This window comes from Lytechinus pictus, chromosome 3, assembly GCF_037042905.1.
Source record: "Lytechinus pictus isolate F3 Inbred chromosome 3, Lp3.0, whole genome shotgun sequence".
Taxonomy (NCBI): Eukaryota; Metazoa; Echinodermata; class Echinoidea; order Temnopleuroida; family Toxopneustidae; genus Lytechinus; species Lytechinus pictus.
This window is the reverse complement of record NC_087247.1, coordinates 52,147,305-52,434,614: the sequence shown is the minus strand read 5'-3', so window position 1 is coordinate 52,434,614 and position 287,310 is coordinate 52,147,305. Positions and strand designations below refer to the sequence as shown.

General features: G+C 34.8%; 5 protein-coding genes across 6 annotated transcripts; 3 read left to right on the top strand and 2 right to left on the bottom strand.

The window, feature by feature from the left end:
* Positions 1-9,099: 9,099 nt before the first annotated feature.
* On the bottom strand, positions 9,100-20,359 carry LOC129256235 (cilia- and flagella-associated protein 410-like). The gene is made up of 2 exons (XM_054894484.2): positions 20,345-20,359; positions 9,100-15,073 (listed from the first exon to the last, which is right to left on the bottom strand). The coding sequence occupies exon 2, from the start codon at positions 15,053-15,055 to the stop codon at positions 14,738-14,740; it is 318 nt and encodes a 105-aa protein (XP_054750459.1). The 5' UTR covers positions 15,056-15,073; positions 20,345-20,359; the 3' UTR covers positions 9,100-14,737.
* Positions 20,360-75,781: 55,422 nt separating this feature from the next.
* Positions 75,782-111,977, top strand: LOC129257038 (separin-like). Its single transcript, XM_054895265.2, has 21 exons — positions 75,782-75,892; positions 76,745-78,206; positions 78,579-78,721; positions 79,752-79,954; positions 80,162-80,269; positions 80,775-80,915; positions 82,531-82,666; positions 83,537-83,803; positions 85,115-85,363; positions 86,707-87,037; positions 87,381-87,534; positions 88,125-90,478; positions 92,156-92,360; positions 92,665-92,840; positions 95,145-95,275; positions 95,824-95,946; positions 98,918-99,085; positions 101,082-101,267; positions 102,712-102,929; positions 104,124-104,372; positions 108,138-111,977. Exons 1-21 carry the CDS (start codon positions 75,824-75,826, stop codon positions 108,364-108,366), a joined length of 7,302 nt encoding a protein of 2,433 aa, XP_054751240.2. The 5' UTR covers positions 75,782-75,823; the 3' UTR covers positions 108,367-111,977.
* A 1,594-nt stretch (positions 111,978-113,571) lies between these two features.
* LOC129257040 (macrophage mannose receptor 1-like) lies at positions 113,572-152,321 on the top strand. 2 transcript variants are annotated; one of them, XM_064097347.1, is made up of 42 exons: positions 113,572-113,940; positions 118,625-118,773; positions 119,057-119,166; positions 120,367-120,494; positions 121,657-121,874; positions 122,555-122,628; positions 122,986-123,098; positions 123,330-123,542; positions 123,983-124,102; positions 124,944-125,015; positions 125,524-125,556; positions 126,197-126,355; positions 126,852-126,940; positions 127,242-127,398; positions 127,856-127,894; positions 128,154-128,327; positions 131,380-131,496; positions 131,967-132,080; positions 132,385-132,624; positions 133,104-133,316; positions 133,928-134,088; positions 134,915-135,025; positions 135,489-135,604; positions 136,453-136,601; positions 137,200-137,414; positions 137,838-137,995; positions 138,314-138,360; positions 138,812-138,982; positions 139,343-139,387; positions 139,986-140,170; positions 140,618-140,685; positions 141,317-141,411; positions 141,652-141,915; positions 142,507-142,658; positions 143,320-143,419; positions 143,823-144,070; positions 144,348-144,516; positions 145,184-145,435; positions 145,837-146,010; positions 146,536-146,607; positions 146,970-147,026; positions 149,793-152,321. In XM_064097347.1, the coding sequence occupies exons 1-42, from the start codon at positions 113,895-113,897 to the stop codon at positions 149,996-149,998; spliced, it is 5,793 nt and encodes a 1,930-aa protein (XP_063953417.1). In that variant the 5' UTR covers positions 113,572-113,894; the 3' UTR covers positions 149,999-152,321. The 2 variants fall into 2 exon arrangements, with proteins under 2 accessions (XP_063953417.1, XP_063953416.1); XM_064097346.1 differs by lacking the exon at positions 120,367-120,494 and adding an exon at positions 120,017-120,144.
* A 6,602-nt stretch (positions 152,322-158,923) lies between these two features.
* On the top strand, positions 158,924-238,730 carry LOC129257041 (macrophage mannose receptor 1-like). The gene is made up of 41 exons (XM_064097345.1): positions 158,924-159,198; positions 168,575-168,723; positions 169,335-169,456; positions 175,096-175,244; positions 185,528-185,745; positions 186,233-186,318; positions 186,510-186,622; positions 188,297-188,509; positions 189,586-189,705; positions 190,042-190,113; positions 190,812-190,844; positions 191,107-191,265; positions 192,321-192,409; positions 192,856-193,009; positions 193,597-193,635; positions 195,270-195,443; positions 196,170-196,286; positions 197,427-197,543; positions 197,803-198,030; positions 198,733-198,948; positions 201,762-201,922; positions 202,592-202,702; positions 207,266-207,387; positions 214,567-214,715; positions 214,829-215,046; positions 216,128-216,267; positions 217,738-217,784; positions 218,659-218,826; positions 227,574-227,621; positions 228,093-228,283; positions 228,627-228,706; positions 230,720-230,817; positions 231,407-231,673; positions 232,138-232,289; positions 232,816-232,915; positions 233,194-233,435; positions 234,288-234,459; positions 235,401-235,652; positions 236,196-236,381; positions 236,886-236,903; positions 237,416-238,730. Exons 1-41 carry the CDS (start codon positions 159,138-159,140, stop codon positions 237,646-237,648), a joined length of 5,784 nt encoding a protein of 1,927 aa, XP_063953415.1. The 5' UTR covers positions 158,924-159,137; the 3' UTR covers positions 237,649-238,730.
* Positions 238,731-241,427: 2,697 nt separating this feature from the next.
* Positions 241,428-285,884, bottom strand: LOC129257042 (uncharacterized). Its single transcript, XM_064097344.1, has 21 exons — positions 285,543-285,884; positions 274,655-274,789; positions 272,338-272,805; positions 267,306-267,501; positions 266,564-266,732; positions 262,917-263,084; positions 261,136-262,325; positions 257,671-257,802; positions 256,964-257,103; positions 256,483-256,666; positions 255,915-256,015; positions 255,369-255,546; positions 252,776-252,930; positions 250,428-250,500; positions 249,552-249,840; positions 249,090-249,302; positions 247,434-248,134; positions 246,918-247,111; positions 245,267-245,399; positions 244,856-244,954; positions 241,428-244,079 (listed from the first exon to the last, which is right to left on the bottom strand). Exons 2-21 carry the CDS (start codon positions 274,690-274,692, stop codon positions 243,990-243,992), a joined length of 4,911 nt encoding a protein of 1,636 aa, XP_063953414.1. The 5' UTR covers positions 274,693-274,789; positions 285,543-285,884; the 3' UTR covers positions 241,428-243,989.
* Between the last annotated feature and the right edge of the window lie 1,426 nt (positions 285,885-287,310).

The following is a 287,310-nucleotide window of genomic DNA, read 5'->3' as shown; positions in this document are numbered from 1 at the left end:
GTGATAGGGCCTTTGAATTGTGAAATACCATTATTTTTCAACGAGCAAGAGCATTTACTAACGTAACAATGCGAAGTATTAGGCCTACACTTTACATGACAAAAACAGTCTATCTAAGTAGAGAAGAGCAAACTAGCTGGAAAATATACAAATGAAATAAATTCATTGAATAAAAAATATCAACAGGATGATATGCACTCTAAATGAAACTTATACACAAAATCTCACAAATATCACTATAAATGAGTATCACATGTCTCATTTCTCACCCTCACAAACCCCAGCCAATTTTAAAAACTAGCGAATGCATAATTACATGGATCATGACTCCCCCATGTAGCACCAGACATAGTGTTGAAGACTATCCACTGCCAACTGATAGAAACTGAGTGCACACCCTTCTAGTCCTCAAACCTTTTTCACCTCGTATGCACCTGAATATACCCTACAGACTCTAATGCTGAATGTCAACTAAAATGAGAAAGACGGCTACTGGGAGCGGAAGAAAGATTCAACAATGTTCCAAATGACCTTGGATTACATGCATGTGATGGTGCTGCCGCCGCCGATGTTCTCGCTCGCTCGTGTTACCCGTTTGCTAGTCAGACTTTATTTGAGAATTGAATTAATGTTCAAATCAATGTTTCCTCACTGATATTGATCAGATCTGCATTGGCATGCCATCCATTTATCGAAAGGGATTTACAGCTGAATTGCCAGATTGATTCAGTTGATTGGCTGGGGGGGGGGGGGGGGGCAGGGGTGGAATATTCCATGGTTAACAGAAAACTACTTTGATGGTGAAATTCCCTGAATGTGAAATACTTAAATGCAAAATGCAAGAATAGCAAAAACAGTTAAAAATTGGGAGGGTGAGGTGAGAGGTTTTTTTTTTTTTTTTAATCTACATGACAACTGAAAATGGAAGTATTTAGAAGATTTCACATACACATATCTTTAATAGGCAAAAATTACCTACTAGCTTGAAACTTTATCAAAACCAGTACAAAAAATAAAATATCAGGTAAAATGAATATTTAAAAAATGGCATGAAGCACACTCAGCATTATCACCATTAACCCTGCAATTATATGGTACATTTTATTAAGAATCATGGATGTAACTGCAAGTTACGCTCCAAGTGATTTATATCTAGGTATTCATTATAATATTTATTTCATGATTTAGCTAAGAGGTCTCTAACGGAAAAAAGTCTTGTGAATATTTATACAAATAAATATTCCTCATCCTATTTCACCAACTATGCATAGCAAAAGTACCCCTAACGGGCTCTTCATTTATAATGCATAAAATGTAACATTCAGAGCATGACTTGTTTTCCGCAAAAAGCCCATTCCCTTGGTATCATCAGCACTCTTGAATAAAATCTGTTTTTTCCTTAGCATGCAAAATCCTTCACGTTCACCAGATATGTCCTTTTCAAAATAAAAACAGTAAATATAATAAAAATGCATTTATTTTCATTATTTTTCATTAATTTTGTAGTCTCTAAGATTTAGAAACAGGATATAAAAGACAAGAAAAAGAAAAGAGAAAATCAAACACAATCTCAAGAAGTTCAGTTTCCTTCCAACTCTTGTAAATAATGTAGAAATGTTTACCAGCCCCAGGGCTTCCCTTTTTTCTACCAATTTCTGATGAAATCTCTAGTGGATCCATTGACATTTGGGAATTCCAATCTCCCGGTTTGTACTCAAACACTTCACGTTTCGTCGGATCGCATGACCAGAATTTGCTCTCAAAGTTTTTCTGATATTGATTCCGTTTGTCAAGTGGAAAGATAGAGCAGGGTAGCTTTCAACCATGGTTAGCAGAGAATGACAAATAGAACTGATTTGAACAAGCCTCTATAAACTATGCTCACATCAGTTCTAATTAATTTTCATAAAACAATATAGACACACTATGAGACTGTCTAAAGATCTATTTCAATTGTTATATTTGAATTCTTGGCTAAGAAATAATGCAAACTGGTAAAAGTTACTTAAAATTAGAAAACATATTTATTAGGTCAGAATGGCCTGATGATAATGAATTAAATCCAAATCATCTTTAGACTTTTGTTCAAATAACCAGAAGGTGTCAAAGAATGCACTCACTTCAATCAATATAAAAATATGTAATATTCAAACAATTATAGCATTATGGTATTACACTGTAAGCAAATGATTACCACTGATGAAATGGCTGGGGCAAACTATTGATCATGTGGGTATAATTACAGAGTATATAGCTTAATTTCTGAGGCAAAGCTGATGAAAGAAATTTCTACAATCTACATTCATATAGCAAAGATTTTTTGAATAGTCAACTGAAACCATAAGGGGATACTATGTCAGGAAGGTGTCTCTGAATGACTTATATCATCGCCGTTCATCCGAACTTTCATATCAGTCAATTTTGGTGAAAAAAAAATAGATTTTGAGATTTTTGCAGAAAATGAATGTACGGGTCCTATTCTATTCATAACTGAATTTCTAGGCAGCAATTTATTTTAGTTTCTGAGATATGAGGGGATTTTCACGGCAATGCCATACAAATTTGTAAAATGCGCAAATCCCATAAGAAACGTGTACTGTAGCAGAGCGATACGTTTTGACTGACCACGATTTCAATGCGCGCGGTCAACCAAACTGTCGTATTGGCCATCTGCACTGCATTGACTTTGCACGTGAAAAGCGATACGTTTTGACTGACCGCGCACATTGAAATCACGGTCAGGGTTGTTGTATTCCCTATGGCGTTTTTGAACGTGGGAAATCTAAACCTCTCAAACCGAAATTACAAGCATGTAGCTCTTTTGCGATATTTTCTATGATCCTTGGTTTTGTGTTAAAATAAGGATACCTTTGTCAAGCAATTGTTTTGGTCTTTCCAACCATGTATTTTTCTAGCAATGAATATGTTGTAAGGCTGGAGAACCAAGTGTGAAAATTATAGTAAACTTTGAAGTTGATTTTCTCTGAAATGGGGTTTCACCATCGTATGTGGGATACGATGGTTAGGATGACCGCCGACGATATATTATACCCTGGTCATTGGACTCTGGACTTGCCAGAATATGATAAAGGCTCTTCATCCCCTCCCTGTGGAGCATTCCAGCAAGAGATATATGTACCAATCTCATATTGTTCAACATATCCTTGGTTCTACATCTTGATGTGAATTAGGACATACTATAAAACATTTCCATGTTCACTATCTCTTAGTAAAGCCGCCCAGTGATCTCCTTTTGACAACACCCTTGCAAGAACTCCTAATTCATATTTTGCACAAAGCTTATTATAGCCAGTAATGCACTCTACCAAAATCTAATTATTATGGTAGTTTGTTCATCAACCTGACAGGTTGCTGATTTGGGGCATAGCAATTTTATTCAGCTGCATGGGACATGGCTAATTCAGCCTAGAGACACACTTGATGTCACTGTCAAAGCATCCTGTCATCCATACAGATCAGATCATGAGAATAAAATCAATACAACCACCTATCTGTGTGGTGAGTTGCTACTTGTCACCTGGCTATGTGTGGCTTGCATCAGACCTGCCACTCACAGTATACCACAGTTGTGACCATGAATTATTTTGTCTGTGATTTTTAGACTTCATCCCTAGCAATTTATCTGAGAGGCCATATCTATATCCTGACAGGTCAGTGTGACAACTGAACAATTGCAGAACGATACTCCAGTAAAAAGGTGAAGCGAGAAAGGAGCAGTGTATTGACAATGATCCACTCTTTATATGCTCTCCTTTACTTTGAACATTAGGTTTGTATGTGGTGCTTTTTTTGGAGGGGAGGGAGATCTTCAATTCAATGAAATGAAATTATGACAAATGCAAAGATTGATAAGTGGCACTATCAATAGCTATATTCACACGAATCTTATTGAAACAATTCTACCACCAGAGTTATTTTCAAAGCCTGCTTAATTTTCCACAAATAATGAGAAGGTAAAATTTTGCATACTTTTAAAATGATATTTAAGCACTGAACATACATATTTTTAACGAAACAAGTGGTGACTCTTTTTTCTTCTGTTTGAGTAGATGTAACTTAGAATACCAACAAGTCAAGCATGTACAGCATGTAAAAAAAAAACTTCCTTTCAATGAATTTTACAATGTAAACTGTCAATGAACAGTTATTGGCTAATTAATAAGTGTCCAAAAGAAACTGTATCAATGAGGATTTTACTAAGAATACATGAAAATGGCCAAAAGTGGACTTGGAATGCAAGAGACCCAATGCACTATATCCGAAGTAGATGTGAAGTTCAGCTGGCTGAAGTGGTTATAAGTGGACAAACCTTATCAAACTCCTAAACATTCCAATATTAGATAGCTTAACATTGACATTTGATTGAAGTGGACATATCCTTCAATTCTATACATGTATGCACTTCTCTATGGGTTTATTATCTGAGCAGCATGACAGAAAAACATGCATCTGGATATGTACACATTTTGGAGATGGTATAAAAAGAAAAAGGATTCCTCATGCTCATATTTTCTCTGTTTTGGAATTTAGCACACTAATAAACCATTTATGACACATTTCTTCTCTTTTTATAAAGAAATCATATTTATATCCTAAGAAAGTCTGAAGAACAATTTCAAATAATCAACATTGTGGAACAACATTTATTTACATTCTGCATAAGGGAAGTGAAGAAGCTGGGAAAATATTGATTTGGAGGTGGGGAAGGTTGGGGGGTGCTCAATTATAGTTGTAAACAGACATTGCAATTGCTGGTAATTCACCTACATATAGAGTACCGAGTACCAACAAGTTCTTTAGCATTTCAGCGTTTTTTATATCATATTTTGGTAGAGCATGATGAAAAACCCCACTACCAAAATTTGGTGGGAATCGGTCAATGGGGCCTTAGATATGACCTAATGAATACATAATTAGCCCCATTGAAGTCAGTATATTATTTGCCTGGTTCTAAATGTAAGGAACCAGGACAATAGTACTAACTTCAATGGGGCTAATTAGGTATTCATTAGGTCATATCTTGGGGCCCCATGGACCGATTCCCACCAAACTTGGTTTGTGGGGGGTTTTCATCATGCTCTACCAAAATAGTGTATCAAAAACGCTGATATGCAAAAAGTGAAAATTGATGACGTCACACTTCGGTACTCTTATAACAATACATCCATACCAAGATGAAAAAAATTACAAGTGTAATTTAGAAGAAATAACAAATACAAGCATGACAGTCTGATGGATACTTTGCATATGACTCTTCTGATCATCTTTCATCATTAATTGCTTACCCACAGATAAACTAAAGAGCTTGCTTCCGTCATTAAATCTGTCTGTTTGACAATGTTATCATCTACAAGCACTTCAGTCCATGTAATAAACCCTAGCAAGATACACGTACGCCTATTCCCAGTTAATGATATACTTGCGGTACAAATGACTGAACTTTAAATATCTGTCATGTTATTGTTGATTACATTTATAATATAAGATGAAACTGGAAATCGGATGGAATCTCTTCATTTTTCTTCAACTCTTATTTCAGCTCAGCTGGTAATCAGTCAAGTGCCCTTTGGAGATGAAAAGTTATTAGCGACCAACTTCAAGCTGAGTTTTGTTTGTCAATCTAGAAAAGATATTTCCAAGCTCTCTTGCTAGCAATCCATGGTAAATTTTATATTTCCTCTGGGAAGCATTATTGGTTCAGGTTGGAAAAGAGAAATACAATTGAAGTAGTTGATATCTTTGTGCAAAGAGTTACAAACAGTGCGATGGTATTTGAACAGTGCAGGCAAACAGATTACTTAAAGGTCCTATGAAATACAGCAAAGATGCTAATTTATTCGTTAGCTTAGTGGTTACTAATAACGATTTCATCAAAATTTTACCCGAAAAACATCCCACATCAGGTTCAAAGGCAGTTTTATTGAGCAAAATTTGCCACGCCCACAAAAAATTCAGCCCGATTTGGTTTCGTATATCACGTGACAATTATGACATCAGGGGAAGAATCTGCTGAGTGTTGCTGACGTTTGGAGCGTGAAGTGCCTATTGTGGTTGCACGTGTGGATTCAAAGTAAATAAATTGAATTGCTGGAATAATATTCAGAACCTGAATCTTCAAAGTCTGAAGAATCAGACGCAGCTGATGACGATGCTGTAGCCATGATCAAAACCTCATAAAAATCTAAAAAATCCGTTAAGGATGAGCTCGGTCGAAACAGCAACTACACGAGAAACATGTGCAATAACTAGGGGTCTGGCTGCACAGCTGAGAAAGCTTTCTTTCGATGACGTCACGATGATTGACAGGTCGATCGGCCGACTTTTTCGAAAATTTTAGTGGGCGTTCCCGTTGAAGTTCATTTCCATGGAATAACTCAACACCTGTTCGTCGTACACAGAAACCGATGGCAAATTCGTATTTTTCATGTAAAACTACCCAAGAATAGATATATATCCAAAATAAGATGGTTTTTGTGTCATAGGACCTTTAAAATAAAGTCCTTTATCATGGGAATGTTTATTTCTTTATAACAGGCAACACATATCAAACATGTATGCTCCCAATCTCTAGTCCAATATCTTTATCATGTAAACTTCATAAATAAGGCTGCAAATTCCAAGTATAAAAAATAATGTCTGTAATAAAATAAAGCACTCTCAAATGCTACAATATTATTTTACTTCTAATAATACAGACAAATACAGACCCCAAATTCACAAATCTCTCAAAGTTTTAAAAAAATTGAAGAGATATTTAGTCCAATAAAAACATTGCTATCTTACAAAGAAATCTCCACTTTATACTTAAATAGAGAGATATAATACAACATAAAAAATTCCATGAAATTGGTGGATAATGTACAGTACACATGGCCTAGATACAAATATACACGTTAATCCAACTGAGCATACAATCAAATCAATAATATGCAGAACCTTATTTTGAAGTTTCATCGCGGAATATTATTGATGTGATTTGAATATTGTTTCTTTAAAATGCATCATTTCCTTCACCTTCGAGCATCTTCATGTTTGAGGGGAAAATTCACATTCTTAAATGGGTTATCTATAATGGAAACAGATTGTTTTTTTTTACATCTAAGAAAACTAAAAAGAAAATTTCTCAAATTGATATTCCAAAGAGAACTTGCCAATTTGCAAAAGGCTTGCAAGCAAACACTAGTTGAAAACAAAATTTATTAAATTGAATTCAATTACAAGACTCATTTTAGGCAATTATTGATACATCAATAAGGGAAAAAATAGGAGAGTGAATAATAGACAAAATAATTGAATGAAGAAACATAAAAGTACAAAATGCAAGGGAGAGATAAAATGCAAAGTGATACATCTGAGTACATACATGTACATTCAAATCGATGGAAGGCGGTAAATCTTTTGATGTCTATTTTTCTGAACATTATTGATGTGTTTTGAAGACAATTTCCCCAAGCATATCACAATTCCTCGGTGGAAGTTCAAGTTTCAACTACAGTCCAACCTCTCTTATCCGGACACGTTGGGACCAGCACCAATCCGGATAAGGGATTAATCCGGATCTGGGAGACCCAATATTAAATACACGCAGCTGCTGCCTCGATCCCCGATACGGCGGTAGCTATACGTTATCTATGGTAGTGGGCGTACAGACAGTATTCACTGCAGTGTCAGTGCAAATTATAGGCGGTATATTTACGGAAATGAAATCGAACACTGGCCTAAACTGTTGGGTAATTTACCTGCTAAAATGATTGAGGAATAAATCGAGCATACCTCGAAAGAAAGAGATTGAATGACTCGATGAAACTAAGTTTTACAATTAGATCATCGCAGCGGCTATCGCAGCTTCGCAATGTCAGCCATTGTTATACTGACTGTAGGCTCAAATATGATAGATGGCGCTGTCCGTATTGAGGCCTAGCGTTAGCTAGTGAGACATGTGTTGTTATTCCCGGGAAACAAAAAAAGAACGTGATGAAATGTTTGAACTGCGCCCCGATTGTTATCCTGCCTAAGTTCTTTTGGTGATTTGGGTGAGATATTTTCATGAAAAATAATGTTGTTTTAGGTAGACTATATTAGGAAATATATGTAATCAAAGTGAGTTTGCGTATAGGATTGAGTTTAGATTGCATTCTCATTTCCTCACGTACTAGATTGAATTGAAAAAAAAAAAAATCTCGGCAAGAGTGCGTCCGGATAATAGAGAGATCCGGATAAGGGGAGGCCGGATAAGAGAGGTCGGACTGTACATTACTCAATTAGCAACGATTCTGATTTTGATGGAAATGTTTTCAAGCCTGGTAAAGAATGCATCCCTCATATTCTCAAGAGACGATACAACATGGGTAGATCAATAATGAATGCACTACATAAGCTCTATCAATTTTGCTATCATGTATTTTCTTGAAATATGGTCTGTTTTTATCCAAACCACTTAAAAAGTACAAGATGGACCAAGAGGAGAGGAAACCTTGTCTACTGTATTTATCATTGAGAACATTTCACAAGAAAAAAGATGCATGCATCAACCATTAGCTTTTTTTTCCATGGCACATTCTTTTAGTGGTTCTCTAAAATCATCTGTGAGATTTAATGTAGAAGCTACATGTATGTAAGAATTTGTAGCAAATAGTTATAACACATGGTGAGCAGATAGAGGGAATTTGCAATGACTTTGTACATTTTGATGTTTTCTTTTTCAATGTTGATAAATTCACTTGATTCATGCATTTGAAATAAAAATCATGAAATATCGAATCGCAGCCTTGATAACCAGGAGCTGGAAATCTCAACCACTCTCTCTCTTTCAGTGCCCCTTTTTCAGTCTTCAACAAACATGCAAGATCTTTAATTTCCTTGGTTGATTGTCCATCTCTGAGGAGATAATCTAATGGGAAAACATGACTCCTAAAATAAATGCTTTCTCTACACTCTGTCACGTACAACCCTTGTCAGGAATGCTCTACGGATCATCTCTAGACAGGAAATCTCCATCATTTTCCCATCACCAGGTACAAGCATCTATCGTTGCCATACTAATTGCTCTCCTTTCATTTCATTCTGTTTATTTTTCTTGATCTGTCAAATTTGCTCTTTTTTCAAAAGTAGCACAATGGGTTGAAAAATGCTTTATTATCAAAGGAAAAGTGAAGCTATTGTTGCTCAAGGTGTGAAATCAGTCTGTGAGAATTTCACAGTGGACTGAAGTTCAAATGTGCATGGAATAGTCTCTTGTGCATACAAGAACTGAATAGAATTGTGTGAATCTGACAGCAGGGATAAGAAAGACTGTCCCTTGACAAATAATACAATAAAGCCAGGCATTTCATCTCTTTCCATCGCAAAAAATCAAAGTTGAAATATTGAAATTAAAATCTTTCATCAAATTTGAACATTCAGATTAGTTAAATTTTAGCAATTGTTTATCTTAATATTTATTGAAATTTCAGAAACTATCTATGAAAGTTTTGTTTTGTTATATTACCTCAAATCTAGAATTTATATTAAGAAATACCAAATTTTTTTTTATTTTATTGAGAAATTTACAATGAAAAAAAAAAAAAAAAACCAACAACTTAACTCGGATATTTCTGCACTTCTAAAATTGATAACTTAATACTCTAATATAATCCAGAGATGGCATTTAAAAAAAGAGTTTAATTTGTGCTTTATAACAAGGAATCAACTACAAAGTTTTGTATTTATATCTTTACACAAAATGTAACTAAAATCAAGAACGACAACCTTCAATCTAGTTGAAGACATCAAATTCCATACTTGGTTTGTGAAGATCCATTGAAAGAGGTTCATTATCACACTCTTAACAACTGATACAGCTGTACCTCACACATCCTCTACCATACACTAGCAAACTTCATAGCAAACTATTCAGACTCCCACCTTTGCATTGATTGGGAACAATAAGCTTTATTTAGCACAAGGCTTCCTTTTTCATTATTCACTCTGGCTACTGGAAATGGACAACCAGGTGTTGCTTTTGTGCTTCCGTTTGCAGACTGGCTTTGATTACAGTGGGTAATTTTGTGAAAATGATTGACCTGTTTTCTTTATTACTTCCCAGAATAGCCAGGATGCATTTTTAAATAAGCTTGAACTTGAAAATTACATGGGTGCTTCTCAAGTACTTTTATTAGAATGAAGATTCCATGAATCAAGCGAACACATCCAGTGCATTTTCAATGGCAAATCTTCTTGTGACTTGACCAAAAGTAGTAGGCTGATGAACCTTTTTTCCATCAACAAAAAAATGGAAAGGTCTTGCAACTGGATCAATTTGCAATATTAAGATGTTATTTATATACCCCCCCCCCCAAAGGCTTGAGCTCTACTTTAAATCCTCCCAGGGTTAGAATTAAAGATTACTTTGAATATAATCACATGTGAGAGCCAAATCTTTAAAGACTTTTAAACCAGGACCCCCTTCTCATCTACTACTTCTTGAACTGGTTTCTCTTAAAAACCTTTAACCAGTTTAGAAGATGGCTTGGCTTACATTCTCATCTCAATTTCCTGAACAGGTTTCAAATGCTAAAATCCCCTGAACTGGTTTCCAAAGCCATTTCAAGTAAAGCGATCTTGTTGCTATGGGCATGCTCGCAGTGGGGTCACATGTTTGCGCGAAAATTGAAACTGCAGCATGGGCATTCTACACACTGTTTGTAATAAGTAGTGCACCTAACATGCACATGTACACTCTTGTACTTTTAAGTGACGATCACTTCAATGGCCGTTTCCTTACCTACGCTTACACCAGTTTAAAAAGGCAAGCAGTCTTGAAAAAACCACATTGTGAGATGATTTTCTGGACTAGGTTGGAAGACCGCTTTACGCTACGAGCTCTGCCATTACACATTAAACTGGTTTCCACTAAACCAGCTAAAAGCAGGTAGATATGAACAGGGTCTTGGAATCCTTTTGGTATTTAAAGTAAGCAGCCCCTACTGGGGGGAAACAGATACATACATGTACAGTGTACATACTTTCTCTTACAATATTATTATGTAGATTTAGATGAATTAAACCTAAGCCTGTAAACTACAAAAGGTTGTTTTCTCTCTCATTTAAAGCAAAATAACCCCCCTATTCATTCTTTTTAAAAGGAGCTGAATGATCGTTAAATGACTTGGGGAATACAGATATAATGAAATGAGTCATGCCTATTTCAAATCAAACCCATTGTGTAAAAAAAAACACTATTGTTACCCCAGTAATCATTCCAACAAGCAATATATCTGTATGTGGTTATTGATCTAAATTTTCATGGGTAAAAGAATATAAAATGAAGTAGGAGATCTGATAACAGGTCAAATCTCAATGGTATAAAATAAATCTTTCTAAATCAAATCACAAAGGGATGACACAAATTTAATAGTATGTGCAATATTTCCCCTGAAAATCATGAACTTTGCTTGAAAGTATGTACAGTAGGTATCCCATCTGCAGGTACTGAGTTTGGGCTATTGACTAATGCATTGGTCGCAGTTTAATGAAAAACTATTTTCAAATTGCTGCAAATATAAAAAGCATGAATATGACATTGTAGCCTAGATCTAACATTTTTTAATAGAAATAATCACAAGGAAAACAAATAGAATATCGCTAATTCTTTCTCAATCCTGAACTCTTTTTTTTTTTTCACTTTAATTGTTGCTGTATAATTTCTACTTTGCCTTCACAGAAAAAAAATTAACTGGAAGCTATTAAATAATTTTCCATGATATGCAATATTAGTGAAATCCAATCCCAAAGTCATGCATTTAAACATGTATGCAGTTCTGCCTACAAACTCCTCACCACACTAATAAAAACATCTACTGTTATCGTTTTTCAATCCAGTCAAATCCCTGGCATCAATACAATTTTCCAACAGTCTATTCTCCCTTGAGGCATGCTATGACATTTCAGGTTGAAATATGACTGAGAAAAAATACAAGGGTGTTGCTTTGCAAATGGAATGCATTACAGTTGCTCTCCTAGGAAGATATTCTGGATACGAGCAGAGGTGTTAACAATATTGCCATACTTTTCACTGGGGGATTCTGATGCATCATTATGCAACTGGTTATACCTCAACATGTTTTTCAGGTTGTGTTACAAGTTAAGAGGATTTATCAGAATTGAAACAGTTTGTTGAACTCAATTCTGCTCATATCTGTACAAAAGTGACTAGTTAAAAACTTGCATAATTTGGGGGAAAAGAAAAGTGGGTAGGTGGACGAATAGTTAAATTTGATTTATCCATTTAATTTTCGTTCACTCTGTTTAAAAAAAAATCTATTGTAAATTGTTGAAAATTCAACAAACAGGATGTCGGGGATTGTGTCCTGCAATTATTACTCCACACTTTTATCCTCCAATATTGAAAATAAAAATGTAACCCAGGCAGGGTTAACATAGGGACATTACTTTTACCAAAATATATCTGTATTCATATATTTTGCACAGACATGTTTTGTGCCTGAGAGTTTTGCCACTATATTGAATTACCTAAACATGTGATTGAAAAGTTAGTTTGGAAAAAAATGTTTTTTCAATCACATGTTTTTGAATTCTGAAGGCCCATCTGTCACCAAGGTTCAATTCTTTCCATCTTGTCACATTGTTGATTTATCAGGGGAAGAATTTGAAAAACATTTCAAAGAATAATAAAGGTGCTTTACATCCGATTCCTAGAAAAAAAAAAAGAATAAAGAAAAATTGTATCCAATGTCTGAGATGATCATTTGACAGACCATGGACCCAGGACAGACTTTGCCAAGATAATAAAATTGTGAAATTGTCTGTGAGGCAGAACCGAAATTGAAAAACAAAACCCCAGACAGATGTGCAAAGAGAACTTGATAGGCTTTTCATCTTGCCTTCAGAGATGAAATGAATTCCTCTTTGGGATAGCATTTCAATTGGAAACAATCGTAATACGTCCTGTGTTTGCCAAACCACTCTCCAATCAAGAATGCCATCATTCAAAGCAAGGCAAAGAGACGAAATTAATTTGTCTCTTTGCAAAAAAGTCTTAGGAAAGGCATAACTTTAGCTAAATCACTTCTTTTTTTCTCCTGTACTCCCAGATTTCGGCCAATATGCATGGGCACGTCAGCACTGTCTTAATGCTAAGAGCGTAGCCTAAAGCCCTCAAAGAGAAGATGCAGATCAATGCTCTCATTTTGTTTGCACAACGCCTCCCTGGTCCACCCAGAGGATCCCATCCCATCTTCAGAAAGCTTGCCCAGCCCTTGTGGGTCATCTACAGCACTTTACTTGGTGTGAAACAGGGGCTATACCGTCAGTTACACTTAAAAACGTTTTAATAAATGGCATCACTTGAGTGTGTCTGGGTGTGTGCAAGTGCATGGTTGCCTGAATGTACACACAATCAGATTAGGAGTACTTAATTGGGTCATGCAATTTTGATGAGCATGGCGGGCAAAAGATCAGTTAATTTTGTGCATCAGTACTCAATTGCACTTTCAATTTTCCCATTTGATTATAAGTAAGGCATGAAAATATTTATGCAACGAATGAAACATCCATCATGTATCTGTAAAGCATGATAATGTTCTGCTATCTTCCCTGTAAAAAGTAAATATGATCTATACCCTCCGAGACCAATTAAACTTCACACATAAATGTGGAAATGTAATTCATCCAGATGATGCCAGAGTGAAAGAAGAAGATGGATCACAGATACTTTCATTAGATTGATGACAGTGCCTATAGAACTTGAAGTATTTCAAGCATGTCATCACTGTTTATAAATCTATTTCAACAAGAAAATAGACAGAGTACAGTCAGCTTAGCAGTAAGATAAGGTCACTTCTTAATAAATATTTCTAGATGTCCCATGACAGCAGTAATAGAAAATAGATTACAAGTTATAGTAAAGTGAACCTTCAAATAATGATAATCTCCCTCAGTCATATGAAGTAACAAAATGATCAACTGCAGTTGTGTCTAAATCACTATACAAACAATTCTAATAAAAACATGACTTAAGCTATCAAATTCTTTTTGTCTAATATAATTTCTCAGTAAAATATCTTATTAACGAGTGAGTAGCCGGTTAAATTCATAGTACCAATGTTTATTCAGGCATTTTCATTTCATTTGGAAGAATTTGTAATAACTTTCTTTTATCCAGATCAAGGTAGCATCTTCACTTTTGCCAGGTCATATTTCCTTGTCAAGTTAGATTCAATAATTATTGTGATCTACTGCATAATCTAATTCACAATTTTTTCAGAAGCTTTTATAATCACAAACCATATGCCCACATTGATAATGTAATTCTACATTAAAAGAAGTGATAAAAAAGGAGCCAAGGATTAATTTAAAGGAGGGACAGAGGGTGGGCACTCAGAGTATATGTGCCTAGAAAAAGGCCCCACATTTTACACTCAAATTTCTGTTGTAATTCAAAGCATTTTCTCTTCTTGAGCAAAATAAGGAAGAAACTATTCCCAAGAACATTGTTTTTTGGGGGTTAAATCGCCTCACACTCACATGCAGAAGCCCAATCTGAGCTACAAAACCCCCATCTCTCTCTGCGACTGCAAGCATCATGAGCTGGCCTGGAGGAAGCAATGAATGCTTCCTTCAGCCCAGGCCATCACAGAGACCACTGTCTGTTACCACCCTGTTTTTATGGAATAGCCTATTCCAAAGCCAGCGCCTATTTTTCATTGTCTTACTCCACTTACACCTGGAAGAGGGACTTTGAAAGGAGATGGGAGAATGATTCCACACTATCAACATACTCACCAATGTTATCTAGTTTATGAAGGTTGGGTAATATTCTGAGAACTGTGGCTCTGTAATTATCACCTGCAGCACATGGATTGTCTGCAAGCCAGAGTACCCTGAGTTTGGGTAGACTCCTTAGAAACCAGATCTCTGAGAGACTTGCAATGCAGTTTCTCCTAACATAGAGCTCTGTTAGGTTGGAACAGAAGCTGAAGTCTTCTAACGTTGTAATGCTGTTGACGCTCAAGCTGATAACCTCAATGTTGGGCATCTGTTGGAATATCGACACCTAGAAGAGAAACAGAATAAAGAGAATGCATATGATTCTATTTCAACGGAAGGGTGCAGGGGAGTTTTGGGTTCACCATGATGAGGTATTTATTTCATAGGTAATAATTGTAAGTTTAAATATTAAGTAATTCTGTAATTCACAAGTCTATTTTCTTTGTTTGTAGCATGTTTACTTTGTAACCTTTATTGTAAAGCGCGTAGAGAAACTTACAGTTTATTATGCGCTATATAAGAAAAGTATTATTATTATTATTATTGATAGTCAGAAGGTAAGGAAGAGGTAAGCCATAAAACTTCAAGGTCTGTCTTCACTCTAGTGTTCAAAACAAAACATTATCTAGGTGCTTTAACAACTGCCTGATCACAAAAAGTATATAGGTAGGCCTACATTTCAAAATTAAAAGAAATTTGAAGGGACATATCTAAGTTCAAAGGGGTTTTGAATTAAACTTTTGGTGGAGGCAAATAAGTTCTTGTTTTTTACAAGTATATTTGTGGTCAGGAGAATATGGATAGGCCTACTACAGTTGGGCTCAAAAGTAAGTGAACCCCACCCAAAAATGCACTCCTTTATGCTGAGTGTTGGATGTAGACAACAACACTACAATGTTTGGCGAGCCAAGAGAAACTTTATCAAATGTAATATTTCATCACCTGACTTCACAATTAAATATCTAAAACAAGGCAGAATTTGCTGGTTGGGTTCCCTAACTTTTGAGCACCACTGTATGTCATATCTTGCAGGGTCATTTTATATTGCTCTAGGATGAAATTCAAATACCCTTTTTTTACCCCTGGTTCACATTAGGTATACAATATTGCATCCAGAATGAAGCTGACTTGGCATTATCTCCCTTTCAGTGGAGATTTTTGTATTTCAAACTGGTGAATTTGGATACTTATTGAGACATTCCCCCACCCCCCATCGAACAATTCATAATCTGGCAATGACATGTGATTGAGCTACTCTGACACCGTTCTCACTACCTTCCTAAAACTATTTAACTGGAAACTAATTTAATGTGTAATGAGAAAGGTCGAAGTGATCTTGGGAGCAATCTTCCAAACCGGTTCATAAAAACACCAGTTTTCAAGATCACTTTGCCTCGTTAAACTGGTTTTAGCGTGAGGACACAACCGTTCTTAGAGAAGCAACCTACGCTGTGGTTTCGAATTTCGCGCGAAACGTGTCACCCCACTGAGAGCATTCCCATGGCAACAAGATCGCTTTGAGTGAAGTGATTTTAAAAACCACTTTTGTGTGATCAAATGGGAATGCTAGCAAAGCAATCTTCCACACTAGTTTCCTGAACCTGTTTTCAGTAAAATAGTTTTAGAAAGCGTAATGAGAACGGGGTCTCTGTCAGGCAACCATATCCTCCCATTTCTCATTTAAACACTTTCTGACACAGAACGACCATTTTTTATTCAGGATAAACTCTTAACCCACAAGAAATAAATGGTTCGATACAAGACTGTTTGATGTCTCCCCTGCATTATGCAATTCGATATAGCAGCAGTGCTGCCTTTGAAAACAACTAATGAATAATTATTCACAGAAGAAAACACGAATATAAAATATTATGTCCATTGACCGAAAATGACCTTTGACCATGTGACCTAAGACACGTGCAAAACCATCATTCATATACTTGATTACCCTTATGTCATGTTTCATGAGCTAGATCCATAAACTTTCTAAGTTATGATACCAATTCAACACATTCTCCAAACATGGCCACAGAGTTCATTGGCCTTTAGCGATAAATTGCTGCTCTTATGTCCAAGTTCTATGATTTAGATCCATAAACCTTTTAAAGTTATGATGACAATTCCACAAATACCCTCAACATTACCAAAGTTTGTTGACCCTAAGTGACCTTTGACCTTGGTCATGTGACCTGAAACTTGTACATGATATTCAGGAATACATGGTTGCTCTTAAGTCCAAGTTTCATGAACTAGATCCATAAACTTTCAGTTATGATGATAATTCCTCAAATAACCCTAACATGGCCAATGTTTGTTGATTTCAATATTAATTCCAACATGGTCTAAGATCACTGACCCTAAATGACCTTTGACCTTGGTCATGTGACCTGAAACTGAGGCAAGGATGTTCAGTGATACTTGATTACCCTTAAAAGTTTCATGAACTAGGTCCATATACTTTTTAAGTAATGATGACATTTCAAAAACTTAACCTTGGTTAAGATTTCAATGTTGACGCCGCCGCGGCCTTCGGAAAATTGGCGCCTATAGTCTCGCTATGCTATGCAGGCAAGACAAAAATTATCATGAAAATGTGTTATTACATAACTCCTGTCTCTCTCTATTTATGTACATGTGCACCCACTCAAAATATTTGTTCCTCCCCTCACCCCATGTATTTTGCCCTCCATATAATTTCCTTTATTTTCATTTTTATGATTAATGTTAGTGCTATAATTTATTTGACAATTGCTATTCAATTTAATGAGTATTTTTACACTTCTCACATCAAGTATTATAACAGTAATAATAGCAGGGTTGTAATAAAAAACGTTTTTATTAAAAAAACCAAATAAAATGTTTTTTATTGTTTTAAAAAAACAAATCTTTTTAAACATTTTTTTTCCAACGAATGGCGCAATTTTCCGTAAATCAATTAAACTATACAGTCTGATTTAAGCTCTTGATGTTTTAAATACATTTTTGGAGTAAGTAGGAGATGACTACAATATTTGTTACTGAATTTCCAACAGAAAAGTTCATATTTCCCGAAAAACTTACTAAATCATGATGAATAAAGTACTGTACATATTAGCAAAGATGAGGATACTATTATTATAATTAGTATCCTCATCTTTGCTAATATGTACAGTACATTTATTCATCATCATTACCATCACCATCATCATCATCACCCTCCTCATCACATACATATGGATAATGATTAGTATTATAAACTCAATTTCTTGGTGTGAAAGCTAGTGACAGCTGATGTCCTCTTTGCCCCCCCCCTGCTACCCCATCCACTGAAAATGCTCAATAGGTGGTTTCAAACCGCCTCGATCATAAGAATCCCCGTTAAATTACTAGAACTTTTTTAGGCTAAAAAATACCCATTAATTATTCCTGCATTCACACCGCCCCGAAACATACCCTTCGGGATAAGTTCCTGAAGTTACAAGCATGCGCAGTAGTATGGTCTGTATAAGCAGGCAAGGCGCGAGATTCAAAATCACTAGCCCAGCAGCCACCCACGGCGCCCGCGCCCAACGACACGCTGGGCTAAAAGTTCCCGTAAATTGCTTTCACATTGCCAAAATACCTGCGACCTTGCCAAAATACCTGCGACCTTGGAAAATTCCCGCGAAAGTTCTCGTAATTTCGCCAAGTACCTACTATTTAGCGGGTATTTTCTTTCGGGGAAATTGCGGGTATTTTCTTTCGGGGAAATTACGCGTAGTTTGCTTTCACATTACCAAAATACCTGGTATTTTCTGATCGGGGTAAATTTCCCGATCAAAGAATACCTGGAACTGACGAACTTCGAGGCGGTCTGAAACCACCTAATAAGTCAAGGAGAACCTCCTGAACTATTCAGAAGTGTATCATTTCAGCTACTCCAAGGCTTTGACACCTAGTCTTTGTACCCCCTCCCCTCCCCAGGGGCTTCACATAAATCATCTGATTCAATCTGGTTTAACTTAAAACTAAATATAAAGGCCTTTACAAATTAAATCCAGATATTTAAGGAACATCTTTTTTTCACTATACTTCTCATTTCATGCAGCAGGAAGTTGTATTTCCCAAGATGCATTAACAAAATTAAAATTTAAATGAAAATCAACACCATATATAATTATCAAAGAATGAGCTCTAAAATTAATTTTGTTTTGCATGGAAAAATCACTCATTCCAAACATGCAAAGATCCTAATTTAGCATTAGTTCAAATTTTCAAAAGAATTTATATATATAGTTCTCAAATTTTAGAGAGAAACAATGTACATTCCTTAATTTTGTTAAAGTCAATAATTATATAAAACCACTCATAATTAAAAGTATATGACCAAAGTCTTTTGACTAGATCATAGTTCTCTTTTCATCAAATTGTGACAGCTGTCACAAGTGTTTCAAAAGTGTCATACTTCTCCCGAAGTGCCATCTGCCAGATACTTAATGACTGACTTTGACAGAAGGACCTATAAATCTCAATAAAACATTGAAATTTGTGCTTGTTTTGATATTCACACACATGCATTCATATCATTCTAAGAGATCCATAAACCATACCTACTGTTTTATGACTAAATAAAATAAATGTTTGCAAAATCCTGTTGCTAGTAACAGCCTATAAATCATATATTTTATACAAGTCAAATCTAGCAATATGTCAAAAATGATGATTTTGCCTCTCCTCTGTAGGAGTGAAAGATATAGGCCTTCACAAATATCACTTTGTTAGAGTTTATGCTAAAAAAGATATGAAAAAAATAAAGAATTGTAATGTTAATTGACAAGACAAAACCTGGTACTTACCATGTTTGGGGAAAATCTTACATATAAAAATTATGCTTTTCCAATCCTATAAAGGTTTGAAGAAAGATGATAATCTTTTTATTTTTTCTCTCCTTAATGCTAAATATATTGATATATTATTGTATTAATGTTGTGTTGTCCCAGTGCATGTCCTGGAAAATAATTGGTTAACAACAACAACAACAACAACTACTACTACAACAGAACAGAACAACAACAGTTAAGTACACAAATTATTCATGGACATGGACCATATCAAACAATATTAACTACAAATCAGGAACACTTTTTAGTGCTTAAAATCAGTCCTGTAAATAGGGAAAGTCCTTTGTGTTAGTCACTGGGTACATGTTAAATCCCAGCAAGTACAGGGTTTGTCAATATTTGATATCCACTCAACTGATATTGCAAGAGCAATCACAACTCAATTCAAACATTACACTGGTTATCTCCTAGGGTATACATTGTTGAGCATAAATGTACCAATAAATGTTTCATATATTGACTTGAATAAAGAGCAAAAATTAGTAAAACATACAAATCGGTTATAATAATTGATATCTTGGTACAGAAAAAGCTGGAATACATGCCACTACATAGGAAGTAAGTATTAGAATGACATATTTCAGCAATAGTACAAGATTTTGAATTATTACTGGTATTCATTTCATAAGAAATTAAAACATTTCAGATTTGCTTTATTGCTTAGCTTGATACAATGAAACTTAATCAATCATACTTACATCTGTTAGACCACCACCCCTGCAGATGTGGGAAAAATTGGAAGAAAAGAAAAGGAAGAATTAGCCCACAAAGTATTTTAGAATATGCATGACAATATATATTCAAGTAATATGATCAAGATGTGGATGTGAAATTAATGATTTCCATACTTCAATTCACTGACAAAAACTGAATACGCCTACAACTATTCCTGCATTGATACAGAAGGGATGGCAGTGGTATCTATATTTCTTTACCTCATAAACCGGTATCACATCCATTCTACTTTTGTAAAATTATTCTACATTTCGTTCTTACCACATCCTGCATGTAAACCGATATTGTATTTGATATAGACATGTCAACTTGAACTCCCAAATGATTGAAGATCTGATAGCTATCAAGATCATAAATGGCAGACTGAGAATTTTATACTGACTTGAACAAACAATAATTCTGGGCCTCCCCTGAAGTAATGAAATATCATTCATATTTTGTCTTTTGTGTATGTAATGTCACACCTCCATCTATTTTAGATTTAAGTTGAATGCATGTTGATAAGGTGTTTTCAAAATGATTCAAGGCAAGTAATATGTCAAAACCAGCATACATTGTTCATGTACTCAACAGTTAAGGAAACATTTACCAGAACCAACCCAGAATAACATTTCTTTTATCACACCATTCATCACACTACATATAAGCCATTGCCATGCTGTGAAATTTTGAAAGTAAAGAGCAATAGCCACTTTAAAAAATTTTCTAACATTTTGGTTGATTTCATAAATAATAAGCCCATTTTTGCAATCACCTTACAACTGTTTTGAAATTCATTTTTTTTTCACTCATAGCTTCAAACTCTTCATCTTTCATTTCTTTGATATATTCTCACTTCCACTCAATTTACAAGTATAAATGTACAAACAAGTGTTTTTATCAGAGTATGAAATTTTTTTTATTTATTTCTATTTACATGTAGAGCAGGAATATTATTATTATGAACTATACATTATAAAAGCTAAAATGGATAATGTATGCCCAGATAAGTAATCCAATACAATCCTTTGTACATTTATGATTTATTTCATGAATAAATGCAATATATGTATTACTATAAAATATGCATGTAATCAAATTTGTGGCATAATACAGGAAATCAAAATGCACCTCTCGGATGCTAAACTGCCTCATTCAAGTTCCATATGTTCCCCTCTCATTTTTGTTTTTGATATTAGGTCTAGGATACCAATGTGACTTATGTGGAAGAAGACATTTGTCAGAGGAGTGCTATGTCTATCATTCATGAAGCTTCAACTAGCTTCAGCCACATTATACATGTAAGCCTTAAGATCATTTCAGTATCACATTTGAATGACTGTCTGTGGGGCTGAAATGGAGGCCAATCATATAGAGCTAGTATCTGCAATAACAGCCTCAAGGCTTCAGCAATTTAATTTCAGAGAGGATAGCTGGAAGTGAAGAAGACTATGGGTTTGATTGGGTAGGCTTAATTAAAGAGAGAAGGAGGGCGGGATTTGCTTGCATGATAATAAATCGGTAGCATTGTTCACACTAACATTCAAGTATATAAAAACATGACATATTTTTGAAAGATAATTAATTCAATGATTTAATTTCATGTAGATCATCAAATATCTAACCTGATTCGTTGACGGTTGTTTTGTGGTTCAATCATAATACACGGGGTCTATTAATATCATCCACTGTGATATGATAACTTGATTAAACATTATCTCATAAATGTCATAAAATTTGTTTTAAAAAAGACAGTCGGACCCAAATCATTCTGAAATTTTCCAGAATAAAATGATCCAAGAGACTAAAAATCAGATAATAAGAATGTGCCTTGCATGTGAAAGTTGAGGTGGCTATGTACTCATGAAACAAATGGACCATGCATGCACGCACACTTGGACTCTGGAGTCCTATTGAAAAAGTGTTGTTTTGAAATATGACCACAATCCAGGATTCTACTTGGTCACGTTGATTGAGTATCATTACAAAGGTGTTACAATTCCCTGTGATCATTAAGTATGTGGTTGGTTCACACTGTTTAAATAAAGCAAGTTAAGCAGGGGATTAAGGACAGTAACAAAATATCTGTTTCAGACAATATTTCAGCTTACAGATATTTCATTATATATATAAAATATTATTAAGAGTTGTGACTTAATCTATAATTTATCTTCAAGTTATATTACTCAAGATTTTGGATTTGTCAGCAATGACCACTTTCTAAAAAAACTCATTTTGTGATCAATTGATTGACTGTACTCTACCCCACAAATGTGAGTAGAAATTAGAAGATGAAAAATATGTTTAATCCATAACAGAATCTAACAAAAGGCGAAACTATTCTGCATTACCAGGGCAGCTGTGAATTTTGAACAGGTTCTGGCATCCAGTCAATAGCTGACTGATGCAAGGATACCAAAAAAAATTCAATTATCAATTTTTAGAAAACGCACAAATACAAGTTCTTTGAAATGGCAATATCACAGGTAAATATACAAAGGTGTAATGTAAATGTCGATCAATAACCAGTCAATAATCCTAATTGATATGGCATCAAAAAATTGAAACACTGCCAATGAAAGTACATGGTAAAACAATATCCTCTTATCAGTAATTTCCAACATAGAATGTATTCGTTTTAAATATAGGCCTATATCTTAATTTATTGTAAGTAATATGGATGAAGAGGCATACTGTACTTAAATGAAAGTTCAACTGCCATAGCACTTTTGTAGTTTTTTACTGTTTTTATAAGTGGTGAATTATTCTTTGACACACTTTATATTACGCGTAAACTGTGTATTCCTGGAGATGGATTGTGATACCAACATGTAGTCATCACCTGAGCTTGGCCTGTGCTATGTGGTTTATTGGGCAAGAAATGAAAAAGATAGGTCTAGAAAGAATTTCTAACAGGACTCAAGTTACAATCTCCTGCCTAGATCGGCCTTACAGAGGGAATTCTATCCAAATCTAGTAAAAATCTTGGCAGATTGTCTTTTGCTAATGACCCATGGACAGGGCCTGTGAGCTTGTGTAGGCCTATACCCTCAAAAGAAATTGAGGAATGTCTTTTTCAGGGAGATGTACATGCAATGGCACTGGAATGCATGCTAACATACATGAAGGCCTAAATGATCTGATATTAAAGATGGATGTTACCAATATTCAAAATGTCTCATACATGTAGAAACCATCAAGGTGATGAGGGAAAATAGGAAATACAATAGGAAAACATTCTTTAATATTCAAATCAAGAAGAAATGAACCAACATCCTTGACGTTATATTTGATTTCTGTTAGATCAAGACTAGGGACATGCTTGACAATAGGTGCATTCATACTAACCAAATCACAAACATAACTGTGAATTTCATGATTTTGTGATGTAGGCTTCAAACTTGCGGATAATTTATTTAGTGCATTCACACCAATCTGAACCACAAAGAATTTACACATTGGATCAGATCCAGTAAACCAGCGTGTTTCTATACCCCCCCCTAGTCTTACTCCCTTTTATCTCATAATTTGCTTTCATACACTAGGAAAATCCTTGCATTCCCTGAGGAAGTTCTGGTAAAAAGTAACTTTTAATGTTCAAGCAAGTACTAACTATGCTTTCACACTGAAATTAACTTAAATTTTCTTGTCTTGGAAGGACTCCTGATAAGAAAAGCCAAGGATTTTTTTGTGATCAGGTGGTATGAAAGCACCTATGTGGATGGGTATCTGAAACGAAAAGCCAATGGGGGTCACAGTGGAAACCTGGCCGAAGCCTTGACCTTAGCTGACATTGCAGGTGCCTAAGGGTCCAAGTTCACACTCTGATTGGACTCTACCAAGTGGTTGCACCCACATACCTTAAACATGGGTATACTGCTGGATTTGCATGTACCTTGTATCCATGAATAACACAAGTTGCAGAACAGACAGATGCACATTAAGGTTGTAGGCCTACATTCCAACATCAAATTTTGGGCTTTGAATCGTGGTTTTGAAACATAATAGATGGCAAAAATGTATTGTGAACTGATATGCTGGAAATGTTTATCACAAAAGATATCTGAATTCAGTATCTGACCCATTATCAGGTACCACTGCCAAAATATTGCATCAGTGCTCATTATGACAGGTAGGATTATAGAACAGAAACATGAACCCTGTTTCAATGTGCTTGGGGTTCACATTTGAATAAAGATTTATTAATGTTAGAATTTGGTTCATTTAAAGTAATCATAAGGTATGAGCATGGCCAACCGGTCTACACATATCATTTCCATTCCTTCAAGAGAAGGAAAGAAACTCTTCATTGCACAACTCTCCCAGCAAGGACCCCTAAATCTAAGAAATATAGGCTGGATAAAAGTGAAATTGATATCTGGGGGAGAAATATTGGCATATTTCCATCTGAGGAATCCATGAGAATTCTTCAAGCCCCATCTACATGTAGATTTCAAAAAGGTCACCATTCCGCACACTGTACTATCAATATTCTGTAGTTTATCACAGGATGATATTTGCACAATGGTAAAACAAGGGAGTACAACTGAGCTAAAACAATTTCAGTTTGTTGATGAATACACAAGCACAAGTATGTACATGAGTAAAGTGTAGCATGTGTACATGTATTCAGCAATCATTCTCAAATTGAATTGTAGAGAGGAACCGCAAATTGTTTTGGCCTTTCGCTCTATGACATTTATACATCAAAGTGCCTACAGGTAATATACAGAATATTGGTCCTGTGTCATAGTATTGAAAATCCATTTGTCTATTGCTAGGTTCTAACATTTAATACACATGTGACGGGTGTTTTTATTTTGTCAAGCATATAACATATTATGTTGTAAGCCTAAGTGGATTTTGAAATAAGCAAGGCAAATATGAGAACGCATTTCAATTGGCAATGACAATCAGTTTGCAATTTATGAAAAAAATTCAAGGTTGTAACTTTAATATGGAAAATACATGCACTTCTCATTTTACTGCCAATGGCATATGTTCATGTACCTAATGTGAAATCAATTCTTTTGAGTTATATAATTCTTTCACATCATTAAAAAATAATGTTATATTAACTCCTACCCCCCTTGAAACATAAGCCGATAATTTGCAATAAAAACCCTGTAAAAATCCACTATGTCCCACCAGGTAGAAATGTGAGATATAGAGCAGTACAATGATTTCTCATTGTAAAGGATAAATGGTAAACGTTTCTGTATAAAACAAAATTATAAAACCTCCCAATATAATGTACATTACATTATTTTCCTAGAATGTTTTGCAAGAGTTTTTTTTTAATATTAAGAAGCTTTCAGATACTACTAATACACTAAAATTTTCTTTTGACAAGATGCACTGGTCTACATAAAAAATGTGAAGACCCTTTTCACGTTGTCATTGAGGTTTATTACAATTTCTTTGAATTTGGTGGATTTAATTCATGATCTTTCCTTTTCTTCTCATTCTCTATTTATAGGGGGAGGGGGTAAATCACTGGTAATTTTTAAAGGACATATCAAATGACTAAGATTTAACCCACTTGTTTATGTCCCTCCCAAATCTAATGTGAAATTGCATTCATAGAAAACTATTCATCAGCGTTCATCCTATCCGTCGTATCAGTTAATTTTGGTAAAAAAAATTAATTCTGAGATTTTTGCAGAAAATGAAAATACAAGTCCTATTCTGTTCATATCTAAATTTCTAGGCAGCAATTTATTTCAGTTTCTGAGATATGAGGGGATTTCCACGGCGATGCCATACAAATTGTTGATAAAATGCGCAAATCTTATTGGAAATGTGTACTGTAGCAAAGCAAGCAACAGCTGCGCGCACTTAATATGCAAATGAGCAGTCAGCCAAATTGTTGTATCGGCTCTGCATTGACTTTTCACGTGAAAAAGCGATACAACGTTTTGACTGACCGCGCGCACTGAAATCGCGGTCAGGGTTGTTGTATCCCCTATGCCGTTTTTATACAGGGGAAATCTAAACCGCTGAAACTAAAACTACAAGCATGTAGCTCTTTTGTGATATTTTGTCTGATCCTTAGTTTTGTGTAAAAGTAAAGATACCAATGACAAGCAATTGTCTTGGTCTTTCCAACCATGTATTTTTCTAGCAATGAACATGTTGTAAAGCTGGGGAACTAAGTGTGAAAATCATAGTAACTTTGACATGCTTGAAGTCGATTTTCTCTGAAATGGGTTTGCACCGTCGTATGTGTGATACAACTTGGCACTTTGACACTCATCCAAACTTTCTTATTCTTTCTTTTCTTGTGCGCCTCGGAATAGAATATTTCTAGATAGATGGCGCTATATAAATGCCTATTATTATTATTATTATTACAACGGTTCTGATGACCGCCGATGTATTGATTCCATCAATATTGTATTGGAATAGAAGAGTTTTAATACAATATCCAATTAATGTTGATCCTCAGAAGATTTCTTCTTAATGTTAAGTGGATAGTCATTGTGAGATTTAAATTTTTTACATTGATATGTTACCAACAAGGTTTCTGATCTTTTTTATGTCTTTGATTCACACTACGGTGGTAGTCTTGTTGGGCCTGGCAAACAGCCTGGAAGCTACCTCATCAATTGTTCCTGAAAGATTAGAGGATATTTGGTCTACAGAGACCATACAGAGTGATTTTCCAACAATTGGCTGGAGGATTTCAATCATCTTAACATTCTTTGTGTCTGATTGACCTATTTTCTCCTTCATACCACTATCCAGTCTGCTAATGAATAGTTTTATGGGAAGCAGGTTGACTGATGCACCGCAAACTAAAAAAGACATGGTGGGGATACTGAAAGTATCTTATGAAGACAAGTACATACAAAGAAAGAGTGAGAGAGAAGCAGAAAAAAGGAGAGTGAAAGGGAGAGAGGGGAGGGGGATAGATGAGTGAAAGAAAGAAAGACAGACAGGCACAGAGTAATAAAGAAAGAATCAGAGAAACAACTTGAAAAAAAAAATTATAACTGATTGATGAAATGAAGTATTTGACAAGGAGGTTAGATAATTACAAAGATATTTACAGGATTAATAAAAAAGGAGAAAAGGGAATGTATAGTAGACATAAAAGAACTTTAAAATCAATTTATTGTCCCCAATCAACTTAACCCCATGAGGATTAACCAGCAATCAATCCAAGGAACAGTTGATTGATATGAGAATACAATGTTAATTTTAAAAAGACCTTTAAATGTCAATTACTGTGATGAAATCAATAATTTAACCAATCATTTGTTAATTTCAAGCCATCAACAATGTGTCACAGAAGAGGTGATTTACTATTCTTCACTGACTGATCAAATGAGCTCAATTATTGCTCATAATTCAAACCAAAATAGAAATGTCAGGGAATAATTCATTCTTATTGCCTAGATGGAAGGTACTAAATAAGTGATGCTGTACATGTAAACTGCCAAAATGTGGCTTATTATTTTTGCTCTGGTAGGTCCTATTTTGCATTGGACAATTTAAAAAAAACAATATGTTAGGCACATTGTGGACAAGCTCTTGGTTCCAACTAGTCATTTCTTATAACACTAAAAATCAATTAAAAGTAATAACATGTAGATAATATATGTACTAACAGTAATTGGATTATAAAATGGCACAATGTTGGTTATTTTGGGTATAAATGTATATTTTCCTTAACAGTCATGGATATGTTTAGCTGGATAGATTTTTAAACTGCCAATAAATTGCATAAAATTTGCACTTGCTGAGGCTTAATGGATACAGATGGAAGGTTATCATAGGAGTTACATAGGAACTATAATGATTTTTTACATTTCTTTTTCCATTAAAAAACACTCAACTGGTTAATAAGTTGAATACAAAACTAGTGTTGGTAACAATAAGTTGGCATAATTTATCTTAAGTTTTTAACATCCTTATCCATTGTGTATTGAGGAAAGACAGAAATTACAATAGAAAATTTTCATAGAAAATTTGAATATTGAAAAAATAGAAGAAATCTAATAACAAACTCATTGCACCAAAATAATAATAATTCTTATTCAACATATATCTTCCAGCCAACCCTTCAGAACACTAGTCCTTTCCATTTTTTACACTGAATGCATTGGAAGAAGTCAAAAGATCCCAGTTTTATATATACTTTTGGTGTAACTTTGAACCCAAGAACTTAAAGGGAAAAAAATCTTTGGAACAAGTAGGCTTGTGTCGAAACAGAAAAATCAAAGAATAAGATAATGAGAAAGTTATGAGCATTTGAATATGGCAATTACTATTGCTATGAAGATCCTCCCATTGGCAATGCGACAAGGATGTGTGATATCACATGTGAACAACTTTCCCTTTGTAGACTATAAAATAACCACAAAATGTCTCTTTTTGCTTTTCCTTATGGTGATACAAACACTTTATCCATGATGTATTCTTTAAAAATCTGTATTACATGCCCTCCTATAGAAAGAACACATGATCTACTGATAGATGTGATAAAAGAGGCAGTTTAAGTGAAATATATACTAAAGTAATGGGGAGAGTTGTTCACAAGTGACATGACACATCTTTGTCGCATTGCCAATGTGAGGATGTCCATAACATTAGTGATCGCAATATTCAAATGCTCATAACTTTCTCATTATTTGTCCGATTTTTCTCAAACTTTCGTTGATCTGTTTTCAGACAAGCTATCTTGTTCCAAATGTTTCATTCTCCTTTAAAGGGATGGTCCAGGCTGGAAATATTTATATCTCAATAAATAGAGTAAAATTCACAGAGCAAAATGCTGAAAATTTGATCAAAATCGGATAATAAATAACAAAGTTATTGAATTTGGAAGATTTGCATTATTCCGGTGAAACAGTTCTAGGCATGTCTTTATGAATATTCATTAGGTGGGCTGATGATGTCATATCCCCACTTGTTCTTTTGTATTTTATTATATGAAATTAGGTTTATTCAAATTTTTTCTATCAAGAACTAAAACAATTGGATTGACAACTGATTAAGTGCATTAGTCCTTTTCAAGCTCTGCCCCACGTCTTTGGAATACTCTTCCAGCTTCCCTCTGTTGTATCCCAAATATCGCATCGTTTCGATCAAATTTAAAGACGTATCTCATGAAGAAAGCATATTCAATATAGCCCCATTTACAGTTTAATATGATCCCTAATTCACTTTTGTATATTTCGTATGTTCTACATTGTAAAGCGCTATAAAAGACTAAGTTATTATTATTAGTTATTTATTGCTGCAACTTCTTTCATCATAATGGAGACACATCATTTACACATGTATGAAAAAATGAAACATTTATAATTTCATGTCATAACATAAGAAAAAGGAAAGTGGGGATGTGACATCATCAGCCCACCTAATGAATATTCATGATGATGTGCATATGTTTTCACAAAATATTGATAAACTTTAAAATTCAATAACTTCATTATTTGTTATCCAATTTTGATGAAATTTTCAGCATTTTGCTCTATGAATTTTACTCTATTTATTTAGATATAAATATTTTCAGTCTGGCCCATCCCTTTAATGGGACAGGCACTCTAACCACTGTATTTGAATTCATATATTAAAAAAAGGTTTAATTCAAAATCAAATTCAGCCTTTGTAATGGCAATGTACATATAGCTCAAGTAAAGTTACAAAGACTGAGTTGTTATTGTTATTAAACAGATATTTGGCCCGAATCCCACTAGCAAAAACACAACAAAAACACCTTGCATGGAGTATTCCTCATTTTCATGGGGGAAGTGCAACAGAATGGAGGAAACTTATTTTCCTCCTATTCCTGACAGACGTCTTTGTAGAAAACAATAGGTTCTTCCATTACTCACGCATGGGACCACTGAAAATGACCGTATCTCAAAGGGCTGGAATGAAAATATCCCACCAAGGAGATCTCCTTGATCCCACAGATATGGGACATATACACTACATGGTTGAAACAAGGAGAACGTTAGAGTGATATCTCCTTGGTTGAAAGTAAGAAGGGAAAAGCAATTTCTTCCTCTCATACATGACTGACAGAGTGTGAAATTTAGCAATGGAGGAATGGAGGGGGTACCCACATGGGTACTCTATGGATAAAATGTCATCATCACCACCTTTAGGATAAGTTGGTATGTATTTCATATCAGTAGTATGAGAGTAACAAGTTAGTTTGCAAGAAGCCAACATTCAAAGTTGGTCCATTGTTGTTTATATTTGAATATTATTTTATCAAACGCTCATCCGATTTCACCTGTATTTCATATCAGTAGTATGAGAGTAACAAGTTAGTTTGCAAGAAGCCAACATTCAAAGTTGGTCCATTTTTGTTTATATTTGAATATTATTTTATCACACGCTCATCCGATTTCACCTGTATTTCATATCAGTAGTATGAGAGTAACAAGTTAGTTTGCAAGAAGCCAACACTCAAAGTTGGTCCATTTTTGTTTATCTTTGAATATTTTATCAACCGCTCATCCGATTTCACCTGGATATTAACTTGTTATCAATACAAAATAAACAATAAAGGGACAATTCTGTGAGATTATGAGTGAGATAAGTTAACTGTGTAAGAAAGGAATGAACAATTGAGTTTGCACTCAAGAAATGATAAGAAAAGGATCAAGTAACAGTAGACCAGAATATTTCTAAATCCATGATAAAAAGCATGTCACTTCTGATTTTAATTTCCCAAATATGTAATCACACTCCCATAAAATACAGGATAAGAGAAAATTACTGCCCACAGAATAAAATATACAAAACCAAGAACACAGAATAATGATGATCTCACTATTCATTTAGAAGTATTACAATTACATGTTAAAATTTATTTCTATTTTATGTTATTCCATGTAACCAATGTGGAGAACCTCTCAACAGAATTTTTAATTCTTTTAGGTGATCCCCAGGTATTGGCTAGTGCTCAATTTTATATTTCTTTTGTAATGTTTCAATTGCTGTCATGTTTGTTATTATCTTGCCTGTAAATGAAATAAATAAACTGATAAATAAAAATCTAAATAAAAACATGTAATATTCATTATTATAAATGTAATTGAAAAAAAAAATTCGGGGAAGGGAGAGTGAAGGCTTTTTCCCAAACAAACTTGCAATTAAAAAACTGCAGGGCACTCATCATACATCATCAAGAGTCTAGTAATAATGAAGCTCATCATGATGACATCATATCTTATCCACTCACTTGAGATTAACCACCATGAATTGACATCATAGGTGGATAATGGGCTGAGGGTAATTGGGTCTGATTATCTCATTAGCTAATATTTGTCCTACACACATTGGAACAATGTAAAGACAATTAAAGGGATATGTCAGGATATGACACTGCATTAAAATAATCAGGTACAGGATTTGTAATTAATATTGAGATTTTACAAAACAGTAAGTAAGAGTTAATTATACTGAACATGATTGGAATAACTTATTACAAAATCACATAGATCTAAAAATGTAAAATATATCATTTGTCCCCACTATTCCAATATTTTCCCCTCAGTAAACGGTAATTTTTATATTGAAAATGATAATGGTCATAGTAAGTAAAATGAATATTCCGAACCCAAATAAGTAATACCTGAATATTTGGACAATTACCAATCTGTAAGCATGATGTCAGTGTAAATCAATTTTTTTTTCCTTTCAATCAATATGAGGCTCTTAATCAAAGAGAAGTCTTCTTACCACCAGTCACTGCACCGGAATCACAATTTTATTGAGGTTACTATAGCATGATATTGTAAATTTTGAAATGAAAGGTTTCAGAAAGCTCTTTACAATGATGATTTACTAATTTAATTTTGCAGTTTTCCAAGTAAGTGTGTTCAATAGTGTGCACATACATGTATTATTATGATTATGATTAATTTCTACATTTTGTTTGATGGAGCTCATCTCCTTAATAACTAACGTTCCACCAAGTTCCACCCTTCTACCTTTACTTCAATATCAGCTCCTAAAATGTTGCCCCTATCCACAGTATCGCATGACTTGCCAAAGGGGCACTGGTGATGAAAACAACTGCAACAAAAAGCACAAGATAGAGAAGGAAAGATACAAATATTCCCTCAGGTGCATTTCATCAAACTAATTGGATATGATGAAGATGCCAGACATGAAACAAGTGCATACAGATACATGTTCACTGGCATTATGCATCGAACATCAGATTATACATGGGCGTAGAAGGGTTAATGATTTTCTTCAGGCTGTTCCTCTCATACTGAATGAGTTAACCTACAATAGATGAACTTGAAAAATTGAACTTCTCAATCCTCCAAAGTATACTTCTGTACAGAGTCAGCATATTAAGTACAGTACTTCATCTTCATTACCTCTTCTTTGTAAAATGAATTGGAAAGGCCATATTCTATCAGAGTTTAAAGTCAGATTTATTTGTACAGAGCCTCGTTCAACCACGATACTGATCATCCAACATAGAGAACAATTTTTTCCAAGAAAAGGGTAACCAGTTCTGGAGTAATTATCATGCTATTAGATCCTATTAGAAGGATCCATGTCTAAACAAGTTTGTAACTGTTAGTCGTTATAAATATATACAAGTGGAATGCCTCTGGCAGTCTCGCCTGCATTACGTGATTTAATATAGCAGCAGTGCTGACTTTGAAAACAGCTAAAAAAGAAAACAATATGATAATAAAATACTATGTCCATTGGCCCAAAATGGCCTTATCATGTGACCTAAGACGTGTGCGAAACCATCATTCATACTTGATTGGACTTATGTCTACATGTATATTTTATGAACTACAAGTAGATCCATAAACTTTCTAAGTTATGATGCCAATTCAACAAATACCCCTAATATGACCAAAGTTCACTAACCTTAATTGACCTTTGATCTTGGTCATGTGATCTGAAACTTGCACAGGATATTTAGGGATACTTGATTACTCTTATGTCTAAGTTTCATGAACTAGATCCATAAAATTTCAAAGTTATGATGACAATTCCACAAATACCCCCATCATGACCAAAGGTCCTTGACCATAAGTGACATTTGACCTTGGTCATGTGGACAAAAACTCAGGCAGGATGTTCAGTAATAGTGTACTTGATTACCCGTAAGCCTAAGTTTCATGAACTTGGTCCATATATTTTCTAAGTTATGACGACATTTCAAAAACTGAACCTTGGGTAAGATTTCGATATTGATTCCCTCAGCATGGTCTAAGTTCATTGACTCTAAAGTCTAAATGACCTTTGACATATGACCTGAAACTAAGGAAGGATATTCAGCAATACTTGCTTACCCTTATGTCCAAGTTTCATGAACCAGGTTAGGTCTATATACTTTCTAAGTTATGATGACACTTCAAAAACTTAACCTTGGTTAAGATTTCAATGTTGACTATGCCGCCGCCTTCGGAAAAGTGGCGCCTTATATTATAGTCTCGCTCTGCTTTGCAGCCGAGACAAAAATTACAAGTGAGTTAACCAAGATTTAAAACTGTTGACTACTTTCTGACATACTATGTTTGAACACAAGAGTTTTAACAATTATAAAAACCACACTTCTCATATGTCATCTTTCATGAATTCACCCTTTAACAGTCCGTATGGAATGTAGATCAGAATAATGTGGCTAGACAACAAAAATTGCCTTTATGAATTCAGAAACACCATAGAATAGGCCATTTTTTAAGAATCCCATTCCAAAATTAAAAATGAGATGGAGTGTGTATCAAGTCCTAGAAAGCAGCACTCAAATAATCCAGCTTATTCTGGTCCACAACCTTACATGTACATGAACTGAAATGAGCTGCATCCAATCCATATTGTCATCCACATCCACAATTTCATGAAGGGGGTATCACATTCCCCTGTGCCATATCTTCATCAAGTAATAAACATGGACAAATTTTAAAGAAAAAAGGCATATAATATGCCATGATGTATATGCCAGCTTTACCCAGAGCATAGCTGGTAAAGATCACCAACAGGAACATTTCTAAAAGTGGAAACCCATAAATTGGTGATGTGTTTGAGTTTACAACTGTCATAATGTAGATTGATCCCTGTCTTCAAACATAGACATCTTACTTCAAAGAAGCAGATCTAAGTCATGCAAACACAGCAGAGCTCTCTGCAGGATGGACGAAAAGTTTGCTCAGTATGCCATTACCAGTTATTCTTGGAATACAGAATCAAGTTCGAACATGGACAATTTCTAAAAATATGGAACCCCATGAGTTGCCTGCTTCCTTTCTTCGCACAGAATAAAAAAAAAAAAATTCCAGGGGAAAATCGTGTTCTGCACAAACTTGATAATGTGAAAGACTGTACATTTCCCTTATGATATTTTGACTCATAAAGTGCACTATGACAAGTTTTGATGCATTTCCCATTGGTGTGGCCTGGATTTGAATGATCATCTACAAGGTATATACAAGAATATGCTACTTAAAATAATTGTTAGAAAATAGAAATAAAGTGGAAGTAAGCAAATTTTTCCACAGGCAATCTGATATGGCAGATATTTTATTCTACATGTAATTAGTTTGTTGATGCATTCTCAAAAAGATAATAGGCCTATTTACATAAAATACCATATAGGCCTAGTGTTTATCAGTTTGACAAAAACATTAAAATAATATGTGAAAGGCCTACATGTATGGTAGAATTACCTGCATTAGCAGCAGAGCTGACTTTGTGACATTGAAATATATATATCAAACATTTGCTTAAAATTCACATCAGAAGTATATTCATCACACTGTCATATTTTTTTTAACATAATATCTATAGCAATAGTAACAAAATCACAAGATAACAAAAAGTTATTTTATGAAGAATAAGTTTCTGACATGCTTTTTGACTAATATCTTATGACATCAAATTTAGGTTGAAATAAGATGAAGTTTTCCATTATCATGAAGAAGAGGGCTTTGTATGACACAGAGTCTAACATGCAAATTGGCAGGAATAGAGCAGTGGAGAAAGGTTGAAGTGGAACCTAGACACTTGTCTGGTACCCTTAGGTCTCCTGTATCATCCCTCAGGAATGACTTCATTAACACATTTTAGTGTATCTCCATGCAAACCATGTAAATTAAGTCTGATAAAAGGACATTATCAAAAGAATTAAAATGCATAATATTTCATAAAAGCCACTATAAATCATAGAATTTGCATATATATGTTTAGTAGTGATGCATTTATTCAAAGAACAAATGATCAGAAACTGCCAATGTCAACCTTGAACCTTGAAGAAATTATCCTTTTGCAGCTCATACTGGAAGCTCAACTGGGATGGGTGCATGTGCAGTCAATGGCCAGTGATGTTGGAGGTCATTTACAATTAAAAAAAAAACATTAATTTGAGAATGTTCAACTTCAAGAGGGTTTTAAACTTTGTGATAACTAGACACCTTTGAATCATAAGCCGTGTTCAGATAAAGCAGTTTTGGACAGAGAAATGTCGGAGGAAATGTTACTATGGCTATGAGTTGGAGTATATTGCCATGTCAAGATTAGCAATGTCTACCTATTCCATCAAAATGCAGATTTTGTGACAGTTACAAAAGGTGGATGTGCACCACTTCCGGAAGTTACACCGACCTTTCTTGTTGACCCCCCCAAAGGTGAACTGGCCGTAGTTTTGGACACAAGTTCATTGTAAAATAAATAACATTGGAATTGTAATTGCTGTGCCATAAAATTTTACTCTTACGAATGAACATGGCTACAGTAAGAAAAAAATAAAGCCCAACGCAATAATTGCAAATGCACTGCAACCAATGGTGAGAAACTTTTGTTCATGATGTTTTGTTTGGCAGGTGAAAATGTTGCAGGGAATAATAACAAGTGTCACATTCATGTGTCAACTAATGCAGGCATGTAAAACATTACAAGCTAAGAGTCAAGTACATTCACATGCATCACAATTCATATACATGGAACTTATCCATTAACCCATGAATGCACTTGCATACTGCACTCGCTTTGTCATATTACTCAAGATAATTATCTCCAAATGAATGTTCTTCTTCTCCATAACTAAAATTTTTGGTAAAACTGCATTTTTCTGCACTGCTAAAAGATTGTGGCAACATAAAATTTACTTTAGTCTTGTATTAATTGATTAATAATGCCAAGCAGCAAGCTTAATTTTGCTATGCTGATCATACGATGGTTAAGGCTATGATTTCCCTTACGACATTGTGCTTTTTCATGTATAGAAGGGCCAAAAACCAAGCTTTACAGAGGATATTCAGATATTATACAAATAAAGTGCAATTTTTGTGGGGTTAGATCAACATATTTGCAAAATTCGTTCTAAGATTCCTATAGAGTAGTTGTGCAATCTTTATGATGCCAACTACAATTTGTAATTTTGTATTTTTCATAGAGCTTACAAAGACCAGCCTTAAGAAAATCATACAATATTTGCATGCAACTCCATTGAGATTGTGCGATTACCATAGAGTGATTTGACCAATCTACATGTACATACTAGGCTCATGATGTTCAAAGACCAATAAAAAAGTTTTATTACAGAAATAACTTCACATTACTTTAGATTGTTTTAGGTTGTTGACTCGAATGAGAATGGAATAATATATTAAAAGCAAATTCAAATGACGAAGAGAAAGTTGCATGTTTCTTTTAAATAGTTGGCAGTCAGACCGCAGGTCCCTATGCTAATGAGCAAAAAGGCCAGATTCATCCAAATCATCTCGTGGCTGAATCCTCCTCCTTGTAAAATCTCGTGATTCGTGAGATTTTCTTTCTCTAAGAATTTACCTTATTTAATCTCAAGTTAAATGAAATATTATTACACCATCGGATAGAGTAAAAGTTACTCTTTCATATTGGTCATTTATGTTGTATACAATATTTTGTTAAATAAGTAAATTTCTGGCCTGAAAATGTGCCATAAAACTGAATTTTCTTCCTCTGTTTTCTTTTGCATATTGTGCAAAACTTTTTATTTTGAGCCTCAATGATATCTATATCACCATAAAGCTGAACTTCTGTAATTTCTCACAATGCCAATCTTGATATGCGGCACCTTTTAATCGGGTCAAGATCACACTTTTCCCACCAAGGTACAAGACGAGATTTCTGAAATTTTGCACTTGCAAGAAATCCAGAGTTCTGATTGGCTGGATAAGGTTCACAGAACAACAGGCGCGGGGTATTTGAGGAGATTACCACATGGGAAGTGTGACCTTCCCACGAACCCAGGCACTGGAACCGTTGGAATTTGCCATTGTGTGGTCTCTTTGACCAATCAGAGAGCAGTATTCTTGTTTTCAAGCTGCTTTATGTACCTGGCAAATGAAAAGTGTGATCTTGACCCGATTAAACTAATTCTTATTTTGAAACCTATATCATTTTAAAGCATACATATTCAGCTTTATCATGATATAAAAATCATTTGGGCTCAAACAAAAGTAAAGTGTGAAAATAGCAGCTTTTGTCAGGTGAAAATTTTTATTTTGTAGCATATTTTAGATTAAAATTTTAACCTATATTACAAAATTTTTGAATAAATCCAAACACATGACCTGAAAGAATAATTCTTCTTATTTACAATGGTACCAAATTCATGAAATTCGATGCACAATTAGAGCAGCAATGACCGAATGAAAAGAGGTGTTTTGGTCCGAATCAAGCTCATTAAATATGCAAAACATCTCAAGTCATGAATATCACTTGGATGAAAGAAGCCACTCTCTTGGGACCTGCAGTCTGACTGTTGGCTTGTTATCTGTACAATGTAATAACATCATAGATACTATGCATTCACTGATCGGGGGGGGGGGGGGGGGGAGAGGCGGAAGGTGCGGAGGCACCCAATAGAATTTAAAAATTTACATGTGCCGCATGTAAAATGCATTAATTGTGCACCATGTAAAATGAGCTTGTCAAATTTTCAGTCACATCAACCCGTGTTTAAGTCCGACTCGGGATCCGTGCAAGGGATGCTATGTATGTGCAGGCAGACCATGGGAATCAACTCATTGTAGATTTGAAATGCAAAACTTTCTCGCTTCCTGCACCTCCAAACAAGCTTGAAGATTGGACAGAAGATGTGCGCTGAGCTCCTGTCTCCATTCATTACCTTCAAGGTTAACAAGGCTGAAAAAATCTGCAGACAATCCAGGCAGGTAGATGAGAGGAGATAAACAGGAGATGATACAGGAAGGTGAAGGGGAGAGTAGGAGGAAAGGAGAGATGTAAACAACACGGATGGATAGACACTGGCAGAGAGGGGCATGTAGTATAGAAGTCACTCACATTTTAGACAAGCGGTACTTTGGGTTACAGGGTTTGTAATAAAAATATAAAAATGAAGATCCACATCTCAGAACTTCTGATTTCAAGATAACCTGTAGATATTTCATGAGATCAAGAACAGGCATGTAGCGCTAATCTTGAGACTGGTTTCTACTTTCTAGGCTTTGACTGCCACCCCAAATTTTTGGCGAATTGATTAAAAGGGACTGCTCCCCTTCAACCAATAATTTTGCTGAATGATCAATGATTTAAAAGCTTAATCTTGCCGAGATATTTGATATTGTTATCAATAGCCAAAATATTTGGCCTACTTCATTGTTAATCAGAGAAATGCATTTCAAATGCTGGCTTATTTAAAATACATCTTCTAGTTTTCTTCTGCATGCTTCTAAATTAGAGTCACTCAACAAAATTATTTGATAAAATGGAATTTCTTGATGTAACCAGTCTCCAGGAAACCATGTGCATGTAGATGGTGATAAAAATCCAAACTTGAGTGTGTTTCACTTATTTAAGGATACGTACATGTACATGCATATTAAAATGATTGAATTCAAAAGAACCTAAGAGACAGTAAGAGAGAATTTTTTCAACGAATAAAAAGGATTGACAGAAACTCGAGAAGAATAACAGCAAGATAAAGAAGAGACAGGACAAAAATAGAATCTCTAAATGATGGAATTTGATTCTCTTTTCAATTTCAAGGTAAAAGGGAAATTGTGTGCAATGCATGAAAGATGAGGCCTGTGTGTAACGTAAAGTTAGAAATTGACAATAAAATGCATTTACTTCCCATCCCCATTCAATCTCATAGCCTAGTTGGCAAATACGTGCAGTGTCAACTCAACTCCCTAGGTGTATGGATGGATAAATGTCATTTCCCTCCTACCACTTTTCAAAACCTTTCAATGGACCCACAAAAGTTTGAAAATTATCAACTCAAATTGGAGCCCCAGTGTATAGGCTAATATAATTCATCTTTTGAATTAGTGGGGATACAATTAATCTTTTGATAATATTAATGATTTCTGTCTTCTGCTTGGGAACTAGATTAGTTAGGGGTACTGGCCCTACATTCTTCATAAATAATAATAATAAAGAAAAAAATATTTGTAGGATATAGATGAGAACCATCTTCACCAAAATAACCCTTAAACTGGTTAGTTACAGTGGTTTGACAGCTTTTGGCATGGTATTCAAATCTATAGTACCCTGAATACATGTACCTCCCTTACATCTACCCCAGTTTGTAATAAGGCCTTCCTTTGTTACTTGGGGTCCTTTTTCAGCCATGGAGGGTTTCTACTTCGTACATCTACTTTTATTCCAAATTTGTTCAATTTACTTTATACATGCTTTGACAAGATACATGTACAATCATGTAACAACCTCCCACACACAAACACACAATGACAATGCAGCAAAAAGAAAAAAACAAGAAAATGCTTGTCTAATCAGCCATCAAGACCATTCTATGACGCCAATGTTATGACTATCTCATTAAAGATTCATGCATCCTTTGACCACTCAAGTGTACTGCATCATAATGTTTTGTTATAATGGATAGTGAAAATGACTTAACACTTGGCGGAAATGAAACGAGGATTCATGCAACTGGGAAAACTAGAAAAATTACTAGCAGCTCGTTTGGATATTTGTAGGAATCACTTTTTTATACAAACTATAGAAAGTTCTTCATTATAGGTATGGTGTGAAAATGGTCATGCTAATTGCTATATATGCCCAGGATAACAAAACAAATTAGGCCTCAATAGTGAGCAAACAAACCAAAAAGTAGACGATAAGAAAAAATGTATACAAAATGGCACTGAAAGAAGTTTGGGTTATTACCCATTATGCTCACTGCATGTTTCAAATGAGAAAATACATATTTCATCAATACCACATTCTTAAAGGTCAAGTCCACCCCAATAAAAATGTTGATATGAATCAAAAGAGAATAATAAAACAAGCATAACGATGAAAATTTCATCAAAATCGGATGTAAATAAGAAAGTTATGACATTTTAAACTTTCGCTTATTTTTCACAATACAATTAATCACAATTTAGTGATACGCAAATGAGAGATGTTCCTCACTCACTATTTTTTTTTAATTATTCAATTCTTACAGATTTGACAATAAGGACCATCTTGACTGAACCATCAAGTGTTTAACAATGGCAATTCCACATTTTCAGGGAGGAATAAAAACTTTGCAGGACAATGAAGTGAGTGTGTGACATCATCAGTCCCCTCATTTGCATACTGAACTGTTTTGTGAAATTAAACAAAATTAAAGATGTCCTAACTTTCTTATTTTACATCCGATTTTGATAAAAATTTTCAGTCTTATGCTTGTTGGATTTTTCTCTTTTTATTCAAATAAACGTTTTGTTGGGGTGGACTGGTCCTTTAACAAATGTAGGGGTGAATTAACCCTATGACAAAGATATCGTAAAAGTGAAGCCTACCCAAACAAGAGGTTGAGTTGAGTGAAAAGATATAAGTCAAGCATATTAAAGAAAATTTAATTGAAATTGACTACATGCATATCACCAAATTACACTCTGGACATTAAAATTTGTTTACATTACATATGTACATTTCATACAGTAAAACAGGCTTAAAGAAGTAGTGAGTGGGTCCCCCCTCCCCCCATTTGTAGCAACCACTAATTGTTTTTTTTATTGTCTTCTCTTTTTACATTCATGTATACAGGTATAAATGAATTAAGGGAATTCATATAATGAAAATATTTCTTATCTATGAATCTTTATCACTTTTTAATGTGTACATACATTGAGGAGTACCAATTTGAATTCCATCCCTTTCCTCCATGATATGAAATGACTTTAGAATAATTATTCCCATATTTTACATGCTCATTCAATAATTTCAGAGAACTTTCCTTGTCACTAGTTATACATTCTCTAAGTGTCTCAAATCTTTCACATGAAATGCATATTGTAGGCCTATACCTAACCCTAATAAAAGCACATGCACAGTAGGTAGCATTAATTTGTTCCTCTGCTCAGAAGGGGTCCCCAACAATATGCATATCTGTATAGGCTATGTCTCAAGATGCCATCTATTTGTAGACATCTCCACACATAACTCTCCCCAGAGGTTACTTAGGCCGTGTTTATGCTTCCGATTTTCAGGCCAGAATCAGCGTTTCCAAACGTGATTAGTCCAAAACATGGTTGCGTCCATGCTTACTTTCATTTAAACGCCGTTTCAAAATGCCGATCGTAAACTCACAAAAAGGTGCGTTTGTAAACGTCGTTTGACCAGAATCAGGCTTTCTGGGGAAGTATAAACAGAACCACGATCGTAAACGTGTTTAAATGACGTCATTTGGTACATGCTTCCGGTGAGATGAAAATCCGCGGGCAAATACAGTCGTATTGCTCCATGGTCGCATGTTACCTCCACGGAATTACCTCTCATCTCCGTTGTTTTGCATGTGTAGTACTATTACTAGTATTACTCTTCCAATTTGTCATCGCGATGAACGTTGAGGGATTTACACACAAAAAAAACCTGGAACATGAGTTATAATGAGGAGACATCGCCAGATGCCCCAGTAGCATAAACAAATAGGTATTTTATTGTTTTGTATACTTAATAATCTTTATTTTTTTCTTACTATTATCCTCACCATGGTGGAAATTATATGGCTATATCAAGAACCTCCATGCACTGACTAAAATATCGGAAATTGCTCGATGTTTATATAACAGCCGACGTACCTTCCCCATAACAACACTCGGAAAAAAAACTTTCGAAAAAGGGCGCGCCCAATTTGACCTCGCTTTCCTGCTCAACGAAAATTACGATGCGAAGCCAGCTGGAGATCGTGATTTCGCCTCTGAAAAGTTGAGCATAAACAGCACTCCCAGAACCACGCTTACGATCGGCGTTTTGAATCGACGTTTGAAAACGCTGATTCTGTCCTCGCAATGGAAGCATAAACACACCCTAAATTATAAAAAAGGCTCTTTAATACTTTGATGGCAAACAGGTAACATAAACATGGTGGATATAATGCACAATATAACTACAATTCAAAGTCAATGTGACATTTAAATAAATCTACAAAATGTTTTAAAAAGAGACTATTCCTTTCTTGCCACTAACAAGGCATAGGCCTGGGCTATTGAAATGAACTCCAATCAAAATTTCCTTTGTGAAGTACCAATTAATCCATTCAACTGTTAAGAATAATTTGCACTTCAGTAGTGAGAAAGTCGAATTGCATTTTCATATCACGGACAAACGGGTTTAGCTTTGGAATATGTAGTATCTGTGGTCAGTAATTTTTTGTGACTATTGTGACTGTACATTGCACAGACTTCAAAATCTGAACCTCAGCTGAAAAAGGCAAAGTCAAGGGCAATATTTGTTGCACTAAATCTTTATTGTACAACTGAGCCACTCTATCATTGTTCCCCATGATGCCACTCTGAGCTCAGTGCTAATGGAATGCTGAATGCCCACAGCGCTGTTGAGACACCAGGAGAGGAGCCATAGGTGCCTTGTAATTCAATCCAACCTGTTCTATCCTACCACCCCATTTTTTTCTAGCCATGAAGTCTTAAATTCATACTGTTCCTAGTACAAGCACTGCATGATTATTGAAGAAATGTCATGTCCTCTGATATTAAGGTAAACTTCCAAACAGAATCAAGTGGAAGCTTTCAATCTAAAAGCATAGAGCTGAATATTCCATAGGAAAGAAAGAATGGGCATGTGAAGGGGTTGAGTGCTCTAAGTCTAAAGATGCCTTCCTCTCCATGAAGGGCTGACAGGTAACCATCCCAATACTTTCATTTTTCAATTATTTAATTATTTGATGTACATTTATTTATTTAGTTATTCATTTATTATTCTTTTTTAATATTTATTTATCTATTTATTCATTTATATACATTTTTTTTTTTGGGGGGGGGGGTGGGTGCCCATTATAATTGGCCATGAGCCAGGTATTTATATGAATTACTTTCCATTACCTAAAATGTATCCCTTATATCCTTATATCTTCACTTGGCACTATGCAGAGTATCAATTTGTAAACGTCAGTCCTTTTAGTCTATCCCTCCACCCCTGGTCATCATTCCCTAAAACCTGTCATCTAAAGAGCATGGTACACATACATTCCTACTCAATATCATTCTCAATGACTTTGAGGTAGGCCTTTGGTTGGAAGATGACAGCACTGTGGTCTACCAAACCCTGCATTACCATATCATCCAGACATCAACACTTCACATTTGAGATGAAAACGAATCTTCAGAGCACAGCTATTTCTTTTCTTGAGGGTGACAATGTTCTGTATATAAGATATGCACGTATTTTGTCAGTGCACTTCACTTTTTCTCAATCGAAAAGATCAAATTACTGCTCTAAATAGGAGTAATGATGGCAGTAATAACACTCCACTTTTATCGTGCTTAAGAAAACAGTGATGTCAAAAAAAAAATGAAAAAGCTTTTCCAATAGGAGTTTCTAGAGTCACTGAATATGGGCTTGTTTGTACACTTCAGGACACTCATGACTCCTTGTGGAGTACAGTGTTGTCCATGATATCAAAATATTGCTGACTTGAATTCTGCAAGCAACCATTTCAATACCTGGGTGAAGAATGACAAATATATTTCTTGTCAAAGGACACTGGTGTAGTAGGATTTGAATACCAAGCTTCAAAACAGAATAAAAAAAGGAAATCAAATATGCTCTCATGTACAATGAGAACCAGACCAACATAGTGATTATAGACGTCATTCAAACTTCAAGTCATTACTCCAACAAGCTAGACTTCATCACAAAATGAATAATAGACATTTCCATTTGATATCAAATACACATTTCAACATGTCCAAGGAGAAGCCAACAGGAATTCATTTGTATTTCAAACACTGGACGGCAGTGTACATAATATCTAGTTTGTGATCCTTATAAGGAAGATAAAAGTCTCATCGTGGCATCAGTGCACAATGGATTCATTGTAGAATCAAGCGACAAGTATCCAGTGCACCTTCAGTATGAAAGTGATCTTGGATTCATCATTAGACCAGGAAGACATTAGTTGATGATCTTAAACCTGTCACATGAGGACAATCACCAAACCATTCCATATGAACAAACACAAAATAAGAAACATACTTTCTCCTACTGAACTGAAGTTGATTTGAATTCACAACATACATACATAATATTGTTTTTAATTTAATAATTTGTACCTTTATAGTGATTGTGGCTTAATTTCCATCTCAATTTATTTAAATATGTTTCAATCCCCTCATTTCATTTCCCCTATATACCTTTTCACATATGTCCAATAAAGAAAAGAGTAACCATCTGGATTATACATGTAGTTCTCAGAGCACTGACAGAGAAAGTTGCAATTTCAGTATCAGAGTATCTTATTTTCTTCCAATCAATTCTAATGGGGCAACACATTTCAACACAGAGCTGTCTTCCAATAAAGGAGAGTTTTCCCTCATCCTATCGGCAAGGGACAGAAAACAAGCTTGAAGCTCTACTTTGTTTTCTCAGGCTGGTGAGAACATTTCGTTATCCCTCTAATCGTCCTGTCTGTTTGCGTTTCAATGGCTTTCACACCCTTCTGGTCTTTCCAAATCCCATTTTTCACCTTGCTGGTTGGGACAGGCTTGAAATTTGACTGACATATTTTTTGGTTACTTTTACTCTTCGATTTCTAGCAACCCTTCAGAAATCTGGAATCCCTAAATCCTGATCCTAGGTCAAGACGGGCAAGGGAGAGAAGAAATAAAGAGTTGATGAAAGTGTGTTTCTAGCTTCAAACAAACAACCTTGCGTATTAAGGTGGCACAATTTTATCATGCTCCTTGGGCTCTTGTTCCACTCACCAACAAGTTTCCCTTGCTTGATGATACCCGTATTTGAAACGTCAAAAATGCAAATTAATGCAATGGAATTTTCCAACTGCTCAAACTGATTCATCTTTCGGATAAAAGAGAATCTTCAATTATTCATTTACTTAGATGATGGTGGTGAGAATTTGTACAGGTACATGGTGGTATCAGAAAGCGGGTCCATTCATCATGACAAGATGCGTAACGGTTGTAGCCTCATGTTTATTGCATGAGCATCCCAGGTCACTTCTATCCAGGTGAAATGATAGGGTCAGTAAGAATGAATCACACCGATTTGACCGCTCTGGCTTGAGTACAACACCTGGAAATATAAACCTTCAGGGATAGGGAGCGGTCACTCTCTCATAATATCTTATGAATAATTTGAATAAATTTTACCATTAGTACTCACTGAAATGGTGTAGTTTATATTTCCACTTCTCATTCAAACCATCTTGACTCATGCTATATGCATAGCTTACTTTTACTTTATCAGGGCTTTCCAATCACATCCCCATTGCTGTAGAAGTTGATCAAATGCATACAACTTTCGGCTTGGGAAGAAGCAGGCATGGATGAAATCAGATTTTGAGAACAGTGTTTGGTGACCAGAAAGATGTGAACTTGAATTGTAATGTAGGCCTTTATGTTGTATGATGCAGAACAATACTTGTGATGCAGGAAGGAAATTTTAGTTGATTAGATAGAATAATATGGAAACTACATGTAAAATCTGTAAAAGCAACAAGAAATACAAACACTGCTTCTCCATCATGAAAAGAGAAATACAACTTCTTACCACCCTCCAGTAGCAAAATAGGGTACTGTTTCTACATGAGAAATTTATAAACATAAGATTCCCCTTCATATTCAAATTCCTTGGTTATTTGAATTATTTCAAATTTCTTACAGTTTTTACATATAGTAACACTAATAGTAATATAAAAAAGCCCATCAAAATAATGTTTGAGGTTTTACAGAAAGATGAGGAGACCTTATAAAGTTTGCTTGGTCCCTTCTTATAACTGTATCATGTTTTGATAGACTGTTAAGATGTTTCATAATATAAAGCTCTAATTCAGGGAATATTGATATTCATACAACAAATCCTCCTAGGGGCATTTTAACGGTAACTGACGTTACACGGCACAATTAAACACACTTTTCAATGTGTGTATGATTATCTCTAAAACAACAAATGATGGGAGTTTGCTTAATTATCTCTAAAACAACAAATGATGGGAGTTTGCTTAAAAGCAAACTCCCATCATTTGTTGTTTTAGAGATAATCATACACACAATGAAGAGTGTGTAAAATTGTGCCGTGTAACGTCAGTTACCATGAAAATGCCCCTATGGCAATCATTTCAACTAGATCAAACTGTCAAGAGATGAAGGGTGTGTTCAATGTCGAGTTTCAAATTTAAACAGCAACATGAATATGAAAACTCAAATTGCAAAATACCGAACGCAAACTTGATCAGCAGTGCACTGTTCAGTGTCGAAAATATAAAGCCGTTTATATGTCGATTGTCTTTAAATATCCCGCTTTCGTTAGCGCAGCTTTAATGCGCAGTTTGACCCATCAAAAGAAGGGTAAGTTCTGGCACCTGTTTGTGTAGGCTTCCACTGAGAGTAAATTTAAAGACGTTTCAATACTCATTTGCGTTCAATGTCGCATTCGCGATGCTCAATGTCGTACAATATGAGCTGCACGCGTTTACAAACGCTTATTCTTTTACATTTAAATTTTCCTCCAAATCATGATATGAAAGACATTGGCCCGTATTCTGAAGTCGGGTTTAACTTAAACTCAGGTTTAAAGTTGTGGTTTAAGTATGGATAGCCAATTGTTACATAAATCACTAACGGTAGATATATCATATTTTAACTCATTTGGCTCTCAAATCATTCATAATTGTCTAGGAAGTATAATTGGATGATTGTCTTCACCATCGGGAAAGAGCACAGTAAACATAAGAAACATACAACGTAATAAAATTTTTGACACTTTTGGCTTCCCATAATTTTAGCACAGAGTTAGATCATGGTCTAAGTTAAACCTGACTTCAGAATACAGGCCCTTTACTTTTAGGACCGGGCATAGAGGACATTGAACACATCCTTTGTTTCTCATTATATCTGCGATTTGTAATCACATTTTGAATCGTGATTCATGCTGCTGTTTAAATTTTGAAACCGACATTGAGCACACCCCAAGAAAACCTGATAAAACTGACAAAATCAAGGCTCTTGCTTGCTGCTTGTCATTGTTGACAGTCATTTTCTTGCTTTACCATCAGTCTTCATGCCACTCTTCATCCTCATCAAAATTCAATCTATACACCCAGTGAAGGGCTCTTGTGAATTAGGGCACACAAGTTTGATTTATGCATATACTGTAGGCCTTTATCTGACAATTGCTACATAACAGCCCACATGTAGGGCCTACATGTGCATCACTTTTTTTCATGAATGGGAAACGAATTGACTGGGCTTCAATAAATCTTGACAGAGAGGGGTTTCTCTCATCAATGTTGAATACATTAGACTAGTTAACTTTAAACTTGTTATGATTACTCAGTAGGCCTATTGAAGTGAACCTACATGTAGTTAAATGCTCCATGGTACAGGCCTATGTGTACATGTACATGTAATAATATACCCATTTTACTTGTACAAAAGATGCAGGGTATTAAATATTGATGGATGGCTTTCACCTAAACAATTGTTGTATCTACCAGGATTGTGAACTCACGTACCATTGTTTGGACTATTCAATATTGACACAACAAAGGTCACTTAATCTCTCCAAAGTTTCCCCAAGAAGCTCAGTGTTAAAAAACTTTCCTGGACAGTTAAAACGAATCATCCCCAAAATCAATACCAATCAATATGTGCTCTCCTACTGTAATCATAATAATGGAAGAATAATACTCCCAAGTCTACATTATGAAAATATCAAAGAAACTGAGCAAAAGTTTTTTCATATTACATGTATGTAGGCCCTACATGTAGGCCTATAATTCTGACTTTTCACTTCTACACCTGAATTTAAAATGCAGACATGTAGCCTATGCATTCTTTGTCAATTTGAATACCGTATAATTTATATTCTTTGAAAAATAAAGTTAAAGAATGAAGTAAACATATTTTTAAATACAAAAATTAGCAATACCGGTATATCTTTTGATCTTTCAATGACATTTTAGTAAAATTGGTTAACCCAAAATATTATGGTCATCGGTCTGCCAATTTTTGTTGTTGTTAGGGTGTACATAAACAACAAGTGGAACGCCTCTGGCAGTCACGCCTGCATTACGCGATTTAATATAGCAGCAGTGCTAACTTTGAAAACTACTATAAAATAATCATTCACAAAAACACCATTCATATAATGACATAATACCACGTTCATTGACCATAAATGACATTTGAACGGTGCCTTAAGACTTGTCAACTACAACTACACCCATGTCCACATTTCATTCACTGTATCTATAGACTTTCAAAGTTATGATGGCAATTTAACAATTACCCCAACATGGCCTAAGTTTATTGACCTTAACTGACCTTTGACCTTGGTTTTGTGACCTGAAACTCACAGGGGATGTTCAGTGATACTTGATTACTCTTATATCCCAAGTTTTATGAACTAGATCCATAAACTTTCAGAGTTAGGATGGTAATTCAACAAATACCCCCAACACGGCCAAAGTTCATTGACCTTTAATGACCATTGACCATGGTCATGTGACCTGAAACTCGTACAGGATGTTCAGTGATACTTGATTACTCTTACATGTATGTCCAAGTTTTATGAACTAGATCCATAAACTTTCAGAGTTAGGATGGTAATTGAACAAATACCCCCAACATGGCCAAAGTTCATTGACCTTAAATGACCATTGACCATGGCCATGTGCCCTGAAACTCGCACAGGATATTCAGTGGTACTTGATTAACCTAATGTCCAAGTTTCATGAACTAGATCCATAAATTTCCAAAGTTATGATGGTAATTCAACAAATAACCCCAACTTGGCCAAAGTTCATTGACCCTAAATGACCTTTGACCTTGGTCATGTGACCTGAAACTCAGGCAGGATGTTCACTAATACTTGATTAACCTTATGTCCAAGTTTCATGAACTAGATCCATAAATTTTCAAAGTTATGATAGTAATTCGACAAATACCCCCAACTTGACCAAAGTTCATTGACCCTAAATGACCTTTGACCTTGGTCATGTGACCTGAAACTCAAGCAGGATGTTCACTAATACTTGATTAACCTAATGCCCAAGTTCCATGAACTAGGTCCATATACTTTTTAAGTTATGTCATTTCAAAAACTTAACCTTCGGTTAAGATTTTGAAAATAATTCTCCCAACATGGTCAAAGTTCATTGACCCTAAATGACCTTTGACCTTGATCATGTGACCTGAAACTCAGGCAGGATGTTCAGTAATACTTGATTAACCTTATGTCCAAGTTTCATGAACTAGGTCCATATACTTTCTAAGTTATGATGTCATTTCAAAAACTTAACCTTAGGTTAAGATTTGATGTTGACGCCGTCGCCGTCGGAAAAGCGGCGCCTATAGTCTCGCTCTGCTATGCAGGCTAGACAAAAATTACATCAAGACCAACAGATTACTATTTTTTATGTTAAAGGTCAAGTCCACCCCAGAAAAATGTTGATTTGAATAAATAGAGAAAAATCAAGCTAGCACAATGCTGAAAATTTCATCAAAATCGGATGTAAAATAAGAAAGTTATGGCATTTTAAAGTTTAGCTTATTTTTCACAAAACAGTGATATGCACAACTCAGTGACATGCAAATGACTGAGTCGATGATGTCACTCACTCACTATTTCTTTTGTTTTTTATTGTTTAAATTATACAATATTTCATTCTTTTACAGATTTGACAATAAGGACCAACTTGACTGAACCATATAGTATTAAACAATGCTAATTCCACATGTTCAGGAGGAATTAATTGTTTTTTCACTTGACGATGAGGAGAAAAATAGAATATTCCTGATTTCATATAATAAAATACAAAAGAAATAGTGAGTGGATGACGTCATCAGTCTCCTCATTTGCATACTGACCAGGATGTACATATAACTATTATGTGAAATTAAGCGAAACTTCATAATGTCATAACTTTCTTATTTTCCATCCGATTTTGATGAAATTTTCAGTGTTATGCTCGTTGGATTTTTCTCTTTTTATTCAAATCAACTTTTTGTTTGGGTGGACTTGTCCTTTAAGTACATGTACATGTATGAAAATCGCAAGTATAATACATGGATAAATAACAGGGAATTTTTTACATGATCCCTTCTTTGCAATGTATTAACTTTCACACTTCACTTCCCTGATCCTATCGAGGACTATCCATGGTTCTACAGTATGCATGACAATGAAAAATGAATTAGTGACTAGACATTTTCTCGCTATCTGGCCTTCCAAGTTCCAGTGGTTTCCTAGGATCATACTAGGATCAAAGCATTTGGACCCTATTCATAGTGAACATAAGGTGGTTTCAGACCGCCTCGAAGTTCGCCAGTTCCAGGTATTCTCTGATCGGGAAATTTACCCCGATCAGAAAATACCAGGTATTTTGGCAGTGTGAAAGCAAACTACGCGTAATATCCCCGAAAGAAAATACCCGATAAATAGTAGGTACTTGGCAAAATTACGAGAACTTTCGCGGGGATTTTTCCAAGGTCGTGGGTATTTTGGCGGTCTGAAAGCAAATTATGGGAACTTTTAGCCCAGCGTGTCGTTGGGTGCGGCGCCGTGCATGGGTTGCTGCTGGGCTAGTGATTTTTAATTTCGCGCCTTGCTGCTTATCAGACCATACTGCGCATGCTCATAACTTCAGGAACTTATCCCGAAGGGTATGTTTCAGGGCGGTGTGAATGCAGGAATAATTAATGGGTATTTTTCAGCCTAAAAAAGTTCTCGTAATTTAACAGGGATTCTTGTGATCGAGGCGGTTTGAAACCACCTATTGTGATGGCACATTAGAGCCACTAGCAACAACCAGCAATGCACATCGATTCCGATAATCCACCTGTAAATTAGAGCAAGCTCCATCAAATATTCATGAATGGGTGTTTTAAGCCTGTCAGGAAGGGCCAACATTGGTCTATTGTACCCAGTACCTGCTATTGTTACCTCCTTTTCATCAGTCCATGCTCTCTTCAAAGAAGATATTAACATAGGACTGGACTATAATTGGTTTCAAGACATCCCATAACAGATGCAAGAAAAAGGTTTCAGATATTTATGAAAAATTCACAATTTTTTCCCCATTATGAATTATTATGCTCACTTCTCATTCACAAGGATAAAAATCATTCCAAATTTGTCTAATTGTACCTCCTTTTATGAGCGGTCCAACCATCACTGATCTGTAAGGAAAGGAATACTGAACGAAGCATTGAGCTGCACAACAGGTGCTGCAGTGCATACTGTGGGAAAGTTCTGATATGGAAATGAACTTGGGGACCAAATCTTTTGAAAGTGAAACTTTCACTCTAATAACAGGTGTATTCTTTACAAAGATGGAAAATTGAGTTTCAAGAACAAGGAATGTATAGGGCTTTAGTAAAAAACATGTACAAAATACGAGGCACATCAGACATACATGTAGGGCATTTGACATCTAGCAAAAATACATTTAGGGTTGCATTGAGGCAAGTCTTTGGGTGTAGCATTAATAAGTAGTCATTAAATAACAGCAAAAATTATAGGAGAGTGCACCTTTATCAATTGCTACTCAAGATTCTAGCCATCTGAAAAGGAAATGAATCAAACACGTATCTGGATTAACCTTCAAATGTGTACAGATACAGTACTCCAGTAGACCTCAATGTACATGTAGATAATTTATACAAGGTTTTGTTAAATATCCAGAAATAACTAAAATATAGCATGAATCACTGTTGATGAAAGAATGCATGAATGCACTCTAGAGAAATGATTGAAAGCTTATTTCATAATTCATGTCAATGTTTTTTGTTGCTATAAAGAATTACAGTAAATACAATACAGTGTACTATATGGCCATCCTAATTTTACTTCACCGTGAAATTACTCAAAATCATAATGAGGGTTTTATGTCTGAGTAGGAATGACAAAATAGTTCTTGTTCACAGCTCAAAATGCATGCGACATACATTTATATTGATACATATTTTGATATCATTCTCGTCATCACATATGACGTCACAAATCCAAAACTCAAAATTATAATAACTTTCTTTTTAATAATCTTTAAAAGATTTTCCTCAAACCTTCACCGATATTTCATATGATCTTTTCTGCTACTTTTACAAAACACTTTTCTTCAGGTGCACTTCCCCTTTAACAAACTGAGGAACAAACCATAAGACATACTTTTAATACCCCAGAACATAATGTTCACAAAGACCTGTTTTTGTGCTGCGTTGCAGAATAAAAAAAGGGCGCAGAGGCGGAACACCCCCACTGCTTTGAATGTAACCTGAGTCATCTGATGAAGTGTCTGTGCAAACAATGTGCCTAGATTTCATGCTCATCCATCTTCAAGACCAATTTGTCTCCTACTCTCAGGTCAAAATGAAACGGCATATTCGTCTATTGCCAGCTCTTCCACTCATCACATGGTCTACCAGCACTCTACCTTCATTTGGTCTAATGCCATTCCATCCATCAACATTTCGTCTTACAACCATTTGGTCCAATAATCACTTCGTTTAATCACCAGTTTGTCTATGACCCTTTTGTCTAATAACAAGTTGGTCTAATACCCATTTTCTCTTCATTAATTTCACACAATTAACACTTCTCCAATTAGACCAAATGGTTTATGGACTAAATGGCTATTGGACCAACTGGTTATTAGATGAAATGGCGAGTGGACAAAATGGCAATTAGACCATGTTGATAGTGGACGAATTGATGATAGACCGAATGATAGTAGACCAGTTGGTAATTAGCATTAGACCAACTGGAAATAAACAACATTCTACAGGTGGTAAATTAACATTTACATGTATGTGTGGTCCTTACTAGAACAATTCATCAAGCTTCAACAAGGCTTCAAATGATTTACTATGAGCACAGAAAATCCTAACCAGGAAGATTTTATTACAAGGATAATGTACATGTACTCAGTACTGTACACAAAGTGTGTTTTCTTGGGCAACTTGCTTCTAAAATTTACCATGGATTTTATCTGCCTAATTAAAAAATATTCATGAATCAATTTGTTGCAAAAAATTTCAACCAACCCCACACAGGTTAATACGTAATGCTCCGTAAGACTGGAGAGAAAATTTTGTCCCTTCAATGTGATGGCTCGAACTGGTGAACCAGGCTCATTTCCCAATTTAGTGCACTTGTGCCATTTGGTCAATCTTCATTACCAGGTCCCTCGGAGAGGATCTTTAATCAGACAGACATTCAAAGTGACTTTGGTAAATTTGGGAAATACTATAAAGAAGCAAAACTTAGATGAAATGCTTTAAAATCAAGTTAGTTTTTTTTTCAATCAGCTGTATAAAGGACCAAAAATCTTCCTTCCTGAATTTGGGAAGAATTGGTTGCAAAGCTACAGTGAGGTCACAGGAGGCAGGCAATTTTGAATAGACTTTAGGCCCTTAATGTGAAGACATAATGAGTTGATAAAAAAGATTAATTATTTTTGTGAGATTTCATTCGTTTGCTACTAAAATGGACAAACTGTGTGCGAGGCCTGCCAGGCATGACGTCACATTTCAGTTGGTTTAATATAATTTGTTGTGGATGCCATGATTTTATGTAAGTTTTGAGACCTTGCAAGTCTTTTGTAGTACTCTTTCAGAGTAAATGAGATTGCTAATTGTTTTATTGGGCTTAAAAGCATTTAAGTTTGATATATATCACCTCGCATTTTGGAAATTTCTTTGTTTCAACTTTCAGCCTTTGCTTCTCTGGTTGTTTGCTTACAAGCATCCATGCTTTCTTAAAAATAGCACTCGGGTAACCCCCCCCAAAAAAAACCACCCTACCCACCCAATAAGGGGGATTTATATAAAAACAAGGGCTCTTTCGTTCATTGAAGGGGCAAATAGCCCTTTGCCCCTGCGAATTATTTTGCGCTGCTTCACACTTCATTCAGCATGAAGATTGAAGAGTGACTTGAGGATGAAGATCACTTACTGATAAATTGAGCTGGAGTTTCAAATAGTGATAACCCAACCATCCTCACTGCCTGAAGGATGAAATAATCTACCGCAAGACACTGTGCAGGCATTGATCACAACAATCTCATGTGATACAATTCTACTTCAAATGAACTACATGTACATCTATCCAAACACTGAACATTTTCTGACAAAGATATGTATTTCATAAAATTATAAACCTGTTCATGTAGCCAGGCTTTTACTGCAATCATTTTTTTTTAATAATAGGAATTAGTAACAAATCAAAATGCAAAATTATTTTGGGAAAGTGTTCAATCGCACTATTTTCCCCTTTTTGAGACTAATAAAGCACCATATACATGTATGGTAGATTCGAGAGTTTGATCTAAGTAGTAGAGTTCAACTTTTACTTCATCTTACGCACATCATGTCCGAATAAAAAAAAACATGTTGTACAATCATGATTGATATGTTTGTTCAAAAGACCTTTACATTTGTATGAAAGAACTTTTCTTCAAGTATTTCAAAATTTTGAAATACATTATGAAGTAGGCAATTAAAACAATTTTTTAACTTACAGGGGTAATCCAGGCTTAAAACAATATTGAACTGATGGAAATCAGACAAACAAAAAATTAAATTGGACATGGAATATGACAAAATTAATTATGATTTTTTTAAATGTTGTGCTTGTGAAAATGTCTTCAAGAATATGCAATGATCAGAGTAATGAAATTTCTCCATTTTGTCGTTTATGTAAAAATACTGTAGTCTATTTGATTTTGTCCTCCAATAATGTACAAATAGGATTTACTACTGAAGTTATGTACTTAAATGTACATGTAGATAATCCCTCCTATAACTTATTTTGTTACAAACAAGACTTATCACATGAAAGACATACATGTATGTATGGAAATATGAAATTAGAATGTCATGTAATAACATTTAAGAGTCTTAGGGTAAATACTGGAAACAACATCATCAACCTACATGTACAAGTACATGTACCTTCATGCACTGCATATTCATGATTGCATACAAAAAAATATCGCTTAACTTTCAAAGTCAATTATAAAATTCCTTAAATCAGATTTTTATGAGAATTTCAATGTTTTGCTCATTTAGTTTTGATTAGAATTAGATATTATCTTCTCCCTGGAGTATCACTTTGAATTTAATTGTTAAAACCAATACATTTTGCTGCTGTAAAATATTAAATATGTTTGTGCAAGTGCAGTTTGCAGTGCAAAGTAAAACATGTTTCCCTTTAGCAACCATTTTTTTCTCTCAAAATGATGAAATTTCAAAGCTATACACACCACTTTTAAGATGCATCATAGAGCAGAGAGCATGTACTTAACAGGGATACTGAGAAGGAATGAAAACCATGAGGACACCACAATATCGGCTAATTGATTAATGGATTCAGAACTAAAACATCATGACAACCTCGGCCATGCACTTATCTTCACTGCAGCTCTTTCCTCTGCCAAATACCATTAGCCTTGTTACCAGTCTAGCTCTTTGAGAGCCCATCAACAGAAGCATCAAGGTCAGAGAATTTCAGAGCTTCAAAACAGTCTTCCTTCGGAAGTGATGTTCATTTAGAGTAATGAGATAGCAATTAAGGTTGTGAGTACATAGACATATAGATCTACATGTACACTGTATGTACTAGATATGGAAAGCAATTTGACCAGAACATCATCTCAGAGATATTTTACAGTATGTGAAATGAAATGGTTTCAGATTGGCTTTCTAGTATGATGGTGGGCCCCAAGTCTGCGCACCTAACAATTTGAGTTAAGATTTAACATGAATTTCTTCTTATTTCACAAAATCTTTCAGTTAATAATGTTCCTTATATTATCATGAATAAGTGTACCAAATTTCTCATTAAAAAATGAAAGAAAATATAGGATTTTCTTGAAAAAACCTTGGGCAGTCATTTTCAGATTGAAAAACAAAATGGTACCCCATGTCTGCGCACTCATTCACTTTGCACACGATACAGGGATTTTGATGAGAAAGGCTGTATTTTGAGGCCGTCACATGAAATGCCCTTAATTCATTATATTCCACCATTTTGAGTCGGATATTTTCATGAATACCTGTCTATGTATTGCATGTGTAAAGTTTGTGCTCGTTGCGTATCTTCTTTTACTAGAATCGCCCAGATACACGTGTGCGCAGACATGGGGGACTGCGCAGACTTGGGGGAACTTGCCATATGTTTAATATTGCAGAAATGAACCACAATACATGTGCATTATCGAAAACAATCATGAATGATTTTCTCCATGTGTATCAATACTATGTCATTTAAATTAATGTAATTTATGATGTACTACACTACAGTATTGGATTACACAAGAAGCCACGATGTACTACTATACAATTTTAAACAAAGGTGTCCACTGCTTTCCTATGACTACAGTCAGGGGAATCTTGGCGTGTTCAAGATTGTGAGCGTCAATCTGATGTTTACCTTAATAGTAATAGTTATATCTTCCTTAAAAAAAAAAGGTTCTTCTCCTTGAATGTCAAAAATACATGGAGAAGGGAACGTAATGTAATCTAACATTACTGGAATCGCATATAACAAAGGTAATAAGTGCTTTTTCATTTTTTCTCACCCCCTTTTTTTCCTTATCGTGTCATTTCCATTGTTATTGATTCCATATTACCTTATAATAACAATAACGATGATGATAATGATAATAATACTAATAATAACAACATTTAAGCTTATATCAAATCCACTTTGTAGAGTGCTCAAGGTGATTTATTTTCAAATTTTTTTATTTTCATTTTTTAAAGATATAATCATTATTCTTCTGAAATAGAAATGTTCCATAATTCATTGGCCTTTTCTATGAATTAAACCAATTTTTTAAACATATTTTTAAAATGTTCATATCAGTGTGCCAATGTATGTTATAAAACCCAATGTGTTTTCTCTTGGAAATTTTGGAGATCAAGGGAGCACGTGTACGTTTATGAACAGTTTGATATACACGTAGGCTACAACCCAATTTTATCAAGTTGTCTCGAGCACACTTTATTGATAATGTACTCCACACTTTATTGATATTTGATGTTCTACAGTACACCTGTTTTCTAACATACACTACAGTATATATCATGAGTGCAAATGGAATCACAGGATCATACATTCTTATACCATACACTGCAAAATTTAAATCTAAATAAAAACTACCAATACAGTGAGACACACATAATTCACAAGATAGAGCTTTTTAAAAGCAGCCAGGGTCACAGAAGGCCAAATAAAAACAGCGGTTTCCACATTTTTATCAACCCTCTTTTGTCCCTTGAAAGATTGAATCAGATTTCTTTGCATGGAACCATTACTCCCTATTATCAACCTGATAATTTCTTTTTCCCCTTGATGTGCCTGCTGAGAGATTTGCCAATAGTAAGTGGAGTCTGAAGTTATTGTCCAGATCAGAATAGGTACCCATGATCCACACAATGAGCATCAGTTGGGATATTTTCCCACTGGGCAGAATAAGGTGTTCCATTGCCAGTGTACAGTCTGTGATGGAAATCAAATCATGGGACCTGGTCACCTGGAATGTGTCGCACAATATGCTTACAATCACTGATTTAGGGACGTGTAGTTTGGTTTGTGAAAAATATTTATGTAATCTGTTCTTTCCGGGGTTATACTTTTCTTTGAACCTTTTGCCCCCAAACCATCATGATTAATAAAGGGATTTTTCTTATCATTTAAAGTTGTTGTTTATAATCTCTTTTGTGAATTATTTATTTTTATCATTTCTTTGTTTGAGATATGGAAAGAGATGGGGGTGTTGTAAAAAATCTAAGTATGCTGAGTTACAACATAATTCTTATTGCAATATATTTAGCAGAAAACCCTTTATTGCATGTTCTTAGTTACTTTAAATCTGATCTCTTGCAATTTGTAAAATATGTAGTTTAGCGCTAGTATTGGGGAAAAATAATCAATAAAGACAAGATAGGCCTAACTATAATAGGTACATTTACATGTCATTTTTAGAGCCATTAAACAGTGAAAAGATAGAGTAACAAGTGGGTTGTGAGGTAGGCTTAACAAAAATTACTATTTACAAGTACACCCAATGTATTGCACCTGCCTGTCCCTGACAAAACTCTTCAGAAGTTTGAATCAATCTTCAAGTTCACTTGCTACAATAATACTATGATTGTGGGCATTTATAGAAACCAAGACAAGACAAGAAATGCTATTTATAGAACAGAAAAAAAATTTAGGGGTCCATCAACGACAGAAATCAAGAATTGGTTCGAACCTATGACACTGCAGTGTAAAGATTTTGAAAAAAAAAGTAGGCCTATTTAAAGGGGTACTCCAGGCTGAAATTATTTATATACAGTACATAAATAGGGTAAAATTCACAAAGCAAAATGCTGAAAATTTCATTAAGATCTGATAACAAATAGTGCAGTTATTGAATTTTAAATTTAAGCAGCATATTGTGAAAAGAGTTATATGCACGTCGTCGTGAATATTCATTAGGTGGGCGGATGATGTCATATCCCCACTTTCCCTTTTCTTATGTTTTTACATGAAATCATAATTGTTTCACCTTTTTATGCATGTGTGAATGATATGTCTCCCTTATAATGAAATAAGTTGCAGCAATGAATCTAATTCAGTAAATCAGTTGTCAATCCAATTTGTTTAGTGCTTGGAAGAAAAATTTGAATAAAGCTCCAATGAGATAAAAACATATTTCACTCTATGTTATCTAAAAGTTTATGCATCAAAAGCCCCGTTTCGATAGACAGTGCCTGGGCAGAGGGCGGGTAGAAAAAGCTACAGCCGGGGTAATAATATGATGCCAAGTATCAAAGCGCAGTTGAGTAGACATGTATGCACATAGTAACTGCGCTATATCAGACCTGCCAACCTCTGGGAATGAAAAAGTGTATTCTGTGATAAAAAAAGTGTATTTCATAATAAAATGCGCACTCGCTCATCGCGGCGCTCAAGCTGCATGCAAGCTAGAATGCACACTGCTCTTGCAGATGAAAAAAAAACATTTAAACATGTGTATATCTCACCCTGGTTTTAACAAAATGATTGAAAAAAAAAACAAGTTACCTGAAATCACATTGATCTAAACCATATTTGTGTAAGTTTTATGAAATGAAGACATATATAGAGATGATTTTTCTCTATAAATTACGATTTTGTAAAAAAAACAACAACAAAAAACGTACTGCCGTATTTTGGTTGCAAAAACGTACTAAAAACGTACTGGTTGGCATATCATTAAAACGGCAACATATTGGTAAACAACCCGATCTCTCTTTTTGAAAACTTTTCCAAATGGCCGTTTAAAATCAATCGTCTGGACAAAGAATAACTGGGTATATTCAAGCAATGGGGAAGTTGACTTGGCCTCATTGCCAATGGGAGGATCTACAAAGCATTACTATTAATCTCAATATTCAAATACTCATAACTTTTGTTATTCAAGTTCACTTTCATATCATTTATTTTTATTTTTCTCTTGAGGCTTTAGTTTAATTATATAATTGAATAGAACACATACATATTAATGCATCAGAAAATAATTGCAGACACATAAAACTTTACAACATCCAAAGGAATTTGAATAGACAGAAGATGAAAAAAGTAAAAAAACATATCATAGTCTCCATTTTTTCAAAATAACAATATAGACCCTATATGTTTAACCAACTGATCAGTGATTTTGTTTAATTTCCAATCCCAACTTGTCCCACAAAATACACACATTCGGTAATACAATTCATTTAATTAAAGTGTTTGGTAATATGAACCACACACCTTCTTCTCCACACAACCTCCACAACCACCCTTTCTCTTTTTGGAGGGTTATGTTCGCAATAATGGGGTTTAACACATTAGCCAAATACAATAGATAGCCAAGAACAAAAATATGGACAAATGTTTTTTAAAAAATCAACGAAAACCATGCTGGTTGTTAAAGAAGGCATGATAACACTTAAACTCTCTCTTCATCTGTGTTTTGATCCACCACTCTTTTTCGGAGGAATATTTTATAGCGATTAAACTACTGTAGCAATGTGTTGATCATGTATACCCAGTTGTTGTGTGTCCGGACGATCAATTTTAGAAAGTAATTTGGAAAAATTTACAAGCGAAGTTTCATCAATTTTTAGTACAAAATGTTTTAGAAATATTTTAGAGAAAAAAATAGAAGATGATTACGACTATTGAATTCATATTTTTAGTGTAATCCAAAGACAAAAAAGAAGGCTTTAAAAATAGTGTCGGATACCCGACCCCCCATCCTACTGGATCTTGATGAAATCTAGATCATTAGTTAGCATGTGAACAGATGATGGGCATAAATTGTACCAACCATTGATTCATTCATTCATTAGGTGATTTCAAGTACAGTGTTGAAATCTGGTGTTGGTGTTGTGACAACACCAGACAACACCAACATCAGCCACAACACCGTACTTGAAATCAGGCTGGTGATGGGATTGACCTCGGAAAATATGACATATTTCTGGCAGTTCGTGTTGAAGGATGGTGTTGAATGTCATCTGCTGTACCCAGCACTGCGGCTGGTTTTGATGATCTACTTGCAATTTCCCCATTCACCAACACCAACCCCCAGGGATTGGGAAAATCATGATTTCAAGTTCGGTGTTGGTGCATGGTGTTGGCAATCTCAAGCTTGTGAACAGGCGGCGAACACGATGAAACATCCCCGTAAAATAAGCTTTTATAATTAAGATGATTACAAATCATTTGAGCTTTATATATTTTGATGAAGAATAATGTTCACTCTTTCGAATTCTTTAATTAATTAAAGCATTGGTATTCTGTATGAGAATTTAATGCATTTCTCTCCGATTTCATTTTCGTCGTTGAGACTTCTCGCATGAACATGAGATGATTTTGCAGCGCAGCGGCGTGACGTCATGTGCTATCAATAGCAATCGTTATCGTTCCTCTAAACCCACTCACACGTATTGCGAGGTTAGTATATATATACTAACCTCGCACAACCAACATGTTTACGCGATGGATTTTAGAGTTGTCGTTAACATCGCTTCATAACGTGAATGATGTTAGCCGAAACCCATTCCGCTACTCACCAGGGCTTTTTCTGGTGAAAAGCGTTCCATTTTCGATATTTTTTTATTCAAAATGGACACAAAAAATAGCAAAATCGCTTACCTCGGCCTGGAAAGTGGCTTCGCATGTTTCTTCCACGGAAATAAAAGGAAGGTCATTGTTGGAGCTAATACAGTTCACAACCTTAATTCAGCTTGTCGGTATTTTAAAAACTAGATTCTTGATTCATTGTACGCGCAATTCCAATGATTGTTTGATAAAATAGAGACACCAATAAATGCAATAACTTAAAAAACATACTTTTTTATTATTTTTGCTGACGATGATACTTTTTGGAAAAAATTCAAATCGATGACAAATTAAACAAAAAGTATAGAAAATTCTATGTACCTTGAACGAAGCCCCACGAGTGCTACCGTTCGTTTGTCAATTAACGTTCCACCAAAGTCTTTACAGTAAAAAGATTGGACACTTTGCCGACTTCGCGTAACGCTTTGCATCGATTTACGTTTTAGATAGTTTTTGTGTCTAGTCTTTCCCTTGTAGTGTCTTTGATATGAAGATAAACCGCGCGCCCTCTTTCGCTCATTAGACAAAAAATTTGAGAACTCGCAAGGTTGGGCCATATTTTGTCAACAAGAAGAAAAATCAAGCTTAAATGACGCTATTTGAGGGATATTCATCATATTAGGAGGAATTGATTTCACATCGTTTGGTAAGTTTCGTAGGAGGACTTCATTCTGTAAATCCTCTTATTAAATTTGCGGGAAATGTTTAGTATTGTTGAATGCGCCGTGCCTTCAATTTTCCGGTACACGGCGGCAGAGATGCACCCATGGGTGCTCCAAACCCAGTTCGGTGTAGCTGCCTTTTTACGCTCTGTCTCAACACCACCCAAGGGTTCATTACATGCCGCCGCGCACAGAAAATTCAAGCCATAGAAGTCGTGTGTTGTGGACCCAAGAAGTGAGATCCCAGCACGCGCGACCCACTAGGCACTAGTTAGAAATCCACTGCCAAACGCGGTTCGTGGTGCGAGGTTAGTATACTAATAGTAATACTAACCTCGCAATACGTGTGATTGTCTCAACACCAACACCAATTGAACACCAAACTTGAAATCACCCATTGAACGGGTGATTTCAAGTCCGGTGTTGGCCTTGGTGTTGAAATTGGGATTGCTTCCCCTATTATTTAAGTTAACAACAGAACGAAAATGACAACGTTAGCTAGCTCTAGTCTAATTCTAAAAGTACTTGTTCAGTTTGTAAAAATTGATCCAGATCACATTTATTGTCATCTCAACAAATAGTGAGTGACTTTTCGGGACCATCTTCATTTTAATGTTTGGTGTTATAATCATTTAAAAATTGACCTAACAACAACACCCAAATGTCAACACTGTCACTGAAATTGAAATCACCCATTCATTCATTCAACTCCGAGCCCCGCTGCGGCTGGAAGCAACCGACGCGACGTGAGCGGTTGTCAGGATAGCTCAGCTAGACTGCAGCTGCACTGGGGAGTTTAACGACTTACCAACAATTCAGCTTTTTGACATTTTCCAAGTCTGATGCCCGTGCTTTAGCGAGCACCATTCCTTCTGTCAGTTTCACCATCCTGGATAAAATCTGCAGAGCAGTTAAGATTGACTGTTCAAGAAGTGTAAACCAATGCCAGAAGTATTCGACGACTTCAAAATGTTCGGTCTGTCTCAACGTTACAACCGTTAATCGAGCGAGTGCGAGAGAGATGCGGTGTGCGCGTACGACGATCGGAGTATTTATGTTACGGTCCTTTTCCGGTGCCGAACGGTGCGGCAGGCCGAGCATGCAGCGAACGATCGAAGATCGAGAGCTTCGGACGCGACGGTGTGCGATGTGTGCGCTTCAACAAGCAGACTAGCAGTACCCGTAGTTAGAAGAAACGAGAGTGTTCATTGGTCAAACTTTTTCATTGTCCGTAAAATGAGCCAATAGAAAAGAGTTGCATAAAAGCAGTTGTTCGCGGCCATTTTAAAGCTTGATCAAACTGCTGCTGAAAGAGTATGAGGTTGAGGAGATCGAAACCGGCGACTGGATATTTTTTTCTTATTTGGTCATAGCCGGGGACATTGCTCTCGAAATCCTCTTCTAATTAATGAAATTTCGCTTAGGCTTAGCCGGATTTGCCAAATAAAACTGATATTTTGACTGATCGACGATGGTAAGTAAGGTCTTTCTTAGCTTAGGAACCCTTCTTTTTTAGATGTTTAGAATATAATTTCTCATTTTTGTGTGTGTAACATTAGTCATTAACCCAGGGCAGCGCAGGGAGCTCCGGCCCGCGAAGCTCCGGCCCGCCAGTCCAAGCGTAGCCTGGACTAACGTTAGGGCTATGCTAGGGAATTCGGTGACTTTTTGAAATCTTGAAAAATCCCAACAAATTTGATATCATTGGAAAGCTTGTGAAATAAGAAAATAATGGTGCTTCATTCAACTCATTGTCTGATAATAGAAAGTCAAAAAGGGGCCTAAGCTTTCGATCCTAGCAGAATCTTCGTCGGAGGCAAAATGACAAACATATAAAGTGGAACAACCATAATATAGACCACAAACAAGCTACAGCAACACTAGACAGCTGGCAGCCGTCTGTTTCGAGAAGTTTTTCAACATTTTTTTATTTTTTTAATTTCTCCTCATACACAGACGGCTCGCTAGCGTGTCGCCACCATTAGGGGAGGTACAATGCAAATTCCCCCCGACGGGGCTCATCGATTTTTGTCTTTATTTCATAAATATATATGAAAATAAATGGACAAATATGCGAATTAATATTCCCTCTTGGCATTAATTGCCAAAAACGAGGGAAAAATAAAGTTAAAAGAAAAAAAAACAGCTACTTACCTCGGCTGTCGTGTAGTTCCTAGTTCACTCGTTCATCCGAAGTCGATATAACACACAAACATATGCCGTTGGAAGAACTTCCGGGTCAACTGCGTATCAAAACCATTGGCCAATCAGATCATCTCTTTTACATCGGGTTTATGTATACTAAAATTCTAGACGTTTTTTTCCATTTTCCTTTATCTCTTTCTCTTTCGTTTTCTCTCTTTTTTGTTTTACTTTTCTTTTTATTTTTTATTTCCCCTTTTTTCTTTTGTTTCTTTAACTGCTCCTTTCTTTTCCCCTTCTGTAATGTTGACGTAAAGGTCATGGGGCGGAGTCTGACTTTCGTCGGCCACTTTTTCATGAATTGTTCATTACCAAGATGGCTGCCCACTAGTCCGAGTCGCAAGTGTCAACTTTCAGAGTTAATCCCCTGATTGCCAGTTTTAAAGCGGGAATTTAGGGTAAGAAAATGTCGTTACTTATACATTTTCAGCTATAGGTGCATATGTATGAACTTTTGGTGGAAAATATCGCGGTATCGAGGAGAAAAACAAGAAATTAGCTGTGGCCATTGAGCCCCTGTACAGACGACGGTTTAACTTCGGTCTATGTATTTGGTGAGTGGAGCCAACGTAGTTTAGCGGAACAACCAACATAACAGAGACCAAAGCTTTTGGTCTACAGCAACACTAGAAACAAGGAGACAAAAGGGGCATTAGTGAGTAGAGAAGACCAATCAGGTTAGTGAAGGGGATGAAAGAAAAGGAGTAGGCAGACACAAAGGGAAGTGAGTGTAAGTAAGGCCAGTAAAAGACCTCAAGCCAAGAGGGATTAAAATAATGAGGCAGGCAACATCAAACAGGATCTGGAACAAAACAGTGGTAATGGGATGAAAAACAAGAGAATTAGTGAGAGATGGGTCAAACAGGTTACAAAGAAAGGCTTAATAAACTGGTGCATAAGAGTGGGGGAAAAAAAGAAAAAGAATGGGGAACAACTGATAATGTGCAAAAGACATATAAGTATATATGATAAAGCATTAAACAAACTAAGAGAAGAAGGTAAGTGTAAATATGTATCTATAAGTGATATGTATATAAATATATCCAAAAAAGAAATGTATATGAAAAAATATATAAATACACATATGGTGTAACTGAAATTGTAATCCGCTAGGTGTGACGGGAAAAAAACATAAGACTATATAGTAGGGGACAAAAAAGAAGGAAAAAAAAAAAAAAAAAAAGCCTGTATATGTGAAAAAGAGGAAGCAAATTGCCTAAAAAGGTAAAAGCAAATATAGAAGAGAGGGGGTGTATTATGAAGAAACCATAGTATACATGTAAATAAGCAAATGTGGTAAATCTAAAAGAGGTGAGTGGAGAAAAAACAAATATATATATATATATATAATAATTATTATATCGCCTGAATAAGGAAGGAAAAATTGGAGCTGAGCTTGTATGAGATATGGGAGGAAAGTAGAGTAAGAAACTATAATGTAACTATTCAAAAGAGCTGAGGGGAAAAATTATAAGTATATATAAATTGAAAGTGGATAGGAAAGAAAAATCAGTCGTTCCCCTCTTGGATGTTCAGGCCATGAGGTTGGGTGGTGCGAAGTCGTCTCATCCAGAGCTTCTCCCTGCTAGTACGGACTGAGTCAGGACGGGTACCTAAAGATTCGATACCCTGTAGCATCATGTCAGTGATGGAGTGGTTGGGGAGGTTAAAATGACGGCCAACTGGAGTGTCCAGCTTTGCTGTGTTGACGGTGGATCTGTGCCCGTAGAATCGTTTCTTGAGTGTGGTCTTGGTTTCCCCTATGTATTGTACCCTACAAACTCTGCAAGTGATGAGATATACAACATTAGTGGTAGTGCATATATTGACGGAGATATTCCAATTTACAGGGGGAAAGATTTTGTTCTGTCAAAAAAAATATTATTAGGCCTAAACTAAGTCTAACTTAACTAGTTAGGCTTGTTTGAAAATTAAGTGGGGGAGACGGCACCCACGGCTACATCTCAGCCGCCGACTACAGAATAATTGAATGAAGGCATGGCGCATTCAACAAATCACGTTAATTTACGAAAAATTAATACGAGGACTTACAGAATGAAGTCCTCCTAGTCCTACGAAACTTACGAAACGATGTGAAGTCAATTCCTCATAATTTGATGAATATCCCTCAAAATGCGTCATTTAAGCATTGATTTTTCTTCTCGTTGACAAAATACGAAAGCTACCTTTCTAGCTCTCAAATTTTTCGTCTAATAATGAGCAAAAGACAGTAGAGGCGCACGGCCAATATTGGAGACTGTCTCCAATGTGGGAGATTATCTCCAATATCAGAGACTTTTGTAAAGAATTTGGGTATCCAATTTCAGAGACAGTCTCCAGTTTTGGAGTCCAATTTCCTTTGTTTACATTCGCTGAAAAAGGATTACCTTGGCGGCAAATAAAAATGTGATAAGCAGATTCCTCATGAAAAATTACCCCTTTTCACCGTCTTCTTTAAAAATTCACCATTTACTTTTGTTTTGATAAGGATTTTTGTTGTCAATCACACACAAAACAAATGGGCTTCTGACCTCAGTGAGACAAAATTTTGGGTGGAAAAAATCATGCTTTTGTTGGTGTTGTTTCTTTTGTCCTTTTGCAAAGCAAGTCTCCAATGTGGGAGATTGTCTCCCCTATTGGAGAGAGTCTCCCATATTGGCCGTGCGCCTCTACTGAAAGAGGGTGCGCGATTTATCTTCATATCAAAGACACTACAATTGAAAGACTAGACACAGAAATTATCTTACACGTAAATCGATGCAAAGCGTTACGCGAAGTCGGCATAGTGTTCAATCTTTTTACTGTAAAGACTTTGGTGGAACGTTAATTGACAAACGAACGGTAGCACTTGCGGGGCTTTGTTCAAGGTACATAGAATTTTCTATATTTTTTGTTTAATTTGTCATCGTTTTGAATATTTTCCAAAAAGTATTATCGTCAGCAAAAATAATAAAAAAGTACGTTATTTAAGTTATTGCATTTATTGGGGTCTCTATTTTATCAAACAATTATTGGAATTGCGCATACAATGAATCATGAATCTAGTTTAAAAAAACCACACAGCTGAATTAAGGTTGTGAACTGTATTAGCGCCACTAACGACCTCCTTTTTATTTCCGTGGAAGACACGTGGGAAGCCACTTTCCAGGCGGAGGTAAGCGATTTTGCTCTTTTTGGTGTCCTTTTAAATTAAAAAAATATGTTAAAAATTGAAAATGGAACGCTTTATACCATAAAAAGCCCTGGCGAGTAGCGGAATGGGTTTCGGCTAACATTCACGTTATGAAGCGATGTTAACGACAACTCTAAAATCCACTACAAAACACGATGGTTGTGCGAGGTTCGTATATAATATGCTAACCTCGCAATAGTGTGAGTGGGGGAGACAGTTGCTTTTTGAAATCTTGAAGGAATCCCAACAAATTTTGTACCATTGGAAAGCTTGTGAAATAAGAAAAAGAATGGTGCATAAATCAACAGTTCAACTCATGATGTCAAATATTGACATAGATATTTCTGTTTAAACGGGAGAATGTGCAGATTATTTTACAGCAAAAAGTAGATTTTCATAACTTACACAAAATGCAATGAATGGGACTGTGTAATACTTTTTTTAAAAGTGCAATGCGCTGCTATGCGGGGCAAGGCATGCCCTTGAATTATACATCATTTTATTCATAAAACTTCAAAGTTTCTCATGGTATAGGTTTCTATAGGGTTTTTCCTCCTCCTTTAATGGCTTCATATTTGTTTTATACATGGGTGCACAGACAGATACAAATTCTGAAAGTGGCATTTTCACCGAACTCCCTACCTGGAGAGTGGAGGCGTCTAGGGAGTAAAAGTCATCTACTCTACGTAGGCTTACTCCCCACTGACGCCTGGGACGCCAAGGTATATTCACGCACGTACGGCCACAAAACCTGAAACTTTCGCCCCCGAGATTTCTACTTTCCCTCTAAAAGATCTAGCCCTAAAACATGTACATGGGGTTCAACTTCATTTCCAACATTTCTGTGATATCGATTTCGTTTTTTAAAGAAGAATTCATTAAAAAAACGAGAAAAATGTTATGAATAGATGGGAAGAGCTTACGGCCGTGTTTACGTCGCCATCTTGATTTCTTTGTCTTCCGCTTGGCGACAGCACGCAAATCGCGCGATTTTCAGGTTTTGTGGCCGTACGTGCGTGAATATACCTTGGCCTCCCAGGCGTCAGTGGAGAGTAAGCCTACGTAGAGTAGATGACTTTTACTCCCCAGACGCCTCCAGGCTACCCAAGCGGGCTGGAGCTCCCTGGGTTATGTGTATGCTAGTAGCCTGTAATGCTAACTGTGTAGGCCTAACTGTTACTGTTAATAGGCTACACAGTTAACTAACGTTAAACTAACCCAGGGAGCTCCGGTATGATTAGGGAACCTAAAGCAACGCACTTTGTTTAAAAAACGATAAAAACTATGCCAATTTTATTAATATTTGAACAAATTATCTTTCACTAATTTGTGGCAAACATTCTACTAAAGATCATTAAGCAAGAAAAAAATATCACAAAACTCACTAATACGAAAATCCCGCCGTGATTTCCGAACACCTCTTGAATTCGCCGCCCGATATTAGAAGGGGTCCTAAACTAAAGCTATGCACTCGATTTATCATGCAGAAAAATAGTATTTCCTCTGCCTCAATCATGTCAATTTCTAAAATATATTCATAAATGTATTATCATAGGATAATATGAAATTAAAGCGAATATAACTCCAAACAGTTGTGGGTTTTCTCTGCATTCAGGGATTTACTGCAGCCTCTGTAGAAAGAATTGAATAGAAATCGTTCGTCACTCTGCAGTCACAATTCCACACACAAAGTGCGCATTTGCCATTAAAAACTGCATGCGCGATAAGTGGTGCGTAGCTTTAGGACCCCCTACCATACGCATATTTTTTATTAACACCACTGCTCCGCCAAAATTCCCAGAAATACGAAAGAAACTGCTCGTGGGCAAGTCTAATCTGTGCGCTCAAGCAAAGCTCTCGGATCATTCTAGCATGAGATTTGGGTTAAGTTCTCATTTGTATGAAGTTGAATATACATCCAAAACCAATCATCCTGTTACAACATTATATTATAAAGGTTATTGTTGATATTACAGAAAAGGGTTCCAAAAACCATTTGAGTTTGTAACAGAGCTGATATGTGATTTTGTATTGAAAATGAATATGTAAAAGATATTGTCTAGTGACGAAGAGTGATGTTGAGCCAATTAAGTGCTGAAAGAATGTGTGAGGCCTGAGGGCACATGTTATGCACAACTAGTCGTTTGTTTTTATAGTATTTTAATAGCATAGGCCTTCTGGTATTGACTTGTTCTGAGGTTTTGCCAACCTGAAATACTTTTCAAAATCACAGAGTATACACTTGCAGCAATGCTTGGTAGTGCACCTGTTGGACAGAGTTCAGTAGTATCTGTGATAAATGACTGAGAAAGATGAAAAGAGAGAGGAAAGGGATGGGGAGTGCAAAGGAATGATAGAGAGAAAGGGTGAGATGAGATACAGGGAGATTGATTTGAGGGAAAAAATATATTTTGAAGAAAAAAAAATCAAAAGAAATCGGCCTTAAGCAAGAGGGGAGAATGCTTAAAAGGAGAGTCGACCCAAGCAGAAAAATCAGATGAACAAAACAAAAAACGTTAGAGGAAAATTGGACAACTAAAAGAAAGTTTTGAAATTTTAATCATATGAAAACCTGGGGAAATGAAAGACAAATTGCCGATTTTGTGAAGTCATGGGTGCACCACTAACCATTTATTTTGTTTGCATATGTATTTGTATACTGCAAAAAATCATTATTTGACCAATACACATGATTTTTTTACAGTAAAGAAAAGATCCTATTTGCCAAATAAAGGTAATGATAATAATAATAATAATGATGATACAAAGAATAATAATGATAATAATATAGCACATACCCCTGCAGAAGCAATCCCTATATGTGCTTTGTAAATAGTTAGAGAAAAGGAAAAGTATCAAGGTGTGCATATCGATAAATACAGACAAAATTCATTGACAAAATGTGCTTAATTTAACGACAACAAAATAAAGGTCTTAAATGAGTTGGGCAAAAAGCAAGAGAGCAATGCAGAGGCCACTGTCGCCCAAATACAGAAAGAAGAATGCTGGAGAGAGCGAGAGATGGCGGCGTAATTGTATCCCCCGAACAGAGTTCGGAGGATACTATGTATTTGGCCTTGTTGCGACGCCGCCGATGCATCTGCCGCCGCAGGGATTTCCTTGTGAGCGCTCTATCAGCTGCATTTCTTCTCTGATCATCTTCAAATTTGGCATGAAGGTAGAGTATGGTATAGTGAAGCCGCCTATCGATTTTGGTGTGAGCGGAGACATCGTTGCCATGGTAACAACTAACAAGAGTTTTTATGGAAATAGCAGAGAAGTCCTTGTGAGCGCTGTACCAGCTGCATTTCTTCTCCGATTTTCTTTGAATGTGGCATGAAGGTCCATTATGGTAAAGCAAAGCCGCTTATTGATTTTGGTGTGGGCGGAGACATTGTTGCCATGGTAACAAGAGTTTTTGTGGAATAGCAGAGATGTCCTTGTGAGCGCTCTACCAGCTGCATTTCTTCTCCGATCATCTTCAAATGTGGCATGAAGGTCCATTATGGATAAGCAAAGCCGCGTCTTGATTTTGGTGTGGGCGGAGACTTCGTTGCCATGGTAACAAGAGTTTTTGAGGAAATAGCATATATCCTTGTGAGTGCTCTACCAGCTGCATTTCTTCTCCGATCATCATCAAATGTGGCATGAAGGTCCATTAAGCAAAGCCGCCTATTGATTTTGGTGTGGGCGGAGACATGGTTGCCATGGTAACAGGAGCTTTTGTGGAAATAGCTGATATTTCCTTGTGAGTGCTTTACCAGCTGCATTTCTTCTCCAGTTATCTTCAAATGTGGCATGAAGGTCCATTAAGCAAAGCCGCCTATTGATTTGGTGTGGGCGGAGACATCGTTGCCATGGTAACGAGTTTTTGTGGAAAAAGCAGAGATTTCCTTGTGAGTGCTCTACTGGCTGCATTTCTTCTCCAATTATCTTCAAATTTGTCATGAAGGTCCATTATGGTAAAACAAAGCCGCCTAATGATTTTGGAGTGGGTGGAGACATGGTTGCCATGGTAACCATATTTTTGTGGAAAATTTGGTAAAACCTGTAGCTTCTGCTTTTTTCCAGTTTGTCATAACAGTTGGCACACAGAAGCAATGTTAGAAGGTGAAGCAAAGATGACTATCATTTTTGGTGGGGGTCTTAGGGTTAGGTTTACAAAATATATCCAGATTACTCAATAATTGTAGTCCCCAACAGGTGATACTGGACAATACTTTAGGTTCTGCAGAATTACGCTGCTGCGTCATAATATTGTCATCAAATTTGGTACCCACAGGCAAACTGTGGGCAGGGTCATTGTCGCCATGATAATTGTATTTATTTGTCAAATTTCTGTGTGAGCTCTATATATCGCAATGATGGATGATGCGGTGGGTTCGGGGGATACATGTGCTCGGCCGCGTGACCCGCCGAGCATCTCTAGTTGGGAATGAATTTTCTGTAGTAGTTAGTTGTACCCAAAAATAATCTGAGTTCCCGCTTGGTTTGTGGTCGGCTGATTTCTGGAATAGCCTTGAGCTTCTCTGGACGTGGACTTACTGTTCCAATGTTGATCACGTGTCCTAGAAATTTGACGCTTGACTGTCCTATGAAGCACTTGCTCGGCCTGGCAGTCAGCTTTGCAGAAAAACTATTTTAATTACCTGTATTCATTGATGGTAACCTAAATTAAAGAAGCACTGCTCAGTAGAGAATAAAAGATAAGATTCTTACAGGTCTCTTTGCTACCTTGGCTGGAGTACAGGGTTAAAGTGATTGGTTAACGTTGGTTTGACTTTAAAAAAATATGAGCTAGAAGGTCACACTTGTCACCTGTGTCTGTGATATGTTACAAAAATGAAGCCCAGAAAAAATTGCGTTCGAAAATAATTATTTAGTGCTTCAAAAATTGAAATATAAAGTGACCGAAAACACCATCTTAATTTCATCCCATACATGTACACTTATGTGTACTATTTAGGCGTCTATAAGACGCCTATTTACAAAATCGGGGTTTGCCTTGTAGTTTTAGCTTTTCATTCTCGATAATGGTTGTTTTCAGGGTTTATTAGTTCTAATACATGCACTTGTACACATGTTTCATCTTGATTTGAGAATTTTTTTAATCGGCTGCTCACAAAGTTAAACAATACCTTTAAATAGTTTGGGTTAAAACAGAAAAATAAATAAATAAAGTAAAATGGATTTTCAATGTGACATCGGCAATGGCAAATAGAAGGGCACAGATGTGTTTGCACATTGCATGAATTCTGTATAGTAAAGGATAAAGTGAAACACTGTCAGTAGTTTGTTTTTCCCCATTAGATTTTAATTTGCTGATTTTCTGCTTAGACACAGATTGTCAAGGAAGCCCCCCCCCCAAAAAAAAACATAATAATAAATATAATTTAACCCCCCCCCCAGTTTTTCTTTTTTAAAGGTGAAATTTGAATCTGATGAAAATGGAACCAAAGAAGCCAGCAGGGTCAGTAGATTGAAAGGGTGTGATTTCAGCGCTAATTTAAATGCGTTTTTTGGTCACGAATGTGTACAGCAATTTTCTTTACTGCCCCCCCCTCCCCGTGCTTTAGGTAAAGAGTTCCTCTTGCGACAGCCACCCCCCCAAAAAAAATTGTTGAGACTTCCGGTTCATTCACTTCCTGTTTTTTTTTTTATAGTGTTTCTTACCTTAGCTAGGATTCGAACTCTCATGTGCAAAGTCAATGCAGTGCCCAGTGCCGATTTGACGGTTTGGTTGACCGCGCGCATTGAAATCGCGGTGAGTCAAAATGTTGTATAGCTCTGTTACAAGTACACGTTTCCAATGGGATTTTCACATTTTATTAAAAATTTGTGTGCATTGCCGTGAAAATCCTCCCATATCAGAAAATAAAATAAATTGCTGCCTAAAAATTTTGGTTATGAATAGAGTGTCTCCAGTCAAGTCTCTTCCCGCTATGAGAAGCGCTGATGCCGGAAGGGGTATTTAAAGTTAAGGATTATCAGTCGATAGTTTGACTAGTCTAGACTCACAGACACTTTACTGACTAAATAATCCAATGTCTATGGACAATTACATGCACTAGATCCTGCTCGAAATTTGACGGAATAAAGCCTTATTTTGGTATGTATTTCCACTCCCCCATCATATATGTTCTATATTAGGGCTAGATATATTATTTTGAACCTTCTCCATATTTTTATTTTCAATTTTAGTGGGGGTTGCATATGGAACTCTGGCCCACTCCCCCAACATATATGTTCTATATTAGGGCTGGATATATTATTTTGAACCTTCTCCATGTTTTTATTTCAATTTTAGTGGGGGTGCATAGGGTATTCTTGTCCATAAGAAGATCTAGAGGTCTAGATCTAGATTAGACTGATAAAAAGGTCTATTTCTGTCGGGTATGCTCTGCTGAGACTTCATCTGGTTCCGCGGCATACCCTCCATCAATAGACCGATGACGGCCATTGGGCTCATAGTGGTGGAGCAAACAACCGCCGCTTAACTACAATGTCTAGTGAGAAACTTTTGCACCCTCCTTGATAAGATCTACTCCTAAATTTTTCTTTTTGGCAGGGGAAGAAAAAGGAAGAAATAATAAAGATGAATTTATATCAAATACAATCAGCTTACCACCTTCCTGAAGAATATGTCGGAAAAAAGCGAACTTTTATGACAAACAGATCAGGATCAGCCAGGTTCTTTTTCAATCGCTCAATCGCCGTCAGCGCAGCTACAGCTGAGCGTACGAATGTGCCAGTCAATCCGCTAGTGTGCCTGTATGCTCAGCTGTAGCTGACGGCGATCGATGAAGAACCTGGCTGATCCCGATCTGTTTGTAATAAAAATTACAAGTGATTATTATGGTACCAACAACTGAACAATATAGACAAATTGAAATTTTGAGAAATTCATATTCCAGGTGTAGATCTATTTTAAGCACAAATAAAAAAATCTTGCTGAACCAAGCGTTAGAGCTGGTGTTGACAATCTACGTGTAATTCCCCCATTCACCAACACCAACCCCCAGGGATTGGGAAAATTGTGATTTCAAGTTCGGTGTTGGTATTATACTATTGGTGTTGATGATCAGGAGCTCATGAATGGTTGCCAAACAGGATGGAACATCCCCTGTAAAATTAGCTATTACAGTTAAGATGGGTGCAACTCATTAGTGCTTTATACATTTTAATGAGAAATGATATTTTACAAGATTATCTTCCCACAAAAATGCTCTATTGTCTTTTGGCATGGTGGTATTTCTCTTGGCATGGATGGTGGTACACATGTCAGCATCTTCAAATATCCCAACCAGATACGTTGTAGATCAATACGAAGTGTATAGTGAGAAGGAGTGAGTTGAATAAATTTAATTGTCTGTTTATGAAAACTTTCCCAACCTTGTTTACTCCTGCTATTTTGTGCGATGATGTGCAATTGTGCCTACAACAAGAGAGTGAGTTTGGTAAGAGTAGTTGCAGCTCATTTACAAAACTTTTCTTAACCTTGTTGACTCCCACTTAACCATTCTTTTATACACATTCAATATCGTGAACTGAAACAGAATAGTACGAAGGAGTGAATTTGGTAATTACAATTGTTTCTTACTTTTTGTACCTTCCCATGGCTTTGTGGGGAATGCATTTATGTTGCACTTATGGAAGTTTTTGTAACAGTACTAGCTTGGCTTCTAATTCGCAAGACAAGTCCACAGACTTCATTACATATATGATTAGGCCTGCTGAGATGATATTCATCTTACCACCGGTATCTAGATGTACTATTACAATTTCTCATAAATTCTGATATACTGTATCTTCATTAAATATACAGATCTAAAACCTGAGAAGTTAAAATGGATGGTGCAAAATTGCTGAAATCTTTGAAAGATGGCCCCATGGACACACTTGTTTCAGATGTCAAGGTAAGTACATGTATGGCTGCCAGCAGACAGGTCTAGTCAATCCATCTGATAAGTGTTAATTGGCCTCTACATGAACTGCATGCAGATGAATATAAAATATTTGTGCATAATGTACTGTAAATACATGGAGACTAGGCAATGAAATATGAGTCATTTACAGGAGGACGGTCTGTCACTCTTGTTATTTATTTTTATGATATTTGAAGACCAATTGCATGTCTTGAAACATTTGATCAAGTTTGCGAAGATTATTTTTTTACTTTCACCTCGAAACAACAATAAGTAGCCTGGCAATTGGCAAAAATTGTTAATTTAGTCTCAAAAAAGTTTTTGAAAAATAAGCTACAATTTGAAAGAATGATATTTTCATAGCCTGGGGACTGGTAGAAAATAATCCAGAACAGCCTGGCTCCTGGTAGGACAGTGTTACCCAACCTCAGTATGCATGTATAATATGTCTGTAAAGTGTAATTTATCTTAAATTTTAACTCTTGATTCCATCACTTACATTGTTATGTTAAATCAAGCATAGAAATGTCCCGTTGTCTATCATCTTTTCAACATCTGATTTACTTCTTTGTCATCATTTCTCCAAAATCATTTGATCATCAACTGTTCATAAATTCTATTAAAATCAATATTACCACTTGTGATTTAAGTTCATTTTTAACAAGGACAACAACATTTCCCTCATGCCAGGTACTTTTTCTTTGCAAACATTGTGCAAAAGCTTATCACAAAAGTACCGGTATAGCACATTATCTTGTGTTTGTGCTTCCAAAGGACTTGATAATTATAGTTTGATTCATATTTATGTTCATAAAGTTTTAATATTTTTTTTTTAACCAATAGATATATCTGGATCCGCTACACAAGAACAAGTGTAAGACCAGTGATGATCTGACAAAGAAACGTGGAGTATTTGCTATGAAGATACTCCGTGGTTGTGTCGAGTCAATTACATCCCTGTCGCTTGGTTCACAACACCTGTCTTCTGTCTTGAATGTGGCACGTGCCTGCTATGAGGGGATCTGTGCTGCTAGATCACACATGGAGATAATACCGCTTTCCTTGGAAAAAGTCCTGTTCCACATTGTGTTACAGCTGGTCAACAAGACATTGCTAATGGATGCTCTGTCTTTTGCAGAGTATCTTTACAGCGAGCTCATTACTTCTCGTCCACTATTTGAGACTGTTGATGGCATGGATAATGAGTATGACACTATTGCCAAACAGGCTTTCAACCAGCTTTGGAAGGCTTGTGCTCAGATTGAAAAGTCCACAAAGACTTGCTCTAGGCACATTTTGGTGTTGAATGCACGACGCCAAGCACTTGCTTTCGTGATGCTGACTGATCAAGACACTGCATGGATTGCAAATGCTGCTTTGAGAGCTGGAGTAGAGATGGAGCGATATTCCAGCAAAGATACATCAAGCTCAGAACACCTATGTCACTTTTTTGCTGAAATTGCCAATGGACTCTTGACACCTTTAGAAAGAAAATTGAAATCTCAACAGTTAACAGATGTGGCAAAGGCACTTGGTCCTGTACTTGACGTTTGTTTGCAGCAATCAAAGTACTGTGCTCGCTCAGAAAAATCTGAATCTGTTATTCGAATATTGATGAGAATTCAAGCCTGTACAGAATGTAAAAAGCAGCAGTCACTTACAATAGCTTCTGCAAGAGTGGTATGTGCAATCTGTGATGTGATGAGGATATCCCTTTCCCTTGCAAAACTGAATACTGGAAGTAAAGACAAATCAAAGTGTATGAAATCAAAGGAATCGAAAATTGGAAGTGGGGATGTGTGGAATGAGTTGAAGCATTCCAGTGATGTCATCGCCAAGAGCATTGAAACTTCTGATGTGGTATCAGCCTTCTACCAACCTCTTGTTGATTCATTTGCTTTCCTAAGGAAGCAAGTAGAAGTTGTGATCAACAAAGAAAAGAGTCACCCTGCATCTGACTTGCATAGCTCTGTTTACCAGGCACTTTCTGTCAGTCTAGAGATCTTAGAAATCTACAAAGAATACATCCTATCTTCCTCCCAGAGTCCAACAGATGTTTACAGGGGATTGTCTGTATCTGCTTTTACCACCAGGCTGGTCAACAAGCAGTTGAGCACCCTAAACTTCATGGCTACACTTACCATCCAAGAACTCAATAACCTTTCATCAGGAACTCAAGGCGAGAATGTTAAGCAACAGTTTGGAAGCAGAGCAATTACTATATGCAAGAGAACCAAAGCAGTTATGGAGGATGTCTCAAAAGGTGAAGGTGGAGTCATATCTGTGAATGAGTACCGTTGCCTCGGTAAGTTTAGATTTTGATTTTGGTTTTTCTTTTTTTTAATTTTATCCATTTATGCTTCTTTATGACAAAGTTAAATTTGTAAAATGATTTTTATTTTTGTCGCATTAACTGATGGTGATATTTCAAATTTAAAAAATGGTAAAGTAATTATGAAGTCAATATTATAATATCTTATTCAAAATGCTGAATGCAGCTGTGCTGTGCTGACTTTATCTGTTCATATAAATTGTATTTAATATAATATTGTAGGTATTTCTGAAACATTTTTTCACCTGTTTCCTTGTAACTGAGTTGTAAGTAGTGTAGATTGTTTCATATGTCATATAGAGTATTCTAACCCTTGATTCATCTCCTACATGTATCTTATTGCAGGTAGCAATGCATACAATCTGGGATTTTTATGCTACAAGCAAGCATGGTATGGGTTTGCAAGTAGCCTTGTCAGACTTTCATGTGAGCAGCTTCAACGCTGGTGTAGTACTGAACTAGGACCTGATGAACAGAAAGTTCAAGAGGTAACCATCTGTATTTGTTCTTTACCCCCCTCTCTTACTCTTCCTTCCATTCCCTGTCTACATGTATTTGTTGGTCCTTCATATCACTTTCCATCTCTCCCTTATTTCTTTATTACTTTTTGTATTTTATATCTCTGGATCTGGATGGATTAGGCTCAACACAACTGAGTAAACAAAATAAATCTATTGTTACATGTTGTGAATTTGTAATAGCTTATTAAAGTCTTGACCGAACAGATAGCAATGCTTGCACGTCAAAGGTAGGGTTCTAAACAATATATATAAATGATATTTACAGTTAAAGGAGAAATATGTTGATTATGAATATGGTCTTATTATATATCAATGGAAAGGTAATGATGTGGGGATTATCATTAGGCAATTTGAAAATGACGAAAATAATACATAAGCTGGAAATCACCAATTAAAAAGCGCTAAAATGCCTCTCCGAAATATGCCTTGCATCGGTCTCTGAATTGACTAGAATTTGATGACACGTATGATGGTACTAGAGACATGATTGGCTCTCCCACATTTTCTTTCTTGTTTAAAGTCAAGTTAGTTTGCATAATAGTAGTTACACATAAGACTCTCAATGATGTTAGTTCTTGCCTGTTATGCATGTATTAAATGTAGATCTTAAATTTTAAATTATTAGTTTATAGTTAATGGAATGCCATTGCAGAAATAAACTGAATAATTCCTTTCACAGGAATTAAGGGATATCACTTAGAATATCAAAGGTCAATCATGGCCCAATGTCACAATAACTTACAGATCCAATAGCTAATTGGAATTAGACTTGGTTCATGATATATACATGTATGAGAGCAATGATAAATGAAAGTATTTGAAAATGTTAGAAATTAAGTATGTAATATACTTTAGACCTGGTAATAGCAAAGGTGAAATTGTTAACTGAACATAATGTAGTATCCATTAGTATTTACTCTTGTTGCATGATTAATGCTTGCTATGTGTCAAACAATCACAGTTTTGGATGTTCTGAATTGTCAATGCTCTCTTGTAGATCCAACTTGCAAGAAAATATGAGTTGCTGGTAGACTGTCAGCGGAGAGCTGGACTTCACCGTGATGCCATGACAACTGCTGCTCTCAGCTTATTGGTTATTCCTGGTCTTAAGTTTGATGACGTTAGAAGCAGGGCAGAGCAATGGGTCAAGGCAAAGAGGGAAGCATTGAAGATTAATGATGATCCAGATCTTAGAAACAGGTACGTATTATTCTCCTTTACCATATTGATTCTTTTTGTATAGTAAGTGGAGAATTGGTTGTACAGTGTATTTTTAAACCATAATGCCAAATTTTGTAGACGATAATTTCTCCACCATATTATTTATATACAGTGCTTATTGTGTTATGGTAAGTATTTTTTCCATTAAATATTTCAGATTAATAATGACTTTTTTACTTTCACCAGAACACTTCTTGATGCTTGTGAAGAAATGGAGGAAGAACTTGCCCCAGAACAGTTATCAGTAGTTTCTGTTGCTCTTCGTGAAGAGTTTAATGTCTACAGAGCTCAGAGGTACGCGATATCCCTGCTTTATGGTTTGAAAACATAGAAAAAGGAAAATTCATCTTTCTTTTTATGATAGCCATGTGTGATTAATCTAAGTATTTTTTTTTTTCAAAAGGAATTTGTTCAAAAGTTCTCTGTATTACATATATTTGAATATTTTTTCCTACAGTGCAAATTGTATGTGTATAGCCCAGAGTCATCATGTGATTTGTTTGTAATAATGGAAATACATTATTGAAATTAAATTATATGTTGAAAAGGAGCGAGACTCCTCAGATAACAGGTAAGCATATATAGCAGAGAGAACCTTGTTTTTTCAAGTTCCATCAACTTCATTCTATAATTACTTTTACTGCCACTAGTGTCAATACTTCCCTGTACAAATGGCTTTAGCTACAATAGTAAGAGGTCAAATTATTACTTAGGACTTAGGAATTCAAGGTGATAGAAATGAAAAATATTTTCTTGAAGTTTGGTCCTTTATTACAATTGATTCCTTTTATTTTTGCAGACATGATACCTCTGTTGAGCAATATGCAGCAATTCAGGATCTCATCAGGATGTATTCTAATGAAGGTCATGAGATGGAAAAAGCTTCTGTTCTTATACAGCTTACACAACTGCTCTATTCTTCTGGTGTGGAAAGTGAAAGGTAAAGAAAAAGAGTCATTCTTCAATATAGGATGAACTAAGGAATTAGGAATGAGAGTTCTAACAGAGTGCATAGTGCACAGGGTTGTAATAAAAAACATTTATTTTAATTGTTATAAAACTTTTTTTTCTTGCAACGAACTATGTAATTTTCTGTAAATCAGTTAAACTATGCAGTATGATTTAAGCTCTTAATGTTTTTAATACATTTTTGGAGTAAGTGAGTGATGACTACAAATTTCTTACTGGATTTCCAACATAAAAGGTCATATTTCCCCAAATTAAATTGAATGCTTAAAAGAAAAAAACCAGGAACACTAAAGTAAGTTGACATTTTATAAGTTTATTCCTCATACACATACATGTAGTCCAGCGGTATTTTGAGTCTTTTCATTCGAGGGGCGACAGACAAGAATTTCCACAGTGATAGTGAATAATGTAATCTATGGGGTTTCAAAGCTTAATTTCATTAAATCAATATACTTTATTTTATTTAAATCAGTTATGTCAGTTTAAGTGCATGAAATACAAATTTGGGTTTAAATCTATAAAATAAAACCCTTCTACTTCTTATTTTTGTTAATTGAGGAATTCTGATCAAATGCATATTAGAAAAAAAAATCAGTATAAAAATATTTTTTCATATTTTCTAACTGTTTTTAAAATATTTCTAATGTACATTTTTTTTCACATTTTTTTTTTTTTAAATAAAAATCATCCGCAGTAATTTCAAATCATTAACAAAAAGTGCACATAATGATATGGATACAAATTTTAGGAATTTGGGGTCTGACATGCACTTGTTGCATAATATCATAACCGCATACCCATGCATGCATCCCCAAAATAGTTATGTACTATGGCATGGCCCTGTCGTGTTATGGATATATCATAGAATTTTTTGAGGGGGCTATTAAAGTCCCCTGGGACTGACTGTTAGGGTTAAGGTTTTCTAGCTGATTGGCTATTCTGTTTAAAGTACTTTTCTTCATCTTTACAAAGCACAACGTTTTACCTGCTTTTATGTGACCCTTAAAGAGTACAATGTCAGTTTCACAGTCTATTTGTAAAATATTATGATGCCCGCGCAACACTTCCATTTCATTCATTTCATTTGAGCTTATTTTAAAGTGTTTTTTCCCTCTCCAAAACTCAGATATGTTTGTAAATGAGAATATTCTTATGGCTTGATGTGCACAACTGAACAAGAGGGAAAGGAACATGACAAAGCAATGGAGAAAGGGAGAATAAAGGGGAAGAGAGAAAGAAAACATAACAACAGTGGTGTTGAGAAAAAGATTTAGTTAGAAGAAAATAGCACACCACTCAAGAAATGAAAAATTAGTCTAAAATCACATCCATGCAAATTTACAACACGTAAGTCTATGCAGTGTTTTAAATCATTCCAGCCCTGATAGTGCAACGTAAAAAAAAAACAAGAAGCATGTTTTGTTCATCTCAAGAAAGTATGCAATTGAATTGGTCAACATCAGACTTTGACATGAAGTTGATTTCAACATTTAAATTGTATTGTAAAATATATTTCAAAGTCTTGTCTATAGAGGCTAAGAATTAAAGATACAAATTATAAAAAAAGATAACTCTTTGTTTTTTAGTTCCCCAAGGGACATCTGTATCCAGACAATTGATCTGCTAGAAGGACTCAACCAGGAGAACCTTGGTGTACACTCAGACCTCATGGCTCAAGCTAAATTCTGGCTTTACCTCTGTCAACTGGAGAGTTCAATACAGGTATGTCAGTAAAACAATGAAAAATAAGTTCGCGCTCCTGATATTTATCACCCAATCTCAAATATATAATAGAGCATGTTCCCTGAACATGATTTGACCAATGAGGTGAAGTGTTTTATATTGCAGGCAACTTTTAATTAAAGTGCAACTTATAGTTACACTTTAGGTTTGTGAAATTTGAATTTGCATAGAAACAGACTCACAGATATTTTTTTTTCATCTTTTTCCCAAACTAGAATTATTCATTTATGTTGTTTTTTTATTAAAAGAAAAAATTAATACCGATTTTAAATTTTTAAGTCATTAGTCTGAATTCTTTATTGAATAACTGGTATTGAGATCTTGTGAATTGAAGGTGTTAAACATCACATTGTTTCTTTTATATCAAAGCAAGTATCATAAATATTTGAATACAAAGATATTGATGTGTTCAAAAAATGGGCCAAGTTACATTGCCTGCTATCATTGTGTTATTTGTTCCATCCAATATCCGAAATTATAAATATAGAATCTCAAGTAATGTTGTATTTGTTCCTATTTCAAACAAATGGCTAACAGACTACTCCTTCATATGATATCTGTTTAATTGCATTGTAATTGTACTTTTTAACAAGCATTAAAATATTGTTTTTATAGTGCATGATTATAACATTTTGCACTTATATACTTAAAAGACATTTTTAATACAAAATCATGACTCTTAGATGATATAAGTTTTAAAGACTGTCCTTAAGTATCGATATTACAGTCGTACCCATTGTAATTGTTATATGATTCCACAGAACAATATTTGATGCCACTGTAGAGCTAGAATCCTTGATTACTGCATTATTGTAATAATGTAATATGGGATGGGTTTTTTTTCTTCAGAATTCCAATAACAGCTGCTCATCGCCCAATGACGTCGAAATGGACTCTAGCCAGGAATCGTCCATAGACACATCCAAGGATGAAGAGACACCACCACCTTGTACCCTGATACAGGAATCATCTCAGATAGCTCCCTTAATCAGCTCCCTGGAGATCTGGGGCAGCTTGCTTCAGGAGGAGCCATTTGATTCAAGCTGTTTCCAGGATCCACAATCAACCATGCAATGTTTACAGCTGGCTGCAGACATCATGGCTGCATCTGGCAAGGTATTACAAACACAGTTCTTATGTTTTTATAAACAATAAGTGTACAAATGTCCATGCATTGTAGTTTGACAACTAAATTATGCATTGGATTACAAAATTATTTTCACAAGGTAAAATTTCACATAAATAATAATGAAACTTAGTATAAGGCAACATTTAACAGTGAGATAAATTAATTCAAATTAAAAAGGAATAGTAGAGAAGTGAAGGAAAGTGGAAAACAAGGAGGGATTATAATGAATCAATAAACTTAACATTTACTTAAAATATATACGAAATATACTGTATGTGGCGATATTAAACAAGTTAGAACATTTCAACCCTGAAAATAATATTTGCATGTGGTTATTGCAAACTAAATAAGCTTGTGTGAGGTAAAATTTTGAGAGTGAGTACATAAAGAACAAAGGGGGAGTTTACCCTGATGAAAAAATTTGTAGTAAAATACCAGAAAGAATAATGAAAAATATTGGTAAAGATTTGAGGAAAATCCATCAAGAATTAGAAGTCTTTTGACTTTTCCTTAATTTTGGGTTTGTGTCATCATATGCGAGCAGCTTCCATGAATATCGTGTAGGAAAAACATCAAACAGTAATTTTCTAAAAATATTGAAAACAGTATTTAATGTACCATCAGTATATCAACAGCCAAACATTAGTCATTTTAAACCATTAAATGAATTGAAATTTAGGCATTTTATATGATATAATAAATGAGGCAGTTGATGGTATATGAAGTCACAAATCAAAAACTTATTCTAATAACTTTATTAAACTTTGATGGATTTTCCTCAAACCTCGACCAATATCTTAACAAATTTTTTCTGGTATTTTTACAAAAAATCTTTTTGTCAGCTTAACTTCCCCTTTAATACCACCCCATGTTTTTTCATTCTTTTCTCTTTCAGAATTTGATTACAGCATTTCCATTTGATCTTTTGGCATTGATGCTTTTTTGTTTCATTCATTCATTTTGTTGATCAGTTAGTTTACTCACACCTTTTTTGTTACTCATTTATTCATTCATGTTTTTGTATTTATTCTTCCGTATTATTGATTAATTCATTCCTTTTTTTTTATTTGGTTTGCTTTATTCATTTCTCTATTCTGTTACTTCATTTTCCGTTGTTATTTGCTAATTGATGATTAATTGATTTATTGATTAATTGAAATTATTTATCTGATTGATTATATATATTCATAGGCTTATTCATTTATGTATTCCATTGTGACATACTCATTACATATTTTATTAATTTTCTTTTTCATTCATTCATGATTTATTTACATTTATTATGTTGTTTGTTTCAGACGGTTGAAGAAATATGGGTCCTGAGCATGCTTAGTAAGTTAGCCATCTCTACTTCCTCATCGCTCGAATCATTAGAGGCTGACCTTCATCTCTCAAGACTCCTAGCACGTGTTGGTCTCTATGAGCAAGCAACTATCACCATTGATAGAGCAGAGAAGCTTCTGCATGATCTCTCAGATGCCAAAAGATCAACACTGGTGACCAAATTCCTTCTAATGAAGTGCTACGTTCTACTGCATTTAGGCCAGGTTTGCATGAGATCTTTAAAGTCAAACACAAGTCATGGCAACAATATGTATGAGAGAAAGTCTTTTAACCCTAACTTACCAGGGGGGGGGGGGGGGGGCTTTCATCCTCCCCCTCAACATTTTTCATGATATATCTGCTGCACAAAATTGTTTGTACGCACCGTTCGCTGACTCTTTACCTTCAAGTCTCGCGCAACTTTTGAGACCAAATTTGTGATCCGGGGGCTCGCGGTTATGAATTTATTGCAACATCATGTAAGTGAATATCATACCAAAATTGCTAAAAAACGTATATATCATGTAGAAAGTCAATACAAAATCTGTTTCATCTAAAATTCATAAAAGAGTGATTATTCTCACTTTTATTGACAACAGTCATTTGATTTGATGTTATTTATGACTTAAATGATGCCCCCAATGAATTTTGTCCCCCAAAAAAGCAAAAAGAAAAAGAAAAAAAAACATGGAAATACATCAGAAATTCAAATAACAATGAAATACATAAGAAATTGATTTTGGTAGCAGAATTTTTTTAATTTGCAGTTGTTAGGGATGCCACAAAGAATATTTTCACCAAAAATGAGCTTTCGAGAAGCTCTAGTTAGTGAATTAGAGCAAAAAGTAGGATTTCATGAATAAATTAGCATAATTCATTTTAAAAATATGAATTTTGTGCAAATTACCTATGCAATGGTGTAGATTATGTCATTTTCTACCATCCTGCAAATTGTTGTCGCGATCCGTGGCCAATATCTTAAGCGGGGACTAAAAGGCAACCCCCCCCCCCCCAGACTTTAAGCTCACAAAATAGCCCTGGTAAGTTAGGGTTAAATCAAGATTGTAATCTATATCAGTAAATTCTGGCATCATTCTGTCATTCCAAACAAATTACTCATACTGATAGGCTAACCTAGGTGTATAGACTGGTAAAGATCAATTGTGCTATTGAGAAAAGGCATACAGTATATGATCACCAAATACCTTGTTTATTTTGCTAATAATTTCTACCTGAATCATTTGGCTCATACTACATTTTTATACATAGTTTATAGCATTTTGTTGTTTATATGAATGCAATAAATATTTCTTAACCACAGCTATAGTTTAACTTTCAGCAAACTTTTTGGATATCGATCACAATAGATATTGATGTTTTTGTCAGTGAAGTTAGTGAACACCATCAGAATTGTTGATTACACTGTGGATATGTAGCTCAAATGTTTTTTATGTGATAGAATGTACACATGGGAGCACTAGTTAAGCCAGAAACATTTCAGCTGGCAAAGAAAACTACATCTACAATAATTTCACCACACTTTCTCTTCTTTTTTTTAAATTTCCAGATTGAACAGTTTGAAGAAAGCTTCTCCAAATATCTTGACGATCTGTCGAAGGCAACTGGACACCGTAATTGTCATTCCTACCTCACCTCGGCTTTGGCCAAGGAATTGCACTCATTTTACCTCTCTCTTCCCACCTCAAGAAGAAACCCCAAGCTCAAACAGCTTTCTCAGGATGAGTATGGAGATGAGATTGTTTCCCTTGATCTGCAAGCTGAGGCAATGAGAATAAGAATGGGTGTGGCAAAGATTGTCTTAGGAACAGGGATGGGTGACAATGGAGTTCAGTCTGACAATGATAAATCTTCTATTTCATCATCAGCTTCAGATGGAGGTAGGTACCCATTATTATTTATGGTCCTGTAATCATTCTTACTTCACTCTATATGTTATAGACCTTTACACTACCCTTATTTATGGCCTTATTACCTATCATTTCAAACCTTATTGGAGATATATTTCTGGTAAAATACATAATTTCAGTTCCGAAGAACTGTCTACATTTAGCAAGTTTCACTTTTTGTGCTTGTCAAATGGTTGAATTTCCCCACATTTTATGAAGATGTTAAATTGTAATGTATTTCACTAGAATTAATAAATAAACTTAATGGAATCCATCACATCCATGTGCTACACCTGTAATATCTGTGTTTAAATCTTTTCTCTTTATTACACAGGTCAGCTGTCACTGAGATGGCGTGTGTTAGCATCAGTGCTTGATTCACTTTCTGAAGTTGCTGATAGCTTTGTTTTGCAAGGATGTGTCAGGGAGGCTGAATGTTACATCACAGAGGGAATGTCCTTAGCTCAAAAATTCCAACTTCCAAGAAGGTAAAAAAGTTTGATTTATGATATAATAGTCAGTGATTACTGAAAGTGAATCTTAATAATTCAAACTGATTTCTATTTTCTAGAGATGTATACCATTGGGTTGCTAAGGTGATGTGGTCATAAATTTGCTGTAGGTTTTTGTTGATAATGCTCTATTTACATTTGGTACAGGCTCATTGTAGGATGCCATTAGGTGTGATCCTTAGAGTGGCACACAACAATCATACAATTTTCATACTGGAGCTGTGTGGAAGTTACTGTTTATGGGAGAGTATTCAGCAATCCTAAGGTATATGCAATAGGCCTGATAGCATAGGATACTAATCAGAAAAGCTCTGGTTAGATCATTTCTATTTAACTGTGTGGTTGATATGGCTCTTCAATGTTAAGACAACTTCGCCTCATTTTATATATTTAGATAAACACTCCTTGTTTCACAAAGGTTTTAAAGTCTTGTGTCACATCTTTATTCTAGGTTATTAGTCCTCTCTTATAACATCTTAAGGTATTAATTGATCAATAACTCAATAAAATATATCTTTTCTGAAATTTTGTCAACTCATCATTGATATGTAAATTGTTTACCCTAGGTATGGCAGATTGTTGCAGCAGCTAATAGAAGTCCAGATTAAATGGGGCCAGGAAGATGAATGCAAAGCCAATCTGACCAAACTAAATGCAGTTGTTACAATGGATAATCAGCAGTCACAGCCCAAACCGGCAGATGCAAAGACAAAGAAAAGTGTAAAGGGAGGAAGAATGAAAAAGAAAACCAAGACCCCAAAAGCTGTAACAAACACAGAAGAAAGCGATGAAGAGGACTTCATCAGGAGTCGTCCATTGTCGTTTTCGAGGTCACTTGCTGGTAGAATCAGTATGGACATGAGCAGCTCACCAAGCTTGAAACCTGCTCCTGTTTTCTCCTCCAAGTCACCTGCCCATGTTGATCATCAGAAAGGATGCAGCTGTATGCAATGTATGGATCTCTCCTTGCATGACCTTGAAACTGGCTTCTTTCTTGGCCTTGCTGGCTACTATGCTCTAACATGCAATAATGAAGCAACAAAAGCTAGTCTAGTTACTGCTAAAGAATTGCTAGAAAGGTCAAATGAGTGTTTTCATCAAGTCTTCAGGCAGAAATTGCCTATGCTCGACATACAATCCTCTTTCACTTGGACATGTCACCATATAGCCCTTTGCAAAGTTGTAGCAATACAGGCCCAGGTAGAATTGGAAATGGGTCATTATGACAAAGTACTGTCTTCTGCTCACAGAGGGCTTGCATTGTGTGAATTACACAGTACACCCAAAGCAGTTGATCTAGTTGTGCAAGCATCATTTCACTACTTTATGGCCATTGGAGGAATCCACATGAATGCTTTGAACATTGGAAACAGTGTATTTGATCCTTCATGGTCTGTGTTCAGAGACAAGAACATAGACTCAGCAAGTGATGAAGTCAGTGATGTAGCCCATCAGCTCAGTCAACTTAGTATGTCCAGCACAATGAAGCAAGAGCCCTCTATAATGGACAGTAATCCTTCCTGTCAGTTGTTTCAGAGTATGCTTGATACATCCACTACTAGACCAGAGATGATGCGAAAAAGAGATTCCAGGGGCTTAGATCAAGGTAGAGTACTTTCAGAAGAATTAGGACTCTTTGGTGATGTGGTCCTTGAAGAGACTGATGGTGTTACAGCCTCTGTTGAAAGTAAACCTAAAGCCAGTGATAAAAGGGCAAAGAGCACCATCCAAGTCTCAACCAAGAAAGGTGCTGTGAAATACAAGGTAGCCATGAAGCCAAGTAAATCTTCAAAGACTGTTGAAAGTGCTGATATAACTACATCTTCTGATATAGCAGATGGTGTGTTCAGCTTTGATGAAGAGACTGTATCCACTACAAAGAAGCCAACAAGGGGTAGAAGTAAGAAGGGTTGTTCTAAGCAGGCAATCATGAAATCCAGAGAAACAGTAGACATAGCCTCTGATGTCATTATTCCTGACAATTCTGTGAGCTCAGGAAAAATAACCAAGAAGGCTAGAGGGAGAGGACGGGGAGCAGGCAAGAAAGACACTTCTGCAGACAAGGCCTCTGATGCTGATTACAATACAGAAATCTTACAGTTGATAGATAATGTAATCGTAGAGTTCTCGGATACAGAGAAGGACAAACCAATAAATGCAAAATCAAAATGTGGACGAGGGAGAAAGGCAAAAGACACAAGCAAAGATACAGTTATTAGTGTAACTAAGCCAAAACAAAGAAGAGGAAGAGTAAAGAAGGGAGATTCTTGCGACATTGAGAACACAAGAGGAGACCCAGATCCTGTTAATCCAGCCACAGGACCACCAGAGTTTCTCAAACTATTTGATGACAGTGTGAATGAAAGTATTACAATAGATTCCCTTTCACATTCCCTTTCTTCATCAGAAGAAGAATCTCCATCAAGATTAGATTTGTCATTAGAAGAAATCAGTACTAGTGAACATCAGCCAGAGGTATCCATCTCAGATTCAGCAATGCAGAAAAAGCTAAAATCCAATAAAAGAGTTCACCCTCGATCTTCTTCAAAGGGATCAGAATCGAGTGTTGAATGTACTGTCCCTCTATTTGATTTGAATGTGTCTTCAGGGAGCTTATTTGAGACCCCAGCAGAGCATGACCTTAGCATTGGGAATGTTATGGTGGACTTCCAGGACGATCTAGATGACATTGAGATACCCAGAGCTGGTTCAGATTCTGAGGATAATGGAAAGAGGTGCAAACGGAAAGGGAGAGGCACAAAGAAAAATTCTGGGAAAGCAAAGACAACTGTTTGGGAAGATGTGGAGGCCCCTAGAGGCAATAGTAAACAGTTGGAAGAGAGAAAGACTAAAGCTGGTTCAAAGAAAACATCAAAGACTGGTATTGAAGTCACGGATCCTTCTAGTACTTGCATTACAGGTAAAATTATTTTTTTAAAGCATTTCCTTTAGTAAAGCAGAATGAAATCCTTGGAAAAAAGTTAGCTTGTATAAAAACAGAAATAAAAGAATAAAATCAACAAAAGTTTGAGAACAATTGGACAAACAATAAGAAAGTTACGAGCATTTGAATGTGGAAGTCATGAATGCTATGGATATCCTCTTTTTGGCAATGCAACCAAGATTTGTGATGTCACAGAAGTACAACTCTCCCCTTTGAACACTGAAAACCACAAAATATCTAATTTTGCTCATTCTAATGATAGTACAAACTCTTCGTGACATAAGTTATGAACCCTGGGTTGGTATTCTGGAACACTCTCATAACTTTTTTCATTTCTCTCCGAGATGTGACACCGCTATGATTGTCACAAATCGGTATTCTGAACATTGTCTTTTCCCTGTCATATCTCTCAAAGTCCCCGCCCATCTTTTCGGAAGCAAACCAATCAAAATCATTGTTAGTTCCCAGTGGGAGCCCTTCTAGCCAATAGGAAGGCCCCGTGGCAGGTAGGGCGTATCCCCAAAACAGTTGCTGGCATCGCGCAACTACGCGTATATTGATGCGCTTAATTACAAAGAGAGACAGGGAGCTTTGAAGGATTTTAGAGGAGAAGTAGAAAAAGAAGGAAAACAGAGAAAAAAGGGAGGAATAAATATGTAGGGCTTAACTAATTGTACAATGAAAAAATAATTTCGCAAATTGTCATGGATGATGAGTCAAACTAATACCACAATCTAATCTGAATAATATCATTATTTGCTTGACATTTAGTCGGCAGGGTATCGGGATATTTGGTACTAAAATATATGATAAAATTTATGACTGCTACCCCCCTGTCATAACTTTTGTCATATCTTTTGCTTGTATAAAAGGATTACGCACATTTAAAGCCGCGTAATTTGGTGTGCGCTAAAGAGAAGAGACAAAATTTATGACAATTTTTGTGACAAAAGTTATGACATCACCAGAATACCGATTTTGTCATATCTCTGAGAAAAGATAAAATATGGAGAAAAGACAATGTTCAGAATACGGCCCCTGAAATCCATGTCCTCCCATGAAAAATATGAAAACACACTGATCTATGGGCAGACTTGTTTAAAGTGACAATTCAAGTAAAATATGTAGAAAAAGTAATTGGGAGAAAAACAAGTATGACATCACACAACTTGTTGGTCACATTACCAATGGGAGGATGTCCACACCATAAGTGATCTCAACATTCAAATGCTCATAACTTTCTTATTGTTCAATTTTCCTCAAATTTTCATTGATTTGTTTCTTTGATTTGTCTGCTTTCACACAAGCTAAATTTGTTTCCAGGGTTTCAATTTCCTGATTAAATAGATGTTAAAAAATGTATGTACACAGTATTTGGTTTTATAATTGGAAGCTGAGTTAAAGAGAAAATTGATTGATCAGTTGTATATATCATTTTGATTTTTTGTGTTGTCTTTGTTGATCCAGATACATGTACATGGAGAATGTTTTTTTCTTTGTGCAAGTCATGTTTGTTTAAATTGATAAATATTGTGAAGAAAATGACTTCAATTTCAAGTACCTTTTTGTATTTTGTACAAAAATTATTTTATATTTGTTTGCCTTCCATTGAAATGAAATCAGCACTTCTAAATAAATAACTTTTCTTGTTAGATCTGAAGTCAATTCAAGAGCAGCTTGAGCAATGCTACAACATGATCAAGCATCTGGCACCCTGCCCACTCTATCGTCACATCTGCCAACTCTTGGCTTTATGCCATGGTGATAGGCAGCCAGAAGAGTGTAGTCGTTACTTGGCACAAGCTTCATCAGTAACCCTTAGGCATCAGAAATTATCAAGTCTGAACAAGAAACTACGGTGAGTGGTTCAGTGAAGTCTCTCTCCTAAACCTATCCTAAGGTCTTGGTAATCGCTACTAGTTTTCATCTCATATTGGAATGCTGTATATATATGTATTAAAGGAATGATAATGATAATATTATTGTTTAAAAAGTCTTAAAATAAGTTTAACTGATCAATACATGTGCACTTTGTCTCTTAGTGATTTTGGATATTTTATTTATTGTCAGTTTGCTCTCAAGGTCATATCAGTCTTTCCAGCTCCTCCAAAATATTGTATTGCATATGCTATCCTACATCACAACAATCTCTTTTCTTACAGGAAATTGAGGAAGGCAAGTGATAAAGATGATGTTAGCCTTGTTTCAGGCATGGGCTCCCTTTCACTCCAGTCTGTCAAGGAGGAAGAGGAGAGACTCCGCAATGACAAGAAATACTTCCTGCCTTCTGATGGAGAAGACCATTTCATGAAAGATGTTGGAAATGCTCTTCCTGCAGGTGAATTGTTGTCCTCCTTTATAATTCATCAGCTTTACATTGTTGTATTATCAGTACTTGTAGTAGGATGTTCCTTCAGGAGCTGACCAAGGGGCTGATTCCTAAGAGTAAACTCAGTCCTGCACTTTAAGGCCTAGTTGAGCATGGTACTGTATCAGATCATGCTCAGGAGATGTGGTTTGTTTGAAAGATTATCAATGTGATTATGTGTTGAACTATGTATCAATTCAATTCAATTCAATTTCATTTCTTTCACATCTCTCATAAAAACATTCAAATGACAAATACAATATAAAAACATATTCATACAAATATACACAATAGAAACAAAGAAAAAAAACCCACGATAAATCAATTGTAAAAAAGTGGACAGATAGGAGTGAATAACATTAAGTAGCAGTGGATGTGGGGGATCAGCAATAAGCCGTTGGCCTGTCTAGGCTGATCCCTTGTATACTGCAAAAAAGAAACCAGTTATTAGATTTAATAGAAATAGAAAAGAAAGACCCTACATGCAATAAGTTGAATTTACCTATTAATGTAACAATTCAATAAAAATATCTTATATTTTCTTTTAAAATTACTTATGGTTGGGCATTGCTTCATATCTTGGGGCAAAGAATTCCATAAAACAGGTCCACTATAACATATAGTACTTTTAGAAAATTGATAACCCCATGAGGGGATATTCAGATCATAAGAGTTACGACAATTATACTTATTAAAAAAATATCTATACACAAAATAATCATTAAATACTTGAGGTAGGAGCTTCTTCATTGCTGAAAACACAAAACAAGCCGTTTGCAAATTGTACAAGTCATGAACTTTTAAAATTTTAAGTTTGTTAAAAAGGGGATCAGTATGAGCAAGATAATGACTATCTGTGATTACTCTAATTGCTCTTTTTTGTAAAATGGAAATTCTATTGATAAGGTATTTCGCACAATTACCCCATACAGTAATACAATAAGTTATATACGGTGAAATCATTGTGTGGTACAAAGTAACACATACATTTAATGGAAGGATTTTTTTTAGTCTATTCAAAATGCCAATGGCTTGAGATATTTTGGTACATAAGTTATCAATGTGCACTCTCCAAGAGAGGTTGGAGTCAATGGTCACTCCTAAAAATTTTGTATTGGTTACTCTCTTAATAGTGATACCATTAAGAGAAATGTTGACAAAGTCGTCATCATTGTTATGTTTTTTAGATTTGAAGATCATGTAACAAGTCTTATCATAGTTTACCAACAATCTATTTGCAAAAAACCAATCACTATTATGAACCAATTCAATTTGTAGTATGTTATTTAAATCTATTAGATTTTTTCCACTTAAAAAAAGGTTGGTATCATCTGCGAAAAGCAAAATTGACAGAATACTACTAGCAAATTGAAGATCGTTGATATATAACAAAAACAAGAGCGGACCGAGAATCGAACCTTGCGGTACGCCTACGATTATATTCCTACAATCAGAGATGAAATCCTGAATTTTTACAAATTGTTTTCTACCGTTTAAATAACTAGTGAACCATTATAAAACTAAACCTCTGATTCCATAAAATTGTAATTTCTTAAGTAAAATAGAATGGTCAATTGAATCAAATGCTTTAGATAAATCTAAAAAAATGCCAACTGTGGTTTGTTTATTTTCAAAAGCCTTTGCAAGTCTATCTGTGAAATCAATGAGTGCTTAGTTTGTGCTATACCCATGTCTTGATCCATATTGTTTAGCACATAAAATATCATTGTTTGAAATGTAAGTCATTAATTTATTGTAAACAAGTCTCTCAAATATTTTACAAAAGGTGCTCAAAACAGATATAGGTCTATAATTGGTAAGTTTACTTTTATTTCCACTCTTGAAAACTGGTATTACTTTTGCTATCTTAAGAGATCTAGGAAATTTCCCTTGGGCAAGAGATGCATTAAAAATATCACAAAGTGGAGTAACTATGGCAAGAATACTACATTTAATGAATGTATGATAAAACTATATGAAACACCTATTTTTCCACTTCTTGCTTCTTATTGTATTGAATTGCTTCTAATTTCACCCCAACAAATCATTGAATCAATATTAGTCTAATGCTCTATTTCTTCAAGATTTTAGACTTGTTTTTATGGTTTCAACAAACATGCCCATTTAGAGAGTGGAATGTAAATGGAATTAAATGAATGAAACAATCTTCTTGAATGAAATTATAATTTTCATTGTAGTGTAAGTCATGTATATATATTTTTTATCATTTATGATTTAAATTATGTCCTCCCTTTTATCTTCTATTATTTGCAGGATACACAATTTGTCAGGTGTCTGTTATATCAGGCAAACCATCTTGTATAAATTCCTTGAATGCATCTAGCCAGCTAGTCATTACTAGGATACAGAAAGGTCATCGACCTCTGGTTGTGAGATTACCCATGGTAAGATTGGATTCCTATTTACTTTCTTCACTCATTATTTTCAGGGAATGTTTGTACATCCTAACATAGGAACTTTGAGGTACTCACCATGTGCATACATATTTTGGTATTTAAAGAGGTAGAAAAGAAGGGATTTTTCATGTTTCATCCAGAGATCTATAGAAATGGTAATTTACCATAAATATGGGATAGTCAGGAAAAAAAAGTAGTGAACAATAAATAAGCTACCAAGTCTAAATATGAAGAGAGAATTGAGCCTTAATTTTCTTAAATGACTTTCAATGTTCAATTGCCCTTGTTGTAAATTTCATAGAAATATTTTGAGTTAAAATCCAGTGAAAGAATTTTTTAGATGTATATACTGTTATGGTACTTGGGGAAAATCCTCAGGGGCAAATTCCTTGGGGACAGAAAGAATTTTCATACAGGAAAATTGTCCTTGTGGTGTGTTGTCTGTTGGGAATCCTATCTGAGGGAGTTATCTTGATGTGATAAGATCAAGTATGTTTTATTGCTTTATGTTATTTTATTGTATTTCATTTGATCAGAATGGTGGTGATGGGATTGTCAATAACTTTGAGAGGATTTTGGCAGAGAGCAAGGAAACAGTGAAAGAGACGGACAAGAGGGTCTGGTGGACTACTAGACAAAGACTAGATGAGGAAATGCAGGTTAGTATCAGAACATACATATTATTCAGAGCATGAAAGTTTTTTTCTTGTTAATTACATGGTTACATAAGGTTAATCAAGTATGTTTTGCACATGTCATAGGTCACATGATCATGGTCAAAGGTCATGTTGGGTCAACGGACATAGTATTTTATTATCATATGAGTGTTTTCTTTTGTGAATAATTATTCAATAGCTGTTTTCAAAGTCAGCATTGCTGCTATATCAATTCGTGTAATGCAGGCGAGACTGCCAGAGGCGTTCCACTTTTTTTTGGTTATATTACTCAGGGCTCGACACTAGCGCCGGTCCGACAGTCCCAGACCGGTAAAAATCACTGTCGGGCCGGTAGATTTTCAGAAATAGCAAGATTTACTGGTCCGACAAGACCAGTAAGAAAATATCATTGTCAGGCCGGTAATTTTTCCAAAAATAGCAAGATTTATGGGTCCGACATAAACAGTAATAAAAACCATTGTTGGGCCAGTAACTTTTCCAGAAATTGTCAAATTCACTAGTCCAACATAAACATAAAAAATATTCCATGACTCAAATTGCTTGCAAACCATTTTCCTCCCGTTAAATTTGGTCATTCACACACAGAATACACACAGAATGAATCGCATGCAATTTTTACTAGGGTAACATACAGTGTACATATGGCTAGCCAGCCACACAGCCCACATGGTGAATTTTCTACTGGCTGCACGAACGAAGCTTGGCGAAGCTTGGCAAACCTCTGGCAGAAATCTCTCACAGAACGGTCAAAATTCACATTTCACACTAATGAAAAGCTCTTATAATGTCCATATTTCCAAAAAATTGGGGTAACTGTCATTTGTAAGCAGTAAAAGGAGAAATTTTCACTTCTGTTTTAGTTCAAAGAGATCGGGTTTCGAGTGAGATCGTCTGAATACATGATAGCCCCACATATGCATTTGTGTGTGTGTTGATACACTTGGTTTCTTTCGTAGCTATATCTTTAATAATTGAGCCAAAAAGAAACTGATAATTTATTTATGATAGTTTTAGCTTTCTTCCTCTGTTTTCTTTCTATCTTTCTTTCCTTCTTTCTTTTCAATCTTTCTTTGTTTCTTCCCTCTCTTCTTTAATTTTTTTTGTTACTGTCTTTCTTTTTTAATTATTCTTTGTCTTTCGTTCTTTCATTCTTTCTGTCCTTTTAACATTTTTCTCTATTTCTTTTTCTCTTTCTTTTTTGATTTCTTTCTTTCTTTTATTCTTGAGTCCATCCATCTTATATTTATCTCTTCTTTCTTTCTTTCTTTCTTCCTTTCCTTCTTTTTACCCTTTCTTTCCTTCATTCTTTGTTTCTTTCTTCATTCCATCCATCCTTTCTTTACCATTTCTTGTTTTTTATTTCTTCCTTCTTTCAGCCCTTTCTCTCTTTCTTTCATTCATTCCTTCCTTTCTGTTCTTTCTTTTTTCCCTTCATTCCATCTATCCTTTTACCTTTTTTTTTTTTTTTACTGCTTGCTTCCTTTCCTTTCTTCTTTCGTTCTTTTTTTCCCTCATTCCTTCCTTTCTTTGTCTTTCGGTCTTTCTTTTTTTTCTTACTTTCATCTATTTTACATTTTCTTTCTTTTTTCTATTGCTTGCTTGCTTCCTTCCTTCTTTCCTTCATTCTTTTTTCCTTCTATCTATCATTTTACCTTTCTTTATTTCTTCCTTCTTTCAATACTTTCTTTCTTTTTTCCTTCTTTCCATCTCTCCTTTTACCCTTTCTTTCTTTTTTTATTGCTTCTTTCCTTCTTTCTGTCTTTTGTTCTTTCTTTCTATATTGCTTGCTTCATTTCTTTCCTTCTTTCTTTCTTTCCTTCATTCCTTTATTTCTTCTTTTTCTTTTGTTCTTTCTTTCTTATTTTTGTTCTTTCTTTCCTTCCTTTCCCTCTTCAGTTCTTTCTTTTTTTCCTTCCTTCACATTTATCCTTTCTTTACCCTTTTTCTTCCTTTCTTTCTTTCTATCTTTTTTCCTTCTTTCCATCTTTCCTTATACCCTTTCTTTCTTATTTTATTGCTTCTTTCCTTTTTTCATTACTTTCTGTCTTTTGTTTTTTCTTTCTTTCCTTTTTTTCTTTTGTTCTTTCTTTCTTTCTTTCTTTCTTTTTTCCTTCCTTCACATCTATCCTTTCTTTACCTTTTATTTGTTTTTCCTTCCTTTCTTTTATTATTTCTTCCTTTGTTTCTTTTTGTCTTGCTTTCTTTTTGTCTTTCATTCCTTCTTTTTTTTTTTTGGGGGGGGGGGGTAACAAGAAAGGACAGCAAAATAAACTCACGCCTTTTTTTAATGTTTTCTTTATTTTGGGGACCAGTAGATTTTAGGTTCGGACCAGTAAAAAATGGAAAAACTGGGTATCTACTGGTCCGACATGAATAGGTTGGACCAGTAGAAAAAAAGGGTTAGTGTGGAGCCCTGTATTACTCCAGAATGATTTTAAATCAATCTTTGTGAAACACCATCCGGATTCATTATGTATTCTAACTAAAACAATTTGTAGTTCATTGTTTAATAAATCGTAAACAACATGTTTTTACTTGGTGAAATCAAGTCGAGACTGTCAAGAATTAAAATGATTGACTAGTTGAAGCTCAATTTCAATGACCTTCACTTATGGAGGAGGTGTGTTTTAAACATCAAAATGCATATTTGTCATTAATTGATGCCAGAACCGCACTAACAATGGCTAAAATCTATATGGTTACTACCAACAAATACATGTCTGTTACATCAATCATATAATCTCTCAATATACTTAGTTGTAATTTGATATTCAAATTATATAAGGTTTTGAAAGAGGACAGCTATGCTTTATTCAATTTGCGATTCATTACATAGAATGTTGATAAATTGTAGGTTCTATCACTTAGCACGTAATCAGGAGTGCTTTAACAAATAGAGATGATTTCTTTTTCTGCTTCCGATTAATTAATTTACATAAATTTGTATTCCTAGAGTCTGACAAAAGACATGGAAAATAATCTGTTGTCCTATTGGAAGGGACTAATACAAGGAAGCTATCCTGATCAGAAAGCAGAGAAGAAGCTAAAATCACTTGGACAAAGACTTTGTGATTTACTTCAGGAAGCTGGACAAAGGGATGTGAACCCTGTACTTTGTGAGGTATGGTGATCAAAATGGATATTTATTTTTGTCACATGATGTGGAGTTTTTCAAAGATGCAAGATTTCATCTAGGTTCCTAAAGATAACATTTCAAGTTCCCTGAGATATCCGTGGACTATCTGGTTTGCTCTCATGTGAACCCAGTTAAAGTCTATATGACATCCATTTATCAAAATCTTTAGAGCCATTGGCATTAGAAGAATACTATTTTTTTTTCTTTTATCTTACCAATTCCTGTTATGGCCACACTAGGATTCAGAACATCAATATAATTTCTTGTCTCACATGCCTTCCAAAAAAAAAAACCTACTAACATAACATTTGCCATCAATTGCAATTTTGACACAAGACTTCTAAAGTTCTAATTGGTTACTGGTCAGTTTGCATACTATTTCATAAGTGGCCATTGTCATTTTAAGATTAGCTTCAATTTTTTTTTTGTTATACAGGGACCTGGGCCCTATTTTGTAGATAGATATTATTACTTTAAATCAATCTCAACTGATGGCCAGTGGTGCTAACATTGCCTATTGTAAGGTTCATGGTTTGTCCCTTGTTGCTGATAATAAATGATTGATGATTTACATGCATACACAAGCATGTGTCATGTCTCGACTAGGACACTGCCAAGTGGTATGCCCATGAGTTAATAGTTATGGATTGTTTCCCATTCACAAAATTAAATTTAATGAATCAGCCTTACTGATACTCTATGATATGGGGCAGCCATACTTGCCAACCATCCCGATTTTGACGGAATCATCCCGATTTTTTATTGCCAATTCCGCATTACGAATATCAACCCCATAATTCCGATTTTCATTAATTTTTACATTGATAATATTGAAAAAAACGGCTGGAGCAGAGGTTAGACAAAACTGAAGCTTGCGGACACCTGGATATCGCGATATCCCAAATAGCATTATTTTTCCACCAACTGAACACACTCTTGTACGTAGTTTTTCACTTTGCCTATCTCACATGGCGCGCACATTGCAGAAGCGCGTGCAAACACAGCTAGAGCGACAACACGTGCAAATACAATGCATGCTGCGACGTCGCGAGTATACCGCGCTGCATGCATTAAACAAGTGCATAATACGTGTGCAAACGTAAGATCCAGCTCAACGATCGTCGGTCTAATGCCAATGGCCAAAGGATATTGTTTTTCCGTGGAATTTTAAAGCAAAAAATTACAAATCTAATTTGTGGAAAGTGGATACCGTCGCCAATGCATCGTTTGGATTGTGAATGTGACTGATTCCGATCGTTATACAGACAGTGCAGTGGGCAGTACAACACAGTGACAGTGTAAACCCCGGGAGCTCCGGCACGCTTCGCGGGCCGGAGCTCCCTGGGTTATGACAGTGAGTGAGTACCGTACCGGTGCATTTGCAATTGCATAGATTCTAAGTTCATGTGTAAGTTACATGTGCATTTAGACTGTTACTAGTAGTCTGTTTTCGTGAAATAAAGTCAAAATGAGCAAACCTAAAATTAATCAAAAATACAAGAAGGAGTATTCTGAGAAATATCCAGTTATTTCAGCTATCAATCTCATCCAAATTTTTATTCAGGATATATCCAGTCAGTACAATATTGTAATGGAAATAGATCTACATGTTTTTGAAGTCTAAAAATTTGGTACAATTTCATGAAAAGAATCCTGTTGATTTTCCTGTTTCATGCTTCATTACACTGGGACAAAATTAAGATTTTTTTTCTTTGTGGACAGGTAAAAGGCACTTCAAAAGTGAAGGAAAACCCCCATTTCACGTTCTAAAATTCCAAAAATTTCTAACCGTGGGCGTGGCAGGAAGGTACCCCCACACCCTTCCCCCGCAAAATGTCACACGCTCGTTACTCTGAAGAATGGATTCCTCTTTTTTTTCTTCTAAAGTTGGCAAGTATGGGCAGCTTTGATACTTCTAGCTAGCCCTTAAACATTTCGTATAATCACATATGTCTTCCTGTGCCTGTCCTGTCCCTTTCAGTGCCTGATAGATTCCTTCCGTCACCTGACTCACCTTCAAACCAACCAGGCTTTGTGTAGTCTTACAGGCCTCCAGTCAGGAACTGAAGATCTGACACAACTCACCATTCTGCTCAAGGATTTGGCCAAGGAGTGGGAGAAGACACGACCCATGCAGAGGAATTTAGTTATTCTTATTCTTGATACAGTAAGCAGTATTGGAAATAAGTTGAAAAACTTTAAAAAAGAAAATGTACTATTTTGATTTTGATATTATTAGATGTGTCATGGTTATAAGGAGCCTGACTACACACATGATAATCCAGGGGTTTGAAACCTGGCCACAGCTCGTATGCCTTTTGGCAAGGCATATTATCTACATTGCCCTTTCACATCTTTCAGAATGTGAAGTTGGTCCTTGGTAAACAATTAACAACCCTGGTACACTGTAAACAATCTTATCTGATTGATAAATTATATGTCTGTAAAAATTCCAAGACACAAATACTGCATTTAATGTAAGTTTCTGTGTAACATTTCTTAAAATCGAATGTTTATCGCACTCATTGCATTTATAAAATTTTCAGTGTGTGGTAAGGATTTTTCCTTCCAACAAAATCTATACACAAATCATCTTATATTTTTACAGGTAATGTCAATTTATACGATATGAAATAATTAGGATGTGTAAACATGGACCTATTAGAGATGGACATTCAACACTATCATTTCTTTGATCGAACGAGATCCGCTGCCTAGTGATGATGTGCATCTTAATGAGATCGTACAGGTGTTATCACAATAGCGACTTTCAAGGCGTATCTTATTATTTACGAAGGGACATCTTTCTTGGTTTAGTTTTGTTGGCTGATACCCTGTGTTAGAAAATGTTTTTTAATCAACATACTTTAGATTTGAAGCAGACAATTTTGTGACATAAATATGTTATTATTTGATCCGCACACTTCCGCACGCACATAATGACCTCACCAGCATTAAGAGATAAACACTCTGTACACAATTTGAGCCATTTATCTCTGGAATATTAGGAGGAAAATTGAAAAAATTTGATTAAAAATAATAGACAATCAAACACAATATTGCCTCTATCTTAAAATATGCATACATTTTTCCAAATAAGACACATGGAACTAAGATTGTCAAAGGTAAACCAGAACTGCACATCGATTTTCCAGGATTTAAGTGGTTTATCATCTTCTGCGCATACAGTTTGTGCAATATCAGTGTCTAATCACGAACTGCTTCTTTCAACTCATGGTCTAATTGTCAGCGGAACACGGTAGGATGAAAGTAGAAGAATATGAAGAGAATGTTATTCAGAGCACAGTGATGGACACATGTTAGTGAATTCATTAACCATGCGATGCTTATCCATCTCTAATAGGTCCATGGTGTAAATTTGGGTTCATCAGAGAAACACAGACACACTAGTGCAATATACATGATTTGGATTTAATGTAACCAGTATTATGGTAGAGGTAGATCACTCTTTGAATTTATTTAATTTCAATTTCTACTCATTCTCTTTATTTTATTTTCCCTTTCTCCTCTTTCTATTCTTGTCTCATCCCTATTTCTTTTCTTCTTTTCCCTCCTTACATCCCTTTGATCTCTTTGCCTCTCTTCTCCAGGCAATCCAACAATTGCCATGGGAGAGCATGCCAATCTTACATGAGTGGCCTGTATGTCGCCTTCCCAACCTCCACTTCTTGATGTCTCACCTCAGGGCCAGCAAGTCAGGGGCAAATGTCCTAGGAAAGGGGATAAACCCAGACAAGACTTACTTTATCCTCAATCCAATGGGTGACTTGGACAATACACAGAAGACCTTTCAAGACTGGTTCCAAAAGTAGGTGTAAAGAATCTTTCACATATGTGTCTTTCATTTGATATTAGGTATCGATTTCAAATCCTATAACATGGTTGATTCTGATGATAGCTGTCAAATTTGGATTGCTTTGGAAAAAAGATAAAGATTGAAACAATTCTTTTTACCACAAGTGCGTGTGATAATTAATTTGCAGTCTACTACTTAAAGATGTTCCACAATTAAAATGAAATCCATGCCATTTTCCCCAAACTTTGCACAGAGTTACCTTGATAACCGTAAAGTAGGATCATGTGCTCCTTTTTTTCTGTTGGATTATGAAGTGAATTGAAAGTCGGGTAGAATTATGCAATCAAGAGATTTGGGCTCCATTAGACTTCATGGGATTACAACATTGAGTTAATCCCTATTTTTTCTGTCATTACCCATGTAAATTTCATTGAATTTTCCAATTTAGTTTAGATATATATGATTACACCAGGACCCAATTACAAATGAATACTCCTGAATTTTGAAATTTTCATCAAAATTTCACAAATAAAAAAGAATGCTGCACTTCATTCAAAATCTGTCTCATTTTCACCAAAATTTTAGAGGGTATACTTTTTAAGGTACTTCAAGTAGTAAAAACGAGGGTCCATATTCATTTCCAAACTATCAGCACCTCTGTTGTACCAAAACCTGCAAAAAAATTCCACTGCTCCTCAAAAAAAAAAAAAAAAAAAATAAGGCTTGGAATCTGAATAGGGATAAATACAAAATTATTCTCTTTATGTCTTGTCTTTAAAAATTCATAAATCATGCTTTCTAAGCCAGGAGGAGTGTACTAAAGGTGCAGAAACATGAAGACAGGGAGCCCATACACTTGTTTCTGCTGATCTGCTTCTTATTTTTATATATCACATTGGCTGATTTTTTAGTGTTAAGACTACAGAAATTGTCGACTGATACTACAGCTGATCAATCAGCTTTTAATTCATTATGATGTCAATGCATATTACATAAAACATGTGCAGATAAGGATGCACACAAACATAATTGGGAATGTCCATACACTAATTACCTTTCCTAGAGTCATCTTTGATTCAACTTTCATATTAATTTATTTAAACTGGAGAAGTATGTTGAATATAAATTAGTACTAGCCAGTGCTAATCACTAGTAACTTTGATTTCTCAATTTTACATGATTAAACATCTGTGTTTCTATATTTAGAGAGAACAAGTGGAAAGGAGTCGTTGGTAGAGGTCCATCCAAGCCTGAGTATACTTCAGCTCTTACTGACCATGACCTCTTTGTATTCTGTGGCCATGGCACTGGTAGACAGTTCCTGACAGGTGATGACATTCAGAGACTTACATGCAAGGCAGCTACTCTTCTCATAGGCTGTAGTAGTGGCAAACTTCAGGTTAATGGCTGCCTTGATGCCAGCGGAATGGCTCTTAACTATCTTCTTGCTGAATGGTGAGTTTTGAGAAAGTACCATTGTATGGAATTTAATATGATTTTATTGTATTTGAGGGTGATTGTCTTAAGTCTAAGGTAAATAAGATTATTATATACAGTACATTGAAATATTATTCTTATGAAAAAACTGGAGAACTGTTTAAGGAACCAAACTTTATTCTTGATGTCAAATGGGAAGAGATCATTATCAAATTGATAATGATCTCTAACCAATATGAAAATATTTCGTACTTGTGATAAATCAAGATCCATTTTAGGGTTCAACCACAAACATGGCTCAGACATTCATTGAGATTGACAATGACCAGATTAGATTTTGGGGTCATGAGGTCAAATTAGAAGGTTAATACATTGAACTATCGTGTTCTCACGATAACTGAAGAACTGATTTAAAGGATCGACTTCAAACTTGGTTCATGCATGTAGCAAGGACGGTGATCTGTATAGATTTTGAAGTAATAAGGTCAAAGGTTAGTGGGGTCATTATAGGTGTGAAATGTCACTCTTCTTGATCAGGTAATGGCGGAGGTATAAATATCAATTGCATGCAGTGAGAATCCATCTAGTTCCATTCTGGATTTAATGTTTGAATTTGCTGATTGGTTGTTTTATTTTTTGTTGTCTTTTGTAAAATTGTTTTGTTTTGAATATGTTTTTAATTTCACTGAACCATAATATTGTGAGACACAATATTCCTCGTTGTCTAGATTCATGCAAAAGTTAGGATAAGGGCTTGTATTACTTTACAAGGTCATCAAAGTTTAATTCAATTGAATAATGGCAGGCCTCTACAAAAAAAAATTGTCACTTGCCCTGTTGGGCAAGTGATGAAAAAATTTGCTTGCCCGATAGAAAAAACTGCTTGCCCTATTTGTTTAATTTTAAAGGTCATACAAAATAACGATTGAGAATCATGTACAGTATAAAAGAACACACATTTAAAAGTTTATTTTCAGCAACGTAGGCCTGAGTCATTATGTTTATTTTGATTTTTTTCGCTATTTATAAATGGGGCTTAATTTAAGGTTAAAAAAAAACCTTCACCAAAAGTTGCTAAAATTTCATATTTTGCATCTTTAAACCATGAATTGGTTATCTGTTTGCCATATTTCCTTAGAATTGTGAAAAATATTCAACCCTTTATTGACTCTGAAAAAAGATCCTTTTATGATGTAAAAAAAAAAAAAAAAGTGGAGTGGCTAAAATTTCACATTTTGCATCTTTAAATCCATGAAATGGTCATTTATTTTCCACATTTCCTGGAATTATTTTCAAATTAGTTGGAAACTATCAAGAAAATTGAGAATATTCACCTCTCTCTTGTCTTTTCTTCATTTTATGATGTTACACTTGGTCAATATTTGTTTTTATTGTAGTCCCGCATGTAGACTTTCATGGGTTTTTTTCATGGTGTTGCAGCATTGATCGTATCGTTTGATCGTTTTACACTTGGTCAACATGAAAGTCTACATGTGGGACCACAATAATAAAAAGCTTTTACCGAGTACATCATCATAAATCAGAGTAAAGAAAGAGAGTCAAGAAAGAGCTGAATATTCTTCATTTTTTTAGTAGTTTCCAACTATCAAAACATTTTCAAGGTAATATGGAAAATAGATGGCCATTTCATGGATTTTTGCAAAATGTGAAATTTTAGCCACTTATAGTGTTTTTTTTTTTGCAAATTGCTCAAGTAGCGCATGCGCAGTCATTGCACACATAGAACCATAAGATGCGATGGCACGGTTTTTCGAACGAGGTATCTGGCGATAAATTATTGGTAATTGGCGCTGTTCTTACATCAGTTTCCACTGTTTTTTTTACTGGTTTGACATAATCTGAGAGATTGTTGTGATTATCCAAATGATATTGAAATTTAGAGGGTCTACTGATATTTTATTTCCAAAACAACCACTTGCCCGATCGGGCAATTGACTTTGAGAAATGCTTGCCCACACGTCATTTTCACTTGCCCCGGGCAAGCGGTTTTGTCGCGCCCTGATAATGGTTTAGAAATGAATATATGATTAAAATAATAAACATGATGAAATCTGTATGGTCTTGACTTTCCTCTCTGTTATTCTCATTCTAGCTGTACTCACAAAATAAAATCACATTGACGGCAAGGCAGTGTTAGCTTAATGGTTGCTCAGATTTACCTATGCTTAATATTGCAAATCTGTCTGTATTTCATTATATTTGATCCATAAAGTATTGGAGAAGAGAAGTGAGGTAACACATACACACAACATGGTTTCAGAATACCAATTGAAGGTGTGTTAGGGGCATGTTGAATTTTGGAGATAACACACATTAAAAAAAACCTGCTAAAGATAACACAATGTTTAGATTACCTGCCCTGGTTATTGTGTAACTGGATATAAGCTATCATGCATGATTTGTTGAATTTTGTTCATTGTGATTATGTGCACATCTGTATTTAAATGCTCAAAGTCTGCTTTATTCTTGCACTTGTAGCTTCTTTCCTAATTTTATGAGAAAAAGATTGATAATAACTTTGAAATTACAGAGTAGAACATAAAACGTATTTGATGATTAATTAGTGAACATTGGAATGAGAAGTGAGTTACTTAACATACCAATGCTGTGATATTGTTTTATAATGTTATCAAACCTGTGCCAAACTTTTACGGGGTCATTGTGTAAATAATTCCCAATATACCATGACCATGCATGCCCTGTAAATGTGCCTCTGTTAGTACAATGCTCTATAAACAACAATGTGTAAATAAGAACCCGTTCTTACACACAAACAATCTTGTAAAAGACAATGATACTAGGATAGAAACTTTTTTGTTTACCAGCCATAGATTTACAATGTGATACCATTTTATACCAGCATTCTGTCATTGACTGATCAAAGTCACTTGATTTTATGGTACTTGCATAATTTGCTGAACTTTTCTGTTAAATAATTTGCAACTATTTCTAAGGACTGTTTTTATTATAATTTGTTATCATTATATTCCTTTTGTATTGTTATATTCCATGTTATTCTGTAGAAAATGTGCATGTACAATGCATTGTTGAAATTGTCTCTATTCAAACAAAAATTATTTTTTTAGTTCAGCTAGTTATTATTTTTTCTTTGCGGTAGCATGTTTTATGGCATTGTTATACATAATTTACATTTGATTGTTAAAAAATTATTCAAATTTATGCTAATTTTATGCTGTAAATCTCAAAATAAAGCTCAAAAACTGCTAATTTTTTGGCTAGACACTCATGAATTCTTATTGAGTACTGTAAAAAATAAAAAATAAATTGGCAGTATCGATGGATTTCTAATTTTTTTATTGTTTTAAAAAATTCTGATGTATTCCTTCATTTCAAAACTTTTTGTCATTGTCTTTCAATGTAAATTTTATGGAAATCTCACACAACATGATATTAAGTGATTTTATTAAAAGTAAATACGGATGCAAGTCAATTTTGGCTAGAACATAATTTACATTAATAATATTTGTACATGAAATCATGTTTTTTTACCAATATTGGGTTTGACATGCACAAGCTTACAAAATGTGTAACATTGGAACTGTGTGTCTTGGTGTCACAAAGGTAATCTGAAATATTGCATTAGACTTGAAAAAAAAATCATAAAATATGTTGAGGGGGGGGGGGGCTTTAAGGCATTTTTAGGGTTAATGTTACTTTTTTTAAATTTACTAAATTATGTGATATATCACTCTCAAGCATCATGATAAATTATGCATTATGTTCCATTTCTCATCCATACAGTCCATGTGTTGTTGCCAATCTATGGGACGTTACTGATCGAGACATTGATCGTTTTCTTGAGTACCTACTGAAGGCATGGCTTTCATCAACAACCCATCCAGCACCCATCAGTGATAGCCAATCACTAGCTGGCTTGCTGAATGATGCCCGTAAGACATGTAAGCTGAAACATCTGATTGGTTTTGCTCCTGTCCTGTATGGTCTACCAGCTGTCATGCAAGAAAGTTAAAGTTAAACAGCTGGCCAACCATAACTCTCCCAAAGATGAAAATTACCTTTGAGGCGATTCCACTTCAAATGATGTCATCAAACTACGCCATCTCAAGACATTTCCAGAGCAGCCAGTCTGAGGATATTGATCAAAAGTATCCTTTTTATTTTTAATCATTAGTAGTTGACTTACATTGCCATGTATTTTTATGTGCATATTGTTTTGATAGGACAGTCTTGTGCATATTAAAGTAAGAAACACCTTTATTAAGTTATTTCATATGTTGAATACATGTAGCTGGTCAATAAGTATCCCAGAATGCAAAATCGTATGTATGATGTAAACCTACACCCCTCAAAGATGTAGAGTTAAATTGATTTCATATCAAATGAGGATCATAGGATTATTTTCATTGTGTACTTCTAATAACCTATATTGTCCTTTATTATATGGTCATTACAAGATTCATCATAATGCAGTAGATTAATAATCTCCAATTATCTTTAAACCGTATACTGTACAACAGAGTACAGCATCCCATTTTTGTCTCACCTGCATAGCAGAGTGAGACTATAGGCGCCGCTTTTCCGACGGCGGCGGCGACGGCGGCGGCGGCGTCAACACCAAATCTTAACCTGAGGTTAAGTTTTTGAAATGACAGCATAACTTAGAAAGTATATGGACCTAGTTCATGAAACTTGGCCATAAGGTTAATCAAGTATTACTGAACATCCTGCCTGAGTTTCATGTCACATGACCAAGGTCAAAGGTCATTTAGGGTCAATGAACTTAGACCATGTTGGGGGAATCAACATCAAAATCTTAACCTAAGGTTAAGTTTTTGAAATGTCATCATAACTTAGAAAATATATGGACCTAGTTCATGAAACTTATACATAAGGTTAATCAAGTATCACTGAACATCCTGCATGAGTTTCACATCACATGACCAAGGTCAAAGGTCATTTAGGGTCAATGAACTTTGGCCGAATTGGGGGTATCTGTTGAATTACCATCATAACTTTGAAAGTTTATGGATCTGATTCATGAAACTTGGACATAATAGTAATCAAGTATTACTGAACATCCTGTGCAAGTTTCAGGTCACATGATCAAGGTCAAAGGTCATTTAGGGTCAATGAACTTTGGCCAAATTGGGGTATTTGTTGAATTACAGCCATAAATTTGAAAGTGTGTTGGTCTAGTTCATAAAACTTGGACATAATAGTAATCAAGTATCACTGAACATCCTGTGCGAGTTTCAGGTCACATGATCAAGGTCAAAGGTCATGTAAGGTCAAAGAACTTTGGCCACGTTGGGGGTATTTGTTGAATTGCCATCATATCTCTATAAGTGTATTGGTCTAGTTCATAAAACGTGGAAATAAGAGTAACCAAGTATCACTGAACATCTTGTGCGAGTTATAGTAGTTTTCAAAATCAGCACTGCTGCTATATTGAATCGCGTGATGCAGGTGAGACGGCCAGAGGCATTCCACTTGTTAGTGTTCAGACATGCTGAAACAAATCACCCTGCTAAAACTACATTGTAAATCATATTGTGTTTATTGCATCAAGAAATTAATGATGTTTTAATGCACACAGACTGCTAACTTTGATGGTTCGTTTTGAATCCTGATATAAATCACTGTAAGTCTTAGCTGTCATATCTAATAGGAAATTAACAAAATATAACGTTTGAAATCCTGTAATATGTACCGGTATGTAATTTAGTTGAGTTCAATGATAGAGTGAAGCACAGTCGCATCATAACATTTTTCCATTATTGATGCATGGTAGTTTTTGTATAATTTTGTGTTTTACATGATTTAACTTTTTATTATATAATATTACATCATACTAATCTTTGCCCTTCAGAGTGGTGAGATATATTCTATACACCTCCTATAGACTCTCTTTCTCAGTCTCTTACAGTTTAGGTAAATATTACATAAGATATTAGATTTAGCTGTATTACACAACAGTGGTCATCATTTAGTTGTACAACTACATGTAGGATACTGTATTAGCAATATTTGCCTCTAAAGGATTGACTAATTAATTGTTGAATTCCTACGATTAATACCATTCAGTATTTTTTATACCATTACTATCAAGCACAGTGCGTTATATGTATTAAAGTATTGAAATCTTGTGGATACATGTAACTCTTCCAGCTAATCTCATGATAGGGCATGATGTGGATATGTTGGTGATGTATAGAATGCATCACATGAAAATGCTTTCAGATATATGTTAGAATCCTCAATTACCCTATCATATAAATAATCTTCAATGTTTATATAAAGTTCCACCCCTAAAAGTTATTACATTTCATTCAATAAACGGGTATAATTTGCCTGATATGAGGCACATTGCATACTAATAGTAAGAATGGAATTGAAATCATTTTCAAATGGATGTTTTGTTTGTTTGGGAGAAGGTGTTTATTGTTTTCTACTTCATTGAAGCTTTACAATTATGATATAATGTTTGCAAAATTGAGTTCATAAATCTAAGTTTAAATTGTGTTGCATTATACAGTATGTCAAGTTGATGTTTAATGGAAGCTAGTTTCATTATTCATTATATGATATACAGTTTAATCTGTCTATTACCAGAATAATCATCAAAATCCAAGCAGTTTTTCAGACCAGATCATTCAAACTGTGTTTAAACCTCCCATTCCCGTCAGTCAAACAGAGTTCTTTTGTATTGAAAGATTGATTTTGCAGAGTTAGCCATAGACTATGTTGACTTTATGCAAGTACAAGTACCAACTCTGTTATTTAAAATAAAATTCTACATAACTTGACATTTTTATTGTCATTTGGAATCTTGGCCATTTATTATAAAACTAACTGTCATTTGTAACCACAAGCTGCCTTCTATTACAAAACAATTGAATTTTATAAATAAGATATGAAATAAGGCCCTGCTCCCATGTTTTCAGAAATTATAGCAAAACTTAATATCATAAGAGCTGTATTTTCAAATATTTTTAATTCCTGAAAATCAACATCTCTGTTTTTCCTAGGAAATCACATTCCTCAAAGAATCAGAAGTATTATCGTATGCATAATTTTATGGCTCTGCCCATTGCAGGTAGATGGCAGAGGATTATTTCAGATTAATGGTTGGTTTGTCGATTTGGGTTCATGAGTTTAAGGTAAAAAGTCTCAGAAGCCATAATTGATTCAAAATTTTAGAAGTTAATGTATTCTTGATCAGTTGATCTGGCAATGGCGAAGATATAAATGTTGAATGTGTGCAGTCAAGAATCTAGTTCAGTTTTTATACAATTTTAAGAAGTAAAATGAAGTGTTAAATCTCTCCAATATTGGACTCCTGTAAAATGATTGATTGTTCGTAGCAATTGCATGAAAGGGAGGAGATTACATCATAGAATTATATATATGTGTGCCTGTTATCTTCAGTTGTAAAGATTTGATGGTGTAATATGTTGTATACTAAATTACTAAGTTGTATAAATGTTCTTATAAATCAGGAATGTACATGTATATTAAGATAGGGAACATATTTCAAATGACCTGCCTTATGAAAATCATTACAAACTTCTGTAAAATATTGCAAAGAAATTGTTGAATAAAAGAGATCAAATAATATAATCCACCTGAGAGCTTTATTATGTCTGCGATTTTATGGTTCATTACTTTAAAAGGAAAGAGAATACTTAATCTTGATAAAGAGCCACAAAGACAAAGAAGACTTTATACTCTAGTGTAGAGCATCAGCATCCTAATACATAAAAGGACACGGGCCATGATGCTCCCTTTCAATACCATTATTCTGTAATGCGCAGAAAGAACGCCACAAATTTAATGGTTTCTATTTACTTTGTCTACTAGTAAATGTTTTATTCTCAAATTGTGGAACATTAAAAATTCTACTATCGATTTGGTCCAATTGCCACTTACTTGGTCTAATACTTATTCTGGCTAACTGTCATTTAGTCTTGTGCCAAGATTATCTAATCTCCACTTCTCTATGAATATCAGGGAAAAACTTGTATATATACCCTGACTGGGCTAAGTCAAAATTAGACTAAATGATTAGTAAATGGCCAACAATTAGACGCATGGGATAAAATCAAATTGAAAGTTGGCATTGTGGACGTTGACCAAATAGCAATTTACCAATTAATAACTCTTTTCACTGAAGTCTTGCTCTGTTCTAAAAAAGTCTTTGTTTGAAAACAAATCTAAAATACGGTTGTTGTGACATCACATTAGTTTTCATTAGATACTGGTGTTTCATATTACTTGGCTCCTGTCTTGGAATTTAGTAAAAGGGTGATTATTTTTCATACTTATCGGTCTGCCTAATTAATTTTGCCTTGTCTTTTGAGGATAAGATTAAAGTCCCCACTTTTCAGCAACCCAAAACAATTTCATGGAATATAATTTCATAGAGAACAAAATTTTAGGTTTAAAAAACAGAGAAAAATCAGGAAAATCAAAGCAAAACCCAATGGGGAAAAATGTACATGAGCAGAGAAGTTGTGCAGGGTGCCACTAGGAATCTGTTCCTAGTGTTTAGCACATATTTTTGTTTGTCAAGCTTTATATGTATACTGCATTCTGTGTAATGGATTTTTACTATTTACAATTGTTTATCACATGTTTTGTACATGTCAGCAAATAAACATGGAATTTTAGATTAAGAACACTGAAGAACACAGTTATTGTATTATTGAATACATAAAACTGGTTACTATAGATAAAATACACATCAGTTTCTGTTAATGGGTGAATCTATCTTATTTCCAATAAATACATTCAAAACTGAGTTGGGTTTAGACCCCATCAATAATGTCAAATAATCAGTAATCGTATCTTGACATTGTTGTAATGAAAAATGAGAAAGAATGAGCAAGTAAGATTTTATTTCTTATGAAAGGAGTTATAAGATCTTATTGAGGGATGCATGAGATCTACTTTGGGTCTTGAATCTAAAATATCGGATAATTTCCTCAAAATAATGCCCTAAGTAAAAACTTCAAATTGTTACAGACTTGACATAATTGAGGTGGTACAATTGTCCCTTTTATTTGCTGTTGTCTCTTATGTAGCTTCATCTCAGATCACTACTTTGTATTCTTATCTCTTTACAAACAAATCAGTGGGGAGGAGTTTGTACATCTCTGTGCATTATGGGTAATGTAGAAAATGGTAAAACTCCCCCAAAAATCATTTCAGGTTCATTCCATGGTTAATCTTTCTGGAGGGGTGTGTACAACAGTCTCTAAGCCTGAGTGCTTTGATTAAGTAGCAGGCTACAGTTTTGGAAGACATTATTTTTCCAATTATCTAATCATCAGATTCCTGAAAACTTTAGACTTAAAGAGGAGGGAGATGAAGCATCACCTTTGAATGGCTGAATAAGTTGGGACTATCATCTCCATAGTAGGAAAGATTTGATATATTGATATTGATTGCCATAAATCTTGTCATTTGAACTGAAATTTTACCCTCAAAACCCATAGAAACCTTCTTGAGAAAGAGGGTTGAACTTATCACTGGACAATGTTAAGAATTCTATCTTTACTTTTGCTGTTTCAGCCAGCAATAGGTAGGTATATTTTCTATATTTGAGATCATTGAGAGGTGGGCAGAGAGGAGAGAACAAAATTGAATAGAGAGCATGAAGAAATGGGGAGTAATAATGGTTTCTACTGACTTATTTTTTTCATGAAATGGTACCCTAGGAGAAGTTAAACTTTTTCAGACAGATTGAACTATGGGGATGAATTGATTTATAATGGATATAACCATCAACTCGGAACATAAAATAGAAAGGTAGAAGTGAACACAAAAAGAGAGGGTGTAATAGAAATACAAATAAAGAAAGAGGCAGACAGAGAAAGATAGTGAGAGGGAGGATGGAGTGGGGTAAATTGGGTCAAGATGGAATGAGAGAGAGAGAGAGAGAGAGAAAGAATTGAAATTGATTAGAAATACCGGTACCCTGCTCTATTTATTGAATGTTATGTGTATTTTATTGCAATGAAATTACCAACGAGTGTATTCATTATTCCAATTAACGTTCATGTTTTATGGAATGTTTACATACTTACAGTTTGCAAGTATGAAAAATTGAAGAAAAAAAGAATGTAATATTGTGACAAAACACAGAGAATGTGGATGGTGGAGGGGGTTAGTGTTGGGACAATATAGAAAGAGGGAGAGAATTATAGAGAATATTGGATTGCATTGGATTTTACCATGAATACCAAAGGCTTGCCATAGCTTAGAACTACAAAGTCAGTTGTTTCCAACTCTGATTGGTTTGTAAAATCTACTCTGCGAGATGGATGGATCTGTTCCTAATTATGTTGCATTGAATCTGAAACATTTGTTTATAATGGGTTATATGTACGTTTATCCAGATGTTTAGCATCCCATTATTTTCCATTCATTTATTTCATTGTAATTTTCATAAGAATTTTTTAATGAATCATTTTCTCAAAGCTCAATTGGGGTATATTATCACTTTGGATTGATATATGTTACCTGCCACCCCCTAAACAACACTGTGTTTAAAGATTTTTTTATTAAGCTTGAAATGGCACGTCCTAAGCTTTCAAATTATACAGTGCGTCCCAGAAAAAACGAAACCGAGATTTAGCGATGATTTATCATAACTTAATCATAAATAAAATAGACAAATGACCTACCAATGTAAAGCTTAGAATCTCCTTTTTCATCTGATATTACTTAGATAATTCCTCATTCACGCATGAGTGAGCAAAAACAATTTGAAGAAAGGATACCAAAAACTCATTAGGCGGGGGGTATCTGAATTTCAAAGAGAAAATCACATGACTGAAAAGTTCAATATCTGCTCTTTTATTTGATACCTTAATCACAGAAAATGGTCAAGAAGTAAAAAAGTTATGATCCCTCGAAACAATGCTTGTATTTCCATAATTTCATTAAATAAACGTGTTTTCACTGGTTTCCCACAGAAGCTATCGCACGGTAACAAAAGACTTAATGCATGGCTGATCGTCAACAAAACGGAATGTCGAGAGAGTTTGAACGCTAGCCTGTAAAACCTCTTCATTTTATGAAATTATTGAAATTCAAGCCTTATTTCAAATAACCAGAACTTTGTTATTTATTGACCATTTTCTGTAATTGAGGTATCAAATTAAAGAGCAGATATTGAACTTTTTAATCATGTGGTTTTCTTTTTAAAACCCAGATACGGCCCGCCAAATGAGTTTTTGGTATCCTTTCTTCAAATTGTTTTTGCTCACTCATGCGTGAATGAGGAATTATCTAAGTAATACCAGATGAAAGAGGAGATTCTAAGCTTTAAAATGGTAGGTCATTTGTCTATTGTATTTGTGATTAAGTTATGATAAATCATCGATAAATCTCGGTTTCGTTTTTTGTGGGACGCACTGTATATAACTTGTCAGCATTGATCAAGAATAACCCACCCATGTGCTTTATTTAATGTAGAAGAATTTTAGTGAGAGCTTTAAAGAATAAGAAGAAAACAAGGTGTGAGTTTCTGGATGCACTCAAGTGTTAGATATTGACACAGAGCAATCTTGGTGAAATTTCAAGCAGTCCAGAAAAAGTGGTCTCAAAGAAACTCTTATATCACGCCTATAGTTTAACTTTAGAACCTACTTCACATTTTGACAGTATGAAGAAGAAGACTTTTTTTCAAATAGCAAATTTTCCTTTTTTTTAATAAAATTTTTGAAGACCATATTTATTATTTTGGCTATTTAAGAGAACCTTCCTTGGTGACTTATTGTTGGTTTTGGGTTGGCTGGTCACATATTCGTCTTTCATTCAAGAATTGAATATACAAATAAAAAGTGTCCTGGATAGATTGCACCAAAAATTGAACTTCAATACCTTTGCTTGGCTGTATAATTATTGCTGCCTTCATATGCAGTCAGTGGTGAGATATTAAGGAATCTGATGATATCACTTTTTGAATTTTTGATTGAAATACATTGCAGTATTTATCTTTGTAAAGTAGATGTTGGTTTTTAACACTGCTTTTGAAGGAAAAAAAATAGATTATTTGTAATACTTTTTATTGAGTACTATATTCATTTACAAATACATATGAATTGGGTCTGGTATTTTGCTTGACACCCTTAATGCATATCAAAATTTGATTATTGCATAACAAACATCCCTAACCACCAGTATACTATTAACCCCCTCTTTGAATTGCACCTCTATGCATAGATTTAAGACAATCAAATTTCCTTTTCTAATTTGTCATGCAATGATTTAATACAGCATGTTATCAATTGCAATTAACAGTAAAACTCATCCTCCCCATGATCCTTCAAGATTAGATAAATATTCCAACTTTGCATAAGCACGTGTAACAACATGTGATGGAAATTGATCTTGGTTATACAATAAAACAAGTTCATTCAAATTGTTACTTGTGTATAGGATTGTTGCAAAACACAGATAAATGCAAAAGAATACAATTGAAGTAAGCTAACAGAATATGGGGGGGGGGGGAGAAATATTAGCATCAGGCCTGTAATTACATGCATATAGGTCTAAATGTAAATTAAATCATGTTTCCGGACCTTGAAAGTTTAGCTTCTCTTATGAAATAAATTATGACATCTCTAAATTTAGAAACAAGCATGTTATACCATGTGATATAAGTCCTTCCCTCAAGGATTGTACAACAAATGTTTGTTCACGATGCCGATACTGATATCACAAAGTTGCTTGTGAAATAGTTTGTGTTATGTAAGAGAGAGAAAAAAACCCTAACATTTGAATGTTGACCCCCCCCCCCCTTATAAATCCTATCATTTGAAATATTTATGCCAGGTAGTGATCTAATTATCTGTTTCTTAACAGATTAGATGCAAGGATAATGTTGGTAAGTCCAAGGATATACAAACATACCTCCTAGGATTGTGTACATCCTACTAGCTGATGTTTGCCCCTACATTGATTTATCTCAATGATCTTAATTGTACATGAACCGCCCCCTTTATACTCAATTTTGATTGGATAATGGTAGGATTGAATAAAAAGGGTAGAAATGAGAAAATACTAGTAAGTTGAACCTGCTTAGTGATAACCTACCCAAAATGATCACCTGTAATAAAGATAAAGCTGTCTTTATCCTTTGAATAGACTCCCTATTTAAGACTGGTAATCGAACCTACTCAAACTTATGAAACATCTTCAAAGTCAGACAACATTTAACAAATTCAACTATAAAATTTCTTAAACAGTCACTCAGTCACTAAATGACTACATGGAAAGGTAATGCTTGATACATGTATATCTTCATTACTGATCCCGGGTAATTCCAGACTAACAAACTTCAGTTCACTCCTATGCAAATCTCGGATTTAGTTTTCTTATTCCACATTTATGAAAAACATAATGCACCAAAGAGTCATTGAAATTAACTATGTCCTTTCTTTTAATACAAATAGTATTTTTAAACAATTTTTTCACTGCTGGATAAATAACGATTGTCATTTTGGTGAATGAGTTGGCAACTTCTACTCCATAAAATCATTCTCAGGCTAGGAGATCAAAGCTATGATAGTACCACCCATGTTTGCATGATTTGACTTTTAAATATGCTACATGAATGGGTTCAGCTTTCTCTTTCAAACAGCTCAGACTGTAACCTAGTAGTATTGAATGTTGGATAATTAAAACTAATCCTTACACATTGTAAGATATCAGCAAGCAAATAAAGAAACTTAATAATGACAAAATTTGCACGAATAAAGGAGTCATTCTATTTTTTTTGTACTTTTGGTATAAACATTGGAATTATTTTTCCTGATTATTGTTACCTGAATACCCAAATGAATCTAGTGCATTATGTAGTAAAATAATAGCTTTAACCTTTTTTTGTGGTCGATCTGTTTGAAAAGTTATTGAGATTGTCTTTTGTTAATTTGTATTTGCTTTGTCTCATCTTTCTAGTCTTTTTCAAGTATAAAAAAAAGTATAAAAAATCAAATACACAGATTTTTTTTCAGGAACCCTGTGAAAAAAGGATATTAAAGTTATTATATTTGTTCATTGCTTTTATTTTTGCTTTGCTTTTTTCTCATCATAGTCAAGTATGTGCTTCTGTCTGTATGCTCTCTGTTCCAAGGTTAAACCATCAGTAAAACATGCTCAAAACTTTCTGTAAGTTATTCTATAAGAATCATTCTTTGAAGTTGAAGTTGTCTTTTGTTTGTGTACCTTTATTCACTTTGCTTTTTTCATCATTCCAGTGCTTTGTCAAGTATGCGCTACAGGCTGGACATTGTCAGGGGATAATTGTTACAAGCTTATGCCAGACAGCAAAAATTGGCATGAAGCACAGATCTCCTGTGAGAACGATGGAGGTAACTTGGCTATGCCAAAGACACAAGATATCAATGTAAGTCATTCTTCATTCTATATACCAGTATATATAATACTGCATGTACTTACTATTAGAAATGCGATTTTGAAAATAGGAATTAATTCTTATTGTAAAAAAATACTGTTTTTCCCTAAATTGTTTTGCTATACAAATAATACATGTACCTCTGTTTTCCCAACCAAGTGAGATGTACTAATTTCCCCCTCAAATCTAGCTGAAAGTTTGGTATATCTTAAATATTATTTTTGAATCATTTGAATTTAAATTTTAATTGTCTAGGAAATTACTTTTTTTTCAGGATGTCTTGACACAGATGATAAACAATGGTGGTAGTCATTGGATTGGTGTACATGATATCAGTACTGAGGGCAACTTTATTTTCTCAGACAACACCCCTGTTACAAACCCGTAAGAAATCCTATTTTACTCCACCTTCACCTGGCCTTTTCTTTTTCATTCATTTTCATTTTCAAAGCTTTTGCCTTAAAGGTGCATTCACACTGAATATTATCTGGCAAATTGACTAAGAATGTATCAATTACTTGGAAAATGAGTGCATAATAACTGATCAGGTAATCCTTTGCATACTATATATAGTTATTGTTTGGTGTGAACATTATCTTTGGAATAGTATAAATGAAAAATTTCATTTCCACCTCTTCATAAACCATACTACTATGCCTATTCCAGAACGGGATTTGGTTTGCATAGTCTGTTGATTTAAACCCTGGCTTTAGTAAAAGATAATTCTTGGCTATGTAAGCAAGATTAATGTTGAATATAACATTTTGTCAGGGCTTATTTTCAGGATACTCCTTTTCATTTTAAAGCCTAAATTCGTTCCTGGGGAGTTTTTTCAAGGTCAAAGGAAATTGCATTTTAAATGAGTAAATGGCTCACTTAAGTAATAATCAATTCCTAGTGGCATCCCTTTAACTGGTTCATATTAAATGATATGTAGTGGAACCCAACAATCATACAGTTAGATTTCCAGTATATTTTTGTTCCATAAGAAATATGAATTTTTGTGAATATGAGAAAATAATTCATACCCAAGGCTGCTAGCTATGTCTAACCCTTCTCCTAGGAGTATCATTTTTCACATATCTGTATTTTTTTCTTAATCATTTTCTGGCTTCCAGTTTATGAATTGAATGGTGCATCTCAGGATAAAAGACTAAACTTACTCCTTTGATATTTGTTTGCTTGCATGCTGTCCCACCTCCTATAATCATACCTCATCCACCACAAACATTAGATTCTGGAATAGTGGTGAACCAAATAATGACTTTGGGGTGGAGGACTGTACCGAAATAACAACCACAGGTTTATGGAATGACCAAGACTGCTATGCTATAAGGCCTTATCTTTGCATGAGGGACAATGGTAATGTATGAGTCTCTTAGACCATCTCAAGATCATCTCCCCTCATCCTAACAGGCATATACTTTGCTAATATCATCCTCCCTATAAAGCCTTCAAGGTCTTTAGCTCTCGGCTCTTACACTCTAGTCGTATTCTGCATTTAGGCATGTTATATATATATGCATTTAGATGCTTAGACACAAACATCATTCATTTTCATAGCTAGTATAACTTATATTACAGGTTTTGGAATGCAGGGGAACCTAACAATGCTGGAGCTGGAGAAGATTGTACAGAAATAATTAATACAGGGCTGTGGAATGACCAGGATTGCTATGCAATACGTCCTTTCCTCTGTCAAAGAGATAATGGTAATTGGTCAAACTTTCTTTTCTTTGCTTTCAAAGATGAAACATAGGGAGCTGACTGAAAGTGACTTTCAGCTTCGGACTTAACAGAATGAAGCCATCTCAAAACAAATGAGCTCTATGACAACTATTAGCATGCCCTATTGCATAGCAACAATTATTCATAAACTGTGCTTTTTAGATTTTTACATTCATAAAAGATATCTATAACCACATAGCAGTTATACATTCTAGCTTTCCATTAAATTATATCAACTAACATTAGAACGCTAAGCTATTAACAACTCATATTTTCTATAGAAGCTGTCAGACCTTGACTTTTCAACAAGCTTATGCTGGTGTACATATAACAAACCATTTCATCATTCAATCCTTTTTCTTAATATCAAGATGTAGAATTCTGTATATCAAGAATTCATTTTGATTTGCTAACAAATGACAATGCTTGATATCAAGAATTAGGGAAATATGGTTAAATGATAAAATGACTTTCCATAATGTACATCAGCATATGATGGCTAAAAACTTCAGGTGTGATAGCCTTATTAACAATTGCTATTCTATGTCAATTAAATACTTTTATTCCACCAAGAATCTATTCTTTGCAATCTAGTTCTCTGCCTCCCAGCTAATCCATTATCCTACCCAAAACATTAAAAATTAATTACACATTCTTTAACATTAACCCCCTTCCCCTAAAATGTCATGTTTTGTACTAAACAACTATTTTGCTTTCAATATTGTGATTTATACCATATAATAAAACTCTTGTATTATTCTGAGCACAATAACTGACAGGCTCATTCACTATAAATCAATTATTAATTATTTGTTCCTGTTATGCAAGATAATTGTGCAGGTTTTTTTTTGTCCTCTGATACCAGTTTTATAAAAAGAGTGCAGCGACTTCATATTGTGCTTAACAAAGAAGGAAATAAATGTAGTTTTGAAAATATATGGGAATATGACACATTTCAAGTTTTAATTTTCAAGGTATCAAAATCAATGTGTTGGTTTAAAAAAAATAAAACAATGATTTTCAATCAATTGTTTATGGAGTGTATAATGTAAATTTAACTGAACATGCTATTGTCATCCTATGGAGTATCACTCTCTGAAGTCTCACCCATTCTAATTAATTAACCTTAATTTGCCGGTATATTAGATGTGATTGTGAAATGTGACGAGGGCAATGGCTGGATATCTGCAGCGGACCGCTGCTACAAGTTCTATGATACCCCAAGCACATGGCAGGATGCACAAAACTACTGTCAGGATATCGACGGACATCTTATTTCAGTCAATTCTGAAGCAGAACAGGCAGTGGTCTCAACACAAGCCAACTTTGGAGGATCTACTCTATGGATTGGGTTGAGAATGGATGTAAGTCTATATAGATGTATGAATAAAACATCAGAATATTCAGGGGTGTATGTGTGTGTGTGCTTGCAGAAGGGGGCGAGGTGGTACTTCCAAAAATGTTTGACAACTAAGCAGGGGAAAAAAGGGTATACATTCTCAGATACTATTTAGGCCAATTTTGATACAGAGTAGCCTTTGCTGTATGTAATAAAGATTATAAGAAAGAATTAAATGTTAGAAATATATTAAATTCACAATTCATGCTCTAAACTTTAGATTTGATGATATGGACGCACTTTTCTAAATGGTTGCTTAGACCTGGGGGGCGTTTCATGAAAGGACTTGTCGGACGTTTCATCCGACAAGTCCCATTTTATCCGACAGTTACCATAGTAACAGTACCTCTCAGCCAATCAACATCAGAGAAAGATGTCAGATCTGACAACTTGTCGGATGAAAATGTTGATGAAACACTCCCCTGTTTTCATATATAGTATACAAAATAAATGTTTCCAGGATCTGGGTTAGGGGTTCGATAATATATTAATTCTTCATGTGTTGGCCTATTTGACAAGTTATAAAAATGTCATATAAAAAAGGACAAAAGGAAAAGAAAAGAAAAATCACAAATTAAAGATGATTCAGTATATAATTTTTCATTTGCATACATATTTATATTTTTGTTTCCCATTGCTTTACAGTCTGGTACATATGGATGGAGTAGTGGAGAGACTTTGGGATATACTAACTGGGCTCCAAATCAGCCAGACAGTAGGTTAGTAAAGTAAAGTCATTTGATTATTGATTTGATCAGTTATTTTCAGATCTATTAAGATAAATGATTGCTCTATATACCTTTAATCTCAAATATCTCTGATCCTGGATCCAATTCTTATAACCCAATCTAGTCTACAACCCAGTTGTTATTCCTATGCCGTTCTTGCTTGTTCATCATGATTGAATTTAATGGGCTATAATCTTAAATTTCATCTCATTAAAATCTACAGCAAGTTTCCAAAACAACAGAGGTGAAAAAAAAAACGTTTGACAACTTAGAAATATTCCACATCACATGATCAGCATGGGATATCTAAAGCTTTCTGATGTTATGAAAATATTATTTTATTTATAGGTATGGTTCCAGTGGTGGTAACTGTGTAGAGGTTTTGGATACATCTAATAATGGAGAATGGTCTACAATGACTTGTACAGCAACCCAGAGCTTTATGTGTGAAAGAGCAGAGGGTAAGATTTTTATCATTCTCTTTTTACCATGATTTCTTCTTTGTCTTTTTTCCAATTGCTGGACAAGCCATTTGCTTGAAATTTGTTGAAAATCAAGAGCATAATCGTCATCATGAGTTGATCGCATTATTGTTTGATTTCGACACCCAAGTCAGGTTTAGTCTGTTGTCCTAAATATTCAAAGCTTAGATGTGCCCAGTATTATGATATCTACCTTGTATCTTTTTATAGGCACATGTCCTGAAGGATGGCGTTTATTCCGTGGATACTGCTACCAGTTTAACTCAGCTACCAAACAGACATGGAGTGATGCTAAACACACCTGTGAGGCTCAAGGAGCTTACATGACATCGGTCCTCTCAGATGTAGAGAACAAGTACATCAGGGATTATTTCCTTGATCTAGAGAACCTTGGCATTTCATCTACGTGGATTGGAATCTCTGGTATGAAAAAAAAAACACCTGCCTTAATCACTATCTAGAAATTATTCTAACCATCTATGAGATATTTACCTGAGACCATATAAATTGCTGGTGATTGAAAAGAGCAGTCAGCACTAGCCCAGGTGCCTTTACACATGCAAGTTAATTTTTATTAGATCAATGTTAAGTTTTCCAATAAACATATATTATTTGGTTAGACACATCTTTTTTGGATTTTGTTAACATTTCTTAATATTTTTTGATAGATTTAGTAACAACTGTCTTTGGGGCAAAAAGCAAAATGAGGATCTGCATTAAATCTTCATAGTCTTCCTCAATTTTGTGAAATGCTCCATATTTCAATGATAAAAGCAGCAACAGACCCACTTTGATTCCTAGAATTATGACATTGTAAATCTTTTATGATAAAATGTTCCCTTATCCTGATGTTTTGTTTACAGACAATGAAAATGATGGATCATTTGCATGGAGTGAAGGTAGCTCAGTAGGCTACACTAACTGGAGTCCCAATGAACCAACCGATAATGCTAACTCACCTGACTGTGGATCAATGATGACAGGTATGGTGCAAACATAGGCATTAATTAGGCCTGATTTATGTATTATATTCACCAGTGTCCGGTTTGAGCTGAGTTATAAGCCACTGAAATAATTGCTTTGATTGAATGGAAGCATATACTGTATCGAATCAATTGACTGGGTTTTTTTTACCCTAATGAAACAGTGGCCCTGGATGCTAATTGAACCTGTTTCAGAAACCCTACCTGTCTTCAAGCTTTACAGTTACAAACTACTGTAGTACAGCACATTCATAGAAAATTGGCAATTATTAAAACAAACTTTGTAAGAAAAAAGGTTTTGTTATCTTTGAAAGTGGCCTAAGATATGTGGCTCATGTTTCATAAATCGTGAGGCTTATAAACCAGTTACAATTACTACCTGCATTTTACTGAAATTATAACATTTGATTGTGAAGATAGATTTGTTGTTGAAAACTTAAAAGAATTATAATGAATTAAGTCTCTGAGTTATGATGACAAGTTTGAAGTTCAAGTTCATTCAATTATTTCTCTTTACTTTAGAACCAATATTGATATACATTTTATAGTGAACATCGATTTTGAAAAATGATTATGAAGAAAATCTTATATTGACAACTAAATTTTCTTCTCATCACTTTTCATTTTAATGAATTATTATGATGGAATGTTGATATGAACAATGAGCAATCAATATATTGGCAATGAAGTTTATTATTTATCGTACTTGTATTGAGTCATAAATTTATATTGAAATGTGTTTTTTTTTGTGAATATAATTCTTCAATTTTGATGAAAAAATTGAGGTTTATTTCCTGCTAGTTATTTTTTATATCTTATCTTATTTTCTCTCATTCTATAGCTGGAGGAGATGGTAGCTGGTCAACTAAAAACTGTTTTACTTTAGAGGCTTTTGTGTGTAAAGTCAGATCAAGTAAGTGAGGTTTCACGTGTAATATAATATAATAATTTATGTTAAGGATCTTAATAATGAAATGAGTGCAAGTAAAGTGCCACTTACCTTGTCATAGATGTAGATCCCACTTTTCTGCCAGCGTTTGCTGTGTATAATTTTTGATTATTCAACAAATCATAGTCATGCAATGAAAATTATTTAGTTATATATGATATTGGTAATGATATTATTCCTCTTGCATTCACCTGAATGCTCCCCCCCCCCCCGAATACGCTTGGATTTGTTATAATAAGATGCATGAAAGAGATGTCAGAGCGTAATTGATTTATGTGTCAATTTTACTTTTAACTGAAGACCTTAACTTTCTTGAGGCTATTGCTCTCTTATGTCTTTTACTTCATTTTATATGTGTCTACAATGTTCTTAGTTTTTACTGAATCTTTTTCACAATATTTCACAAAAAAATTGATGGATGATGATTGTGAGCAAAATCTTTACTTTTATTTTTTTTCTTTTTTTTGTACAGGTCAACCCATCTTCCCCTTGGACCCCAATAATCGTAAGTTGGTGAAAGTTTTCGATAAAACCCCTGATATGAGAAATGATGAAAATAATTTAAGGTTACAAATATATGCAGTGTAGTAACAAACATACACTGTGTTGTAAGGATAAAAGAACTAGGTAAGAATTAAATTCTTCAAAATAAATCCTTAAGATTGATTTCTAATTCCTTTAATAAACCTTGGAAAGTACTGTAATAGCCTTAAATACAATCTCATCAACAGTTCACTAGAATCCATTTTCAGCTCACACTAATTCAGTGTAAAACATATATTTTGAAATATTGACTTTAAGATTGATTTAATACTTTGGATTTCTTGCAAATCAAGTAATTTTACTGATTATATCCAACAACTGCCACCATATGATATAGGGAATTATATCATTTGTGATGGGTTTTCTATGAAAGTGTAATTTTTGTATTAATTAATTAAATTAAAATTGTAAATTAAGATTTTTTGTCATGAAACAAAGCCTCACAACTTTCTAGAAAATAGATTCGACTCCACAATAGAGAGGCAGATTTAATATTCATACAACTAACATAGATGGTGCCGTGACTTCAGCATGAATTAACAGCTTTTGATGTGTTCCTTGTATATTGTGTAAGTTTTGATTCTAACTTTGATTTCAATCAGCTATTGGATCTTGTGAAGCTGGCTGGACCCTGAATAGAGATCATTGTTACAAGGTTGTGAATAATGCAGCATATTTTGATGATGCTGAGGCCAATTGTGTCTCCATGGGATCCCATCTGACCAGTGTCAATGACCAAGAAGAACAGTCGTTCCTGTCAAGTGAGTCAATCTAATAATACTGGATCTATTATTTATTTATTTTTTATTTTTGCCAAAAGTCCAATGTTACTCAAAGTGTTACCATTCACATGATTTAGGATTCTACAAATGTTGCATGTGTTTAAGCTTGATTTAATCATCCACCTGCAATGTAGATTAAACTTAAACTCACCAAGGGGATCAATTACTCTCATGCTTCTAATATTGATTTTCACATGTATAATGTTCCACAAATGTTGCTAGTGTGTAATTTTTATTTCAATCTACCATCAAAATTGTTAAAATGGTCACCAATCTTTAGATGTCAAAAAGGAAATAGAAGAGTGCTGTAAAAAAATTCTTGATTTGTTTTGATAATGTAAATATCATTGACATGATACAATCTGACTATGTTATATATTTCTAAGCAATAACATTTATTCATTGTTTGGACTCATGATGATGAAAGTACATTCCAATGACTTATTCATGCTTTCACTTTTAATTTTATTTTAAGTGCGTGCTAGTATGGCTGAGCGTAATCTCTACATTGGTTTTCATGACTTGAATAGTGAGAACAACTTTGAATGGACTGATGGCTCTCCAGTAAGTAATACTTCATTCAGAAACATAGATCTTAGCATTCATTTACAGTCATAAAGTTACCTAAAAAACTACATAAGTAGTGGATATCAGTTATTTGATATAGATTTGGTTGATGTTATTTGATTGATATTATATTTTTTCTTATTCGGTTGATCTACAATCGTGTGAAGCAACAATTAAAGTGAGAAGAAGGGATTTCTGGATTTCTTAGCTATTGAAGACCATTGAAGTTGTTACTTGTCTCTCAATCTCATAAATCTTGATTCATTTTGACTATGAAAATGGTTTGTCTACTATCTAGGTAACTTTCACCAACTGGGGACCTAATCAGCCCAATGATTGGAGTGATGATGGTCAAGATTGTACCTTTTTGAAATGGGAAGAAGATGTAGAGGGTATCTGGGATGATGTCAACTGTGATAAGACACGTACTGCTTATGTCTGCAAAAAGGCGAAGAGTGAGTTTCTTCAAGAATATTCTTCTTTTCAATCATGAAATCCACTCAGTGTGTGTGTGTGATGGAGTGTTGGGGGAGGGGGGTGGTAATTACATGATTTTGCTCTTAAAATCATCTTCAATTCAATTCATTTGGGGAAAGTCGTTTTGGCGTTACCTTTAATATGAAATCTGACATGTATACAATATTGATCACCTTGATGAAGGACATCCCTGGTCCCTGGATATTGAGAAAAATGTGTTATGTATCTGTCCATAGCAATTTATGTATGGTTGCAGGTGAGCACCCCTCCCCCCCCCCCCCCCCCCATTGTGCCATAAATTAGCATTGCTCCCCCATTTTTGATAGAAGTGGCACCAGATTTTCTTGTCAAAAGTCTTAGAGATTTCTGTGTTCAGTTTAATGAGAAATGCAGGATGTGCAGCAATGATTTTTTTTTCTCTCTCTATTTTCATAGTTCCAGGACAAATTCAGCCTCCACCTGCTGTGCCAACACGTAAGATCCCTAGCTCTCACTTTTATTCTTTATCTAAATATATTTACTTTTTTTTACCATCCTTGCATGAACTACACTGTGAACTCTTGTATATATTTTTCTGAATATTGTTTGTTCTTATATGTTTTTTTTCTTAAGAAAAGAAAGTATTTGGGGATATTTTGAACCCCCTACTCCTGAAGAACAAATAGATTTGAGATGAATATAATTTCAACCTATTTTCAGTCTTTTAAATCTTATTTTTTCTTTCCTATTTTAGCTGTGTTTGATCCTCGATGTGGTAATGGCTGGGAATATGACTCCATCTCAGGGAACTGTTATCTCTTCAAGACCACTGATTACAGGACTTGGGATGATTCAAGGATTCAATGTAAACTTGGTGGAGGAGAACTACTCAGTATAAGAGATCAGACAGAACAAACCTATATTAATGGTATGTAACTCTATTTATTTATTTATTTCTGATATTTTGACAGGGTAGCCCATTCACCAATAAGTAGTGGTCTTCCTTGGGGCCCTGAATAACAATAAACATGTTTACAAAATGCATAACGTATGTACAGAATGTTACGGCATTAAAATTCACATTAGGATTTGAATGTAAAACGAAACATTAACAAACTTAGCAGCAAACAAAACGCAGACGGACACTCGTTTGACGTATAATCAAATATCAATAAATCAAATTAATTAAGAACGACATCTTGAAAATACTGATGATATACACCAAATCATCAAGGTCATGCTAACACAAAATACGCACAACAGTGGATGTTCCGCAAGTTATTTATAAATTACAAGTTCTTTTAAACATTCTCTTAAATGAAATGATAGAAGGAGCTGTTCTAATTGAATTATCAAGCTTATTCCATTCAAATATTGAAGAAACAATTGGACTACACTTACATGTATAACAATCAGTGCGAAACTTGGGCACGCGTAAATATCCACTGTCTCTCTGTCTGGTATGATGTTCATGTACATCATTTGGATTGGTTAAGTTTACCTGAAGGTAAGAAGGTGCTAAATTATGAACACATTTATATATCATCAAAACGCGACTGAGTTCAAATCGTTTGTCTAGTGTCATCCATTTAAGACTTGCGAACAAATCAGCCAACGGTGTGTCGTATGTCTTGTTCAATATTATTCTTGCAGCCCTCTTCTGAATTTTTTGCAGCTTAATTGTATGGGATTGAAATCTATTCGACCATACAGCAGAACAGTAATCAAATCTTGGCAACACTAAACTGTTATAAAGCAACTTTAAGGACTGCACAGGCAAAGAACTTTTCGCTCTCTTTATTATGCCAATACTTTTCTGAGTAAATTTACATACATTTTCAATTTGTTTTGACCATTTCAGTTCTTCATCTATCAAAACTCCTAAGCATTTGGTGAATTGAACTCTATTTATCAAATCACTGTTTAACGAAATCGTGAAAGAATTTATTTTCCTGAGATTAGCACGAGAACCTATTATCATGACACAAGTTTTTTCAGTGTTGAGGACGAGCTGATTATCTTTAATCCATGCCATGACCTTGTTTAATGCAACAGTTAATTTTTCTTCCAAAACTGTCGCATCATTCGCACTGACGGTAAGTGTCGTGTCGTCAGCGTACATATCTATGATACCTTCATGAATACATTCAGGTAAACTATTAACATATATTGAAAATAAAAGGGGACCTAGAATTTACCCTTGTGGCACGCCTAATTTGACGATTGAAGGGTGCGATTTGGCTCCTTTGAATTGTGTCACTTGTTGTCGATCAAATAAATATGATTTGAACCAAGTGATAGTCCTATTACTACAACCAATGCAAGCTAATTTCTTTAAAAGCAGCTCATGGTTCACGGTATCAAAGGCCTTTCGAAAATCTATGAACGCAACTCCAGAAATTAAATTGTTATCAATGTTTAACGACCACTGATTTACAAGTTTTGCAAGGGCAGTAGTTGTTGAATGCATAGGCCGAAAACCAGATTGATTTGGGTGTAATAAATCATTCACGTCCAAGAATTCACTTAGCTGTTGGTGAACAGCCCTTTCTAAAATTTTACTCACGACTGGTAATATAGAAATGGGGCGGTAGTTATTCAACGAAGACATATCACCAGATTTAAATATTGGTACTACCCAAGCCTTTTTCCATTCACGAGGAACAACTCCAGTAGAAAGGGATTTGTTAATAATATCACAAAGGGACTCTGCGATAACATTTTTTGTCATCTTTTAAAAGTTTGCAGCTGACATGATCTTCCCCAGTTGATTTATCTATACTCAGATTATCAATCTGTTTCAAAACAAAATCTCTAGTAATCAACTTTAGCTCAAATTGAGAGCGAATTGAACCAACATTTGTATCATCTTCTACTTGAACTCTCTGTTGAGATGTATCCCTTTGCAGGTCCTTAGTAATATTAGTAGCATTTGAAATGAAAAATTCATTAAATGCTTCAGCAATATTTGCATTGCCCGATACATCTGTTCCATCTATGTTTATGGTGTTGGGAGAAATAGGTAATGACTTGGGCATAAGTTCTCTCAAACATCTCCACATTTTCTTACTATTGTTATGAATGGATTGATAGAATGGATTATACACAAAAATATGTAAATTATAGTTTGAATGTATGGTTAACTATTGGTAGCCAAATATGACACCTCTGATTTTACTTCTGTATGTTTACTTCCTTATGATTATTGATCTTGGTTCTCATGCTTTATTGACCAAGTAAACTATGGAACTATACCTAAGAGACTGTTTTTGCTGTGTAAATACTGGAAATTATGATAAATTGAACATACATTTACAGTTGATAAATTAAACATCTACTGTATAACGTTTAATGGTTTGGTATGGTATTTATTAAATCATGCATCGCAGTTACAAAGACTGAATTGCACATGGATTTACAATATTAAAAATGTACAGTCTCAAAACAGTGCACATATATATCACAGACTGAATGCAATAAATAACATACTACTGCGTATTAAACCATACATATTATTTACGATAAAAGAGTAATGTAAAACACACCCATAATTAAAACAAAGAAGAGGAAGTAGAATAAGAAGAAGGAGAAGAAGAAGGAAAAAAAAAGAAGGGGAAGAAAAGAAGAAGAAGAAAAAGAAGGAGGAGAAGGAAAAGGGGAGAGGAAGGAGGAAAAAAGACAATGAAAAGGGAAAAAAAAGAAAGTTGAAGCAGAATAACAAGAAGATAAAAGATCATATAATATATTGCAAAATGAGAATACAGTTTAAATCCCTTATACAGACAATTTTATGGTTTCATTTAGTTTACCTTTGCAAATATTAGCTTTTAACTTCAATATTATATATTTCTATGATTTTGTTGTAATGATCATAATTATTCTTAGTTTTGAACTTGAAATCATGTTTGAGTGGGTTTTTAACCCTAAAAGATAAATAATAGATAAATGAATAAGATCAAATATTTTAATGTCCTTTGTAGCTCGTCTTGTATATGTGACTCAGTCTAGTCTATGGATAGGAGCTAATGATCTTTCATTAGAAGGAGGATGGCAGTGGAGTGATGGTAGTGGGTTTGCATACCTCAATTGGAGTCCTGGTAAGTTTCATCTCGACATCCTTACGATTAAAAGGAAAGGGAGTAGGTTTTAGTATTGGCCGGGGGGTATGAGGGCTATTTTTCAGAGGTACTCCTGTTCGTTCCAAATGACATTTTCTATCAAAGCTAATAGTTAATAACTGGTTGTATATCACTTCACTCGGATTATTATTATTTTTTTTTTGCATGTTGGCATTACCCTCCGGCTCCTATGCATCCTTTTCACTGATCAGCAGTATGCTATAGTTGGTTGTTGAATTTTGAATTATTCACCTCTTTTACACTTTCATGTTAAAAACAAAGATTCTCCATCATCAGGTAATTGCCCTTTGTAACCTGGTTAAAAATAGCAAGAGCCAGCTAATGTTGATCCCTTTTTAACCTCATTTCCATCAATTAAAACCAAGCTTCATTCCAAATTTAGCGTTTCACAATCATGAAGATGATTTTTTGTGTTTTTTGTTTCCTAGATGAACCTAATAACTATGATCCAGGAGAACATTGTGTCCAGATCTATTATGCTACTGGCCAATGGAATGATTTCTTCTGTGACAGGGAAATTGGCTACATCTGTAAAAAGAATGGTAAGAGAGAAATCATTTTATTTTATTATACTCTGGGAACATCCCTTCACTGTTTGAATCTGTAAATATTTGATTAGCTTGAAAATAGACCTGAAATGCAAGAAGGTTGAAGAAATTTAACCACTTTTTGCAAGAAGTATTTCCTAGATTTTTTACTTTTAGCTGAAATATATAACTTAAATGACAAATTGTAAATCATCCCTTTATACAACATTCCTTGTTTATCATTGCAATATTCTTTGTTAATCAGGAAAAAGCTTAAGATTTATAACCATTTGAATCCTCTGGCAATATTTTCTTGCAGGCTATCTGACTACGCATTATAATGTGGTATCCAACTACTACCTGGATGGCAATGATGTTATTATCCTACAGGGAATGTACCCTGAGGACTGTGCTCATGCTTGTATCACTACAACTGACTTCAACTGTCTTTCATTTGATTACAACCGTGATTCCATGGAGTGCGCCCTCAGTGACATGACACAGGACATGCAAGGCACTATGCTCAGAGGAGGCAGCAATAGAGATTATTATCAACGATGTAAGGATGAGACACTGTTTTCAAAAGACCATTCAAAATGGATTCTTTACTTTTACAGGTTTTTGTGAGAATTGACATGGCATACCAAACCACTTAATTCTTGTTCATGAATGTGCATGTATTTCAGACAAACTTAGGAAAAATATTTTTGAATCTACAGCCAATTATGATATCCAGTATTTCCTAGGTAATTGGTTATATACCAGCTTAGCGTTTACCAGCAAAAAGCTGTCCTGCCGGTTTCCTACGGAAATTACCATAAACAGAGACAGTATTTGGGGGGAATTTTTTGTCTTGTTGAATGAATAAGTGCAATAGAGATTATTATCAACGATAATGAATGAATGAGTGCACATAGTGATTAATGCAAACCTGTATGTAATTATATTTGGTGCATATGTGATATTTTCTTCTCTTTGTGTTCAATGACAACAACTTGATATGACATGATTTTGTTCATCTTTCATTGATCATTCCAGTAACGGATGTTGTTGACCCAGTACCAACCACTATCCCACCTGGTTACCGATGTCGCAATGGCTGGGCACCCTACGGTGATAACTGCTACTATGTCCAGATAGCTACAGGAAACTACAACCAGGCTGTGTCCCAGTGTAGGGCTCTTGGAGCTGAACTTGTATCAATCCATGATGCCAATGAGAACAGCTTTATCCAATCACTCTATGCCTCAGGTCAGTGATTGAGGATTTTATTTGATTTCCACAGTCATTCATTATACACTGATTTCATAAATGTAATGCACTTACCAGATGTGATATCAAAAATTTAAGTATAGTAATTTCAGTAGGTTTGATTACCTTTGATTTTCATTTGATTTCCACATTTGAAAAAAGCTATGATGATTATCATACAACCATGGCCAAAAATAGAAACAGCAAAACATTAATATGACAATATGTATGGAGGGAGGGATCTACTAGAAACTTTGTATTATTTTTAGATCTCTAATTTATTAATAGTCGTATGAATTATATGAACTAGTAGTTTAGAATAATACTGTTAAGGGCTTTAAGATGAATGCTCACAAATGCTGATGGAGGACATTGTAATACTGGATAGTGTTGCATGCAACCCCCATGGATCAGAGTTAGATTATATAAATCAACCTGAATATTGTTCTAGATATTATCTTTAATGTAATCTAATGTATTTGTTATGAATAGAATAATGAATTGCAACTGAAATTAAGATTAAAATTGAATTGTTATTAAACACAAATGATTCTTAAGAAGCCATCAATGTTATCCCAATGCATTATTTTTCTATATCTTGATAATTACAGCTGGTATTAATAGTGCTGTATGGATTGGATTGAATGACCTTCGAGTTCAGATGTTATTTGAATGGAGCGATGGTACCCCTGTAGACTATACCTACTGGAACATTGGAGAGCCTAACAACTACAATGGAAACAATGAGGACTGTGTTGAGATGTTTAACAATGTGAGACACTTTCTTTCTCATTGATTCAGTTTTATCCCCATGAGTTCTGGCTAGTTTGTAAAAATTCTCAGAATTTTGAATGATAATAAGTTTTGTTAATGAGATTTATCAAACAATGTTTTATTGGGACTTCATTGATAGTTTTAATATCCCATGTCAATAGAAGATAACACTTCTGACACACCGGTCCCTTGAATTACCTCGGTACATTCAGATTCAAATCATGCCATGTTCAATTGAGACATTAGAGTTCTTATATCTAACTGCTCCCACCATGCCAGTAGAAGATAACACTTCAGGCACAACACTTCCTTGAATTACCTCTGTATATTCAGATTCAAATCGTGCCATGTTCAATCGAGACATTAGAGTTCTTATATCTAACTGCTCCCATCATGCCAGTAGAAGATAACACTTCAGGCACAACATTTCCTTGAATTACGTCTGTATATTCAGATTCAAATCATGCCATGTTCAATTGAGACTTTAGAGTTCTTATATCTCACTGCTACCACCATGCCAGTAGAAAATAACACTTCAGGCACAACATTTCCTCAAATATTTACCATTTATTAAAGATTCAGACAGTGTTTACAATGAACGCACATACATGGAGCATAACTGCACACAATGTATCTCTTTTATACTATACTCTTGTAATTCATGCTGTTTGAGAAACCAAAAAAAATATACACAGTAAAATCAAGGCCAGTGTTATAGGAATAGTGCTCCTCAGAATAGATTATTTCTAGATAGATGATGGTACATAATGGCTATTCATATTACTATATTAAATGCTACCCCAATATTTCTTACCTTATCACAGGGAGCTTGGAATGACATTGACTGTAGCAGTACCATCCCGTCCATTTGTAAGCTGAAGAAAGAGAATCTACCACCTACAGATCAACCAATCACACCTTCAGGATGCAATCTGGTATGGTCACATGACACAACATTGAATAATCAAATGTCACATGATACTATGTTTCTCATAGAGAATAGACATAATAATAAATGGGTATCCTGAGACTGTTAGTCCCACACAGGTTAGTGAGAAGTGTTGATACTGAGACTACAATTCCTGCTGGTGTTTCTGGTTTAGACCCATCTTATATGTATTAGACCATGTGAGCTGGTCATAAGATACCTTGGCAAAACATTCAGTCTATTGGACTTCGTACATAGCTTACATATGAATATTGAAATACAATCTTCTTGTTCATAGGTTCATTAGATTTCTCTCTTCTTTTAAGGTTCATTCAAATACATCAACGCATTTTACCAAAATAGATGTTGGGAAAAATCATGAAAGGCCCCAAGTCTGTCAAAGATGTATAGTTTTAAAGTATAATAATGAGAATGATGCTGATAGTTTTGTTCATTTTGATCATACGTAGGGAGAGGTAGCTTATGGAGGATCTTGTTACATGGCTGTGACTACACCTATGTCATGGACTGATGCACAAAATGATTGCTCTAACAAGGGAGGAAACTTAGTATCTATTGCTGACAGGTAAAAACAAATCACAAAGTTTGTAATTTATCCATTGTAGTTTATGCACTGTATAATATTAGATACTGAGGGTAATTATTTTATCCAGGGGAAATAAAATGATATATCTTTCATTACAATAAGAGCTTGGTAACAAGAAGTACTATGTGAATCTGTGTTACAAAGAGCAATATTCACATGCATTTCCTCTTTTTGCTAGCCGCTTGCTGAGCACCAAGCATGCGCGGAACAATACTGTTCATCTTGGTATAAGGTCTGACTAGAGCAAGGAGTTTCACTCACCTGCGCATGCTTGAGGCAGCGTATTATTCATCTTACTGACCCCAGTCTATGCCGCCAGAAGAAATTTGTAAGAACCCTTTTGTTATTAATTTTATAGTTGCTTTGCTTCAATTAACTGCTATTTACTAAGCCTAATTTCTTTACTTTAAAAGCCAATCACAGCTCTTCGCTTAGCGTCCATTGTCCTATTTGGTTCTATTATATATTGTTTCGTTCTCGTCTTCTGTTCATTCATGTGATTTTACTCCGATGAGTGCATGTCTTAAAGCTTCAGTATGTTAATTTTTAAGGCTTTATTACATTTTTGCGGTGCCAAACAGTTATTTCCTCTCTATTTTGTGCAAATATCTATGAATTAGGGGTAATAGAAATTACATCTTCTAGTAATTGCTTTTGAAATTGAGGTTAAAAAGGCAGGTACCTATCACAACGATGGTGTGACATCAAAACTTTATTTTGATTGTTGATATATTATCTGATTGAGCTGAGCTCTTTATAATTAATTACAAAATTTATCACAGACATTTGATGCATTTTAACAAATATTTGTGTTCTCTTGCTAATAGGTTTGAACAGTCTGTGGTATCCAGTCTTCTTGGTCTTCAAGATGGTACCCTATTCTGGATTGGATTAAATGATTTAGGAAACTATGGAGAGTATGCATGGAGTGACATGACTGCAATCACATTCACGCACTGGGATGTGGGTCAGCCAGGTAAGGAGATGTTTCATTAACTCATTTAATCATAAAAAATTATTGTTTTTTGGCTCCTGAAAATCTAAACTAATGTTATTTGGTTTCCTAGAGCATTCTAATACATGTATGTATATTTTTTAAATTGGACCCAGGGCACTGATTCACACAGAGTAATGAGTTTGGAATTGAAGTCACTCGTACATCTCTATAGTTTCTGTGTATTATATATCACATCAAAGGTTGTATGGTCAAATCATTTTCAAGTCTTGGAAAATGAATACCTCTTTATATCTATCCTTGAAAAGTGCTTGTTCTTTATTATGAATAAATTGTCATAGCTTTGTACTAAACACCATTACTAGAAATAGTTTGATAAGAAATTTTAGGACTTATTTTTCTGCTTTTCATTTTTGAAATTAAAAATTAATTTCTTGAATTGTCACTGAATGGTTTTAATCCACCAAGCCTTCACAAATCCTGCAAGAAATTAGTTATGATTATGAAGGCAAGATTACTCTAAAATATAGATTATCAAGACAGAGCCTACCCTGAGAAAAGTTGGATAAACCGATTGGCACTATTCATCTAAAAACAATGTTTTTATCTGTCAATATAGATGATTCTAATGGATATTGCGTGGCATCATCGTCCGGCAGTGCCGCTGGTCTATGGAGAAACATCCAGTGTGATAGTGAATCTAAATACATATGTGAGAGGGTTAGGACCGGTTACACACCCCGTCCAACTGTACCAGCTCCTGGACCCCCAACACTCCCCAATGATGATGGTTGTTATTATGGATGGGTTGGCTATGGTGGCTGGTGCTTCAAGGTCAGAGTCTTAATATATTATACCAATACCTATCTTAGGGAATTTGCACCATCTAATGCACCCAGCAGTCTAAATATCCTAGTGTTCATCACAAATTCCGTTTATTGCAAAATGTGCAATTGCATTTGATTAAAGCACGTTCATTTGTGACAACAATTTTTTTACCAGTGGCATAAGCAAATATGAGAATACAAAATCCAAATGATGTACCTGGTGCAGAAATTGAAAATTAAATAGTATATGTGAATTGTACAGTTGCATATTCTCAAGGGTAATTTTGAAAATTATTATCTTTTAGTAAATACTTCTTTACCAGATATTAAATTAAAGAATTTAATTTCTAGAATTGTCAATTTTTGTATCATGGGTTGATAGTAGTATCATTGAAGTATCATTTAATATATGGATTATTCCTCGCTTTAGATTGAAACCGGTGAAGACCCCAACCTGGAAACTGATGCTGATAAGGTCAAGCGTAGCTGGGGTACCGCACGTGATGTTTGTGTATCTGATGGTGCTGAACTTGCTAGTTTCCATGATCCTGATGAAGAGGCTTATATCAAGTCAAAAATCCCAATGCCGTAAGAATTTCTGATATGTTTGCTTACATCAAGTCAAAAATTCATATGCCATAAGAACTTCCGATATGTTTCTGCTAGAAACACATGACATTTTTCTCCCAGTGTCATATTAGATCTAAGAGCTATTGAAACATGAATTTGCAACAGATCTTACTTTAATGGCCATTATTCTAAAGTCCAGTTTAACTATTAGGTCATGGGAAGCAACATTACAATTTTTTACCTTGTTTTTTTCGTGTGTTTACTCTGCTCTTTCTTAATACTTTGATCATGAAGAAAACTATTTAAGAAACTTTCTTTTTATTATATTTTATTTAGTGATGATGGTTACTGGATTGGTCTTCATGATAGATCTGTGGAAACTGGTAAGTCCTATTCATTCTTATTGTTGGCCAGGTCAATGCATCTTGCCAAATATACAACATCAGGGGAAAGAAAATTAAATATAATATCTGAATTCAATTAAAATTAAATGATTCAACAGAATTTTAGACATTTTTTTTTCCAAGGTTTTTTTTTTCTACCATGGAGAGTTAGCCAAGTATTTGAAGGCCTTGACAAGGAGTATCAGGTTGATATATTTTGTTTCATAACCTGCAAAGTTTGTACATTTCTATTTGAATTGAAATATGTATTGCATATTATTTATTATCATGAGTATGAAATCATAATTCTTCTAAATTAAACTTTATTTTACTTCTAAGCCAAAGGAGATATTTCGCTTAGGTTTATACTTTGTCCATAATCCATGCCATTTTTAATTTCACACTAGAACATTTAAGTGAGATATTAATGATTATGTTGTTAATTGACTAGGATTTGAGTGGAGTGATAGGACACCTGTAGATTATACCAACTGGTGGGAAGGAGAACCAAACAATGCTGGTAACCTAGGAGAAGATTGTGTTGAAATGTTTGGTAACCACCGTAACTGGAATGACAAGGAGTGCAGCAGTTTAAGGAACTGGATCTGCAAGCTTGCTAAAGGTATGTTTATATCCATTCCATTCAAACATCCCTGAAGATGCCCAAGTAAATACTTTTCAAAAGAGCTTCCTGTGAGAAGCTTTAAAGTTAACACTTGAGTTAACACTGAAATAACCCAATTGAAATTTGCTTCCCGATACAATAACAACGATATTTGATTTATTTGTTCATTTAATCATGATATTCATCATTTTATGTTAACTTTGAATAATTCTGTAGTCAAAGTCATTGAATTTTCTTTACATATAGTTTCGAAATTAAACATATCGGTAATTGAAATGGAAATATATTTATTGAGTCAATGCTAGTTTTAAGTTTCAATTATTCAGTTCCTATTTCATATTTTTTCTTTCATTATAGGAGTTAAGCCTAAATCAACCCTCCCACCATCAACAGTTACACCATGTAAGTATATACAGCCCACTTTGTCATAACATCTTCCACTTTCTTGCCTACTGTTCTTTAGGATTACTTATTCTTGAATACATCTGCAATTACTTTTTAACCAATTATTTCTATCAAGTCTTTTGCTATTATGTATAAGCATCACTTTCACTGACACTGTTTGTTGTTCATAGATTATACAGTTTTAAATATCATTGATGTCAAAGTCTCAAAACCATTCTCTCTTTAGTGCAGATAAAATGAAATTAACTCTTTGTGCGCTGGACCATGAACCCATCTGTACTGAATTATTTTCAGGGAGGGAAACAATGCATTGTTTGTTGAGTGTGAAATGCGAAGTTCGCACGGCAGCGAGTGTGCATTGGTGCGAAGTACACGTGGAAAGGGTTAATAGCTGGAATTATCCTATTTTACAGGAAGGTATATATGAGCAATCATATCGCTGAGAATCTGACATTTCTTTCAAGCAATTATCTGTTGTTTAATAATAGGTTATCCATTGTAGTTGTGGGATATTAGTACTCACCTTGAAACAATGGCTTATGAGTATAGTGACAAACATAGTACCAAACCATGTCCATGTTTACTTTTTTTTCAGGGCCCCAGTGTCCAACAGATCCAGATTGGGTCTTGTTCCAGGACTATTGTTACTTCTTCAGTGGTGGTCTGACTAGCTCTGATAAGAGGTTGGGTTGGAATGATGCTAACTCATACTGTATGCAACGTGGTGGATACCTTGTCTCGCTACATTCTACCAATGAGAACAACTTCCTGCAATCAATGGTATTTAATCTTTGATAATGAATAACACTGGCTCTTAGTCACAAGAGCTAAAAAGCATAGAACTATGTACATGTATCTTGTTGGTATATGTGCCTTTGGGTGATCCAACATTTGGTTTCTCTGAATTTCACCCTAATAGACATGCTGAATAGGTTTTGCTAGAAGGCTTAGGCAGTGTTGTCCCATGACTTTGTTTCTTTAAACATAAAATACACTCATTGTATGTGAAATTTACTCTTGATTACTAAAACAACACTATTTCAGCAGTCTTATCTGCAGTTTGTGTAATTTTCAATTGATATCAACATTTTTAAAACATTGGCTGTGTCTTAATCATGTTCCACTGCTATTAAAAATTATTGCTGTTATAAACTTATCATTATCATAAGAAAAAAAAAGTGACAAAAGAGTGACAATTGTTTTCTCTGATGGTTACTCTTCCTGTAGCTCACAAGATACACAGACAGTAATGACTGGATTGGTCTGAGGACGTATAGCGGTTCTGGATTTTATGAGTGAGTATCTTCAGTTACATAATGATGATAAGACTCTGGCCAAAGCCTTGACCAATAACATTTGCAATAAGAGATGTATCTCACAGCTTTTTTTTTTAACCCTGATGAAAATTTGTAGTATGCAACATTTCCATAGCTGTAGCTTTTCTTCTGGTTCTTGCTATGTTAATGAAACTTGAGGGAATGTAAATGATATATATTTATCGAGTTTGTCCTTTGTGGATCAGCTTTGAATTAATTTTTTAGTAAATATTTTTTTCTGGTACTCTAACTGCTCCATTAAAAGTGTTTTACAGTTAAGCTCATAATTTAGGATCAAAGGTCTTTTGAAGTCAATATTTACTGCATTTTATATATTTTGGTTAGCCTCTAGTTGACCAGATGTCCACATATCATGAACTATCAATTATTGACCGGTCAAAAACCATATGAGCTCTGATATTGTGGCCTACTTGGAAGTTTTGAACATTGCCTTCCCTTTGCAATTGAAGTTCTTATCGCATCTAAACGTGAATCTGAGCAATGAATTATGAAGTCAGTGGTTACTGTAGATACCTTTGCATTTAATAATATAAGGAATCCTTGGTTTGGTTTTGTATCCTTCTGTCATTTATACACCTTTCTTTCCTAGATGGTCTGATGAATCTCCTCTTGACTTCCAATCCTGGAATGTTAATGAACCTAATGATGCTAATGGTGAAGAAGAATGTGCAGAGTTCTACCAAGGTAAATCTAAACTCGCCATTGTCACCGGATTGTCACCAATGACACTTACTTAATTGACATTATTGAATCTTTAGACAGGTTTTAATCACAACCTATGTAAATAATTTGTGATAATGTTTCTATCTATTGCACTAAGACACAGATGATTATTTTTTGTGAATTATCTCCAATTTTTAATGATCATTGATTTATGGATAAAATTTCACTGTTATATTGATATTTGTCTCTCCTTCATATCAGATGGATCTTGGAATGATTTGAACTGTGGTGACAAGCTTAGCTTTGTTTGCAAGAAGGCTGTGTCATCTGTGCAACCTGTCACTAATGCTCCTACACCCGTCCCTCAAGGAAACTGCCCAGTGGGGACCATGCGATTTGACAACATGTGCTACCGTATGATTGGTGCAAACTCGGCTGACCGAAATACATGGTACAATGCAAGGGACATCTGCAGGAATACATATAATGGAGATCTAGCAACAATACACAGCCAGGCTTTGCAGTGTGAGTGTCGATCTATTCTCTACTGAAGAAAAGTGAATACTAAAATCTATCTGTTTGGCATAATGCATAATGCATATACATGTACCAGTTACTTCCCTTATAGTTTAATTTGTTATCTTTTTGATTGATAGAGATAACTCAGTCTTTTCTCAATCTTTTACCCTTTAAAACCATGGAGGAAACAGATACAGAACTTAAAATATCAAATCCAAAGAACTATAACCAAGTCTTATCACTTGTTATCATTCAGTATTTTGTTTATGATATATTATTCTCTGTTAGTTATGATTTTGGTATATGGTAGAATTGGCAATTTACTATCTGTAACATGGTTATCCAACTTCTTTGAAACAGCTGGAGCAATGATAAGGCGAACAAAGTTAATTGTGACAAGCTTTTTCATAACTGCAAAACGCTGTGAAAACTGTGAAAAGAAAATTTGGAAAATGGGGAAACAGCTGTATTTATCCTCATCATATCTATGTGCATATTACTTGATCTTTGTTTTATTTGACGATTGCTTGCTGAAGAATGGTATCTTATTGTTGGTATCTATATGAACTCTTGTACTCTCATATATATTATGAACAGCATTCTTCATCACTCAAATGAAAGGAATTGACTACCAGATGTACATTGGATTAAGTGACTCTCTTAACAACGGTCAATTTAGATGGACCGATGGCACTTCTGTAGATTATACTAACTGGAATGCTGATGAACCTAATGATCATAATGGTGATGTAAGTATAAACACTTTCCAAAATTTGTAACCTAAATTTCATAAATTCCCTTTTCATCACCTTTCTTTTTTCCTCACCTTCTCTTTTCCTCTCCCTTGTTCCCTTTTAACTCTCTTTTCACTATATTTCCCCTCTCCTGCCCCTCTCTTGTTGCCTTTTATATGGCTCTCTATTGCTCTCTCTCTGTTTTTTTTTATGACATACCTGACCTTTGCTTATTTACAGACAAATTTGAATTTTAATTTACACAAGTATTAAAGTTGTGCAGTTTCAATAACAATAATACTCTCAAATACACAATGCTTTTTTATTTTAATACAGTCCACAATATTCTTGATTTTAGCCCCAAATGGGATTTAGATATTATATATATCAACGCTTGTTAATTTTGTCATTATACATATTTATGAATGTCACAAGTACTTCAAGGGCTGTTTTAGCATGAAATTTGAATATGATGCAAGCCCTCATACTTGCTCATCTTTAACTGTAAATCGAGTTACCTAATGATTTTATTTGATTGCATTAAAAAACAAGTATTGTTCAACAGCTTCTTCAACTTGTATGGTACATTTTGTATTTGTGAAATCTATAAAGATAGAAGGATTATAGACTTGACACATATAAAGATTTCATTGATTTTGATTTTTGTCATTTTCAGGAAGACTGTGTTGAGATGATAGAACCTTCTGAGCGTGCTGGAAAATGGAATGATCAGACCTGTAATGATTACAATGCTTTTATCTGCCAGTCTCCATTGGGTAAATTCTTATATATTGTGTTTTTATTAACTTATTTAAAGTTCAAGGCAAATCATAATCATTTTCCCTTCTTTCAACACCAACTATGTATATTCTTTCCATGTATCATAATTTTGGATTAAATTGAGAAGAAGTAGGTTGTGCAATCACATGCAGATACACAGGAAATACATATTTTAAAGATAAAACCAGAAACTTTCCCTCTCACTGTATTTGGTTGCAATATCTTGCTTATTAAAAATCATTCTAATAGACAGCATATCATCAACTAACCAGAAGTACTGCAATAGTACTTAAAACATAGCATTAAGAACCTTGAAAAAAAACGAGTGATTGCTAATACAAATTAAATTGAAAAAAATTGAAAAAAACAAAATGTTATAATCTCCTCTCGTGTTTTCAGATCCCAATGCACCAGCACCACCCCCACAGACAAGCGATTGCCGTAGTGGATTTTCACAGTACGGAGACAGCTGCTTCAAGGTTGTTCCGAGGACAATGTCTTATTCCGATGCCATCCAGGCCTGTCGCAATGAGGGGGCAGACACCACCCTTGCAAGCATCATAGACACATATGAGAATGCCTTTGTAGAAACCTTGCTGCATTATAATGGAGATGTCATGCTTTGGTTAGGTCTTCTTGATGATAAGGTAAGTTCAAACACATCTTATTATTTTCAATTTTTTTTTTTGGGGGGGGGGATTAAATACTTTGCAGGGAAAATAGGATGCTCTCTAGTTCTACTGGATTGATATTTACCTGAAATTTATGTAGAATGTCATTTTATTCAGAAATGCTCAGTTGATTGGATAAATATTAATAGAAGTTAGTGGGAAAGTTTTCAATTCATTTTCAGTGAGTGAGCTAGAGTTAGAAGACAGACATAAGAAGAGAAGGTTCGTGATTGTTCATGTATGTTGTTTTCAGGCAAGTGGACAATACAAGTGGGTTGATAGTCATCCTGTATGGTATACCAACTGGGGACAGGGTGAACCAAGCCAAGGCAGTGGTGAAGGATGTGTAGCCGTTGGTCTTGGTGGCTGGGATGACCACTCCTGCAGTGACCAGCTAGGAGCTCTATGTAAATACAGTCGAGGTGAGCAATCCTTTTTTGATGGAACAGTCTATTGATTGAGCAGTGTAAAAAACGATGTCATGTAAACAGTGCACTAATTCAATCTTTAATCATCAATGAACTATTCTTTTTCTTTTCAAAACAGAGGTGAATTTAATGGTAATAAGAACAGTGACATTAAATAATTAGTATTTTAAAATTCATAGATGTATAAGAAACTCAAGAGTGATTTGATAATAGAACATCAGTTGATTCTGACAGATATGCAATTTATTTCAATTTCCATTAAATTATAAAGATTTTAAAACTGACTTGATGAAAATTAAATTGCAACTTCTTTTAAAAAAATATAAAAAAAAAACAGCCAAAATCGAAATTTATGCCAGATCCATAATGCTGTTCAGAGGGTGATACTCTAGTCTCTCTTGTTTAATATGTGATAGTGAATTCATGAATTATTTCAGCCTTTCAAGAACTGAATAGGCAAATACAGACTCACAGCAATCCAAACTGTTCTTTCCTACAGTATATTCATAACAGAGATCTCTTTGCAAATTTTGTATAACTTTGAAGATCATAGCATTTTACACAATGCCCATGGGAACAGGTGATCCCTGCCTAGTACAATGTTAGAATTCAGTAGTCATCACACATGTTATCATTCTAATCTCTTTTTTTCTGTTGACAGTGCCTATCCCCACCAACCATCCGGATTTACCAGGAACCTGCCCAGAATCCTGGATCTCCTATGGCTCTGATTGTTACTTCTTCTCTTCAGCTGCAGCTGAGAGGACATCCTGGCCTACAGCTGAGTATATCTGTAGACAAGGAGGAGGTCATCTGGCTAGTATACACTCTAAACAGGAGAATGAATGGATCAGGAATAGACTGGCCCAGGAGTTCCCTGATGCTTGGATCGGATTTGAGGCTACACCATCAAGTAATTTTTGTTTAATCTGTTCATATTCAATCAGTATTATATTCTCCTTTAAAGTAACTAATAGTACATCATAGAATCAAGTGGAATGTGCAATTTTAGCTTTTATCTTGATGAAAATCTTAAATCTAGTAAATCACAAACAAGATTTCTTCTGTCATTGAAAATGAAGCTGAACAGTACATTGAAAAAGGCACTTTGGCATATTCCCTTTTTTTTGGTCAAATCAACTATGGTAGTAATCAGTGCTAGTATGAATTCAAACTATATGTAAAACATAATTTTGGTTCCTTAACAACAACAAAATTATCATTGCCTAATCTTACCATGAATCAGAAAGGTCAGGATAGATAACATTGTAAACAGGCTAATTGTATTAATGCTTCTTGTTGCCCATCCTATAGCTGCCTTTGCTTGGAGCGATGACACACCTGTAGACTACACCAACTGGAACCCTGGTGAACCTAACTCAAACTTTCTTGGTGATGAGGATTGTGCTGAGATGTATCTAGAGACAGGAAAATGGAATGATTTAGATTGTCTAACTCTTCAAGGATATGTCTGTAAAACACCCAAAAGTGAGTCTCATCAGGTCTTTTACCTAGCCTGGCCAACAGTTAGATTTGTTGCTTGGATTTCAAAACTTAAAACTGTTGATTGATGACTGACAAATATTAATATTTCTCTATTCCCGACACAATGTTCCTGATTGATGCCTATAATCATTTTTCAATGACATATTGTTACTAAAATATTGGTACAATTAAGACCCAGCTTGCAACCTCAGTTGCTATTGTGCAATTATTCTTGTGAATAGGATGTCAGTTATATTATTTAGTTATATTATCAATATGTATTTTTCTCTTCTTTAACTGTACATTGAATTATATGCTTAGCCAGTAAAAAAGCAGATATCTGTATAAAAAAATAAATAGTCAATAAAATTGTGATATCATTAATCTCTGTTATTGCGTACTAAATGGATTATGGTGTTATTTCTGCGATAGAAAATAGGGAACAAATTGATATAGAAGCACACTTTGAAAAACGAGAATATCTTAGAAGGAAATTCTTATTTTCTTGTTTATCTTTGTCTCATTTAGCTCCACTGTCAGGCCAGCCTACTCAGGCTCCTCCCAAGACCCTAGCTCCAGGACAAACAACTAAAGCTCAAGGTAAATTCAGTGATACCCTCATTGTGACAATAAGCTAAGTGTAAAATGTTTTGAAAATTTACAAAGAATGTGTTTGAAGAACAACAGATTGGTTAAAAATTTTATGGATTCAAGTTTCTTTCCTCTGAAGAAAATTAATTGTGAATGTTTTTTTCAATTGTTACAGTGTAAGATAGTTTCTTGGAATTTAATCTCTTGAGGATAAATTTCCCATCAACAAATATTGAAAAGGATAGTTCATTGTTTTCTCGATATTTAAGCCATTTGCAACCCTTACCTATGAACATGAATGATGAAAGTTTTCCAATCTTGAAAGACTGAATGCCAAAATATGCTTTATTATTGCCTTATTTGTCTAACAGGACCAGGGGAAAACACAAAAGACACTCCAACAAACAGTGCTCCAATTTCTTCAAATGGTAAGTGTCACTCTATCAGTCAGCCAGTGTTAATAACTGACATACATGCACATGCTGCTTTTTTAGCAGAAGGGGCTAATATTCATTTTGTTTTTGCTTTGCTTTTAAAATATCAAAGTTTTACACTTTGTTATTTGTGATTTATAACTATGTCTATGATCCTCAAGATGATTGTATTTGTTGACTATCAATTGGCTTTTTAGAAAAATAAATAGGAAACGGATAAAAAAAGAAGTTTATACAGTATATGATATATACTCAAATGAAACTAATAAAATGAAATAGAATGGAATTGGTTTATTCAGCAAATATCAATTGCAGCCAGAAGTCCAAATTACAGATTTTCTTACAATGAAAAATATACAATAAATACCAGCAAAGATCTGTTAAAAATGTTGTTAGTGCTGACAAAACAAAGTTACTCAGTCTGTGTTCCACCACTGTATATATCAGCATTAGCTTTGTGTCTTACATTGAGCTGCCCCAGTTAGTTCACATATTACCTGTAATATTTGTCTTGCTATGTATTTATGACATAACTTGGCAATTGTAAGAACTTACAAGTGTTTATTTACAGGTTTGCTATATTGCAAATGATACCGGAAATTCATTGTTCTCTAAGAATGAATTTGGTTAAACATGGACTTTAGATATCATAAGTTGTATAACTCCTCTATGTGCACATGTCAAGATACTCAATTCAAGTCAGTTGTAGTCCCAAATCAATTCTTGTAATTGATTCGAGTTTGATTGCTGGTATGCATCTTGCAAAAGAACTATAAATTGACTGGCCCATACAGTCAGACCGCAGGTCCCTATGCTAATGAGCAAAAAGGCCAGATTCATCCAAATCATCTCGTGGCTGAATCCTCCTCCTTGCAAAATCTTGTGATTCGTGAGATTTTCTTTCTCTAAGAATTTACCTGTTTTAACCTCAAGGTAAATGAAATATTATTGCACCATCAGATAGAGTAAAAGTTACTCTTTCATATTGGTTATTTATTTTGTATACAATATTTTGTTAAATAAGTAAATTTCTGGCCTGAAATTGTGCCTCAAAACTGAATTTTCTTCCTCTGTTTTCTTTTGCAAATTGTGCAAAACTTTTTATTTTGAGCCTCAATGATATCTATATCACCATAAAGCTGAACTTCTGTACTTTCTCACAATGCCACTCTTGATATGCGGCACCTTTTAATCGGGTCAAGATCACACTTTTCCCACCAAGGTACAAGACGAGATTTCTGAAATTTTGTACTTGCATGAAATCCAGAGTTCTGATTGGCTGGATAAGGTTCACAGAACAACAGGCGCGGGGTATTTGAGGAGATTACCACATGGGAAGTGTGACCTTCCCACGAACCCAGGCACTGGAACCGTTGGAATTTGCCATTGTGTGGTCTTTTTGACCAATCAGAGTGCAGTATACTTGTTTTCAAGCTGCTTTATGTACTTGGCAAATGAAAAGTGTGATCTTGACCCGATTAAACCAATTCTTATTTAGAAACCTATATCATTTCAAAGCATACATATTCAGCTTTATCATGATATAAAAATCATTTGGGCTCAAACAAAAATAAAGTGTGAAAATAGCAGCTTTTGTCAGGTGAAAATATTTATTTTGTAGCATATTTTAGATCAAAATTTTAACCTATATTACAAAATCTTTGAATAAATCCAAACACATGACCTGAAAGAATGATTCTTCTTCTTTACAATGGTACCAAATTCATGAAATTCGATGCATAATTAGAGCAGCAATGACCGAATGAAAAGAGGTGTTTTGGTCCGCATCAAGCTCATTAAATATGCAAAACATCTCAAGTCATGAATATCACTTGGATGAAAGAAGCCACTTTCTTAGGACCTGCAGTCTGACTGCATATTCTGAAATTGGGTTTAAATTAGACCATGGTCTAACTCTGTGCTAAAATTATGGGAAGCCAACCATTTCAAAAAAAATTTTACAGTGAATGCTTCTCATGTTTACTGTGCTCTTTATTAATTCTTTAATGGTGAAGACAACTGTCATACTTATCCTTCCCAGGCAGTTAATAATGTTTTGGGAGTCAAGTGAGCTGATACATTCAACCTCTACTGTTAGAGATTTATGTAAAAACTGGCTTTCCATAGTTAAACCACAACTTAAAACCAGAGTTTAAATTAAACCCGACTTCAGAATACAGGCCATTGGGTGTAACGATTTTCTTGTAAGAATAGATTGTTTTCCTTTTTTCCCCCAAAACTCCCTTCAGTTATGGTAATTGTTGAAAATCTGTGTGAAGCTAAACTTGAATTAAATTATTTTATACAACTCAGACAAAGATTCTTGTCATTTGATTGGTCAAAAGTCTTTCAATATTTGATCCATTTTGTGCTTCATGCAAATTTTATTTTCCATTGCACAGCGACCGTGCATTTTTTTTTTCCATTGCACGGTTGAGCTCTCTCCCTCAGTGTGTATCACTGAGCATGTATGTGAACTTACATTTTGTGTGTGTGTGTTTACGCGCATCGAAGTAAGCACATAAACAAGGCTGACTGTGCACACTTATATTTATGAATCAAAGCACGTCATAAAAGAATGAAAACCAATAACTACTTTCATACATGGGAAAAATAATCATGTTATCAGAGAAAATGAGTTGCCGGACAAAGGCACATATATTTTAATTCCATCTGCTTTTTTCCCCCTTATATTTTGTCAAATAACACGATCTAAAAGAGTCATTGTATAATGTTATGATGTTTTTACACCTTTTCCAGGTGTTTCAACTGGAGCTATTGCTGGTATCATCATTGGTGTTGTCCTCATTGTCTGCATCACAGGAGTTCTAGTATTCTTCTTGTATTCATCCAGAAACAAGGCCCCTCTCAAAACTCCAGAAATTCCAACAAGCACAGGCTTTGAGAATGTGGTTTATAATGAAAAAGATGGTACCAAACTTTCAGCTTTTGAAACCAATGCATAATGTTTTGTTTGTAGTATTTATATAGTTTTGATGTCACTGTCATTAATAGTGATTTGTTTAGAACATTACCTCAACTTAGAAACCAAATCCTTACTTATATGTAGGTCTGTATTTACAAAGGTATACTTCAGAAAAGGGTAATATTTGGGGCTATAGTCAAATGTGACAACCTTTCCTATGCTGTCACATCCCTTATTTTCCATCAGACTTAAGCTTTAATGGTCAAGTAAACCATTCAACACTGAGATATTACTACAGTTTCATAACCTAAAAAAATACTAATACATAAAACATTTATTTTTGAAACACGAGTTAACCTAGTATGCCTTTGTGAATACGGGTCATTATCCTTTGTATGGATTTTAGAATAAAAATTAGTTCATAAACTATCAATACAATTGGGATGATACTCATATATGACTATGCAACTGCCAATCAGCCTGCTTTTACTTGTATTCTGCCATCAAGTTCCAGTAGTTATATATTCAAGAAAGTTGTAATTCAATGCAAGTCAATTTTAGATCCCATATCAATTTAAAGGTCTTGCAATTGATTTCTAGTGTGATCACCTGTATGCGTTCTGCAAAAGAAAGTATAAACTGATTTATTGTTATAGTCATCATCATCTGGTATACAAGAGTGAGGTAATCCTGTAGATCTCCAGGTCGTCGATGTTGACGAAGTCATAATGGTTAACAAATTGCAAACTGATACATGACGCGTGTATACGTGGATGTTGTCATGGTACATATAACTGTTTGCTTTGCGGGATTTTCTCCAAGCCAGATTATAAAATAATGTATCAGGGATTTGTAATACCACTTTGTCTCCAAAAGTTAGCACTTTCATACCATGCAATTAAATATAACTAGATCAAATATTCATCTTTGAAAGCTGATAAGATCTGGAAGTGGTTCTTTACACTTAAATGGCATTCATTCCTAATTTGACAAACAATATTGTGTCATTATCCTATTGGTTTTAAAAGCCTGCCATAGGTACATCATAACTAGCATGTGTTAATCACGTGGGATACGAGACAGGAAAATGCAGTGTTGAAAGTAATGTTTCTAAAATGTGTATTATTATATTGTATTCAACTCATCATGTCGAGTAAAGTATTCTAGACATTAATATAAATCTTGGCTATATCATGAATACAAGAAAAAATTAATTGTTAAATGACTGTAAATGTGCAATACTTCATGTGTACAGTCATAATTTGAACTAGGTTTTGATGTAAGAAGTAATCAAATGAAATATTACCAAGCTTTTATAGTCACCTTCCCCACAGAAAGGCTGTTATCGACCTCTTCTCAATTTTTTTTATTGCAGTGATAGAAAAAGTATGTCCTAAGCTTATTCGCATTTGCATTAGCGTGCTTTCTCTGGGAACTGGATTGCTTATTTTTGTTCCCGGAAGAAAGGCTTATGATTAGAAAAGTTTTAGATAAAATCACAGATTATCAATGTACGAAAAACCTTGCTCTGTCAGAAAGTTTGAGAGTAAGGACTGAAAAATAATACACTAACTGGTAAAAGCTTATAGTAAGATGAAAGCTTCATCCACGTTTTCTTGAAAATGCACATTTTTTGCATGTGCATGTAAAGGTCTCTCTGCAGGAAGGTGACGAGATCATCAACCATATTTTGACTTAATAGACTACCGTAAATGGGTTTGATCTATTGAATTTAGTTGAATGCCTATCATATTTATATTCTAGAGTTATTGAATACTTTTATGGAATGATTCCTTTGGTGTAACAGTATTATCATTTATCTGATCAAATTAAAAAAAAATATGTTTCTCAAATTAAATGACATTAAAAGAAGTTGTGGGAGTTTTTGGATAAGAAAATGCGACATTGGATTAGTGTTTTCATATTCTGTTGCTCTATTGATTTTTCTTTCTGTTTGTTTTTTTATTCTTAGATATATATTTTTGTCATTGTTTTTCTATGTTGGATTTCAATAATTTTTTTTAAAGGAAACTTTCTTTGTAAATATGTGCAGAATATTAACATCAATCTAATGAATTTGTTCAGACTATTGATAACAATTGATTATTGACCTTGTTATGGATTTTCCCATAATAGTAGTCTTGCGGATTCCAAACTTGTGAATAATTTGAAATGACAAATCATAGAGATGATCTGCAGCAGTTATGTAGTTAATATAAAGCTCTATGTAGGAATGGGAACAGAAATGTCCATTGGTTAAGGGTTGTCAATTTTTGAAATCTGAAATCAATTTTTAATATCATAAGTGTTATATTGAAGTCAATTTTTTTCAATAAAATGTTTATTTTATATTGTAAAATAAAGTGAAGTTTCACCTTATCTTTTGTTAAAGTCTATTAAACAAAGGAGGGTTGCACATTACTAATCAATTTTTCACTGGCTCCAATAAGAGGTAGAATACAATGCAGATGCAGTTTCATTTTTTTTTTTCAAGGTTACCCCAGCAGTAAGTTGATTTTATCTAATAGGGGAAAGTCATGATGGTGAAATATTATGAAAATCAACTGATGTAAGCTTTGATTCATCCAGGATGTAAGTCAAATTACAATAGAAAAAAAATCTTTTCATCTGGACTTACTTTTATTAAACAGGGAACAGTTTTACGTCAGATTCAGGATGCGTCTTCAGCTCGTCTGATTTGGTAGGAAATCAATTTTTGCCACGAGCTGAAGAAGCATCCTGGATCGGACATGAAACTCTTCACTGTTTCATAAAAGTAAGTCCAGATGAATAGATTTATTTATTTCTATAGTAATTATCAAAATTAGATATAAAATAAGAATGTTATAAAATTTTAAAGGTTCACTTACACGCACAAAACAGTGATGTGTGACAAGCATGATATACATATGAGAAAGTCAATCATGCTACACAATCACTATTTTTGTATTTGATTATATGAAATCTAAAATTTTTCATATTTTGTAGATTTGACAGAAGTGAAGCTCTTCATTGAATCACACTAGGTTGCATCATTTGAATAAATTGTTCAGGGAGGAATCAAATCTTAATATGATGAGGAAAATTGGAATATTAGAGATTTCATATTAACAATTAAAGGCAATGAGACTGGTGACATCATACGATCAGGATATGCATACAGCGCTTTTGTGAAATTAAGCAAAACTTCAAAATGGCACAACTTTCTGATTTCGCGTCAGAATTTGATATGATTAGCCTTATGCTTGTTTGCTCTTTTCTAAATTTTGGGATGGACTTGACCTTTAGAAATAATAGTACATGTATTTTGGAAAAGATAATTTTTAAAACTAATTTGACCATAGCATAAGAAGAACCATAACAGCATATAAATGTGGTATCTTAATAAATTAGTACACACAAGGATGGTCAATGTTCACAAATTTGATCCTATCTTAACTCTCAAAATAGTTTTTTGCCCCATTAAATATGTATTTATTCTTTTATGATACCACTATTTGGACAAATAGAATAAAAAAGATATGAGCCTTTTATTATTTGCATGTCGGCTTTATAACAAAATTGGGTGACATGCTGTGCTTGGCTATTAGAGTTTAATGCAAATAAAATTGTAAATGGTTTTATCAAATGCTTTCCTAGCTCTATTCTAAAAAAATGTCAATTAAATATATTTTTCAAAAATATGATGGGTTGTAACTAATTTTTATTGTTAATATTGTTAATAGAAAATATTGATTCAATGTGGCATTTTAAAGGCATTGGCTAACATTGGTTTGACTTTTAAAAACTCTGAGCTGTATAAGGTCCCACTTGTCACCTGTGTCAATCATGATATGTTACAAAAATGAAGCCCAGAAAAAAAATCTGAAAATTATTATTCCCTCAGTGCTTCAAAAAAGTGAAATATAAAGTGACCGGAAACACCATCTTAGTGCCATCACATAGCCTACACTTATGTGTTCTATTATTATCGGCACGAAAGAAATTACACAAAATCTTTGGTTAAAATGTATCAAAAGCATTTCTTTTTAATTTTTTTGTTGGTTTCAGAGTTCTTAGGTTGATAGAAAGGCATCCATGTACATATTTCATCTCCTTTTTTTTTTTTTTTTTAATACATGCCTATGATGTTAACTTATACATTTAAGTCAGATTATACTGTTGAGAAAGTCAATAAAACTGTGAGCAATACTGTAGTATCATCTATCATTCCAATTTTACAGGGGTGTAGTGGAATTTTTGTTTAGCTGTTGATTCCCTGTAAATAATTTGATTGACTTTTTTATATTTAGTGCCTTCCCTTGGTAATATGCAGGACCCTTTGACCATTAATCTTTAAAATCTGAATTCTGAATCAGATTCCGTGTTTTCAACAAACAGCAGTTCTCAGTCAACTTCATAACTTTTTTTTTATTAATTAATCTGTTAGTTTGAAAACCTATATTATGCATAATTTCCTTGAAAGTTACCCATTATATTTTTTTGGTAATTGTCTGAAGCGAAATCAATGATCTTTTGTCATTAATATTGACATCTTTCCTAATTGTGACATGTAGAGGCGTTTTCATCGATTGTGAACTCATAAAACCTTGTTTTCCTTAAAAAAGTAGTTTAATGCCTACCCCGTCTACATGTACGCCTACAAGTGACCACTTTATAATTGCCAAAAAATGTTTTATTGGATTTTTAAATAGAATTTAAAAAACTAGAGTTATTTTTCTTTTGACAGCATTCATCTAATATATAACACAAAAACAATTTGTAGAAAAGACTCTGCTATAAATAAAGTTTAATACCCAGAAGGGGGAGGGGGCTAGCTCTTCCATTGACAAGTGGATACAGTAGGCTCAGGTACTCTTTTTGGAATAAAACCTTAGTTTAATGCCCATTTTTGCCACTTTAAACATGTTTAACATTGGAAATTGAACACGAAGCACATAAAAATTGTTAGCAGAGTACATTTTACATCCATTTACATCCATTTTGCATCCACAACATGTACCTAAAAATTTGAATGCAACTTTATCATGACTAAATTTTAAATGACCCGGTAGTGGATTTAGCTCCTTTTGGAATAAAACTCAAATTTACAATTACTGTTTACCAATTCTTTGCAAATTATATGAAAAATGCGATATGGTCCATTTGATAGATTCCCACAGCATATATATATCTAAAAAAAAATCATTTTATCAAAAGTGGAATTTAGCCCATTTGGAATCAAGTTCTTCATATATGCTAACATAACAAATGTGTAATTCTATGAAATCAATTATAAAAGATGAGAAATTAACAACAACCACCCTCTAAGAGAATTAAATTATCAATGACTTTGGTTTATTTTGGTTCTTCAAAGTTCAAGCTTGTGAAAGCCAAAAATTAATATCATAAACTCACACAATTTTTTTGGATTTTCTTTTAGATTTTAATATAAAAATAACACATTTCACCCTTTTCCCTTTGCTTATTCGTTATTGTATTTATTTTTTTGTTTGTTTGTTCCTAGTCATGGAAATGCAGGGGGTCCTGCATGTGGCCATCATCCACCCCCCCCCCCCCCCCTCTATACTGCGTAACGTCCCAGCGACGGTCACGGTTTTGCGGTTAGATTTGGTTTCGATTGAAAACGAACGCGATGACGGGGAAAAAATATGTGAATTGTAAACAAGAGAGAGAATTATTTCGACCGGATTTCGACCATGTGAACCCAACAACGAACCACAAAAATCAAGATCTTGTTTTTTTTCTTGTTTCATGGAAGTGCGTATGTTGGGTTCCGAAAAGACTCTTTTGTTGGACGGACCCTGCACTCTTGCTTGTCTCGTGTGCCTGGACGGGGCTAGCTGGACTGACTCGAGAGCTCTCTTGAACTGAGTGGCCCCTTGGCTGACCTGACGGCTCTCCGGGGGATTCCCCGTACGCGTCTCGTCTGGCTGCCCTGGTGAGCCCTGAGAGCTAAACGTAAGCCAGGAGTTGTGAAGCATTGGGGGGGGGGGGGGGGATCTGAAAAAAAGCAGGCAAAAAGCATTGCCATTGGGGGGCCGGGGGTATCTGAAAAAAATGAGGCTTATACTGATTACTGGCATATTACATTTAATGAATAATGGCTAAGGAGTAGATCTAGATGATATTGGAATTAATAGCAATATGATTATGAGAGAGGAAAATAATTATGACTATATGTATTTTGCTGCATATTGAATATTCTCAAACTTTTTATTTTTGGGGGGTTGCTAGCTGTAATATGATTAGACAGCTGGCAGCCGTCTGTTTCGAGGAGTTTTTTTTTACATTTTAATTTTTTTTTAAATTTCTCCTCGTACACAGATGGCTCGCTAACAATGCAAAATCCCCTCGACGGGTCTCATCGATTTTTGTCTTTATTTCATAAGAATATATATAAAAAGAACTGTACCAAAATAAAGATTATTATTCCGTTTTGGCCTATGCACCAAAACGGGGAGAAATAAACTTAAAAGGGGAAAAACAGTGACTTGCTTTGGCTGTCGCGCAACTTCACTTCCCTGTTTTATCCGAACTTATTACATAAACATATGGCCGTTTGTAGCATTGCTCTGGTTGGTGCACAGATCACCTCTCACCTCCCTGGCCATTCTTCCTTTTTTTTTCTTTAATTTTATTTTTATATCCATGAAGGAAAGGGAGAAATATATCTAATTGATTAGTATGTAATTACTTATTTGTTCATATAGTGTGTATTTGTATATATATATATATATATATATGTCTTTTATATGAGTATGATGACCACATGAGACGATGGTTATTGTTCTTTTTGTTTTAGAATAAGATGTATCTCTCTTCTCTCTGGATTATATTCTTTATATTCAGTAGAGCTCATTACCCATTTTGAAAAAAAAAAAGAGAAAGAGAAAGGAAAGGAAGGAGAAAAGAGAAAAAAACTGAGAAAGACAAAAGGAAATAAAGAGAAAATAAAAGGGAAAAGAAAGAAAGGAGGAAAAGACAAAAGGAAAAAAAAGAAAATGGAAGGAAGAGGAGAAGAAATGAAAGGAAAAAGAATAAAGATGAAGAAATGGAAAAAATGTATACGCATGTGTGTGTATATTTATATATTTTTTACTAACTCGATCATATCCATCTAACTTACAACCTTGATTTAACAATGCACCATTTCATTTATTAAAGCCCTCATTTTGGATGCCCCCATAAATTTCGAATAATCCGAACCTCCCCATATCAAATTTTATATTTTCTCTTACAAAACAAAACAGACATACATGTATTTGATCGGTAATTATATGCGAGATCATTTCACGGGAAAAGACTCTTTAACAGTTTATTGCTCTATTTCTTTTCCGAGTTTCAAGACTATAGAGTATCCCAAAGGGAGCCCCCTGTCTACACCGGAGAGACAGGACGATGTCTGGACGGTGTCGTTAGAAGGGACAGGATCATGCGGTAACCTGTAAGATACGATAGCCTTTGCCTTATAATTATAAAATTATTAATAAAAAAAATAATAATAATAAAGAAGGAGAGGAACGATTATAAAGGACACGTCAAAGAAAGAAAGAAAATAATAGTTGACCAAACGAGTTGGCGGTAATAGTCAAATATGACTGGTCGCCATTAAATTCCAACCAACAACAACATTGAGTCCCCTGTACAGATCGAGCTAGAACTTCGGTCTCTGTATTTGGTGTGTGGAGCCAACAGAGTTCAGCGGAACAACCAACATAACAGAGACCGAAGCTTTTGGTCAATATGACTAACAATTCTTCAATAGGAGTCGGACATGATTGTGGGGTATGAGAGGCGGCTGTGAGGAGGAGGCTGGCAGGGTTGAGGAGAGCGCAGGAAGGATAAGTTTGAAATAAGAAAAGGAACAGTTATTCACTAGAGGAGTGTGAAATAATTTGTTTCAGATTGTCATGTTTGTATCACTGTAAGAAACAAAAATATTTAATCAAGAAAATGTCTATATTGACTCTAAAAAAGGGACCTTAAATTAGTATTGTCTTGCAAACACTGCTCAATCATTAACCTGCTTGCAATATTTGAAGGGGCGTGCATTCACAAGGTGCATAGAGGGGAAATGGGGAAGCAAGTTATCTATTTTCTAATCCAAATGGTTCATTTGATTGAATAAATGAGGAAATGAGAAAAAGGAGTAGGAGGAGGAGGGGGAGACAGAATTAAGAAGAATAACTTGGAGGAATCTGAGGAAAACAATAAGAAGTAGAAGAGGATGGAGACAAGGAGAAGAAATTATGAGGAAAATTAAGGAGAGTATGATAAGAAAAGAATGAAAAGAATGAGAAGCAGAAGCAAAAAGGAAAGAAGAAAGGAGGTAAGGAGAGAGAAAAGGAATATAGTTGATCCAAAGGAATATTGTTGATCCAAAGTTAGGACAGGGGTTGTCACTGCTCTGAGGTCCAGATGCATGTATATTAGTTTTATGAGATATGATAATTATGATATGTGGCTATTCATTTTCATTCATTCAGATTCTGAATCAGAATGCTTTAGATGATAAAAGCGATTTGAAAAATGTCAGGTTTAATACCGGTATTTAATTTGTCTACATGCAAACATTTTTAGAGTATTGTGCTCATATCAGGAGCAAACTTCACTGTCATAAATGTTCTGTTTTGGTACCACTCATAATGTGATACCAATTTAGAGTGAATTGTGCAAGACTGGAGCAAATATTAGGATGAACTCTGAAACTTGACATAAACTTTCTGTGTAGCATAACATCAGACATTGAGGTTGGTGTCAGGCTGTCGGCTGCTCTAAGTCTTTAATCCGGTCTTCACTGTTTAATTATTTAGTTAAATTTCTTTTCCATATTTTATGGTACTTGTGCAAGGGGGTGGCAAGAGTCTAAGGGTATTATTATTTGCTGAGCCATAACATCCATTTATTCAAAGTGGGTGTACCTATCTATATTAGTTTTATATTGAAATATTAAATAGACATCATTTACTTCTGGATTGATCGATGGATGGGGATGTTTTAGGAGTCCAGCTTTCATCGCTTCCAATTTGAAGTTCATATTATCAAGAAGAATTATATTTTTGGTTACATTTTAATGTATTGCTGATGTTTCTAGTGTTTTCGAGCCAAATGAGTAAATAGACAAGCAATCTAGAGTATTTTGTTGAGGTGGAGATTGATATTGTTCAAATAGTTGAATGGCAGTGGATACCATGCATCTGAAAGTTTTTATATTTCTTGTGCTACAGCCCCTTTTAGGTATGTATGTTTCTGTAAAATGTTATTGAATCCCTCTTTTACCTCCATGCTAGCACCCACAAAGTAGTATTGGTATTATGATTTTTTTTGACATTGTACATATTATATAGGCCTATTGAATATAAAATTTCTAGCTTTCACCCAGTAAATAAGATTTCATATTCTATCGAAAAAATAAGTTAGAGGAAAATCTTTGAACCAGTGTCTGTAGGATTTGAACCTTTCATCTACTAAATGCTGGTCAGCGACTTACCATGGCACAGTCATTGATTTTTCTGATTCAAATCAGAACTTAAGGACGTTCCACAGTTATGTTTGTGCGCATCATGATCTGCGCATATTTTACACTCTCGCGCTGACGTCACAATGGATGAACTGGTGATTTTAAAATCAGCTGTAGGTAATGTGAGCTGATTTTTCTCTCCTTATCTACACTAACTGCAGATCTGATGTGTTATTTTATGAAGCTAATAGACTAGAATTATTCCATGGACCAATTTTTTATTCCTCTACAATTTCAAAATAGTTTCTCTGTAGTGTTGCAAAGTACGGTATGATGAATATGACCCCGAGTTTGAATAAATTGAAAAATGTTTCGGAATTTTTCCTCACATAGATACTGCTTTTGGCGCGTTTTCGGGTGTTTCAAGAAAGGCACATTTGCTCTAATAAGAGTGCTGATAGTTTGAAAAAAAGCACACGAACCCATATTTTTTCATGTTTGCACCTCTTAGGTATACCTTCCTCTACAACTTTGCAAAGTTTGGTGAAAATGATATGGGTTTTGAATAAAGTGCAGCATTTCTTTTACTTCTCAAGTTTGTAATTGAAATTTGAAATTTTTGAGGTTGAGTATCTTTCCCGCAATTTCTAATAACTGAGAGTGTTGTTAGACTTAAATGAGCAAACAATTGACAGCAATATAGATAGATTATCTATCTTACGGATACAATTATTAATCATATTGCAAAAAATTTGATGAAATTTTCATGGATTTTGACTGAGTAATAGGGCTTTAAACTCATTGTTGTGATCTCGTAAAGTCTAAAAATGCCAAATTCTTTTGGATGTGCAATTCTTAAGAACATCATCCATTTGGGGTTAACTTTGAAGCTCTGTAGCAAAAAATCAAGCACATGGACCCATGTTAATTTTTGCATATTTGGAATATTCAGGTGCTAAAGTATCTATGTGCAAAGTATGATGAAAATGACATGGATTTTCAATGTTTGGGAGCAAGACTACGGAACCATTCGCATTTTAGACGGTATTAACAGACTTTTGCTTGTTTTCGGCGCATTTTGGGCTGTTTCAAGCCAACTCGCAATACTTTGGACACTGATAATTTGAAAACGAGCACATGGACCTCATAGTTTAAATGTCTTAACTTCTTCAAAATATATTCCTCTACAAATCTAGAGAGTATGATGAAAATGACATGGATTTTGAATGTTTGGGAGCGAAATATGGAACCATTTGCATTTTAGAGGGGATTAAGAGACTTTTGCATGTTTTCGGCGCTTTTGGGGCGATTTTCAAGCCAACTTGCAACAGTTTAAAAACGAGCACATGGACCCCATATTTTTAATACTTTAATGTCTTCAGAATATAATTTTCTACAAATCTGGAGAGTATGATGAAAATGGCATGGATTTTGAATGTTTGGGGGCAACTAGGTAACCATTCGCATTTTAGATGGCATCATTACACTTTTGCACGTTTTTGGCGAAATTTAGGGTGATTTTCATGCCAACTCGCATCACTTTGGACACTCATAGTTAAAAACGAGCACATGGACCCCATATTTTTAACTTCCCTACACCTTCGATATGAATTCCTCTACAATTTAGCTGAATTTGATGAAAATGACATGATTTTGAAAAAAGTGCAGCTTACAAAATACTTTTTTAATTTTTGAGTAGATTCACGTCTTTGAATATTTTGTTTTTCTGAGTTTTTGCACCATTCTTGCCAAATGAGGGCGCTGCTGACTCCAAATAGATATAGTTTTACCAATTAAAAGACTTTTTCTTACTTTGGTATACACTTAGTTATATATCTTGAAAATTTGATGAAGTTTGATGCGGTATCCACTGAGTAAAGATGATTTAAACTCATTTGGTAAATTCGTGAGATCTAAGAGAGGCATAATTCTCTTGACTGCGCAAGATTGCATATCATTCAAATACGACGACTTTGAAGACCCGTAGAAATAAATAAGCACATGAACCTATATTATTTTTTGCATTTTCATAATGCATAGATACCAAATTAACTCTCTGCAAAATTTGGTGAAAATGACATGGACTTCATTTTAACTGTGGAACGTCCTTAAATGCATTGAAAATAAAATGAATTGTGCTGTCATTTAAGGTGTGTTATATTATAAGAAGTCAATATAATCTATCAGGCTTTTTAAACAGGACATGATAAAAATAATTATATGCAGCATTTACATGTATATATGGTAGGGGAGACCGGGGTTAGTTGGAACGCGGGGTAAGTTGAAACGTTGTAATTTTCTTTAACGTCTTTAAATAAATTTCTGCAATACTGCCCTCAATTTATTGCCATTATCAATTAACAGCCATCCACCATATTACAGACAACACATGTGCAACAAGCCTGGTGAAGTTAGAAAGGATTTTTTTTTTTTTCACCTTCTGAGCAATTTTTTTCTCTTTCAGAAAGAGAAGTTTATAGATCAAGTTGGCCAGTTTGGGGGTATAACTAGACACTTGTACCAAGCTACAAAATAAGGTTATTAATATGCCATGGTGAAGTCCCTTTTTTGTGCTGTAAGCTTATAAATGTCAAATGGGCCTCCGGGGTTAGTTGGAACAAAATTGAAGGGGCTAGTTGGAACATGTTCCAACTTACCCCAAACATAATTATGAATAAAAACATTGGATATCAGAAAAAAATGTATAAAGTATTTCACACTCTTCTGAACATGTATTGTATACCATGCTTGTTCTGTTTCTCAGTTAGGTCTGAGTGTGCATTTAAGGCCTATTTTAGGCCCCTAATGCAATATTAACCCTTTTCAAACTGGGGGTGGGGGGTCAAATTTGAGCCTCCCCCGATAAATTTTGTCACTACGCCGTCGCGCGAAATTTTTTGACTACACTGCTCGCTGACTTTTTACTTTCAAGTCTTGCGCATTATTTGAGATCAAATTTGCGATGCCTGGGTGTGTGTTTTCGAAATTACGCAACATTTTGTACCCAAAATTGCTCAAAAACGTGATTCCATGTACAAGGTCAATGCAAATTGTGTTTTTCAACCAAAAATCATAAATGTATGATTATTTTTACTTTTGTTGGTTCAAATGGATTTATTTTATGCTATTCATGACCGCAAAAGAGTCCCTTGCAAAGTATATCGGAAAAAACAATCAAAAACAAAGGTTCGAAAAACAAAGAAATACAAATAATAAAATAAAAAAATAATACATGTAAGAAATTATATTTTTTGCAATTTTTCGTGGATATTTGTTATAAATGTGAAAATTGATACTCTCACCAAAAAATAGCATTCTACTAGCTTAATAAATAGAGTTAAAGGCAAAAACATACCAAAAAAAAAAACAAATTTAGGGCAAATTTCATATGCTTATTTGCATAATTAATTAATAAAAAAATATAAACAATTAAGTTTTGTCTTGTAAATTTGATGCAAAAGTACATGAAATTGCTGATAGTACACGTAATTGCATGTAAAATCAAATGCACACAAATACGCGTAATTCTACTACACAGTCTGCTTGCGTGAGTGGCTGTATAATAGAAAACATAAAGTTCAACAAATCCATACTTAAAATATTTTGAACTTGAAAAAAATAAAGCAAATAGGCTAAAACCATGTAATATTACAGTTTTAAGTAGTTTTAGTATAATTCTTAATTGACCATGCAGTGTTCCAACTTACCCCATACCATATTCCAACTTACCCCGTACTGGGGTAAGTTGGAACGGGGACATCCCGATAGACCGCGGGTCCGATAGACCGCGGGTCCGTTAGACCGCGGGTCCGATAGACCGCGGGTCCGATAGACCGCGGGTCCGTTAGACCGCGGGTCCGATAGTCCGCGGGTCCGATAGACCGCGGGTCCGATAGACCGCGGGTCCGATAGTCCGCAGTGTGTGTAAAATTATGATCAGATATATCAAATGTCATCGAGAGGTCCAAAGGTCAAATGATACGAGGCCATGGGGTTCTATCAGGTGCGGATCCATGGGGGGGGTCCGAGGGGGAACTGCCTCACCCCCCACCCCAAGCTCAAAAAAGAGGGGGAAGAGGGGAAAAGGGAGAGATTAAAAAAAGAAAGAGGAATATGGGAAAAGAAGAGAATAGAAAAGAGAGTAAGAAGGAGAAAGGAATAGAAGAAAAAAAGAGAAGAAAAAGGGGAAAGGAAAGACAAAGAAAAAAAGGGAGAAGAAAAGGGGAAAGAAGAGGAAAAAAAGAGGAGGGAAAAGTAAAAGAAGAAAAGAAAGGAGAAAGGAAAAGGAGGAAAAAGAAGAAAAAAAAGAGGAAGGAAGAGAAGAATATTTAAATAGAGAGGAAGATGGGAAGAAAGATAAGAAAAAGAGAGAGAGAGGAAGAGGGGAAAAGAAGAGAAGAAAGAGAGAGAGAGGGAAGAAGGGGAGGAAGAGAAGAAAAAAAGATTAAAAGAGAAAAAAGGGGGAAAGGAAAGAAAAAGAAAAAGGGAGAAGTAAATGGGGAAAGGGAAAAAAGTGGAAGAGGAAAAAGAAAAAAAAAGAACACAGTAAGGAAAAGGGGAAAAAGAAGAAGAAAAAAAGAGGAAGGAAAAGAATAATATTTTTAGAGGAAGATGGGAAGAAAGATAAGAAAAGAGAGAGAGAGAGGAAGAGAGGAAAAGAGAAGAAAAAAGAGAGAGTAAGGGGGGAAGAGAGGAAAAACGAGAAAAGAGAGAGGAAAAGAGGGAAAGAAAAGACAGAAAAAGAGAAGAAAAGGGGGAAAAAAAAGATGGGGGGAAAGAAGAAAAGGGGGAAAAGAAGGGGAATGAGGATAAGAGAAAGAAAAAAGAAAGAAAATGAGATGGGAAACGGAAGAGGGAGATGTTGACCTGGACGTCGATTTGATGGCGCCAAAATGACGTTGGAACTATGGGGCGCCGAATTGATGTTCGATCTAGCGGGGCACCAAATTGATGTTCGAACTAGGGGAGCGCTAATTTGAATTTTGACCATAATGCGACAAATACATGTTTCAGAGAGGGGGAGGGTGGGCAAAGTTATATTTTACATGGGGGCGCCAAGTTTATGTTCAACCGAGGGCGCCAAATTGACCATGAACTTAGAGGGCTTCATGCAAATTCATTTTCGACCGGGGGCGCAACATTGCTCGTATTGCCTGTTTATAGTGACATACATGTCCTGCCCAAAAATTTAAATTAATGCAGCTGAATTAAAATATCCCGTTTTTACGATAACAGAAAAAACAATGTTTTCGAATTTTAAGTCTGTTTAGCGAGATAGATGCCCTGTTCAGGGTAAAAAAAAAGGGTTATTATCAAATTCAGCTCGCGCTACGCGCTCGCAATATTTAATTAATGAGGTATGCATCCTCTGCTTCAATCCCACATGTAAGTGTTATACCCCTTTCATAAACCCAATAAAACCCAATTATGCGGCTAATAGCAGCATAATTTGGTCGTAAAATCAGAGGAGGACAAGAGTTATCCGCATTATTCTGATGCTGCTATTATCCGCATAATAGCAGCATCGGGACAAGATTTTGAGTTTATGAACGTATTTCCAAATAATGCGGATAATTGCCATGGTGCGGTCACAAATTTCACTTACTCATTAGGCTTAACAGATTAATGAATATGAAATAAAATTTGTATGAATTCATAATAACTAAATTGTCCCTTTTTCAGAAATAAATATCAACAAGTTTTAGGAAAAGAAATAGAAGATAGTCATCATTCTTATTTGATGACAAAATATCCTTAGGCCTAAAATGTCTCGATCCTAGGTCAAATAAATAATAAAATATCAGCTCGCGCTTCGCGCTCACATTATTTATATAGTGCTATCAAATTTCCCTATATACCAGTGCTGTAAACAGTGCTTAAAGTGACCCTTTTCATATCGGAATTTCAAATATTATTTTCAGCTCGGGCTCTGCGCTTGCATTAGTGATTTTTATAATGAAAAATGAAATGTATTCAGATTGCCAGGATTCTGTCTAACTCTAAAACACGCGCACGCATGTTTTTGAGATACAAAGCTTGATCTTAATCAAAACGTGCTAAAATTATCCAGTTTCGAATCAGAATATCAAAAATTTTCGGCTCGCGCTTTGCGCTCGCATTATTATTGTAGGAAGATACAAAAATTACCCATCCTTTTTCATGATTGACAAACATGAATCGAATGTCCCATTGGGGGATTTGAAATCTCATCTTTTTAGGTTGGAATATCAAAAATGTTAAGCTCGCGCTTCGCGCTCGCATTATTTAATCGTTGAAATGTATCGTCTTAATGGCTAACTGCAAAACATCCTTAACAGGTCCCTTTTCGACCAGGCCAGAACGAATATTTAACATTTCTGCTCGCGCTTCGCGCTCGTGGTAATTATCTAGTTACATACGCTTCCTGTTCAGGTTCACAAACATTGCCCAAAATGTTCAATTTTCAGGACAAAATACATGAAATTTAATTTTTAGATTACATAGGGCTTAAGAGATGATTACACATTTATGTTGCTTATAAAGTAAAGCTAGGAAATGGCTGTTAGGACATGGGCGTTTTGCCCGCCCCCCCCCCCCCAAAAAAAAAAAGAGAGAATCAAGACTAAGAAAAAATAGAGAGAAAAGGAAAGGGATTAGGATGAAATATAATATTATTTTCCAAATATTATGTCAAATCTATCACAACCTTGTATTTTTGTAATAAAAATGTCAGCATATTTGCTTGCTCGCTTTGCTCACTGGCAACTTCTTATTAATTTTATGCGATACACCATATCGAGCCCCCTCGAGATTGTTGGCTCATTACGGCACTGGGACAACCCCTTCAAAGAAACAAAAAAAAATCAACTTTGAGCCGCCGATCGGGGAAAATATGGGTGAAAAAATGGTCCCTCACCCTATTGGCGGAAGCTGGGTCCGCCCCTGACTTAGGCTTTCAGGATACAATACATAAAAAAATCTATAAAAAAAAAACAGATCTCGCTTCGCGTTCTCATTATTTATTTAGGCCTTGTGAGATACCTCAATTTATTTTTTGAATGAAATCTCAGATTTTCTTTGACGGCTACCCCCCCCCCCATTTCATTTATTTTTTTTAACTTGGTGCCCTCGCCACCCCCCCCCCCCCCCCCCCCGTGCACCCATGTTAAATAAATACGCCACTGATGAGGAGAATTAGTCGAATGCTTCGAGATTGCATTATTCCCAAGAAGTTATCATTAATATTATTGAAGGGTATTCTAACACAACAGTACAGAAACTACAGCTCCCGTTCACACAATATTCTAGTAGGGCCTACTCTGGTTAGAAGTTAAACCAAATTGAACCCCCCCCCCAAAAAAAAAAAAAAAAATCGCTCGTGCTTCGCGCTCCCATTGATATTACCATGGACCTATAGGTCCATGATATTACATTATATATTCATGGATTTTTTTTTCAAGAACACATGAAAAAGTGGTCTTTGGTTTTTTTTTTAATGTGATTATAAGATAATTCAAAATCCATTTAAGGCACTTAAGTTAGCCTGGCCGGGAGGGAGTGGGCGCCATTTTTCGAAAAGTACACATATGGGCGCCAAAAATCAGGTCAAATTTGCCCCCCCCCCCCCCTCTCCACGAAATCCTGGATCCGCGCCTGGGTTCTATAACAATAACCCAATTAGGGCAATCACCCCCTGACAACTACTTCAAGGAAAATATTATCCCCATATTTTTACCGCCGGGGACTGATACCCCCCCCGGGAATTTACCCTCCAGACAATTACCCCGGATAATTACCCCTAGTACGGAGCCTTGAAAATGCCATCAACGTGGCGACATGGCGTGGTACTTTATCTTGCCATGTCTTAATTAATCATTGGCGGCGGAAGGCAAACAAATTTAGGGAGGTCCACCTGAAATTTTGGGATAGACACAGGTAAAAAATTGGACAAGCAAATCAACCAAAATTTAAAGGAAGGACCACCAACAAAAAAAAAAAAAGGTTATCAACCAAAATTAGGGGGGGGGGCAAAAAGATTTTAAGGGGGGAGGGTCCACCTCAATTTAGGGGGGGGGGACGTAGAAAACAAATTGACAAGCAAAAAAAAAAAGGTTCTCAACTAAAAATCTAGGGGGACCGTCCCCCACCTCAAATTTAGGGGGAAAGGTCCCCTCCCCGCTTCCGCCGCCTAAGTAATTAATACGCTTATTATTTCGACAAAGCGATATATTCTATCCTGTCAAGTCGATATGTCCACATGGCGAGATATGAAGTGTACAAGTCCCGGCAAGAATCCCGATATATCTCTATGTTGACATCCCTTTGACATGTAACTTATTTAAGTCGACTTGGCAAGATAAAATATCTCGCCATGTTGACATATAAATTTTTATAAGTGGACTGAATTGGCAGGATTACGTATCGCGTAATGCGGACATAATAAACTTATTTAGTCGACATGGCGAGATAAAGTATCTCGCCATGTTGTCAAGTCGATGGCATTTTAGAGGCTCCGTATGGCGTCTAGAGGGTAAATTTCCGGGGGGGGGGGGTGACAGTCCCTGACGATAAAAATATGGGGATAATATTTTCCTTGAAGTAGATGTCAGGGGACGATTGTCCTTTGGGTCATCGTTAAAGAAGCCCATGGACTCGTATCATTGGCCTTTTGACCTATTGATGGCATTGGATCTCACTATATCCTGATAATAATTTTACATACACCGCGGACTATCGGACCCGCGGTCTATCGGACCCGCGGACTATCGGACCCGCGGTCTATCGGACCCGCGGTCTATCGGACCCGCGGACTATCGGACCCGCGGTCTATCGGACCCGCGGTCTATCGGGCTGTAACCGTTGGAACGCTTGTGATGGTCTTGTTCAAGGTGGATTTTTTTTTCAGTAACCATCATAGAGTTAAAAATTTTATGGGGTACATTTGAAGCCCTTAGATATATGCTTCAAGCTGATATATTGATTGTTTCTCGAATAAAATCTATTTGGATTTTACAGCCATTTTTGTCAAAAATGTTCCAACTAACCCCGGTCTCCCCTACAGATTTAGTACTTAATACAATGTTTCTAAGTGCTGCATACTAAATGTGTATGTGCATGTTTTGCACTCATGACAAAAAAGTTACACTAGGCTCATCACTTTTATTGCTTCTTCAGTTGTTTGCCAGTTGTGTCCATCTGGCTGGTCCCTCAATGAGGAACGCTGTTACAAAGTCTACACTGATAGAAAGACTTACTATGAAGCACAACAATTCTGCAAACAAAACGATGGTGACCTGGCAATGGTTAAGACAAATTCAGTCAATGTGAGTTAAATAAGTATTTCATTGTAGAGGGTTTAGCATATTATTTTTTCAGATATTAAGTACATCTTTAAAATGATAATATACATTGTAACATAGCTTTGTATACATAAAAAGAAAATAAATAGTAACTGAAATTAGAGAGAGAAGAAGAAGGAACAGAGTTATGATTATAGATTGATTAAAGTGACAGATTTTTATAGTTTCAAAGAACGTTCTTTGTATTTTATCTTGGTACAGATTGTGGGCGCGTCGTGGTCTAGTGGTTGTGACTCTCGCCTTTCAAACAGAGGGTCGTGGGTTTGAATCCTAGCCATGGCGTGTTTTCCTTCAGCAAGAAATTTATCCACACTGTGCTGCACTCGACCCAGGCGAGGTAAATGGGTACCGCCGTACCGGCAGGAAGAAATTCCTCAAATAGCTGTGCGCACCAGAATCGGTAGACTAGCTTAGCCGGGGTAATATAGGAGCGCCTTGAGCACCTAGCAAGGTGGATACGTGCGCTATACAAATCCTATATTATTTATTATTTATACTTGTTTCTTTCAAATTTTGTTTCAAACAAATTATAGCCTAGTTTCTTGCATACTTGGCATTTATTATTTTTTTTACAGGATCTCTTGACAAAGCTACTCCAAGATGCAGGTGAAAATGTAGGTTACCTTGGTCTTCATGATTTAGCTAATGAGGATTCATTCTATTGGGTAGATGGTACACCACTCACTAGTAGCCAATCGTAAGTTAATTCATAAAGTGCTTATAAATATATATTACAAACTGATGTACATCTCCTTTGTAGACTAATGTAACTGCAGATTATGAAGTATTTGCCCAGGGGGGGGGGGGGCCACTTCCATTGACGAGTGGATACCATGCGCGACCAAGGGGTCTCGAAAAGCACCCTAAACACGTATTTTCCATATTCTGAAAATGCACCCCTTAACAAGTATTGGCGTCTGAAACACTACCCTTAACAAGTATTGGAAACAAAACGATACTCTTAGCAAGTATTCCCTGAAATGAACCCATAAACAAGTACAGCGATATTTTATTGTTATGTCACGGGTCCGTCGGTCGTTGGTATTTTATCTTTAGTTTACACGCCATTTGGTTTAGTACGGCCCCAGCTTCCACACCTCGCGCAAATCGGACTCTAAACACGTAGCTTTGGGGCAAAAAGGACATCCTTTATAAAACATTTTAATTTTGTTTTATCATCCCCGCAAATTTGACCCTAAACACGTAGCTTTCCTAGCGAAATAGGTACCCTTTTTCCATTATTTTTGTGTTTTTGACACCCTTATCACGTTACGTACGTAACGTGCCCTATCTTGAAAAAGACATCCTTTTTACGTGTTTTTCTGGTCGCGCATGGCATCCACTCGTCAATGCAAGTGGCCCCCCCGTGAGTATTTGAGGTAAAGTCCATTTTTTTATTGCCCTCAATGATTTTACTTCCCTAAAGTGCTTGAATATAAAAAAAAATCTAGTGAAAACTGGTTGAGGTCATTAAATGATAGTATTTTGTGATTTTTTTTATGACATGGAAATACATTACTAAATTTCTTTGTTGACAGTTCTTTGGTTCAAGCAAGTAAACATCATAAAACTTATTTGCAGTAAATTCTATAAACTTACTGGTACATATGCAAAGGGGGTGTTGTATTTTATGATTACATGGCACAAATTGAGACAGTAAAATATGTATTTCACAGGCAGTTCAAATTGTCAATACATTCATGATCAATGGAAATGATTAAATAGCATTCTACCCTTTTGATTTAATTGTATCTCCCAAACTCAAATACAGCTTGATTTTCAACCAAACACAACATTAATTTGGGGCTTTAGTTGATTGTTTAATTAGTTGAATCAATATATAACGCTGTTGTTTCTTCAATATTGTACAAGAGAGGGGAAACATAATTTATGAAATTAGTATTTCATTTTGCTATGTACAATATTTATGTGTATAATTTCTGTGTTGTGTTTTCATATTGTTTTTTTTTCTTTAACGTTTGATATTTCTTTCTGTGATAATATTTCTACTGTTTTCTCTACAGGCTAGATAATTGAAACTGTTTATTAAGAAAATCCAATTCTTTATGACTAGTTCTAAAGTAACACTATAACATGTTTTCATGTAAAGGATTTTACACTTTAATTGATAGAGATTGCGACACAACATTTGCTCTGGTCTCAATCAAGATGGAAAGTGCGCTATACAAATCTCATGTATTATTACTATTATTATTTTTGATATCTCAGAGGGCATAGGGTTAGAGTTAGGATTGTAATAGAGTTTTTGTTTCAGAATAATTATGTAACAATGATGATTAGGGTTTATTTAGTTTTGGAGGTTAGATTTAATGTTTGGCTTATAACATGGATATTTTCCATCAGAGTAATTGTCACCAGAGCAAATGTCATGAAACCATTAGAGATCAATATTGCATCTGTATTTGCAAGCAAGGTCATACAATTCAACGTAAGGAACATACATGCACTGAAATAATGATAGCCGTTAATAAAATGCTAGATCCACACCCCATATGATAATAGTGTCTATCTTTCCTTTGATTTATCTTGAAGCCCAAGACCATTTTTCCTTGAATTCTTGTAATATAGTACAGGAGTTCTTTCACAAATAGTTGAATTTATGATATGGAAAATTGCATCAAACTATTAATGTGATTTTTGTTTTGTTTTGAGCACTTAGGGCAATTCTTTGAAGTGTAGTACATAATAATGATAATGATGTTAGTAATAATAATAATGATAATATTGATAATAATTATAATTCTAATAATAATAATTGAATTGAGCGTGTCCCCTGGGTGTGATCTTGTTAATGGAGTGATATCATGTTGCTGCAAATAGGCAAACATTCCGTTCATCTTTCATTTTGAAGCTCCACCATTTCAAGTAATGAAGTGAAAGCTGCACATTCTTTTACTGAAATATTTGAGGAACGCATTGAGATAATTTAGTGGAATTGTAAAAAATATAACAAATATTGTTGATAAGGTAAAGCCATGCTTTATAGTAAGTGGCTATTATCCATCACACAAACACATTCTTTGGATTCTACAAATCTATGTGATATGTGCACAAAAAGTAAATGCAAATCATTCTTCATTCTAAATGAAAACCTGAAATTGATATAAATTCATATTAAAATGATAACTGTGATGTTTCTCTGTGTCACATTGGAACAACTTACAGTTGGTACTTTGTAGTTAAGGGCATTGGTAGTCATGGTAATAATGTTATTCAATAAAGAATGTGATTAATTCTTGGTAAATATGTGCTCAATATGCTGAAATGAGGTTTTGTGATAAATACTTTTCATTGTTTAATGAGTTTAATGAAATAGTGCATTGGTGAAGAAATGAAATTATATAAAATTTATAAATTGAAAGTTGTTCTTGAGGCGCAGTGTTATGAAAAGAATTTCATCTAATTTTCAACTCCCAATTCATGCTGTAGAGCTCTGTAATTTTGTTTACTCCGAATCCATTGATACATACCTTTGCAATCCCTTCCCGCCTAGACAAATTATATAAGTTGTCTAATTTACTGTGACATCAGAAATAAAGCAGAGGTTTAATTTGTATAATTGTATTACGTGTCAACAAATGAAAACCGACCCAAGATAGGGAGTATGTGGTCATGCTGGAAGCCAATACTCTAAGTCTGTCAGTTTCCAGGCTCGTTTTGTTTAAAACTTTATACAACGCTGTCCACTATATGAATCTTGCAGTAGTTGTTTAACAGTTTACTCAATGGTTTAAAATCTAAAAAAAAGCTACTGCAAGGTTCATATTTTAAACAGCATTACTTAGCAATTTTAAACAGTGTTTTCACTGTGTAGACGTCTCTAACTTCTGTTTGTCTTGGCCTGCTAAATGTTTGGTCATTCACATTGCTCATGTTGAGTTTGGCTACCATTTGCAAGATACTGAACACTTTGCAATATAAATTGCATCCATACATCTGATTATATTTAAAAAAAAATCATATGAGTCAGCATATCATTTGATATAAAGAGAAAGTTCTACTCAAAATGTCACTCAAATTCATAGGGCTTGAAATATTCTAAAAATGAATTGGAATTAAGAAAGATGAAAATTCAGTGCTACCAACTCTTCTTGACTAGGCTTGGCTTAATCCCTTAAGTTAACTGATCTGTGATTCAAATTTTATTGATTGAGACTTAACCCCACTTGACTTGACTCAATTTAATCACAATTTATTCTAAATGCTCTCTTAAATAGTGCCATTCACCATTGTAATTATCAACCAAATGTAACAATTAACAAATATGTGCCAATTTTGAAAGAACCATATGCTCAACCAATTTTCTGACATTTGAAAGAAGTGATTGTGTGAACTGTTCATACATAAAAAAGATAAATCTCATTTGCAGCCATGAGAATGAAATTAAATTTGAAATCAGTGCAATTCATTGATATTCATTAACATTTCTTCACTCATAGGTTTTAGTTTTTTTCCAATCCAGTGTGACCAAAGGGAATGTAAAATTCCTCATATGAAAGCTTTTGCATAAATTTCCCTAAAGCTGTTACAGTTTCTTTTCTTACATAGCTGGACAATTATCATATCGATGTAACCTTGATTATAGTTCATTATTGTAAGCATCCAACTATTTAGCTATTTTCAGTTTAAGTTATTTCACGCAGGCAGTCAATCAACCTAAGACATGTCTATAGTTTTCGCCTACTTTAATGCCTCCTCGTGCAACGCTTGCTAGGTGCGCGCTGGGACAATCTACATGTAGATGGGATATTTTTATAAATTTCAAGGAATAACGTATCGATAGATAATAAAATTCCAGTATTTTTCAGTTTAATATATGTGGTCATGAAAAATGTATAGTATATTACATATGTATGAAGATATTACAAAATATCTTTTGCAATTAATCATTCATTATTTTGAAAACATTTGCATGAAATTCAAATTGTTACTAAGGAGAAGTTCCCTTTCCCATCTGCTCGTAGCCAAAAGTAAGGTACTATATTCTTGACATTTGCCAGAATTATATACACCCAATCAAAAGCCGGAATAGAAAGGTCCAAACTAAAACTTGTATTCTTTTAAGGAACATTTTAACTGGTTTAGTTTTTGCTTTCAGAAACAATTTGAAAAATAGCCCAAAAAAAACTCCTTGTCATTGTGCATCGATGTATTTCCCCATAGACATGTATGTAAATAAGATGATATTGCTTGTGTTAACATCGTTAAAAAGGTTGTTTACAAACAAAGTTGGCCAGAATTCTAGAAAACAAGCAGCCATAGTTTCATATCCAGCAGAGTCTTTGGTCTTCTATGATTAGTTTCTCCTTTAACTGAATTAAACCGTTCTAAACTAAAAAAAAAGATGAAAGTGTGGGTTTCTGGGATTAATATGCACAGTTCTATGGTGGAGGATGATGCGAGCGCACTGACAGTTAGACTTGCGGTACACTCACTTTTTGGTATGGTAAAATGTAAGCATATTATACAGTCTGATTGATGAACTAATATTTTCACAGCATATTGTTCCTGTTTTATAAATCCACACAATTATGGTATCATTTGTTTTTTAATGGATTACTGTTAAAGAGAGAAATACAATAGAATACTATACTTAAAGATTTGCACCTTTATTGTGAATGAATTATGTAGGGTTATCATACTTGTTTTTATCGGCTCGTTCCATATTAATTTGGTTTTAAGTCAACACTGTAAACAGGCTACATTCTGTGTTCAAAGCCAGAAGGTAATCAACTGTTGTATAGCTATCATAGATATTATCAGTATAATTTCATTAACCAATTAATGAAATGAACCAGATTTAATCCATGATTTCATGTGCAAAACTCTTATCAACTTACTCAATTGATGTGATGAGAAAAGTTGCTTTGATAGTAATGAGGGTAATGATGATGATTGTGAATTTGGTAATGATAATAATGATAACTAGAAATCTTATGGCACATTAATTAAATGAACAAACAAAAAATAGAGAGAGATTTATAAGATTTTCAAAAAACATGACAGACAAAAAAAAATTGAAGAGTATAATGATTCTTTCCCTCTATGGTATCTATTACCTTAAGCCAAGAGTAAGACTGAACTACACACAATTGCTCTTAATGTATATCAATTGAGGATTGGATAAATAGTAATTGGCTTATTGTTGTGTTTGTGAGTGATTTTCTTGAAATGTATTGTTAATCAAAGTGGAATTGAGTTGATCATTTACTCTGGCACTAAACAGACAGCACTTTCACAAAATGATGAAAAGACACTGACATTCACTGCATTAGTTTCCATTTTTCTCCCCACCCATCATACCTATATCTTCAGTCATTGGGGTACTGGTGAGCCCAGCGATGATTCAGGGAATGATGATTGTGTTCAACTCAAACATTTCACAGATGGCGATAGTGATGATTGGTATTGGATTGACATTTCATGTACTTTAAGTGCGCCTTACATCTGTGAGAGAAGCAATGGTATGTTTTCCTACCAAGGATGCCTGACATTTTCTCCAGCAACAGTTGCTCTTGACATGCAAGCACTGATTTCAGTGTCCAGAATGAAATATGCCAACCCTTCATCAATGTTAACTCACACCTAACACCAAAGTAAAATTTCAATCTGCAGAAATTAGGTTGTATGGTTCATTTGCATTGTTGTCGAAGTAATTTCAAAGTCATGAAGTATTTTGGAAAATTGATGATATTAGTTCAGATTTACCAATTTAAATTCTGTCCTGGAAATTACTTTGGTGCAATTGTTGCAGGAGCAAATGTCAAGCAAACTAAATTCCAGGTGAACTGGGGCCGATAACACAAAGCTTTGCAATGATCAAACTGTACAACATTTTTCTATGATTGATTGTATTGACTACAATGTACAATCAGTCGTGAAAATCAAATGTACAATTAATCGCTAACCTTTGTGTTACGGGACCCGGGTTGGTGTTTCATAAAGTTGTAAAGAATTATGCACAACTTTACAAATGACTTTAAGCATGTCTGCATGGTGACCCTTACTTGGCTAAATGATATTTCCCTATATCTGACTTAGCACATAAGGACATGTTCCAGTCATGCCTGAAGCCGTGCCTAACTTTATGAACAGCTCTATGAAAGACTCACCAGTTCCGCTTGTACATCATCATACTCATTTAGACATGTTTATATATATATATAAATATATATACATGTTTATATATATATACTGTTCACCAGCTTCACCAGTTGTTGATCTTGGTTTCTGCACATTCTCATCCATTGCAAGCATTATTATATTTATAGATGGGTGTAAGTATTAATATTCATTGCACAAACAAAGATAAACAATCCATAAGACATTGCCTTATCTATTATTCTTTGCTATTCTTATCTATACCATTATAATTAATTTTCTGTAATAGAACATGTGTTTGTTGTTTTGCTGTGCATTATATAAAATGTAAAATTTAAATGATATGTGCATTTAAGGAGTGATCATCATAGCATTTTATTCATTGAACATGGTTTATGTGTACCCTTGTAACCAAAGAAAAGAAATAGATATCAAGCTTCAAAGTTTCTCTTTATCATATAAAGTACAAAACTGCATTAAATTAGATATATATGCTCATGAACATGGTGAAAAAGAAAAAAATCATTGATTTTACATAAAGTTTTTGTTTCTATTTACCCATGACCAGGCTCAATAGCTGCTTTAGATAATTATTTTCTATATATATTATTTATATCTCTTTTACCATGGGACTGGTTTAATCATCCTGAAATGTTTGAAATTTTTATTTCTCAGATTCTATTTATATATCTGTATATTTTTGATACGTTATTGCTACATTAGCATTATCTCAGGGAATGAGATTAGGGCAATCCGACGATGGCACTTATTTGATCCTCTTTGTATAAGATTTTTAATTTTAATTTTCCCCTGTTATCGTAGTCACTGGAGACCAGGAGAGCCTAATGACTATAGTGGTGAGGACTGTGTAACTTTACAGAACACAGGCGGATGGAATGATGTATCATGCAAGAATAGTTACGCCTACTTCTGTGAAAAGAGTAATGGTATGTCTATGTGTTCAAGACAGTCTGTGGCAGGGGTTTTACAGAGTGGGCAGGGTCAGAAGGGAACAATCTTTTCTGTGCAATATACACTTGCCACTCTGGTAGAGTATTTTGTCAGATTTATTTCTTAAAATGTAGCTTGTCAATGTCAGAACAAGTTGGGTAGTGATATTGAAAACTTTTAAATTTCTTTAAAGGTCAAGAGCTGATACGTATTAGAAAATGGATATATAAACATCACTAACACAGACAAAAATGCATAAATCTGTTTCATCCTTATTGTACCTGATCATGATAGTATGAGTAACAAATACGAAACAAAATTCATTAATGAAGGATTCAGGGTTTTAACTTGCTATAGTGTCTTCAAGACATCCACTCCATTCACCATACAGTCACTGAGATCTGGAATACCTCAGGTTTCAGCATCAATACCCGGGGGGGGGGGGGGGGGGCCACTTCCATTGACAAGTGGATACCATGCGCGACCATGGGGTCTCGAAAAGCACCCTAAACACGTGTTTTCCATATTCTGAAAATGCACCCCTTAACACGTATTGGCGTGTGAAACCCTACCCTTAACAAGTACTGGAAACAAAACGATACTCTTGGCAAGTATTCCCTGAAATGAACCTCTAAACAAGTACAGGATTATTTTGTCACGGGTCCTTCGGTCGTTGGTTTTACCTTTTAATACACATCATTTGGTTTAGTATACGACCCCACCTTCCACACCTCGTGCAAATCGGACTCTAAACACGTAGTGTTGGGGCAAAAAGGACATCCTTAATAAAACGTTTAAATTTTGTTTTATCCCCGCAAATTTGACCCTAAACACGTAACTCTCCTAGCGAAATAGATACCCTTTTTTCATTATTTTTGTGTTTTTGACACCCTTATCACGTTACGTACGTAACGTGCTCTATCTTTGTCAAACAACCAAACCAACATCTTTACATTACCCTCCCTCAGTGGGCAGCTATCGTTCCTTTCTGAAACTTGTCAGATTCAGAATGTTTCAGGATAAGATCACATTGGTTATTCTGAGAGCAACTCACTCAAATATACATACATATAGGGCCTAATTTAGATGGCAGGATTATTTCCGTCTGAAGGTTGACAGAATAAGATCGCATCAGTTTACATTATATTCTGAAAGAAAGATAGGCTTTTTTACTATGCATCTAATATTGAGTAACACACTATCTTAAATTTGGTATTCCTTTAAGTCAAATAAAAAGGGATGGAAATAGGCTCTGCAATATTTGGATAATCATGAATACAGTGTTCATATGTGATTATTTCATTCTGAGAAGGATGACAGAGTACACTTAACTTTAAATGTATTGTGATAGTACCCCAACACATACACTCACTTCCCCTCTCTCAAACAATCCCATACATCTCCAATAACCAGGCATTCCTGGGAAAATATGATTCCACCCTGAAAGTTGACAGAATTTGGTTAAATCTATTATCGGAACGTTTGTTTCCCATCCCAGTTGCCCTTAATAGATAATAGGTATTTTGTACTGTAGAAAGCAATTTATTACAAATATATAAGAAAACAAAAGAAATTGATACATTTGGGTGAATAAATGTTTCATGTTTGCATACTGTATAAAAGTGATATTGATTTGGTGTCGAAGGTGCGGAAATTGTTTAGATTTATGTATACAGAGAGGAATTGTTAAATTCTTTTTTTATTTGATGTTAGGACTAGTAGAGAACAAAGAGATGTTTTAGTATCAAGGAGTTTAGAATTCCAGAGATCCAGCAGTAGATGGTATCTCAAGTCTGTCTGATAGCCACATGAAGCAGGAGATGTAGTATTTTTCATTGTAGTCTAATTTTTAAGGATCAATTTCTTTCCTTGATCAAACCTGGTGCCACGTCAGATAAAGACATTGGCAGCAACATATCTTCCTCTCTTTTTGTAACATTTGATTAGCTAAAGAGGAGCAATATCTATGCAGCCATTTTACAAAGGTCAGCTGTTGCCATCCTCTTTTGCCTTCCATCTTACCTGTGAGGATAAGCTCGATCCTCAAGCTTCTTTTTTCTCACAGCACTGACGTCCAAGAAAATGTATCTTAAAATGATTGTCTTGATGGGCTAGATCTGCCTGCTCTGCGCAACACATGTTCATTTTTTTTTTTTTTCTGTTCAAGATATCCTGGACATCCTTCTCAAGAACCACATCTTAGTACTTGAAGTTGATCCTGCGTGGTTCTGCTCTTTCCACTCCATATTTGGCACTTGACACTTGTTACTTTTTCTAAAGATCAATAAACCCTTTACATTTTCTAATAGGCTGTTTTGCCATTTGAATCCAATGCTTTATTTCTTTCTCCAACTTCCTACATGAAGTGACTCAACTGCCTATGTACTGAAATTCTCTGACTGACTTTGCTGTAGCGTACGCAGGATTTTTTTTAATGGGGGGGGGGGTTCGAGTTGAATGAAAATTTGACAAGCAAAAAAATTCTTTAAGGTATTATTACAGATGATTTTCCTCTGTTGATATCAAGGCCATCCTAAGCGGTTCCATGACATTTGCTCTGCTCTAAATTCCACACACTACTCAAATTACCAACTTCAACCCTGGGTTGTATTTTACCCTAAACCTGACATAAAACCCTATTGCAGCCCTAACCCGACATCTTAGATAAAAGAAAGCCGAGAGTAAATGCCATGTCACTGTCCTAAGCACTCTCTTAGTTTTTGCTCGCTTGGAGTCTGCTATGATGATGATGGTGTCATCTGCATATTTGAAGTTAAGTATCTTATCTTTACATGGAGATATCAAGTTGACTGCTAAATTGCCCATGTGACTAGTCTATCCCTCCTGCTTGTACCTTAACATGGTATCCAGGAAAATTTCTTTACATTTATGATCTGATATTCCTCTTGTCTACTGTAGGTCTCAAACTTATTTGCAGATTTTCAAGTAGTACAAGAGATCCATATTTTGTTTCCAACTCCTATTTCTTTGCTAGATGAAACCATATAATGTATCTATATAATGTATTTATCATCTGTACATGTTGCTGTCAAATCAAATTCCTTCATTATTGCTTCAAGATATTAATCTAGTCCTTCATTCTAAAAATGCTCATTTTTTGTTTTATATTGTATACAACCATTGTTATCTGTAATATTTTACTTATTGATCAAACCATATCCTTTAAAAAAAAAAAAAAAACCTGCAAAACCAGACAAATCTGATCAAATGGCAGCTCAGCATGCACATAATTTCCATCCTAACGATGTCATTGATGTAAGGTAATAACATGGTCTTACTGTTGTTGACATTAATATAATGTTGGTCAGTGTACTTTTTATGTGTGCATTTTGCCTGTCACAGAAAATGGGATAAAGGAGAACCTAACGGCAATGATAATACGGAGCAGGACTGCGTAATTCTGCGATCTGGTCTTTGGCGAGATACAAAATGTACTCGAAGTTTGAGTTACTTTTGTGAAAGGAGCAATGGTACGTCTCTATCTCCCAGTTCGTGGAAAATGGAAGTGGTTATCTTTTTAATTCCTAGATTGTCTTTGAAATTGATGACAAACAAATAATGTAGATGCTATAAAGCTATAGGTCTTTTACATACTGCTAACCTGAAGTGTATCAGTAAAATAAGTTTTAGCAATTCAAAAAGTCAGACTATTGGTACATCCATTGGTGGATTCAATCTGATCTCATTAGGGGCATATAAAAGTAAATGTTTCACATGCATACAATAAATACACAAAAATATAATGTATACATTTATCTATGGAAAAAAAGTACTACATATCCCAATACTCTTTTTTGTGAATTAGATAAATTGAATCATATTGTATGCCAGGAGGCCTATGTATTGTATAAAATGTTTTTTTTGGGTCAATTTCCCTCCTTTTTATATAGAAGGATTAGGCATGTGTTCTTACACATTGTCATGCTTAATTTAGATGGGATATGTAATTTATATTACATGTATGTAGCTCTCATGTTCAACATGCATCTATTGTTAGTGAAAAACTTGCATTTAATGTGGGAATAATTTTCTTTTTTGGTAATGGTGAACGGTATCAATAATGCAAGTTTGACTGTTATGTCTGACCCAAGAATTGTTAGATTCTCCAGGTTTTGTGTGCACCCACTCCATGCAATTTAATGATGCCCTGAGTTATGGAGCATTTTCAGGTCATCTTTCACCAAGCTCTTTCTGTTGCACTGGTATCTCCAATTCCCCATTATTGAAGACAAAAACCCGACTCGGGAGATTTCTGCATGGTGCACTAACTTTTAAAGGTTTCCATGGCAAAGAATGAATCAATATACAGGCTGGTGCCATATGTGTTTTTGTGGATTACTTCCTGAAAAGGACCACCGAGATTCAACGTCTTGGAAAGTATGTTCTTGCCATCTGCATGAGAGTGAGCAAGTTTTGGAAAAGCAGGCATATTAGGCCTACAACATTATTTATGGAAACAAATTAACCACTACTCTCTCTAGCAACACATTTTTCATTGCTTTCCTAAGTTCCCTCCACTCTATACCGGTACTTTATTGATTGATCACTCATGAAGAGATTCTCTTAGCTGTTTGACTTCAACAAGTTCAACTAATAAGTGTAGAAATGATGTCACTTCATTTGTAGCATGCTGTATATCCTCATTCCTGTATTATAAGTTCACATATTTATAATGTTAATGATAATGAAAAGTCAATTTATGAAATGCAATTCCTATATGCGTGTATGTACCTACTCTAATTTTACCCCAGCTATAGCTAAGCTGTTATTGATCGGAATCAGAGGCATTCAAAGAATGAATCCTACCAGGTACCCATTCAACTGACCCGGGTCGAGCACAGCACAATTTGAATACATTTTCTTACTGGAAGAAATGATGTCCTGACTAGGACTCAACCCTCTGTTTGAAAGATGAGAGAGCAACACCAGATGTAGTGTGTCGGAAATGGTTTCTGAGATACATTTTTTAAAACTTCTATGAGAAATCTGCCAACTTATCTTACCATGCATTCTGCCCCTTCATCTTACCATCCTTAATTAATAATAATTTTCGTTTAGTTTTTCAGGTTATAGTCATCTGTATTGTATTCAGAAATTATAAGATTGCAGCACATTTTTCATTTCCAACATTTTCTTTGACTTCTAACTATGTATTACTGAAGGGTTGAGAAACAGTGATTTCTTAATATTTGCAATAAAATAATAAATCACATGTTTCTCCTCTTATAATAAAAATAATCTGCTTTTATATAGCGCTTAATACATCCGAACAACGTGTCTAGGCGCTTTACAGATATATTATTACCCGATCATCAGATTCAATCAGTCATTCTCAGCACACAATGTGTGCACATCCTCCACTCCCTGGGGACTATTCCAGTCAGTCGCTGGTGAGGTGCACACAGTACTGGACAAGCTACAATGACTTTCACATCCTACCGGGTACCTTTTTATCACTTGGGTCGAGAGTGGCAAAGTGTGGATTAATGCCTTAATTGCCAAAGGACGCCAGATTCGAACACATGATTCTCTGTTTACAAGGCAAGAGTCAGAACCACTACACCACGGCTCCTCCTCTTAGTTTTGTGTTCTTTGCAGACAGATGGTTGTATTTCACATGGAAGTAAATTTTGGTCCCATTAATTACACCATACTCATCCCTGCCTTATTGTTTTTGTGGATGTACTTGACTGACAGTTTAACAAATAAAATGGGAATTTACGTTCTATAGACTGTGTGCTGGTAATGGATATTATCACCTGGAAGTTTTCCATTTTCTCCTCCAGTCAGTGGTACATATATTGATGGATATTACATACATTTTTTATATACATGTACTGTTCATGCTTGCATTTAGAGTTTGCTGTGTGCATTATATCCATTTAAACTAGATAGCAAGACAAGATGTAATTTCTACTTACAATATCTGTATTTGGCCAATATTAGGTCATTGCAACAGCAGATAGACAGTTTATATCTCTGGTTTATTTTTTGTTGTTGAAAACATTACACTTGTTTAGGTTTTGGAATTTTTTGTTCAGCATACGTATTGGTATTTAGGTGCTTCATGAATAACTTCTCTTTGACATTTTATGAAGAATGAGTTATATATAGCAAGATTCTTAGTATGCATAATATAATGCCATAATAAATGGCCATCATGCTTTGGTGTATTCTTATGGCCATGCTCTCAAGTTTTCACAAATTTAACTAAAGTTTGTATATCATTTGATGGTTCTTTTTATTTATCCTTATTCTGCCATTATATTAGTAGTCTTATCATTTTGTAGTTTAGGCATCAATATGCAAAGCAATCACTTCTTTTATTTACAAATAGTTATTAAACAGAATTTATACTACTTTCTAATTTGATTTTACGTGCATAGATAATCCAGTATCTTATAATTTAGTTGCCAATATGAACATTTATCCATATAACATCAATTTAATAATTTCATCACAAATTATAATGTATATCATTATAACATTTTCTTTTATAATCCATTAATATTTCAGCATCAAGTAGTTTAGTGTTCAGTTTTAAAAATAAATTTCTTTCTCCCTCTCTCTATATATATTTATAAACATATATATATAAAACTCAAGATGAATTAAAAACTATGTAACGATATAAATTTCATGAATTTTCGCCCATATATAGGGCTTTGTTAAGTGATTTATTTGATAATGATCAAGATTTGAATATGCGTCATGATAAAAACTGTAAAGCGCGTACTCTCTTAGTTAGCGCCTTGGATATGGACGCACCAGATAGAGGGTTGACATCAACTGTTTCATTATTTTTTTCTTGATTGTATAAAGCTTGAGAGAATTGGCATGACGCAAAACCGTCATTGGAGAAGACAAACCCCGATTACGAACCATGGAATACCTCAATCACTCAATCACCAAACATGTGTTTCTTGACCTCGATGGGTCCGAAAAAACTAAACCACAATTACATACGCAGTGCGCCGATTCAAGCAAACTCGCTCGCCATCGCATGCAGTCATTTTTATTTCTCTTTAATCTTTTTAGTTTCCTTATTTCGGGTCCGATTTTCTTTGTTCGAAACTGAAAACATAATAACATTGGATTTCAAACTACAATATGCCTTTGAAAAGTACTTGATTAAATATAAAATAAAATAGTTGAATTCCGAAAGGCATACTACAGGCAGAGCTGCTCTTACATAATATCAGCTGTTGTCTATGGTCTACCCTTGGCTTGCCTGATAAGAGGGATTATCGGGGCAATACAGGGTTGATAGCGCTTGGAAATGAAATATGGATTCTCTCTTTCAGTTTCTGTCTCTCTCCTATCTCCTTTTACGTTTCTGTTTCCTCTTACGTTTCCTTCTTTACGTTTATATTTGTTTCTTTAAATGTTATTCTTGCTTTCTTTCTTCTTGCCTTCCTCAGCTCCTATCTTTCTTCCTTTTTTTATTGCATACGCAGCGTGACGATTCAATCAAACTCTGCGGCTCACCAGCGCATGCAATCATTTTTATTCTCTTTAACAATTTCTTTTTTCCAAGCCGATTTTCTTCGTTCGAAATTGAAATCATATGAACATTGAATATCAAAATACAATATGCCTTTGAAAACTTGATTAAATATCAAATACAATAATTTAATTCCAAAGGCCTACTACTGCTCTTACGTAATATCACAGCTGTTGTTTATGGTTTAACCCCGGGCTTGCGCCTGGGGAGGAGAAACGTTACATAAGAGGGATTATTTGATGATTTAGGGTTGATAGCGCTTGGGAATGAAATATCTTGGTTCCTCCAACAAGGATTTTGTTATCGGGGTATAGGCCCGCGTAGCAAAACCATTAGCTGGTGTGGCGAATTCTGCAACGAGGGTTTGACGTAATGGTATCTTTGACATCAATCATATTTGAAGCATTCATTTTGGACAGAACTTCTTATGGAAGCTCCCACTGATGACAGAGATACATTTAATTATATTTTTCATACAATAGTACCTGTTCATATGTTATATCATATTTCAGATTAATGGAGGTAGGTCAACATATTGCTGCTAATAGAAGTATAATAGCAACAAAATAATATATACTCTTAATATATTAATCTAATATGATTAAATTTTATATTGCAAACCTGATTTAGTTATTTAGGTTGAATATAAATACCATTATTACCTTGCAAGAAAAAGCCACAATCTTTGTTGAATAATGATGAACTATAACTTTTAAAATATTTCAGAATTCATAATTTCATATTATTAGAAGAATACAGCAAGAAATTTGGTGTTATCTTAAAAAAGTAAACAGCCTTTTGATATAAAAAAAAGCTTCATGATTACCTGAGATTTTTTTTTTTGGATTATGGTTTAAATTCAGTGAAATTTATACTGTAACTGTAGTATGAGTATGTAGACTTGAATTCAGTGATTGCATCTACCGGTAGTTGTTAGACTTTGTCATTAATTGCACTGACACTTTTTCAGTTTGTACATTTAGCGTAAATTAATATTTTTTTTACAAAGTTACATTAACTTTACATTTGAATTACACTGCCATTCAGTTGGAAATTTTTATGACTGTTGTTGACAAACTTGAATGGATGAAGATTTATTGCAAAATTCAAGTGAAGATCATTTGAAATGATATCTTCTGATTGTAGGATTTGTTTATCTTACGTTACTAGAGCTTCCTCTAGCTTGCGATGAAAGTACGAAGTGGTATGGTACAGCTGGACAGTGCTACAAGTACTATAGCTTTAAAAGATCATGGGTGAATGCTGACAACTACTGTCGTTCCGTAGGGGGAACTCTTATTTCAGTAAATTCTGAAGAAGAGCAAACCTTGGTTGCTAATCAAGTCAGTGTGTCACTGAAAAATGTTTGGCTTGGCTTGAGTGATACGGTAAGATATATTTAAAGGGTCATATCTCCACTTTCATGATTATGATATTATTCACATGAAGATTATCATGGTAAAATGAAATATAATGACAAAGATAATTTATTGGTCAAAATTTTCAACTTTTCTTTTTCTTTGAATTTTATTCCCTCATTATGTATTCCAAAGAAAAGGCCGAAAAAATATACGGCAGTCAATAGTATATTTTGTCCAGTGCGAGTTTAAAAGGATTGCAATTTAACAATTCCTTAAAACATGATAGTAAAGTAGAGATTAATTTTGCAAATGACTACCGGTAACTGTAAATCAATTTGGTATGAGCTAGCAGGGAGTATAGGATGATCTTCAAAGTCAATTATTTCATGTAAAAATTTGTCCCAATATCAGAATGACTTTAATAGACAGTGTCATGTAATCATTTTTCCCACTTGAAAATGCAAGTTATTCCTTTGATTAATTTTTTTGCCATATTCTTAAATTCTGAATATAGGTTGGTGGAGCTGCTGGTAACTACAAGTGGTCAACTGGAGAATCTCTTTCATATTCTAATTGGGGGACAGGTCAACCAGACAATCGGTGAGTTATTCTTAACAGACGTGTGATGATATTTGATGGTGATGATGATGATGATAATAATGATGAATATTTATAAGGTGCCTATTAAAAAAAAATCTAATTTCTTAAATGTAGAGTAGCCAGGGCCTACTTTTTCCTCCCTACTTTCTCTTCAGGTAAAATGCTTTCACCTTGTTTGTTTGTTTGTATAGTTTCTTCACATCTGGAGGGGACTGTGCAGAAATATTGGAATCGGATCCAGATGGAAAATGGAGCACTGATGTATGTACCACAGCCAAAAATTTCATGTGTGAGAGACCAGAAGGTAAGATATCAGTGGTAATTTTTTTCAATCAGATAAGTACATTTACAAAATAACTTGTATAGCTTTAATTATGTTTATTCTGTACAGTCATGGTTTATTTCTGAGATTTTGAAGTAGAGTTCATATTGCCAAAAGATCAACATTTTAGTTCTCAAAAAGGAAAGGTATTATGCTTATTTGCTAGTTTAGAGAGGAGTTGAGTACTTAATAGTCTTCAATAGAAGATGATAGTACAAAAGATTTGTTGAAACTATTTCATCATGATTTGAATCATATCAACATCATGGTCTTGACCCTTAATTATATGTTCATGTAATAAAGTACAACAACTATTGAAAACTATTTATTTTACTGTACTATGACTCCTTATAAAGTAGATGTGTTTTAATGAAATTGTTCACTTGTGATACTTTAAAAAAAATGTTTTTGTCAAGTTTTTTATTTTTAATTTGTCTAAAATATGAAGATTTTTTGGGGAAAATGACACAATATTTTTCAGCTCCTGATGGCAAAGCATTGTGATGAATGGGCATGACATACTCATTTGTTTGATATCAAATTCATCATGATAGCACAAATATTTTATAAGATACAGTGAATTTTATGGTGTTTAGCAAATGTCAACTTTTCTTTGTATGTAAACTTCTGGCCTCAACTTTATATATTGATAAACAAATTGGAATTTAAGCTCATGATAAAACATCAGTATCAAAAATCCATATTGTGCAGAGAAAATGGCCAAATTTGTACAAACAGCTTTTAATTGGTAAAAAAAAAGAAGAATTTGACCATTATTGAATCCGGATTGACACTTTTCAGATCACTCTTGACAAATGAAAATTTAAAATGTTGTTAAACTATAGTCATTAATGAGTATATATATATGAGATTAGTGTTCATACATGCCCATTCGAGTTTTATGAGTTACATTCCAAGACTACTGCATTTTTTTTGCAAGCCCCAAAAAGGTAAGAAATGTGTAAACTGCTCATAAACTGCATATACCTTAATACTTTAGATTCAGGATAACATCTAGGTGATGTTCAGTTTATTAAAGAAATAATGATAAAAAAAGGAAAATTTCAAATGATCCTGAATGCATGCTTGCCACATTGTGTGGGCACTCATCCAATATATACAAGGTTATAATATAACCTTTTCCTTGGTAACCCTTGTGTGATGAAATAGGTTTGGAAATGTTTGGAACATTTTCAGCTTATATTCTCTTGACCTTGCGGATAACTGCTTGATTTCATTGCACAGTTTCTAATAAAATTATTTATCATAAGCCTTAATTGGCCAAAACTAAATTTCTCAATTTATTACTTTTTCTTTTAAAAATAGATATATGCTACATTTCAACTTTCTACCAACAGGAATATGCTTGTAATTACAATTATTGAGTGCTTGAAACATCGCCTGGTTTATAATGAAATACAGATCATAAATGAATATACATGAATATTTTTTTTGGTTACAATACTGATGTTTTAAAGACTTGTGTGTAGTATGCATTGTATGTTTTATAAACTCTGTAAAGGCAAGATGGTTGCATACTGCAAGTGGGCACTGGTTAGATTTTAAAACAAAATCCAACCAGTTCAATGGGTAAACCAACACACTTATAACTTCATTAACAATAATAGCATGAGACTATAAACATTCAAACTACAGGTTATTGTCCGGCGGGATGGCATCTCTATCGCGGCCACTGCTACCAATTCAACATACAACATCCAACAAAATGGAAGACAGCCAAGTTTACTTGTGAGGCACAGGGTGCCTATCTCTTAACCAGCTTAAATTCAGCAGAGAATACCTATATCGTGAATCAAATGAAGGATTATCATGATATTGGAGTAGAAAGTTCATGGCTAGGTCTGTCAGGTAAGCTGATATCATTCATTTGCCACATCAGATCCTAACAATCAGAGTAGAGTGTAATAGAATATAACTTTTAGATTAGAAAAGAAAGAATATAATAAATGTTAATGGAATTTAATCAAATGCAACACTATGCATTTACAATACATTACAATGCAATACATTACCATGCAATATATTTCAAAGTGATATAATACAGTGCAAAAAAAACTACACTACAATTGTGGCAAAAGAATACAAAAATTCAATTCAATACAATTCAGTGCAATAATTTTTTTATAAACATACAATGGGTGAATTGTACATTTAACAGAATTTACAGAAAGGAATTCTACCATTACTTAATGATATTTTACCATTATGTAATTTTTGTTTATACATGTATTTGAAATAGCATAATGGAATATTAGAGAAAGATAAGGTATTTATATGGAAGATAATGAAAAGGTAGATCTGTTAGGTTGGTTATATTAGATACAGTCAATAATGGTGGTGGATGTATGATTGCAGTAGCAAGAAGATGCAGATTGTGATGAATAAAGTTCAATAAGCTGGCTTTGATCCTAGCTGGTGGAAGGTTAACAATGATAACACAAGGCAAGATTTATGAATGTTATAAAGACAGTAGAAGGTATCTTGAGGAGAATAGAAAGAGCCTTGATACAAACATATGTGGTGTTAAAATTTGTAATAGAAAGAACACAAGTGAGCTCATAGAAGAGTTGGGCTTGGAAGAAACTGGTGAAGTGGTAAAAAGAAATGGTGTGAGATGGATGGGCCATGTAGCGAGGAGGGAAGATTATGAATTTCTGAATAGAACATGGGCTCTAGAAGCATGATAGGAGAAGGAAGATCATTTGAAGACAACATGGATAGGTATAGTAAAGGAGAAAAGCAGTATGTTAATCAGTGTATCTGGTGTGTTGCCTATATATATACTCAGAATGAGGAGGATACTCAAGACAGAAAGAAGTGGGAGGGAGTGGTGTGAGAGTCAGTAAATCTTCATCAGAGGGGAACTGGTAACTGAAATAAGTGATGTTGTCTATGATTATTGTACAATATTTTCTTTTATGCAGATACTGAAACTGATGGTTCATTTGTATGGGTTGAGGGTAGTTCTCTTAGCTACACAAACTGGGATATTGGACAGCCAGTCAACACAGCCAATAATGAAGATTGTATATATATTACCACAGGTGAAAAAGAAAATACATTGCTCGTATGTAAATTTTGTGCAATATTCTCTGAGGTGTTTCAGTTGTTAAGGTTTATTCACACATATTAATGCTATGAATGGGTCATCGATATCATAATTTGTGATTTTATTTTGTTCTCACACTTACATGTTTCAAAAGGAAATAAATTCATAACCTATCTTATCCTAAGCTTGGGCATAGATTGACTATTGGGGAACTGATTTTTTTTAATTTAATTTTTTCCTCTTATAGGTCAAAGAAAATGCTTGAAAGTATGATTGTGATTATTTGCTTGATATTCTTGAAATCAATCAAACCTTTGTTTTTTGGTCATAGGTGATGGAACTGGCAAATGGAGTTCTAAGAATTGTGTATTAGAAAATCCCTACATTTGCAAAATCAAAGCTAGTAAGTACAATTGCAGTTTATTATATTTAATATACATGTACCACACCTTTCATGTTTAAAGTCTGAGGGCTAAGTTATTGTGATATTGATGACATAATGTTTTTTTTAATGAGCCAACATTCTTTCAGGGGGTATACATGGCATATGGGGAAAGTTCATTAAAAAAACTGCCAGCGAGCAAAAATTGTGACCTTATTACAAAAATCTAATTTTGTGATAGGTTTGTCATAATATTCAGGAAGTAAGAACATAAATTACCCTTTTCTTTTTCTCCCTTTTTTCCCCTTCATCATTAAACTTTTGGGGGTCCACAGCCCCCAAGCCCCCATCAGTGTGATGTATGATCAATTGTAATTTCCTGCACATTCCACATACTAAACATGATGAAATGAAGCTTATCAAGAAACAAATACATTTTACCCAGGATGGATATGTGTGATATTGTTTAATTAAAAGTGAAATAACTTCATTGTATTCTAACAAAATTAATTCTTTGACTTATTTTGGTTGTGCTCTTCTTTTTATTTTATGTGTTTCTTCATTTCATTCTTTATAAGCTGAGTCTGTCAAAGCTGTAAAGTAAACCTGGTTAAACATTTTCATTAAATATCACTCTAGATGGAAATCATTCCCATTCATACAGAAATAATCCTTCTAGTTTAAAGTCTTTGGGTATTATTTACTCTTCTTCTTAATAGGTATACCAATTACTCCATTGGATCCTGAAATAGGTAAGTTATTTTGCCCTTTGTAGTGTATTATCTTTTTCAAAACATAAACATAACTGCTTATCTTTTTCTAACTTATGATAGGTTGCAAGATTACGTGTGATCAATATTTGAGCTTAGAAATCAATTACATCATGTAAATCTTTACTAGAATGGTCCATATTATAAAATAGCTAAAAGGGAAGGGGGCAGTTATCATTTTGTCTTTGAAGTCAATGAATTACTGTACACAAAGACAAATATATTTTCTTTATCATTTATACAGGTGTGCGTACTTGTGATGATGGTTGGACACTGAACGGTGTTTCATGTTTTTACTTTGTTCGCAAGGGATACCTATATAACGATGCAGAAGAAAATTGCAAAACCTTAGGAGGCCACCTTGCCAGCATTCACTCTCAACGAGAGCAAAATTTTCTTTCAAGTAAGATTTTGTTACAATATTTCGGGATTTTTTAAGTGAATATGTAATGTAAATGATATATTTTGATTATTGGCTAGGTTCACGATTTCATTAATGAGGGGAGGAGGCACACAGACTTGTTCTTCTGAGTGTTCCGAGAAGGATGAAAACATGGTTTTCTCAGAAGAAAACCACCAAAAATCTAGCTAATAAGATAAAAAAATATGAAAGGGTTATCAGATGAAAAGGGTGTCTTTTGTGGGGGGGGGGGGGGGGTGGGAGGTGAGGCTCAGCTAGATAGAGGGAGTCAAATGTATGAATTTGGGTTACTGATTTAAAAAGGGGGAGGAGGAATCCACCTTGATCTGCGTCTGAATTACAGTAACTTATTTTTTAATGAGTTTTTTCATCTCTTTTTTGACTTTTTTTCTTATTTTCACCAAGTTTATTGAAGAATCTATTTGAAACATACAGTAGTTTTGCTAAAATGAATTAACTTTAGCTACTGTAAGTGAAATAATCATATCTTTATGAATAAGAATAGGAAACTCCATTTGCATTGACTTTGTACTCAAAATTACATTCTTGATTAATTTTGTCTCTGATATGCATACAAAATGTTGCATGATTTCGTAATTGTATACCTTGGTGTCGTTAATTTGATCTAAAAAACTGTGCAAGACTTGAAAGTATAAAGTCAGTGAGTGGCACAGTAAAAATTTCATTGGGCAGAATAGCTGTGGAAAATATGAATATTAATTGATTTGTGCAATGGTACAAATGTTTGACATTCAGCCTCCCATTTGCTCGCGTACAACAAGCTAAGTAGGCGTTGTACAACTGAAGATATAACCACAAAGTGGTGAGAGAGTATTGAAAATCAATATTTCAATTTTTTGCATTGAATCAGAAAATTATTATCCCATGCAAAAAATATTTTCTTACAGAAACCCTGCCGTTTTCACTCTATCAGATTAATATGGATTTTTTTTCTTTTTACAAAAATTGAAATATACTTAAGATGTTGTTATATTTAAGGGTATAAGTAAAGGAAATATGTTTATGTCATTTTTTAGTGCGAGCGAGGATGGGTGGAGCTTACCTCTGGATTGGTTTCCATGACTACAACACTGAAAATGTATTTTCTTGGACAGATGGAACACCGGTAATTACTATCAAATACAAAAATTGATTTTGAAAAAGTATTTAAGTTGCCATTAAAGCCCCATAGTCACTCTGAAGAGTGCTTGAGGCATATTTAAAGTGTCACAAATAATTAAATAAGTACATTATCAAAACTAAAACATTTTTTCATCAACTCTCAGCCTTGGAATAAAAGTTGTATTGGCTTCTAATCATATTACATCCCATAATAAGACTGCTATGATGTCATTCTGTTTAGAAATTGTTCATTTTTTCAATGTCATTAATATTCATACAATAATTGGGAACTTCTTTTCTTAAGATTTACCTCATATGAATATTCATGTCAGTTTCTACAACCCTTAGATTGCAGTTCTTAAGTGTTTGTGTGGCGCACCTGGGCTTAACTTTTTCCTTAGCCCTATTGTGTATTTTAAGAAATTTAATCCAAATGATATTTTTTTACAGAATGATTTTCAAAATTGGGCCAATGGTCAACCTGATAATTGGAAGTCAGGAGAAGATGCTGTTCACATGAGAACCAATGAGGTTGATGCTGGAAAGTGGAATGACATCGATGGAGATACACAGAAACTTGCATCTGTTTGCAAGAAGCCAAGTAGTAAGTACATCTCTGAAAATTTATTTCCTTTAATTGTTGAATGCCAAACAGGGTAGCAGCAATCCCCATCTTTTAAAGTGGTGTGAAGTACATTATCCCATGACATATGTTATGCTCAGAAGGAGGCAAGATGGGATTCAAAAGATAATGGGGGAAATTCTAAAAATTTGTGTACAAAACAAATGGAGAGTTGTCCACAAAATCTGATTCTGAAGCATGGTGGCCAAGGCTTCTCTGCCTTCTGAGCTGTCTCCTCATTTAATGAATTATTTCTATTTCTTGTATATTCCTTTATCAATATGTTTTGTAAATGTTATTTTTAATCTATGAATGAAATAAATGCATATGAATAAATGAATGAATGAATGAACGAATGAATGGATGAATGAATGAATTTGAGGATCCCCATAGAAAGTACAACAATTAGACTTTTTAAACCTCCATAACTTGCTTATTTCATAACTAATTTTGATGAAAACCTCTTTTAAGTTGTTCCTCTCATTTTACTCTTTCCAATAAGATTTCTTCTCTTCTTGGGTTTTGGTTTCCTTTAATAAAGTATTGCCTTTTTTTGTCTATGATCTTAGGTGATGGATCTTCTGTCAATCCTCCTGTTGTACCAACTCGTAAGTATGAACATATTAAAACATATACATATTAAAATATGTATGTTGAGATTGAGATTGTCTTTGAGTAAAGATAGACTCATAGGTATTCAACTAGCACTTCTCAAGAGCAAATGTAAGAATGAGCAGGAGACGAAAGTCATAGTAAGTTAAATGGAAGCTAAAAGAAACAAACTTCCAGCACACACAAAAAAATGTCCTGAGGTCAGTTTGGCTGTCAGAAAATGGAGGACAGCAAAACAGAGGCTTAGTGCCAGTTAGTTGGCACAACATGCTGTCAGGTTATCTATCACATTGTGTTTTTTTTCTTCCAGATAACTAAAGAACGGTTTGACAAATTAATTTGTAAACTTTGTCCAAATATGCATGCATGTAGGGCTGTTACGGCACATTTTGGTAAATTACCAAAATTTGCAATTTACCAAAATGTGCCGTATCAGGGGGTGACAATGATCTGATTAGGTTTTGGGTATCAAAGTCAAAGGTTGTAAAGGTCATTTCTTTGACAATTTGATTTTGATTTGGCAGTGATAGAGGCATGAATATCAACTGTGTGCATTTGGAGAATCCATCTAATTATATATATTGTTGTATCAAACATCTTTCTGTAAAGGTAATGAAACTGATACAAGGGATCCACGCTCAGATCCTCTTTTCTGTATATATATCATTTTGTAGAATATTTATTCCTAATTTTTTTCAAGGAAAGAATGCTCTAAAAAAGATATAGAACTAAGAAGCTTTGATATATTTTCCTAAAATTGCTTGCATTACACGTTTGATAGTAAGTAGATCTAAATAAGTTAGTGTTATACATTTGCTTGTGAAATGTGCAGAGATATCTTTTGAAATATTAACTGGCTTTATGCTCAAGTTGTCATTTATTGTTTTTTTATCTTTTGATCTATACTATAAGAATATTTTAATATGAGGCTGCACCCTACAAGCTCCGCTTTTTTAGTAGCCTCCTTGATTCCCAACATGTTTGTATAATGATCTGGACAAAGTTCGGTAGAGACCTAGTAATCACGTTTCCTGTTAGTCTGTTGGTTTGTTAACAAAAATCCTAAAGTTTTTGTTCAACTTGCTCTCATTTCTTTATTTCTGCATCAATTATGTTGACACTTGGCTCATATGACCCTTGGGTAATACCATATGTGTGTCCATGAGGATGATGGGGCCAAAGGTCATCTAGGGTCAAACAGTCCAGTTTTTTTTTTTAAATTGCTCTCATTTCTTTATTTTTTGCATGAATTATTAAGGTGATGGGCTCAAAGCTCATCTAGGGGTCGAAAGGTCGAGTTTTTGTTCAAATTGCTGTCATTTCTTTATATCTACATCAATAGTGTTTACCCTTGGTACAAATGACCATTGGTTAATACCACATGTGTATGTTTATGAGGATGATAAGGTCGAAAGATCATATTGGATATTTTATCAACATGATATCAGGTGAGACTGGTGGTTTGTGAACCACCTTGTTTTATTGAGAAATCTGCTGTTTTATTGTTTTGTAATATACGAATCCAATTGTGAACGTTGGAAATATAAAAAAATGAAATGAAATGTTATCTTTCTGATGTGTATTTCTACATGTTATTATTCTAAATGTTTTCCATATTTGTCAATCACAGCTGCCTTTGACCCTCGTTGTGGCAATGGATGGGATTATGATGAGACTAGTGAAAACTGTTATCTGTTCAAGTATAGCGAGTACAAAAGCTGGTTAGATGCTAGAGAATATTGCCAGACACAAGGTGGAGACTTGGCAAGTATAACAAGCCCAGCTGAACAAAGTTACATAAATGGTGAGAGCATTTCATTTTTTATTTCCTCGCCTGCATAGCATAGCGAGATTGTAGGCGCTGCTTTTCCAATGGCGGGAGAGAAGGCGGCATCAACGTCAATCTTAACCAACGTTAAGTGTTTAATATGTCATCATAACTTAGAAAATATGTATGTAAGGTCATGTAAGGCCAGTGAACTTAGGCCATAATGGGCGTATTTGTTGAATTGCAATCATAAATTTGAAAGTTTATGGATCTAGTTCATGAAACGTGGTCAAAAGGGTAATCAATACACTGATCGTCTTACGTGTGTGTTTCATGTAGGTCACATGATCAAGTTCAAAGGTAATTTAGGGTCAATGAATATACTTTTTTATAATCATATGAATGGTGTTTTTGTGAATAATTATTCAATAAATGTTTTCAAAGTCAGCACTGGTGGTAAATTGAATCGTGTAATGCAGGCGAGACTGCCAGAGGCATTACACTTGTTTAATATACTGTAAAGATCTCATCTGGACATTTTATGAGTATATAGTCTACTCATGAGTAATATATTATTGTACTAAACTTATCAATTATTATAACACTCATGAATATAATGATTCAAGTATAATTGTAGTAATGAGGGCAATGGTAGGCCTATTGGTTGTGATCACAATAAATATAAGGAGGAGAAAAGAACAGTGAAGTAGTTGAGGAAGAGGAAGTATAAACCTTGGTCTTTACCTGATATTTCTTTAACAGGCAGGCTTTTCTTTACCACTGAGAATGACATGTGGATTGGAGGAACAGATTTCACCAAAGAAGGAGGATGGGAATGGACTGATGGATCAGGGTTTGCCTATCTTAACTGGGCCCCCGGTAAGTTATTCTCATATCTAACAAGCAATTTAGATATTGTACTTTGATCAATAATAATTTCTCATGAACCCCCCCCCAAAAAAAAAAAAAACAAGCAAACAAAAACATAAACAACTCATCTCACAAAATGTAGATACTTCATATAAAGTGATGAAGCTTTGATTTTTTTTAAAGTTATACTTGAAAAAATAGAATAATTGGGATATATATATAGGGGAAGGCGGGGTAAATTGAGCATAGGGGCAAGTTGAGCCACCGCCCCCAGGCCAATAATGAATGAGTCAGACATTATGGTGGTGTCATGTATTGATGACCCATTACATAACCATTAACCCCACCACATTGTTTTCAACTTTGAAACAAAAAGTATATTTTTAGAGGGAAAAATACAAATTTCAGCCAAAAAAGTAAAAAAGGGTGTGAAATAGATAAGTGTTTTTTACACACACACTTCTTTACATATAATAAAGCATAAGAACAACATTGTCAGTCCAGGTATGGATCTTCATTCTTGTCACAGTCTTTTACATAATGGATACAAAAGAAATGTGTGGATGCGAAATTATCGCATTAAGTTTGGACTGGGGTAAGTTGAGCCAGCAAACATGGGGCAAGTTCAGCCATGGTAATTCTTATGGTAATGTAAACAAAAACACAATCAAACCTTAAAAAGCCATCGATATGCAGGCAGAAAAGAGCAAATTCACATGACAGTTTTTTTACTTTTAGAGAATGTTGGTATTTTTAGAGAATTAGCAAGTGAAAAGACTTTAAATAAAAAATTGACATGCTGGTTCTTCCCGCATACATTTTGTACATAGTTTTTGTGGCTCAACTTACCCTCAAAGGTGGCACAACTTACCCCATAGATGGGGCAAGTTGTGCCACTTGACATCGTTTTTTTCAAAGGTCACAACGACTTTCAGTGTGGGGGTAGAAAGTTGTATATAGGTGAAAAATATTTCCCAAGAATCATATTTAAAGGCAAGGTACTTATTTCTACAATATTATTAGTCATATCAATTCTATCTTGCAAAATGCAAAAAGTGTCACAACTTACCCCGCCTTCTCCTACACGTAATGAAAAGTTTTTCTAACTTCACCAGTCAGCGTCAAAATACTCTGATAAATTTATTTCAGATGAACCCAACAACGTAGGAAGCAGCGGTGAACATTGCATGGAAATCTTCACCAAGACAGATACTTGGAATGATAACCAATGTGAGATACAGAGGGGATTCATCTGCAAGAAAAATGGTATGATATGTTAGTCATTTTATTAGAGAATTTAGACAGATTAGTCAATTTAATGAGTTTATTTAGTTCAGTTTATTGTATTGTCTTCAATATTGTGAGCAGTTTTTGTCATGAAACAACATGTTGTTATCGTTTCAGACTGTAATATTCTACTTCTCCTTATTGTTTTTCTCCATTGTCTTCTATATGTCTCCATGTTCTTTTTGTCTCCCTTTTTCATATATTATTATTATTACAATTCAATATTTGACATCTACAGGCTATTTAACAACGCACTTCTATGTGACATTTCACAACTACTTGAATGGTCCCGGTCAATTGGTTTTATCTGGAGTTTACCCCGATGAGTGTGCGTCCCGGTGTGTTAAGATGACTGATTTCACTTGTAAGTCATTCAATTACAACCGAGTATCCCATGAATGTACATTCAATGATGGCTCAACCTCAACACCCATGTCTGATGGCAACATGGACTACTATCAAAGATGTGAGTTTTGTCATCGATTCTTATTCACAATTTGTTTATAATTGTTGAGGAGGCATATTGACACCTTTTTAAAGTAAGGAGGACAAGAAAAATTTCAATTGATAAAGTGGAAAGCCAGCTATTTAACGCTTCCCTTTTCAAACATGATGCAGAATAGAGAGAATAAAATGGAAAGGATTTTGGGGGAGTTTTATATAGTTGAAATCGTGTCTAATATGCAGAGATTAACATGAGGCTGCTTTGCCCATATCAAAGCTATATTTGTATTAAAATGATGGTGATATTATTTAATGGAATTAAGAAAATATGAACCAATTGAATAATAACAATCCAATTCATTGTAACACCCTGTAAGATCTAAGGAGATGAAGATGATAAATACGCTATGAATGATAAGTGCATAGTATAAAATGTTGATCAAAATTATCGGATGTGAGAATGTATAATGTATGAACACATCTGAATAGGTAATGCACAGGAGAAAAGTACATAATGTGAATGCCAAATGGAAATAGATGATTCATAAATTCTATACAATATTGAGTCAAATACGTGTACTAAATAAGAACTGAAAAGCTGAACAATTGTAAACCCAAATATGAAATGAAATGTCTTCAATTCTTATAAATCTTTACTGAAGTCTGGATATGAATTGTGTAAATGTTTTATTTGTATATCTCTAATGATTTGTGGATTACCCAGTGATGGATGTGAGAGATCCAGCTGTTACAACCCTTGGTCCTGGTTTCCGATGTCCGGAAGGATGGTCAGGGTATGGTGATGACTGTTACTTCATGTACATCCAATCAAAACTAACCTACTCTGAGATTCGCCAGAAGTGTCAGGATTTAGGTGGAGACCTAGCATCAATTCATGACATCAATGAGAACAGCTTCATCCAAGCTCTGGCACGTGAAAGTAAGTATCTTCTTAGCTATTTAATGCAAAGCATTTGTGATAGAATACAAATATAAAATAATACTTTTGATTGGTTCCCAGTCAGTAAGTTGGACTAAGTGTATATACAACAATGATCTTGATTGGATGTTACCATTTAGCAATTGATTACAAAGGTTTTGATACAGAACTGTGATTGACATGCAAAGGTCAATATCAGATAATTCAGTGTCTTTTGTCAGACTGAATTCTTTATTATCTAGGTCAAAGGTAGGGTCTCTGGGTTACTCTTTATTAAAATTGATCGCCCATGGAGGATATAAACTTTACTTTAATGTTTTTCTTTATTTCTCATTGAAATGAGTCCCTAGTTAAATATTTACAGTCAATTAATAATAAAAAAAAACCTTTGTCTTATATGTACTGTCAATTACTGAAAGCAAATTTAGTTTTTGTCTCACCTGCGAAGCAGAGTGAGACTATAGGCGCCGCTTTTCCGACGGCGACGGCGGCGTCAACACCAAATCTTAACCGAAGGTTAAGTTTTATAAATGACGGCATAACTTAGAAAGTATATAGACCTAGTTCATGAAACTTGGCCATAAGGTTAATCAAGTATTACTAAACATCCTGACCTAGTTTCAGGTCACATGACCAAGGTCAAAGGTCATTTAGGGTCAATGAACGTAGACCATGTTGGGGGAATCAACATCAAAATCTTAACCTAAGGTTAAGTTTTTGAAATGTCATCATAACTTAGAAAATATATGGACCTAGTTCATTAAACTTGGACATAAAGTTAATCAAGTATTACCAAAATCCTGCCTGAGTTTCAAGTCACATGAACAAGGTCAAAGGTCATTTAGGGTCTATGAACTTCGGCCAAGTTGGGGGTATCTGTTGAATTACCATCATAACTTTGAAAGTTTATTGGTCTAATACTAAATAGGTTCATTATTGCGGATTGAAATAATCGCTAGAGGGTATTCATTTGTCTCGCAATCTACTATGGTCAACAAGGAAATTCGTGATCACTCTCGCAAAAAGTGTTCACTGGCTTTCTAGGAAATTCGTGATCACTCTCGCAAAAAGTGTTCACTAGCTTACAAGTTCACGAGCTTTCGAGTGCCGCTGCAACTCTTTATCAAGTGACGAAAATTATCTGATAACGTACTCTATTTATACTAATCTCCAGGACCGTACGCACGAACGCGAGAACAATAGGTGGGCATTGATCCGTTGCGTCGGATGCGGTGCGGCCGGTAATCCGTATATGCAAATAAGCCGGGGGTATATGCAAATACGCCGTGGGTCGGCAATATGCAAATTAGACAAAAAATTGGCGGGCTCGCTAGTTTCCCGTGGGCGGGGGCTGACTAGCTGAGCGGTCCCTCGTTCGGGGCCGGGAACGATCGGGTCGGCGTGCACTGCCAGGTAAGGGGGTATTGTGCTGTCGGATGGTTCGCATCCAGAAGTCGGGGATGTCGATCCTGCTGTCTCTGTTGAAGTTGTTAGGAAAAAGACGTATACTAATAGCCTCCTTAATCCTGCGTGTATACCAATGTCTCTCTTTGGCAATGCAATGTACACCCTCCCAATCTGGGTGGTGTTGCTTCTCCCAAGCATGTTCTGCCACCGCGGATGTGTCGGTTCGCTGTAACCGAACATCGCGCTTGTGAGAGTGATCACGAATTTCCTTGTTGACCATAGTAGATTGCGAGACAAATGAATACCCTCTAGCGATTATTTATTGGTCTAGTTCATGAAACTTGGATATAAGAGTAATCGAGTATCACTGAACATCCTGTGCGAGTTTCAGTTCACATGACCAAGGTCAAAGGTCAATGAACTTTGGCTATGATGGGGGTATCTGTTGAATTACCATCATAACTTTGAAAGCTTATGGATCTGATTCATCAAACTTGGACATAAGAGTAATCAAGTATCACAGAACATTTTGTGCGAGTTTCAGGTCACATGACCAAGGTCAATGAACTTTGGCTATGATGGGGGTATCTGTTGAATTACCATCATAACTTTGAAAGCTTATGGATCTGATTCATCAAACTTGGACATAAGAGTAATCAAGTATCACTGAACATCCTGTGCGAGTTTCAGGTCACATGACCAAGGTCAAAGGTCAATGAACTTTGGCTATGATGGGGGTATCTGTTGAATTACCATCATAACTTTGAAAGCTTATGGATCTGATTCATCAAACTCGGACATAAGAGTAATCAAGTATCACTGAACATCTTGTGCGAGTTTCAGGTCACATGACCAAAGTCAAAGGTCATTTAAGGTTATTGAATTTGGCCATTTGGAGGTAATTATTAGATTGCTGTCAAAGTCAAACTTTCAAAGTTTATAGATATAGTTTATAAAATGTGGATATAGGAGTAATCGAGTATCACTGACAAGTCTTAGGTTGCATGATCAAGGTCATGATCAAATGTCAATTATTGTCAATGAACGTAGTATTGTATCATTATATGAATGGAGTTTTTTGTAAATAATTATTTTATAATAGCTTTCAAAGTCAGCACTGCTGCTATATTGAATCGCGCGATGCAGGTGAGACTGCCAGAGGCGCTCCTCTTGTTATGAATTACGAGGATAATTATCTTGACTCTTGAAACTTTTTAAATATTTGATATGTTTGAGCTTCCTCTGATGCCATTACCTGCATTTGAATATTTTTTTTCTGGTAACATGATGTGCAGGAATCATATCTATGAACAGGGGAAACTTTCTATTTGATATTTACTGGTTTAAAGATGTTTCTTTTGACCAGTTTAATGTTTTGAAATTCCCTTTTGATTTAATATTACTAGACGGAATGGATGTAGAGTTTTGGATTGGACTTCATGACCAGAATCAGGCTATGAACTTTCAGTGGGTAGATAACACTCAAGTCGACTTCACGCTGTGGAATACAAATGAGCCTAATGATTACCAAGGAACTGCTGAAGACTGCGTTGAAATGTATCTAACTGTGAGTCAAAATAATATAATCTGTTCTACCAACCTATAGGATTCCTTCAACTTTTTCCTGATGAACACATTTAATGTAAAGAAAGTTACTCAATGTCAAAAGTGGGTGACACCAATTCCAATGATAGCCCCATTATAGGTAAATTTCACCCCCAAACCATTTTCAGCACATGCACTCACTGGCTTTTTTTCTGATGAAATCATATTTTATGTAAAGAAATTATACTTATTTAAGCTCAAAGTGAGTGATACCAGTTGCATTGGTAACCCAAGTATAGGTTGGTTTTGCCCCAAGACCACTTACAGCACCCAACTAATATGCACTCATTATCTTACATGTAGATGTATGCCTGTATATGTATACAACACAATTTCTTCCAGTGGCATATTTAAGAAGGGGCTTGGGGTTTATATGTCAAGGGTGCAAAAAGGTAAAATCAAGAAGGAAACATGAAAGAGCAAAATGAGATTTAAATTTGATGGCCTATCAAAGATACATGTATATGTGTATTATAAGATGGGCACGATTTCAGTGTTTGTCCCTTCATCAGATGTAAGGAGGGTCTGATTTTTATACTCCTCTTCTATCTTATTTTTTTTCCAAGAGTGTTTTAAGCCTCATGTCATGTAACTAGAGTCAGATTATATTGATGTTTATTTGTATGTATAGGGTTATTGGAATGACAATCTTTGTACAAGGAAGTGGCATGGAGCATGCAAAAGACCCAAAGAGAACCTTGGTCCTACTCTTACACCTGTTGTTCCTTCAGGGTGCAATTTGGTAAGTATTACATGAAAGTGTTTCATAATAAAAAGGTCTTTGCATTCCAGCTTTCTTACTATGCCAAAGGTCAAATGAGGCCAAATATATCAATCTTATGCTCCTTTTCTTTCCTGAATATTTCTTGGTACATGGGTCACAGGTTCGTCTCATGGCTGCATGAATATGATAAGAGATAAAATAGAAACAACCTTAAACAACATAGATTCTGCATGTATCCGTCCAGAGTACAAACTGAAAATATACACGAAATATTTTCTTTATGCAATTAAATTCCTGCTTTCTGTGCATGACCTCACTAAGACGCAAAGATCCAGTCTTGACAAGTGCAGCTCAAGATTCTTAAAGAAGTGGCTGAATATGCCACAAGGGGCAACACTTGCAATTATTCACTGCCAACAGGGTATGGATATTCCTACCATCTCCCAAGTCTATAGCGAATGTCATGCACAGACAGTAGCACATTGCCTTATTCGTGCTGATGAAAGAGTCAAGGCCGCTATGACGGCATGTATAGTAAGAGAAGAATCTTACTCTAGGAAGACGTATGGTAATACTGATGCTAGAGATATGGTAAATATTGCAATGAATACCACGTCTGATAGAAAATGGTCAAAAGTGAAATCGAATATCACATGTGCTGTTAAAAATAAATGTCAAGATATATGGACCGATAAGGTTGAGGGATTGCTGCTCCAAGGTAAATTCTTGGAGCTCATGAGGCTTGAGCAGGAAGATCTTACCTGGAAAAGTATTATATACGACCTACCATCCAAAGTTCTTAGTTTTGCAGTCAGGTCTTCTATTGACTGTCTCCCTACTTTTAGGAACCTTCAAAGATGGGGTAAAAAACTATCGGCAAATTGTAAACTGTGCGGAAATAAACAGACCCTCCTGCATGTTCTAAATGGATGCAAAATCATGTTAGAACAAGGTCGATACACATGGAGACACAACAGCATTTTGAATGCGATATACGAGTGTCTTCAGTCATCATTATCGGGAGATTACACTCTCCGAGTAGATCTTCCTGACAAAGCCAATCAACCCACAATTCCTATGAATATTCTACCGACTCCACTAAGACCCGATCTTGTTCTTTCATCTGTCCAAAATAAAGAAGTCATTGTTGTTGAGCTCACAGTTCCATTCGAACAAAACATTGATTCACGTCATGTGAACAAATGCAATAAATATGCACCTCTTACTAATGACATTGTTGACCAGGGATATTCATGCAAACTTTTCTGTATAGAAGTAGGTTCAAGAGGTTATGTGTCTAAGCAAAATAAAGTTAGAATCAAATCATTACTCAAAACGATGAAACTAGGGAAGAAAAACAAAATGATGTTGAATAGAATAAGCAAGCTGAGCATCATGACTAGCTATTCTTTGTTCCTTGCAAAAGACCAACCAACTTGGACCGAGCCCCCATTGCTCAGTGTCCCGGAAAACAACCAAAGCTAGTCTACTTTATCTGCTTGATGATTTTGACCCTTATAAAAAATAAGTAACTCCACTTTTTTTTTCTCAAAATATAGGTATTGTGATCTCTAAATTATAATCTATATCAAGAGACGTTGATGAAACAATCACATGTATACTTACCGTCTAATAATAACATACATAGAATGTGAATCATTAAAACAATATATTTAATTAAATCAATGGATTATCTGTAAATATGTATAACTTCCAAATGTCAATCAGGATAAACAACTTGAACTTTTTCTTTTTACATTTATTAGTCTGTCATATTTTAAAATATCATAATTGCAATAGTTCACATAATGGAAATATTTATCATAACAAGATTCCATGAATTTGAATAAGTACGTAACACTGTTTTAGTTGTGGCGATGCGTACCTGTATTATGAATGTATATATATCTTCATCACAAAGTGATGGTTTCAATTTTGTACTTTCCTACTGTCTGGCCCCCTCTTAATCTCTCTTTCATTGAGACTGTCACCTTTCTTTTTCATTTAACATGCTTATCACTTTCTGCATACTCTACGTTATTCCATTTAGTCAAGTATATATTCAGCTTTCTTATGTAATGTAAATTATGTGTTAACTCTTATGTATTGTACCTTATGAATTGTACCTTTTCAATCAATATCATGTATTATCACCCTGCCTATTGCCAGTGAAGGGGAGTTTGTCCCATCATCACTGGCAGAGGACCTGGGTTTATTGTAACTTCTCTATTTGATTATGAAATAAAGATGATTTATATATATATGGCATATCTGTTATGTAGGTCATGCTTAACTTATAAATATTGTAACTTCTCCTAAGTTAACCAATTATTTTAGACTGGAATGGTCGCTAAAATTGTGACTTTCCGTGGGGCAGCAAATGCAACCACGGTTCTTGGACATAATAATATGTAAAATATTATGTGTGAATACATGCAACATGTTGCCATCGCTGAATTCTGCTCCTGAACTCAAAATTAAAATAATAATATACGAAATCATACCTTTGATTCGACTGGAAATTCCGCCATTCACCCTGTGTGTTAAGGACTTTCCCGAATGCACGCAAGCATGTACAATGCATGTAACCTTGTTCGCGTTTATTTTATTTTTTATTTGCTGTATATGCTTTACGTTATATAAAATCTACGATGGCAGATAAGATCTCGTCGTCTTTGTCGTGTTTTGACAGCAAAAATGACGTTTTACCACCAGCAAATATATGCTACATGCACGTCTTACCCAAGGAGAGAGGGCCAGTAAATTTCTTTCAAGTAAAGAGCTAGAACAAATTTAAGCCTTTACTGCATTCGCTGGTGTAGACTACCTGGGACTTTGGAATAAGAATAGCTATTCGTGCAGCAGAGAAGTTTGCGATTGACTTGCAGCCCGGCCCGACCAGCATTAATTGCAGCAAGATCCGAATGGATCAAACTAACGTTATAGATGTAATGCGTTACATCTTGCCCAGAGCCAGGTCAAACATCGTTCGTATCACCAGCATTCAGCAATCGAGCGATCGAAGGTGAAAAAGATGCAGAGGATGATTTTGAAGATGGTGATCTTTGTCCATGCCAAATTTTTTTTTTCACTTTGTGCTCCTGTATTTCACTCTCTGCAAAAGTGAAGCAGTGCAAAAATTGATGATTTTTGTATAGGTCTAGATCTAGATTTCTTAATTGAGTCGATGAATAATGTGACTCATGACTTACTTCATCTTCTATTCATACGCCTTGTAATTGTGGTGGTTTCTATTTTCATAACTCAAGAATGACAGATGAACTGATTTGATAATATATATAATTTTAGATGTTCCTATTATTAGCTTTTATAGTCTCAGGAAACAATATTTACAAATCTATCTTTATGCTCTATTTCAAAAATCATAAAGTAAATATTGTTTCCTGCGACTGTCATCTTAAAGCTCATAGGAACAAAAAAATTACAGTGAATTATATAACAAAGTCCTATCAAATCAGTTAATCTGTCATTCTTGAGTTATGAAAATAGAAACCACCACATTTACAAGGCGTATGAATATAAGATGAAGTAAGTCATGACATGAGTCACATTATTTATTGACTCAATTAAGAAATCTAGATCTAGACCTATACAAAATCATCAAAGTTTGCACTGCTTCACTTTTGCAGAGAATGAAATGCAATAGCACTAAGTGAAAAAAATTTGGCATGGACAAAGATAGCAGTCACAAAGATCACCATCTTCAAAATCATCCGCTGTATCTTTTTCACCTTCGATCGCTTGATTGCTAGTGATAAGAACGAAGAACGGTGTTTGACCTGGCTCTTGGCAAGATGTAACGTTAGTTTGATCCATTTGGATCTTGCTGGTTGGGCCAGGCTGCAAGTCAATCGCAAACTTCTCTGGCTGATCAGTCTCTGCTGCACGAATAGCTATTCTTATTCCAAAGTCCCAGGTAGTCTACACCAGCGAATGCAGCAAAGGCTTAAATTTGTTCCAGCTCTTTATTTTAAAGAAATTCACTGGCCCTCTCTCCTTGGGTAAGACATGCATGTAGCATATATTTGCTGGTGGTAAAACGTCATTTTTGCTGTCAAAACACGACAAAGACGACGACAACTTATCCGCCATCGTAGATTCTATATTATACAGCGAATAAAAAATAAATAAACGCGAACGATGCTATATGCATTGTAGCGGAAGTCCTTAAGACATGGGGTGAATGGCGTAATTTCCAGTCGAATCAATGGTAAGATTTCGCATATTATTATTTTAATTTTGAGTTCAGGAGCAGAATTCAGCAATGGCAACATGTTGCATGTATTCAAACATAATATTTTACATATAATCATGTCCAAGACTTGTGGTTGCATTTGCTGCCCCATGGAAATGAAAAACTAGAGACATTTTCCTTGCCCATCCCATAGTCTATTTTGGTCCAAAAGTTACATAGGTGTATAGTCGAAAATGGAATGAGGCTGAAACATACTATTTCTGTGGAATAATGTAATGATATTCAAGGATGCAAGACATTGATATCATGAATATTGGAATAAGATTTGTATTGGCATGTTTTTTTACCATGCTTTGTTTTACTAGGGAGAGATAGCAAATGGAGGTTCATGTTACATTGTGATGGACAGCACTAAAAGCTGGCAGGATGCTCGAGATGACTGTGCTAGGTTTGATCCTCGTGGGAACCTCGTCTCTATCATGGATAGGTCAGTAAAGATGTTACTGCCGTAAATCTGTTACCATGCTACTCGCATGGAAAATGACCCTTCCATGTACATTACAGTGTATAAGAATATGTGACTATCTAGTGATGGTGTGGAGTATTGCAGTTGAACTCGCCTGTAAAATGAAAATTATGAAAGGAACATACTAGATCAGTGAAAGCAATGGTCTTGATATTATATACATGTATATGCATTGTAAAAGAACTCTTGTGACACTTTCAAATAAATCTTAATTCATAATTTAGCAATATTGTTCATGAAAACCTCAGTACTTTGGTTTCCATGTAGAAGTTATGTATTTTTGAATATTTTGTAGTTTTTTTTTTTTTTTTTTGTAAAATAACCATTGCTGGTCTTCTTTATTCATTAAACAAAATATATTCACAGTGCTAACATTTGCCTCCATTTCTGGAGGGAAATACATGGTTTTCTGGATTTCACATTTTCTTCTATCTGTAAACGATATCTTAATAGGTAAAACAAAATATTAAACAGCCTTTGAATCGTTATTTTCCTTTTAGATTCTTTTCCAGCGAAACATTTATAAATGGTATATAAAGCATAATTCAAAATTATATCTACATCATTTTTTTCTTTTGATCTAAATGAAATTCCTGATAATATATGACATGGCTGGAAATGAAAATTTTGCAAAATATATTTCTGAACATTTTCTTCAACTTTTTTCCAAAATATTATCATTATGTTACAAGAGAAAAACATATGACTGCAATCACCTTTTTGATCACAGTAAAAACATTGGTCATTTTCTTTTAATTTCCATCTATAAAGGTTAGCTGGTGTTGCCAAAATATTATACATGAACTTAAAATTAAAATTGACCAGGACATTGTCCTTAACTAACTTTAACTTAAATAACCAAACATCTGTCCAAATTGGTAAACAGTCAAATACTAAGGTATTACACCAAAATTCCTCTGCTCTAGATTCTTCAGTTTTTACTTGGATCAATTCATAATATATTTTCCTAACTGTCAATTTACTTAATGAAATAATACTATTAACCAATCTTATATCATTATATACATTAACATTGGATCTAAATTCCGAATACTTCTTTTGTAATAAACTTGAATTAGAAAAAAGAGACATGTTGCCACATAACTCAATAGCCTGTCGTATACGAGCATACTGACTGTACCACCTTCCGTCCTTAACTACTATTTTAGCGCTAATCTTATCTATAGGTAGAAAACCCTTATCATCCATTAAATCCCCCACAAACAAAATATCAGAGTTTATCCAATTCATATAAAATAACATTTTCCCTTTGTATAAGATATTTTTATTAAGCCAAATCATTTCTTTTTGATAATTATCCTGTATATCTGTTTGAATATTTCTTGAATAGTTATACCTTTTTAATAAGAAAAACGTTGATATCAAGTTATAATAGAAATAAGGCATCCTGTTTTCCAAAAAACATTTGTTTTTAATATTATATTTACAATTCATAATAACTTTTATACCACCCAGTTGCTGAAACCAGTAATCAAACATACATTTACATCCAGGGTTTAACTCATCACTCAAATATTTACAAAGCCAAAATAAATTCAACGACGCAACTTTTGTTTCAACATCTAACATATTTAGGCCACCTTCCTCTATTGTACTTACTACATTAGTCCGTTTAACCTTTGCGGGTCGTCCTTTCCATAAGAAATTAAAAAATAATTTATCGAGCTCCTTTACTATTTCTTTAGGACAAGAAAGAACTTGTGTTGTATAAATTATTTTCGACATAATCAACGATTTTAATATTAAAATTTTCCCTCTTAACGTAAGGTTTCTCTGTTTCCATATTTGTAACAACTGTTTAATTTTTAATATTCTTTGTTCAGACCAATTCATTTCTAAACTTAAATGCTTCTTTTTGCAAAAATAAATACCAAGAGACTTAACATAAACGTCCTCCCATAATATATTTCCAATATTATTTGTCGGATTGTCGTTTCCCAGCCAAATAGATTTTGTTTTGTTTTCATTTAAATGAATTCCAGAATATGTTTCAAAGTTTCTAATGATATTAATAGCTGTATTGCCTGATATAACTGTCCTAACAAATAATGTCATATCATCTGCTAACTGCAGTATCTTAAAAGTATTCTTATTTTCATGTTTGTAACCAATGCTCAAACCTATGATATTATTATTTTGTCTTATCTGATTTGCAAGGGTTTCAATGCAAAGTATAAATATTAATGCGGATAAGGGACAGCCCTGTCTTATACCCCGCGATGGCTTTATATCTCTTGTTAACCATCCATTCGTTAATATAGTAAGATGGGGATCATTATATATAAGTGAAATCCATTTCCTAAAACTATCTTTAAAACCATATATCTTTAAACAAGCATCAATAAACTTCCATTCTAACGTATCGAATGCTTTCTGAAAATCGGCAAATATAATTGCACCATCGGTTTTGTTAAAAATGCTATAATCTATTACATCCTGGATTATTCTGGCATTATAAATACCACTCCTGCCCTTAATATAACCTACTTGGTCTTCATTAATTAAATGAGTTAAAACCTTTTGGAGTCTGTTTGATAGTACTGTAGCAAGTATTTTGTAATCAGTATTAAGTAATGTAATTGGTCGCCAGTTACCCAATTCCATCGAGTCTCCACCTTTAAATAACAAAGTTACAACACCCTTTCTCTGCAAAAAACTAAGCTTACCTTTGCTATAACCTTCATTTAAACTATTTACAACAAGATCTTGTATATTAACCCAAAATTCCCTAAAAAACTCTACTGTTAATCCGTCGATACCGGGTGTTTTATTGAGACTCATTCCCTTTAACGCATTTGTGGCATCTTTAATTGAGATCAGTCCCTCGCATTCTTCGGCTTCACTACCACATAAATGAGGATGATTTATTTCTTTAAGATACGCTTCGATCAACAACAGATCGGGATTTTGTGTTGTGTATAATGAAGAATAAAACTTTTCTACTGACTTCATAATTTTGTCCCTATGAGTTACTACTTTCTTTCCTATCTTTATCCCTGATATATATTTTTGTGTGCTATTCCTATGTTCTAAATTTAAAAAGTATGAAATATTGCTCTCACTTTCTTCAAAATGTTTAACTCTAGACCTAATTTTTGCACCATCGCATTGCTTTTTGTAATACATATTAACCTTTCTTTGAACACTAATCATCCGTTCTTCTATCTCCGAATTACCTGCATAAAGTTGCACATGTAAACATTCTAATTCTTTTTCCAATGAAATTAATTCTTCCTTCTCGGCTTTCCTAAGCTTCTTAGCAAAAGATATAGTATAATCTTTAATTCTCAACTTACATAGGTCCCAAGTGATCCTGTTGGTTGTAAATAATTACTTTTTAGCTCATCCGGCCCGAAGGGCCAAATGAGCTTATGCCGTGGCGTGGCATCCGTCGTCTGGCGTCTGTCGTCCGTCCACAATTTCAAAATGCTTCTTCTTCGCCATTTCAAGTCCGATTTCAATTCTGTTTGCTTTATATGATAGCACTAGGTGGGGGATTCAAAACTTCTACACAGAATTTTGAAATTCATTAAATATGCTAATTTATGCGCATTTTTCAAAATTCACAAAAAATGTTTCTTCTTAATTTGTTGACTGATTTTGAATTTTTTGCTTTCATCTGGTAGAGCTTCATTAGGTTCACCAAAATTCTACACAAAATTTTGAAATTTTGACCAGAACAATTTTTATGCTAATATATGCAAAATTAATTTATGCATATTTTTAAAAATTCACATAAAATGCTTCTTCTTTATTTGTTGACCGATTTTGATTTTTTTTCTTCCATCTGGTAGAGCTTCATGAGGTTCACCAAACGTCTACACAGAATTTTGAAATTTTGAATAGAACAATTTTTATGCTAATTTATGCGAAATTAATTTATGCTTATTTTTAAAAATTCACATAAAATGCTTTTTCTTCTTTAATTTGTTGACCGATTTTGATTTTTTTTTTTCCATCTGGTAGAACTTCATGAGGTTCACCAAACTTCTACACAGAAATTTGAAATTTTCAGTAGAAAATTATGCTAATTTATGCAAAATTTATTCATAAATCACAGAAAATGCTTTTTCTTCTTTAATTTGTTGACAGATTTTGATTTTTTTTCTTCCATCTGGTAGAACTTCATGAGGTTCACCAAACTTCTACACATAATTTTGAAATTCTCAGTAGAAAATTATTTATGCTAATTTATGCGAAATTTATTCATAAATCACAGAAAATGCCTCTTCTTTATTTGTTGTGATCTTTAAATACCTTGTATTTTTTTTTCTTCTTTTCATAGTTATTCCATGTTTGAGTAAAATATCTTATGCAGGGGCCCCTGATTACAAGCTGTGCTTCTTTGGGGTCCCAAACCTGTCATTTGTTTTAGTTCTTTATAATGTAACCATTTATTTTGTTTGTATTTTGTTCTCCTTTGACTGGTTTGAATAAATTCAATTCAATTCAATTCAATTTTGATTTTTTTTTTCTTCCATCTGGTAGAGCTGCATGAGGTTCACCAAACTTGTACACAAAATTTTGAAATTTTGTCTAGAAAATTATTTATGCTAATTTATGCAAAATTTATTCATAAATCACAAAAAATGTTTTTTTTTCTTCTTCATTTGTTGATCAATTTCAATTTTGTTTGCTTTATATGATAGATCAAGGTGGTGATACAAAATTTCAACACAGCATTTTGAAACTCATTAAATTTGCTCATTTATTCATATATTTTCAAAACTCACAAAATTACTTATTTATTTGTTGATTGATTTTGATTATTTTTGTTCCATCTGAGAGCTACATGAGGTTCACCAAGGTTCTACACAGAGTTAAGAAATTTTGACTAGAAAATTATTTATGCTTAATTTATATTAGGAGTGGGCTATAAATGGGTGATTTTTGGTTTTACTGTGGGAACAGTTTTTTTGTGTTCCTTTTACCTTATCTCAACATGAAATGACAATATTTTTTGTCTCGGGTCCGAGAAAAAAGTGTGCCGGGCCAAAATGCAAAATGGCCGCCAAAACCCCCCAAAATCACAGTTTTGGCCACAACTTTTTTATTTGGTGGTCATTTTCTCTGGTTTTGGTGTCTATTCATATGTTTTGGGGGGCAGGCAATTTGTTTTTCCTATAATTAGTACTTCTAAACCATTATTTGTAGAGTTAAAGGTAATTATACCTAAATTTTCCAATTTTTGTAGCCTTTTTTCAGCCAAAAAGTGGGTTTTATCATCCTGGGGTTCTGGGATATTAGATGGTACGAGGTCAACAATAGCAAGCAGCTTCATGTAGCTATATTGCTTTTATTCCTTCACTTTGGGTTTTACGGATATTTGTGAAATATATCTTATCAAATAAAAGAAAATGTCATTTATCCATAGGGGCTATACGGTGTACAATGCACTGTACATACTACACTGCATATATCCATGCATTGACCTCTATGGCATATGACAAGGCCTGTATATAATCTATAGTGTCATAGAAATGAGCTTCAAAGGTTTAGAATTAGATTGTAAATTTGATTCCTTGTCAGCTGATGTACATGGTGAAACCAGCAAATTAAATTACACTTACATGTAAATATCACATACATGTATCTATACCAATACGTACATCACATTTTTAGCCATATCTTCTTCATTTGGAGGCTTTTTTTAAAACCTGGTTCTGGTGTATAACTGGCCTATGTTTATGGGGTCAGGTAACTACTAGTATCATGGTAACGCTGATCAACAGCCAATCAGAATAAAGGATTGCATGCAAGTTACCATTAAGTTAAGTTAACATAATGGTAAATTTTTATGCAACGGGGCCCAGAATAGCTACAGTGTAAATTACCTCTCTCCGCCCCCTGAATTAGCATATTTGACAAAACATGTCCTCAATTTCTGAGACAAAACATATCTTCAATTTCTGAGGCATCTAATTCTAAATCTGAGAGCTCATTTCTATGACACTATAGTTTATACAAGCCTTGTTATCTGTCATGGTAGCCAATGCATTTATGCAGTGCAGTATGTATGTACAGTACATTGTACTTATGTATACTGTATAGCCCCAACGGATAATTGACATTTTTTTATTTAATAAGATATATTTCACAAATATCCGTAAAACCCAAAGTGGAGGAATAAAAGCAATACAGCTATATGAAGCTGCTTGCTATTGTTGACCTCGTACCATCTAATATCCCAGAACCCCAGAATGATAAAACCTACTTTTTGGCTGAAAAAAGGCTACAAAAATGGGAAAATTTAGGTATAATTACCTTTTAACTCTACAAATAATGGTTTAAAAGTACTAATTATAGGAAAAACAAATTGCCTGGCCCCCAAAACATATGAATAGACACCAAAACCAGAGAAATTGACCACCAAATAAAAAAGTTGTGGCCAAAACTGTGATTTTGGGGGGTTTTGGCGGCCATTTTGGATTTTGGCCCGGCACACTTTTTTCTCGGACCCGAGACAATAAATATTGTCATTTCATGTTGAGATACATTACAAGGAATAAAAAAAAACTGTTGTCATATTGAAATTACAAAAAAAGTACCCATGTATAGCCCACTCCTATTTATATGAAATTTATTCATAGATCACAAAAAATGCTTCTATGTCATTTCTTCATCAATTTCAATTCTACATGTTTATCCTCAATTTATTTCACCAATATAATTCACTACAGTGTCAACTGGGCTAAAATTGAAATTGTGTTAAATTTTGTTGCGAGATGCTGGATGAGCTCCACATCATTGATGTGCTAGTTAATTATACCGAGGTTATACCAAGGTTTTTTTACCTGACTGCTAAGAAAGCACGAATGCCTGTGAGCAAATTGGTTAAGTGCTCAATTAGAAAAGCAATGAATGTGTATTTCAATACCCTCTATACAGCTTTTACATCCCTGGGCAAGGCATTACATTGCTCATTTACCATGCATTTAATAACTGATAATCAAATAAAAGTGGGTGTGTGACTTTGTGTGTTATCTTCGATTCACATTAACTGTTTGATTTTGATAGTGATAACATTAGGAAAAATATATATTTGTATTTATTTGGTTTGATGTTTGAAACAGAAATGTGAGACAGACTATTCACAAACAATTGTTCTTATTTTACTAGATATGAGCAGAGTGTTCTGACTAGTATACTAGGAGGTCAAGATGGCAGTCTATTCTGGATTGGACTCAGTGATTTGGAGAAACCAGGCCAGTATCGATGGAGTGACAATACTTTTGTTACCCTCACAAATTGGGACTATGAGCAACCAGGTGGGATCTCATTTGATTTTTATTTCAACTTTATTTTTGAATTCATTTTCAATTTCAATTGATCAGGTCAATTACCTTGAAATCTTTTTTCCTGATTTGTTTCTTACTGACAGATGACTCAAAGGGCAACTGTGTAGCATCAACGACTGGCATTATGGCTGGATTGTGGCGTAACATTGATTGCGCATCAACAAATAAATATATATGTGAGCGAGGTCGTGAGGGCTACCCTGCACCCCAAACCATAGGACCAACAACTATCCCTACTGCACCTAGTAATGCAGGTTGCTATGATGATAGGTGGAAAGGCTATGGTAATAATTGCTTTATGGTAAGTGCTAGGTTCCTTTACTTTAAATTCTGTCATCAATGGCAGTTAATTACTTAATCTGTACTGTTTTCTCAGCACTTGATCAATTCAATATTCCCATGGCAGTTATTACTGATGGTAAAGTAATTGTATATTTCCATGAGGAAAAATCATTGTTAGAGGAGATATACCCCAGTTTTGAAGCTGCTATTTATCTTTTGACCCTGGCTCAGAACTCAGGCTTACCTGCAGAGGTGAAAAGTTACATAAGAGAGATTAACCGCAGCCTGGCAATCCCAGCAAACTTTTCTCGCCGTCATTTTTTTTCTCTTTAATAGTTTCCGTATTTCTGGGTCAATTTTCTTCATTCAAAATTGAAAATAAATTAACATTGGATTTCTAAATACAATATGCCTTTGAAAACTTGATTAAACATTAAATACAGCATTTTCATTCTGAAGGACCTACTACAGGCAGAGCTGCTATTACGTATTATCACAACTGCTGTTTATTGTTTAACCCTGGCTTGGCGCTCAGGCTTGCCTGCGGAGGTGAAAAGTTAGATAAGAGGTATTAAATTGGTCATGCAGGGTTGAAAAAGCTTCGAAATGAAATAACTATCCTCTAACAAGGTTTTTGTAGTTGGGGTATAAACCGCACTTCAGGGTTTGAGCAGAGGTCGTTTCCCAACGAGGGTTTGATGTAATGATGCCCACCAACAAATGCCAATTTTAGTCTATGAATTTGTAGGATTAGTAAGGAAAAATAATATTTGATGATTAATGAAGATTGCGTTTTTGTCTCAATAAAAGATGGAATACAATGCAATATACAGGAATGATATTTTCATATTTTCTGTACTAAATCAGATTTATCAATTATCTTCCTTTTTCTTTGAGGGAATTTACATGAGTGTATTTTTACTTTATTATTTCACTAATAGCTATATCAAGAGCAATTTTAAAATTCCCTCTTTGATTCTTCCCTAGTACTTTTACAGGTATATATTCAGGTTATTATTGAACTAATGATCTCTATCATACATCTTAAAATAATTAATAAGTTATCATTGATAGTCCCTCTTATGCCCTTTGTTTGTCAGCTTGTGATATCTGATGTGAGTGGATCCACTCGTCGAAACTGGAATGACGCTCGTACATTCTGCTTGGCCATGGGAGCTGATTTGGCCAGTTTCCACAGTCAGGCTGAAGAGGATTATATCCTGTCTGGATACCCCAACAAGTATAGTTCTCCAACCTTCAAATTTCTATAAGCACAAAAAGAATTAACAACACTATAGATTAAATCTTTGTCATTTTTTTTTTAAATGAGGAGCAGAGCTCTACACCTACTGCAATGTTTTTCTTGTTCAGCCTTTACTTTTTGTCTCGCCCACCAGAGGTGAAGGCGAGACTTATAGGGATCCAAATGTCGTCCGTCCGTCACAAACCTAATGACACATAACTCCACAACCGTAAGTCGCTTTTCAACCAAACTTGGATGGTAGATGGACTTGGGGAACCTGCATGTTATGCTACAGTCGGAGGTCACATGGTAAGGTAAAATGTCATTTTCAGGTCAACGTTAAAGTTTACATGCAAGACTCTCTTATGACACCCAACTCCGCAACCGTAAGTCACTTTTCAACCAAACTTGGATGGTAGATGGACTTGGGGGACCTGCATGATAGGCTGCAGTCAGATGTCACATGGTAAGGTCAAAGGTCATTTTCAGGTCAATGTTATAGTTTACATGCAAGAGTCTCTTATGACACCTAACTCCGCAACCATAAGACACTTTTCAACCAAACTTGGATGGTAGATGGACTTGGGGGACCTGCATGATAGGCTGCAGTGGGAGGTCACATGTTAATGTCAAAGGTCATTTTCAGAATTTCAGGTCAACGTTAAAGTTTGCATGCAAGACTCTTACGACACCCAACTCCGCAACCGTAAGTCACTTTTCAACCAAACTTGGATGGTAGATGGACTTGGGGGACGTGCATGTTATGCTGCAGTCGGAGATCACATGGTAAGGTCAAAGGTCATTTTCAGGTCAACATTAAAGTTTACATGCAAGAGTCTCTTCTGACACCTAACTCCGCAACCATAAGACACTTTTCAACCAAACTTGGATGGTAGATGGACTTTCGGGACGTGCATGTTATGCTGCAGTGGGAGGTTACATTGTAAGGTCAAAGGTAATTTTCAGGTCAATGTTATAGTTTACACGCAAGACTCTCTTATGACACCTAACTCCGTAACCGTAAGTCACTTTTCAACCAAACTTGGATGGTAGATGGACTTGGGGGACCTGCATGTTATGCTGCAGTCGGAGTTTGCATGGTAAGGGTAAAGGTCATTTTCAGGTCAACATTATAGTTCACGTACAAGGCTCTTATGACAAGTGTTATTCTATCCCAGTCATTTCACAATGAAGTTTCGATACAATTCTGTTGCGTGCCCTTGTAAATCACGATATTTTTTGTTATTTTCATAAGTGGGCGAGACACAAAAGCACTTTTGCTTTGTTTTAATTAAGAAATTCAGTCTTTTATTTAAAAAAGGAAGTAATCTTACAGACCAAGACTGATAATGAAAGTCGCTGTAAATGCCATATGGTATAAAAAGAAGCACCTGCTTTCAAGAATTTATTGATCCTAGAATAGCCGTATTTTATTTAATAATCCTTTATTGATGATTGCTTTTTCAGTCCCGCACGATTTTATGTTGGACTTCATGACATAACAGAAGAAGGAGGTTAGTTCTTGCTATTGTAAACTTTACTGACCTATATTCTTCTCTCCAGTTTACTTGTAGTCTACATATGGCGTTTAATTAGAGGTGGTATATTGGGATACAATTATATCTAACAATGGATTTTCAATTCTTTGTAGCATTTGGCACTCAATTTATTAAAGGTTATTTTAGAATAATTTATTTACCTTGGAAGTAGGCATAAAGTTATACACAACTTATTAATAGACTGTGTCACTGTTTAAGCATGCAGAAAAGAGTAAAATGAATATGAGAAACATAATTATGTGGGTTTGGGCTACCATAAGTTTAGAATAGACGTAGACTCTTGCTTCGGTTTAACCAGAATAATGGAACATTTACCATGTGACGGCAAGCAAGTTCTCTGAATATGCAACAAATTAAGTTTATTGTAGATCTTGATGGATCGAGACACATCAAACTGAAAAATTTTGTTTTTCTCTACATGTATATTATAGTGTGTTATTTGATTATATGATTTGTGGAGAAATATTGAATTAAGTCTTTCTTTGGAAAAAAAGTTAATGATGTTAGGAATTAGATGTAAATGGAGTAATTTCATATCATTTATTCAAGTTCATAAATATGAGTATACATGTATTCACATGTAAATACATTAACCAAACAAAAACAATTGAAAGTAAGATATGAAGAGAAAAATATGTCAAATGAAAGAAAAAAAGAAGATAAATAAACAAAAGGTAAATAATTGGATAAAGAAAATCAAATTTTGTTGTTGCTCTTTTGTTGACATATCTTTGAGAAAATTAAAACAATTTCATAACCGTATTTCATGTCAATTTACAATTGTGAAATGATATTATTGAATGACTTTGATAATGTATTCTATGTGTAGGATTTGAGTGGTCTGATGGTACACCAGTAGAACATACTAACTGGAACCCAGGGGAACCTAATAATTGGGGTTCAGGAGAAGATTGTACTGAAGTCTTTTTGGATGACAGGAACTGGAATGATATCTTCTGCACTAACCTTAATGATTGGATCTGCAAGATACAAAAAGGTTTGTCAAACTATTTTATGAATATTCAGGGAGTATTTTATGAAAGGAATTGGTCAGATGTTTTGTCTGACAATTTCTGTTTTATCTGGCAGTTATTACAGTAAATTTGCTTCTCAGCCAATCAAAATCAAGGAAATTTATCAGACAACAAAAGTTGATGAAAGACTCGCTAGATATCTTATGTACTTTTAGCTTGTTTATAAATTAAACAAATTACAAGGGGAATGATTATCATTTAAATGCAGGTAATTGAAATATTCATATTAATGTAGTTAAAGATTTTTATTTTGATAATTCACATCAGAGACAGGGATTAATGTTCGATGCTGTCATCCTCAAAGGGGAGTGGTGAACACAGGAGGAATAGTCTTGTTTGAATTTAATCCCTAGCTGATTGTTGCCAAATCATTTATCCTGTATATTTTATTGTAATTCTGCAATGAAAAGAAGAAAAAAAACTTCTATGCAATGAAATAAGAAAAAAAATGGGTCTGAATGTGATTTAATCCAATCTTTTATTACCTTATCTTTGAAAAGACCTTTTATTCAGGGAAATGAAACCTAGTATTTTTATTGACCAGGTCATTATGCCTACCAACAAACTTAAGTATAGAGTGACATTGTGTATTCAGATATGTATCTCAATATAGATTTAAGATTGGTCAATACAGGTGTGTTGAAATCTTAGTGTGTATGTAAATGTATACTCTATAATTTATTCACACTGTGATATTTTGGATAACTTTTAAGTGCATTTTCTATATTACACAAATGCATCTTTCAAAGCACAGGACATTGAAAAGGTATGTGTTTAGGTACAACAATAATAACTAGTTACAAGTGCAATTTACAGTGTAACTCCCCTAAACAAAGTCTGATTCAATTTACATTGATTTGCATTGAATGGAATAGTTCAATTGTGAAAACATTTAAACGTTTATAATTCAGCTTTTGTTCATGTGTGTAGAGAAGATGTCAGTTTAAAACTGTTTATTTGACAGGGTTAGATTCAACACAAATATTGATGTTGACTCAGGGTGAAATCATTCAAATTTTTCTTATCTTATTGTTCGTTGATTGATTTGTTGTATAGTTATGGGAACTGATGAGTGTTACTTCCTTTCTGGGAGAGAATGAGAGAGAAAGAAAGGGATGAAAAGAAAAAGAGAGATGAGATAACAGACTAAGAATTTTGGAGATTGCAAGAGCTTGTGGACAGAGAAAGAAGAAAATAAAATGAGATACAAAACTGTTCATGGTTATTTTTAATCCAGGGTGATTATGCATTTGATTATTTGCTGGCCTAGTTCATTCAGATAACCTCCCTTTTTTTCTCTAGTTTATCTATGTCAAATCAAATTTTCCTCAAGGAAGTGAAAGCACATACATTTTATCAAGAAAAAAACTGTCTGAAATGAAGGAACGGATGTATAAAAAGTTCAATATTATGATCTAGTATATCTGTGACTGAATCATAGCAGAATCATAGCAAAAAACCTCTTTTTCAGACTTTCCTCGACTTTTTTGTTTGATTAAAGGAATAATTTAGTGGTATTCTGCATGAGTAATCTATTTCAGTTTTGTATTTCAAGTTTATCTCGAGGGACGTTTGTAATTACCCTTCCTTTCACGTAGAAAGTTAGATGAAATGTCTGCTTCCTGTCAAATTGTCTGTGTATTTTGATGTATTCAACAGCTAAATTAGAAATTTCATGAACAAGAGCATTTGACATTATTTCTTCGTTATTATAATTATTTCAAATCTTCCTTCCCTGATCTTATTAAGAGAAATATATTTTATTAATGAAAATCAAGTATTTTTGTCATTTCAAGGGGATTTTGTAAGGTCAATAATACTGTCTGTAATGTTCTTACACATTACTAGTGTATAAGATTTAAAAAGAAAGAAAAAAAAGAATATTAAAAATCGAAACCAGAACATCATTAATAATTTCTCGTTCAATCTCAAATTAGATTTCTGCAATTTTTTTTAAAAGTTCTATCCATTTAATTCAGAACTTGCTTGCTAGCAATTTTCATCTGGTGTAATGGAGAAAAAAAGAGAGAAAGAATTTATATTGAGATATGGAATGAGTGGGATATTTGGAAAATGATAATGATATTTATTGATCTATCAGGAATAAGATTTATCTACATTTTCACATTCACCATAACCATAATGTTTACAAGGCCCTGGTATTACAAAGCCTGTTTTCAGCTAATTGTCACAGATTAATTCATGTAAATAACATTGGGTTATTGTTAACATTCAAATTTTACGATTGTGTTCTGACAGCTTGCTATATGAATGTTCATCAATAGAATATTTTTTGTGAAAATTAAGAACTTGCCCATTTTATTAGATTCAGTGTCCTCTTAATGATATTATAAGCCCATTAAATACATATTTAGATTCAGAGATTGTATAATAAACAGTTCATCAACTGGAAATGCAGTGTAAAACACATGTTTTAACTTGGCTCATTTATGAAAAGAGGCATGTGATGTTAGAGTAATTGTTTTAGGAGTGATTAATGCAGTGTAATTAATATGCAACAATAGCATTTCAGCTATGCACTCTTTATTACAACCTTTGAATCGGAAACTTGTGCCAAGTTAAACTGGGGAAAGAAGAAATCAGAACACACTCATTCTCTGTGAGATCAAGGAATATCACAGCTGAGGAAAACGTAATAGATGATGCACATGTTGCTCTTTCTAAATTTGGATTTGATTGCCCCCTGTCCCCCTTCCTGGAGCGTACGGTGACCACAGTCTCCTTGGATGACAGGCATCCTGGACATTGCAGAGCTTTAATTGAATGTTTCTTGATTAATTCAAGCAAACAGCTGTGGGGAACTGATCGGTCTACAGTTTTTTGACACAGTTCTTTCTGATTCCTGAAAAGATAATGGCTACTTTGTTTTGGTTATTAACTCTTATGCTCAAACATTGGTTGTGCAATTAAGTGTCATCCATGTTACTATACTCTAGATTGTACTGGAAAAGAGGAAGAAGTATGTCTGTCACCAATAACCTGATCTGAGCAACTTATGAATCAGAGAACGAAGCTTGTAATGTTGATCTGGACTACCATTTAGATACCAAAATATGCACAAAGATGGTTTATATATGTCTATCACATTGTGATTTCTTCTTCATCATTGACTCTTGACTTTAATGATTTAATTGGAATTGCAGAATTTACCATCCTGACTTTTCCTGGTGATTTCAGGGAGTGATCAAATGACATAAGTGGACACCAATAATGTCTTCTTCAGTGGTTTCGAATGTTTCATAGTGATATTGAATGAGACAGATCATTAGTGAGGAAGATATTTAAAATCAGATTTGGTCGTCCTTGACATAGTTTTTTCACATGCATCGAGTTTCCTGTTTGCCAAGGACAAATTGTATGAAAAAATTATACTCATCAAGTGTCTAGCTTTAAAAAACATACACATCCACTTTCGTCAAGAAGATGATACATCAGTCCCATCTTGGCAGGATACTACTATTATTTAAAGTAATTAGTGCAGTGTAAACATATATCAGCAAGTGATCCAGTTAAGCTAATTATTAGTGTCTGATGCATTATGAGCTCAGTTCTGTCATTGCTGGTGTTTTAAAAACTACTTCAAACTCATTTCAATACCTTGAGACTCATGTTAGGAAGCAGATCAACAAGAATTTTACTTCTGTAAAGAATTTCTGGATTGATAGCTTGTATTGCAATGAGCAGTGGAAACTTACAAGGAATTCAGAATGTCCCTAGGATGCATAATGAGTTGGCTATTGAAACAATTTGCCATTTTAATGTTACTTTCATTGGTGCACTGTCAGGAGACACAGATTCAAACTACCTCAGGTTTGACCAAAGCTTCATCCTACAGCACCTCATTGGCTGCTTCAACATCAATACAAGAGGAATATAATGAGATCTCATTGTTTGAAACACAAATAAAGCCTAATGATGTATTAGTGTCTTTGGCACTTGCTCAATCGGCTGCAACGTCCACGAATGACATTGTCCAGAACTATGCAAAACTCTACTTAAAAACACAAAGAGAGGATGATGTGGCTACATCTTTAAGCATTCCTTCACTAGCTTACAAATTCCTGAGGCAGGCTAAATATAAGGCTTTAAAAATTCTCGAAACTCAAATACAGTCAAATATTGCTGCTACTTCGGTGAATACTGGTTTATCAGCAGTAAAAAATTCTACTATTGATTGAGCTCATGAAAATTATGTTGGAAACACTCTGATGGTCATCCATTTAGCGGCAACATCAACTCCCTTCATGGATTCAACTTCGGCAACTTTGATAAGTTGACTATAAGGAAAATGATTTCATTGGAACTCAAATAAGCTCATTGCTTGATGTTGTAACTTGTACTCGATTCAACCACAACTTATTCTTGACCCTCCAGTCTCTGAAAAACAATTATGCATGGAACTCGAATTTGTTGAAATACAGGTCTTAATTACCAAAGTTGTTACCTCTTCATCATCAACAAGGTTGACTACTTCATTGACTAGAAATGCTGTAAGGCCATATGTCTATTGACTTAAAATACTAAAATAGAGCACAATTTTGCACATTTATATTAAGTTTGAACTTTTATCATGTGAAATTTAAATAGAAACTGAAATATAGCCTAGTATTGTCATCCGTAGGATGCTTGATAATGATAAAAGGTAATATGGAATCTAACAACTTATAACATTGTACACAGTTAGGTTGACTTTCATAGCAAATTATTGAAACTCCTTTGACAACAAAATTGCCAAATTGCTCTAGAATTATTGTGGTCAGACACCAGTACCATATCTGATTTCTGTATTGCAAACAACCTGGAAATAATTGAATGAACCATTTTACCTGTTCAGACAATAGCAGCCGTTCTTTCATTGGTTGATAGCCATCAGAGAAATCTTCAAAGGTATAGGTTTATTATATTATTCTAAATCATTTTGTGTGAACAAATTGAATTTCCATTTGTATCTGATTGCATTATGGACAATTAAAATATCTGATTAATCTATTGTATATTAGAACTTTAAACTAGTCAAGATGAATAATGAATGAATAACTGTATTCAAACAAAAACAATTTAAATTCTTTATTTGGTTCAGAATGGTCTCTCAAGTCCATTGCAAATTTGAAAAACTCCTAACACAAAAGAAATATGATATTTGACCAGCCAGAAGAACACATTTGAGACTTGTGTTTGATCTTTTAAAGTTCCATTTAAAAGCAAGGAATTGTGTGTGCAACCGTCCTTAAAATCAGCATACTAAAAATCTTGTTTACCTTCAAAATCTGTTATCATTCCCAAGTCACGTCTGGTTTTGTTTTTCTTGTGTCTGTCAATTCCTTTCATTAGTACTTATCCTAGTGGGTATCATCTCACATATCAACACCGTCATGCAATTTAGTAATGCATGGGAAATTTGAAAATTTGCAAGGAAAATGTAGAGTTTCCTGTGATGTACCATATTTCTGCTAGTGCATATTAATGTCATCTGTTTGCAGTAATGGAATAACAAGAATTTGAAGTGATATAATTATTGAATGATATCATGTAGAAATATATTGATATTTGAATTATATCATTTGAAAATAGATTAATAGAAATGCATTAATGCATGCTTTAGTAAGAACACTTTCCTTACATGGATTATATGTAAACAATTTGAAGGACAAATAATTTTAACACAATTCACACATGTGTTGCCCACTTAAGGACGTTCCACAGTTAAAGTGAAATCCATGTCATTTTCACCAAACTTTGCACATAGATACTTTAGAACCTTAATATTCGAAAAATGCAAAAATTAACATAGGTCCATGTGCTTGATTTTTTGCTATAGAACTTAAAAGTTCACCCAAATTGATGTTCTTAAGAATTGCGCATTCAAAAGAATTTGGCATTTTTAGACCGCCCAAGATTACTACAATGACTTTAAACCTGTATTACTCAGTCAAAATACATGAAAAAGTCATCAAATTTCGCAAGAGAATTAATAATTGTATCGTTAGAATGGAGAATATATTTATAGTGCTATTTGTTTGCAATTTTAAGTTTAACAGCACTGTCAGTTCTTAAAAATGGCGTAAGAGATAACAAAATCCCAATCTAAAAAATGTGAAATTTCAGTAACAAACTACAAAAGTACAATAAATGCTGCACTTTATTCAAAATCCATGTCATTTTCACCAAAATTTGTAGAGTTGTAGAGGAAGGTATATCTAAGAGGAACAAACATTAAAAAATAGGGGTTCATGTGCTTGTTTTTAAACTATCAGTATTTTTATTAGAGCAAATGTGCTTTTTTAAACACCCAAAATGCGCCGAATGCTTTGTATCTATGTGAAGAAAAAAATCAAACCACTCTACCATTTATTCTAACTCGGGGTAATATTCGTGATTCTTGACAGCACTGCAGAGTAAAGTATTTTGAAATTGTAGAGAATCTTTTTTTGAATGGTCCATGGAATAATTCAATTTTTTAGCTTCATGAAATAACGCATCGGATCTGCAGTTAGAGTGCAGATGATGAGAAAAATCAGCACATACCCGCAGCTTACTTAATCACCTGTTCATCCATTGTGACGTCAGCGCGCAGAGTGTAAACTATGCGCAGATCATAATGCGCACAAACATAACTGTGGAACGTCCTTAATATCATACAAGTAATATTGTGATATTTGTAGTTGATGTACAAGTTCATGTATAGCATTTAAAAATCTTTTTAGGTATATATTTGAAATATTCCTGAAGGGTGACTGACTGTTTTCACATTGAAATAGCTGTCATTCCTCTGCATTACCTCAAGGTAAGGATGAAATGAGAGATTTCCTTTGCAGGAAAGCTTGAGGGATTGGAGAGTAGAAAAATAATATCCATCAGTGTGGATTATGTGATGAATGTCAATGGGTGTTTGTATGTGTTTACTGAACATGGTTGTCAAGATTTGTCAACGTTAATCATGTTTGACTGTTAGCATTGTGCCTCTTTGGATCTACATATTTAACGGGGGGGGGGGGGATGTAAATCTGATTTTTTTTTTTATTGTTGTGAATAAACATCCTTGGTTCCTCATTTTTCTTAAAAAATTGTAGTTGAAACATTATTTAAAGAAAATATTATTGATTTGTTTCACTGACATTAATTTGATCTAGAGTATGGCTCAATTTAATGTTTCTGATAGTTAAAGGAAAATGAAAGGATAGATTTATTATCTGGTCATAGACTGATTACATTTCACTGATTAAAATAAAATTAAAATGAGGCAGAACGGTTTCCTATTTCCCATGATATGCCAAGTCAAAGTTATCAATATTTTGATTTTGAAAGACCCGTGGAGATCGCCATTTTGCTCATCCTCCCTATAGCTCTGTGGGGGGTTGTGACGTCAGCGACGTACAACTCGGTGTCCGACCTCGGCACTCGCCTTTGATTGCTAGCATAAAATACATGGGCCAGAGTGGATCTGGCTGCCGAAAATAGGTCAGTAAGGGGCACAAAATGCAGCTTTTGCCAAATTCCTGATCCGCAGAAGAGGCCAGAAATCTCTTTAAAAATGATTGGCTGCACTAAAGGTGGAAAAAAACTACAATTCTTCCAAATTCAAGAGGAATGATGTTGTTCGTAGCGAGCATTTTACCGATTTCTTCGGCCGAGTATTGGGGCTCGAAGTCGTAGGCTCTCAGGCCTTCTAACTAAGTTCTATTTCAATACAAACGTCCGATAATACTTAAATCGACGGTAACAAATAATAAACAACGTTAGATATATTGAAATATAGCACAATTAACAATTTAACGATATTCAAACGGGATAAACAACCAAACTTCCAACATAAAAGTCAACACGATCACTCGGTTCAGGGGCCGGCGGTCGGCACTCAAGTGTTCATTACATGCTGCCGCGCACAGAAAAATCAAGCCATGGAAGTCGTGTGTCGTGGACACCAGAAGGAAGATCCCAGCACGCGCGACCCACTAGATAGAAATCCACTGAAAAACGCGGTTCACGGTGCTAGCTATATACTAACCTCGCAATACGTGTGATGAGTGGGTGGCTGTACTGTCTACGAACAAATTTAGCTTTGTCAAATTTGCCAATTTGGATATCGTAAATAAATGTGTAAACATTTTCATCAAAACTCATCAATTTGTGTTTTAAACCATAAAATAATTTGAATAGCTTTTTGATAATTATTTAAAGTGTTTTATGTGTATATTATATTCATATCTTGTAAAAAAGTATCTATATTATGCAAACTCGGGGTTGGTTTCAGCCTGTGACTAGCTGCACATGGAAGTTAGTACCGAGAGCAGTTGTACGTCGCTGACGTCACGATTTTGAATGAACCTCGCAACAATGGCGATCTCCATTTAGAGACTTTGAACGTGAAGAAGCCCAACTTTGAAGAGGTGGTACTCCACTCTGGGAAATCGGATTTGGGTATAAGTGGATTCATTTTGATTATCATTTACTTATCAATGATATTATGTGGTATTACATTTTGGGTTTCATTCTCCTTTAATAAGTTCCTTTATATGTATCTTGCTGAGTATCTTTGTTTCATTGTAAAGATCCCTACTTATTTGGGAATTTGCTCATATGCCAGTGAAATTTTTAAAAATCCTTTAATTATTTTGCCTCTGCACGTCCCCCTCCCCTCTCTCTCATCCCCTCCCCCTCTTTCTATTTTATTTCCTTTTTAACAATACAGGAGTAGTGCCAACTTATACAACAATGGCTCCTCCAACTATCACACCATGTAAGTTCTTATTGCCCCTCCATGTTCTGATATCATAGATAGATTATTGCTTAGTATCTTTGTCAGTGGTTTGATTAATTTAAATGTTAAGAACCATGAATTATAGCTGTACACCCTTCGATTAGAGATCTGGAATGATGATTAATGCCTTATAGGACTTGTAAGAATCTTTCAATCAATTGCAAGTCAATGTTAGGTCTGAGAATCAATTATAAATCTTGAAATTGATTGCTACTTTGTAATTGATTTTGGGTCTGATCCATGCAACATCAAGTATAAATTGATTTTCAATTATTAAAATTTATATAAATTTTGATTGTTGAATAAAAAAAATATGCACAACAACTTCTACTATTAGACTTGAACATGTCACAGACCAGTCGATAGTACGCAGTGAATGTTCAGTGAAATATCATTTTATATATTATACGGATTCAATGAAATCTCTATCCCATTATTTTGTACTATCAGATCCCCCTTGTCCAAGCAGCCAAGACTGGATCCTGTTTCCCCCAAACAACTACTGTTACTTCTTCAGTCAGGGATTAAGCTTAGATGCTGGCAAGAAGAGTTGGATGAATGCTAATGAGTACTGCATGCAGAGTGGTGGATACCTGGTCTCTATACACAATCAAGAGGAAAATGACTTCCTAAACTCATATGTAAGATTATTTTGATATCATATTCTTTGTTTAAATTTATTTTTATACTTCACAAATTCTCTATTTTTTTCTTTAATGCTAAAACAAAGTCATTGTTTCAGAATGACATTATAATATACTATTCAGGTATTATTATTACATTTTGAATGTTCATGATTGAAAAACAATTTCTTACTCTTCAATGAGATGATAACAAATTTCTGAACTTATGATAACACAATTTGACAGTTGTTGAGCATTTTAAGTATCATGTATGCAAATTTGTTATTAATTCACTTAAATCCAGTTCAATGCAAATTAATAGTCCATTGTCATTATGTTTCAATATCAATTCACTTTGCAGATGTTACGATTTGGGACAGTGGGAGGATTTGATCATCCATGGATAGGCCTAAGAGAGTACACAACAGAAGGAGTATTCACGTAAGTCCAGTGCCATGGTATAATGAGAGAGTTCTGCTATAAGATGATATTTTGTTGTTTTTATGATAATATCTGAAATCTTTCTTTGCTCTGATCAATAATCTGTTCTTAGTCCTCTCCATTCTACATCTCAGTCTCATGTGTAGAATATAGCAAGACATGTGTATTAGCATTGTGTCTTTAGGTGGCAGTGGTGGGATGTATTCCATGTGTCTATCTTGAGAATATTGGATGTCATTTTGTCCTTTTTTAATATGATCATTATGTTCTTCCATTTTTAGTCATATTGATACTTCATCATTATTCGTTCAAAATTATTCTGAATAAAAGCTCCCACCCCAACCCCTCTACATCCTTGACAGGAATTACCTACAAACGAATAACTGTCAATCTGATAATCAGAATCAGTTTGTTTTAGCCAAGTTACAGTGATACCAATAGCACAAAATTTTAAATAAATACAATTTAAAAACTTAAGGATTATTTAGCCATCCATGTTTTAAACCGTCAGGGATCAATTCAAAATGTAATAATGTAAAACAATTGATCTAAAAAAAGAGAGAAAATGTTTGATATGAGTACAATTGAAGAGTCAATACATGTCAAAATCTCATTTGGCAAGAAGCAAGCAGATCAAAGTTTGTTGAGATCACTGTGATTTCTGATTACTTGTTTGTTGGGTTTTCTGCTCTCTTTTGAGTATGGTGACAATGTGACCATGAGATATCCAGGAAGATGCAACGTATTAATGGCGAGAAGTCTGAGTCAGGAGATCAGCATTCTTTTTTGTTAAGTCCTCAACTACTATTTTGCCAGAGCCTTTCAACTTATCCAATGTTTGATCCTCTGTTGTTTTGATTTATATGATATGAATTTCACAATGATGGCAGGAGACTAATATAGAGCTGCTGTTCTATATACTCCCAAAATTCTGACGAATCAGGAGCTAGTGAGAACTGTTGATAATGACTATGTTTATTTGGATGCCAAATGAATCCTTTTTACGAAATCAACTCGTGCATGTCCTAATCGGTGTCATCTTGACTCAGAGAACGCGTATATTGTTTCAATGCGAACATTGCTCGATGTGATCTACAATGGATTCAACCGTTGGTTTTTTCCACGTAGAATGTTGACACAAAACAATGATTTATGTCCTTGATGCAATTTGAATTCAGTCACTAGCTGGCATTATCAGAGGCCAGAGCATTATGCTAATTGCCAGACAATGAAAAAAAGAGAAGGAAGAAAGTTACAAACACATATAAAAGATATCAAAGCACAGAGATGTTAATCACAATTTGTGTTATAGGCAGACAATAAATTGAAACAAAACATACATTGTCTCCTTGGCTACTCTAGGTCCCCACTATCGGTCAAAAATGAATATTAAACAAAATTAATAGTAATCACTAAATATATACATTGTAAACAAAAATATATTTCATCAATATTTTTAAGTACCCTACTTAAAATATTTTGTGCTCTATTACACATTTACCATTAAATGTAAAGTGCAATTTAAATTGTCAGTTTTCAGATTTCAATATTCAGAATTCAATTGAATGTTAGTAATTTTCATGTAGAATGTTCACAAAAACCAAAGATTTATGTCCTTAAGGCAATTTGAATTCAGCCTCTAGCTGGTTATATAAGGGCCAGATGATTAGGCTAATTGCCAGACAATGGAAAAAAGAGAAGAAAGAAATTACACAAAGTATTACAAACAGATACAAAAACACTGGGTTGTTAATCATAACTTCAAACATAATTTGTGCCTTATGCACAAAAGACAAGTCACAAATCAACAGGTACACCAAAAAAAAAGAGCATACATAGTCTCCTCAGGTACTGTTCTGAAGCCCAATATCAAGTATATGTGTTATTCTTTGGTTGTCAGTGTGGGTCAGTGAACACATACACTCCCCTTTCTCTTTAAAAAAAAATGATTTGTCCTTTTGAAAGGTAGCCACTTACTGTATTATCTATATCTTGTATTCTTATCCAATTTAGTTGGAGTGATAGGACAGCAGTTGACTATACTAGTTGGGCTGATGGTGAACCTAATGATTACAATGGAGAAGAGCAGTGTGCTGAATTTTATTACCCAGGTAATTGATAATGAATCAACATTAATGTAGACAAGCATCTATAGAGAAGAATTTTGTCAATAGAGTTAGCAAACAGAGCTCAGTGTATATGAAAGAGATAGGTAGGGCTCCAAAATCTTTGTAAATATGATATGACTTTCATTGGCCTGAGGTCCAATGGAGCATAGAAAGTGGGATTATTCAAAAACTGTATGGACATTGTTGTTATGGGAAGTCTTTTCACAGTTCCCTCTTGTTAAAAAGTCTTATTTTTATATGTCTTGTTTGTAAAACGGTTATTAATCTGCATAAAAATGTAACAGTGGTTTAATGATTTTTGTAATGGTGTAAGTATAGGGAGAATTGGGGTATTGTACATATTTTGGGCTGATATTCCAACACCTGGGAGAATCAGCATTTCTATCATTCTCAGCTCTTCTATTAAATGTGTTTCCTGTGTTTCTTGAGAATTTTATGCAAAATTTTGTGAAAAATGCACTTTCTTTACCTCTTTGATAAAAACAACTCACTTTTTTATGTTAGAAAGATTATGAAGTCAGCATGGTTTCCTATTTATATTGATTTTTATAAAAATCTCTATCATTGCTAGCTGGGTCATGGAATGATGCTAATTGTGCCAAAGAGACTGTCTTTGTCTGTCGCAAGCCGTTTGGAAACATTGGTCCTGTCACCTACCCACCAACGAACCCTCCTATTGGTAATTGCCAACCTGGATGGATTAGATTTGACAACAGGTGCTATAAGATATATGGTGTTGATGATCCTAATCAACGTATGAGCTGGTTTGAAGCAAGGGATACCTGTAAGGCCATTACCAACACTAACCTGGTTACCATTCACAACCATGAATTACAGGGTGTGTATGAAATACAATATGGATCATAAACTGGTTAAATATTATAAGCTACTGTTTACATCTTATAAAGAAATGTCATTGAATGGGCAGATATATTTGTGGTTCTTGTTGTATTCAGCTCACTGGGTACTGAATGATAAATGCTAACATCACGATCAAGGTATAATAAGCTCTCGAAGCTATTTAATTGATACTATTCTATTGAGGGAGACTAAGTTCATCATAGAATCTAGTATTAGTAACTGGTATTCATTTAAGTGTTAATAAACTGAAAATTCATTCAATAATTGATAAGAACCACTTGAGATAATCACAGAGCTCTACAAATATATTATTAGGGTTGTTTCATCGGACATGTGTGAACCAGTAATGGTTAATTTTTTTCAAGCAATAACAGTTAGTTCTAACAGGTTTCTGAGCAGTGTTTTTGTTACTAAATGAAGAAGTTTTTTCTTTTAATACAGCATTCCTGACATCCAAGTTGATTGGGACTAATACTGCGATGTGGCTAGGACTAAGTGATTCTATTATTAGTGGACGATTTTTCTGGACTGATGGTTCATCTGTAGACTACACCTACTGGAACTCTGGAGAACCAAATAATTATGGCTCTGGTGTAAGTTATCTTTTTTTTTCTTAATTATATTGATCAAAACTTGTTTCTGGATTTGATAAACAATTTGCCACAGAAGGCTTAATTATATTTGTATATATTTAGTAATGATTAGTAATTTTTATTTTTATTTTGTATGGTTTGTTTATATATTTTGTTTATTAAAGACTTGTTGGGACACATTGGTAGTTATGTTGCAAGTTTATGTTTAAAATCCCCCGAAGGGAATTTACTTCTCTTTTGCCTATAACTTACGGTTTGCTTTAATTGTACTATTATTTAAGTGTAACTGATTGACCCCTATGATTATGTTTGATGGAGTAAAAAACCAACAACAATGCAATAACATAATATTGTATTATCTTTCCTTTGACATTTTTCAGTTGGGGAATTTATAGATAGTCAGGATGTGAAGGAGACAGTATTTGGACTGATTGTCATAACATATATATTCCAAATATACACAAGGAATAGAACTGTTTATCGGTCACATATTGACTGATTTTTATGTTTACCGGTATTCATTTAGGAGGATTGTACAGAGATGATAGCAATTGAAACTTCGGCTGGTAAATGGAATGACCTCACCTGTGATGCAAAGTTAGGCTTCATATGTCAGGGAGTATTAGGTAAGAAATTTTCAATCCTGAATCTTCAAAAAAGAGGAATATTATAATTAACATGTCGACTATGAAATTCTCAATTTGATTTTTCTTAAGATTTTCCATTCAGAAAGAACTTTTTGTGTCCCTTTGTATTTCACCTGATAATAATCAAGTCATAATGGCAAATTACAAGTAATTTCTACAAAATAAACTAATACACAAGATAGAGCATCATATCCCATGAAAAAATTCTTTCAGCACATCATCATGGTTCTTCAACCATTCATGTAATTTGTCCACAGATCCTAACGGGCAAGCGCCAACTGATGAACCCAACAATTGTCGGGATGGTTTCACACAGTATGATACAGCCTGTTACCAGGTTCTTGATCGTCCCTATGTATTTTCTGAGGCTCAGGGGGCATGTAAGGCCCTAGGTAGTGATGTATCTCTGAGTAGTGTGAATAGCTGGTATGAGGAGGCATTTGTTGAGACCATGTCCCATACTTCTGGTGGTGATCCCCTGTGGATCGGTTTCTATGCGGTGAGTGTGGACAGGGATTTCATTATCATGTTCAATACTGAATATAAACTTAAAACAGATGTATATTAAAGCAAATTCTCTGTGCCTTTTGTAACATTGGTATGATCCAACATAGATTGGGGAGTTGTCAGTAATCACTTTGTAGAGAAAGGTTGGTTTTCACATAGTGTTTCAATCTAATGGGTGAACAACCCAATACATGAGGTATAATTTTGAAATTATACTGTTTATTATTTAGTCTGTGATTAGTATATTTGTATATTTCTTTGTAAAAGTGCGCATGAAGGCCATTTATCTCAATAAAAAACATAAATTGGAAATGTTCCTCCCAAAAATGGCCCTTGAACAATCTGGTTTGACCCATACATTTAACATGTTTGATAGGTTACCATGGTATACTTCTACATGTTACTAGTCCCTCAATCAGAAGGGATCTGGGTGCTGTTTCATAAAGACTTGCTGTAATAACAAATGCACAATTTCTAATCAGATTGAAAAGGTTTCTCTCAGTAGGTTTTAACCATTATGGCAAAGATTATAACAAGTTTTATGAAACAGGGCCCCTGATATATAGTTGTTGGCTACATATCAATCCATTTGCGGCCACTAATAAAACCAGATAAACTAGCTATTAATTTGTTTGACTTGAGAGAGTGGTCAATATACATGGATTGATGACAAGCCTGTTTAGTTCTTGGCTTTGGGTCCCTGTTAAACCAAGCAATAGAGCACAGCACTTATCACAACTACCCTTATTGAAAAAAGAAGAAATTGAATAACATTTAGTTTGTATCAATCATGAGTATCTTTAACTGTAAGCTGAATTCTTGTTTTGATTGACTTTCTATCTAGGTAAGTGGAGAGTATAAATGGATGGATTCTTGGCCTGTTTGGTTTACTGCTTGGGGTCCAAGTGAACCTAGTGCTGCTCCAGGAGAAGGATGTGTAACGTTATTACCTGCAGGAGGCTGGGATGATACTAACTGTCAAGGACTCTTCAAACCTCTATGCAAATACAGTCTTAGTAAGAACAAGTTATGCAATATGTTGAGGGACTAATAAAGTATACTATTAACCGTATCAGACATCTGAGCAGGTCAACTTTGATACACATTGTTGCCTGCTTAAGACTGGGATCAAATGGCTGGTCAATAAATTTTCAATTGTTTATCCACGGGCCCAATTTATTGCCCGCTCAGGAAAGTCAATGAAAAAATGCGTGGAAATGTAGCGCGCAATAAGGCAGAGCTAACATCCAGGTATTCTACGCCTTTTTGTACGCGTCCTTGAACCGCGCAGTGCTATACGTCACAATATTAATCAACTTGAGACAATGCTGGATACTGCGTCCCTAGGCCAGGGACGCGTCATTTCAATTACGTCACAATGGTAACATTCAGAGGCCCAGTCTGCTCAACATGGCAAACTAAATTCTCATTCTTAAACTCTAAAATATCTAAATTTTAACAATTTTTGCTCTAGATGTCTGATTTGGTTAACAATAGCAATATTGACTGGCCTGGGGGCGAAAGGACATATATCGCCCTCACTAAATTGATATCACCCTCGTCTACGACTCTGCCGATATAAATCTAGTTTGGGCGATAAATGTCGTATCGCCCCGAGGCCAGCCAATATTGCTTTAATATTTGTACAATAAAGTACTGTATGTGCACAAGTACAATATTTGTAATAATCAATGCTAATTTCCTAACTCTGGTCTTTGTTGAAAAGTTCTATTCTCTTGATTAAACATTTTTTTATTTAATTTAATTATAAGGAATTTGAAAGTACATCATATTTATTATTGAGAATGTGTAAATGTACATGGTATATTGATTTTTGCTGTTGGCTTCAATACGTGATTTAGTTTTATATTCATATCTCTCTAACTATCTTATCTATCCATATATCAATTTATTGAATTATCATCTTCATTTCTATCTGTCTGTCTACCATCTACAGTCACTACACCAACAGAACACCCTGAAATGCCTGGCTACTGCCCTGATGATTGGACTGCTTACCACGATGGTTGTTATAAAGTATTTGCTCAAGACAATGACCGTATGTCTTGGCCTGAAGCTCAGTTTAAGTGTGACCAAATAAATGGGTCATTGGCAAGCATCCATACCAGACAGGAGATGGAGATTATCAGAGACTTGATGACTGGTGGAAGGGTAGACATCTGGTCTGGTCTTAGAAGGGGAGATTCAGGTATATCATTCAGTATTATGCAAAGTGCCTCCCCTCTCCCCCCCCCCCCCCTGCCCACCCTGAGTACTGCATTGTTGCATGTTGAGAGTTATATTCAAATCCAAATAATCCTGGGGTTTGATGGTTGCCATTACAATCTTCAATTTCATTGGTAAAGCGATGTGGTTGGGAGGGATGAAAGTCTGTAAATATTGAATGCAATAGAGTCCTGGACCCTGTCTTTGATTTGCGATTGATTATAATAAACAATCTCAGCTATGGAAAGCCAGTGAAGCCATTATTCATCAACAAAGGGGCTTTGGTGATGTACCTTTGTAAAGTAAAAGGAGCAAACTGAAGTCGGATTGATGCTTAAAATTACATGCTTAGTAAATGACAAATTATATTGCAGCTGGGGGGGGGGGGGTTAGGTAAGATCAGTTTGAAAAAAAATATATATATATTTCGTAAGATGGCATATTTATGCTTAAAGAAGGTCTCAGTAAAGATATAATTTTCTACAAGTATGACATATGAAATAAGTAATTGAATCCACCCCTGCAGGTGGATTTGAATGGGAAGATGCCACCCCTGTGGATTACACCAATTGGAATAATGGAGAACCATCATTTGCTACCCAACCTGGCTATGAGGACTGTGTAGAGATGTATCTTAGTACTGGTAAATGGAATGATGTGGATTGTCTAAATGAGCAGGGATATGTGTGTGAACAGCCTAAGATTGGAGGAGGTGAGTTAATCAATCATTGTCTCCATGGTAACATGAAAAGTGGAAAATGCATGCTCTGTCATCATTACCTTTATGACTGTAAGGAAAAAAAAATCAGAGCAGAAGTTGAAAGAAACATGGATTTGAATTGTCATCGTACATGTCACTGTAAATGTGCACCATCCACAGAAATGTGATATCAATGTCTATTTACTATAATTAGATGAAAGAAACAGAGTTAGGCAAATGAATTTGTAAAAAAAAAATAATAATGCACAAGTATTATGCTTTCAGTCATAACTTGTTAGCTACATACGTAATGACAAGGCCTTGCTCAAAACTAGACATTAATTGTAAGCTCAGTTGAATTGTAACATCAATTGAATGTTTAAAGCAGCTTGTCATCATAGTAACATTGTTGCCTGAACTGTACATTACATAGTTTAAATACCTATAGAATATTATTTATAATTGAATTGAATTTTTCCCTTTTCATCTTTGTTTTCCCATTTTCTTTTTATACAGAGCAACTAATACCTGACAGTAAGTAAATCAATTGAATACATTATTATTATTATTATTTTTTTTTTTGGGGGGGGGGAACATACCCTCTCTTGTTCATATTGAGGAAATCTTGCTTTTATTAGAATATGCATTATTTCACTTTACTTCTGTGCACTAATATATTTCTGAATTACACTGAAACTGGCCATCTTATCAGCCAGCCATCATAATTTAACAGAATTATAACATAATCTAATAAAGTCATGAATATCAGATCTGAAAGCTCATGGCACTGTATTTACACATACTTACATACTTACAAGTGGTAAAAACATTGAATCATTCGTCTACTCAGGGCTTTTCAGCTCATTTCAATTTTAAAGAAGTAGGAAGGAAGTTGATGACACAATGATTCAATTTGTTTACACAATAGCTAAATGATAATTTGTTCCATATTTGATGAAAACGATTATTTTATACATCACCATAAGCGAGATGTGTTTGAGAAAATTGATAACAATCTTACCTTCCTGTCATGCACTCATTCACAGTTCAAGGTCTACCAATTGGAGCTATCGTTGGTATCATCATCGCAGCAATCATCATCGTCTGTGGTATCGCTCTGATCGTATTCTTCATACGGTCCAAGCAAGGCTCTCTATCAATGAAGATGAACGGTACCAGCGATGTCCCAGGCAGCGTTGGTTTTGATAATGCCCTCTATAAGGCGGATGGTGATAACACTATTCAAATCAAGGAACCTAATCAAGACTCTAAGGCTTAGATACCATCATCCCATGCCATACTCTAAATTGGTCAAATTCATGTGCTAATAAGAAAGAAAATCATTTCATTTGTCTCTGGTAAACTCTTGGACCTCACTCCATGGTAAACCAAAAGACAGATTTGATGGAGTACTTTAAGTGAGACCTTAATATTCCATACGACTATCGAGTATTGTTATAGCCTAATATCAGTCAATATGAAAGATTAGCTCTCTGTGATCTTCTTTTCCTTATTTTGTTTGCATTATATTAGATCTGTATTTCTTTCTTTTTAAACATCTACTCTCTGCATATTAAAAACTGTCTTTGTTCAATATCAAACAGATGGTAATGAATCATAAGCCATTTACCATTGATTGATATGCTTTAAAAATTTGTTGATCTACATGTAGATGGGAGCATTATGTATGAAAGCAAACAAGACAATTTATGTATAATATATTCAAATGTTTTGAGAATATTAAGTGGTGAATGAAAAGGACAAATTACTTGTTTCATGTACTATTAAATGTAGATTGATAAAAATATCAATCATATTGGGTTGGAGCTTATGTAATTCGCGTGAAGTCTGTTTTCACTATAGTTTGTATGTGCTGTTTTGAAAATACTATATATCTTTTAAAAAAGTGATAATGTATGTATGTATCATAATAGTTGATAAATTTGGTAATCCAATTTATATTTTGTACTTTTTTTCATTGCTAAAATTTGCTTCAAAGATTACAGATTTCTTTATACATTTCATTGACTGCCATATGTATTGATTAAGATTGAAATGTATTTGTTGTGCTTAAACGTGCCAAGTATAATATGAAAAGTGTTTGGTATATTTTAGAAAAAAAATGATTTTCTGGAAGTCACCTTTAATACAAATATTTAAAAAATATGATATCTTTCTATTTTGTCTGTTTTCTCTTATGTGTGTCTATAATCTGACTTTGTTTAACCTTCAGCAATCCTATAAAGGATGCTAATTTTCAGGATGTAGAATGTTTGTTACGACAAAGCTTAGCAACACTTTGTTATCAAACACGAGATATATCACTTACAAAATATAAACAGCATTATATGCTTCGATCTCATTACAAATTGTCCAAAAGACAAGTGCATATGACACCATTTAGATGACTATGTAAGGGGAACTTTGGGACACTGACTTAGTACACAAAATTTTGAGATTTGTTGTGCCATGTTTGGCCAAACCTTAATGCTGATTGTTTAAAGATCTATCAATTTGTACTACATTCTATACTTATTATATTAATGTAAATTGTAAATTTTCACTCAAACACCATGTTTCACTCCCATATAGTATTAATGATCTAGAACAACTCATACACCACTCCTTATCCTCAAAGAAAATCTTTCCCTGTATAACATCTTGCCAGTCCCACCCATACAGAGCTGTCAAATTTAATATTTGCTTTTTTCAGGGAGAATTTACCGAGGGAGATTTTTCTTGAATACATACAATCCAATGAAAGAAATCAATATATGAATCAGGGAATTGTTGAAAATCTTCAGTTTTTGCTAAAAATATCAATTTTCAAGGAGTCTCCCTGAGAGAATCAGAGAATTGGGAGCCCTGCCCATACCTTGCTCAAGCTGTCAGTCTTAACATCCACTCCCCCCCCCCCCCCCCCCCCGGTATGAGAACTTCAGATTCCATCTCATCACAAAACATCTCTGCCTATTCCACCATCGTCAAGTAGTTCCCATAAGCATAGTCATGTATGTTGAGTTTGCAGGCTGTGTAGCAGCAATATTGTTCTTGGCATCCCTTATGCATTAATTCTAACTTATTCAAAAATAATGAATAATACATCCCAGTTGAATTTAAAATAAGCTGGACACCTATCATGATAATCAAGTACATTCAGATTTATTGAAGACTTCTTTTTCTGAGAAGAAATGCACACACTAGTACACACAAATTTCTGTCAATCATACTTGAACACATTTCTGCAAATGACTTGGTACTGTTCCACATAATGATTAACAAAACCTAAGCAAATGGATTATCAAAAGGCATTAAAGAAAACTAATGCCAATATATACATCATCTTGGAGGGGAAATGGAATAAAGAAAAATACATATGTATATATGAGGTAATTCTCTCTCTTGATAGGTTCTTTATAGTTCAATGTTCTTAATGAAAAACTTATTTGTCCAGTTGACAAATTTACTCGGCCAATCATATTCAATTATTTTCTTAGTTTGAACAGCAGACAGTGAAAACCCCTTCTTAACTGACAATTTATGAATGTTTCAGCCATTAAAATTCAGCTTTGATTGAACATGCAAAATAGTACTTTTGACATGCACACTTTGAACACTGGCACAACAAAATCTTGGAAACATCAAAACTTCCTTAGTTGTACAGTCAGTCCGCAAGCCCTGAAAAAGTAGCTTCTTTTATCCAAGTGATATTCATGACAAGAGGGTTTTTGTATAGTTAATGAGCTTGGTGCGAACCAAAACCCCTCTTTTTATTCGGCCATTGCTGCTCTAAATATCGACCAAATTTCATGTTTTTGGTATCTTTGTAAAGAAGAAGAATCATTCTTTTAGGTCATGTGTTTGGATTTTTAAAAGAATGTTGTAATATAGGAAAAACTTTTGATGAAACAAAATATTTTTTATCATGCAACAAAAGTTGTTGTTTTCACACTTAATTTCTGTTTGGGCACAAATGATTTTTAAATCATGATAAAGCTGAAGATCTAAGCTTTAATATGATATAATTCTTATAAGAAGATGTATTTTAGATGGGTCAGCAGCCAGCTTTTCATAGGCCAAGTACATTTTTCAGCTCAAAAACAAGAATACTGCGCTCTGATTGGTTATAGACTCCACACACCCACGCAAATTCCAATGTTCCCCACACTGGGCCTCTGCAAGGTCACACTCACCATGTGGTAATCTCTTCAAATTACCCGCGCCCGTTTGTTTTGAAAACAGTATTCAGCCAATCAGAACTCTGGATTTTATGTTACTCAGAAATTTCAGAAATCTCGTCTTGCATCTTGATGGAAATAACTGGCTGCTGACCCATCTAAAAGATGCCACATATCAAGAGTGACATTGTAAGAAAGTATAGAGTTTGAGCTTTCTGATGATATAAATAATGTTGGTGCCTAAAACACAAAATGTTGCACAATTTGCAAGTGAAAACAGAGGAAGAAAATTCTGTTTGATGCATCTTTTCAGGTAAAAAATTCACTTATTTATCAAAATATTTCATTCAAAAGAAATGACCAATATAAAAGGGTAACATTTACTCTTGCCCATGGTACAAAAATAATCAATATTACTCAAGAAGAAAGTGGTTAAATTCTTTGAGAAAGAAAGTCTCACAATTCACGAGATTTTGCAGGGACATGAATTCAGCCACGAGAGGACTGGGATAAATCTTGCTCATTTGCTCATTAACACAGGGGCTTGCGGACTGACTGTTGTAGCAGAAATGTCATATCAGGTGTAATACTTTAAGTCACCAGTCCATTCACTGCCATTTACGTCATCATTAACAGAAACATTAGTTTCAATTAACTTTCTATATAATGACAGCACACAAGCGGATAAATGGTGAATATTTCACAATCTAGTCAAATGATAAATACCAGAGGAAACAGTATCGATATACTCATAGCTAAAATTATTCATAAACAAGGAATGCAATGTATATTGGGAGGGAGGGGTTAATTTTTTTTCCAATCTCATCACTTTAAAATCAAATCCACCCTCAACAAATTGATAAGAACAGGCAGGGAAAAATTGTTTTTAAAATGAGATGTGGTATTTAATAATTTTTTTTTGGGGGGGTTGCACATAACAGTTTAATTCACAAGACAGGTGATATGTTAATGAGATAGCCTATGATGTCATACACTATTTCTTCTGTATTTGATCATATGAAATAAATTTGTTATAACAGGGAAAACCTTGATTGTATCACAATAGGTTACAGCAATCCACATGTTCATGGGACAATCCAACTTGGATTATTTGGAAAAAAATTGAAATATAAAAAATGGCGAGTTGGTAACATCTGTTCCCTCTCTTGTATATACCAGGGAAGTGTCCCTGTATATACAATGTAATTTTACTATTTCATAAAATGAAGATAGTGGGTTGGTGACGTCACTCATTTGCTCACCTGCTGATTCGTTTGTTAAACTGTTTTGTCAATTATGCAAAATTTTAAATGTGATATATTTTTTCTTCATTTTATGTTTGATGTAATTTTCAACCTTATAAGGTAAGAATATTCTTGATTTCTTTAAATTGACCTTTCTATGGGAAGTCTTTGCCTTTGAAACTGATTTCAGCTCCAGCTCCCTATAAAACATATTTTTCTTCTTAAATAATGTCATCAATTTCCTTTCCAGTCCCTTTGGATTCCACTTTGGAGAGCTTGATCTGAGCTCTCCAGATTACTACATCATAAGAATAAATCAAATTATGAGGACAACAGTTGAAAATGAAATAGACCTCCAAGCAAATAGTGAATCAAGTACTGGCTTACGACACAAAAGTAACTCACATATTCATTAGGTTAGTGGCAATACATATTCTCTGAAAATACAAAAACATTCAAAACCAAGAGTAAAACATTTAATTGATCTCCACCTACATGTATTTTGGCACTTCGACCTGGTGATCATCATGTTCATGCTACAACATAAATTAATATCTTTATATAATACTGATAGTCTCTTTGCATAACCTTTTTGGAATGTTTCAGAGAGACTTATTTATTTACATTATTTATTCAGCCTCTTCACTTTTTACTTCAGCATATTTCAAACAATCTCCATTTCAATGAACATAATGGAATAAGCTTGCAACCTGAAAATATAGGTTATAAAAAGGGGTGCAAATTATTCTTGTAAGAGTCACAGAAATATATGTAGTTCTAATGCATTCTCTAAAAAATGCAACTGCTAGTTTAAAGAGCACAAAGGGCTAAAATAATCATACTAATTTTCCCCGCTGATGGTCTCTGTGCAGACGTTTCATTAGACGCAATTTATAATGCTGGATCACATGACATTTATTTGAAAGAAAATAGCTCTATGGAAAACCTGTATATCAAGTCAAGAATAAGCCTGTGTGCTCCATACTATCCAAAATCCTTGTTCTCACTCTATTCTAAAACTAAAATTTCTGTCATAACTTTTCCCTTTAACCCAAACATTCAAAGCTTATTGCTAGGGTGGACAAGCAATTATCTATCTGGGGCTCGTTTCATAAAGAGTTTAAACTGTTGTAACTTTGCCATTATGGCAACTACCATGGTAACAGGGTTCAGCAGCCAATCGCAATCAAGATTACCATGGTAGTTGCCATAATGGCAAAGTTACAACATATGTAACTCTTAATGAAACGGGCCCCAGGTCAGTCAATTAAAAGTGGCTGGAAACATATTGGACTTGAAATTAAGATTTAAATATCAGAAACAACAGTCATGTGACAGGACAGCATTTTGTAGAAGTTTACATTTCACAAATCATTGAAAATAATTATAATGTTCACAATTTTTAAGGCCCAAATACAAAGACCAGTGATATTTAAGAATTTCTTTTCTATTCCAGGAGCAAAGGCATCCAGCTACACAGCTCCAAATGTGACATCCATATTTATCTGATTCCTACATAACAAAGATATCAAAACTAATACCCATACACTAAACTAAACTTAATCTAAAAACATACATGATGGTAGGCCTACTGCTCTACAAAGCAAATGCAATTATTTTTCATTTTAACTTTGTCAAACCTATACATTACCAAGAAATGTCGGAGTTCAATGTCTTATTGAAACATATCAGGAAAAAAAAAAACTAAACATACTATGCTTGTTTCTACGAGTATCATGTTTGATCTGAATATAGAAAAACAAAATATGAAACATGATTTTCAAAGATAGCAGAGTTGTTTTATTCATGTTGTAAAAAAAAGTAATATTGCTAATAAAAAACAAAAACGTGGCTCAAAATAATACAGAATTTGCACCATTTTTTTAATGCAATATCAACAACTATTTAAATGGCTATACACAAAAACTTCATTTACATACATATTTTATACTGAACTTAATACTTTGGCACTTTTGAGTTGGCAGTATTTGACACTTTGTGAGTTGGCAATTTTTGACGTGTAATAACAATAACAAAATCAAGGTGAAAGTTCAAGGTTTATTGTTTCGTATTTTCTCAGGACTTTGTTAAATAAAGCAACAAAAAGACTAGGACACACTTATAGAAAAGAATGAAAATGCACACATATATACATTGATGTACGGTTTTCAAAGAAAAGACTTGTAATCTGTGGCACTTCACTGGAGTCTGGGAAAATCTTCTGGAAAGAGAGTGTGTTTACGACAGATCGGGCATGTCCCTTCCTCATTCACCCATGACTTGATACACTATAAAGAATACAAGGAAACAGGATAATGATTCCAGCAGAATGTGAAAATGATGAATTCAATTGATTTTTTTATAATGAACAAAGCAGCATCCTAGACCTGAAAACAAGTGAATACTGAGAGGATTAGATTACAATTATTTATGAAATCAACATTTCCTCATCACATTTTACTCCTCATTTCACTTCATTTCATTCATTAAACCAAATTAATTCTTTAATGAAATTTATTGATCCTAAATGACCTATAACCTGGAACTTATGACCTGCAACTTATGTCAGATGGTTAGCGAAACTTAATTACACTTATGTCCAGGTTTCATGAACGAAGCCCTTACACAATCTTATAACATATTGGACACAATTCAAAACTTAACCTTGGTTAAGATTTCAATGTTGATGCCCCCAACATGGTCAAAGTTCATTGACCCTAAATGACCTTTGACCTTGGTCATGTGACCTGAAATCTTGCAAGATGATCACCCTTTGATTACCCTTTAGCCTTGCTCTAATATGCAGGCAAGACAAAAATTGGAGTCAGTTGTACAAAAACTCTTTTTCATGGAACTGTCCTATTGCATCGTAATTGTCGGGGATGCCACACAGCAAAGCCCACAGCAGGGTCCAGGGGCATTTAAGCTTGATGTTTATCTTCCCAAAATGGCACCAAATATGCTTTGTCACTATTAAAGTATCAAATTAGTTGCATTCTGGAAAAACTGCTACACTGAAAAAATAGAAAATCAGAAATATAGCATCCCTGCACTGCATACAAACCTTATTGTGGAAGTTATGTCCACATTCTAGCTTTCTTTCATCTGGATCACCATACAGATCATCTTGACAGACTGCACACATACCAACTATCTCAGAATCCTAAAAGTAAACAAAATAGTTTCTCAATTGTTATAAATTCATTTGAAGAACTCTGAAGTAATACAACACTTTGTTAAGTGTACATAAACCCAAAACAGCTCCATTAAAAAAAATTGTCGATACCCTGCAGTCAGCGACCAAAATCCAAGGGGGTATGATTAGTATGATTATAAAGCAAGATATATCATTCCCTCTTCAATACATTACCACACACAGCTATCCAAACCCAAAACACTATCAAATTAAAAAATACCCCTTGAGTAAGTGCAAGATTTCAGATGAAACCTATATAACAAGAGATAAAAAACAAACCTTTCTCTTCTTCTTCTTTTCTGCTCGGGTGAGGTAACTGCTAGCTTCTGAGATGATTGTCCCCATGGCAATACCACTGAGACTTCCGTTATGATCCAAACGAACCTGTAGGATGGAATCCGTTAGCTCTTTCCTGGAGTAGAAGACAAATAGCAGTGATACAATAACCAATGCAGTCAAACCTGCCTCAACTGGGTCTTCCAGGCAAAAAAATAATATTGATTTAATAATTAACAAGCAAAACACTAAAAATTTCATCACAATCGGACGAAAAAAAAGTCATTCAATCTGAACACTTTGCATCATTTTAGTGAATGTCTTATGCAGGTTATCATGATATGTATGGTATAACTTTTTTCTTCCAGCCAATTTTAATAATTTTTTTTATAGCATTTTGCTAGTTTATTTCTACTCTATTAATTCATCTCCTGTCATTTCAAGCCCTGAGTACCCAATTAAAGTTGTCTTTTCATATCACTGATATTTTTGTAGAAATTTCATATGAAATTAAAAGAAGCATGCAAATTCATACAAAGAGAAATCTGCATTCTCCATAAATTAACAGGATAAATTTACCCAACTTCTATAAAAACAATTTGTAGGGGAAGGCGGGGTCAGTTGAGCACAGGGGCAAGTTGAGCCACCACCCACAGGCCAATAATGAATAAGACATTATGGTGGTGTAATGTATTGATGACCCATTACATAACCCTTAACCCCACCACATTGTTTTAAACTTCAAAACAAAAAGTACTTTTTTAGAGGGAAAAATACAAATTTCAGCCCAAAAAGTAGAAAAGGGTGTGAAATAGATCAGTGCTTTTTACCCACACACGTCTTTAAATATAATAAAGAAATAAGAACAATATTGTTAGTCCAGGTATGGATTCTCATTCTTGTCATAGTCTTTTACATGATGGATGCATAAGAAATGTGTGGATGTGAAAATATTGCATGAAGTTCGGACTGGGGTAAGTTGAGCCAACCAACATGGGGCAAGTTGAGCCATGGTAATTCTTATGGTAATGTATAATAAACAAACAATCTTTAAAAAGCCATTGATATGCAGGCAGAAAGGAGCAAAACCACGTGACAGATATTTTACTTTTAGAGGATGTTAGTATTTATAGAGAATTAGCAAGTGAAAAGACTTTAAATAAAAAATTGACATGCTGGTTCTTCCTACATACATTTTGTACATAGTTTTTGTGGCTCAACTTACCCCACAGATGGGGCAAGTTGAGCCATTTGACCTCGTTTTTTTTTAAGTCACAATGACTTTCAGTGTGGGGGTAGAAAGTTATATATAGGTGAAAAATATTTCCCAAGAATCAAACTTAAAGGCAAGGTACTTATTTCTACAATATTATTATTCATATCAATTCTAAAATGCAAAATGCAAAAAGAGTCACAACTTACCCCGCCTTCCCCTATATATTCATTAACACGTGAATTCTATAAAATCTGTGTGTTCTATTAGTTCTTCTATATTCCATGAAAACAATTTGTAAATATTCATTGACACAAACTCTACAAAATACATGTGTTCTAAATTCTATAAAAACAATTCATATATATTAATTTACACATGAATGTATCTAAAAAGATAATAAAATGAAGTCATAACATACTACCATTGCTATCAACCTACCTGGTCATATTTTTGAACTGCTTAGAGAGATAGGAGACCAGTTTATCCAACGAACCCTGCTTTTGAGGTTGACTAATGCCCTGGGGTGGTTCACTTGGTTTGGTGTCACGTGACCCGGTCAGGTGACGGTATTCTTTGATCAATTGTGTCTGCTGTTCAACAAGATTCAGAGCTCTACGCTTGCGCTTGTTGATCTAGAAAGATTAATACAAAAATTGGGGTTTTCTTTAGTGTCTTTATTGGTCTTCATCAAAGATTCTTATATAGTATATCTCACATAAATATGAAATAATTTTTTATACAAACATAATGGATATTGTGTAGATGTATGTAGCAACTGAGGATAATGTCCTTGACTTCTTTGTAACTCATTTTCCACCTTCAATTATTCTATTGAATGTCAAACTTATAAATCAGGGTTGTCATGTCCATTTCATAGCTTGCCTTCATTCTTTTACCAATTACTGCTAAATATATGTCGTAATAAAAAGAAATTTAGGCAAAGACAAGTAGTACCTTTGTAGTCCATCTTTCACCACTGCCTTCACTTGATGCTCCTCCACTCTGCTCCTCTTCAGCACCGCGATGATACGGCATCCTCAGCTGACGAGATCGGAATCGAGGCATACTACCTGTGCCACCACCTTGGGAGTCATCTTTCTTGGCAGAGGTGGCTTGCTGGGCAAGTTCCTGACCAGTAGAAGGTACATTTGATGATTGCAAACTTCCTGCTCCTGCTCCTCCTCCAAGGCTTACAGATCTGACCTTGGCAGCATTGGTGCTCCCTTGGGATTCAAGCAGAGCATCTCCTGCACTGGAGGGACGTGGTCTGGAAGCAGATTCTGTTTGTGCATTGGCTCCTGCCACAGCTCCAGCAGGAGATTCACGCCTTGATCCAGGCGGACGGGACAAACGCTCCATTACTCCAGCTGCTTGGAAGGTAAACTTGGAGAAGCTCCCTGCAGTGGAGGCCTGCTTGGATCCAGATGGACGGGAAAGGCGTTCCATGACTCCTGGTAGCTGGGAGGTGAGCAACGGCGATGCAGAACGGGAGTTGGAGATGGAGGATGCCCTACTGGTGGAGGTAGCAGTATCACTCAATATTGGGGCAGCATCTGGTAACTCGGGAGTCTTTGATCTCACACCAACATCCATAGCCTCAACAGGACCTCTGTGTGACTCCATAGTAGGGAATACAGGAGGCTGTGTGCTCATTCCTGAAAGGAAAATTACTCATTGATTTACAAAAGATGAAAGAAACAAGCCAAATCAAACTACAAAACTACACATATACAGATCTAATTTCCTGTACAGTTATTTGTCAAATAACTACACATCATTTTTAATGACTAGTTCAAATAAGGTGCAGCAACACAAATCGCAGCAATATTTAGTGCACAATATCAATGGATTATAAGCAGTGAGATGTTGAAGAGGTAGGAAATTATTATTATTTTCTTTTTTGGTTACCTCACAACAAATAACTCCGGGCTATGGCTTAAAAACAAATATTAGTAAATATTATGCAGACTGACTAATGGCATCCTAACATGAGCCTTGGCGTCATAATGAAATAATGATTGTTTTCTCAAAAGAAGTTTACAAAGACAATATGCTGTCCTCAAGGAAATAAAATGTCTCGATATATTGGTTACTATTTTTATCCAAAATTGAAAATGATAGAATATCATGCTTAATAACAATAATAATAATGTGACTTGTGAAGCACCAAGTCCACTCTGTAAGAGCGCTCAAGGCCCATAAAGAGCTAAGAGTTAAATAAAAGAGTTTTCAGAAGATTTTTAAGTCTTGATAGAGGTGCATTTTTTTTAATGTCTTCAGGAAGGCTATACCACAAAATGGGGCATGCATAGGCAAATGATCTTTCCCCCAAAGTTTTTGAAACTTTTGGAATAACAAGGTAGCCAGAAGTGGATGAGCGCAAAGACCTGCTTGGTCTGTAGTAATTGATAAAGGAGAGACTGTATTGTGGTGCTGATCTGTGAATGATATGAAAAGCAACCAACAAAATCCTCAAGAAATTTGATTGAATTAAAAATGCATTGCTTCACTAATCTAGGCAATAGCCTGCATACTGAAATTTCAGCTGCCCTTAATGTGTGAACTGCTGAGTAAGAACTACTAGTATTCCCTTTTTTAATCTTTCCATACCTGAAGTGGAGCGAGGTTTACCACGCCCAATACCAGCAGGTCTGGTCATGCCACTCGTTGGGGCCATCATCACTTGGTCTGGTACACTGGTAGTACGGGTGTCCATACCTTCTGGCTGCTGTGTGCCAGTGATATCCATTGGGGTAGGGATCTGGGGTTCCGTAAGACTTTGGGCTGCTGGTCGTCGTTGTACGTTTGATGTTGGAGCGCTCACTGCATGTTTTAAATAAGTTTTTTGAGAGAAAAGATGGAAATTTATAGGTTATAACTGCCTAAAATTTAGGTTTGAGATACAAGATAATGAAGCTTTGATGCTGTTTCAGGTAAACATCGACTATTTTCTAAATATAATAGTATTAATTACACAGTTTCCATGAGAGCTACATAATTGTCAAGGGAATGTTCCCATGACTCAACAGCTTAATTATTACAATAAGAAAAAAACAAAGAGAATAAGTTTACCTTGATTCTGTGGAGTGCTATCTGTATCCATATTATCCAACCAATCATGAACTTGACTTTGCGAACCCAAATCATGCCCACCAGTCGTCCTGTCAAACTGTGGTTGACTAGGAGTTACTGCAGCTCCACTGCCATACACTTTGGTGGTATGTTGAAGAGAGGACATGAAGTTTGCTGCTAGGAGTGCCTTAGGAGCCTTACGTGGTACCCTCCTTGATACTTTCCCAGGGGCACCTCTCTGGGTCTGAGCTTGCATGTAGGTCATAGAGAGATCATTACCTGCAGAAACCTGAACATTTAGTATCAAGAAGGAAGAAAGGAAAGGCAAGTCAGATATTAGATTTTAAGAATGCTCAGCAATTATTCATATAAGAATTAAGAATAATTTTCAATTAAAATTTTTTTTTTGTGAATTGAAGGTGTGAATTGCCTCAAATATTTTGAGATTTTCACCCTTTAACCTTATACACTGAATGAAAAGAATCACAGAATGGAGACATCATCCTGGCTCATAAATATACATTAATGCATATTATCAGATTCTGTCTTACTTTCTATTTTCCTCCAACATGTTCCTTTTCTTTCCTTTTCACTTTCTCCTTTTCCACCTTTTTTTGCCTTCCTTAAAATCATTTTATTTAGGCATAAAGATGATCATAATGATCATCACCCCCTACCACAATCATCATCTACATCACCCCCCCCCCTCCCATCATCATTGATATCATTACGATCAATCACCACCATCACCAACAGTTTTTCAAAATCTCCTTCATTTCCATTATTGCCATCTTTGTCACCAACATCACAGTTACCGCCACCAATCATCTTTATCATAGTCGTTATGAGTACCATCATCATTTAGCTTCTCTTTACCTGTGCATTAGAGAGTCCTGGTGGAGCTTGGGTTGCAGCTCCTGCAAGACCTGGGGGAACTTTGGTAGGTACACTGTTAAAACAGAGCAAAAATAGTTCAAAACAGTAAATTTTATGGTTTTATGTTATACCTATGAGACCGAGATGTAACAATCAATATCACATTGACAGGCATGGTTAAGATACCTGGTGAGTGAAATATAACAGGTGGCAATTATCTGAATTTCAAAACGTCATGAATTTTGGAATTTATTCATTAACAGTAAAACTTATCTACTGTTGGCAAGGGGGGGTGGGGTATGCATTACGTCAAAGAGAAAATCAAGAGGACATTCAGTTTAAAGATTCTGGAGAGATAAACTGAAAAGAGCCAGACAGACAAGTGAAATTTGTAGTAGGATCTATGTTTACTCAGTGTCAAAGCACTTGGAACCACATACACCATCCAAAGGCATTCCCACAGTTGCTTCTGTGAGTACTGCAACATTGTATAGATCGTGGGAGATGGTGAATCTCAAACCAATGTGTATCCTTATTTAAGTTCAATTTCCATGAATTATCAAGTAAATATCATTTATGTTTTATTTATATTTATGAAATATGAATAACCCTCAATCATTTACTTTACAAAAAATACATGTAAACCTATATGTGAATACAATTTTCATTGCAATGCAAAATATTAGACATCATTTCTCATATTTGATCTGAAATGATGACCCTTTCCCTGAGCTTGATGTATTACAGTGTAACATAAATGTGTCAACTGAGGTGGAGTAAGTTTAGAATGGTGTAGTGGAGTCCTGTTGTGACCAGCCTGGATCTAACCATGTACAACAATGGGATACCATTGATGGGCCACCAGAACTTAAAAAAAAAAAAAAGACACATAGTTAAAGCAGATTTTAAAGAACTTGACTGTAGTTGGGTCAAGTATTTTCATTCGCTTTCCTTTCTGATTTGAGTAGGAGGTTGCAACTGGTGTTTCCCTTCAGTTTCACTACATTATTTGTTTTGTTTATGCATGTTCATTAGCAGAAGAGGAGCTATTCATTTTCTAACTAAATTTGAATTTAAAATATATCCATACAAAGTAAAAGAATATAAAGAGTAAGAAAAGGCAGAGTATGGGTCAGAGTTCGCAAACGAGAAATTCTTCTGTTGCCTGTAGGCATGCAAATCCTCACAAACCACTACCTACACACGATGAACAATTGAGGCATAAGCGATTTTGTGTCTCGCCCAGTTATGAAAATAACCAGAAATATCGTGATTTGAGAGGGCATGAAACAGATTTGTATCAAAACTTCATTGTGAAATAACTGGGATGGAATAACATTTGTCATAAGAGTCTAGCACGTAAACTTTAATGTTGACCTCAAAATGAACTTTGACCTTACCACGTGATCTCCGACCACAATAATATGCAGGTCTCCTAAGTACACCTACAACCCAAGTTTGGTATAAAAGTGACTTACGGTTGCAGAGCTATGTGAGAAAATATATAAAATTCAGAAACATCATACATTAGACCGCAGTTACCGCTAATTCCTTTCAAATGATGTTCAAAACATAGTCATCCTCGATCCTTTTGTTGGTCATCGTAAGTTGCCATCTTGGATGACATTATCATCCTCACAGACATATTTCCAGTCGCTATATATCGCGATTCGTGCCGCTGCTTTGCGCTTGTCCATGTGCGTGCGTTCGGAACTTGTCGCTTGCATTGATTGGCCAGGATATCGAAAATTCTAATCTGAAAGCCTTGATAAAAGCATAACTCAATGAACGTAGTGGGTAGTGCGCGCGTTTATAAATTATGTACTGTATAATAGCAACTATCTCTCACTCGGTCGATCGACATGCATCGCAATCGAGAGAGAGAGGGGGAGGAGGACTTTCTGATTTTTGTTAATACACAGAAAACAGGGAAAGTCGGAAATACGGAAATAAGATAGATAGCAGGGAAAAAGCCGGAATTCTGTATAAAGACGGAAAAGTGGCATCCCTGCATTACAAGTGTTGGCTTCTAAGCCCCTGGATATAAGAATGTCAAACTAATTTCAAAAATTAAAATAAATTAATGCAAATTGAAATTGCCAAATACATTTTGCTTACCAATAAAATACAATTGATTAGATTGACAAGAAACACATGCTTCACAAGATGATTAAAGTTTTGTTCCTGTGACAATTGCTTCCATCTTAGTTTCTTGTAAGATACTGGGTAAGGATTGTGTTAGGGTTAAACAATTTAGAAGGACATTAAGCTTTGTAGTGTTAGATATTTCGATGGGAGCAATCAACACGGGAGAAAATGTCATGTAATTATTTCACCCTTATACCAACCTGGTAGGGGCCACAGGGATAGAGGGATTTACCACTCCAGCACCCATCACTCCAGGGTGTACAACAGGCATAGAGAGGGTGGTCTGGGATGGTGTAGCCAAGCCAGTTACAACAGGATTGATGTAGCCAAACTCACCAGCCTTTACTGGTGATTGCTGGCAAAGAAAATATTTACAAGCAAGCAAGCACACAAATAAAATGTGTTCATTACAAAGCACTGCATGCATTAGATTATATGAAGCATGAAACCTGTATAAAGCTTTGGTAAATGTTCAAATGTGTGAATTATATCGAATTTTTGTTCAAACAATTAAATCTTACAAAATTACTGTATTGTGACCATTATATAAATCTTTCAATGAATATTCAAGAAAATGTTAATATTATAGTCATATTTTAGGACCCTTTGTGTGCAATGTTATCATTTCCAAAGGCAGTGATTTCTTGTCCATCTGGGGGGCAGCCCATGGGGGAGACAGCCTTCTCCCATAGGCTCCTGTACAAAATTTGAAAATTGAGGGGGGGGGAGGTGTCTCCCCCCTCCTCTTCCCCGATCATCGCAAATGATTCCTTGAAGTACTCATCTTAATGATTTAGTGCTTGTATAGCTACATGTATATACAAATACTGTATCCTGCAATATTTGGTCTATTCTATGCTTGAGAAATGGTTGTACACCAAAGTGACAACAAAACTCTTTACAAGGTATATTTGACATTTCGAGGTTTTACCCATGTTTCAAAATCTACCTTTGTAAAAACACGTGTTTTATGATTCAACCTTTATTTTATATGAAGAGGAATTCTACCTTTGAAAATACATCATTATTTTTACCAAAACTTTATACAAGATTCAACTGAGACACTGCACACATATTAGATATTAGACATGGCAATCAGAAAAGAAGAAAATGATAATCAATCAAATAAGTTGCAACTGATACAAAATTCAAATAATTCATGTTGAAAGTGGTCAAATGAACAGAATTCTAGAGTCAATATAAGCTTTTGATATAAATCCACACCAGGTTTAAGATCAATATAAAGCACGATATCACGTTTCAAGAAAGAAATGATCACGTTTTAGAAAATTAAGTTAATCAAAGCTGTTATTTTTTAACAGAAAGAATTGCTGAAAATATGGAACGACATGGAATTCTCAGTTATTTGATATTGGACGGCTTCTAGTGTAAATTATTATCAAATCCTTACTATGTATGGAAATAATTACAATATATTTTTGCCAAGATCTAATGAGAATGTGTAAAAAAAGAAGAAAAAAAGACTCCTCATCAGCTTTCCATTGAGGTGTGAGTGACCGACTACAAATTAAAATGCTAGGTTAGCAAAAATAAAGCTCCTATATTTTGTACAAAGTACACACAAAGCTGAAAAAAGCTTAACTCTCAAACCCCTGTATCACAGAATAATTTTTTAATAAACCTTTTCCAAGTTTTGATTTAAAACATCTATGAATAAACATTGTCTACCAAACTAAAGCATCTGAAATGTAGAAACCGCTAAATCTGATGGACAAAAAAAAAAGAAGAAAAAAACCCAGGCAGAGATGCAAGCAAAAATATCAAATAATAAATTACGAATTACTTGCGCACAAAAAAAAAATCATTCATCGCATAAGCTATGCAAAGAAAAGAGGAGACAATGAGCAAGAGAGAGTAAGAAAGATTCAAGCTCTATGCTAGAAGTAAACCCCTCAAAAAAAGTTTGGAAATCTGAGTTTGCCCATTAATTTCTCCTAATTTTACACAATGCATATTTGACATCATTCAAAAGATCATTTAATTCTCTTTAAAATGATACCATGCTTGTTATGATCATGCCATCACGAAAAGAGCAGGACTCATAAGTGTTGGATGAGGTCTGAATTGAAAAGCTGCAAAACGAGTAGAAATAGTCATGAAGGGTCAATACAGAACATGATTCTATTGTCTGTGTCATAGAGATCAAAATCCATTCACATCAAGCCCCTGCTTCTTCATTTTTATGTTTTGTTGTGGTTATGTAGTGATGGTTCTGTGAGATAACATGGTTTGAGTCGTGGTTTGAAATACCCACGCATGTTTGTTATGTGTTTGATTGTGCAGAGGTGTGTTTGATTCCATGTTAATGTTGATGTAAAGGTGCATGAAAACAATTAAAAGAAACCGCTGAGAAACTTACTCATCACCACGGAAAAAACAACAGTGACTTTCAATATTGTGTCATTTTGCAACTTTTTAATTTTGACCATGCCCCACATTTCAAGGCACTGCACCTTCATGTGAACCATTATCATATCATGTAGGGTATCATTTTAAAGAGAATTAAATTATATATTCATTGATATTAATCAGACATTGATATTTACTAAAACCGATGAGGGATTATTGATCAGATTTTCAAACCTTTTTTGAGGAGTTTAGTATAGAAATAGGCAAAGAATATTTACACACCTAGTTTTGCACTCAGCAGTATATTTCACACATAACATATTTTTTACACCTGTCAAACAATAATTACATTGCGATACATGTGGACTATAGTTAGCTTTCAAAGTGGAATGGGAATTACAAAAAATGTTTCTTCATATATACCTTGTATGGATTGAATGTCTCAACATGTTGGGTTTTTAGTGATGGGATGTCGGCTAATGGAACTTCTTGATGAAGAGCTTTGAGGGAGCTATAATAAGATGTGGCAACTTCATCAGTCTTCTCCTTGATGTACATCTGATAATCCATCCACTTCATACGCAACAGCTCACGATGAGAGCTGAATAAACATAAATAATCATGTAAACAGTTGTTTTTCTGACATGCATTCAAGTATTTCTTACCCTGAAATCTAAAACCTACAATAATAGAAATATTAACATCACATCAATTAATGCAATTAGAATATACTGACTTTATTTCCAATACATATAACCCCTCCCCCCCCCCCCCCCGAAAATGAATAAAGACACTAAATAAATGAATAGAAAAATAAAATAGAATAACATTAATAAATAAATAAATAAATAGATGAATAAAAATCATTTCTGTGAAAGCAAAAATGTATTTTTAAATCATAAAGACTTTGGAAAGGAAAAATTATATTTGCATAAGTGAATATGATAGATGATGTCCTTAGTTACTTACCTACTAAGGAGGGAGTTACCATACATTCTAAAGATGTACTGACTTTCTTGTAGAGCTTTGTTGAGACTCTGCATTGCATACTGGTACTGAAGTTCTAATACCTGGTGTACAGGGAACAGAAAATATTTAAAATAGTTGTGACAGCTGGGAATTATGAAATGACCATAATAAAGCCACAGACATACAGTAAATGGATAGATGTTCAGGAATATTGTTAATTTGCTTAGTGAAGAGAATGGTGGGGGCGGGGGTACAATGTCACACAAACTGCTAACAATGGATGTTCCACCTTTCCCATGTAATGTACATGTTAACAGTTGTATTGACACTTACATTTGAATTGAAAGGGATAAGAATCATAAATATAAACAGACTTTGAGTAAAAGCAATAAATTCTCAAGACATTACAACAGTGAGAACCCAAAACACAATATTACATGTGGTATTTACCAGATGCAACTACTCAAAATAACCTTGATATCCTCCTTGGTCTATTTATCAAGAACTAGATGCCTTATACATCTTATTATAGTTAAATCTTTCTAATCAATGCAAAGAAACTACACACCTTTTGCTCAGCAGATCTGGATCTCATCTTTAATAGCTTGTTCTCTTCCTCCATGACGAGATCTTTCTCCTGTTCCAGTCCACCTGTTGACGTACTACGGCTTCTTCCACTCTCCTGTTTCTTGGCTTCTGATTTCTCAAGGTCCAAAAGCTGACGTGTGGTCTTCTCCAGTTCTTTGGTCAGACTGCATATAGATATTCGAACAGGTTTCATTTCTTTCTTAAAATTTTACAAGCACAAATGCCGTAGTACACCTACTAATCAGTGCTTTAAGCAAGAAACATGGCAATTACTAATGAATGATGGCCACTGATTAAAAAGTCATCAGGGATCTAAATGTTAGACATACATGTGGCCATAAAACACAGGTACTGATAAAAAATTCAATGATTGTCAAATTTACAAGTACTCTTAATAATGCAAGGCAATATTTCATCCAAAATTTTAACCAAACATACAATGACAAAGACAGCTTTCATACTTGTAATTTTCTTTATCAGCTCGATTAATCTTTGATTTTGCTGCATTGAGTCTGCTCTCTGAATCTTTCAGTTCCATGGTAGTCTTTCTTAATTCATCAAGCTGTACAATTCCCTTGCTTGAAAGTTTGCGCTGGCAATCCTATGATCATGATTAATAGAAAATTAAGAACTTAAAACAAAGTAAATATATTAAGATCCTTCACTTATTCAACAGAAATTCCAGCTACATTATGTAGTGCCTATTAGCAATTTGGAAACGTTAAGAATTAAGAGATTTTACATATCTTCACTAGTACTAAAACTTACAAACCCAAGATGGTTTCAAACAAAAGTTACATATTTCCACATATGAAGTTCAATTGAGGAATTTTTCCCTTCTTAATCATGTCTTTTTCCTAGTGCCAGAACACACATTGTCCACAATCCTTTTACTATTTCACCAGTGTCTTTTACAATGAAGATATCATATGAAAAAATCATGTCTCTGTAAAAAACCAAGATAATACAATATTACAAGCTATATCAAACAAATCATTTGAAAATAATGCTTAGAAATTATAAGAAAAATGATCAGAGTTACTAAGCTACAGATTCTGATAAGTTCTTTGTCACAAAAAAGTTCTAGCAAATACTTTTAACTTGAAAGGTATAAAATGATTTGTTTTCAATGAGTTAAAAAACTCAAACTATATCAAATAATATTTACCGCCAAGTCTCTGGTAGTTTGGTCCAGTTTGCGTTTTATTTCTTTGGTTTCTGATGCATACTCCAACTTCCGTCTATCATACTTGTTAGACAGGTCTTCATAGTCATCAGCAAGATGTCTGCATCTGCGAGACTTCAGTTAAAGGAATTGCAGACATTGCATGGATTTATAATTCTCAACAGTACTGACATCTCTGGATAAACTAGTACACTAAATTAACTAAAATTGAAGCTAAAATAAGTATTAATCTATAATAACATCTCAACCCTAATGTTAGTCACAGGGTATTTTGATCTTGTTAGTCCCAAGGAGTGGGGGGGGTGCAGGTCGCAGATCGCGCATTTGAGACAAAATTTGTGTGATGGTAGAAATTGACGTAAACTACTAGGTTGCAAATCGAAATTTCACCTATTAAAGTATATACTTTAAATTTGTTCTACTATATGAATTAAAGGGATGGTCCGGGTCGAAAATATTTATATTTAAATAAACAGAGTAAAATTCACTGAGCAAAATGCTGAAATTTCATCAAATTCGGACAACAAATAACGAAGTGATTGAATTTTAAAGTTTATCAATATTTTGTGAAAACAGTTATATGAAGAGTTTAGTTGCAAAAGGGGTTAGGTCCACTTTGGACCATTCCGAGAAAAACCCTGTTTTTTATTCTCACTTATTGCAATATTCTTATGAGAAACTAAATTGTCATGATATACTACCCTATCATGTGAACATAAAATTGGGTATAAAAGAAATCTACCTGTCTTTAATTCTTTTATATATATTTAAAAAAAATTATCATTGTGGACCTAACCCCATTTGCAAGCAAACTGAAATGAATCCAATCTCTTTTGATTAAAAATTTGCTTTTTCTTTGCCACTTTCATTCACGTTTTCATTTGAATTACAAATTTTCTTTGGTATCATCAGAGTGACTACAAATTTAGAGGTTTAGAGACAGAAAACATTACTTTATGAAAAATGGACCTAACCCCTTTTGACAAATGAGTTCTAACAGAAGAGTTTCTGTTGCAAAAGGGGTTAGGTCCAATCCAAGAAAATCATTTTTTTAATTCTCCCATAATGCAATATTCTTATGCGAAACTGAATTTTTATGATACCCTACCATGAGAACATGAAATTGGGTATAAAAGAAATCTACCTGTCTTCATATTTTTGAAGATATTCTTTTCCCAAAAAAATTTGTGTGGACCTACATGTAACCCCTTTAGAAAAAAAAAGTGATTTTTCTTTGCCATTTTAGTTCACTTTTTAATACGAATTTCAACTTTTCTTTGGTATCATCTTTAATATAGAGCTACTAAAAATCTATACATTGTGACATAAAAATCAAATTTGATGAAAACTGGACCTAACCCCTTTTTGCAAGTGAGCTCTTCATATGCACATCATCATGAATATTCATTAGGTGGGCTGATGATGTCATATCCCCACTTTCCTTTTTCTTATGTTATTACATGAAATAATAAACGTTTCATTTTTTCATACATGTGTAAATGATGTGTCTCCATTATGATTAAATAAGTTGCGGCAATACATGACTAATGCACTTAATACACACTAGTCAGTTGTCAATCCAATTGTTTTAGTTCTTGGTAGAAAATTTTTGAATAAACCTTATTTCATATAATAAATACAAAAGAACAAGAGGGGATATGACATCATCAGTCCACCTTCTGAATATTCATAAAGACATGCCTAGAACTGTTTCACCGGAATAATGCAAATCTTTAAAATTCAATAACTTTGTTATTTGTTATCTGATTTTGATCAGATTTTCAGCATTTTGCTCTGTGAATTTTACTCTATTTATTGAGATATAAATATCTCCAGCCTGGACCATCCCTTTACTTAAATGAGGATTCATGCATGAAATTATAATTGAACTGTAAATCTTTAACACCCTTGAACTGCAAAATTTTATAGACTATGTGGGATCGATTCTCATCGAATGCAAATGAAAAGTAAATAGTAAATTGGCATCAAAATGTTTTTTTTGTTTTTTTTTATAAACTTTCTTCTGTATTTTTATACTTCTCTTTTTTTTATTGAAATTTTCAGTTGTCTTCAATACTTTTCCGATTATAAAAAAAAATCAAATTAACTGACATTAATCACTGGAAGTAAAACTTATGAATTTTTGCAAAATAAAGACTTTCCACTGCATTTGTACATGAAATCACGTTTATGAGCAATATTGGGTTATGCTAGTGATTTTGTATCTGTGCATCCATGCTTCACAAAAACTTGTGCACGACTTAAAAACAAATTATCATAAAAAAGAAATGGTTCAGACCTCTTCATTTTATTTTATCTAAAAAATAATCATAATAATACATGTGACTTATAAAGCGCCAAATCCACTCTGTTGAGTGCTCAAGATGCATAAAGAAATTAAGAAGTAAAAAAGAAGGTTTTAAGAAAAATAAGAACATTTTTAAAAGACCCAACAGAGATACAATTTTTGATGTCTTTAGGAATTCTGTTCCATAGTATGGGGCACGCATGAGCAAAGGATCTCCCCCCCCCCCCCCCAAGTTTTTTAAACTTTTGGAACCTCAAGCAAACGAGATGTTGAACATAGATTAATAAAAGATTGTATTGGGAAGCAGATCCATGAATGCAATGAAAGGCACGCAAGAAAATCTTGAAAGTTATCCAATCCGTGATAGGGAGCCAGTGCAGCGAATTCAGAATTGGGGTAATATGTTGGAATTTGTTTGACAATGTAACAAACCAAGCTGCATTTTGAAGCTTTCGAAGCTGTGATAACTGTTTCTGGAGTAAATTGAACAAAAGTCCATTACAAAAATCAAGACAGGAGGAAATCCAGGCATGATAAAAATGCTGAGATGATGCACCCCACCCTCTCCTAACTGTTGGCGTTAAGATTATATTGATGCTATATCAGGTAAACTGAGCATCATCCATGCTTTCATTAATAGGTCAAGGGAATTATAAATATGCCACAAATATAACTGAATTTTGTATGGAAACAGATAAGCTTTACAGCAAGGTGTTATTAAATCAATATCAAAGAGGGAGTTTTGCTGCTATATCAGGCAATCTTATACAACATCAACACATTATCATCACTTTAGTACTAAGTAATATGAAACCTATAGAAATACATCTGGACTGCACATGTAAATACTAAAAAGGCCTGTACTTGTGTGGGTTCTTGTTGAAATCTAATGAAGATGTGAAATAAGCATATACTGATGATGTTGCACTATGAACTCAACAGTGGAAAGTCAAAACTATGCCATTAATGGTAACTGCCATGGTAACATTGCTCAACAGCCAATAAAGTCAAGGTTTAACAGATTATAACATTGACAACATCTCCAACAGCCATCAGCACTTTTTAAAGCAATATGCTCCTTCCAACAATATCACAGGATTTTTTTTTATCAAGACTTTTTCATGGAATTGGAAACCTACCTCTTTTTCCAAATCACGTGTAAGTTCTTCTATTCTTGGATCCTCTCCTGTTCCCACACGTCTGTTGATAGTAGACACAGTAATGGTGTTGACTTTGCTGCTTCGTGTTTTGATTTCCCTGGTACACATTGCTTTGTGTGATTGTTGAGGTTTTGGTGTTTCAACACCAACACTCCTAACTGATTTTGATGATCCCGATTCCGTGCGACTGAATGACACACCCTCTTCTTCCGCACTTATGGAAATATTACTACAAATGGGTATGTTTTGGTCTGTCTCTTGATCAGTGGTTTGGTCAGTTTCTTGATTGCCAGTACCTTCAAGTTGGGAGCTGGTGACCTTGGAGATTGCAAGATTGATCACTTTGGAAATCATATCAGACATCATGTCCTTTTTGTCAGCATCTTCCTTTATGTTACCTGTTTCCACATCATCTTCAATGTAGTTTTCTGGTCTTTGCTCATCTTCATCTACTTTATCTGCATCCTCTTGGCCACTGCCCAGAGCATCTGTGAAGATATCACTCTTATCCTCGGCACTATCTGTACCATCTACAGCTTTACGAATCTCCTCTTCTGTACCACTAACCTCAATGTCCTCAAGGATGATAACATCATCTTCTGCCTGATGAAGAGACCCAGACCGATAAACCATCTCAGTACTCCGTCCATCATACTCCTCTTCCTGGCTACTGCTATCGCTCTTCTCTCCCAAAGACTTCATATCTGTTGGTCCCTTGACATCTGACGGCCATGATCTAGCAGCATTCATATTATTCTCCCTACTGAGTGATACAGGAGAATGACCCGACTGCTTCGTGTTATTGGTTAGCACAGACTCTCGTCTCAATCCTGCCTCTGCTTCTTGAGCAATGGCAGACTCTTCCCAGTTCCAAGGAGTGGAGCTATCATTCTTTGGTGGGGAAGTCTTCACATTTTCTGTTCCAAGGGAAGGAGTACTTGTAAATACCAACTTCTTTTGAATTGTGTCATCTTTCTTTGGAGAAGATTCATTCTGTTCCTCTTCAATTACACTGGCAAACATGGTAGGGCTTGTTTTCGGTACTTTCATCAGATTTCCCTCATCTTTCTTCATAGGCAATGCATTCACTTCCTTTTCTGTTTTATTGCCAGCAGTGGAAGGGCTTGTGAACACTAGTTTCTTCTGAGTTTCCTCAGGATCTTTTTTATCTGTATTTCATGTGAGAAAAGCAACAGAAATACAACAACCTCAGTGTAACCACATTTACACATAGTATTTATCGATTGAGTTGATTTTAATGGGAGGGAAATTCCAAGAATTGTTTAATATCATACACTGATATGAAAGGTTCAATTACAGAGTTGTTCATTCATTGCACTAATAACATAATAAATCAATTAGTAGGAATATTGCAAATGCAATTGATCACTTAGAACCCCGGATAAGTCACTTAAACAATATGTTAGTTAACATTACAAACTCTGATGACTATGTTCATGACATGACATAAAAACAAAACTGTTAATTCCTTATTCATATAGATATGACATTGATGTTAAATTAAATTCATAAAGTTAGTGGTTCAATAATTACATTTCTAAAACTAATATTGATCTATTATGTTTACCCTTCTATATGAAATACTAATATATTAATTTCATTAATATTACTACATATCTATTATCTATTTATTCATTTATTCTAATTGTATTTATTCATTAAATTATCAAACTATCATATCATTAAATCTTTAACATTGAATATATTCTTAAGTGAACATTCATGTTCAATTATTGTACCTTTTTCTTCTAATTTTCTGAAATCCTCATAGTATCCACCTCCCATCTTTCCCTGGAGGGGTGTCATCTCCTTCCAATCTTCATCCTCCCCTGGGAGAGGGTCTAAAAGCCACCAGCCCTGCTTCTGCTCTCCCTCCCAATCTCCATCATCTCCTGATGATTCTGAACCTACAGGCAATATAGACCAGTCAATACAAGGCAAAAGCGATTTTGTGTCTCGCCCACTTATGAAAACAACCAGAAATATCGTGATTTGCTAGGGCACGCAAGAGAATTGTATCGAAACTTCATTGTGAAATGACTGGGATGGAATAACACTTGTCATAAGAGTCTTGCACGTAAACTTTAATGTTGACTTGAAAATAATCTTTGACCTTACCATGTGTCCTCCGACTGCAGCCTAGGATGCAGGTCCCCTAAGTACATCAACCATCCAAGTTTGGTTGAAAAGTGACTTATGGTTGCGGAGTTAGGTGTCATACGAGAGTCTTGCATGTAAACTTTAACGTTGACCTGAAAATTACCTTTGACCTTACTATGTGACCTCCGACTGGAGCATAACATGCAGGTCCCCCAAGTCCATCTACCATCCAAGTTTGGTTGAAAAGTGACTTACGGTTGCGGAGTTAGGTGTCTTTAGAGAGTCTTGCATGTAAACTTTAACGTTGACCTAAAAATTACCTTTGACCTTACCATGTGTCCTCCGACTGGAGCATAACATGCAGGTCCCCCAAGTCCATCTACCATCCAAGTTTGGTTGAAAAGTGACTTACGGTTGCGGAGTTAGGTGTCTTTAGAGAGTCTTGCATGTAAACTTTAACGTTGACCTAAAAATTACCTTTGACCTTACCATGTGTCCTCCAAATGCAGCATAACATGCAGGTCCCCCATGTCCATCTACCATCCAAGTTTGGTTGAAAAGTGACTTACGGTTGCGGAGTTATGTGTCATAAGGTTTGTGACGGACGGACGACATTTGGATCCCTTAGTCTTGCCTTCACCTCTGGTGGGCGTGACAAAAATGACTCTAATGTGGAGTCTGAACCTGTCTGTACAGACTGGTTCCAATATAAGCAGTGGTGATGCAAGGACACTGTAATAGGGGGGGGGGAGATGACCTGGAGCTGACCTCATATTTTTGTCTCCTTTCAATCAGAGTGGTTATTATAGAGTTAAACTGCACTGAACTCTCATTTTTGAAATCTTCTTCTTTCTATCTTCCCTTTTTTCTCCTCTTTTTTCCTTTTTCCACCACTTGAAATATCAGAAGGGGGTGGAGGCAATTGATATAAACCATTTATCATACATAAATCATGAAATATAAGAATAAAGAATATCACCAAGGAAGGGCATTACGTGTCAAAAAATTCAAAATTTAAATTTAACAAGAATCAATTGCTGAAAAATTTTCACAGGCCCACTTTTGTAAGATGGGAATATTAGATGGTATAATTCACATTACTTTCATTTGTAACAAAGCTTGAGACCGGCTGTAACCCTGAAAACAATGGGCCATTTTGACGCCCCAAGAAGGCGTGGGAGGTGATCTCAGCCATCGACCAAAAATTGCCTTGAAAATCAGCATGCATATTAATTACCCATGGTATAATCTTCAATGTACACAATGGTCAACTCAAATTCTCTGAAAAAGCCCAATTAATTATGCTAATTTATGAACAAGATCAAAGGTTTACTCTAATCAATAACATAATGATCTAAAACTGCTAATATTTTACTCACAGACTCTTTATAAAATTGCGATCAAGTGCAATCTAAAAAATAGCTGTATCACATTTTTTTTCTTATTTTAAATTTTTTTATAAAGTATGTTATTTCCTTTTTTTCTGACTTTTGGTTTTTTATTGATTTTTGATGGAAATTTTTGGCAACTTTATTCTCATCATAAACAAAATTAAATGTACTTCAATCATGACACAAACTTGATTTTTGGCTAAAAACACCATTTGCATTGGATTTGTACACAAATTCTCATTCTCAAGCAATTTTGGGTTTGACATGCATTTATGAAATGTTGCATAATTTCAGTACCGTGTACCCTGGAGTCATAACTATGGTCTCAAAGTGTTGTGTAAGACTTGAAGGAAAAACCTCATGGAATGATGTGGCACCAACTTTTCATCCTCCCATTTGTTATGGTTAATCATAAATCCATAAGAAACCAAATGAAAAACAGTGCATAATGGAAATACTGAAAAGGGTGTGGACACTTAACATTATAACAAGTGGAGCGCCTCTGGCAGTCTCACCTGCATTACGTGATTCAATATAGCAGCAGTGCTGACTTTGAAAACCACTATAAAATAATTATTCCCCCCAAAACACCATTCATATAATGATACAATACTACGTTCATTGACAATCAATTACATTTGACCTTGATCATGCAACCTAAGACTTGTCAGTGATACTTGATTACCCCTATATCCACATTTCATAAATTAAATCTATGAACTTTGACAGCAATCTAATAATTACCTCCAAAATGGCCAAAGTTCAATGACCTTAAATGACCTTTGACTTTGGTCATGTGACCTGAAACTCACATGAGATGTTCAATGACACTTGATTACTCTATGACAAGTTTTATGAACTAGATCCATACACTTACAGAGTTATGATGGTTATTCAACAAATACCCCCAACATGGCCAAAGTCCATTGACCTTTGACCTTGGTCATGTGACCTGAAACTCTCACAGGATATTCAATGATATTTAATTACTCTTACGTCCAAGTTTTATGAACTAGACCAATACACTTACAGTTATGATGGTAATTCAACAGATAAGCCCAACATGGCCCAAGTTCATTGACATTTGACCTTGGTCATGTGACCTGAAATTTGCACAGGATGTTCAGTGATACTTGATTACTCTTGTGTCCAAGTTGTATGAACTAGACCAATAAACTTTCAAAGTTATGATGGTAATTCAACAAATACCCCCAACTTGGCCAAAGTTCATTGACCTTAAATGACCTTTGACCTCAATCATGTGACCTGAAACTCGCACACGATGTGCAGTGATACTTGATTACTCTTATGTCAAAGTTTCTTCAATCAGATCCATAAACTTTTAAAGTTATGATGGTAATTCAACAAATACCCTCAATTTGGCCAAAGTTCATTGACCCTAAATGACCTTTGACCTTGGTCATGTGACTCACAATTCAGGCAGGATGTTCAGTAATACTTGATTAACCTTATGTCCAAGTTTCATGAGCTAGATCCATATATTTTCTAAGTTATGATGACATTTCAAAAACTTAACCTTAGATTAAGATTTTGATGTTGACTCCCCCAATGTGGTCTAAGATCATTGACCCTAAATGACCTTTGACCTTGGTCATGTGACTGAAAACTCATGCAGTATGTTCAGTAATACTTGATTAACCTTATGGCCAAGTTTCATGAACTAGGTCCATATAATTTTTAAGTTATGCTGTCATTTCAAAAACTTAACCTTCGGTTTAATAAGATTTGGTGTTGACGCCGCCGTCGGAAAAGTGGCGCCTATAGTCTCACTCTGCTTCGCAGGTGAGACAAAAGGCAGAAAAATTGCTGCAAATGTGTATGAAAATTTTCAATACACTGCATGCATGTTAGATTTGAATTGTTATTGCACTTACCATTGTCAATAGATGATTGTAATTTAGGTATATTCTTAGATTTGCTATCATTATCTAGATCCCATGTCTCATTGCCTGGTGACTTTGGTTTGAAAGAGATGGGGGATTTAGGTTTGGGTGCCACTGGTGAAGGACAAGGTTTCTTGCTTTGCTTTGGTTTATCTTCTGCCTGTTGATAAAATAAAATGATGTTGATAAAACTAAATCAAATTTGACAACAAATGTTGGGGAAAACGTACATGTAACTTGTCTTTAAAAATATATTTTAAAATGTTACTGCCTTTACAGATATGAATTAATAAATGATATAAGCCTTTTTATGGCTTTTTTTGTGCATGCCCCATTTCCGTTCATTGTTTTGTTCATATATATTGTTATAATTATGCGCCAACCATACCATTATGCCACTATTTGTTCCGGTTATGTTCTGTTGATACCTTTATTTTTGTTTGTTATATTTTCTTTGTATATAAATTTTGTTCTCATTGTGTTCTTTTCAATGATTTTGGAAATAAATGCTCGTGTTTTTTCCCTTTCAATAATGATGAAATGGCTAGTGGGGAATATTTGCCCCCCATCTTTCAACCCCAAACAAAAACATTCAGAACTTTATATTTAAACTTTTTCTTCCCAAACTTCTAAAAACTTCCCACAAGTTGAAAAAATGTTCAAGAAGATTTGTGTACTTATTGTAAAATGGAGAGGAAAGGGGGTGACAAAAGTTGATAAGATTTGGTCATACCTCCTCTTCTTGCCATGCCAATGAAACAACATCTCCATCGACCTTAAAGATGTCTCCCTGTCTGAAGAAGTCCTTCAGACCACCAAGATACTTGATACCCTGGCGCATCCATGGTGACAATCCCATAAACACACTTAGAAGTCTGCTATCAGTCACCTCTATTGGTCCATGCTGCTGTAACACAACCCCAAACATGCTGGGGGGAAATGGAGGGAACAAATAGATAAAATTTGTAAAGGTTTTTTATTTTTATTTTTAATTGTGTGGAATCAATCATTTAATAACTAGGCCCGTTTCGGGTACACGTGTACATGCCCGGTCAAGTCAGTGCACGTGTTGGATTCCATGACCGTGTACATGGTAGCATCTGTATAAAACTTGCTTGGGAGTTGTAAACAAGTGAATAATTATTTAATTGAACACAATTCTATTGCCATGCTCACAGCCTCACATTAATTCTAAGTTCTCAGACACTGCACGAGTTTTAATCACTAAAATTCCACTTTCATACCCACCCTTGAAGTTCCATATTTGCGCAAGAAACCAAGGCGCTCACTCATATTTTTTTATGAATGAAATCTGTCTTGGGCCGGCCTGGGGCGCGGGCAGCGTTCACAAATTTTACATACGATGCAGTGACGTTATGATCGATAAAACTAGCTATGAGCTTTTTGCCGCGCCTTAATAACTACTACATACTTGATTTTTATTTCCCCAAAATGAAACCATGTGTAATTATGATGCCTATTTGCCATTAATTTGAAGTTTATTTTTATCCTAATTCGAGTCTCACTCGTCTGTTCATGCTGAGATAATTTATTCACGATGAATTTATTAATGGAATTTATCGTCATCGATCGCGCATGCGCATTGTGCTTTAATCAAACCAGATCGAAATTGATCTGAAAGGAAAATCATGAAGCGATCAACGTAAAATATATATTGCTTTCATTAACAATATTTCTTATTATGAACATAGAACATTATTTAATCGTAATATTTTTACAATAATTTGCAAATGATAATCATTATTGAATTTAGAGCTTGATGTTATTCAATCCAATCAAATTTGTATTTCGTTTCCATTTTTTATGACGGACATCACAAATTCCGTAACGAGTGATGGGCGCACTTGTCTCAAACAAGTGGAACGCCTCTGGCAGTCTCGCCTGCATTACGCAATTTAATATAGCAGCAGTGCTAACTTTGAAAACTACTATAAAATAATCATTCACAAAAACATCATTCATATGACATAATATCACGTTCATTGACCATAAATGACATTTGAACGGAGACTTAAGACTGTCAACTACACCCATGTCCACATTTCATTCACTCTATCCATAAACTTTCAAAGTTATGATGGCACTTCAACGATTACCCCAACATGGCCTAAGTTTATTGACCTTAACTGACCTTTGACTTGGTTTCGTGACCTGAAACTCACAGGGGATGTTCAGTGATGCTTGATTACTCTTATATCCCAAGTTTTATGAACTAGATCCATAAACTTTCAGTTAGGATGGTAATTCAACAAATACCCCCAACACGGCCAAAGTTCATTGACCTTTAATGACCTTTGACCATGGTCATGTGACCTGAAACTCAAACAGGATGTTCAGTGATACTTGATTACTCTTATGTCCAAGTTTTATGAACTAGATCCATAAACTTTCAGAGTTAGGATGGCAATTTAACAAATACCCCCAGCACGGCCAAAGTTCATTGACCTTAAATGACCATTGACCATGGTCATGTGACCTGAAACTCGCACAGGATATTCAGTGGTACTTGATTAACCTAATGTCCAAGTTTCATGAACTAGATCCATAAATTTTCAAAGTTATGATAGTAATTCAACAAATACCCCCAACTTGACCAAAGTTCATTGACCCTAAATGACCTTTGACCTTGGTCACGTGACCTGAAACTCGAGCAGGATGTTCACTAATACTTGATTAACCTTATGCCCAAGTTTCATGAACTAGGTCCATATACTTTCTAAGTTATGATGTCATTTCAAAAACTTAACCTTCGGTTAAGATTTTGAAAATAATTTTCCCAACATGGTCTAAGTTCATTGACCCTAAATGACCTTTGACCTTGGTCATGTGACCTGAAACTCAGGCAGGATGTTCAGTAATACTTGATAAATCTTATGTCCAAGTTTCATGAACTAGGTCCATATACTTTCTAAGTTATGATGTCATTTCAAAAACTTAACCTTAGGTTAAGATTTGATGTTGACGCCGCCGCCGCCGTCGCCGTCGGAAAAGCGGCGCCTATAGTCTCGCTCTGCTATGCAGGCGAGACAAAAAATTATATCATGTCAGGATTGATTTTCAAACATCATCGTTGCAGAAACTCTTCTCACGATTGTAATATCACCATAGAATACAATTTTACATGACAAAGCAGAGAAAATTACGTTTGATATCTATTCCCATCAATTTGAAGCTTGTTTGTGCCCAACTCCGCATTAGAATTCATGAATGGAAAATTATGTCATCAATCGCACATGCGCAATGTGCTTCTTGATCTCGGAGACGTCCGGTATAATTCCATTTTCCAACATAACATAACTTTGCTGACATTACCAATATTTTTAGTATGGCCATAGAATTTTATTAAATCGTAATAATTTAACAATAATTTACATCCAATAATCATTCTTAAAAATTTAGAGCTCAATTTGAGACATTCGTATTTATTTCGGTCGAGTCAGTGCTCTGCAATTATCCTGAGTCTAAAAATGGATTATCAAAAACATCATTATCAGGATTAATTCTCGAACATCGTCATTACTCATATTCCACAAACTTTTCTTACAATCGTTATATCAGCATAGAATACCAATTCAAATGACTATCCTGAGAAAATTACGTATGATATTTATTCCCATGAATTTGGAGGTCATTTTGGATCCAACTACATCTCTGCAAAGTTGGTCTCCGCTAGGCTCACTTGTTGGGCAGCAAGCACACCTGTCGTTTCGGGCGGGAGAGTGAGTGTAGTATAGGGGCTGTAGTGTGTGTGCGAGTCTGGACTGTGACTGTGTGTTGACCGAGAATTGTTCAGATCGAATTGATTCTGCCTTCCATTTCATTTTATTTCAAACGTTAGGCCTATTATGTTGTCATCTGCAAATATCATTGTTTTTTATATTTTGGGAAGACTTCTGCTTGGATACCCTTTTTTTAGTTGTTGTTTTGTGATCATGGAAAATACAGACGATCTTTATCTGCATCCGGTCCCTTGTGCAACGCTTAACCCAGCCCTCAGTGCATTTCAGCCAGGTCATGACGGAGCAAAAAAAAAATTGACTTCATTTTCCCGCCTTTAAATTTCGATGCATCAATGTTCGATCGAATTAAAGCTGTTTACAAAATAATCGATATGGCTTAGGCCTAATGCAAGTTATATTTATGTAACATAACTGGCTCTCGGTGTTTACAACGTGTACAAGACCGTAAAACAGGCCGTGTACACGTACATCAAAAATAGACTTTCAAAACGGGCCTGTTAATAACACATTCTTTCAATTCTGTCAAAATGTGTATTGATTCTAAGATTTCCTCCATGTTTCTGTTTTATGCACTTTGTTCATAATGTAGCATATTAATTGAGAATGCTTGTCAATTATATTTCCTATTAATAGTATTATGTAAAGGCGGTTCAGCATAATTATGTTATTACATTAAACTTTTGTAACATCTCAGATTTGTAGAAATAAAATTTAAAATGAAAATGAAAGTGCCTTTCATTTCAGAAAGGACACTTTTGGAAAGAATTTAGAAAATTGATTTACAACATTAGAACATGAACTTTTTGAAAATAAGTGGATATGTGCAAAGTGAGCATTCCAGGTTTGTTGCATATTGTATACAAGTATTCTTACAGACAAAAACATTAAAACTAAAAATGCTGAATACCGAGAGAACATTTTTGGACAGAAAAAATCAGAAATGGCAAATTTTTTGTTAATGGTCACGAAAAAAATTGTAGCTTTTCACAATTTTAAAATCAATTCTGTTTTGTTATTAAATAATGCCTAATGTTAAAGATGTGGTCTCAAAATTGGAAACATGGGAATGAGACAGTATTTTTGGCCCTAAATATTGAGAAATGGTAACTTTTGAAAGAATGTATTTTAATATGTTTAAACTCTTACAGGTTGCTCTAACAGTGCCCAATGGCTTGCAATGACTGGTTTGAGATCAGTCTTTTTATGATGCGCTGATGGTATTTTTTATGATATACCCTGATTGTAAATACCACTGACCTTCCATGTCTAGTTACAATTTTTTAATCTAAAAGTAATAAAGCATAGTTATAGAATAAACTTACAAAAAATTGTACTACCATACTTGACCATTGAACAATGACAACACTACAGAAAAGCGTTAGGCCTGTATTCTGAACTCGGGTTTAAATTAAACCCTGGTAAAGTTGTGGTTTAACTATGGAGAGCACAAATCCCTTACAGTACCTACACATTCAATTTACTAACTCATATGACACCCGATTGTTCACAATTGTCTGGGAATAATAACTGAAGTATTTTTCTTCATTATGAAAGCAAAGGGGGGAAAAATTAGCAAACATAAGAAATATACAATATAGACAGATTTTTTAATTTTGGCTCCCTATAATTTTAGCACAGAGTTGGACTGTGGACAAAGTTAAGCCTGAATACAAAATAAGGCATTTGAGGTTTAAATATGCTATCATAACAAAAAGTGAACTGATATTGAAATTATAATAAAATGATTATTCTAATATTTATGTTGTTAGGGGAAACGTTCAAATTTATTCATCCAGTACTTGTATGGAAATTGACATAATGATAATGAAACATATCAACAACCAGTATAGAATACAAAATGCTTCCAACAACCATCAAAAAGGAATTTTAAAATTGTTCACTGTATTCAGTAACAAATGTTCATCAAATGTACACGAGAACTGAGCAAAAATTTCAGAATTCTATGGAAGGGACTGCTTTTTTGTCAACTAGTAAAAGACTTACCGATACAGATCTTCTTTTTCAGATTTGTTGAGCTTCTTCTGGTCATCTATGGATGCTCCTTTAGGCGAAGGTGTTTGGGGGCCTGGGCGGAATAAAGGGGGAGGTGCAGAAGGAGTGGAACCTTGGTGGGCATAGCCACCCATAGCCATACTGTGTGAAGGAGAAAGACCTGAAGATCTACCCCCTCTCTGAAAATTATCTTGTTGCATAACTGGACCTTGGCTGTCTTTATGTAGAGGAATATGGCTGGGCAATAGAGCCCTGGGCATGAACTGTGGTTGAGGTGGAGGTGGTAGGTAAGCAGAGCGACACATTGGTGTCATCACAGGAACTGGTGCAAAGTTGGTAGGCAGCATTGGAGGACCCAACATGCTCTGTTGGATGTTCTGTATAGTTCCTTGCCTATTTACCAGAGGCCCAGGTCCACATTGTCTTGAATTCACTTGGTTTGAGTACTGCACAGGATACCTTGAATACATAATCCCAAAGATGAATACCGGTAAAGAATATCAATTCAACATTGTATGCTCATCTAGCACTTAAATACACCAGTAAATAAGCCCTGCAATTATAAGGAATGAACAAACAAGATGGTCAATTTAAAATGTCAGCTAGGTAGGAGGAATGAAAATTAATTGAATAAATTTTTGAATACCAAATGAAATGTATGGTAGTGGATCGTATTACCGAACACTTTTCATGAATTCAATCATATCAAACACATTATTCTCATAAAATTCACCAAACTTTCACCATAAATACACAACTACCTACAAAATATAAATATGTAAAAATTTTGTTGAAATCGTTTTTCTTCTTTACAATATTAGCTTCCAATCGGACCCCTCTTCGCATGTGAAATATTTTGGGCACTTGAAAAAGGTATTGTATTACCGAACGTGTGTTGTCTATGGGAAAAATTGAGAAAACAACTAAATCACCGATGAGCTACTTTGACCATATTTTATTATTTTTAGAATATTAAGACTTTGAAAATGTGTTTTTTACCATTTTTCATCATCTTTCTATTCAAGTTCCATTGAGAAGGATGTTGCAAAGTTTTGAGCCTATAAAATTATTTTCTGACGCCTACGATGCGCGTTCGGTAATACAATGCCGGTCGGTAATACAATCACTCACTATACCTTTACTATTGTTTCCAAGACAGAATATCAACCATCAACATTAATTAACAATACAATTCAATTAACCAGCAACAGACAAGCTACAAGAAAAACTTTGAATATTTTTTAGTTTTAGAGACCTCCCTCCACCAAAAAAATGTTTAAAAAAATAAAAAAATATGGTCAAATTAACAAACAAATAATTACCCAATAAATTTGAAGGAAATGTTAAACCCCAATATATTTCAAGCAGGTGTAAGAATCCTTCAGTTATATTTAACTTTTTGTAAAGACTCCTATTTTATATGTTTAGAACTCTGAGGTTTTAAATCCATTTTGTTCACCCCTTAATAGACTGCCTTTGTCACATGCTAAACCTGTTTGATCTCACTAATGAGGTACCATCTTGTCTCACAATGAAGCTATTGACCTGGGTAGGAGGTGGATGGCTTTGTGACCATTGACACACATGAACATACATCAGCTATTTATAGAGACAATCACTTTAAACCAATACCAAAAAAGGGGCTTTCACAGTAGGACAAATTTACATGACAGTTTAAAAAATGGTAGAGTGAGGATAATCACACATGAAAAAGGTCTATTCATGTGGCCATAATTTGAATAGACTCCTCTATTTACCAAAGGATGGTTCATAAAGGACTATAATTATGGTAACAAAGATGCTAACAGGACTCAGCAAACATTTAGAATCAGTTTCCATGATAGATTTATTAACCATACCTCAAAGTTACCATAATCATAAGTTAAAATGAAATGGGGCACTAGGTCTTCAAGTGCACTTCCTTCTTTTATTCTTCATCCTTTAACATGTTTCCACATTTACTTCATTTAATATTCAACATGGAAAGAATGTAAATTCACAACTCATTTCACCACAAAGAAGATACCCTTATCTTCAGAGAAATTAGCATCTTTCTGATGCAGGAATCCTTCAAGCATCTGTTCATTACTTAACCTTACACTTCATCATGACAAGAGCCTCAAAGCACCTATATTATAGCAGAATTCAAAGGCAAAATATCCTCCTTTTATAATGGCTTTCCTACATTCCCATTGTTTTAACTATGATGAAAACATTTGGTAAACGAGACTGACTTAAGGGAAGGTGCCTACTAAAATGGATGAACATCTGTCTGGGTCAGAAAGGAAGATCAAACTTTATAATTTACCCTTGGTTATGACTTGGTGGGCCTCCTGCAGGATACATATTTTGTTAGCTGTCCAGCAATGTTGGTAGATGTCCTGATCTCTCTTCAGTCCCTGATGCAGTATACCAGACCTAACACTTTAGTTAAAGGTCAAGTCTACCCCAGAAAAATTTTGATTTGAATAAACAAAGAAAAATCAAACTAGCATTAGGCTGAAAATTTCATCAAAATCAGATGAAAATTGGGGAAGCACGCATCCGGTATAGATCACCTGGGCGGAGGGGGAGGGGGTGGCACTGGAACCGAAAATTTAACCAATCTAAGCATTTTCAACAGCAACGGATTAGGATTTTTCACTTTTTAATTATGTTTATGTAAAAATTTTTTTCAATAGTACGGGGTGTTGTATACAGCCCCTTCCTCAAAAATAGGAAAGGGGTATCCCCCATTCCAGAATTCAGTTGTGTGTTAAGTCACGTTTTAACGTTCAAGTCCATCTAAACTTCCAAACTTAAAGGTCAAGTCCACCCCAGAAAAATGTTGATTTTAATAAATAGAGAAATAACGCTGAAAATTTCATCAAAATCGGATGTAATATAAGAAAGTTATATTTTAAAGTTTTGCATATTTTTCACAAAACAGTGATATGCACAATTCAGTGAAATGCAAATGAGATGGTCAATGATGTCCTTCACTCAATATTTCTTTTGTTTTTGGTTTGAATTATACAATATTTGTTTTTTTACATATTTGACAATAAGGACCAACTTGACTGAACCATATAGTATTAAACAATGCTAATTTCACAGGTTCAGGGAGGAATTAAACGCTGTTTCACTTGACAATGATAAAATTAGAATATTTCATATAATAAAATACAAAAGAAATAGTGAGTGGATGATGTCATCTTCCCTTTCATTTGCATACTTACCAGGTAAGCAAAACTTTAAAATGTCCTTTCTTATTTTTTACAACCGATTTTGATGAAATTTTCAGTGTTATGCTTGTTGGATTTTTCTCTTTATATTCGAATAAATTTCTAGTTGTGGTGGACTTATCCTTTCAGGTTCATAATAATGCGGCATCCAACTTGAATGAGTGGTAACAAAAAAAAATCAACTTTTCTTTGTTACAGAGGACTCCAATCTGAAAATTCCCTCAAGTTTGTATTAAAAGCGAAATGATTAAATATTGATCTGACACTGATTAGCTAGTGTCAATTTTCGATGTGTAAGAGACTGCCTCATAGTTCACTCATGATTTCCAGTGAATTATGGTGTATTCATGAAATGGACACTACATATCTTTTGACCAACATAGAAGAAACTTCTTATGAGTATATTCTCACCATGAAAAAAACTCAATACGACCATAGGAAGGCTCACTATCTTTTTTTTTTTTAATTGATTCAGTTTTTCATTCATTCAAATTGAAACCCACTATGGATATTACAATTCATGATATTTAATGTAATTGTAAACTATCAACTCACACTAACATCAATATTATGGAACAAAATGTTTATTTGCTGAATATAAGAAAGATATTAATACACCAAATTAGAACCTGAAGTTGAAAAAGAATACCATTTTCAAGTTTTGACACACATTTTTCACCATTTCAAGACCTGATTGGAAACAGAATATTAAAATATACCAATATAAAGCTTATAAGGTACAAACTATATACCGGCATGTGCAAGTTTCAGGATTATGCCAAAGAGATACAGAAATCATGTAAGAATCTATAAGAAAATTGAAAAGTATAACAAATTAAGTTGTTACTTCCCCAATGAAATGTTTTGAAGCTGCTTTGGATACATGTAGAAACTGGAACAAGTGGAAAGCCTCTGGCAGTCTCACCTGCCTTACGCGATTTAATATAGCAGCAGTGCGGACTTTGAAACGACTAAATTAACTAATTATTCACAAAAAACACCATTCATATAATAAAACACTATATTAATTTACCCTAAATGACCTTTGACCTTGATCATGTGACCTAAGGCTCGTGCAAAAAAAATAAAGTGATACTTGATTACCTTTTCAAGAACTAGATCTATAAACTTTCAATTTTATGACAGCAATTCAACAATACCCAGAACAAACTTGGTCAAAGTTCATTGACCTTAAATGACATAAAACTAACGAAGGATGTTCAATAATACTTGATAACTCTTATGTCAAGTTTTATGAACTAGAACCATATTACATAATTCCAAGGTTATGACAGCAATTCAACAAATAGTCCCAACATGGCCAAAGTTCATCAACCCTTTATGACCTTTGACCTTGGTCATGTGACGAAATTGGCACAGGATGTTACGTGATACTTACAGTGTAATTGCTCTTATAAATGTCTAATTTTTATGAACTAGAACCATAAGCTTTCACAGTTATAATGGCAATTCAACAATTACTCCCACCATGACCAGAGTTCATTGAGCCTTAACAACCTTTGACCTTGGTCATGTGACCTGAAACTTGCACAGGATGTTCAGTGATACTTGATTACTCTTATGTCCAAGTTTCATGAATCAGATCCATGAACTGTCAAAGTTATGATGGTAATTCAACAGATACCCCCAATTTGGCCAAAGTTCATTGACCCTAAATGACCTTTGACCTTAATCATGTGACCTGAAACTCAAGCAGGATGTTTAGTAATACTTGATTAACCTTATGTCTAAGTTTTATGAACTAGGTCCATATATTTTCTAAGTTATGATGACATTTCAAAAACTTAACCTTAGGTTAAGATTTACCTTAGGTTAAGATTTTGGTGTTGATTCCCCCAACATGGTCTAAGTTCATTGACCCTAAATGACCTTTGACCTTGGTCATGTGACCTGAAACTCAGGCAGGATGTTCAGTAATACTTGATTAACCTTATGGCCAAGTTTCATGAACTAGGTCCATATACTTTTTAAGTTATGCTGTCATTTCAAAAACTTAACCTTCGGTTAAGATTTGTTGTTGACGCCGCAGTCGGAAAAGTGGCGCCTATAGTCTCACTCTGCTATGCAGGCGAGACAAAAAAATTGAATTGCAATTGAATAAACAATAGTAAACATTATTTAAATGAATAAACAAGTGGAATGCCTCTGGCCGTCTCACCTGCATCACGCGATTCAATATAGCAGCAGTGCTGATTTTGAAAACTACTATAACTCGCACAGGATGTTCAGTGATACTTGGTTACTCTTATTTCCACGTTTTATGAACTAGACCAATACACTTATAGAGATATGATGGCAATTCAACAAATACCCCCAACGTGGCCAAAGTTCTTTGACCTTACATGACCTTTGACCTTGATCATGTGACCTGAAACTCGCACAGGATATTCAGTGATACTTGATTACTATTATGTCCAAGTTTTATGAACTAGACCAACACACTTTCAAATTTATGGCTGTAATTCAACAAATACCCCAATTTGGCCAAAGTTCATTGACCCTAAATGATCTTTGACCTTGATCATGTGACCTGAAACTTGCACAGGATGTTCAGTAATACTTGATTACTATTATGTCCAAGTTTCATGAATCAGATCCATAAACTTTCAAAGTTATGATGGTAATTCAACAGATACCCCCAATTCGGCCAAAGTTCATTGACCCTAAATGACCTTTGACCTTGGTCATGTGATGTGAAACTCATGCAGGATGTTCAGTGATACTTGATTAACCTTATGTATAAGTTTCATGAACTAGGTCCATATATTTTCTAAGTTATGATGACATTTCAAAAACTTAACCTTAGGTTAAGATTTTGATGTTGATTCCCCCAACATGGTCTAAGTTCATTGACCCTAAATGACCTTTGACCTTGGTCATGTGACATGAAACTCAGGCAGGATGTTCAGTAATACTTGATTAACCTTATGGCCAAGTTTCATGAACTAGGTCCATATACTTTCTAAGTTATGCTGTCATTTCAAAAACTTAACCTCAGGTTAAGATTTGGTGTTGACGCCGCCGTCGCCGCCGCCGCCGCCGTCGCCGTCGGAAAAGCGGCGCCTATAGTCTCACTCTGCTATGCAGGTGAGACAAAAAGCAGGACAAACTGTGATACGAAACCATGCCGAGCGGGGCCCTGAGCTGAAAGAGATTGACTCTGGAAAACTGAACATGGCTCCAGGGTAATAACAAGTGGAATGCCTCTGGCCGTCTCACCTGCATCACGCGATTCAATATAGCAGCAGTGCTGATTTTGAAAACTACTATAACTCGCACAAGATGTTCAGTGATACTTGGTTACTCTTATTTCCACGTTTTATGAACTAGACCAATACACTTATAGAGATATGATGGCAATTCAACAAATACCCCCAACGTGGCCAAAGTTCTTTGACCTTACATGACCTTTGACCTTGATCATGTGACCTGAAACTCGCACAGGATGTTCAGTGATACTTGATTACTATTATGTCCAAGTTTTATGAACTAGACCAACACACTTTCAAATTTATGGCTGTAATTCAACAAATACCCCAATTTGGCCAAAGTTCATTGACCCTAAATGACCTTTGACCTTGATCATGTGACCTGAAACTTGCACAGGATGTTCAGTAATACTTGATTACTATTATGTCCAAGTTTCATGAATCAGATCCATAAACTTTCAAAGTTATGATGGTAATTCAACAGATACCCCCAATTCGGCCAAAGTTCATTGACCCTAAATGACCTTTGACCTTGGTCATGTGACGTGAAACTCATGCAGGATGTTCAGTGATACTTGATTAACCTCATGTATAAGTTTCATGAACTAGGTCCATATATTTTCTAAGTTATGATGACATTTCAAAAACTTAACCTTAGGTTAAGATTTTGATGTTGATTCCCCCAACATGGTCTAAGTTCATTGACCCTAAATGACCTTTGACCTTGGTCATGTGACATGAAACTCAGGCAGGATGTTCAGTAATACTTGATTAACCTTATGGCCAAGTTTCATGAACTAGGTCCATATACTTTCTAAGTTATGCTGTCATTTCAAAAACTTAACCTCAGGTTAAGATTTGGTGTTGACGCCGCCGTCGCCGTCGGAAAAGCGGCGCCTATAGTCTCACTCTGCTATGCAGGTGAGACAAAAATGGCAATCAATTTTTTTTCTTCTGAATGCTCCCCACCAAAGTATTTTTTTACCCTTACATATATAATGTAGAATAAAGTTTAAATTTTGTTTAACAATAATACAGTACCAGTAGATCTATACATCAGTAAAATAAATACATCAAATTTCTATTGCATAATACATTTTGTACATGCATATATATGTTTCTACTCATTTATTATTAATATTAAGCATGCATCGATCACCTAAATCGAGCCTGACATGACCTGACAATCATTTGAATAAAAAATAGTAAATAAGGACCTCCCTCATCACTGCTCTCGAAAAACCCGCACGATCAACTACTTTCTTTTTTTACTTCAGGGATGCCACTAGGTGTCCTCCAAAAATACTGAAACTTATCGCGTGCAAGGACAGTGTCCAAGAACAGTGAATTGGGGCATTGGCGGCGGAAGCCAACAAATTTAGGGGGGGGTCCACCTTAAATTTTGGGATGGACACAGGTAAAAAATTGGACAAGCAAAAAAAAAAAAAAAGTTATCAACAGAAATGTTAGGGGGGGTCCGTTCCCCACCTCAAAATTAGGGGGGGGGGGGAAGGAGTGATCAATGACTTTGAAGTCAAGGTTTGAAAAACTGACGGTAGTTAGTTGTTGTGTGTTGCTCCTAGAACGCTAGACCAAAAGCTTCAGTCTCTGTATTTTGGTTGTTCTGCTGAACCGCGTTGGCTCCACTCACCAATACATAGACTGAAGAGTTGTTGGCCCGTACGTAAAGACAACGGATCAGCTCCCTGGGTTACGTATCAGCATGCAGCAGTAACGTTAGATCTAACATTCGGCGGAAACCTGATTTTCGGATCGTGTTATGTACATAAAATGTCACATTATAAAAAAAATAATTACATCCAAATTTACAAGAAAATATATAAAATTCAGAAACATCGTACCTTAGACGGCAGTTACCGCTAATTCCTTTCAAATGATGATCAAAACATAGTCATCCTTTCGTTGGTCATCGTAAGCTGCCATCTTAGATGACGTCTTCATCCCTTACAGACGTATATACCAGTCGCTATTATATCAAGATTCGTGCCGCTGCTTTGCACTTGTCTATGTGCGTGCTTTCGGAACTTGTCGCTCGCATTGATTGGCCAGGATTTATTCTAATTGGAAAGCCTTCATAACTCAATGAACGTAGTGGGTAGTGCGCGCGTTTATAAATTATGTACTGTATAATAGCAAATATCTCGGGGAAATATCTCTCACTCGGTCGATCGACATGCATCGCAATCGAGAGAGAGAGGGGGGAAAAAACAAGGACTTTCTGTTTTTTTTAATACACAGAAAACAGGAAAAGTCGGAAATACAGAAATGAGACAGATAGCAGGGAAAAAGACGGAATTCCATATAAAGACGGAAAAGTGGCATCCCTGTAATACTTGGCCTAAATGTTTGATTCACTTTTCCATAGTGATAGTGTACGGCGCTCAGTTCAAAATGGTGACTCGCAGTGGAGAAGTGAATCAGAAGAATTTTGACGAAACTTTTGACGATAGGAGTAATAAATTTAGTGAAAGATCTGTGTCAGAAGGGGAGGATGATTTTTTTTAATGGATATTGGAAATAGTGATGAGGAAAGTGATGTGATTATTTACAATATTTCCCCCAAGTTGCTGTCGGTTGTAGTCCCAAATAGATCTAACTTGTTAGTCCCAGTTAGTAGCACCAGTGGGGTTAGTGCGCATTACAGCCTATATAGCAGTCATAAGCGAAAATTCAAAATGTCATAACTTTCTTATTTTACATCCGAGTTTGATGAAATTTTCAGTGTTATGCTTGTTGGATTTTTCTCTTTTTACTGAAATCAACTTTTTGTTGGGGTGGACTTGTCCTTTAAGTTTGGTCGTCTGGTGTCACACAGAGTGAGGTACTGTGTAGATCTAAACAGGGTATTACTTCATCGGGGGGGGGGGGGTTCTTATTTTTATTTGGCAACCAGTCAATTTGACTATTTTTTGCCATCATAAATATTGTATTATATTATATTATTAACGTTTGTTTTCTTTGAAAAAAAAAAAAGTTAAATGAATAAAATAAAATTCAAATATTTCTTCTTTTTTTTCTTTTCTATGTCTTTTTTTAAAAATAGGATATCTACTAGGATTTAATGACGAATAGGTGTGTCTCACAATTTAAAACCAGGGCTTTTACTGAAAATATGTTATATAGGCCTACTACTATGCAAATAAAACCGAGGATGGAGATGACAGAGAAAGAAATAAGGAAAATCACAGCTCCAATCCTACACCCGTACCAGAGTATGGGGATACGTCTGTCCCGTTGATGTGAACATCAACGTCAGTGAAGTCTCGATCTTTCCCGGAGACAAGACGCCTTTAAATCCTACCTACTTTGGGAGACAAGCCCTTGTAGGATGGAATGTGATTTTGGGTGAGTTTGGGAGAAAAAAAAATCAATCCATATCCATATGCATACGTATTCATCATTTAAGTATAAGTAAACCGTAAGGCAATTATCTGAAGGCTATACATGTTTGGTTAGTCATGACCATATATAGATGTAATTGCAAAATAAACAGTATTTGGCTATAATATACTGTAATTAAAAGTAATTAAGAGCAGTCCAACTTGAACATAAAACTTTTTCTATTTTTTTTGTTTTCTTCTTTCTCAATGCTTCCTCCACTTTTCTCTCTCTCTTGTAGTTCTTTTTGTTGTTGTTGTGAGTTTGAATATCCCCCATGAAGCTCAATTTTTTAACTGCTCCTCGAATAGCTGGGTAACTGATGAACTAGATCGACAAGATCTGATAGGACTAGAATTAGTCTATCATGGTTGGGCTCAATCACGAGATAATTGAACAATAAATGATTACATTTTTTTTGTAATTGTAATTGAAAAAATGTAATTGACTTCAATTACTGTCAATTACTTTACAATAAACTTATTTAATTAATGTCTTAATTTCATGACCTTTTTCATGTCAACTGCTTCAGCATCAAAGAGAGTACAACAGCAAGAATGCGTGCTCTTTACCTAAACCCTTCATCTTGTCAGTTTCTCTGTAACTGAGAATTATGTTGAAATAGGTGGTAGTAGTCTATGTCTATTTACAGAATTAAAATTGGTTTCGTTTATGAATTTTCAAGAAAGTAGGCCTAATTGTAGGCATAATTGTAATTGACAAAACTAATGCAGACTGTAAATTGAAAAAAATATATTTAAATTGAAAAGTAGATCTAGATCTAATTGTAATTGAACATTTCTTCAATTACGTTATTGTAATACTGTATGGCAGTGAGTCCAAACTTCGCATGTGTCCATACTTCATGGACGGTCATTATCTAAAAACTAGCCAATATCCTTAAAATCTTACTTCATCAACTTAAAAAGCAACCTAAAATTACCGTTTGGCATAAGTTTCTTTAGGATGAGTTCAGTATTCATGAAAATATAGACAAAAGATTGGCAAATTTGTCACTCTTAGCGCCCATTCCGAAGAAATCTGATATTCTCAACAAGCATCACGATATCAGCATTTTGCAAGCAGATATCATAAAAAATGTGATTTGAATGTGGTACCGGTACAGACTGATTCTATGGCATTTTGTCCCCAACCTGATATAAATATCTCACCTTATGAGCTCGAGTTTTTGTTTAAATCTCCACAAAAACTTTGGTCCGCGAAGTTAGGTCACACTTTTTCAGAACAATTTTCCAGCACAGCGCGCATTCGTCGATCGGAATAGAATTCTTAGATCGTGATACCGCCGAAACCCCTTGACCTACTTCACATTTTCGTCATTGATTTTATAGATTAGGATCTAGCCGTCAATGTGGTAACTATTTATTGAATTGGTTTTGTATAAATTGTGAATATTTTGTGAACAAATTTAAGCCTGATTAATATTTTTGAAAAGTCCGCAAAGTTAGGACACCGCATCATAATTGAAAAAGTAATTGAGCTCAACTCTGTAACATGTAGACAAGATAGGTTTTAATTGCGACTTTGAAATCTAGGTTAAATCTAACCCAGAGAGCTCCCGCCCGCGCAGCGGGTGGGAGCCCAGAAGCTTACCGTGTATTTGACCATATTCACCGGACTAGGGTGATTTATGGTCTAAATATTTCTCCAAATGAATTGTGAAAACAGAAAGTATACAATTACCACGATTATATGGATGAAGGTCTAACGAGTGGCAGTTTCCTGACATCTGGGCACAGACTGGAACCTAAAATAAACGAAAAGTTCTCTCCTCTACCCCAGTCTCGATCGGCCATTTTGTTACGATTTTTAACAAAAATGGCCGATCGAAACGGGGGCAGAAGGAGAGAACTTTTCGTTTTTTTGAGGTTCCAGTCTGTTCCCAGATGTCAGGAAACTGCCACTCGTTAGACCTTCATCCATATAATCGTGGTAATTGTATACTTTCTGTTTTCACAATTCATTTGGAGAAATATTTAGACCATAAATCACCCTAGTCCGGTGAATATGGTCAAATACACGGTAAGCTTCTGGGCTCCCGCCCGCGGGCGGGAGCTCTCTGGGTTAGGTTAAATCTAGTCTTAAAGTTAAACATGGCCTAGAAATATCTAGAGATGATTATCAGATTATAAGGCCAAACTTTTTAAATTTAATCTAGATCTAGGCCTAACTTTATTTACAAAGTTCAGCAAAACTATCATTATGAGAATGATTGTTCAATTAAAGTCTAACGTTATAATTCTTTCACAGATTTTTCAGAACCAACCAGTCACAAAGCTAGATCTAGATCATGCAGGAGCTAACCATTACGTCTTACCCCCGTTTGAAAACGGACCGCAGATCAGATGGCAAACTGCGGTATTTCACCCCATTTTGCATTTGAAAATCTAAAACATCATTTCCAAGCCCTGGGGGTCGTTTCATAAAGCTGTTCGTAAGTTAAGAGCGACTTTAACAACGACTGGTGATCATCGCCAATGGTTTGTACCATTTACCGCAAGACATGATCACCATGCAGTCGCTCTTAACTCACGAACAGCTTTATGAAACACCCGCCTGATCAACCCCGCTTGGCCAGGTAATCCCCACAGGCCAGATTATGAGCGTTGAGCCAAGGACGAAATGATAAACAACAGCTGTGTATTACGTAAGTCTTCTCTGCCTGTAGAAGGACCTTCGGAATTAAATTATTGTATTCGATATTTAATCATGTTTTCAAAGGCATATTGTATTCAGAAATTCAATGCTAGACCATTTTCAATTTCGAACGAAGAAAATCAACCTCGAAATAAGGAAAGTAAGTGAATAAAAAATGGCGACATGTTTTCTCGGACCGCACTCGGGCTGTTGTGTTATCTTCGGACCGAGGTCAAGAAACAGGTGTTTTGATAATTACATTGCATGCCTGTGGCAGTATGGTTTTCGTATTCGGAGAAGAGAATTCATTGAGAAAAAATGGGGTATAGTGTCATCAAATGGAGGTATTTCGTCATGAACGTTAGATCACAACATTCAACTTGAAAAAGTCTGTCAATAAAAAAATTCATGTGATCTTGACTGGAGTTGAAGACTGAGAAAGCTTTTCAGTAGTTCAGTGCAGTGTCTTCAATTCAGTTTCTAATCTAAGGTCTCAGTTTTGTAGAAAATGTGGCCTCATACTCACAGACACTGCAATGTTGACGTTCTTAAATACCGCCGGCCGGTAGGCGGTACCGTATATATGCAATCACACATGTTAATGTTTGGACCTCGTTGGTCCTAGGGCTAGGACTCAGTAGGAGAGGATTTGACAAGCGAGTGACAATTGTCACACCCAACTTACTTTTGGCTGTTCATTTCATGATTTGCTTTTCCTAAAGCTACGATTGGTGTCAATGTCACACACGAGAATGGACAAGATGATAAAAAATTTTGATACAGGATTTCAGGCAACTCGTAAGTCGTAGGATCCAATCGCTCACCAGCGCCGGAATTTGTTCTCTCTCTAGCTCTAGCTAGCTAGCTCTAGATCCTTTAGCTACGTTACATCTCGTTGAAAAAGCGCGCATGTTTCACCCCGGCCCCCGCGCGGCCCACGTGCAAAAGAAAGTGAGAAAAGATAACGTTCGCGAAACTCCAGCGCGCGCAGCTAGCTAGCTGGCCCGGAGGCGAAATTATTTTTCCCACCGAGTTCTGGACCAACATATGAATATTCATGACTTGCGTCTTCGGATTAAGAGTACGCATGCGCGTGGACTTGGCCTCGACCAGTGCCGATCTCAGAATGAATTGGCATCGTCAAATCACCGGTACCCTTACATAGTGACATAGGTCTTATAGGCTTAGATCTCTATATATATATATATATCCAATCCTTAAACACTTAATAAACTAGCTGCCATTAATGGCAAGACATGTGCTAGGGTAGGGCTAGCTTAGGCTAGCGCATTAACTTTACCTCAAATCTGGACCTGTCTAATGCCTAATACTAATAGGAATAGCCGACTAATGCCATGGTTAACTTCGAACTTGTTAATTCCGAACTTTACGTTTGATTAGGTTTGGACCAGACCAATATTAGCTTATTTACCATGGTTTAATATGTCTAGTCCGTATACAGAACCAGTCCTAGATCTAAAATAAATATCTTAGTTCTAGTCTATAGTCTCTAGATCTAGACTCTGATCTACGCGCTATCAGCATGGAACCACTAGTGTACCAAAGGGGGGGGGGGTGGGGGGCAGACTGCCCCCTGACGAGTCACAACTGATCCAGGGGACGTGCCCCCCCCCCTTGAGAAGCCTAATTTGTAATGTCAAAATGCAACGAAAAAAGACGGTATGTCCCCTCTTTTGAACGTGAAGATCTTTTTTTTTCTTGTCAAATTTTTTTCAGCTACGAAATCCTTAATTTTGGGTGAAGACGGGGATCAAGATCACTGACGTTAATTTGTGCCTGACGTTAGAATACGTTCCATGCACGCACTGGTGTACCTAGGATTTTCCAAAAGGGGGGCAAATTTTTTAGAGGATATTTCGTCCGCGAAAAAATGTGACAAGCCCCCCCCCCCAAAAAAAAAGGGTCTTCACCCCAAATTATGGATTTCTTAGCTGAAAAAAAAATTGACAAGCAAAAAAAAAAAAAAGATCTTCACGTTCAAAAAAGGGGACATACGTCTTTTTCATTGCATTTTTACATTACAAATTATTAATTTGGCTTCTCAAAGGGGGCACGTCCCCTGAATCAGTTGTGACTCGTCAGAGAGACAGCCTTCCCCCCCCCCCCTTGGTACACTAGTGGTTCCATGCTGATACAGCGTAGATCAGAGTCTAGATATAGAGACTAGACTAGAACTAAGATATTTTCTTTTTAGATCTAGGACTGGTTTGTATACGGACTAGACATATTAAACCATGGCAAATAAGCTAATATTTGTCTAAACCTCATTAAGCGTGAAGTTCGGAATTAACCAGTTCGAAGTTAACCATGGCATTAGTCGACTATTCAGTGTTGTAGTCAAGGCTCAAACCTCCAAGGCCAAGGCATAGGCTTTAATACCCAAGGCCAAGACTTCAATACCAAAGGCAAAGGCCAAGGCATGGAAACCCAAG

Excerpts from the sequence above, each read along its gene's own strand:
- LOC129256235 (XM_054894484.2), bottom strand. The coding sequence starts at position 15,055 with ATGCCCAACATTGAGGTTATCAGCTTGAGCGTCAACAGCATTACAACG.
- LOC129257038 (XM_054895265.2), top strand. The coding sequence starts at position 75,824 with ATGGATGGTGCAAAATTGCTGAAATCTTTGAAAGATGGCCCCATGGAC. Across the intron at positions 79,955-80,161 it reads GATCCAGATCTTAGAAACAG|AACACTTCTTGATGCTTGTG; the intron begins GTACGTATTATT and ends TACTTTCACCAG. Across the intron at positions 101,268-102,711 it reads TTATTCTTATTCTTGATACA|GCAATCCAACAATTGCCATG; the intron begins GTAAGCAGTATT and ends TCTCTTCTCCAG.
- LOC129257040 (XM_064097347.1), top strand. The coding sequence starts at position 113,895 with ATGTTAAGAATTCTATCTTTACTTTTGCTGTTTCAGCCAGCAATAG. Across the intron at positions 128,328-131,379 it reads AGAACAAACCTATATTAATG|CTCGTCTTGTATATGTGACT; the intron begins GTATGTAACTCT and ends TGTCCTTTGTAG. Across the intron at positions 144,517-145,183 it reads TCTATGTAAATACAGTCGAG|TGCCTATCCCCACCAACCAT; the intron begins GTGAGCAATCCT and ends TTCTGTTGACAG.
- LOC129257041 (XM_064097345.1), top strand. The coding sequence starts at position 159,138 with ATGGCAGTGGATACCATGCATCTGAAAGTTTTTATATTTCTTGTGCTA. Across the intron at positions 198,949-201,761 it reads CCAAGCTCTGGCACGTGAAA|ACGGAATGGATGTAGAGTTT; the intron begins GTAAGTATCTTC and ends TAATATTACTAG. Across the intron at positions 235,653-236,195 it reads TCTTAGAAGGGGAGATTCAG|GTGGATTTGAATGGGAAGAT; the intron begins GTATATCATTCA and ends CCACCCCTGCAG.
- LOC129257042 (XM_064097344.1), bottom strand. The coding sequence starts at position 274,692 with ATGTATCCTGCAGGAGGCCCACCAAGTCATAACCAAGG. Across the intron at positions 272,806-274,654 it reads CCACCAAGTCATAACCAAGG|GTATCCTGTGCAGTACTCAA; the intron begins GTAAATTATAAA and ends TATGTATTCAAG. Across the intron at positions 252,931-255,368 it reads AGACATTCAATCCATACAAG|CAATCACCAGTAAAGGCTGG; the intron begins GTATATATGAAG and ends TTTCTTTGCCAG.